This window comes from Haliotis rufescens, unplaced genomic scaffold (assembly GCF_023055435.1).
Source record: "Haliotis rufescens isolate VD_foot unplaced genomic scaffold, xgHalRufe1.0.p SCAF_14, whole genome shotgun sequence".
NCBI lineage: Eukaryota > Metazoa > Mollusca > Gastropoda > Lepetellida > Haliotidae > Haliotis > Haliotis rufescens.
Window position 1 is genome coordinate 30113551 of NW_025963824.1, and position 288358 is coordinate 30401908.

Below are 288358 nucleotides of genomic sequence, written 5' to 3' on the forward strand. Positions count from 1 at the left end.
CCTCTCTCTATATTTCTCTCTCCCTCCACCCTTCCTTCTCTCTCTCTCTCACTGCTCTCTCCTTCCTTCTCTCTCTACCCCTCTCTCCCTCTCACCGTCACCCCCTCTCTCCTTATCTCTCTCATTTCTCCCTCGCTCCCTCTCTCTATATATCTCTCTCCCTCCACCCTTCCTTCTCTCTCTCACTTCTCTCTCCTCTCTCCTTCCTTCTCTCTCTCTTCTCCTCTCTCCCTCTCACCGTCACTCCGTCCCCTCCCTCTCTAATTATCTCTCTCATTTCTCTCTCCCTCCCTCTCTCTATATATCTCTCTCCCTCCACCCTTCCTTCTCTCTCTCTATCCCTCCCTCTCTCACTCTCTCTATCTAATAAGCACCCAGTGCCCTCTTGTACAGCATATTATTATATGTGAACACAAAAAAACATAATTTATGTTTATCATTAAAATGTCACACAGCACAAACACAAAAAGAATTGAATTTAGATCCAGGACATCGATTACTACATATTTGCTGACATAAATAGCTACTGTTCTCATTAGCGGTGGGAGCCAGGCCACAAAATTAATTATAGACACACACACACACACACACACACACACACACACACACACACACACACACACGTGACCAAAAATGAGCCACTGCACATGCAGTTATGAGACAGTGTCAAAAAAATATTTTTTTACGACATAGCATATTTTATACAACTTGGCATTTTTTATATAACACAGCATATCTTAGATACAGGAAATAAAATAAAATGGATATCAATACAATAAATACAAAAATAGATTTCTAGCTTTGATACAGTAATTGCTTACGTTTATATCAAATCAGTTTGCGGGTTTTGGCACATATAGAACCAAGTAAAGGGCTTGATAAGATAGAACCAGTTTTAACTGCATCATTTGACATGTTAAAATTAGAAAGCGGACATAATTTATGGATAACGACTTGTTTATTTACTGTAAAGGCGATGTTTCGGTATAGATCCTTATACCCTTGTCATAAATTGTGTCTACTTTGTCATCCGTCAACTTCTAAGTAATGCCTATCAAACAATTCATGTTAAAATTAGGCTATACATCGTTGCATTTCTGCAGTAAAACCTGTCGTATATCATCACATAATGGACAGTACAATAAAACAGGAGTGTCATCCTCCATTCAGTAAAATGTAACAAATGTTTTATTTGGGATAACACTTTCTCAGTAAAATACACATTTTCGTACTTTTGGGGGTTGAGTCCCGTCCGGGATTTCGAACCCACACTTGCCAGAGTGAGGTTCCTTATCGCCCGCACACAATGTCAGCGTTCTAACCTACTCAGCCACCGACGCTTCCACCAAAGTCAGTGTCTGACAACTGGTAGTCTAGATCACGTACTTTGTATACCCCTCTGACAAGTGTAAATTGCAAGCACCCATGGCCGAAAGCTATGAACACACAATGCCATTTAGAAAGTGGTCAGATGTAACAGATGTTTATTTGGGATAACACTTTCTTAGTAAAGTACAGATTCTCGTATGGGTCCCGTCCAGGATTCGAACCCACACTTGCCAGAGTGAGGCACCTAATCGCCAGCACACATAGTCAGCGATCTAACCCATTCCGAACAGAGTTTTACATACTCTTTCACCAACAGGAAGGTAAATATAACACCCTTCAATGCGGACAGGAGCCACGCCACTTCTAAAAACGGGGTCTTGCGATTGCAGTACGACCGTACGTTTCTACATTATTTTGAGATTTGAAGGTACAGTAATCTACGGTTATAACGAACTCAAAGGGACCACTAATTTTGGTTCGTTATAACCGTAGGTCGTTATAAGCATATATACAGCATATATACAACAAATGGCCGGGACTAAAACATAAGTTCGTTAAATCGGTCAGTTCGTTATAAGCGTGTTCGTTATAACCGTAGTTTACTGTACAGTAAACTGCGGTTATAACGAACTCAAAGGGACCACTAATTTTGGTTCGTTATAACCGTAGTTCGTTATAAGCATATATACAGCATATATACAACATATGGTACTAAATAAGTGAGTGAGTGAGTGAGTGAGTGAGTGAGTGAGTGAGTTGGGGTTTGTTTCAATGAGAAACTGTGTTATATCTGTAGAAAATAATGTGCTAAATTGAATTTGGAACCTAACGCGCGACTATATACAATTATTTGAAAAACGTCTGTTCCTGTAAATCAGTGAGTGAGTGAGTGAGTGAATGAATTGGGGTTTGTTTCAATGAGAAACTGTGTTATATCTGTAGAAAATAATGTGCTAAATTGAATTTGGAACCTAACGCGCGACTTTATACAATTATTTCAAAAACGTCTGTTCCTGTAAATCAGTGAGTGAGTGAGTGAGTGAATTGGGGTTTGTTTCAATGAGAAACTGTGTTATATCTGTAGAAAATAATGTGCTAAATTGAATTTGGAACCTAACGCGCGACTTTATACAATTATTTTAAAAACGTCTGTTCCTGTAAATCAGTGAGTGAGTGAGTGAGTGAATTGGGGTTTGTTTCAATGAGAAACTGTGTTATATCTGTAGAAAATAATGTGCTAAATTGAATTTGGAACCTAACGCGCGACTATATACAATTATTTTAAAAACGTCTGTTCCTGTAAATCAGTGAGTGAGTGAGTGAGTGAATTGGGGTTTGTTTCAATGAGAAACTGTGTTATATCTGTAGAAAATAATATGCTAAATTGAGTTTGGAACCTAACGCGCGACCATATACAATTATTTCAAAAACGTCTGTTCCTGTAAATGTAAATGTTGTTTTGGCCTTACTAACAAAACATTTGTATTCAATATATTTCATTCAACCAACAGACAACAGCTGTGCGGGTTTTTTCAATGACCAGTGAGCGATAGTGCGTGACCCGTGTCAATCTAACAATGTGACAGGGATATCCAAACTGAATAATTTACTATCAGACCACTCTGGAAAAAGAAGTCCATTGACATACTCGCCTTGATGAATTATGTAGGGAGGTAAAGATGTTATCGCCATGTTTTCTCATTTATTGACGGAAATTCGAGAATTTATTGTATATTTAGTCTGTGACGTTCTTGGAGTGAGCTAAAAATAGGCATTCTCGATGTGCGTTTTACCTTACACACGATCAGGGCCTCGGTGACGGAATTTCTCTTTGTTCCGATTGGATTTTAGAAAAGTGGATCAAAACATCGATTGAAATGAATCGATGGATCGCTGTAGCTATGTATAGCTGCCCCCACTGATGATATAACGTCCACTGTAAACAAAGTGCTACGATTTTCGAATTTCCAACATATTTAAATAGACTTACAACGGACGCATCTTTGACCTTTTGGTGACTGAAGCCACACTGGGTTCCAAAAGAATCTAAGACTATTGTAAGTCTACGTTAGAGTATGGGAGCTTAGCGCTAAGAACGCTTTGGGCAAGTGGGCCCAGGACCCCGTTCCACAAAGCGATCCCAGCGCTACGGTTGACTTTAGCTTATGTTAAAGTCATGAGAGTTACGCCCGTCTTAAGATTAGTTTCTGGAACGTGGCCCCGGGTGTGGTTAATCGACTGAGATATATTTCCCTCGAATCTGATATCATCATAACAGACGCACCCCCCACCCCACCCCACCTCACCCGTACGCCCATCTATACACATGAAGACCCTTCCCACCAAAACACACGCACTTATACAAACAAGTTCGGGGGTATACCCCCCCCCAAAAAAAACAAACTACTACCACCACAACCCACCTCATTTTTCACCCCACCCTGACAACCTTTCAATGCACCCCTCCACCACCCACCTCCACACCCTCCCCCACCCCCACCCCCACCCTCTCCTGTGATGTTACCCGTGATGCACGCAATGGACCATCCTCACACCTGACCAAGACGCCTGACTATCTCCTTGCAGTGTCGATAAATCATATATCAATGTTTACCTAACGTCCACGGGACAACACTGAACACTGCACACAGACGGGTAACTCGGGTAAAATCAATTAAGTCAGGTAAATAAACTAGGCCTGTCTGACAGCTGATGTTTTAAACTTGGACCTGGATCTACGTGTAAAGTGAATCGCTGGGACAGTCTCTACAAGAGCGATAACTATCTTTATTAACAAAACAAAAACAACATCGACTTTGAAGAACATGCCAACACAAGCACCATTGTAATTATTTTTATTTTTATTATTGGCAACAATTATAATAATTTATTTTTGATCCTTTTTTTTTATTTCGTAGCAGCAGCAGCAGCAATAATAATAATGATGATGGTGATGATGATGATGATGATGATGATGATGATGATTATTATTATTATTATTATTATTATTATTATTATTATCCCAGCGTCCACTTGTACTGTCGGGTTCTAAAATCATGTCAGCCATTTTCACCAAAGGCCGACACTACTGTCAAAATGTTTTTCGTGCAAGACTCCCACGTTATCATATATAAAAGAATGGGCACTGTAGACTGCAAGTTCCTGCACAAAAGTGCAACCACAAACAAAAAAACAATCGATTATACCTGACAACAGAATTATTCTGACAAATGAACGTTACATTATTAAGATATGACGTATGCTCAGCTGTTCGAGTGGCTGCAGCGTTCGTTACAGATAATCTATTCAACAATAATATAACCGCTACTGTTGCTACACAACAACGATAACAACAAAATAAAATAAATTCATTCTTTTAATAGCATCGGTTCGTGATAACAAATTTAATAATATGAAGATTACAAAACTATTGGGAAAATTGTATTTTCAGCTAGGAAGCTTCGAGGACAAATTACCCAGTATTTGAGCGGCGATTTGTCCATGTGTGGTCTGTGTCCAGGATCGAAGAGGCTAAGGGAGAACAGTAAGAACAAGCAAGAACAAAGAACATGGACCAGCCGTTTTATTGACAAGTCATACTGAAGAACATTTATATTTCCTTGTGTAACCGACTGAACAAATAAACAGAAATCGGTTTATACTTATAGTGGATATAGGTTTATATGACCTACTTGTGCCTTCCGTCTTCCAATTGTGGATCGATTATTACAGCATTGTTAAACATTTATTTGGCCACTTTTGTGGCGTAGGCAGGCGATAAGGCCAACGGATTCTGGTCGTGCACTTGGCATACAACAGCGTGATTATGTATAACACGATCGGGTCAGTTATATGGATAAAATTAAACAGCGTTCAAACATTTCTACAAACAAGCACATTGTTTGACAACGAGACGGTTGTCAGGGGTGTGGCTCTGTATATACACAGCTATATAATGATGGTATTGATTCGAAGATCTTGTCCGAACACGACGAGATGTTCCCGTCTTATAACCAGTCAAAAGGTTTGATGCAATCAAACGCACTAGTAGATGACATTCTGAACTGAAATTAAAATCCAAATAATATTAAAAAATAACCTCTTGTCTGTAAGGTTTCCGTAATTGCGAAATTAATGGCTGAGGCATTGTGTGTAAATATTTCACGAGTTTGCGTGCGTTCTCATGGAAACCGGTGCATCAAACTGAGTCGAACTGAAATGTCTTTCTTGGAAATAATCCTCTGATGTAACAATGTTGAGACATATTGCTCGTAGGCGTAGTATTGAACGTGTATTGACGGTTCGAAGACTTTAAAATGGTGAAAACATCTTTAACTTTTTGTTTATTTAACGCTGCACTTAATATTCCAGCCATATGACGGCGGTCTGTAAACAGTAGAGTCTGGACCAGATAATCCAGTGATTGATATCATGAGCATCAATCTACTCATTTGGGATGCGATGACATGCATCAACCAAGTCAGTGAGCCTGACCATCCGATCCCGTTAGTCGCCTCTTAGAAGCACAAGTTCCTGACTAAATTCAAACTCGGATCTTCACGGGGCATTTACCGTTGTAGTCCGTCGTATCATCAAAATAGTAGTAGTAGTAGTAGAAGTAGTAGTAGTAGTAGGTGAAACATACCAAAGTGGTTGTTCCTGATGATGATCTCACAGGTTGGTTGCGAGTGAAGTGATGGAATGCATGTTGTTTAACGCCGCACTCCACAATAGTCCACCTGTATGATCTGTAATAATCTAGCCTGGACCAGACAAACCAGTGATAGAGAGCATGGGCAACGAACCACGCCCACAGGGCAAATCAACGACACACAGCCTTCCAAATGTAGTTGCCTCTGAACACAAGACCGCCCTCATGTAACTGGAATACTGCTGAGTGCGGAATTAAACAGCAAACAAACAAACAGCGGAAAATATCCATTTACCCACTTTTACGTACACAACACATGAGAACAAAACGTCAGATACCCGAACCTGCTGCCCCATCAGGACCACAGAAAGCATTTCTCAACACAAGACTGAAACCCAGTATGTTGAAATGAAAAGCTTAGATGCCGGATGCGTTGATGGCACCGCGCAGGGTTTATAGACAGTAGCCCAGTCTGAGAGTACGTTCGGGTCTTTGATGACGTCACTTTATTACGTCTTTTGGAAGGTTTATGGAGATTGGCTGAAGTCGAGGCTATTACGGAATGGGGCTTGATGGGTTTTGTGCAGCTCTCCTACTCTGTTCAAGTGTCTAAATTCAGGCAGAGTTATCTATTCCTGGAAATAGAGACATTGTCCTGTCTAGGTGCCTCGACTGAATGGCGAACCGTAATGGATGCCTACCTTACAATGCCTTGTGTATACACAATCTTATAATTCACTTTCCTTTCATTTCGATATTTCAGTCTGTGCCACGTCGCTTTTAAAATAAAATGCTTCTGCTACTGCTATCAACACGACTAATGTTGCTATGGTATCATACCCGTGAAAATCCGGGGTAGAATAGGTCTTCGGCAACCCATGCTTGCCGTAAAAGGCGACTGTGTTTGTCGTAAGAGGCGACTAACGGGATCGGTTGGTCAGGCTCGCTGACTTGGTTGATGCATGTCATCGTATCCCAATTTTTTAGATCGATGCTCATGATGTCAATCACTGGATTATCTGGTCCAGATTTGATTATTTACAGACCGCCGTCATATAGCTGGAATATTGCTGGGTGCGGCGTTAAACAACAAACAAACTGGTATCAACGCGACAAATGTTGCTGCTACTAATATCAACACGACTAACGTTGCTATTGGCGGTCGAGTAGCCTAGTTGTTAAAGCGTTCGTTCGTCACGCAAAAGACCCCGGTTCGATTCCCGACATGGGTACAATATGTGAAGACGATTTCTGGCGTAAAACCAAATTCACTACGTCAAACATTTTATTCCATCCTATGTAAATAAACTTATATCACAGCAGTCAGACACTATATCTGTAAACATAACATCCTCAGTCAACACTGTATATCAGCAGACAAACAGCATTTATATCTTATGACAAGTAACATATGACATCAGTCAAACACTCTATTCCATTATTTGAACACTGTATCTTATATCAAACACTCTATTCCATCAGTTAAACGCTGTATCTAATGTCAAACACGCTATTCCATTATTTGAACACTGTATCTTATATCAAACACTCTATTCCATCAGTTAAACGCTGTATCTAATGTCAAACACGCTATTCCATTATTTGAACACTGTATCTTATATCAAACACTCTATTCCATCAGTTAAACGCTGTATCTAATGTCAAACACGCTATTCCATTATTTGAACACTGTATCTTATATCAAACACTCTATTCCATCAGTTAAACGCTGTATCTAATGTCAAACACGATATTCCATTATTTGAACACTGTATCTTATATCAAACACTCTATTCCATCAGTTAAACGCTGTATCTAATGTCAAACACGCTATTCCATTATTTGAACACTGTATCTTATATCAAACACTCTATTCCATCAGTTAAACGCTGTATCTAATGTCAAACACGATATTCCATTATTTGAACACTGTATCTTATATCAAACACTCTATTCCATCAGTTAAACGCTGTATCTAATGTCAAACACGATATTCCATTATTTGAACACTGTATCTTATATCAAACACTCTATTCCATCAGTTAAACGCTGTATATTATGTCAAACATTGTATTCCATTTGTTGAACACTATATCTTATGTCAAACACTCTATTCCATCAGTTAAACGCTGTATATTATGTCAAACATTGTATTCCATTTGTTGAACACTATATCTTATGTCAAACACTCTATTCCATCAGTTAAACGCTGTATCTAATGTCAAACACGCTATTCCATTATTTGAACACTGTATCTTATATCAAACACTCTATTCCATCAGTTAAACGCTGTATCTAATGTCAAACACGCTATTCCATTATTTGAACACTGTATCTTATATCAAACACTCTATTCCATCAGTTAAACGCTGTATCTAATGTCAAACACGCTATTCCATTATTTGAACACTGTATCTTATATCAAACACTCTATTCCATCAGTTAAACGCTGTATCTAATGTCAAACACGATATTCCATTATTTGAACACTGTATCTTATATCAAACACTCTATTCCATCAGTTAAACACTGTATCTAATGTCAAACACGATATTCCATTATTTGAACACTGTATCTTATATCAAACACTCTATTCCATCAGTTAAACGCTGTATATTATGTCAAACATTGTATTCCATTTGTTGAACACTATATCTTATGTCAAACACTCTATTCCATTAGTTAAACACTATATCTTATGTCAAACATGCCATTCCATCAGTTAAAAACTAGATCTTATGTCAAACACTCCATTCCATCAGTTAAACGCTGTATCTAATGTCAAACACGCTATTCCATTTGTTGAACACTGTATCTTATATCAAACACTCTATTCCATCAGTTAAACACTTTATCTCATGTCAAACATTGTATTCCATTAGTTGAAAGCTGTATTTTATGTCAAACACCCCATTCCATCAGTTAAACACTTTATCTCATGTCAAACATTGTATTCCATTAGTTGAAAGCTGTATCTTATATCAAACACTCTATTCCATCAGTTAAACACTTTATCTCATGTCAAACATTGTATTCCATTAGTTGAAAGCTGTATTTTATGCCAAGCACTCCATTCCAACAGTTGAACACTTTATCTCATGTCAAACATTGTACTCCATTATTTGAACACTGTATCTCATGTCAAACACTCTATTCCATCAGTTAAACACTTTATCTCATGTCAAACATTGTATTCCATTAGTTGAACACTGTATCTTATATCAAACACTCTATTCCATCAGTTAAACACTTTATCTCATGTCAAACATTGTATTCCATTAGTTGAAAGCTGTATCTTATATCAAACACTCTATTCCATCAGTTGAACACTCTATCTCATGTCAAATATTGTATTCCATTAGTTGAACACTGTATCTTATGTCAAACACTCTATTCCATTAGTTAAACACTTTATCTCATGTCAAACATTGTATTCCATTAGTTGAAAGCTATATTTTATGTCAAATACTCTATTCCATCAGTTAAACACTGTATCTTATGTCAAACACTGTGTCTTATATCAAACACTGTATCTTATATCAAACACTGTGTCGTATATCAAACAGTGTGTCTTATATCAAACACCGTATCTTATATCAAACACCGTGTCTTATATCAAACACTGTGTCTTATATCAAACAGTGTATCTTATATCAAACACTGTATCTTGTATCAAACAATGTGTCTTATATCAAACACTGTATCTTATATCAAACACTGTGTCTTATATCAAACACTGTTAGTTATATCAAACACCGTATATTATATCAAACACTGTATCTTATATCAAACAGTGTATCTTATGCCAAACACTGTATCTTATATCAAACACTGTGTCTTATATCAAACACTGTATTTTGTATCAAACAGTGTGTCTTATATCAAACACTGTATCTTTCATCAAACACTGTGTCTTATATCAAACACTGTTTGTAATATCAAACACCGTATATTATATCAAACACTGTATCTTATATCAAACAGTGTGTCTTATATCAAACACTGTATCTTATATCAAACACTGTGTCTTATATCAAATACTGTATCTTATATCAAACACTGTATCTTATATCAAACAGTGTGTCTTATATCAAACACTGTTTGTAATATCAAACACCGTATGTTATATCAAACACTGTATCTTATATCAAACAGTGTGTCTTATATCAAACACTGTATCTTATATCAAACACTGTGTCTTATATCAAACACTGTATCTTGTATCAAACACTGTATCTTATATCAAACACTGTTTGTAATATCAAACACCGTATATTATATCAAACACCGTATCTTATATCAAACAGTGTGTCTTATATCAAACACTGTATCTTGTATCAAACACTGTATCTGATATCAAACAGTGTGTCCTATGTCAAACACTGTATTTATATCAAACACTGTATCTTATGTCTAACACTGTGTCTTATATCAAACACTGTCTTATATCAAACAATGTGTCTTATATCAAACACCGTATGTTATCTCAAACACTGTATCTTATATCAAACAGTGTGTCTTATATCAAACACTGTATCTTATATCAAACACTGTGTCTTATATCAAACACTGTATCTTGTATCAAACACTGTATCTTATATCAAACACTGTTTGTAATATCAAACACCGTATATTATATCAAACACTGTATCTTATATCAAACAGTGTGTCTTATATCAAACACTGTATCTTGTATCAAACACTGTATCTTATATCAAACAGTGTGTCCTATGTCAAACACTGTATTTATATCAAACACTGTATCTTATGTCTAACACTGTGTCTTATATCAAACACTGTCTTATATCAAATAATGTGTCTTATATCAAACACTGTTTCTTATATCAAACAGTGTCTTATATCAAACACCGTGTCTTATATCAAATACTGTATCGTATATCAAACACTGTTTATCAAACACTATCTTTCACGTTCTTTCACATTTTGTATCAATCGATCGATGAAACATGCACCGGCCTGCTTGTCAAACACTTTCTTGTTTCGGTATTTATCTTATGACATTTATTTGTCAAACAATTAAAAGTTTTCCTCAAATATTGTACCCATCAATCAAACATTGTATCCAACCAGTAAACCCCTCACTGAAACAAACAAACACATCCTTTCGTCAGTCAAACACTTTCCGCACAATCCAATATTGTTCGCTATCGGTTAAACAAGGTGTTCCGTAAAGATCAAACACGTGCAGTGTCACATGACGTTTTATGATAAAGTATTAAAAGTATTATATCACCATTATTATTAATATATCAATAGAGTCTAGCTCTTACAATGGCGAACTCCGTGACCTGTCGCTTAGATTGGCATGTACATGCGGAGCGTGTCGAAACTAAGCATCTTCTATAAGCATGTTTATTATCAAATGATGACAAAATTTTAAAACAAGTTCGTCGAAGGAAAATTCTTGTCAGGGAATAATTATGGACAGCTGACGAGCCCAGTTATATTTTAAACAGGAATTTACCTGATCACACAGGTACATTGTTCCGTGAACAACGACATCAAATGCACCGAGGAGCGCACTGCGTTAATTAGCTCCGTCAAGCTCCAGTCACCAGGACACAAACAAAGGGAGCCGGGTGCTGATCGATATTGCTTGCAAACCTTCGTGTACATCTTCGCATTAACTTTCAAAGCACGTGTTGAAAAACCTAACACTCCAAAATCAATAACCTTGTCTAGAGTCGGGCTGAAATATTTTCGATTTTTTTTCCGCCGAGACCAGTATAGCTATTCTGAACAGCATGGTGCGGTCCGGGTCACATCTGGGATATAAATTAGTCTAAATGTCAGCAACTGTGTTTTAGTTTTCTTTGTATTTCTGATAATTATCCGACCTCATTAGCAACATTGCAGCTCGGTAAGGGGGCGTGTATGTGTCGCCTACATGTAGCATGTCAGAAAATCACGTCTCTCGTTCAAGTGTAGACCAAACAGAGGGGATTTTCCTCATAATCGGCTAACATTTTCCTCTCAGGTTGATAATCGCGTATTTTTTTCCTCGTTGAATGGCCAATAACGATAGGCGAGCTTAACGCAAGACAAAAGCAGCTCGCGCGGGGTCAGAGGTCGCCAAAGCATGCCGGGACTGACGTGTGACGTCACTGACTGAATGTGCGTGCATTTGAATAACAAAATAAATCGGGAGGTGTACGAGTTGGCTTGATAGACTGTCAGTTACACTAACGCCGACCTGTTACCCACATGAACTATTCGGATGTAGCTTGATGGAACACTAGCTTCCCTCTATCCTTTTCTCCTCACAATATATCTTCTGTTCACCATCACACACGGCTAGCTAGCGGTGAGCACTCGGCGCGGTGGGATTCCCTGACTATATCATTGCTGTGATATCGTCGAAAGCTTGGACACCGTAGCGCCTCATCACGACTATAGAGGGGTTACCGAGCCTTGAACACTATGAGATCTAATGAAATGGCGAACCATACTACCACTGGGCTTAACACAGACACAACCATAGCGCTATCACAGAGCATGGATTCTGTCAACACTACACCAGAAGAAGAGGTAAGCTTATTTCAGCTTTTACTACCCCAGGCGTGAGATTCCGTCACCCCCAGGGCTGTCGCTGCCCCCGTGCCTACCCCAGAGGCGTGCGGGCTATTTTTGACAACTCACCACGTGAATTTCATGTAGGGGGGCGTTTTACAATGACCGTGTTGAAAGGTAGGAAACCTTATACTTTTGATGTGAGCTGGCGATATCTCGTGTTCAGTCAACTGTTGAAATGCAACAATTTCACGTGATAGAAGCCGTTTACACGCTGTTGTTAGTGTGTTCCTTATATTTACGTTGTGTAACAATGTTTATTCTAAATAATACGGCCATGGTTCCCCATTTAACTCTATTTTGATGTTAATGCTGTGAATGCTCATTTACATATTTTCACCTGTGGCGTAAACAGGTGTATATAGTGATAAAAGACGGGACTCGGTGCACAAGCGAACGCCCATTTCTATAGAGAATATCGCCCACCGGTTTATCTCTCCACAGCTCAGGCGAAATTCCTAAATTCATAATCGTCTCTCAGATTTATTATCGGCTTGTATTAAATACTGTACAGAGAATGAATGACTGCTCAATAGTCTGCCATCGACAATGCTAAATCTCCTCGTTCGAACGAGCGAGGCTTTAGGCCGGTACATGTTCACACAACCATAAAAGATTACATGAAATCGTCTTTCAGTTGGGGGTCGCATTAAATGGACAAGTTTATTGGAATGAAACGAACAGGGTTATAAAATAAGCCTGGCTTCATGAACTACTCGACCGGCCACTTTCACAAACCAGTTTCAAATTCCAGTTCGACCGTTCGCGATTGGATTACACTGTATGTGATTGTTTGGTTCTAAATTCTTTTCTCGTTATAGGGTATGCGATAGTATGTTCGTCCTTGCGAACAACAAGCCTCACAATTATACTCTTTGAACTTTGAAATTACGTGAAACGGCGACAATACTTGCTTGCTACCCAAAGTCCATCTCTTATTGTTCTACAGCATCTCGGCCGTTAGCCCCGAGTCGTGTGTAATCTTGCAGGGGCCACGCCCCCTATTATAAACACTTATCAGCGGAGAAGTCGGACAACAACGTTTCGTCCACCAGTGTCATAATAAACACAAATAATATTGCAAATTTCTTGTTATGAAGAAATTATATCAACTATTTTATGTCTGTCGCTACGTGGAGTTCAGACCTCGTTAAACTTTAATGTGACACTTGACACAATATCCCTCCTTATGTCCGTCGTTATCTCTCTCCAATACAATAGCTATTGTGAAGTGATTTGTTTGAAGGAGCAAGTATTATCTATTGCGGGGATTTCGTCATGGGCCTAGAAACGACAGAGTATTAAGACTTAAATACTGGAATAGCCAAAGGTTGAAACAGCCGTTGTTGAGCTCGAAAATCCATATTAACTTTGAATTAGACATTATTTTCACCAAACGGAGAGAAACCTTCAACCTACAACCAACAGATCACTCATTGTGTTATCATCTGATAGTGCTGTGCTCAAGCTGTTGCCGTGGTTGAATAAAGCGTTCAGGGCGCATATAGGTGTTTTGTAGCTTTTGTTAGTTACATCCATGAAATTACTTCATTCACAGTAAAATAGTAACGCAAGAGACCATCCCCATCAATACATCCAATGCTATAGTATATACACTCACAAAAATGCGAATCTTGTCAGCCAAAATGGCTGTAAAAAAGATGGAAGTGATCTTTTATGTTAACTGTTAACTGACAATTTTCCCCACACGTTCAGCAAGTTGATATTGATGTACGATATAGGAATGTTATCATAAATAGACAGGGGAATAATTAGGTTCCTGGTGGTGCTAGGTAATGCGATACGGGTAAAATGTAGAACATATTGCTACAGTTATATATACACTTGTGCATGCTAGGATGTGCATGGAGGAACTGCTACATTGTGTAGAACATTGTTACATTTTGTGACTCATTGTTACATTCAGTGTTGGATAACAGTTATAACATCCTTGATATAGTTACATGCAGTTTGTGCAAGGAAATGCGGTAAAAACACGCTGGAATTCGTTCAGAAGAAACTGCCGTCCGCGTTTCATTATGCGTATGATAACGCGAGTTTTCTCCCCTATCGTTGTGTTAATTGATGGCTGGATCTCAGATTTGTCGGAATTATTTGATACTATCTCGTCGATCGATACCGATTATTTTCAATTATCACCATCGTGCTGTTGAATTGTGGGTGGAATTTTCTGCGTGCATTCCCAGGCACTTGGTAATGCATCTGATGTTGATAATAATTGAAGAACGACGCCGATCTTTCGTTTGGTTTCATGTTGTCGGAAATTTATAATTAATTTACCAGAATGGTTTCAATCGATGTTATTTTAAGAATGACCAGCCATTGTATGCTGTAGTACAGATATCTACTCTGGTAAAGCCGTTACAGATATTTTGATATCTATAAACAGCATCCCTTTGTTGGAATGGGAGATAGTTTTAGAAATACATTCGGGAAAGAATGTTATCAACGTTTTAATTAAACCTATCAATTGTGTGTCTTTGATTTCTACAGATAAAGACTAAAGATTACACTCATGTCAGTCTGTTTTGTGGCGTGTGCTTTTAGAAAAAAACCTAAATTAATGTAGAACACGAAAGAGTAGAGACAGATTATCAGATTCACTGCGTAGTCGTTAGAAGTGGTTAATCGAAATCACACACCCAGCCTCACATTATTTACAGACAAGTATTATTCAACAAAATATGTTTTAGTTCTCGATTCGACAAAATGGTATCCACGTTTTCCTCAAATCAAGATAAACAATTCCCCACACAACTGCTATCAGCAGCCACGTCATATGCTAAAGCATCGGAGATAAAAAGCGCCGGCTTCTGCTTCAGTTATCGCAATTACATGTATTGAATATTGTCTTGATAAATGAATGGAAGCGAGACAATGTTAGCGAAGCAAGCGTCCATTAGAGAGTACACAAATGTCCACTATCCTCGTGATCGCTGTACAGACAGGGAAACAGGTTAGCCGAGCTCCATACCTGTCAGTTAGGAGGTCGGTCCTGTCGAGAGCTACCTATTGATCAGCCCACTATGGCGATTTGAAAGACTGCTCGTCCAGATCGAAAAGAAGGCCACTGTTCCAAACACACAGGCCCTTTGGAAAGTCTCGTGCGGCGATTTTTTTATGTCGATTCGAAAGAGCAGGCTATTATGTTCGGGAAAAAAGCTACGGTATTCATTTTATTACGAGTATCGAATACCGACTGTCATTATTATGAAGCGACAGGGAAAACATTGAGCGCGATAGCTGCTTGGGAATACAGTCCACTGTCATTGCAGAGCGTTCAATCGAAACGGTTCCAGCCGCACTCATTTAACCCAGAGCATCGTCAGAAACAGCAAGTCTGCTGTGGGTCACTGGTTCCTGACCCAGAGCTTTTCATACACAGTTCCTGAACAGGTCGAACGTCTTTTCCTCCACATAAGTCGGGACGAGGTTTGCCATGCCAGACCCTTCATCTGGGATAATTCAGTTATGATGAGAATTTGTTCACGGCCGAGTAGAAGAAGCCGTGCGTTACGATAAATACCCACCCCCGCCCAGCGCAAGTCGGTAGCTCCAAGACGCAACGACCTGCATTGCAACGAAAACGATTTTCACAAGAGAGGTCACAAAATCGTTAGTTTCCCACATTATTTCTCGGATCACACGACTTCACTTGGCCCCGGGTTTCAATCTTTATATACACGATGAGGGGAATTGACCTCGAAAGAAAGTAGACCTGAAACTGTCCTAAAAAGAAATAACCCAATACGTCGTCTCCGAAATCAGCTCCTTGGGAAAACCATCTCTCGACTTAAAGGAAAACCGTTGATCCGACGAGAGGGATGATAATTTACTCGTGTAATATATCAACGCATATCTAATCTTGCGCATGAAAATCAATCGTTAAACTCCATTAAAACTCACGCTAACCAGGTTGTGAGAAGGTTAGTTTTGTAACTCATCTTGCGCTTAATACGTTATAGAAACACGATTATGCTTTCTCCACACGACACAACAGTTATGTTTATTCCACATTAAAGGGTCCATGATTTGAAATTAGACCCATGTAGGTAATGAACAGTACGTTTATATATATCAATTTATTTCCTTCCTTAGAAACAAGCCAATATGACATCGGAGTCACAACATTTGCGTCGTAGGAAATGATGATAAAATATACATGAACCAAGTCGAGCATTAACACGGTGTTGAAACACGATATTCCCCTGTGTGAATAAAATTTTAATTGTACACGGTCGGGGCAGGAAAGGAAAAATCGCAGCCCCTACCCAGCGTATTACTTAATTTACACAGGGTATTTTTCAAGGGGTCTTTGAAAATGTTGGGTCAGGGCAACACTATGAGAAAACATGGCCCCGATCGAGGAATGTCTCCTCGTTGAAACTTGTCTTGAGCGAGCTAATTGATTCGTGTAACCATCGTGTATGCTAATATAGAATGTTATCGACTGGTTTACCATTATTGAAAACACGTATAAGTATTAATACGATGATCATTGGTGATGAGTCGGTACATTCACGGGAAACAAGCCCAGTGAGACGTTTCTTATCACGATTTCAATAACTTTCAAACATGTTTGTCAGTGAATGTATGCTATATCAACCCCGCCAGTGCGTTACTCGTCCATTATATCTCCTTTGTCAATTAAACGTCGAAAACCGATTGAGGAAATTGCTACATGAAGCAGATATTTAATACATTCAATAAATAAATTGCAATGCCTTGTTTTATCTGTGAACCCACGATGTTGGCCAAAGTTTTTGTTTGTTGTTTAACGCCACACTCACCAATATTCCATCTATATGACGACGGTCTGTAAATAATCGAGTCTCGACCAGAAAATCCAGTGGTTAATATCATGAGCATCGATCCACGCAAATGGGATCAATGACATGCATCAACCAAGTCAGCGAGCCAGACCACCCGATCCCGTTAGTCGCTTCTTACGCCAAGCATAGTCGCCTTTTTCAGCAAGCATGGGTTGCTGAAGACCTATTCTACCCCGGATCTTCACGGGTTTGTTGGCCAAGGATAGTGTAAACATGTAATAGAAAAGGATCGCTCATCGCGAGTACTGAATACTATTTTCAGATCCCGAGCGTGTCAAAGTAATGTTTTACTCTTGCTTGTCATTATCACGAAGGCGTAGACAGAAGACATTAAGACCCATGCAAATACATATTTTACAAATGAAGTGAAAACGTATGTGTTGTTTTCAAAACGTTCAGTTAAAACAGTTTCTGAGTGTCGGGCCCAATTGGAGATGTGCAAAAGCCTATTATATATATTTTATGATATTGCTGCGGTGGCTTTATGTAATCGTATGAATAAATATTCACTTGGAACATATCTAAACAGGTCTGATTTATGTTGTCGGTCAGTCATATAAACAACATGGCGACGACCTTATGCCTCTCTGTAACAAATATAGATATTACTCTACCACATCTTAAGTGACGCGTAATACCAAAACACTTCACATATTTGTTAAGTCACAAATCCTTGAATTTATAACACTATCTAACATGTCCCAACACTGGTGAAAATATTTCGACTTCGGCATCCCAAGCGTGGGAAAAAGCCTCTTTGAGATGTCGGCGAAACCATCAATTCCCCCGCATTGCATGTGTTGAGGCGAAGGTCAAAGGCGCGCACGCATCCCGCGGGTTTTCCGTGTTCAGTGCAGCCGGTGAAATTGACATCATACGGTGAATATGACATTATTTCATTCCGAGCTATCGACAGAGCAATTGGGCCGGGTTTGGGGAGAAAGTGGTTTTGATGAATATAAAAACAAACATTCGGGTCTTGTTAAAAATAGGAAAGGCTAGATTGCGTGAACCTGACTCATATGGGACTTAAAACCTACCGTCCGTGAAAAGGGAATAATTGTGCTTTCGCCGACACGCCATCAACAGATTCGTGAATGTAATTTATTTGACAATATTCAGATTAATTCCATTATTCTAATTCCTTTCACTGTGATACTGCTAGATGTTATACATTATTAGTGCTGGGGTTTATTTGACTATTTCCCTGACATCTGTTGCCAACTCCGCGTGGATGCTGTTTCAAGTCTCCGCTAAACGGCATTTGGACTTTATTTAAAGTAGATCCGGGATAGAATAGGTCTTCAGCAACCCACGCTTGCCGTAAAAGGCGACTATGCTTGTCGTAAGAGGCGACTATGCTTGTCGTAAGAGGCGACTAACGGGATAGGGTGGTCAGGCTCGCTGACTTGGTTGATGCATGTCATCGTATCCTAATTGCGTGGATCGATACTCATAACGTCAATCACTGGATTGTCTGGTCCAGACTCGATTATTTACAGACCGCCGTCATATAGCTGGAATATTGGTGAGTGTGGCGTTTAACAAAAAACAAACAAATTATATAAAGTACATTTGATAATTCATGGCGCTAATCAAACACGTTGAATGGGGCATTGAACAGATAACGGTGCTATAACTGTGCTATAAGTCACTCATATACGATTAAGATTATATGGAAATATTTTGGGATTACTAAGTAGTATTTGGCCAAGCAGCAAGATGGAATATTGTCGATGTGTCGTAAAATATTCTCACTTTTCAAAATGTATCATGATCTCTCAAACACGCACATTCAACCCATTGCTGATATTTCTCTCATGCACCAAATCATATCAACATTCACAAAAATGCCCCAGAAAACTCATCAGCATCAAGCAGCCCTTGGAGATGCTGCTTCACACTTGCTAATCGCCGAGCCGTAGAAGGATATCCTGTTTATAAGGTACAGCTGACCCCCATCTCCACCCCCCCTTCCCCTCTCCCACCCACCCACAAGCGTCAGATAAAGCCGAGGGAGAGGCCTCGCTTGCCGACAGTATATCCTCTTAATTGCTACAACATGTAATATTCGCGAACGTATACCGCCGAACGCCATGGGTTGGGAGAAGAATGCTTGTACCCTGAGCTCGTAAAGAATGAAAATTGACGCTAATTGTGTAATCCTGCTAGGTGAAATTCTTCTAATGAAGTAATGAGTTTAATAGTTAGCTAATCATTTCCCGAGAGCAAGTACTTCGATAGCTGTGTGTTGAATAGGAAAGGATTATTTCAATGCGTGTCCAGATGTGTGCAGCGCATGCGCAGCCCATGATAACGTACACATTCTGAATATTTCTCGAGACTTTGGAAATCTCGGATTTCCTGTTGTATCGAATTTAATAGGGTCTGCTATGCTATAATGTGTATCTGTGACGTCATAAAGGGGAGGTAACTGGACTTGGTTATTTCCTGGAATGCAACAGAATTTGTTTTAAGTCATGTTATTACATATCAATTATCATCTAATGTTTTTGAGTGTACATGTTTTGAAGCAAAGCCCCCTCGTAAATTATATAATCACAATAATTTATCATCTTTCCTGTGCAAATAATCACTGAGGAAAATTATTTAGCTCATACATTTCAAACAAAATGCAACGTCAATATTTAAGGCAAATGAAACACCCAGTTATCGTGATTTGAGGAAAAGAATGATACTAAAAAAGCATAATATGAATTTTATAATGTATGTTTAATATGTAGTTTCGGTCGAGTTATCTATATTATCAGTTTAATATGCAATGTCGGTCATGTTATCGGCGGGAACAAATATTGCTGTGCATTCAGTGTTGAATCCTATCACCCAGGAAAACCTGTACTTTCCTTCTCCGTCCTGTAACACAACGCCCGACATAGGCCACATTAAATTAATTATTAGATTCTCGTCAACGTCCGCCTTATTACCAAACGTTTTCGTTTGTTCGTTTGTTTGTTGTTTTACGCCGCACTCAGCAACACTCCAGCAATATGACGGCGTTCTGTAAATAATCGCGTCTGGACCAGACAATCCAATGCTTGACATTATGAGCAGCGATCTACGCAATTGGGATACAATGACATGCATCAACCAAGTCAAGGAGCCTCATCTCCTGATCTTACAACCGCCTCCGTGGTCTAGTGGTAGAGCGTCCGCCCGGAGAGCGGAAGGTCCGGGGTTCGATCCCCTGCCGCGTCATAACAAAATACGTTAAAAGATGGTACTTGTTGTTACCCTGTCTGGCGCTCGGCATTTAGGGGCTAAAACAAGGACTGGTCGGCTCGGAGTCAGTATACTGTGTCTGAGTGGGGTATTCATGTTAAACTGCGGCATGGTATCTCAGTGGGCTAGCACTATAAATCGGCATCAGTCCGGACTAGTACAAGCAGCCACACAAACACACACACGTACATGCACGTCGCTATATAAGTGCAATAATCTTGGACGCGACGTTAAACCCCATTTCACGTAAGATCACCACCTCACCTGATCTTACAAGCATAGTCCCTTACGACAACCATGGGTTGTGAAGACCACTCCAACCCGGATCTTCATGGGTATCGGGTTGCATGTGAATCTCACTAAACACAAGTTACTCACATGCACCAGCTCGAAGTCTTGAAACATGTGAATGAAAACCAAATATTTAATTTGTCATAAAGCAGAGTGTAGATTCAAGGGGAAGGGTATCCTAGTCACTGTCAGTGTTTATGTTCAGGGACGAGGAAAACTGTTTATTTATACTGTTGTGCAGTGACAATGAACTTTAAATTTCCGGAATACACAGAAAAGCCCCCGTAACCTCAGAAAGTGCTTACAACAGATGCGGGTCCAAGAATCGCGTTATTTCACCACAGCTGTGGAGATGTGTTGTTTAGCCCTTTTCCGATTTTTTTGGATGAGCAGAATATCTGTAAAATCACGACACAGGATGAGGAAGTTCCGAAGGGTAAAAGTACAGGAAACTTTGTCAGATTTTTTTTTTTTAGATAATTTATGTCTTCAAGAACTGCAATCCTATGCTGTTTTGAGGTTCAAGTTTTTACATTTAAAAAAAAATATGTTCATCTGTTTAAGCTTGAAGCCTTTGAAAGTATGACATTTCTGAACTGATACGCGACAGAACACACAGGAAGGGAATTCTCGTTTTCTAAAAAAGCGATAGATGGTGTTGTAGAAACACGGAAGTACTGTCTAGTGTTAAACACCTGACCTTTGTTAGTCTTACCAACTTTGGAAACGGAAACTCCCGTGAAGAGCCGGGTTAGAATAGGTCTGCAGCAAACCACGCCTGTCGTAAGAGGCTACTAACGGTTGTCAGGCTCGCTGACTTGGTTCATACAAGTCATCGTATCCCAGTTTGGTAGTTCGATGCCCATGATGCCAATCACTGGATTGTCTGGTCCAGACTCGGAGAGTGCGGCGTTACACAACAAACAAACCACGTCCAGGGCCCCGTTCCACAAAGTGATCTTAGCGCTAAGTCGGTCGTAACTCTCATTCTTTAACACTGACTTACGACAATCGTAGCGCTAAGATCGCTTTGTGGAACGGGGCCCTGGACCGCTGCTCATGGTGTCTACCACTGTTTGTACTCGATTACTTACAGGCATGGCTGCAACATTGTTTGTGATGTAAAACAACATTCACTCACCATATCACAACGTGAGGAAAGGGTCAAAGTGTTTACATTGTTGTTTAACGCCGCACTCAGCAATATTCCAGCTATATGACGCCGGTCCCTCAATAATCGAATCTGGACAAGACAATCCAGTGATTGACATCATGAGCATCTATCTCGCTGTTGGGATACGATGACATGCATCAACCAAGTCAGCGAGTTTGTCCGACCGATCCCGTTAGTCGCCGCTTACAAAAGGCATGGGTTGCTAAAGACCAACCCTAACCCGGATGTTCAAAGGGCAAAAGCGTTGGTATAACCACCTTGTTAAGACGGCGCCCAGTTACTAAACTGGGTATTTGTGTGTGTTCAGTCGTTACAGATATAGTGTGTAACCGTTACCCACTAACATTACGGTTTAATGACCAGCAGGAATATTTCCTTCTGAATTATTTGGTGCAGCGTTAACTGCTACTAGACGAGGATGTATTGTACAAATTGAACGGCAAATTCCTCCAGACACTGAAGTAACGACCTTGTTCCCACGGGCGCATGCGATTTCCTCCCAACAATTTTTCAAGCGCCAATGTGTCAGTTAGAATTTGCCTTTCCTCTGGACAGTACGTTATGCATTATATACCCCTGGTATAGATGAACAGTCCTCTAATCAATATTAACCGATAATATCCGGCTTTAACATTGTCCACTGTGCCCTAATTTGAAAGTCATATGTTATCGAAACGAACCACATTAGAAGAATATTTGCTATTAAATATCATCGTAAACGTTTGCCCCAGGCGAAACGAGGGACGTGCATTAAGAAATGAAGACGAAGGGCTGTATTTTTTTATTGAATGATGTGTGGCATGCCGTTTGAAGGGGAATATTTTTCTGGATATTCTGAATGAACGGTTTTAATCATTACCTTGATGCACTTCGCGATTAGTTTTCTCGGTGTTGTGATAAATACATGTTCCGTGTGTCATGAATGCGGCTTGTCCACGTCACCTCGACAGCCTCGTGTGGCAAGTCTCTCGTGGACGCGAACGCCATCGTTGTGACCCGCTGTGTGGGGAAACATCTAGACTAGACTATATTAATATGCACTTTCCCCAAGCATGTTTGTGTAGCTAGTCGCCTGTTTATCCCTATTCACTCTTGTCGGGACAAACTCCCCTTGCTTCTAACCAAACACGATCAACCGTGTACCAATCGGAAGACGTCGGCTGTTTGCGCGTTCCGTTTTATCCGAGGTTTATCTGTGCGATCTGGTCCCCTCTCAATGTTGACACATTCGATGGTAAGTTTGATGAGTCCACGTGCTGAGGCGTTTATCGACACATTTTAACCGTTTGTTTGAAAAACACAGCTAATGTTTGTTTGATAATCTTACAATACCTTCCTCCACAATTTCAATATTGCCTGCATGCGCATTTAAGGGCGTTTATTATGGGGGAATAAAGTTTCGAATCGTCACCTGTGTTGTCACTGACCTGATGTTTTCCGGCGGTTATAGGGATGAGCCGACTCACATGAAGATCGATAGCTAAAATGTGACTGACCTCGATAGTCCTCGATTATATTCCCAATCTATTATGCTAAATGCAGTAGTTGGAGTCGTACGCCACCAAAAAATTCGACTTGATTCCGAACCGAAACACATGGCGCTCAAAATAGCCGTCCAATCAACCTACTCTCTTGAGCGATATAAATTCTGTGCGAAGTTAATTATATGATTAATGTTGATTTTGTGACGTCACTTCCGAAATGAAGCTGTGGTGGCTAATTGCCCCATTTATCACACTGGTATTAAGTTATATAATACACCTGATAACTGCGAATGCAATGTGGCCTGGTTGATTATCACCGTTTGGCAAGGATCGTTGCATTGGCTGTTTATCACTGGTTTCCAAGACTACGTCACTGACAGGCCTTGGATATATCTGGAACACTGCGGCTTAAAACGATATTCATAGTTAACCTCCAAACGCCCCTGCTGTTCGGCCCTGCCGGCTGAATGCTGCTAAAATGTTAGAGGTGTCATATTCACACGGGGGTAACTTATTTGTTTGTTGTTTAACGCCGCACTCAGCAATATTCCTACTATGTGACGGCGGTCTGTAAATGATGGAGTCTGGATCAGACAACCCAGTGATTGACATCATGAGCATCGATCCACGCAAATGGGATACGATGACATACATCAACCGAGTCAGCGAGCCTGACCAACCGATCCCGTTAGTCGCCTCTTACGCCAAGCATAGTCGCCTTTAACGGCAAGCATGGGTTGCTGAAAACCAGCATGGGTCGCTGAAGACCTAATCTAACCCGGATCTGCACTGGCCCGGTAGCTTGTAGTCACACTTCCTCGTCACCACGACCATGGTGTCAGTCATAACATTTGTATTTCCGAGGCGGAACACGAAGGGATATCCGACTTCTGAATGAGTTGTGAAAGGGGCCATAACCCATGCTTAATCCGTGTAATGCTCACTTGGTTATGTTGGGGGCACGGGTGGCCCAGTCGTCTAAGGCGAGTTGCTTCCCTTGGGCTCGCCAGAAACCTATGATTGTGGGTTCGAATCCCGGTTCGACCCCATTATGTTTCTAGGTTTGTCAGCACCATACCCGTGCTTGTGGGTTTCACCGAGGTGGTAAACGTCCGAGACCTGCATCACTTTCGGCTTTTCTCCCACATTAAGCTGACACGCCGCGATGTAACTGGAATACTGTTAAAAGCGGCGTTAAACCCAACTCACTCCCTCATTTGGTTATGTGGTTAAAGCGTTCGCTCGTCACGCCGAAGGTTCGTGTTCGATCCCCACATGGGTACAATGTGTAAAGCCATTTTTGGTGTCTCCCAACGTGATACTACTGGAATATTGCTGGAATATTGCTGGAATTTTGCTGGAATATTGCTAAAAGCGGCGTCAAACCAAACTCACTCGCTCATATGCATTATTCAGTTAGCAGGCAAACAAGGGGATATTTCAACGACTTGAATCTGACTGGGGCTGCCTGGAAACTTGAGCTGAGGCCCCCTTTAAGTCAGTCCACTTGAACACCAACGAATTAAGATACGGATACACACGATTAGTTTCGCCAGTAATGCAATGCCATCTTTTGAATACGATACGAGGTTATCTGATTTCTATGTAGTGAAAAGGAAATTATCACGTTTCACAACGAGGCAAACGTAACTTGACGAACAGATCCGAATGTTCTTCAGACAGGGGGAGACAATCGCTCCACGATGTTTTCAACTCCACACAGCGCCATGGATTTCCTGGTCAGCGCTCAGGGACGGCGCCGACCGATGACTGTTTATTAGGAGAACCCGGAGGCGTGCAAGGAGTTTTACCAAGGGACACGCACTGGCAAATGTCGTCGCCTGACAATAAAACCACAGCGCCTCACCAGCCCAGAGCACCAGCGGACGTATACTAGCCCCCGGCCCATCTAACACTCTGCAATCCATAATTGAAGTGGGTGCATACTGTAGTCCTTGTCAGTAGAAGCTTGGACTTGCAGGCGGGGAAAAAGTACTGCCGGTGAAAATGCCCTTAATCGCTATGCAAAATCTCTTTTGTTGAATTAACGAAAAAGAGGATCGATTCTGAACCTGTATCTGAACGAAGGACTTGTTTGAGGATCCGATGAAGCTTCATTTCTCCACTGTTTGCTTCCCCCAGGTTCCCGTCGTCCACGAAGGCTGGGGCTTATTCAAGAGCGACCAGACTACATCACCGAGACACGTCTCTAGCGCAGACTGATGAAATTTTGAGCATATATATCTGCCTTTGTTAGAACGCAGGGTTGTTTGATGTCGTACAAAGCTCGACTTCGTTCCGTATCGTTTAGGTAAACATGCACATGCGTAGAGTCTGTGGGCTGCTTGTATGATCTATGGAACGTTTCTACTCTAAAGGATTTAGCGGAAGTATTAGGACTATAGACAGAACATCAAAGAAATCTATGGATTACCGTTAAATTTTCTTGGCGAAGACGTAGAAATATGGTGCCTTTGTGATAATAATGATAATCATATTCATATATGGCCATTTTATCGTTCATTTTTTTACAGATTTGTTGCTGGGGTTATTTTCGTCTTTAAGAAAAGGTATTTCATTTGAATAATTGTATTTGTAAACACTTATTCACTACCAGCGATAACTAAAGGGGTTTGGTCATTCTCGATATCCGTCCGCTATCCAGTGACGATGAGTTAACCCATGGACAAGAGTTGCGTAGATCATGGATTTCTATACATGCTTTGCGACTCTGTGAAGATCCGGGTTACAATTACCGATGATTGGAGTGAGTGAGTGAGTAAGTGAGTTTGGTTTAACGCCGCTTTTAACAGTATTCCAGTTATATCACGGCGTACCCATGCTTGTAAGAAGGGTCATAAACAGGATCGCGTGGTCCGGCTCGCTGAGTGGGTTGATGTAGGTCATCCTATTCCAATTGCGTAGATCGATGCTCATGATGTCAATCACTTGATTGTCTGTTCCAGACTCGATTATCAAAGGACCTCTGTCATATTGATGAGTGCAGCGTTGAACAATAAACAAACAAAACATGCTTTGCAAACATACTTACATGTCTGTTTGATGGGCTTTACTTGACGGATGACAAGGTATACACAAAAATGTTTCATGGATAAAAACTTCTTTTTATGCTGTAATTGCGACGTTTGAGTGTAGATTCTTATACCGTTGTAAGCAGAACCTGGTGGAAGCGCGCACACGCACACACACACACACACGCACACACACACACACACGCACACACACACACACACACACGCACACACCCCCACACACACGCACACACACAGACACACACGCACACACAGACACGCACGCACGCACGCACACACAGACACACACGCACACACAGACACGCACAGACACACACACACACACACACACACACACACACACACACACACACACACACACACATTAGTTTGAAATTGAGCCCAACCAAGATCAAGAAATCACTTTAACCACCCGGACTCTGACTTCGAAGGGGTTAAAGGAATGGTGATTTATTGCTAGTGTATAAAGAGTTATTTCTACTCCTCAACGCAGTGTGATTGAACAGGTTGTCTCAGCCATTAACGAAGTGGTTGAAATCCTTTCTCGATCCCAAACTAAGAAGACGCCATTAGAAAAGGTCTGTTAAATGACCTTTCTTCTCAATGCGGAAATAAAGTTTTAGAGACGATGTAGTAAATGGCATATGATGCTGATTTCTTCGATAACAGCTGAGTGTGTTTATAGGATTCGGCCAAAGAACGGGCACACAGCGGAGCTTGTGAACAAGATAAATCAGTCGACAGAGACATTGTAAAGACCCGACGACAAATGGATTACAATCCAAGATGTTTATCATGCTCAACGAGCGCGCATTCCTTTGGTCTGTGTCATGGCAATTTTGAAGCATTTAGATACAGATTGATAAACTGACATCAGTTTTTGTCTTAGCGATGTGGATTTGTTGAAATTGCTTTCAATTTCAGCTACGCTTTTCATGATGTGGTTCTGTATTAAAGTCCTATATTGACAGACATTGGTTTTGGTATGGAACATCAGTGTCGAATACGCTGATATCTCAACGTGAATTCAAAAGGCGAACCCTGGGTAATCGGGTAATATTGGTCCCCTGTATCCCACGCTTATTACATCCGGACTGAGGCTCGCTGACTTGGTTGATGCATGTCATCGATCCCAATTGCGTAGGTGGATGCTCAAGATGTCAATCACTGGATTGTCTGGTCCAGACTCGATTATTTACAGACCGCCATCATATAGCTGGAATGTTGCTGAGTGCGGCGTTAAACAACAAACAAACATCCGGACCGCCTCCGTTGTCTAGTAGATGGAGCGTCTCCCCGGGAAGCGGAGAGGTTTGGGATGAATACCAAGTCTCGTCATACCGAAATACGTTAAAAGATGGTACTTGTTGTTGCCCTGCCTGGCGCTCGAGATTAGGGTATGTAAGTTTAACTGCGGAACGGTATCTCCGTGGGCCGGCACTAAAAAGCGGACAAGTAATCGGGGCTAGTACAAGCGCATGCGGTGCGTAAACACAGACATACACACAAACACACACTTCGCAATGTATGTGCAATAATCTTGAAGGCGACGTTAAACCCCATTTGACCTACACCCTGACATCCGATCAACGAGGATCACATGGGTACAATGTTCGACCTGGCTCAGAGTGTCCTCGATCCTCATGGCCAGATGATTTTGCCATGATAGAGCGAGAATATTGCTGAGTACGTTATACATGTTCACGTCACGGAAGATTCAACTTGAAACCATTTATCGAATGGGCACTGAGGTGGTAGGTCCATTAATATCTCATGACGCGATATGTGAAAGAGCATGAAGTGATGCCTGTGAAGACTAATTGTCAACCCGGAAGTGCGTAATTACGCAAGACCGGAAGTCTCTTGTTTCACGTGTACGCCCCTCTCATTTGCAACCCATTCCTGACCAACTCATGTTGTTACGAGCCAACCGGAATAGCGACTCGTGCCTTTTTTGCGGCCGGGTTCCGTCTGAGCGCAAACGGGCATTCTTAAAACAATTGTCAACTCGTTGCGTAATGGTTCACATATATTTCCCCCATATATTATCTATATTTCAGATACAATTTGAAGCATATGGGGACGTGCGGAATTATACAGTATGATTGAACACATTTAACTGTGTCTTGGGTATATTTTTATATGCAAGACGTATGTATGGGCTTCTTTGACGAAGAACTTGAAATCATACACGCATTTTGACTGGTTTGTCGTATTTTCCCACATTAGATTCATCGACAGAGGTCAAATCTTTTTGTTAAGGAAAGGGGCGAGTGGTGACGAATGATTTGCAACCATGCAAAGGGCGGGTAACTCTCGACATTTCTCGGCTGTGGCTGCATGACATTTGACCGGAAATATATTTCTTAAGCAGTTGTTATGTCTCGTTATACGAATAATTGGCCACTTATGAATGCCACGTTGTGTGCACGTGAAGTCAAAGCACTTGTCGCAAGCCTGTGTCAGGAGCAGTTGCTGCACGTGTCGAACATTCCAGCGTAACATTGTTTGTTTGTTGTTTAAAGCCGCACTCAGCAATATTCCAGCTATATGACAGCGGTCTGTATATAATCGAGTCTGGACCAGACAATCCAGTGATTGACATCATGAGCCTCAATCCACGCAATTGGAATCGATGACATGCATCAACCAAGTCAGCGAACCTGACCACCCGATCCCGTTAATCGCCTTTTACGACAAGCATAGTCGCCTCACGACAGACATGGGTTGCAGAAGACCTGTTCAAACCCGGATCTTCACGGGTCCTTATGGTGCATTTTGGGGAATTGTGGTCCGGTAGTTTAGGGCACATCAATGTGCTGTGCTAGCCCCGTCAGTATCGTGGGTTCGAATCCCAGATTCGTCCCGATTATGACCCCTGGCTTATTTCCTTGCACATGGTTTTCACGAAAGTTCTAAAACGTATAATACATGCATCACTTTGCCTTTGCCATTATTAAGAGGGGCGGTCGGGTAGCCTAGTGGTTAAAGCGTTCGCTCGTCACGCCGAAGACCTGGGTTCGATTTCCGACATGGGTACAATGTGTGAAGCCCATTTCTGGTGTCCCCCACCGTGATATTGTTGGAATATTGCTAAAAGCGGCGTAAAACCACACTCACTCACTCCCATATTAAGATGAAAGCCCTTGATATAACAGCGTTAAACCAACCCGCACTGACAAATGACACCCGATGACATCCCAGTGCGTCAGTCCAATTGTCAAAAGAGAAAATACGTACTTCCATATCATCAGCTGTATGTATTGACAGAGCACTTTACATGTAAATGCAATCAACATATAGTTTGTGTTTAGAAAGGCCACGTCTATCCTTCGGTCATCGGTAACCATTTGAATAAAGATTATTCACAGGCAATATACAGCTGAACTTTTGATAGGAATATATATTTTATTCCATATGACTAGATATAACTAAAACGAAATCACTGTCACTCTATCATAAATCTAACCGCGATGCGTACGTACTGCGGTGAATAACAATTATCACTCGCCCTCTATCAAACATTAAGTAGTGTATTTTACCGCGATGCGTACGTACTGCGGTGAATAACAATTATCTCTCGCCCACTATCAAACATTAAGTAGTGTATTTTACAAGATGATTGGGGCAGTGGGGTAGCCTATTGGTTAAAGCGTTCGCTCGTCACGCCGAAGACCCGGGTTCGATTCCCTACATGGGTACAAAGTGTGAAGCCCATTTATGGTGTCCCCTACCGTGATATTGCTGGAATATTGCTAAAAGCGGCGTTAAAACATAGTCGCTCACTCACTACAAGATGATCGACAGTCGGGAGACACGGTCTAAGAATAATATCCTCGTGATTATATTGTCAGAATATGGAACATTTAGTTCTTGGGACAATGTTCTTTCCGAGCGAAGTTATAAAATAAGTGCGTGCTCGTTTTCCTCCACAATCGGCAGTCGACTAGGGTAGTTTGTGACTGGTTCCTTTTTTCCCGAGCACCCTGGAAACAATAGATAATGCATCCCCTTAACATTTTTCCTAATTGCAAAACCTTCCTTTCTTTCCGTCATTAGGCATATTGATTCTTGCATCATTATTGTCTTGCTTAATTGCGGTTGATCTACCATTGTCTCCACTACCTCGCTGTGTTTAGCGTGTTGAGAAGACTGATCGTTACGGAAACAGACGAAGAAATCCGAGTGTCATCGTTACCAAGGAAATCAGGAGATGGGTTATTGAGAACGTTGTCTGCGGGATAATGGTCGTTAATTAGTGTGCGGGATGTACTGATGGTTGATCACAGATTAAAACAGTTCGTATACGTGTGCTCGCGGAGTAAACACCTCGCATACGTATTTAGAGAAAGGACCCTCTCTGCCTTCCTCGAAGCACAACGATATTCTTTACATGAAGACGTGTTTTCGGCACATATAGATAAACGTATATTAAACCGACACGCCCTTTTTAAAAGCTTTATATCGAGGTAGGGTGTGCCCTAGACGCATTGTGTTCGTTGTGTGTCTCCGATACTTCATCGAGCCTGCACTGCTACGTTGTAGAAAACAATCTTCGGCACGTTTGGTTTAATATACATAGTGGGGGCGAGATAATAATGACCTTTGTCCCGAGATCTGTATAATGGTACGATTCAGTTTTAATGTTTTAAAGCTTCAATGATAAGTGTGCATGTTTCCATCAAGGCGGTGTTGTTTTAGCGCCCCGAACATGTTGATATGAACTGTCGATGACGGGAACTTTTAATTATTTATACAGCACGTCTTGAAAGATGTTACTATGGCTGTTCGATTCCTTTTATGCGTTGTTGATCTGTGAAGTTTGTTTAGTCCGGGTGGGAGTGGAGGGCGGGTTGTGGATGTCGGGGGGAGGTGGGTGGGTGGGTGGGGAGGGAGGGAGAGAGAGAGAGAGAGTCAGGTGTGAATTGCGAACAAGGTGAATAACACTCATCTAACGGCCGATGTTAGTTGAGAGGTAACTTTGTTTTATATAAATGGTCGATACTGGAGAAAAGGTTGATCAGTGCAACGTAGAGTCTTCGCGAGGAATGGCGTCCCTTTCCTGTGACAATTTCTATGTACTTTCTAATCCCATTATGTTAACATTGCTCTAGGCGAGGGCTCGTATTGTTTCCCTCCTTAAGCGATCTCTGTAATAACCGATTGTCTCGGCAAGCAGCCCGTGCCATAATCCAGACAAAGAAATTAACATAAAATTGCATTCATATTTCGGATCCATATCTCGCGTATGGGATTCTGGATAGACAATCTCACCTTTCAAAAAAACATCATTGTCTAATTACATCCTGGTGCAGCAGTGCGTCTTCGATACACCCTAATTGATTTAGTCTACAATTCATTTATCCCTTTGAAAAACCCGAATTATTGCCTTTGTACTGCCGCAGGCTAAATCGACAATCGGGAGCAACTTGCTGACGTTCATTCCGTCCTTAATTTCATTATAATGGGGGAATAAATGTTTCATAGCCTCGCGTTCCTACACTATCGCCTTTTGTCAGCATCTATGATTGCAGAAGATTTATAACACCCGCTGTTTTCTCAGCCCGTGCAAGGTTGTCACAATTCACAGAACGTCTGTTTCCCAGCTCTCCCAGCAAGTTCGCCTGTCACTCAGCTTTTGTCAATTTCATGTCACGAGACCACGGAGGTGTTTATATCATCTGACGCCCGCCGGTTGATTGTTTCAGTCGAGAGGAAAATAGTATTTATGCATATTTCCACAGGCTTTTGGCGCATTTGCATTGAGATTTGTGAAACATTAATCATATTATTGCCAGAGCTTTCAACTGAAGATACGCGGCGTTTCTCACAAACTCTGGTTCATATGAAACAAACACTAGTACCTAAAAATCATGGTACGATATAGGTGATAGCGTCATTGCCACTATAAATGTATATACACTTAATTCTGACATTCTTATTTATGACCACGGAAATCCAATACAAACTCAAAGTCTGGACCAGCAGGTATTGTCACGCATAGCATTTTGATATGATTAACAAATATTACAATGCATTTACATTCAGAATAACAGTACATTCCCGACTTTGTATAATATTGCTTGAGAACTTGTGTGTGTGTTAGTCAACCTCACGACATGAGGCTATTATTAAGAAGGGGCTATTGTCATCTTTAATTTTTCTTAACTTTTCCTTTGAGCTGGAATGTCTCCATGAGGTAGAATGTCCTTAAAACACTGTAAATGAAATATATAAATATTTACTGTAAGAAGAATAAAGATGCCCTTATTAAAGTTAAGTGACTGCTTTTAAATGGATAATAAAAGGAATCCCAGTGATGTTTTTCATTTTCCCACTCTCGCAAATATAGCAGCTAGCCCCCCCCCCCCCCCCCCCCCCCCCCCCCCACACACACACACACTCCCTGCCCCTCATCCTACACACACTATGAAATTGCTTCCTACTTTAATATGCTTCATTATGCTTCATTATTTAGCCCGTCATGTTTATGTAAAGACTGCCAATGGGACATTGATCTATAATGTAGGTAGTGGGTACATTACTGGGATGCTCTTTGAAATTTAAAGGGACAAATTACCACCCCACAAAATCATTCTATCACTTGAATTATCAACACATGATTTAGTGATATGCCGGAATTGTCAGTTTTACCACACACTGTGCAATAGATTATATTGATGGTTGTCTGGATGAATACAAGGACAGAATGTCTGGCTGCACTGCACTGAAGTCGACTGGTGAAGAACAAAACTAATAAGCTGATCCTGACAACTTCCTGACATCTTCCTGAAAACTGTACTTATGTAATACACGTCTCTTGTTTAATTTTATTTTCAAAATCAGATCAATTCATTGGAAATCCATTTGATATATGGTCCTGAAAGGTTTCAAACAGTGATAAGGGCTAGATCATTGTCAGCCCTTTTAAACATTTCACTATTTTAGCGTTTCTAGTTTTAATTTTTCTAAAAAGAATTGGGGTCTGTCTTTATCTCGATTTGTCTTGAGATTTCAATCTGATAAAATAACATAATCCCGGGAAAGGTGTCAAGGTCAACAGAGGTCACACCTTAGATTGACCCCAGAAGCATCCATGTCAGTTTACCAATGCATGTCCCTGTGTGATCAGTAATAATAAATTATGTATATCTTTGTCAACACCTGTCACTATTTCATGGGTCAAGGTCACTGACGCCAAGGACACTCAAGCACCAATGGTTTACTGTGGCCTATCAATATGAACAGGAGGACTGTTAGACTAACATTTAGTCTCTGAAATCTTATATTACACAATATCCTTCTTGACTCTAAAAATATAAAAACAATTCCCTATGCTGATTGTGTGGAATAGAGCTAGCTTGAGCTGGCTTGACTTGCTTTTGTATGCATTTTAGATTATTTTTTTTTCATAAAATAAATATAGAGCTAGCTTGAGCTGGCTAGACTTGCTTTTGCATGCATTTTAGATTATTTTTTTTTCATAAAATAAATATATTCCACGGTCATGGTGCTGGAAGTCAAATTTCTCAGACATAGACATTGTTGGTAGGGTGTCCTGATGAACTAGTCTTCAGGAAGATAGTATTCCCCACCACATGCTCACACTTGCCTGGTGCTAAGGGGAAAGTTTATTCACATTCATTTCCGAATCTTGACTTCAATGTGTTTTTTTTTCATTTAACTTTTTTGAGAGGCATTTAGAAGTTGGAGTTCTAAGTAGAAATAAGATCTATGGATGAAAAACTTCTTTATTACAATTGTAATAAAGAAGTTGTTATTCCATATGTCTTATCCTTACACTATTTTGGCATTTATGGAAGTGCAGAAGCAAAAACATATATGAGACAATTCTTATGAATAAATTTGTAAATAATAATAATTTCACAGACTGCTTATTCATTCATTAACACAAGGGGGCACGGGTGGCCCAGTCGTCTAAGGCGCCGCGATTCGCTGTGCAGAGTTGCGTCCCTTGGGCACGCCAGAAACCTATGATTGTGGGTCGAATCCCGGTAAAAGATGACTATGCTTGTCGTTCGAGGCGACTAACGGGATCGGGTGGTCAGGCTCACTGAATTGGTTGATGCATGTCATTGTATCCCAATTGCGTGGACCGATGCTCATGATGTCAATCACTGGATTGTCTGGTCCAGACTCGATTATTTACAGACCGCTTTCATACAGCTGGAATATTGCTGAATGAGGCGTTAAACAGCAACAAACAAAACAATAACGCAACACAAACCTGCAATTCTGTTATCAGCCAACCAGCAAACACTAGTTCATTAGTGGGCGTGGCTTATTTTTTTAAGTTATGGAAATATAAACTCCAAAAGAATTCCTTGGTTAGCCAATCAAATGGCACGGAATCACTTGCAAGTTATTCCTTCACATGTGAGTTTGAGTCTTGCAACATGATGAAAATGATTGGGATGCGGAGTGTGGCAGATTCCCGATGTAATGAGATCACAGGGACTTAGCGTGTCATATCTGGCCTTAAGTATCAAGCAATAAGCGGATTAGTTCTTCAAGCTTGTGTGGACACAATGCTGCCCTTTGACCTTGAAATGAGATTATTTCATGTTTGATGTACGAGAAATATGTGTTAAAATACAATGTCTGACTTCTGTCATATAGGTCAATAGAAACATCTTGCTTTGTGTAGTTATTGTGTAATTATTGTATAATTATTACGCCTTGTAATATAGAGCATCTGTACTGTAGACCCGGGGTGGAATAGGTCTTCAGCAACCCATGCTTGTCGTTATAGGCGCCTATGCTTGTCATGAGAGGAGACGGGATCGGGTGGTCAGGCTAGTGACTTGGTTGATGCATGTCATCGATCCCAATTGCGTGGACCGATGCTCATGTCAATCACTGGATTGTCTGGTCCAGACTCGATTATTTACAGACCGCCGTCATATAGCTGGAATATTGCTGAGTGCAGCATCAAACAAACAAAAAACAAAAAAACATCGGGTAAGCCTTAAGAAAAGTTCCTTATCTGTAGCTGCCCTTGTTTCATTGGAATTTGAGTTTATATATTTGTGAATCAGCTGATTGGAAGAAATTGTGCATTTCAACAAACTTGTGTTGAACAAAGTGCACTGGGATACAACATGGCTACATCCCAGTTGAGTTATCAACTTGACAGGTGTCATTTGAGATGTATCCTCCTTGCTTTGATGGTGGAATGTTACAAGTACATCGCTTGTTGGTGTGTTCGCTGGACAGGTTTAGCAGCGTGCAGCAGCACTACAGTAATTAACATTGACATATACACGTCAATTTGAGAATGTTTGTTGAAAAACCAGTTGTTTGAGGACATAGTTTTGACCAGGAATTGTTTGTTCTTTTTCAAAGTTAATGATTTTGTTACTTCGTGAAATTCAAATATAACATGAGCATGAATGCTATCTCTGTTGGAGGTATTGAGAAGTCAGATTTTAAATATTTTTTTTCATTTGAAAGTTTTTTTAAATGTCAAAGGCAGATCATAATACATTGATGCGTAAAATATATTCTTCAGAATCAGATTTGATTAGAAATATTCATTTGTTGTCTAACAAAGAGATAGCTGGGGTAATCTGATCCATGTCACTTTGAATAATAGCTTCAGTCAGTAATTTGTTTTGTATTTATAAATTTGTCACCTTGCATATTTTGGTAGTTTGTAAATTTGATTAAATTGCATGGCTGAGATGATTTTTAAGTGTCTTATAAGAACTGATTGACAGAGTAAAACATAAATCTTGTACGCTGATAGAGAACAGTACTGACAATGTCTGTGTTGATTGCTTGCAATTCTCTAAAGTTTAACACTCTATGGTGATGTTGATTGAATTGCAGTTTGAACAAAGATTCGTGTTTTTGTTTCAAGAGATATTAGAACTACACTGACACTTCCAGAAACAGTTTTACAGAACAGAAGATGTTGTTTTTATCTCTTTATTTTGAAATATATTAAGTGGTGTGAATGTTGGCATTGCTTGCTTGTGCTCTCACAGACTGGTTGCCATGCTTCTCATTAAAACGAGGACAGCCTCCCTGGTAGAGCGTCCGCCCGGAGAGCGGAAGGTCCGGGGTTCGATCCCGGCCGCGTCTTACCAAAAGACGTTAAAAGATGGTACTTGTTGTTGTTAAGGCTCCACATTCCGTCATTCCGACTTTTGTATAACTTCCGGCGTACCAGAAGTATGGTTTTTAGAGTACGAATAAATGGCGACGAGATGTGTTGGTGTCGTTCTCAGTAATAAGGCGTTTTCGTTTGTTCGTTTGTTTGTTGTTTTACGCCGCACTCAGCAACACTCCAGCAATATGACGGCGTTCTGTAAATAATCGCGTCTGGACCAGACAATCCAATGCTTGACATTATGAGCAGCGATCTACGCAATTGGGATACAATGACATGCATCAACCAAGTCAAGGAGCCTCACCTCTTGATCTTACAACCGCCTCCGGGGTCTAGTGGTAGAGCGTCCGCCCGGAGAGCGGAAGGTCCGGGGTTCGATCCCCGGCCGCGTCATACCAAAAGACATTAAAAGATGGTACTTGTTGTTACCCTGTCTGGCGCTCGGCATTAAGGGGCAAAAACAAGGACTGGTCGGCTCGGAGTCAGTATACTGTGTCTGAGTGGGGTATTCATGTTAAACTGCGGCATGGTATCTCAGTGGGCTAGCACTATAAATCGGCATCAGTCCGGACTAGTACAAGCAGCCACACAAACACACACACACATACATGCACGTCGCTATATAAGTGCAATTATCTTGGACGCGACGTTAAACCCCATTTCACCTCACCTCATTAAAGCGTTTCATCGGTATGAACTCCAGTTTGTCTGGTTCAGACTTACCCGGTAACTATTTCTGGCTACAGACTAGCAGATAACGCATCAGCTTGTTCTGAATATGCAGGTTCAATTCCCAAATGGGTACATGGTTTGAACCCGTGAAGATCTGGGGTAGAATAGGTCCTCAGCAACCCATGCTTGTGGTAAAAGGCGACTATGCTTTGCGTAAGAGGCGACTAACGGGATTGGGTGTCAGGCTCACTGACTTGGTTGATGCATGTCATCGTATCTCAAATGTGTAGAACGATGCTCATGATGTCAATCACGGGATTGTCTGGTCCAGACTTGATTATTTACAGACAGCTGTCATATAGCTAGAATTTATGCTGAGTGAGGTGTTTAACAACAAACGAACAGAGAAAATGCAGCTGTGGCAGACAGATTATCGATGTCATTTGATTATAGTATCATGGTAATCAATGACATCACCATGGTCTTCAAAGCATTGTGATGCAATTTCATTTTAGCAATCATGGATGATAAATGTTTTGGTTTTTTTTCTTACTGTATGGATTTATTCAAACATGATTTATCAAAGTTACATATATACCCACTGAACAATCATAAATATTTGATAAATGTTGATCAATGGATGACATCTGTCGATCACCCCGGATTTGATGTCACCTGGTAATAATTTAACGAAAGAAAATAATTCTGTAAAGGCTCATCTCCATGATAATCAGGAAGGCAGATAGAAAGCCTGCTCATGGTGCACAATGACAGTGTGTACCTATGGTAATACTTGAATTCATTGTGGTCTTCTCCGCCGGGGAAATAGCATATCTTATCAAATGATGTACAATGGACAGACAGCGTCTTGTGTGAAACATCTCTATGATAAATGGGAGCCTCACTTCTAGTTAAACATTGCTTGAATTGTACTACTTTCTGTACAACTGACCTTTATGAACTTGTAATCAGTTTCACACTTCAGATGGTTAAGGAGAAGGTATTTGAACTGATAGGTCCCACCTGAGGCTTCAAGGGATTTTCTTTGGCAATTTGAGTTTGCAGTGGTGTTCCATGAGTATATATTTGGGTGGTATAAAGACACATAATGACATGTAAACCGTGTCAGAGCTTATATTATTATATTGATTCAAGGTGTGTGTTAGTATTTGCTGAACAGTGAATTGTATGTAGGGAAGTAGTATTCAACTTTTCTGTGTTATTAAGGCTTATGATGAGTAAATATGTTGTCAGTACACATAAAAAATAATTGAAAGATTAGGTAAATTATCAGTAAGTTTCCAATGTCATTGTGTTTCCTTCTTGTTTATCATGATGGCCCTGAATGTGGATTCTAATCAGAGTACCGTATTCGACGTAATAAGCGCCCCTCTAAGAATCGCCCAAGGCTATATTTGCTAATATATTGGCTAGTGAACAATCCCAATTAGCACCCCTACCGATTGATCAATGTACACAAGACCTATTTATTCGTGTATAATACGCACTCGTGTGTAATATGCACCCTCAATTATGGGCAATTAAATTCTGGAAAAATATATCTGTTGTATATAAACATTTCAGGCTGTCAGCATAAACCACAAAATTTATCTTTCAACTCTGTTTTTTTCACCAAAAAAATATTCTAATAAGAGCCCCCTATTTCTAATTTTGAGAGCGCCCTGGCGCTTATTACGTCGAATACGGTATTTCCTCGGTTTGTCCCATGTTTGTTGCAAGATCTGTCCAATCAGATCGGTTGGTTACGGTATGTGACATGGCCATGTCTCCCTGTTGGTGTCTATCACGTCATACAGGCCGACATCATATGTTACAATGCAATGTTGCTGTCTGTCTAAATATATTTCTCGTCACGATATGGCTGAAATACTGCCGATGTGACGTTAAATATTAACTCGCTCACTCCCTAAATATATTTATCATTTGATGATCATTATTTAGCATGAGATGTTTTTTTTAGTGATGATGATGATGATGATGATGATTTTTTCAAAAGCTTAATTGTTTTTCTTTCTTTTCCAGGTAAGTCATGTTTGGTCACTATGGATACGAGTTGTCTTTGGTAGGGTAAGAAATCTGTTTTATTTGTGTTGTTTTGGTAGGTAGGTAGGAGTGAAACAAGACGTCGATGTACCAGTGCATGGTGACTTTTCGTGTGACGATACGATACACGATGTTTTTTTTTTCTGTATCGATACAAGGCGATACAGTTGCTAAAATCTATTACTTACTACTCATTTAAATACCCCCACCCAAACATTTTTGTCAGTCAAATATTGCAAAAAATGTTGAATTAGCTTTTCAAGTTCACTGCTAAAAATATCTGCTACGAACATGTGTCTACAGCTAACTTTTCCTTTGGAACCTGCTCTGAATATTAATAGCCAAAAAGTTTCCATGTTATTTGACATAAATATCGTATCGTGATCTATGTGCAGAGTTGCGTCCCTTGGGCACACCAAGAAACCTATGATTGGTTCGAATCCCGGTTCGCCCCGATTATGTTTCTAGGATTGTCAGCACCATACCTGTGCTCGTGGGGTTCACTCAGTGGTAAACGTCTGAGACCTGCATCACTTCGGGCTTTCTTCCCACATTAATCTGACACGTCGTGATATAACTGGAATACTGTTAAAAGCGGCATTAAACCCAACCCAACTCACTCACTCACTCACTCACTCACTCATAAGTCTATGTTAAAATATGGGAGTTACAACCATCTTAGTGCTGTCTATTGTAAGTCAAATTTCGACTGCCAACATTTTGTCCCTATTTGTCGATTCTGGTGAAAAGTTGCATTGTAATGGATGGGAGGGAATTCCCTGACAAGTTTGTAATTTGTCTGCGAGATGCTGTTCTGTCTGCGAGATGCCGTACTGTCTGCGACAGAGCGTAGCCAACTGTTGTTCCTGCTGAACCTGTGGACAAGGCTGACTCATCAGCGCGGACAATTAAATTTGTCGTCATGGATGGACTTTACACGAAAAACATGCCTAGTTCATGGTAGTAAGCATTCATTGCAAGTCGCACTCAATTAATGCTTCTCTGACCGGGCAGTGTTTGTAGTCCTTGTTCCCTTGTTTACTGCCCTTGTGAGAACTCTTCTCCAGGGAGTCCCAAACTGGTCTGCAGCATCGCTTTGCCTCCTGTGGTAGTTTGGGATTGGTTTGAAACCAAATTAATATCTCTCGTGATAATGAAAATTCGGAAAAACAATTTGTGTGGAAGCTTTGAAATCCATGTGGGTATTTAAAATTCACAATTATGTTTAATGTTTTGGAGATGTGTGTTAAATTTTCAGCTAATTTCTGTTTCATTGTATTGGTTAAACGTGTTTGTGTTGGATGCTTTGAAAAATACTGTTGCATCTTTTCAGACTTTATATTTTGTTTCTTCAAAAGGAACACAATCTGTGATATTTATGGCAGTTCAAGATGATGATCGATATTGTTGCATATAATGTTAGACTGGAATGATTCAGAGTAGAAACGGTACAAATTTTTTAATACTGGTGCAAGAGCTAGCTTCATGTGTATCAGGGGGTCTAAAGGTGTGACCTGCAGACCTGCAGACCTGCTGACCTGCAGACCTGCTGACCTGCTGACCTGCTGACCTGCTGACTGTGTATCATCATACACAGATGGTGTGGTTCGTTGTTCATGCCATCGACCACTGATTTATCTGAGGTCTTGCAGGATGTTATGGTATTTCTTGAATGCTGTCATACCCTTGTTTTTTCCAAAGTTAGGTGGTAGCCTAGTGGTTAAAGTGTTCGCTTGTCATGCCGAAGGCCTGGGTTCGATTCCCGACATGGATACAATGTGTGAAGCCTATTTCTGGTGTCCCCTGCCGAGATGTTGCAGGACTTTTGCTAAAAGGGGCGTAAGACCATACTCACTCTTTCAAAGTTTTATTGGGCGATGGGGTAGCTTTGTGATTAAAGTGTTCACTCATCATGTGGAAAACCCAGATTCGATTCCCCACATGGGTGCAATGCGTGAAGTCCATTTCTGGTACCCCGCCGTTATGTTGCTAAGAGCAGTGTAGAACCATACTCACTCACTCACTCCAAAGTTTTATATTACCAGGCTTGTGACTCGATCAGTGTTGGGTCCAGGTAAAATGTCGACAGATGAAAATCTTGTTTAAATATAAAACCACTAGTAAGAAGTTACACCTTTACTTTTCTTCTTCTTGTTTTACCGTAATTTGGTCAGTTTCCAAGTTGACTTTTTCCTTCTTTTAATCTCTTAAATTCTTGCTAATGTGGGTAATTCATCTCTTAGAATTCCAAGTGAGAAACGAGTGATTTATTTCTTAACGTAACTTTCTTCTAAAGGAGATGACTTGGAGGTCTGTACGTCACATTAAGTCACAGGAAGTGTTCAGACAAGGGCACCATGTTCATTGAAATAACGATTTCACCCATTTTTTGCCCTAAAAGTTGATTTTTCCATGGTCTAACGATCTGAGGTGCGATTGTTCCACTTTGCTAGAAATGTTAACAAAGGAAATGTGGCCTCCTTGAAATTACTTGATAGATTTTTTTGGTCTAGACTGCGAATTGTTGGCGTATACGTGTGAACGTTGTCCCTGAACGTAGCTAATTGGTCCTTCGAAGTAGCATGGGCTCTACTTGAGTTTTAGTTAATTAAGGAATAGACAGACTGACGAGAAAGGGAAATTGCCCTCAACAAATCATAACTGTCGATGAACAGGAAGTGGAGAGGGCGCAGAGCAGTCTCGCACTAAACACTGAGTGGTACTGCAGTTAATACCAAAAGGAAACACTTTTATTCCGGAGTAATTATATTACTTTGCACTGGACATAAACTTTTCAAGGGTTAAATATTAAATAATTAAATTATTATTTGCAGATTTTTGAGTCCAAGTCTTGGCTAGAATATATAAAGTCGGCTTTCTGCCATGTTGGTATAATCTTATGTCGAAAATTGATCCTTGACTGAGATTAGTGCTGGCATTTGCTTTGGCATCTGAGCATCTGATGGCCATCTTGAGATTGGAGGTATAGTGTGTGGCGATATCTTGCACTATATTTGCTCATCTGTTTGATATATCGTACCATATATCAGTAAATAACAGATCGCATTTATTAGTTTGTAATAAAATCCAAGCTTAATACTTTGTGTTCTTCCCAAATGATTAAGCCCACCACGTGTCTAAGGTACTGACTTAGTGATACCTGTCGATTAGTTTTGTTGCTATGGATACAGAGAAATGAGAGATGGTACTGTCTGAAGAGCTTGACTAATGTGATCAAGATTTAACGTAGCAGCCATCGTCTCGTTAACGAAACTGAAATGTGTTGACAGAAGATGTGAGAACCATAAATGAGTCATTTTGTGTCTTGATATGTTATTTTTTCTTAAAATACAAACCATCTGAGAGATCTGACCATTGAAATGCCATATCCAACTTTCGATGTGAGATTTCTATGAAGGATGCTGTTTGCTATTGATGAAAGGTCAAAGTCTCAGTGTCTGTTACAGAAATATTATCATTGATCCATAGTCGGGTAGCCTAGTGGTTAAAGCGTTCGCTCGTCACGCCGAAGACCCGAGTCATGGGTACAATGTGTGAACCCAATTTCTGGTCCCCCTGTCGTGATATTGCTGGAATATTGCTAAAAGCAGCGTAAAACCACACTCACTCACTCACTCACTCACTGTTGTAATGTCTATCCTTCATTGGGGGCGGTCGGGTAGCCTACTGGTTAAAGCGTTCGCTCGTCACGCCGAAGACCCGGGTTCGATTCCCGACTTAGGTACAATGTGTGAAGCCCATTTCTGGTGTCCCCCGCCATGATATTGCTGGAATGTTGCTAAAAGCGGCGTAAAACCACACTCACTCACACACTATCCTTCATTGGTGGTCTGCTGCTATGCTGCGTAATGTGTTCCTTGTAGGGCCGAAGTAATCCCCTTCCTCATCGAAATTGGAAAAGGTAAAAAATGACGGTATCGCTCTTCAAATCCAACTAGCATTCTCAACACCTCATCACTGCGTAGCAGTCGTTCCGATTAATTTCTTAAGACAGAAAATACTCATTGAATATAGTAAAAAACATTAAGATTGGAACTGGTACCGAAGTAATAGAGCCAGCGGATCAAAGTAGGTACATTATTCATTGAAAGCCTAGAGCTACACAAAGCCAGACTCTCATGACAAACAGAAGCCATTGATGGTTCTGCATTCTCGGCTGTGAGGGAGTGATACCCTCCATTAGACACACGTGTTGCAGCAAAGGGTAGCGTGACCTCCCAAATACTGAGCTGAAATTCACAACACATGTGCGATGCTTTTGGCGGAAAGGAACTCAAAATAAGCCTGTTCTGTTGCCATGATGGAGGTGGGTGAAGTGATCTTGGCGTGTCATTACCTCTGATGTCTGTATCCTAGATTAACACTTACTTTTATGAGCTTGTAAGAATCACATACTTTTTCAGAGTTTGTGTTAAAGTGGAATGCTTGTGCTCTCCATGTTTTTTTCTTGTTGATGTGTTTCTCTGTATTGTTGGTGATATGAATTGAGGATGAAGACCGTTTCAGGAATTCGTCTTTCGCCATTCATGGATTTAATTGGCTAATCTTTACAAGGGGCAGATATTTCTCAGCACTTTGTAGGAAGTTACACAGAATTACCAATCTGTCATTTAGTAATGTTCAAACTTAATAAGCAAAACTGTTAATTACAGATGCGAATGAAATCTCTGATCATCACACATAAGTTTGGGATGCCCTCGCATAAAAGACATATTAAATAAAAAAAACTATTTGTTCATGATATTAGTTGAAATCTGTCAGTGCACATTATTAAAGAAAGTTGATTCACAGATATTTGAATGTTTTAGGTAATTATATAGCATCAATGTTTTTTTAATTCTAATATGATAATGGTGGTTTTCTTGATTTAATACAATTTATGATTGATGCACCCTCTACCCCTCCTGCATCTTGACGACAGATCCTTTCTTGGTGCGGGTTTGTTTTTTGTTTAATTATGATGTTTGATTAATCATTTATGCAAGAAAATATTCATAAGTCTGACGAAATCAATATATGAATATTTTTTCAATTGGTTAATTTGTCATTAATACATTTTGTGACTCTACTTTCATTTCAAACTTAGCAACTAGAATGTTTTATGTAAATGCTGAAACATTCGGATCATGAGAACATGAACAAAACCTTGTATAATTTTGGGATTGTGTAAGAACCGAATCGAGATTCTGCCACGATAGATAAATTGACCCGTGACTTTTTGTATTGTAAAACTCTTCCAGAGATATTTTGAAGGTCTCTCCTGGTTCAAATAAACAACACATCGGAGCGCACGTTGATGTGTATCATCTGTATACTATTCGTCCTTGTTCACATCAACCTTCAAACCAGTTAGGATGACCCACTTAAATGAAGCCAAAACTATACTACCGTATTCGACGTATTAAGCGCCCGGGGCGCTCTCAAAATTGGAAATAGTGGGCTCTTATTAGAATATAATTCTGGTGAGAACAAAAACAGAGTTGAAAAATTGTAAATTTCGTAGTTTATGCTGACAGCCTGAAATGATACAAAAGAAAAGTATGTACGTATCATACACGACAGATATATTTTCCAGAATTTAATTGCCCACAATTAAGGGTGCATATAACACACGAGTGAGTATTATACACGAATCAATAAGTCTTGTGTACATTAATCAATTGGAAGGGGTGCTAATTGGGATTGTTCACTAGCAAATATGGGCGCTTATTAGAGCGGGGCGCGTATTACGTCGAATACGGTATATCTTTTTTGATACATTTGTGTATTTGTGTAACTTGTTATTGTGCCTGTTTTGCAAATATGTCAAGAGAGAGAAAAAACAATGCTAAATGTCGGGGTAATTTGAGATTACATGAATTGTTCAAAATAAGCACATTTTCAGTCTGACATATTTTACATACAATATTACAAGCAGGGTCACTTAGAAAAAAAAAAAAAAATGATGCAGCCTCCATTCCCCAAGGGGGACTTTAAAAGATATTGGATTTTTTATCACTGACCCTTAAACACTGGAATTGGGAGCAGGGAGTGTAAAAGATCTGTGGATACAATACAAAGCCTGAGGACCAGTGAGACTGCCATAATTCACAATATTCTTATAATTTGTTGAAGAATGATAAGAAATCTGTCATGTCTGTCTTTTTGTTTGTTTGTTTGTTGTTTAATGCCGCACTCAGCAATATTCCTGCTATATGACGGCAGTCTGTAAATAATGAGTCGGGATCAGAAAATCCAGTGATTGACATCATGAGCATTGATCCACGCAGTTGGGATACGATGAGATTCATCAACCAAGTCAGCAAGCCTGACCACCTGATCCCGTAAGTCGCCTCTTACAACAAGCATGGGTTGCTGAAGACGTATTCTAACCCGCATCTTCACAGGTCATGTCTTTCAGTATTTATTTCTATTTATCTCAGATGTATCTGGAGGTGAAAATGACACCCTGTAGAACAAGTCTAGTCGCTACAGGTTGTAGAGTGCGCCTGTAGTAACATGGCAAGTGATAAGGAATGTAGTACTATAGTGTCACACTTCAGTGGCTCGTTCCACAAAGCTATTGAAGCTGATTGTAACTCTCAAACTTTAAAGGGGGCACGGTTGGCCCAGTCGTCTAAGGCGCCGCAATTCGCTGTGCAGAGTTGCGTCCCTTGGGCACGCCAGAAACCTATGACTGTGGGTTCGAATCCTGGTTCACCCCGATTATGTTTCTAGGTTTGTCAGCACCATACCCATGCTCGTGGGTTTCACCGAAGTGGTAAACGTCTGAGACCTGCATCACTTCGGGCTTTCCTCCCACATTAAGCTGACACGCCACGATATAACTGGAATACTGTTAAAAGCGGCGTTAAACCCAATTCACGCACTCACACTCACGTAACTCTCAAACTTAAAAATAGTCTTACGGCGCTCGTGCTATGATCGTTTTGTGGAACGGGGCCCACGAACGTAGCCCAGTGGTGCAAGTGTTCTCTGTCATTCCAAAGACCTGGTTTTGAAATCCAAATTGGTACGAAACCTGTTCTCGGATCCGCAGTCACATTGCTGTTATACATGCTGTAATACAATACTCATAACCTTTCTTGTTTGTTCTAAATCACAGAATGTCATGTAGTCTGAACAAATATGTTAATGAACACGTAAGGCAGTTTTTACAAAGGTCATCTTTTGTTGAGATGAAGGCTAAAAAGTTCTTTTGTCTTTACACATGACATTCCATTAGAATTAAAAAAACCATTTGTTGATAAAAGACGAGTCTTATCAACACATTTTTGTTGTATCTTTTCTGAAACTATTTTCATCATATATTGATGTTTTAAGCTAAATATTATTATTCTCCATCTGCCTGACTTCAAGGTTCAATCCATTGTTTTGAGGTTTACCAGTCCTCGGAGAAATACATTAACATTGTGTGGTCTTCAAAGGAAAATAAACTTTTCATGTTGAACTTGAAAGATTCCGACATTGTGAGCACCAAAAAGCCTGTCTCGAGAATATAATGCTATTAGGTCTTTTTAAAGAAAATTTATTTAATGATACACTGTTTCTTAACATCAAAGCATTGCATATTTCATAGCAGTTGGAGCTCTGAATTTTTAAAAAAAAAAAAAAAAATTTTTTATTATGGTTTGAAATAATTCATGTAATTATGGAAAACTTGTCAACATATGAGTTGCAAGAAAACAGCACCAACGAGGAAATATTCCAGTATGATGTATTTGCCGATGGGGATTGACAAATCTTACCAGCTGTGTGGATGATGCTAAACTAGTGGTCTCTTTAATGGGTGAAAAAGATAGTTCTTTGATCAGAAGAGGAGAATGCAAGAACAGCCATTTTGGATTGTTTTTGTAAAATTGTCATTATCTTTTCACAAACATTTACTGTTCACTCTGGGACAGCGCCAGGACAGTGAGGAGGGGTCTGATAAACCGAGACTTGTGATTTGTGTTATTTTCAAATTGCCAGATGTGCTGTTCAATTAGTTGGAAGCTGGTGTTGTAGGCGTTTTATTCAGGAGATTGGTTGTGAGTTGGATTAGGGATCACTCTCTTACAATGCATGCCTGCTGTAGAATTGTGTCATTGTAGACAAGCAGCATTGAGAGATGCTCATAGTATTGACCACTGGTTTGTGTGAACATTGGTTATGCAATTAAGCACTGTTGGAATCATGATTATCGATCACTGGTTGATGGAGTAATGCTTATTCTATCGATCACTGGTTTGATCAAGTAATGATTATTCTATCGATCACTGGTTTGATCAAGTAATGATTCTTCTATCGATCACTGGTTTGATCAAGTAATGATTATTCTATCGACCAGTGGTTGATGGCCTACTGCTTATTCTATCGACCACTGCTTTGATGGCATAATGATTATTCTATCAATTACTGGTTTGATGGAGTAATGCTTATTCTATCAATCACTGGTTTGATGGAGTAATGCTTATTCTATCAATCACTGGTCTGATCAAGTAATGATTATTCTATCAATCACTGGTTTGATGGAGTAATGCTTATTATATCAATCACTGGTTTGATGGAGTAATGCTTATTCTATCAATCACTGGTTTGATGGAGTAATACTTATTATATCAATCACTGGTTTGGTGACGTACTGCTTATTCTATCGACCACTGGTTTGTTGGCACAATGCTTATTCTATCAATCACTGGTTTGATGGAGTAATGCTTATTCTATCGATCACTGGTTTGATGGAGTAATGCTTATTCTATTGATCACTGGTTTGATGGAGTAATGCTTATTCTATCGACCACTGGTTTGTTGGCATAATGCTTATTCTATCGAACACTGGTTTGATTGAATAATGCTTATTCTGTCAATCACTGGTTTGATGGAGTAATGCTTATTCTATCTATCTATCACTAGTTTCAGTAGCAGTGCTCCAAAGATCTTGTCCCCCATTCACCAGGAGAACTTAAAAATTATTGTTTCTGTGATATTCAAGAAATAACCTGAAGCCAAGAAACTACGTTTCATGGAGAGACTGCAAATATTGTTCAAAGATGAAACATCGCGGAAGGAGTCAACTGAGAGATAGCTGACAACTCGTATTGGTGAACAGGATTTATTTAAGAAATACAACTTTTTATTACTTCAAAGTTTGTCTTTCTGAAAACAACAAAAGCAAACACAAACCACAAGCAGACCTCGGTTTGATGGACCTTAGATTTCCCGTATTACGGCAGCTGATTTGGACAAAATGGAAACTGTAGCATAAGTACAATAGGCGCTTGTAATGTTTGTTCGTTTGTGTTTACTGAGGTATTGAGTGTGAGGCATTGTAACTGGCATGTAAATACTCCGACAAACCTTTACACCCTTGCCCTAACACAAATGTAATCGCTGCCTGGCAAAGGTCACCACAGTGCGGTTCATTGAAAAGCGATCCGGGGCAATTCTACACTCAACTCCCTGATTAGGAAGACGTTATCAAGGCAATATGACAATTAATTGGCAACACGTAATTGCTGATTGGCTGATAATGAATCTTATCGTAAGGCGATAGCTCGTTTGAGAGATTAGCATGACCATATAACCTTCAATGGTAGGACTTCTCTACCCCTTCTATAATGTCCAAGCGACATTATCGTGATGTCGATATTTATTTGTGTGTGTATATGTGTGTGGCTATTCAGATAAAAGGGAATTTTATGCCCGTTCATTTGAATAGCCATAGGATTGGGTTTGTAGGAATCTGATACATTCTTCTTGGCTTGATTGATTCTCTATCGAGTTTCCACATGGAAAGGGTTAAACTGTGAAGGGTCGTGTATGGGCACTTCACACTCAGAGGGAGAGGTTATTATCTGTTGATGTTTTTATGACATGTTTGAAGTCTATAAAGTAGTACTACACAAACAGTTGGTATATCATTCTAACGCCAAATACTCACATGTTTATTTACGGTGTGATCGAGATCTACTTGCATCTGTTATTCAAATACCATAAATCTTGGAACCAACATCTTAAGTTTGTAGCAATGCCTAACTATTCAATCTCATAAATAGACAGTTATTGAATTTTTTTTAATAATTGATATCATTTTTTAATATCAGTGAACCATTTCATTTGTTTTTATGTAAAATGAGTTTTTAATCGTAAAAATTCTTTTTTGAATTAATTACTGGTATTGCCCCCCGCAGTCTGGTATTTTCGACAGTTTTCTCTGTGTGATGAAGCCAGCGTCTGGTGATGACTGGTGTCGTCTTTATGAGAGTGGTGTGAGCAGTAAGACATGGTAATATTGACACACACAAGAAAATAGGAATTTCATTACGTCTTGATGGCGGTAAAACAGAGTATGTCATCAGGTTGGTGATGAATTATGATGCCAACATATTGGAAGAAAACTCGTAAAACTGTCTTGTTGTGGCTGTGGAGGACTTACTGGAACAATGTACAGTATAACACTCTAATAATGTTGGGTGGAATCAAAGTGGAACCAGAAGATGTGCGAGACAATGTTGGTATATATCAATACATAGACGGTATGTTCACGTACCAATTCTTTTGGCTTGGTCAGCAAATTATTAACTGCTGTTGTATATACAGTGAGGTATTGATGTTTTTGTTTTTTTAATTCCGTAATTTTTTTTCTTAACAGTACAGATGAAACAATGTAATGTGATGTTATATACTACTCTAAAGATGTTAGGAACACCCTGTTCTATTTACTATACATAATCTCTGTGCCATCGCAGATTAACCATTGTAATAGGATGTTTGTTTATTTGTTTGTTGTTTAATGCCGCCCTCAGCAATATTTCAGCTATATGATGGCGGTCTGTAAATAATCAAGTCTGGACCAGACAATCCTGTTATTGACATCATGAGCATCGATCTAAGCAATTGGGATACGATGACATGCATCAAACCAAGTCAGAGAGCTTGACCACCCGAACCCGTTAGTCGCCTCTTACGACAAGCATAGTCGCCATTTATGGCAAGCATGGGTTGCTGAAGGCCTATTCTACCCTGGATCTTCACGGGTGGTTGAGTGGTTGAGTGGTTGAGTGGTTAACGTCTGAGACCTGCATCACTTCAGGCTCTCCTCCCACATTAAGCTGACACATCGGGATATAACTGGAATACTGTTAAAAGCAGTGTTGCACCCAACTCACTCACTCACTTAGGAGTAGGCCTGTTTTGATTAGATAGATGCCTAATGCTTTATAGTTTTGTAAGTCCTTTAGGGGGTTTAGTAAAACCCAGCTCACTCACTCACTCACTCACTCACTCACTCACTCACTCACTCACTCACTCACTCACTCACTCACTCACTCACTCACTCACTCAAAATCTAAAATTGTGAAACAATTTTCTCTGTTCATGATCACAAAGGTACATAATGGATGGTTAATTGCCTGCCAAGACGGTCGTTAATAATTCCAAGTGGGTACTCCAAGCTCTCTGTCACATTCAGCAGCCGCAATGGTTCAGTTGTGGGGTTCAGATCCATTTTCATATTTGCTCTCGGAAGGGATTGGATAATTTTCCACACAGAGTTGAATCAGGTTTTAAAAAACATGTTTTTATTTCCCATTATGATCTGAGAGCAAATTACTTTTTACATCCGAGACTTGCTCACCGAAAAGAAAATGTCGGGAAAACCTTGTGATGGGGAAAAACAAGGATGAGTGCGATGTTCCGCGAGGGAATTGTTTTTCACAGCAGGGGAAATTTGTTACATTGGGGCCATGCTGGTTCAGCAACCTATTCCTTATATTTACAGCTTTGGAACAAGAATATAATTTGTGAATTGTTGGGGTTGATATTCTTTTTTGCATGACGTGGGAGTATTATTGTTTTTGTTGATATTATTACGATCATTTTTGAAACAAAAGCATGTTTTCTGACCATCAATCCAGGTCAGTTTTATATGTTGAATATTTTTTAGTACTTAATTTGCTTCTTTTTGATAGGAAATTTATGTTGACATTTGCTTACTATAATTTAGAAATAACATATAATCAGCCTCGATGTTGTTTTAGTTGTTAGGAGAAAAGTGTGCTTATTTTCTACTTCAAATTGAGATAAATGTACATTGAAATCTTTCAGGGCCAATCTTTAATAATTTTTAATTTAATTATAATCAGTTTAGAATTTATGAAGGAAAGACCAAAGAAAATAATTTCAGACTCAACTAGTCGCGTACATTAACAGTGAAATAAAACTAATAATTAAAAAATAATTTATTTTGAATTTTGTCCGAAATGATGGTCATGTGGAAAAATGTTATGTGGAATAATTCTTTTATTTATAAATATCCCTGAATTTAACTTTCGATTGTGCTCCAGTCAACACCTGTTGTCAACACAATAGTGTTCACGTTTGTTTCTTTACTTGATCATGCGTGACTGAGAAACATGTACTTCCTGCCCCCTCCCACCTCCCCGGGGGGAATAAGCTCCTCCTAAATACCCTTGACCCACCTCCTCACCCCGAACGGTTCTCTCTCTCACAGATAATTGCTCACGGAGACTGTTCCTAGTGGTTAGCACACAATGCATGGATTGTCTACCTTTGTTGCAAACTCACTTTTCATATGGTTGGCCGCTGTTGTCTGTCGTGACAGTATTGACGGGACAAAGGCATGGGGTTGACACAAGTGGAACCCTTAATGTGTCTGTTATATGTTTTATGTCGACCGAGGCACGGTTAGAAAATGGCCCTTTAAGAATACCGGTGTTTCTGTTAAAAGTTTGTACATTGCGATCAAGATGGTTTAAATGCTACATTGATGCTTCATTTCATTAGCTTTACATAGAAGGTTAAACTCAATTACTTACGTACCTAACTAACTTACTCAACAGAATTGTTTCAAAATTACTGCTACAAGTTAATCACAAAATGTGGTTCAGTTGAAATGTTTTTTTGTGGGGCAGGACATGCTTACCCTTTTAATGAACACAAGGTCATCGCTGATTTTCGCTGCTGTTCTGCCTTTGATACTCTTTTGGCAAATAATCAGAGTTATTCTCTGGCCTTGATGTTTTATATTCTACTGTGAGGTAGCAGTCGGAATTGTAATTATATTAAATTGAAGCAATTTATCGAACTGCTGTGAGTGAGTGTGGTGAATCTAAGACAGCTCATCTTCCTGAGGCAAGTGAGTTAACTGACTGTAAAAGTCCAGTTTCCACCCTTGCCAAACTAGGTTGGAATTATGGAGTAATATTTCGGCTGGACAAATGAGTCAATGCATCGTCCAATCAAAAACATGCAACAAAATAGACATCAGGTTCGTAAACTACCACGCAGATTTTGGTCGATTGGATTTGCAGAGCATGTGTACCGCCAACTTGGCATCAAGAGATATTTTCCAAATCTTTTCATGTTTTTATTAAAGGTGCTCTTGTGATTTGATGCACTCGCAAAGTAAGACCCGTTTTATTACAATATAGATTTTGATTATCGATCAGATCGTCTTGACTGGGTGCCGCCATTTTCTTTGAAGCAAATGCATGTGATACAAGAGGTGGAGTCTGATTGGTCAGTAGGAAAAGGGACATGACTCGTAATAGCTACCCATGGTGCTAGCGATCTAACCTAGAAATTCCAGCTTATTTTGACAAGGGTGGAAACTGGACTTTTACAGTCAGTTAACTCTTTGGTTGGGACAACTTGTTTATTTTCTACACATAATCTAGAAAGTATTATTCATACCAATGAATATTGCCTTCCGTGTCTTTGACCTTGACCTTGACCTTTAGGATAGTTTTCTCCTTCACGTGATGATGTGGGGTAGCTAAGTGGTTAAAGTGTTACGCTGGGTTTGAAGACCTAGGTTCGATTCCCCACACGGGTAGTATGTGTCTTGCCCATTCTAGGGGCGGTCGGGTAGCTTAGTGGTTAAAGCGTTAGCTCGTCACGCCGAAGACCCGGGTTCGATTCCCGACGTGGGTACAATGTGTGAAGCCCATTTCTGGTGTCCCCCGCCGTGATATTGCTGGAATATTGCTAAAAGCGGCGTAAAACCATACTCACTCACTCACTCACTTGCCCATTCTGGGTCTCGCCTGTCATGACATTGCTGACACACACATTGCCAAAAGTGGTATAAAACCATACTCACTCACTTGACAATTGACAGCACCTGGAAATATTTCTGTTCTGAATGTGAATTGGGGAGTTTCCTTTGTGGGACATTGAGGGATGAATGTCAATACAATTTGTTGGTTTTCTTCTGACGTCCCTTGATGAAGATGAACCCTATCTAACCGTGATCAGACAGCCATTTTCCACTCCTACCATAAAGGTGCAGCAAGGTCAGAGGCACATGGCTAGGATCAAAGCAGTGGTCAATATGCATCATTAGTCACCTCTTATGGTGGTTACTTGGGGAACTCCACCATTGAGGTCAATATTGCTGGCACAGTTTGTTAATTAGTCTGTTGAGTGGAGATTCATAAGAAAGGGGATTTCATAGGCTTTAATTCAATACGTCACTCTCAACCCGGCAAAGCTTTGACCTGAAGCAGTATGTCAATTTGTCCAACATATTAGGCTTAACATTTTTAAATTTGCTTGGTTTAGAGGTCTGCTGACCTTAAATATTGAAAATTCAGAAGAATAAAAACATATCAGAATGACAAAGATTTTTTTCCGGCGTTGAGGATGCTTTGACAATAAAAATAATCCAAGTTATTGTTATATGACTAAAATTAATTTTTCAGAGTTTCAGTTTTACTGAAAAGATTATCAGCTTAGATTAGAATAATCCCATACAATGCATTTTTAATTTTTATTTTACCTACTGATCAAAGATTTCAAAATCCATTAAACCAAAGAAAGAAATGTCTGGCCTTTTATAATCTGATGGGTTGTGTCTTCACAAATGAGTTAAAAATAAAGTCAAGAAGAAGAGAGAAATAAAATATTTTGTGATGGTTATGTACGATTTCATCGCAATTGTATCTGCTAATATTTTTATCAAATGTGATGTCTGCATTGCCAAATAAAATCAAGTTTATATACATCATAACATTGTTGTCATCAACCATGGTGAACAAACTACTTCTATATTTTTCATTTTATTTGTAATTTAGGCGATCATGAAGATCTTGGGTAGAATAGGTCTTCTGCAACCCATGCTTGCCATATAGAGGCAAATAACGGGATTGGGTGGTCAGGCTTGCTGACTTGGTTGATGCATGTCATCACATCCTAATTGCGTGGATCGATGCTCATGATGTCCATCACTGGATTGTCTGTTCCAGACTCGATTATATACAGACGGCCGTCATATAGCTGGAATACTGCTGAGTGCGACATTAAACAAATGAACATTAAACAACAAACGAACGAACGAAAGCGTAGTCACAAGTGTTGAAGCCGCTGTTTTTGAAACTGTCATACAGAAAACATGTTTGAGGACACCCTCACCCCATTTCCGAACGGCCATGTGGTGGAAGCCTCTGTTGAAGTGACCAGTGTGACAGTCTGTCACTGAGAGGGTCAAAACGGCACACTTTAGTTGTGTATTGATCGTCCGCTACAAGGTTCACTCCTTCAGCTGACATTCTTGTGGCAAATCATAAATCTAGCCTTCAGATGACTTGCTGGTGATCTCTGTGGACGCTGCCTCCACCCTTGACCACTGGTCAATAGTGATGACCAGTGCTTAATAACTTGTATCACCTCTGGTGAGGCCAGTGAATGGCCATTGTCACACCTCCAGCCATTCGGGACTCTGGAACAAGCACCTGCTGTTAACCCTTTCAGTGTTATGTCTTGTGGTCAAGGAATGGCTGCCTCATCATGGTTCAACACTTTCAACTGCCTGTGAACCTTTGTAAAACTTGTAGTGCTTAAAGAGGTTGTTTTTTTTCGAATCCCAACAGTCGACTGATGATGATGATGATGGTTATTTTTACTGTAAATTTTCAAACCTAATGAAGGATAATATGCATACACCTTACATATGATCCCATGCATATTACTTGTTGTCTACTTCTATGTTAATAATGATAATTGATTTGAGTTCATCTCCAGGTCAGATGATCTCTTATGGCTGAAATAACAATGTTTTTCCCTTTTTAAGATTGCAAGGCTTCAGTTCAGAGATGACAATGAAGTTCTTCCACTATAATTAACCAATCACACATATTGCAAGATTCCTCAGAAAGTCATTGCCACAGACAAGACAAGAAAGGAGCCAAGTAAATGTTCAGGAGCATTAGTGGCATTTGAAATTCACGTAGGTCCACAAGCCAGAGACTACTAAATTGTGCTGAGGACAAGTGAAACTCCCATGATGGTAGTTCTCACTGACGAGTCGCATTTGGGGGCTATAATTCTGAACCAGTTCCCAGTGCTTCAAGTGCTGCAGATTGGAAATAAACAAAATTGACGGAAAATCTCAACGTAGTAAAAAGTTGAATCTTGTTTAAGCCGTATTAAACCTAAAATGCATGTCTTCTCTCAAATGGTATTTCTAAATGGCAGAGGTCACTTGAAATCATTTCAAAATATATTCAGGTTTATTTGTGGAAGTTGGCAAGACAACAGTCTATTTATAGAATCTCAACCTTGTGCCTTTTGGATATGAAATATGTCTTAAAGAAATGATGAAAGTTTGTAACTCGGACTGAGTCTTACCTTCGACAAAAGCCATGAAACATTGTGCAGCGACAGCAATGTACAAACATTCGAATGACATCCTGCTTGATTTCCAAACATAAATAAACTAAGAAGATAGCGGTGTAAGAATCTACATCGAAATGTCGTTATATGCAATAAACCAGAAGTTGTCATCAATAAAGTTGTATATTTTTCATACTTTTTTTGCAACTTCTAGAATGCCAATCAAACAGTTATAAATAAACTGAGAATGAAATCTGGGTATTGGTAAGTGATGACGAAATGGGACGTATTCATATAACGTAAGGGCAGGATCTTGAAAACAAGATCGTGTTGTCCTGGAGATGACAATATGGTGATTTCCTTGGAATCATTTCTGGGAGTAATTTACTGTTACTTACTTACTTAAATTGGGAATTGAACGTGCGCTTTCCATCATATGCGTATTTCGCGCACTGGCCCGCCAAGCCATTTAGTGATTGGACGAAAAGGGTATGTCCGAAAAGGTGAGGCAACCTAGGGGGGCTTTTAGGGTTGCTTATTTAATTTTGGAGAACAAATTTGGAATTTTGAAATATGCCATGCAGAAGGTGGTGGGGAATAAATGGAGTTTTGGGAGGTTGTGTGGCTGTGTGTTTTTATAGTTTTTGAATTTTAGGGTTATTGAGAGTTTGTTTGTTGTAGATTATTAGATGCGGCCGAGTAGGCCTGTTTTGATTAGATAGATGCCTAGTGCTTTATAGTTTTGTAAGTCATTTAGGGGGTTTAGTAGCATTGCTAGTGTTGTTGATTGCTGCAGTTTAGTGTGGATTGGAGTGTTGTTCTGTGTTGATGGTAATGTATGCAATATAGTATCACATGTTCAGGAGTTTCTTTTAAGTTGCAGTGGGGGCATTTACCGGTTTGGTGTTTTTTAATTTGGTGTAGCTGGGAGTTTAACTTAGTCTGGCCTCTTGTAGTTTGGTTATTACTCTGTCAATTTGTTTGGTTTTATGATGGACTTTCTTTGTTTGAGTGGCTTTTGTAGCAGGGTTTAAGTGTAATTTACAGCAGATCATTCCTGGTTAAATCAGAGGACAGAACACCCTGCATTCCCCAGCTCACCGGAGCGTTCAAGTGTGAAGGGTTATTGTAAGCAGTCTTTGAGAGACATTTATTGGGAGCAGCCCATCAAAGAGAAGCTTATTATCTCCTTCCCTGCAGCCCACCTGTCAGTCAAAAAGCTTGGGTCAGCCAATGGACAGTCTGGTCAAAATGTGCGAACACCAGGTGATGCAATACTGTCATTATGTCCTTGTTATCTGGATGTTAACAGATTGTCATGAAAGAGATTAGCGAAAATGGGTGGAATTGACGTAGCCCTGCTGAGACCAGGTGATACTGGATGATTGCTTAACTGACCATTGTCCTCGTTGTGTTTGAGGAGATTCGTATTGCTCCGTTGGGAAAGCTTTGATGAGGAGGCTGTTGGTTGGAAGTGTGTGTGTGATCTTTTCTTGTTTCACTTTGAACATAGAATTAACTGTCATTAAAAATAGAGAGAATACTGATTTTTGTATTAGGATATTTCTTTCCAAAAGGGTAATGATTGTACAGTAAATATCACAGTGGTTCTTCTAAAATAAATGTGATTAATTGAGCATTGTGATAAAGTTGTCATGGCAACCAATTTTTATGAAAACCATAAAACCGAGTTGAAAGAGATATTAATTATTAGACCATAATTATTATTGTTATGAATAATGAAGAAAGTACTGATATTAGGTTTATATATATTTGCCAGACACTTCAGAACAGTTTGAAGACATTCCCTGGGACAGATAATATTCTTATCATTTGTCAATAAACATTATTGTAGAGAATTTGGTGTCAGTTGTCGGCCATTTTCGATCAGTTTTCGTTGACAAGGTAGTTTCAGGAATATCTTCATGTTTGATGTATGTGTTTCTTTGTTCGTATGTTTGTCTGACATTTATGTCAAACGTTTTTGTTTGCCCTTTACCTGACAGCCATGTTATGAGTCGTTGAAATAAAGGAACCTTCACATGGGTTCAGGAGGCAAGGGTGGCCCGGTCGTCTAAGGCGCCGCGATTCGCTGTAAGAGTTGCGTCCCTTGGGCACACCAGGAACCTATGATTGTGGGTTCGAATCCGGTTCGCCTCGATTATGTTCCTAGGTTTGTCAGCACCATACCCGTGCTCGTGGGTTTCACCGAAGCGGTAAACGTCTGAGACCTGCATCACTTCGGGCTTTCCTCCCACATTAAGCTGACACGCCGTGATATAACTGGAATACTGTTAAAAGCGGCGTTAAACCTAACTCACTCACTCACTCACTCACTCACTCACATGGGTTCAATGACATTTTGGATATTGGACTTGGAGACAAGGGATGACTGATTAGTTCAATTTTTGTTGTTGTCGTTTAACGCTGCACTCAGCAATATTCCAGCTATGTGACGGCGGTCTGTAAATAATCGAGTCTGGACCAGATAATCCAGTGATTGATATCATGAGCATCGATACACACAACTTGGTATCGATGACGTGCATCAACCAAGTCAGCAAGTCTGACCACCCGATCCCATAGGTAGCCTCTTGCGACAAGAAGAGTTGTCTGTTACAGCAAGCATGGGTTGCGGAAGAATTATTCTACCCCAGATCTTCACGGGATGAAAACATGTCATTGTACCTAAACATTACTTCCTGTATCCATGACTTGCTTGTATGGTCCTAGATATTTTCATGCTGCTTTGATATTGCTGGAATTATGCGTGTGGCTTACAACAGCAATTGCTTGGCTTGCCAGAAAGATGACTCCTTTCTTAATGGTTCGATTGGCGGCATTCTTTCCTTGACGCCATTGTTCTAAGAGAGAGCCACAGCATCCCTCACGGGTCGGTAATTAACCAAGCAACTAAGTCCACAACCTTCCCATAATCCCCTGTATTGTGGAAGATTACACTTCCTGTGTACACCTGAGACCATTCATGCTAGCAGGAAGACAACTGACTGGAATTAACGCCTTTACGGGACCCTCAAGTGACCGTCCTACTATTATAATTACCAGTGGTCATTTGATAAGAGATTTGATGGCGGACAGCTGAAGAGGATTAATGGCCTGTACATGGTAATGACCCTGAATTAAGAAATTGTCGTCATTAACACCGATTCTCAATCTGATAAGCTCCGTTAGCAGGAAGTTGGAATGGAATGATATGGTTCTTGTCTCAGCATAGCTCAGAACAGCTCATCAAGGATTGGACTTGAGAACTGGAAGGGAATGTGGGTCTGCCCCCAAAAAGGGATATGGATCCCGGATATGATGTATTTTTACATTTATTATATCATGGGTAGGTTTCTCGGTAGGATAAAGCTAATGGATAAAAACTACACTAAACTACGGTTATAACGAACATGCATATAACGAACTGACCGATATAACGAAGATATTTTTTAGTCCTGACCATTTGTTGTATAAATGCTGTATATATGCTTATTACGAACTACGGTTATTATTATGCGATGATATTGTGAAGGCGATGACGACGACGACGACAATGATGATGGTGATGATGATGGCATTGATGATATGTTTATCACTGATATGTTTATCACTGCCAATTTATTATCTAATTTAACAAACGTTTGTTCCATTCCCATAATGGCAAAACTTTCCAAATAGATTTGAGACAAAGACAAAATTTAATTAAAATTCATGTTCTCTGATCTATAAAGGAACTTTTAAGTCTTTCGGATAGAAACATCTTTTCCAGGCGGATGCATCTCAAAGGTTAAGTAGATCTTAGGTTTTATTTATGAGACATGAGATAAAAACTTTCTTTTTTGTCTTGGATGTAAAACATGTCTTTTTTCTTCAAGACCCTGAAGTTTACAGTATTATTTTATAAATGATCTTTATAGGTTTGTTCATAGACTTTTAAATGTCAGCTGAACAAAAAGTCTTGAAACAACCTTTCAAATGTTTGTAGCAAAGCATGGGTTGTCCATCAAGCTGAGGAGAAGTTTTAAACTAATCTTTTTAAATTGTGACAAAGACATCTGCAATATCACTGCTCTCCATTATGTTAAAAGCCTTTGGGTAATGTCCCACAATCGAAACTTCAGAAAGCACAGTAAGGGATAATTACTTGGTAATGATGTCGGCTAATTTAGTAAATTCTAGACAGTATATACACTGCGATTACAGCTGATCCCAGTCGGCTATTAGCGACCTAGAGAGCAGTTTGTGTAGTCATGACGGGACCCTTAAAATGAACTACAGACAATCGCTGATTGATCCCGGGGAAATGTCAAAGGGAGGCAACTAATGATGAAAGAGTTTTGAAATATGCGACACAAACACATGTGTCCATCGTATATAACGCCATAATGGGTTTTCTGTATGAACCGAAATCGACATCGCTGGTTGCGTAATTGGCATTTTTTCGACATCTTTGATCAAAACAGATGTGTTCACTCTGAGAGAAGGTTATTGACATACATGTTTGTATTATGGGAAACAGTTTAAAAGCATTTTGTTCTGGCTGCGTTTGGTGTTTAATCATGGCACAGTGGTTTAAGCTGCAGGAATTTGTTGTGAAGAGTTGCTTCCCTTGGCAGGATTCGTTCTGACAATGATCGAAGTTTGCTTATAAGTTTCAAAGTGGAAATGTCCACAACTGCCCTCGCAAATGCCCCATGTTTGACAATAACAGTGGCTACAACGTGTGACCTGGTTCATTGTGTTATTACGAATCAACATGTGTTTTGCTCCCATGTTTTGCCAGCCCCATACATCGTTGTTTACGAATCCTGTTAGCGCAGACATTGTGCTGACTGCGGCAAACTGCAACATGAACGTGGTCACTGCCAAACATCAAGCTGTAGTTTCATGAACATAATTAAATTTTGTCTGAGATTTCACAAATGGCCGGTGGACAATTTGTCACAAGTACAGTGCAATCACCACATGATGTCATCAGCCAGCCTCCCAGCATTCAGTGTGATGCTGAGGTGCAAGCGTGTATGTTCGTCTCACGCTAGCATGATTAGCTGTAAATGTTAACTGATACTTCGAAACAGGCTCCCTGGTTACGGAGCCATGCTTTTTCATTACGAAATAAGTAAATATCAATATTTATGAATCCACAGGGGTGTAATAATAGCAATGACAAATGCTATTTGCCTACAAAGAACATTCCTACAAGTGACCTGTTCCTATGGCTTTGTTTATTTATAGTCCTCTGGGCTTGTGATTCTGCTTGGTGGCTTCTACTTGACAAGCCTCGTGACATTTTGTTTGTTTGTTTGTTGTTTAACGCCGCACTCAGCAATATTCCAGCTATGTGACGGCGGTCTGTAAATAATCGAGTCTTGACCAGACAATCCAGTGACTGACATCATGAGCATCAATCCACGCAATTGGGATATGATGACATGCATCAACCAAGTCAGCGAGCCTGACCTCCCGATCCCGTCAGTTGCCTTTCACGACAAGCATAGTTGCCTTTTACGGCAAGCATGGGTTGCGGAAGACCTATTCTACCCCGGATCAAATTGGGATAAACTGGTCCCTACTATCAGGGAGTGTGAAATGTTTAAAAAAAATGTTAAACTGTTACATTTCAATATATTCATCAATAATAAGTTTTGATATTGATTATATTAATTATTGCTGTCAATTGTCAGCTATTTATGAATTGGTTCAAGAATATATTGATTTTTCCCAAGTAGTCATCACTCTGTCATGCCAGTCATTTGTAGATAAAGTAAACTACGGTTATAACGAACACGCTTATAACGAACACGCTTATAACAAACTGATGGATATAACAAACTAAAATTAGTAGTCCTTTTGAGTTCGTTATAACTGTAGTTTACTGTATCAAAGCTGTAAAAGGGGTTCAAGAAGTTGAGAGACATATCAGTGGACTAGGGCTGAGTTAAGTGTATCTTTTCTGCTATCATTCTCAAACAGTCGTTAAAGTCGATATGGGTGATCTATGTTTAAGATCCTCCATATTGAATTAGTTTTAATGTTTCGTTCACTCTCACTGTAAGCTGAAGCCATTAATAGAAGAAATGTCCAACCGGAGGACAAGTGGTTCCTTTCGAACTCGCAACGTTGCTCCCCACTCAAACAAGCCACTGTCACACCCCACCCCACTGTCACACCCCACCCCACTGTCACAACCCACCCCACTATCACAACCCACCCCACTGTCACAACCCACCCCACTGTCACACCCCAGCCTGTCCTTACACCCCACCCCACCACACTGTCACACCCCACCCCACTGTCACTCCCCACCCCACTATCACAACCCACCCCACTGTCACACCCCACCCCACTGTCACTCCCCACCCCACTATCACAACCCACCCCACTGTCACACCCCACCCCACTATCACAACCCACCCCACTGTCACACCCCACCCCACTGTCACACCCCACCCCACTGTCACACCCCACCCCACTGTCACACCCCACCCTGTCCTAACACCCCACTATCACACAATGTGTGAAGCATTTCTGGTGTCCCTCGCCGTGATATTGCTGGAATATTGCTTAAAGTGGCGTAAGACAATACTAACTCACTTATTAAAGTTATGAGTAAGGGTATATGTTTCACAAAGAACACAATGTCCATCGTTCTATGACGTTTTCTTTTTGCAAATTGTTTACCATTCAAAACTAATTACGTTTCCTTTTCTTTTACAGGTAAGTGATCTGCCTGCTTTGGTCTTGAATGTTGATCACCAGATCGGTAAGATTGTTCCGATCATCATTAATGTAATCTGATTCCCGTGAGCTCCTGTAGTGGGAGCCGCCTCCACTATTAGCTGGTTATGCAAATGAGCGCGTTCTTAGACACGGAAACAGATGATTGATTCTGGTAACATGGACCTGTATTTATTTGCTGAAGAAGATGTCTTCAACTGACACTTGATAGATCACATTAGATTTGGGCTTGAAATTAAAGGTTGGATAAGGGCTGATGATCCATTTGCTCAAGCAGAGCTATCATTTAGAATTTTGGTTTTAGTTTCGCACCTGTTCTGGTGTGGGCATTAGGTGAAGCTGACGTTGTAATTCAAATATTAATCATGGTAGAAGAGAGATGATTGTTGGTGTTGGGTTGTAATAACTTGTGTGAGCCAATCTGAAAGAAGAGGCTCCTGATCCTCTAGAATTATGTATTTATGATGAAATTATTTGATCGTACAAAGCTATCATTATAGGTTTTGGTTTAGTTTCGTATTTGAAGGCCGTAAGCAGGATGCTTTCTGGTCGGCATCATGCAGTATTTGTTTTGGTCAAGTTTTGGATAAGGTCTGCGTGATTGTGGTGGATAGGGGGTGATTTGGGATGTCGATTATAGATACGAAACGGGGGGTACATTATAAGATGTGGAAGGGGCTTACTCACTCACTTACTCATGTGACCTGTGAAGATTCCGGGGTAGAATAGGTCTTCAGCAACCCATACTTGCCGTAAAAGGCGACTATGCTTGTCGTAAAAGGCGACTAACGGGATCGGGTGGTCAGGCTTTCTGACTTGGTTGATGCATATCATCGATCCCAATTGCGTCGATCGATGCTCATGATATTAATCACTGGATTGTCTGGTCAAGACTCGATTATTTACAGACCGCCGTCATATAGCTGGAATATTGCTGAGTGCGGCGTTAAACAACAACCAACCAACCAACAACTTATGTACTCAGCAGCAACAAGGAGATCTGTCTGTTTGGTCAGTGCTGGGGTCAGTGCTGAGGTCAGTGCTGAGGTCAGTGCTGAGGTCAGTGACACCATGTTGCCACTCACAAGAGTCTCAGGCAGTTAATACATGCCCGTCTGCAACTTCATCCTTTTAAGAATCAAGGCCAGTTGAAGTCTGTGGCGGCAGACAGGATGTGTCTGTCACAGACAGTAGATATGATACAATATTAGTGTTTATGATTATAACTGCTGAATGGACTATGAATATCTACAATTAAAAACCTTCTTTGTGGTTCATGTCAATACAGCGATGTCAACACTTCCTGTTCGGGCTGTTCGACTGTCACTTTGGAGACTTGAGAGTCCATTGGATTCAATCAACATTGTCAGCTGGGAATCCGTAACAAATCTCAAAAGCTAAAGGGTTAATGGTTGGGGTCTGATTGAACGACCAGACATTGAGGTTATGGAGGGAAATCCGTCAGGCTGACTTTGAAGGATAAAAGATGGATTTTCAAGTCGACCAACTGTCATGGTGGATCAGACGTCTACTTATAGAATTTGTTATGTTCTGAAGGGAGAAGTGATAACAAGTGATGTTAGGTAGCCACATGTGTTGTTTTCAAATTGAAATGTAAACATTATGTAGAAAATTAATGGGTGAAATAGCAGAAAATATATGAATAAATATGTAAACGATAAAGTGTTTTGTTCAGGAGTAGGAATAATTGTGAAATAACCCAAAACATACAGATATGTAAATATTTGTATATTTATACACTTGAACCTCGTATCGAACATGGATGTGTTGAATTCCCGGTTGTCTCGAACTCATTTGGGAGTCCCAAATTTCAAAATTAACCATATTTTTTGCCTGTCTGAAACCCAGGATAACTCAAAGAAAATTCAGGTCACCATGAGTTTGAGACAAGGTTTCGACTGTACATATTTGTGTATTTTTCAACAAAAGGAATATATAACAGTATAAATTTGAATTTGGTTAATTAATATTTTGTTATAATTTGAATAAAATAAGAATTGAATTCTCCATGCTTAAAAGTTCATTGTTTATCTTTGTAAAATTGAACTTGTCGTAGATTAATTGAGCCCAACAGGTGTTAAAAAAATTTAAACCTTCAAAAATATGTCAAATTTTATTTCCAAAGACATTGCTCTGTATAGAAGTGTGTTTTGTCACTTGTAGTGCTTAAAAAGAAAATTGATAAATAATTACGTAACGTTTTCTAAAATAGATACCTGTATGTTTCTATACCAGTTGTGTATAGGAGTGTGGGTGACTTGCCACAACGGTGGAGCAGCACTTCAATTCAGGGCCCACTTACACAAAGCGATCTTGGCGCTAAGTAACTCCCATACTTTAACACAGGCTTACAAAAGTCTTAGCGCTAAGATCGCTTTGTGCAAGTGGCCCCAGGACCTCCCTCCTTGTCATACACCGGTGGTGGTGGGTGTTAGTTACACAGAGAACCACTTTGTAAAACATTTCCATATTTTCCTGAGGCAAGCTGGTGTAATATTTAAAGTGAAGACTTGAAATGTTATTTCTGAAGCCATCAAAAATATATATCCTATTGTTAGGGCAGAAGGGTTGTAATACCCTGGTCGATATCACATATCACATCCTGGTTCTGTGCTTATACTGAGAGATTTCAAGATTTTAGATCAAATTTGAAATTTGTGGGAGACGTGACAACAAGAAGATGTTTTGAGCTTGTGTGGAAGTATTGATCATCTAAAATGATTTATTAAGGGATTTCATGGCCAACGTGTTGACGATTTGACGTTAGGTTGGTCGTGTTGCTTCTGAATTTGAAATGGGTCTGTTGTCGAGAACTCTTTCCATTTTGCCAATTGAATAGTTAGGTGAAGTGTTCTGGCACCTCGGTTTGTCTTGATTAACTCACTCCAAGGGAAGGCTCAGTGACTCAGCAGGGGGGCTGGGTATCGCTGAGATCTCAGTGTGATACGTATGGTGATACGGACTGTGATACGGACTGAGATACGGACTGAGATACGGACTGAGATACGTATGGTGATACGGACTGATGATACGTATGGTGATATGGACTGATGATACGTATGGTGATACGGACTGATGATACGTATGGTGATACAGACTGATGATACGTATGGTGATATGGACTGTTGATACGTATGGTGATATGGACTGATAAGTATGGTGATACGGACTGATGGTGCGTTTGGTGATACGAACTGTTGATACGTATGGTGATATGGACTGATAAGTATGGTGATACGGACTGGTGATACGGACTGATGATATCACTGGTATCATAATACATCCCAAGAAATAGTAAACAATCCATTTTTTACCCTCCTCTCTTTACCCTCCTCTCTTTACCCTCCACTCTTTACCCTCCACTCTTTACCATCCACTCTTTACTCTCCACTCTTTACCATCCACTCTTTACCCTACACTCTTTACCCTACACTCTTTACCCTCCACTCTTTACCATCCACTCTTTACCCTCCACTTTTTACCCTACACTCTTTACCCTCCTCTTTTCCTCCTTCTTTACCCTCCACTCTTTACCCACCACTCTTTACCCTCCACTCTTTACCCTTCACTCTTTACCCTCCACTCTTTACCCTTCACTCTACACTTTCCCACAACAGAGAACCATTTGAGCTTTACATCCTATCCCATCACAATGAGCTGCACGCATGGCAAGTTGCGGTAGTCCTCAATTGCCTGTACGTCATAGAGAATCAGGGTCCATATCTGTCACAGGTGAAGGGATATGTCACATATTGATAAAATGACTTGTGAAGATGATGCAGGCTGACATGCCAGCAAATCTCCGGACTTCCCTTCATTCTGGGTGTGTCTGCCTACTTCTCCAATAGGGTGGGGTAGAGGCAAGGTCGGTACTTTACAAATCATTGTGTATTGACCATTGTGGATAGAGCCGTAATAGGACATGACGGAAGGCAACATTTGGAGATATTACCCGGGGGAGTCGTCAAACACCATGGTGAGTCTTTGATACTGAAACCACGCCCTAAACTCCACTTTCACAAGCAGGCTTTTTTTTTTTAGGTTTTCGTAACGTCAACTGTGTGATCCGGGACTCCATTATCACGGCTTATGTATTCATGAAAGATAACTTAGGGTGTATTTAGGGCACAGGTAACACAACGTGCCTCAATGTCAAGGAAATCCTTTTAAGATGCGAGATCCGAGTTTGTAAAGTGAGGCCAAGTCATGTAAAATACCTCTCACTATTTGTTTAGGATCCCAATAGTCATCTTTTGTCCAAGGTGTGGTCCAGAGCAAAAGTATAGTAGTATTCTATGAAGAGAGCTTTGGTTTCTTTGCAAAGACCACACCAGCTGCAAGTTTGGTGACTTGCCTCGTTTCTAGCTGTTTTGATGCTTAATTTTCATGTGTTTCTCTTTAGATAGATGTTTCAATTTTATGTTTTGCTATCCCAATTTGATCAATGTTATGAATCTTGATGTCTGAACTCTTTTTCTGCTATCCATTCTCAGAAAACACATACAACTGCATACAAAGAAGCAGTCTTCCACACATTCCCCTTCCTTCTGCCCAACCACTTCAAACCCTCCTGCCCATTGAATCCACTTCCCCCATCTATACAATCCACTTCCCCATCCATACAATCCACTTCCCCATCTATACAATCCACTTCCCCATCTATATAATCCACTTCCCCATCTATACAATCCACTTCCCCATCTATACAATCCAATTCCCCATCTATACAATCCACTTCCCCATCTATACAATCCAATTCCCCATCTATACAATCCAATTCCCCATCTATACAATCCAATTCCCCATCTATACAATCCACTTCCCCCATCTATACAATCCAATTCCCCATCTATACAATCCACTTCCCTATCTATACAATCCAATTCCCTATCTATACAATCCAATTCCTCCATCTATACAATCCAATTCCCCATCTATACAATCCAATTCCCCATCTATACAATCCACTTCCCCCATCTATACAATCCACTTCCCCATCTATACAATCCACTTCCCCCATCTATACAATCCACTTCCAGTATACTGTGCTGAGTCAGGCATTCATGTTAAACTCAGCATGGTATCTCAGTGGACTATAAAATCAACTTCGTTTTGTCTATAAAATCAACTTTATTTTGTTCATACAATCCACTTTTCCCTGTTCAAAATTCTTCCACGGATCAGTTTCAACCTGATCACTTCCTCGTCTTCTGCCATACCATTAAATTTTTCCAATTGATCCAGGCTTTACATGGTTCATGACAAACAATTGATAATTATACCATCTTATATGGAAACTATTTTATCCTTTATCAAGAAGTAAATAAACAGGTAAACATCCATCGATCCTTCTAGCCAGTTCAGCTGTCTAACCTTGTCCATCTAACTAATTATTCCAGGCATGGCGGCTTCTGACAAATAATATCCTTCCTTCCATCTCCTTATGAACTAAACAGACCTGTGAAGATCCGGGGTAGAATAGGTCTTTAACAACCAGTGCTTGCCGTAAAAGGCGACCATGTTTGTCGTAAGAGGCGACGAACAGGATCGGGTGGTCAGGCTCGCTGACTTGGTTAATGCATGTCATCGCATCCCAATTGCGTGGATCGATGCTCCTGATATCAATCACTGGATTGTCTGGTCCAGACTCGATTATTTACAGACCGCCAACATATAGCTGGAATATTGCTGAGTGCGGCGTGAAACAACAAACAAACAAACATGAACTGAGCAGGAACACTCTCCTCGACACACACACTGCCCAACAGGCAGGACAGGAGCATCAGACAGTCCTTGTGTGTTCTGATGTAATATCATCCAGTATAGTTTGTTAGACAGCTCCTGTGTACGTCCTCCAGCTTGGGGTATTTGTACAGCGATTTGTATGTGAGTGTTCCCAGCCATTTACCACACAAGCATGGCCGCCCCCTCATACAAGACCCCGTCCTCTGTCTTCGATGTTTAACATTCCCACACACTCTCTATATATCTCTACCCTCAGCGTCTGGTGACATTGTGTACCATGAGACGTATGTTTTTCGGGAATTAATGATGGGGAAATAAAAATGCTTCCTTTCATAGACTCATCCCGGGTAGGCATTTCGATGGAGAAGTGGTAACCAGTTTGATATTGTTTGGCTGTGAGGCTGTGAGGCTTCAGTTCAGAGACCCTACTACTCCATGCATGTCTGATTGTGGTGACGTTTGACATACCCATGAAACATCTTGTGTTAACGCATCTGTATGTCTTCGAAGATTACTGTACATTGAGTGAGTGCTTGTTTTATGCCCGACCGCCTCTGTGGTCAAGTGGTAGAGTGTCTGTCTGGAGAGTGGGAGTTGGGGGTTTCAACCCCACCACATCATACCAAAAGACATTAAAAGATGGTACTTGTTGTTACCCAGCCTGGCCCTTGGCATTAAGAGGCGAAAATAAGGACTGGTCAGCTCAGAGTCAGTATACAGTGTCTGAGTGGGGTATTCATGTTATCTCTTTGGGACTAGTACAAGCAGTCGCACACACATGTGCATGCACATTCCTAATAAGTGCAATAATCTTAAACCCCATTTGGGGGCAGTAGCCTTGTGGTTAAAGTGTTCGCTCGTCTCACTGACTCGCCGATGTTGTGCTCTTAAACCGAAGTAGGGGGCGGTCGGGTAGCCTGGTGGTTAAAGCGTTCGCTTGTCACGCCGAAGACCCGGGTTCGATTCCCGACATGGGTACAATGTGTGAAGCCCATTTCTGGTGTCCCCGGCCGTGATATTGCTGGAATATTGCTAAAAGCGGCGTAAAACCATACTCACTCACTCACTCACTAAACCGATGTTGTGCACTTAAACCGATGTTGTGCACTTAAACTGATGGCAACTGACCTTTAACTTTGATCCTGTGCTCATCTTATCAAAGATTTGGTAAATTTGTTTGACCAAATATGAATTAAGATCCCACAATCCCAGGTGTCATTAACTAATTGGGACCAGGTGTAAGTCGGAACGGACGCTTCATGGTGAAACAACTCGGCCCTAATTGACAGCAGAAAGTACAGGACAACCGTAAACATCAAAGGTTTGAAAGAAAGTCACATGATCAGGTTTTGACCAATCAGCATGGATGTCAGGCCCCGAGGAGGCATGTTTTAATAGGTCTACCAGGAATTGGCCTGCTTGCAATCACTCTTTCGTTTCTGTTTGATATTTAAACATTGCCCCAAACCTAATTTGCCCTTTAAAAAAATGGTTGGTTCTAATTTAGTTCTTTCAGAATGGCCAAACATTATTCTAAGGTATGACTGAAGGTTGTGATATGTGTTTTTCGTTAATCTAAAAACTCTTACCACAAAAAAGCCTGATTGGGATTATATTCATTTTTTGTGTACACATTTATGGATTTGTGAAAAACAAATGTCCTTGGAATGGGTAGAGGAGGGATGAAAAATTCTGGCTGGTTCTTTTTTTATGACCAACACATGCTGTTCTTTGAATCTGCAATCCTTAAAACATGTGTTAAGTCTCAAGCAGTTATTGAATGAATATTCAGATGTAAAAACTTTGTTACGTTTAAAAAATGTATTGATGCTCATTGGATTATTAAATACAGACCATATGGTTCAAAATAATGTCTGACAAAGTCCTGATAGAAATGTGCCTTTTTGGCAATCATTTTAATTAGAGGAACTGCACAAAATGTGATAAATTTAATGAAACTAATCTAAAAAATGTGGTTATTACAAAACTAAGGTAATATTTGTGATTGGCCTTCAAGGCAATAGAAACAAGGAATGAAGTCTTCAAAGCCTGTTTCTTGATCAAGAGTTTATTTCCTAAGAACATGCTCTGGTTTCAAGAAAATCACCTCCGTTTTTCCTTCCACAAAGACGTTCAAAGGATAACGGAATCTTTAGTCGAGACAACAATTATGGTGGATGGTCTCGTCCAATTTAGGCGGCCATTGTTTCCCAGCTGCACTTCCTGTGTAGACCAGGCTGACGACAATAAAATTGAAAGGAATGGCGACCATGACAGTTAAAACGGCCATCTGCAAACGTAAATTTCCACAATTTTGTTTCAAATTTCCCCTTGTACATTGTATTTATTTGATAGCCTCTTTCGCGTAATCCATTTATAGGACGTACGATTCTTCTGTTGAGTACTTTGAGGTTTTATTTTCAAATGAAGGTCAACGTCGCCATCTTGTTTCCTTGTCATGGATATAGTTGTCAATTTTATACCAACTTGGAATGTAAACAATGTGCTGGCTCTAATCATAGGAAAGGGATCAGTGCCTCCTTAACTTGCTTTGTGCAATATTGTGTTGGGAGATGGCCTGGAGACTAACGGAAAGATTTTCTTTGAAGAGAAGTGGTTTCATTGCTGATGAACAAGTCATTAACAAGAGTTAAGTCATGGGCGCACACCAACCCTCCCTCCTCGTCAACTGTATATTCTCCATGCAGCTAGCATCCCACCCTCCCTACTCCACCATTCCATCGACGATGAGGCTCCCTCCCACCAATCGAGATATAGCATGAAACAGATGGACAATGAAATAATAAGTACTGTCTCGGCACAAGACTAGGAATCGTGAATCGCAATTTGCTGTGCGGTTCCTTGGGCATTTCAGAAACTTGTGATCCTGGGTTTGAATCCCAGTTTTTGAAATTATTTGTTTTAGGTTTCTCAACGCAAAAAACATGGGTTTCAATAAAGTGGTAAATGTCTGTGTCCTGCATCACTTTGGGTTTTCTTCCCACATCAAGTTGGCATGCTGTGATATAACTGAAATAATTTGGCTTCCTCACTCACTCACGAACTCAATCACAAACTCAGACCGCCTCCGTGGTCTAGTGGTAGAGTGTCCCCCTGGAGAGCGGAAGGTCCAGGGTTCGATCCCCGGCCGTGTCATACCAAAAGACGTTAAAAGATGGTACTTGTTGTTACTCTGTCTGGCGCTCGGCATTAAGGGGCTAAAACAAGGACTGGTCGGCTCGGAGTCAGTATACTGTGTCTAATTGGGGTATTCATGTTAAACTGCGGCATGGTATCTCAGTGAGCTAGCACTATAAATCGGCATCAGTCTGGACTAGTACAAGCAGCCACACACACACACACGTGCATGCACGTCGCTATATAAGTGTAATAATCTTGGACGCAACGTTAAACCCCATTTCACCTCACCACTCACTCACTCACGAGCTCACTAGCTCACTCACGATATATCACGTCTTCCAACAAGACACAACCTCGACACCCAACGCAAGCTGTATCGTGTTGTCGGGTGTAGAGCACTCCACATCAACATGATACAAAGAAAGTTGAGTGTTAGTTGTCAGTAATGTGTACAAGGCTGCTTTGTGAGCTTGTCCCCGGGACCCATTGTCCGTCATCATCTCGTCATTGATTCTCTTGACAAGAAATCGATTTGCTTTTCATATTGTACGATAATGAAGGAATCGATACAAATTTTGTTTGCAGGCGAAGAAGAAATGAAATTCCTTTAGTGTTTGTTGGAGATCTTCTTGGAAATCGCAAGACGAGCGTGCGCTTTCGAAGACCAGTGTCTTGCTTCCAACGCTTCCAACATCCGTTTGTTCCTCCGAACTATGCCAGCTTATTAGATCCCGAAACGCGATCCCATCGTCGATTGAATCAGCGTTATTTACAATATGATTCTGTCAATACTAGACGACAAAATTATTTCGATCAAGCCATTCACAACATAAGATTTTTTGAGTTTTTCACAGCTTCAGGCATATTCAGACATCACTCTGTAAGATCCATCGCATAAATAACATGGACTTGCTTCACATATTTTTTATTTCAAGTAAACAAATTATCCAGGATTTCGATGTCCCTGTTATGCCAAACATAATGTGGTGTAGTTCTAGTGCTGAATTAGCCTGTAAAATAAAAGACCAAATTTGCTTGCGTATAGCGTTCACTTGTTTACCCAAATCTGTAGCTGTGTAGAGAGATGTGACCATATGTACAGACAATGAGGTCTGATTACTTTTCCCAACTCAATTCCAGGAGAAAATGTGTGTGTATGGCTGATCGCTATTAATGGCTTATTTTATGAGACAATCACACAGGAGAATCTAAATCAGGAAGTTCGTTTGAAATTATAAATTATCTTGTCTAGTGTTGATTTTTTGCAAATTTCACATTTTCATTGACTTAGTTTTTTATCTTCTGTGTGGTGTTGGGAGTATGGGTGGGGGGTCCTGGGGGGTGCTACTGGGTGCTACGGGGTTGCTGTGGTGGTGCTCAGGTTTGCTGCAGGGTATGTCCATAGAGGAAAGGTTGTGTATTCAACAAAGGTCAATATAAATTAATTCTTCAAATATTTACAGGGGCGGTCGGGTAGCCTAGTGGTTAAAGTGTTCGCTCGTCACGCTGAAGACCCGGGTTCGAATCCCGACATGGGTACAATGTGTGAAGCCCATTTCTGGTGTCCCCCGCCGTGTTATTGCTGGAATATTGCTAAAAGCGGCGTAAAACCATACTCACTCACTCACTCAAATATTTACAGAAAATACTTTTGTGATCTTTTAAAACTATTAAATTCACAATTAACAATCATGTTCAATTGTTAAACAGAAAATTGCTCTGATCTCGATTTAAAAATGTAAACATTTCAAAGAATACTTTGGCCGAGACAGGCAATTTGTCATGAATAAGAACATGGTATTAAATGATGTTTGTAGTAACCATTTGTTTTTGGATGAGCCATATTTAAAGATAAAGTGAAGTTGAAAAACGTGGCACCAGCTTCCTCCTCCGATGCTTGTTGTCGATGTCTTCTGGACAAGCTATGGCCATCATCACATATCTAAAGAGGCTGTGTTATTAAATAAGAGTGAGACTATCAAGATAATTAGATATTGCTCAAGTTAATGCCAGCAGATTACATTTTCGCGGCCTAAGCTTACGTTATTGATTGGATGGGAGAAAAAATATTAGGTGCTAAGCCGAAATCAATTCTTGTGCTTAGGTATTTTTGCACTGAGTTCTATCATACTTAAACAATGAGTGTTTAACTGATGTAGTCTGTCATTGTCTCCGTTCCCAGTGTGGGGTTTTGGGTACTAAGGCCGAGGAGGAGGGGAGAAGGGGAGACGGAGGTCATTGATGGGGTGGGGGACTGACTTCATTGTCTGCACGACTGAGATCATTGATGGAGGGGTGGGGATTGACATCATTGAGAGGGGGGGTGAGGTCGTTGCAGAGAAGGGCCAAGGTTCCTGTTTGGCACTGGTGTTTGTCTGAGGTCATTGATGGGATGGGGGGCTGGGCTTGGGGGGCTGGGCTTGGGGTGGGGGTGCTTGGTTATAGTTATAGGAGGGGAGAAGAGAGTTCAATGTGTGGGTTGAAACCAGGATGACATTCTTGGAGTTTCACTACATGTCATCACTAATGGATGACACCACAATAACCTGCAAAGCATTGTTACGATTGTTCATTGTAACGATATCTCCTTTAGAAGCCATTTTTGGATGATACGTCCACTTACCAAGTCATTTTCCACTGCGGGTCAATATTGATAATAACACCCTCCAGTTAGGGTAGAAACACTTCCCACTTCCAACATTTTCTTCTTTGAAACAGTGTATGTACCCTTGCCAAACAAATGCCTATAAGAGATGATTTCAGCTACTGCAATGTTCTTAAATGACAAAGTAAGTCTCTTTGAGAGAGAGCTGTGAGTACCAGCTGCGCCATATATCGGTAAGAACGTGGCGCCAAGTGTCACAGAGGCTCCTATTACTGCCACCATGTCTGTGTGTTATTGAATTGACACCTACTGACAAATGGTGTCCACACCTCGTCTTGTAATGAAGTTGACAAAGAGTTTGTTTGAAGTTTTTATTTGTCACAAACGTGCTGCGAAATGTCTGTCTGAGCAGTGTGGAACGTCATGGAATGGAAATAGTCATTGTTTCATGTTCTTCACCCAAGACTTTTTGCAGTTTATTTGGATTGAGGGAAATGTGTTTTACTTCTTGTAGTTGTCACATGTTGAGATAGGAAAACCCAGAATACTGGTGACTAAAGGTTTGTTTTTTTAAATGACTAATTTGTTTTGTTTTGCAGTTTTTGAGGTTACCGTATTCGACGTAATAAGCGCCCCGCTCTAATAAGCGCCCACAGCGATATTTGCTAATATATTGGCAAGTGAACAATCCCAATGAGCATCCCTTCCGATTGATCAATGTACACAAGACTTATTTATCCGTGTATAATACGCACTCGTGTGTTATATGCACCCTTAATTATGGGCAATTAAATTCTGGAAAAATATATCTGTCGTACATATATAAACAGCATAAACCACGAAATTTATCTTTCAACTGTTTTTTTCGACAAAATAATATTCTCATAGGAGCCCCCTATTTCTAATTTTGAGAGCACCCTGGGCGCTTATTACGTCGAATACGGTAATATACAAACATGTAACAGTGTTTTTTCCAATATTCTAGAATAAAACATTTCACCAAAATACAAACACAAAGCTGTTAGAAATATTGATATTTTTTATTAAAGAATTTGTTTTTTAATTACCTGTCCAAAATACTACCAGGTATTTTATGGGAATCCAACAATGAGTATTTGAATTTGACATGGCTTTCCAGATTACTTCTTGGACAGAAGGGGCGGTGGGGTAGCCTAGCGGTTAAAGCGTTTGCTCGTCACGCCAAAGACCCAGGTTCGATTCCCCACATGGGTACAATGTGTGAAGGCCATTTTCCGGTGTCCCCCTCTGTGGCACAAATCCATACTCACTCACTCTAGGACAAAACTTCATCCCTGGCTCCCTGTAAAATGCATCATCACACCATAATTTCATGAAAGTTCCAAAGTGAGCCAAGGAACAAGGAATTTAGCCATTCTTGACCTACACTTGATATTGGAAGCTTACAAATGAGGAGAGCTCCCCTTAGATAAATCAACCAATATGAAACCATATTTATGGCCTCATATCAAAAGACATACACCACACTTGTATAACGGTTGGGTAGACTACTGGTTTAAGCGTTTGCTCGTCACATCGAAGACCTGGGTTTGATTTCCGACATGGGTACCATTCCTGGTGTCCATCCGCCTTGAAATTGTTGAAATATTGCGAAAAGCGGCTTAAAACCATACTCACTCACTCACTCACTCACTGTATAACTATAACACTCTCCTGCTTGTGAATTCCTTTATGCAGTGTTCAAAGCAGGTCTTTCTTCCCCAACCAATAACTGCATATCGCATGCCAGAAGCCACGTGACAAGGGTTCTTTTACCGTGTACAGTCAACAAAAGCCATGTGGCCGTATTTTCTTTGATTTCAACCCTAATTATTTGAAGCCAGGTCTTAGTTTTTCCGCAAGAGTTAGACAGTTAATGATCGGATGATAGATGCCCCATACCCTACGCAAGGCAGCTCCTTTTGTTTTTGATACACAACGGGCCTAATTAATTGGATCGAACAGATCATTTTTGTGGTGAAGGAGTTCAAAGCAAAGTCTTCAGCTTCCCTCAACTTCTTGGCGCCAAATTCTATTTAACAAGGAATTGCTATTGCCGTCTACCTCAGCCTCCCTGCTGCAGACCAACAGATGAAATGGTTTTTACTTGTCTTTCATCCAAATTTAATGTGGGTTCGGCAAATGATGAACTTCATCAGCTAGAACTGGTTACTTAAAGGATTGTTGATCAAGTAATATGTTCAGTTTGTCTTGACAAATCTGTGGGGTATCCTTTGTTAGGGATTGGTTAGCAAGTAATATGTTCAGTTAGTCTTGACAAATCTGTGGGGTATCCTTTGTTAGGGATTGTCGGTCGGTCGGTCCCCATCATTTCCCTGTGGGAATTCCAGAACCCATGCATGTCTCCCCGTAGGGATTCTGTACAGAAGAGGCCCCAGAAACCCCATACTTGTTTACTTATGGGATCCCGAGCTTGAAAATATTTACGTTTTAAATTTTGAATATTTACCGTTACTTCATTGGAAATGTTAACAGTTCCCGACCTGTGACAAGTACAGAACGGGAAGGTAATCTCAGTGTTTGCACAGGGATTTCAAGTTCACAGTTGAGCTGCTGGGTTGTAGGTAAGGCAAGGAGGGCAAGAGTGTCCTAGTTTGTCATTAAGTGCTGTGTACATACTCCAGATAGTACACTGGTTTGAGATTTTCCCAAATCCAAAATGTTTGGATTCTGATAGTGTTTTTATCCATTTTATCCGATCAATGCACTTAAGTTGTTATTGTGAATATTTGACTGTTTACTGACAATCAACTTTCTGACGGGGCATATATATATATATATATATATATCTCTCTCTCTAGATATATATAGAGAGGGAAGGAGGAGGGGGGAGAGAGAGAGGGGCGAGAGAGAGAGGGGCAAGAGAGAGAGAGGGGGAAGAGAGAGAGAGGGGGAAGAGAGAGAGAGGGGGAAGAGAGAGAGAGGGGGAAGAGAGAGAGGGGGGGAAGAGAGAGGGGGAAGAGAGAGGGAAGAGAGAGGGAAGAGAGAGAGAAGAGAAAGAGAGAGAGAGGGGAGAGAGAGAGAGAGAGAGAGAGGGGGAGAGGGGGAGAGAGAAGAAGAGAGAGAGACACTCAAATATATTTATATAATCATTCTGATAATGACTTAATGGTACCAATTAACTGTGAACTTTGAATTTAAAACTTGAGAACAAAAATCCTCAGCCCAGATAAACAGCAGGAACCTCTACAACAGAGTATTGTGTGCAATTCTATTCTGAAGTAACAAATTTAGTATGAGGACCAAGGGAGATAGTTCTGTGGATATACACCTTCTATATTACAATGAATGCAACTTTTTAGTGTAGATACTGACAGTGTTATCAAGCTTGTTTATCATACCGACTTCCAGATTCCAGATGTCAATCACTGGATTGTCTGGTCCAGATGCTAGTATTGACAGACAGCCGTCATGTAGCTGGAAATTGCTGTGTGCGGCGTTAAACAACAAACAAACAAACAAACTTAAAAAGTTAACAAAGAGTAAGTATGAATATATGGCAGTTAATTGTCTTTACATGCCGTCAGATTTGAAGAACAAAATAAACTGAGTTTATAATCTATTTCTACTCATATTTAAGGACTATGAATTGCAAATACCTTTTCATATTGACTAGGGCCATCGGGTAGCCTAGTGGTTAAAGCGTTCACTCATCACGCAGAAGACCAGGGTTCGATTCCAGACATGGGTACAATGTGTGAAGCCCATTTCTGGTGTCCCCGCCGTGATATTGATGGAATATTACAAAAAAGGTGTAAAACCGTACTCACTCACTCACTTTCATATTGACTACTTTTCATTGGCTGAAATATGTTTAAGTCTTCTTATCGCTCGGTCTGTTTTTTGTTCATGATTCTTATCAATATGGTCATCATCAATATTTTAAAAAATTCTGAATTTTTTGTGTGTTTTATAGTTATCTTTTAGTTTGTTTTAATTATGAATGTTTTTTGCGGAATGTGAGTGGGTGCAGAACTAAGGTGAACCGCATCTGTTTGTCTTATCTGGACTAAGGATTAGTAAATACCAAAAGGCAATTGGTTTATGGTAGTCCTCTCAGCAGCATCAACTCTAGTTGACCTTTTCAGTTCCCCTTTATTAATGTATTGACAGTATTGGATGACATGCTCTGTGAACATCTAGATATAGGTGGGCTGAAGATGTCCAAGCTCTGTCTTTACAAAGGTCAGGTTATTTTTGATGAACCTAAGTCATGATTAAGTGAGTCAAGATGGTTTGGTGCAATAACGATATCTCAGTTATTGAGTGAACTATGTTTCTGTTGATGTACTTGGTCATATTATGAACAGGTATTGCCAGTATTACCAGTAATGCCCCGTATTGCCCGTATTGTCCGTATCGCCCCTATTGCCAGTATTGTCCATATTCTGTATTGCCAGTTTCGTCCATAGTGACAGTATTTCCCGTAGTGACAGTTTTGCCAGTATTGACTGTATTTCCCATATTTCCCGTATTGCTCATATTGCCAGTATTTCCGATATTTCCAATTTTTCTGATATTTCCGATATTTCCCATATTGCCAGTATTTCCCGTATTGCCAGTATTACTCGTATTGCCCGTATTGCTCGTATTGCCAGTATTTCCGATATTTCCCGTATTGCCAGTATTTCCCGTATTGCCAGTATTACTCGTATTGCCAGTATTGACTGTATTGCCCATATTGCCTGTATTGCCCCTATTGCTCGTATTGCCAGTATTGCCAATATTGCCAGTATTGACTGTATTGCCCATATTGTTCGTATTGCTCGTATTGCCAGTATTACTCGTATTGCAAGTATTGCCAGTATTGCCAATATTGCCTGTATTGCCCCTATGGGGAGTCTGGGTCAGACTGGGCCCCTGGTGACCTTCACAGTGCGTACAAGGCATCTAATGGATTGGGTGGTCAGGCTCGATTACATTGTTGATTGCGTGTCCTGGTACCCGCACACTGTGGATCGTTTCTCACAATATTGATCGCTGGATTTTCTAGTCAATTATTTACAGGCTGCCATGATATATAACCTGGAATATTCCTGAGTGCTGTGTTAAATAACAGACAAACTAAATGAACTGAAATTCTGTTCAAAGCAGGACAAAAGACAACTGAAGCACTGAATGTCAGAAGTGTGTCTTGTGTTGGGGGGAGGGGAGGGGAGGGGAGGGGGGGGGGGGGGGGGCGAGGGGCGAGAATGAGTGACCTGCACTGACTGTGTGTCTGTCTGTCAACTCACTGTGACAGAGCATGGGTCACCCAGTGTGCTTCATGGAAAAAAGCCGTCCATTGATCGTGCCGCATTCATACGTTGTTGAACACACACAATGGGACCTGCCAAGTAGCATCTTATTACCTTATTTCAAATAGTAATTGGCCACCTAGCAATGTTGTTATGATCTCAAGAAACTAAGTCTGTGATCTTTAGTTAATTTTCAAGATTTATAAGATGAATAGAATTTGGTAAAATATGTCTTTTTTTATTTTTTGGAAAATATGAAATTTCCTGTTGTGTCACAGCGCGACTTATTTCAGTGATGTGTCGTTTTGGTAGGCAGGCTGTAATTAAACTATTATTTGTGTATGTTCTAATGTGAAAAAAAGAATTATCTTTGAACATTCCATTGTTTTGATCTTTTCATTGAAGTTGACTTCAATAGGGGGGGTGCGGTCGGGTAGCCTAGTGGTTAAAGCGTTCGCTCATCACGCCGAATACCCGGGTTCGATTCCCGATATGGGTACAATGTGTGAAGCCCATTTCTGGTGTCCCCCGCCGTTATATTGCTGGAATATTGCTAAAAGCGGTTTAAAACAATACTCATGCACTCACTCACTTCAATGGGGGGTTGGGTGGGGTCAATGGTGGTCAGTAAATGGACAGTTGGATTCAAACCTTCCACAAGAGTGAGGACACTGACCACTTGGCTAACCGATCATGTCTTAAAATTGTAGTCTAGTGGATTGAGCGTCTGCCTGGACAGTGGAAGGTTGTGTTTGATCCCCAACCGCGTCATATCAAAAGATGTTAAAAGATGGTACTTGTTGTTACCCTGGGGTCCAGCATTAAGGGGCTTAAAGGGCAAGTTCACACGGAAATTAACCTATTTTTCTTGTACTTTTTCCACATTAAAAGTGTTAACCTAGAAGTGTCACAGACAAAAATATAAAAATATCACAATTAATTAACATATTTATCGCATTAAAACGATTTATATTTTTCACATTTACCAAGTGTTCTATTTCCACAACAAAAACACCATGGCTTATGCCCCTTGCAATATGACGTCATTGGTGCCAATTGATAAACATTATGACGTCATCATGCTTTGTTAGAGCCGCTTCACGTGGTGTAGGTCTAGGTGTGTGATTCTAGCGTCTCAGATGCCAGCCAGCATAGTGTTATGCTGAGTCACCACTGCGCCGGAGTGTGTCGTAGGCCATGTTGTTTTACCGCAAACTGGTACTTGATATCTTTTGCGTTGAGAATAGACAGGGACCCAGTTGAATTGGCACCAATTACGTCATAATCTAAGGGGGATAACTCAGGCCTGTTTAGCTCGAAAAACGAAGGCCTCATAACGGCATATCATTTTCACACTATTGTGAGCTTCCTACTTTCACTGTGAAAAAAATGAGTGTATATTTTCAAACACAGATACTAATTAATTCTAAAATTGCGTTTTGTTTAGAAAAAGAAAGAAAGTGATTTTTGCGTGTACACTTCCCCTTTAAACAAGGACTGGTCAGCTCGGAGTCAGTACACTGTGTCTGAGTGGGGTATTCACGTTAAACATCGGCATGATATCTCAGTGGGCTGGATCTATAAAACCTACTTGTTGAGAAGCGCTACCATGTCTTCAAGTTGTCATTGTGTTTGAAACAATTTAAGATACCCAGGTGTCTTGCCAGGTCGTCGGCCACAGTGCCAGGCGTGCGCCAGGCAGGGATCCCCACTGTTTGTCGGTGTCTCTGTGGATAGCAAGTCAGCACACTCCCATGCTTCGTACAAGCAGGCTAGATTAACATGACTTACTTGTGTTTGTGCACAGAGGGGTAACTGTTAAGAAATGGAGGAAACATGGACTCGCTTTATGGGTTGGGGGATACAATGAGAATTGGGGGGCACGGGTGGCCCAGTCGTCTAAGGCGCCGCGTTTCGCTGTGCAGAGTTGCGTCCCTTAGGCACGCCTGAAATCTATGATTGTGGGTTCGAATCCCGGTTCGCCCTGATTATGTTTCTAGGTTTGTAAGCGCCATACCCGTGCTCGTGGGTTTCATCACCGAAGTGGTAAACGTCTGAGACCTGCATCACTTCTGGCTTTCCTCCCACATTAAGCTGACCCGCCGTGATATGACTGGAATACTGTTAAAAGCGGCGTTAAACCAGACTCACTCATTCACTCACACAATGCGAATTTAGTAGAACCCCTTCAGATGGAGGAGATTATTGTTTGGTACTCTACCCCTTGTGGTGTGATACCCTCAGAAATGAGGTATTGTGACTGATGTTTGAGTGTATGAAAATAAGATTTCAATTTCTCAATGTATGCTGTCGTCGATTTTAGTGATTATTATCATTTTATGAGGAGCTAAAAATTAATTATTTTACTTATACAATGTTGATTTAAGTATGAGTATAAAATTAAGATATCCATTGTTTTTAGTGGATAGCTTTCCTAGAGACCTCTTTCCCTCAGCAATGATAGAAAAACGTCCTGTCAAATTTTGGCCAGAATATTCCGCTGTCTCCTAATAATTGAAAAGTAGAAGAAAAAAAATCCCCCACCCCACCACCACCCTCATTTACTGTCACTTTCAATAAAAAATAAATTATTTGAAATACTTAAATTGAACATTTTTGAACATTTTTCTCAAAAAATCTGAACAAAAAGATATACCGTATTCAACGTAATAAGCGCCCAGGGCGCTCTCAAAATTAGACATAGGGGGCGCTTATTAGAATATTATTTTGAGTTGAAAGATCGTAAATTTCGTGGTTTATGCTAACAGCCTGAAATGTTTTACATGCGACGGATGTATTTTTCCAGAATTTAATTGCCAATAATTAAGGGTGATATAACACACGAGTGCGTATTATACATGAATGAAAAGGTCCTGTGTACATTGATCAATCGGAAGGGGTGCTGATTGGGATTGTTCACTAGCCAATATATTAGCAAATATCGCCGTGGGCGCTTATTAGAGCGGGGCGCTTATTACGTCGAATACGGTATGTGAACCTTGGAATTTATATTTGTTATTTTACTTTTCAACCAAGCAACTTGAATTTTTCGGGCCAAAAACCATCTACAAAATAAAAGACTGGCCTTATAACAACATAGCAAATTACCAACAAATGGTTGGAGTTGCTTGTCTGCCCATGTGTCCCTGGGTAAACACTAGCACTCCACAGGGATGTTTACAGAGGCAGGCGATGACAATAGAACGGAGGGGACGAGAGATATTTTATAAACCTGTCATAATTAATGAACACCGTATGCTTGGATGGCACAATGCTTTTATCAAAATGAAATGAAGCACATTAATTCTGAAACCAAAGATGCTCGCTGTGTGTAGGATCTGATGCATATTTTATGGCTGTCTTGGAAACGATGACTAGTAGTACCGGCTGGGTGAGCTATACTCACACACAGAAATAAGGGAACAGCTATTTGTAAGGGGGACCTGGTTAGGGTGTGGGGGGCCATGTCTTGTACAAACACTTCTTGCTCGAACTTTTGGTGTTGATGAGACGAATCAAGAGTTCACTTGAGTAAAATCTCCCTTTGCCAAGACTGGGATGTGTTCCCTTATTTTTGATCCTCAGTACATTGTGGGAAGCAAGAATTGTAATCTGTCAGAATATGATATGTTGTCATGAATATTTGAAGAACTGTCAATGTGTATTTGTTCTGGTAAAGAATTACATGTACCATCTCCAGGAATCGATTTGACTAAAATGGTTCTGGGCTTTTCAGTATAGGATTTTGTTTGAACTTATTCAACAAGGTGTATTTTGATAACTGCTCCAGGACCAAAACACAACACAGTACCTGATGGGTAGCTTAGCTCCGTGGGTCGTGTGTTGACAGATGCTAAGTTTGAATCCTACTTTGGTTCACCATGGTTCCGTCCGTGTCCGAAATTGATACTTATTTAAGGATGTTGTCCAACTGCTTCGAAAACAGAATTTACGTGATGTGCGTACATTTCAAACACAGCATTCAGTCCAATGGGGGCTCAGATCACCCAATTCTTTATTTGGTATCATATCTTATATGATGAGCGTTGAAAATATTTTTCCAAAGGCAAAGAAGTTATTAGTAGTCATGCCATTTTTGAAAATATGCTTAAGTTGAACACCATGAAGTTTTTGGTATTTGTTGAGTAATTGTAGGATGTTACCACAACATGATCCCAGTCAATGTTTACTTTTTTTATTTGGCTGCCTATGTTTGGACATAATGTCCCTGACCCGTGGAGATCCGGGGTAGAATAGGTCTTCAGCAACCCATGCTTGCTGTAAAAGGTGACTATGCTTGTCGTAAGAGGCGACTAAAGGGATTGGGTGGTCGAGCTCGCTGACGTGGTTGATGCATGTCATCGATCCCAATAGCATGGATCGATGCTCATGATATTAATCACTGGATTGTCTGGTCCACTCAGTTATTTACAAACCGCCGTCATATAACTGGAATATTGCTGAGTGCAGCGTTAAACAACAAACAAACAAACAAACAAACAAACAAACAAACATAATGTCCCTGGAAATCTGTGAAACAAAACAAGAGCCGAGTCTGGCCTACCCCTTGCAAATCCCAAATCAGATTTTATGTTGCCAAGAGAACAATGACTTCTGTTTCAGCACTTTCCCATCAAATGCTGCTTACATGTTTAATGGCCAAGTAGTCTGGTATACTTAGCTGAACTTTTCTGGGAAAATAGCATTCCCTCACATAATATTACCTGGCATATCAAGTCCATCAGGGCAGGCTGATCCATCTTGGTCGTCATTGGCGCTGGGAGGATGCTGGAATCACACCTTCCGATGGCGTGTACGTGATTCCCACGTACAGAACACGTTCCAAACTTTGGCAGATGAAAAGCAGCAGATTTGTGATGTGAAGTGTGTCCTTGTTTGAACAGACTACTTTTGTTGTTGTGTATTCCCTGAAAACGACTTTGTCATGACATACTGCTGGTGTCTGGACTGTAAGGGTCTGTCAAGGGTCTTTTATGGAGGGTCTGTCATCAAGGGTCTGTCACCGAGGGTCTTTTATTCATGGTTTGTCTTCAAGGGTCTGTTAATCGATAGTCTGTCATCAGGAATCTGTGATCAAGGGGCCTTTATCGATAATCTTTCATCAAGGGTCTTTTATCGACCGTCTGTGATCAAGGGTTTGTCATCGAGGGTCTGTTAATAGGGGTCTTTGATCAAGGGTCTTTTATAAATAGTCTGTCTTCAGGAATCTGTGATCAAGGGTCTTTTATCAATAGTCTGTCACAGGAATCTGTGATCAAGGGTCTTTTATCAATAGTCTGTCACAGGAATCTGTGATCAAGGGTCTTTTATCAATAGTCTGTCACAGGAATCTGTGATCAAGGGTCTTTTATTCCATAGTCTGTCATCAGGAATCTGTGATCAAGGGTCTGTTTTTCCATAGTCTGTCATCAGGAATCTGTGATCAAGGGTCTGTTATTCCATAGTCTGTCATCAGGAATCTGTAAATCAAGGGTCCTTTACTGATAATCTTTCCTCAATGGTCTGTTGTCAATAGTCTGTCATAAAGCGTCGGTGTGAATGCATATGAGGCTATATTCACCTGTCAAGATGACTGGCGGGATGTAACTGAATTACTATAGAAAGTGGTATTGAACCCAACTCACTCACTCACTCACACTCACTCACTCACTCACTCACTCACTCACTCACTCACTCACTCACTCACTCACTCACTCACTCACTCACTCACTCACTCACTCACTCACTCACTCGGTGTATCTATCATACCATTAATGAGGACAGTCTGTTGTACGGAAATCATAATGTCACCAACTTTAAAGGACACTTGAAATTCCTTGTTCACAATTCCGGGATAGTTACTGGACGCTTATTGTGTGGGATACAGTACCTGAGGTTGTGTTGGGATAAGGTACCTGAGGTTGTGTTGGGATACGGTACATGAGGTTGTGTGGGATACGGTACCTGAGGTTGTGTGGGATACGGTACCTGAGGTTGTGTTGGGATACGGTACATGAGGTTGTGTGGGATACGGTACCTGAGGTTGTGTGGGATACAGTACCTGAGGTTGTGTTGGGAGCCTGGGATATATTCCACATTCCACATGGGGTGGGGGGGGGGGGGGGGGGGGGGGGGGGAATGGATGCAGAGAGAGTGGTGGTGATGCCAGACTTGGTACAGGCAGTGACGAGGACCAGAAGATGAGGAGGTGGTTGTTGATGGCTACCAGAAGTGGTTAGGGGAGGGGCGTGGGGGAGAGGGTTAAAGGGGGGGGATATTCCTTCTGCCATCCTCCCCTCTTTGGGAAATTATTTCAATACATCCTGTCAAATAATGAAGCAGTCAATATCAACTGCATTTGTTTCCACATCTATAATTTCAAACAATAAATACCCCCTCATAATCAACCGTTGACATTTTATGTATAAAAATATGTAATATTGATTATTTTGTTTTTGTATGTGTCTACAGGAATGTAAATTATGTTTGTCTGTATATATGTATATATAAATCATAATGTCTTGTCTTTTAAAATTGCATCTGTCCCGTAATGGAACGTTTCTGCAATAAATATTATCTTATCTTATCTTTGGGATGAAGTGGATGATGAGAGGATAAAGATGCATTTCACCGGATTTTATAAGGATGGCGACTACTCAGATGTAACAAAAATATCAATGCATAAAATAGGATTTGAAAATAAAGTGTTTTTTGTATTTATAAATTGTCTTGTTTCAAACCCTTTCAGTGTATGTCGTGTTCAGCTTGGGAGTTAAATTGCCCAAGCACTGGATTACTGAGGTTGTCATCTCTACTCCCTGGGGAGAGTGCCGCTTATACCAGTGTGTTTTTGTCATGGGTTTTAGATGGGCTTTCTTTTCCCGAGACAGTGTGCTGGTCACTGTGGCGATAATCAGTACAAGTGAACCTTCAGATGGGTATTATATTGTTTCATGTACCGTAGGGATTTATCTAGACCGCTCTGAGGCTAGTAGTCAGGCCCAAGACTGCAGCAAATGTCAGTAAAAATATTCCATATTAGACTTGAGACCTCCCCAATTCATGTTAACATAGTTATCGGATGTGATGGCCTGGTCGGGTCGACGTGAGTTTCACCGATATCGAGGCCAATAAAGAGGGGTTTCATTGCTTTGTGTTACATTCTTGGATGTAATGGAAATATCTAATTCTAAAACATCTCATAGACCTGTAAAGATCTGGGTTAGAATTGGTCTTCAGCAACCCATGCTTGTCGTAAGATGCATGTAACGGGATCGGGTGGTCAGGCTCGCTGACGTGGTTGATGCATGTCATCGTATCCCAATTGCATGGATCGATGCTCATGATGTCAATCACTGGATTGTCTGGTCCAGACTCGATTATTTACAGACCGCCATCACGTAGATGGAATATTGCTGAGTGCTGCGTTAAACAACAAACCAATGAAACATCTCTGAACAGAAAGAGGAGATTTTAAAATCCCAATTTTAAACAAAATAACATCTTTTTTTCTCAACTTGCTTCCCAAGGGCTCTTACTTTAGATTCGTAGATGTATCCCTGGTAGGATATTGAACATCCCCCCCCCCCCAAGTAGTGGAAGTATATATTGCCTTTGTTCCATTTAGAACAAAACCAGTACTTCCTAGTTTATACTTCAGAAAAGAATTCCGTTGATAATATTTATCCTCGTGAATAATGCATCTTGACATTCATTCTGATTTAAGGATAATTGTGGACTCTTTTAATTCATGCCGTGCTAATTTTTGTTCAACATTTCAGTTGTTATTTCAAAATCTACTGTTGCTTTTGATGATGAAATAATTTCGTTTGCTTGAATGTTATTTTCTTGAAAATGTTTGATTTCCTGATAAAATCATTTGCAGCACTGTAAAGAACAATAAGAAAAATTTAATTGAAATTGGAGTTTGGCCCATGAATATTTAATGAACTTTATATGAAGATGAAACAGTAATCCACAGCTAATCGTAAGCACCGTGGTTACCTCACGCGATTCTGTCATGCATTGTTTGACGGCCCCTGCAGAATTAATACAATGGGTGATTACTATCACCAGATTGTCCCACTCACACTGCAGTCCTCCATCAACACAATAATTACTCCATCAATATTGATAACAACAATATTAATCAAGTATTACTAATTAGCTTGGAAAATATCCTTCACTCAAAAGGTGGCAGGTCAAGTTTGAGGTCATCGCCAAACTGCCCAGCTGAAGTCTGTTGATGAAATATCAGTCTTCAGGGAAATAGCCCCGCTGCAAAGGAAATACTGTCTCCCAATAACTATCTCCTTCTTGTAAAATATTCATGATGTTATTTGATGAAATTGGGGTTGGATATAGTGTATAGAGGAATAGTGTACCACTGGGGGTAGATTTGAATTGTCAGGTTGTCTGTGGGAACATTCGTCAGTCAGAGATCGCTTTGTTTCTGTAGATAACGGCTTTGTTGCCAGCACTGGACCTGCTTTCGGCACTTTGGGCAGGGTTGTATTCTGACTTCAAATAATATTAATCATCACACACAGATGAATCCATTTGGATATTGTTTCATGGGAGATGGAGCTGGCGGGTGGCGGTGTTTCCACAGCGATCGCAAACTGAAGGGGAACATACTTTTTTTTTAATTTAGGCTTTCAGAAGAAAGTGCTTGCTGGTTTTGTTACTGAAATAAAAGCTTGTCTCATTTCAAGTGATCATCAGTACTTTGATCTGATGAACGAGTACTCTGCTGAGAAACATGATAGGATGAATTAATGATGATCATCATTTATTTATATTCTTATCTTGATATCATCATCATCATCATCATTGTCGTCATTAATTTATATTCTCCTTGATATCATCATCATCATCATCATCATCTTCATTAATTTATATTCTCCTTGATATCATCATCATCATCACAATCATCATCATCATTAATTCATACTCTCATCATGTTTCTCAGATCAATTTTACTGATGCTGTCACCTGAAAAGAGGCAGACTTGCTTTTCAGATACAAAATCTCTTATAATTGATAAAAATAAACATGAAGGTTAAGGGTACAGATAGTGATGATGGCGACATTGATTACAGAAATGATAATGATGCAATAAGCAGACATTTATGAGCCATAACTGATTCGATTAGGAAGTTTGTCTATTATCTGAAGATTATTGAGGACCATTAAACTGGGATTTATAGAAAATAACTTTGCCATTTATCAAACTAGGATACATTTGAAAATACGTGACAATGAGGAATATCCTTTGTATGGGTCATAATGTCAACTATGGATGAGTAAACAGATGATTGTACGTCGCGGTGGGCGTGTACGGAACATGTACAAATAATTAAACACCATGTGTTGACAATGTTTTCTTTTATTTTGCAGGTAAGTCGAACACTTTTCATTCAAATGTGATGGAATTACAAATGCTGTTTGAGAGTGGTAAGATTTTCTTTCTCGATATACTTCATGCCGATGGAGGGGTGGACAGTGTGATGGTCGCCTTGTGGTCGAAGTTGAAACCTTAGATGATGGAGAGGGACCTGTGTTGATAGCTTCTCAAAGGGGTTAAACGGTGTACTGTTCTCAAAGGGGTTAAACGGTGTACTGTTCTCAAAGGGGTTAAACGGTGTACTGTTCTCAAAGGGGTTAAACATGGTACTGTTCTCAAAGGGGTTAAACATGGTACTGTTCTCGGCTAAAGGGGTTAACTTTAGTACTGTTCTCGGCTAAAGGGGTTAACTTTAGTACTGTTCTCAGCTGAAGGGGTTAAATGTGGTAGTGTTCTCAAAGGGGTTAAATGTGGTAGTTTCCTCAAAGGGGTTAAATGTAGTACTGTTCTCAGCTAAAGGGGTTAACTGTAGTGTCAACCATTTTAACACAGTACAAGCAAAGTTCTGTTTTACAATTTTCAAATGATTTAATTATGATTGATAAATGTGAGCTCATTTCCTGACAGACCTTAGCGCAGTAGGTAATGTTTGTGTCAGCCAGACTTGCAGTAACAGAAGTGCAAGGGTTAATGGGAAAGAGTCTTGTTCATCCATCTGTACTGTTTGATGTCCTTATTACCTGTATTCAGGTGAGCGTGAACTCACTTGTGATGAGGAAACTCCATTAGACGGAGGCGAGTCTTGCCATTTGGTTGTTTAGCTAGATGGGAATGTTATACTTTGTTTGAAGTGATAGTGGACTAAACGATACAGAGTTAATGGGGGTTCGAGATCTGCTGCTGATTAATATCTCAGCTTTAAACTAAAGCGACGTATGGAAGCGGCGACAATGGGGGTTACCTCAGGCAGAGGAAATGATATGACTGTCTATTCAATGTGCATGAAATTGTGCCATACCTGGAGTGGTCGAATATGTAAAGGTGCAATCATACTTCTCAGCAACTTTATGTGAATTTTAAAAATATATTTATCAATTAACGTGAGATTGATTTCACAATTGCTTTGCTGATTTTAAGGTTTCTATGTCTGTTAAGGTCAAAGATTAACTAAAACATTATTGTGGAGAGTGTTTGAAAGGTCACAGAATAACATTCATGAGAAGCCCACTCGTTAAGCTATTTTTGAAAATGTTCATGATTATTGAAAATACAAACTCCAGATACAGAGAGAACAGGTTTTGTTGTAAGAGCAGGTGATGGAGTAAGCTTGCTATTTGTATCTGAATCCCACTGAACCCAGCTATATTGTTAATCTAAGATATACTGGAAATAGTGGACTTCGGGTGATGGCTGTTCTTTGTCAGCTGAAGAGATCCCTCAAGTCCTAAAACATTGTTTGACCCTTGAAGATCCGGTTTAGAATAGGTTTTGCCGTAAACAATGACTATGCTTGTTGTATGAGATGACTAACGGGATCACGTGTGCTGGCTCGCTGACTTGGTTGATACAAATGCGTAGATCGATGCTCATGATGTCAGTCACTGGATTGTCTGGTCCAGACTGGATTATTTACAGACCGCCGTCATATAGCTGGAATATTGCTGAGGGTGGTCGTAAAACAACAAACAAACAAACAAATAATACATTGTTTCCCCTAATTAATCTGAGGAAACAAGTTTCAACTCCAAAACCTAGACTAACACTTAGTCAACAAAAACATGTCCTTAAAATAATATAAATATATATTTTTTTCGAAAGAACCTTTCCTCTTCTTCTGTTTTCATGTTTTGAGTCCTCTCTCTGATAAGATGAAACTCCTTTTAAAATACTGACAGCTATAGCTGTTGGTTCTCCTTGCGAAGTTGACATGACTGTGGAATCAAGCAAGCTAGACTTGGTTAGGACTACCCAAAACCCTGATAAGTTGGTAAATCCCTTGGCATCATCGGATAATAATCTACTGCTTAGTGAGAATTAACACGGTGTGCCTATATTAACATGATACTGGTGTGATAAACATGACTTGACCTTGACCTGTCAACCTTTGCCCTCACACTGTTAGACCTTGGTCACTTATGAAGATGTATCAAGATATCGAACACGAATATCAATTGCATGTTTGAGAGGGAACGATAACATGATCCTTGTTTGGGACGTGAACTTTGATATTGTACGGTAATTATCATATTTAGCCCTAAATTTAGATAATAATACACTTCTACTTTGTTTGATTGTCTCCTTGGCCTAGTGGTAGAGCATCCGCCTGGAGAGCGGAAGGTCATCGGTTCGATCCCCGGCGGTGTCATACCAAAAGCCTTAAAAGATGCTACTTGTTGTTACCCTGTCGTGCACTCAGCATAAAGGGGTTTACACAAGGACTGGTCGGCTCGGAGTCAGTATACTGTGTCTGAGTGGGGTATTCATGTTAAACTGCGGCATGGTATCTCAGTGTGCAAGCACTAGTGTGCAGCATCAGTCTGGACTAGTACAAGCAGCCACACACACACGTGCATGCAGTTTGCTATATCAGTGCAATATTCTTGAATTCAGCCTTTGTTGATCACATGGGCGGTCAGGTAGCCTAGTGGTCAAAGCGTTCGCTCATCACGCTGAAGACCCGGGTTCGATTCCCGACATGGGTACAATGTGTGAAGCCCATCTCTGGTGTCCCCCGCCATGATATTGCTGGAATATTGCTAAGAGCAGCGTAAAACCATACTCACTCACTGACTTGTTTATCACATAGATTTTCTCTTAGGTGTATCATAAAAAAATCAGTTTGCCTGCTGACCATTTTCTGAGCTTTAAATTGTCTTAACAGCAATGTTTTTTTCTTTAAGAAATCTCATTACTTTTTTTTGCGGAATGTTTTAAAATTCTGTTATCTCAGTATCTATGATATTACTGTAAATAATCAGTTTACTATTGTGTAGATTTATGAAAAGAATAATTCAATAATGTAACACTTTAAAGAAGACTGCGGATGTCCTAATTACCTATAGATGTCAAGAATGCGGTACTATTCTCCACTTGGGGATGGGAAGGTGATAAAAACCATTCACATTGACGTTGAGAGATAGATAAGAAAATTCAATCTTTTCTTTCACGAGAGGAAATTGTATTATAGATGTGTTAGGCTCTCTTAGCAATTGAATTTAGGTAACACACTTAAAAAGGGTAGTGTGTCGAAACGATTACAAGAACAAATTAGCATTGGTCCCTAGAGGGTTGGTTCATTGGGTTCTATTTCCACGAAAGGATAGAGTGGAAAAGCCGAGCAGTTTACAGATGTGCAGGTGACAATGGTTCAGCCTCGTGTCGCTGTAATCAAAATACAGTTTCCAAAGATATTTATCTTCCTGATTGTGAAGTTGTAGTTCATTGAATCTTTAGAGGTTTAAGTAGCGAATTTACTTTGTTTGGTTTAACATTATTTTTCTCGTGGCAGAGAAATGATATTGAGATGACCAGACATCTTTGATTTTATTGAGGGACTGCCTCCGTGGTCTAATGGTAGAGCGTCCGCCCGGAGAGCGGAAGGTCCGGGGTTCGATCCCCAGCCGCGTCATAAGCATGAGGTACTGGGGACCTATCCTGCCCCGGAATACCCACAGGGAGACTAGCATGGGGTACTGGGGACTAATCATGTCAAGGAAACCCACACTGTTCTTGTACAAAAGACCAGAAAGTGATCTCCTTATTAAGCACATCATTAAGAAGAAAACATCATACAACATCTAGTTTTCACAAACTGACATCATGCCTTTAACAAAACGAACCAATTTGACAGCCGGTGCCTGTCAATCACATGATGTTGCATATCTAAATATACATGCATCGTCAGACATTGTGTTGAGCGGGTCTGAAGAGCTGTTGGATGCTACACAGTGCAGTATGTGGCTGGCATCCTCCGCCATGCTGGGGTGGTAACTGTAGCTACTCGACTGTACATGTGCTCATTCTGATGGAGATTATCTGGGCCGCCTAACACTTTACACATTGTCAGTTTGGGATCCTGTGTCATGCTGAATTCACTTGCAGGGAATTCGAGCTGTGTAATGATATTACCGCGTGCGATGGTATAGATGGGGAGACAGATAGAGGGTAACGCCGTGCAGGCCGCTGCAACAAGACAATGAGCAATTATTCAGTGACCTGATTAAAAAACAGAAATACATTGAAACCTAAAAATGATTTTGTGTCCTTTGTTTGTTTTGAGTGACAGTTCATTTGTTGATATGATACAAATTGATTATGTTGTTTGTATCAGATAGATTCACATGTGTACCATTTTATTCATGTTGTTAATATGGGATGGATACAAAAGCGTGTACCATATTAATTATGATGTTAGTTTGGGATAGATTCAAAAGTATGATAGTGTTTTTAGTTCAAATTGTGTACAAACCTATTGTCTGTTATGACTCTCCACAATCAATTTGACTATTTGATGCCTTTGATAATACATCTGAAACCTTAGACAATACATTTGATGCCTTTGACAATACATTTGAAACCTTTGACAATACATTTGAAACCTTTGACAATACATTTGGAACCTTTGACAGTACATTTGGAACCTTTGACAGTCCATTTGAAACCTTTGACAATACATTTGATGTTTTTGACAATACATTTGAAATCTTTGACAGTACATTTGAAACCTTTGATAATACATTTGATGTTTTTGACAATACATTTGAAACCTTTGACAATACATTTGATGTTTTTGACAATACATTTGATGTTTTTGACAATACATTTGGAACCTTTGACAGTACATTTGAAATGTGTACAATCTTAAACTAATAACAACCAATGTAGGTCGATACACAAGCAACTGCTGATGCTGATTGCACAGTTTGATATTTAATAAGGGGTGCCTAGCTACAAAAGAGGATTATCTTCATAGCTTAATAAGTTCATTTAAATTAGTGTCAGTCACTTGATCAATGGTAACTGGATGAATTAACTGCCCTTTGTAGTGACTGAACTCACACAGCAGTAGCAATACGATTAGGAGCCCAGCGAGGTGATTCACTCCATGTTTGCATCAGCGCCGTGAGGCTGGACATCGGAGTCGTCGGTGAGATTTAAAGTACTATGTTCAAGCAGGAGGCCAGTGAAATGTCGAACCAGGTATACTCACTCATACAACTTTCAAGGGTGGTCGGGTAGCCTAGTGGTTAAAGCATTAGCTCGTCACGCCGAAGACCCGGGTTCGATTCCCGACATGGGTACAATGTGTGGAGCCCATTTCTGGTGTCCCCTGCCGTGATATTGCTGGAATATTGCTAACAGCGGCGTAAAACCTCCCTCACTCACTCACTCACTCCAACTTTCAACTCAAGCAGAGGAGGAAAAGGACTCCATTGTGATTCCAGGTTAACATAGAACCCTTTGCACCCCATCCCTGTCTCCCCATGGGGATTACAGTTGCAGAATAGCTTGACAGCACCAACGGAGTCCGCAACACCCCATGCTTGTTTTGGTTGATGCATGTCATCGTATCCCAAATGCGGGGATTGATGCTCATGATGTTAATCACTGGAATGTCTGGTCCAGACTCGATTATTTACAGACCACCGTCATACAGCTGGAATATTGCTGAGGCTTGCGTTAAACAACAAACAAACAAACTCTTCATTGGGTAGACTAACACTTAGTCAATGAAAACATGTCTTTAATAAATATAGATTTTTTTTCAAAAGAACCTTTCCTCTTCTGCAGTTAAGCAAACTAGACTTGGTTAGTTTGATCTAGACCTGCCTAGGCTTTTAGTAAAAAAATAAGAGATTTGTTGTATCAAAATGTTTGACTTGGGACACAATGTTTACCCTTATCGGCAGTGATATTATTATCTTGGCACAGGGATGCTAAGAATCCATCTTAAATATCATCTTGTGAAGCTGAGATCCAGACAGGGGCAGGACAAGCTGACACGTTCAGACATGTTCTTTTCCTAATTGTGTGCTTTACGAGACCGTGTCTCATTTCTTGGTTTTCTCTGGTTTTGGTTTTGTCCTTTCTAATTTATGAACATACTGCCCTGAGATTTATTCGTCATAAAGAATGTCACACTGCACTTGCCCAGACATTTCAAGGAGACGTCATTAAAATATATTTGATTTAAACACATGTGGCTCCTGCTCCTTGATGGTGGCGTCCCCTGCTTCCGGTCGGATTTACTATTATTACAGTGCCAGTCTGCTTTAAAACCTCGCGTAATAAACCAAGCTATCAGGAATCTGCTTTGAATATGAGATGTTTTAGGGAGGATGAAATCTGAAGGGACAGGGTTGGGGGTTGGGGAGGGGTGTGTGTGTGTGTGTGTTGAGGGAGGGGGTATGCTGAGGAAGGGGGTAGGGAGGAAGGGGGTGTGCTGAGGAAGGGGGTAGGGAGGGAGGGGGTGTGCTGAGGAAGGGGGTAGGGAGGGAGGGGGTGTGCTGAGGAAGGGGGTGTGCTGAGGAAGGGGGTAGGGAGGGAGGGGGTGTGCTGAGGAAGGGGGTGTGCTGAGGAAGGGGGTGTGCTGAGGAAGGGGGTAGGGAGGGAGGGTGTGTGCTGAGGAAGGGGGTGTGCTGAGGGAGGGAGGGTGTGTGCTGAGGAAGGGGGTGTGCTGAGGGAGGGGGGGTGCTGAGGAAGGGGGTGTGCTGAGGAAGGGGGTAGGGAGGGAGGGAGGGAGGGGGTGTGCTGAGAAAGGGGGTGTGCTGAGGGAGGGGGTGTGCTGAGGAAGGGGGTAGGGAGGGATGCACGCACCCACCCACCCACCCGCCCAACTTCTCACTCACTCACACACCCACTCCAAACTGCTGTTCCCTACCGTAAAGCAAGTCTGCGATATGACCCAAGGTACGCCAAGACCCATCTATCAGCGGATTGTAAAGAGCTTTCAGCAAGACTGGGAATTCTGTGACAAATTACACATCAGGTTTTGAAGACTGAAATCCATTGCAATGCTTTTCAATCAGGTATTCTATTTCATTTCAATCTGACCAAATCACGACAGTACAAGGCTTGTGTGGGAGGGAGCGTGAAGGTGTAGCCCCGGCTTCACTAAGGTGCTGCTACTTTGTGAGGGGCCCATTTTACACGACGTCTCACATGTCGTTCTTTCATGTCACAGCATCCGTTCCCTTACTTGACTCCAGGTATTGTCAACACGTCGATAGCTGGTTAATTTCACGGCAAATCTGCTGTCATTGGTCGGCGACAGTCGCCACTGTGCCTCATTTGTCATTCTGTAACTTCAGTGTCAGATTTCCCCGCGAGATTGAAAAAGGTGTTGTTTTTGAAAACACAATCTGTGACATTTGAAATGTATCGCTCAAGGTAGTATGTCATTATCCATTCACAATTTTCACATTTAATTTTCTTTCTCTGATGTGTTTGATATTCTCTTAAAGTTAGGCCCTGTATTTGTTTTAGATGTTTGAGGCCAAGCAAAAAAAATGGGAAATTAGAAAAAAACTAACTCATCATATTTATTTTTGTCGGACTGTTTTACAGTAAGGTGGAAAGAAAAAAGAATTGAGATTGTGTCGCTGTTGTTTGTATGAAATGTTGGTAGCGTGGGGTATCCTGGCTTAAGCGTTTGCTCGTCATGCTGAAGACCCGGGTTCGATTCCCGAGATGGGTACAATGTGTGAAGCTCATTTCTGGTGCTAAAAGGGGCGTAAAACCATACTCACTCACTCACTGAAAGTGGGAGCACGGGTGGCCCAGTTGTCTAAGGCGCCACGATTCGCAGTGCCCTTTGGCACACCAGAAACCTATGATTGTGGGTTCAAATCCCAGTTCGCCCCGATTATGTGTAGGTGCATACCCGTGCTCGTGGGTTTCACTGAAGTGGTAAACGCCTGAGACTTCAGGCTTTTGGGCTTTCCTCCCACATTAAGCTGACACGCCGTGATATAAATGTAATACTGTTAAAAGCAGCGTTAAACCCAACCCACTCACTTATATCATGTTTCTGAATTTTCACTTTGGTAAACATAGTGCCGTCTGAAGTGTCGTACTTCACATTTTTGTGTCAGAAGTAGGTAGGAAAATAGTAGCCTAGCTTGGCATGGAGTTCATCTGTGATGCTGCTGTCTCAGTGCGGCTATGTTGAAGCTGGGGGCATGGGTGGCCAAGTCGTCTAAGGCGCCGCGATTCGCTGTGCAGAGTTGCGTCCCTTGGGCACGCCAGAAACCTATGATTGTGGGTTCGAATCCCGGTTGTTTCTAGGTTTGTCCGCACCATACCCGTGCTCATGGGTTTCACTGAAGTGGTAAACATCTGAGACCTGCATCACTTCGGGCTTTCCTACCACATTAAGCTGACACGCCGCGATATAACTGGAATACTGTTGAAAGCGGCGTTAAACCCAACTCACTCACTCACTTACTCACTATGTTGAAGCTCTCTCACCTGAGGAGATGATGCAAGGTAAGCTCGTCTCCAAGCACCGGTTAATTACTGCAGCTACCTGCCTGATAGGTGTATCATGCTGATCAGTTAACAAGGATTGGCTTTCACCACTAAGATTCTCTCTCACACACCTGAGTACCGATGATCAGTTGCCATGGTAACCAGTTATCGACAGGTGACACACAAGGGGAAGATCGGTACTCGTAACACGAGCATGACCCAGCTCGTAAGTTCCTTTATTATGGAAAGTAAATCAATAGCCGCACTAGTGATTATCTTCCTCAACTAATGCTGAGAACGTCCTTTAAAAAAATACCTGAATGTTTCCAGAGTTTTGTGAATTTTGTTTTTTAAGAAGGGAGTGGTCGGTTAGATTTGTCGTTAGATTAAGATTCTCTGCTTCCATAGCCATCAACAGGCCTGTCTGTAAAACAGTTGGGTGTTTTATATTAATGGAGCAGAGCTTGAAAACTATTGACTATTTGTGAGGAAAAGGTTATATTTCTTGACAGATGTGGATTCCCTTCTTTCATAGTGTTCTGCATATTCTTCATAGTGTTCTGCATATTCTTCCTATTCACGAAACACCGTTCGAGAACTATAGACTATTTTGTCCCAAAACTGAACAGACATTCTAGTTTTTGGGGGTATGTTTTGATTTTGATTTTTGAAGTTTTTGTTGAATCACATGGTGGCGCGTACTGTCATCATGTGCACAGTGAACAGGTCAAGAATCGGTTAATTTAAGCAACGTTTGCGGAGAGTAGTTGGATGGGTGACTGTGATCAAGAGCTTCATAGTGTTCTGCATATTCTTCCTATTCACGAAACACCGTTCGAGAACTATAGACTATTTTGTCCCAAAACTGAACAGACATTCTAGTTTTTGGGGGTATGTTTTGATTTTGATTTTTGAAGTTTTTGTCGAATCAGATGGTGGCTCGTACGGTCGTCATATCACAGTGAACAGGTCATGAATCGGGTAATTTAAGCAACGTTTGCGGAGAGTAGTTGGATGGGTGACTGTGATCAACAGCTTGACTCCTGAGTTTCTAGGGCTTTAATCCTCCACCCACATGAAATAGGCCTCTGTTCACCCAGCAATAAATGGGTACCCGGTAGACTGAGATAGCAACTCCTTACCTTTCTGTCCCAGGTACAAAGAGATGATTAATGTTCAGAATTCAAAACACTCCCAAGAGACACCTTGCAAACAAGCAAATTTGATTTTTAGCTGTACAAAGTTTCTGATTCCAGCATATTTACTGTTGTGTTTTTATGGTAATTTGTTGTAGAGCCATGCCATAGTTAAAAGCCTCATGTCGTATAGGATCTTCGGGCTACTGATCAATGACTTAATTAAGAGTTGGATAAGCTTTCCATTGAGCTCAGAGTAAGGACAGACCTGTAGTATGCCGGATATAGTTTGATGTGCAGTTTGTCCTTATTGTTAGTGTTCATTTTCTGGTGAATATTACTGAATACGGGGCATGACAGTTTGAGGGTGTACAGATTATCGAAAATGTTTAGTGTTGGTTCATAATATCAGTGAGTGTCTGTAATAAGTTGTGATATGAAAACTCATTTTTTTAAGTAATTGGTCAGTATTTAAAATGTTTTACACATACAATAGCTTAGACAAACATTTAGTCTCTGAAATCTTATATTACACAATATCCTTCTTGACTCTAAAAATAAAATAAAATTCCCTATGCTGAGTGTGGAATAGAGCTAGCTTGAACTGGCTAGACTTGCTTTTGTGTGCATTTCTAGATTATTTTTTTCATAAAGTAAATATATTCCACGGTCATGGTGCAGGACTAACAATAGCTATACTTAGATGAATATTTAAAAAAAACTTATTTATAGAATTAATACAAATACATGATTTTTTTCTGTATTAACTCAATGATTCAGTTTTTTTAAAACATTAATCGAAGTATAGCTATTGTATGTGTAAAACATTTTAAATACTGACCTATTACAAATACATGATTTGTTCGACCCGTGAAAATGCGGGGAATAATAGGTCTTCAGCAACCCATGTTTATCTTAAAAGGCAACTATGTTTGTTGTAAGAGGTTACTAATGGGATCGGGTGGTCAGGCTCGCTGACTTGGTTTATATATGTCATCGTATCCCGATCAATGCTCATGATGTCAATCAGTGGATTGTCTGGTCCAGACTCGATTATTTTTACAGACCGCCGTCAAATAGCTAGAATATTGCTGAGTGCGGCGATAAACAACAAGCAAACAAACATAATTTTTTCACCATCGTTCAGAGTGTGTAAAGTAAACAAAATGTTACCAATAAACGATATATTTTTTAACCACCTAATCAGTTTTTTGTGTTAAAATAGTAAATATGTTATCTGAATATTCTTGAACACAAACCCTTACGACCCCTCCTATCAAAGTTAGATCTTCAGTCAGAATGAGAAAACAATTATCCTGGCACAAAATTCCTCTCCCTCAGTTATGTTTAAGAGGATAGTTGTGAAACCTCAACAGACATATTCCTACAAGCTCAATAGAGTGCGCTTCCTTGCTCCGTCTCGCTTGGGCTACAAGTTAAACAAAGATGTTGTTTTTTACGGCTGTCTCGCTCTCTTATAAAGAGGCTTGCTGATTTGGGGGATGATAGCTGTCACTTAGCAGATGAATCGTACATTGCAACTCGGAGTATGTAGACCTCCCGAAACACCGCAGTATAGATGCCTGTTTGTGTACCATCCCTGGTTAAATACATCACCTGGCTTTCTGTTGCCGGAACTGGATGGGATGATTGGTAATGGAACAAACTTTTGGAAATTGATGGAATTTGTAGATAAATTCTAAATTTCTTTGAGACCTATTTAGATTATTTCATCTTTTTTTGATTGAATTCTTGTCCGAACTACAATGGTATCAGCAATTAGGTTGTGTTAACAGCTGAGGATGCCAATAGAATAGGTCTTCAGCAACCCATGCTTGTCTTAAGAGGCGACTAACGGGATCGGGTGGGCAGGCTCGCTGACTTGGTTGATGCATGTCATTGTATCCTAATTCTGTGGATCAATGCTTATATTGTCAATCACTGGATTGTCTGGTCCAGACTCCATTATTTACAGACCGCTGTCATCTTGCTGGAATATTGCTGAGTGCGGCGTCAAACAACAGCAAACAAACAAAACAAGCAGACATTCTTAGAAATAATAGAACAAGATTTTTAACCAGGCCAAACCAAAATTGATTAATTGCCCTGAAAATCAAAATTGATTAATTGCCCTGAAAAACAAACAATCAAATATTACCATCAGTCACTGGTTTGTCTGGCTGAGTCTCAATTATTTAAACTTTTAATTTCATTTTGGGAATTTTAATGACATTTGCTGCAAATTTGAGCCGAAAATCATCCTCTGTGCAGTGGTAGATAAACCCCTGTATTATAAATGGTCAGGCAGGTTTGAAATACCGTACAAGCTGTTGATCACTAATTTATGAGCTCCTTCTTGTGACAAAAATAGCTACCTTTGTGTTCTCATAAATATGTTAACATGTTTGACAAAAAGAATTTTATTTGGAATGTTTTCTCATAAATGGTTATAATGGGTTACCATGGAAATAAGTATAGTTTGAAACTAGCTGATACTGGCTGTGAAATTAACACACCTCAATGTGTGTTCATTCACATGTTGAGATAGACATGAGGTATGAGAAATTACTTCCGCAAAGAGTAAAAAGTTGTACCGTAACATTTTGTGAATGAATTCAAGGTTGTATGTTTTAAATGTAAGCTTAAGTATGTTGAAAACATCCGTTATTTTGTGAACATCCTTAACAGGGGAAACAGCTGTGGTATTGGCACTGGCTTAACCTTGCTCACGTTCTGTATAAGATGACACAGATTTAAAAATCATTAAAAAGTGAGAGAAGTGTTTTGTGTGACATTTGGTATTAAAGAGGAAAAAATGCTCTTTTAAAAAAGATGGAAAACTGATATATTTATGGATTTAAAAAATGAAGGAAATAAATGTTTTTAATACACTGCCTTTTGTAATTAAATAGCCTGTGAGGTGGATATGTAAATAGCTGTTGTTTTGTAATAGTAAATGTTTTTATTAACAGGATTTGTAAAAACTTGTTAATTTCCCCCGTAATTGAATTTCTCTGAACCTGGAGGTGAATGGGTTTGTAGCTAGGCTGTTTTCTTAGGTCGCCTTTACGATACACAGCTGTTGGAAGAGTGTTCTCCTGGAGACTAATAATCACTTTTTAAGTGTGTGTTTTTTCGTAGTTCTAATGGGAAAAGTATGATTACTTTGAGATGGAGTATCAAAGAGCTTTCTGCCTTGTTTTACAAGATAACCAGCCCAGTTTGCCTGGAACATGACTACTTGATACTATTTTCGTGTTTACAGATCATTTATTGAAGGCGATTTAGAATATGTTATGGTTGACCTTTTCTCTTTATTAAGTATGTATATGTTTCGTTTCAACTTGAATATTTTCGCCCCTGTTGACTATATTTAGAATGGATTCAGTTCAGTGTTGACAGATAAAGATGAAAAATGTCACCGATTTTCAAACTGATTTTTTGCTAAATGTATTTTGTTTTTGTTTCAAGTAAGTGTCATTGATATTTCCCTCGAGAAATAGTGAGTAAAAATTTAGAAAATGTTCGCTGACAAGACAGGTCGGTTAAGTGATTGTTTTAGAGTGTCGCCACGTCACTGTACGTATTTGTTTGAATTTATTTCCCAAACCCTTTCTTAACACTTATTTAATGAGGTCCTCGCATTAAATTCCTGCACGGGAACCTATTAGTTTGTGTGGAAAGCTAAGGAACACCAAAAAATCAAAATAAATGCATTCCCCCGTTTGGACTTTCAATCCCTTGGAGAATCATACGCAAAATCGTTTCAATTTCAACCTCTAGAATTTCATTGGCAGTCTGAAATGTTGCAACAGAAATCCAGAAAAAGCCCCATGATTTTATTTGTGTTCATAAATTTGTGTCCCTGGAGGCTTGTTGTGTCATTGGTGGATAGAGCCGCCTCCTGTTTTGAATTGTTGTTACCGCCTCCGTGGTCTAGTGGTAGAGCGTCCGCCCAGAGAGTGGAAGGTCTGGAGTTCGATCCCCGGCCACGTCATACCAAAAGATGGTACTTGTTGCTACCCTGTCTGGCACTCGGCATTAAGGGGCTAAAACAAGGACTGGTCGGCTCGGAGTCAGTATACTGTGTCTGAGTGGGGTATTCATGTTAAACTGCGGCATGGTATCTCAGTGAGCTAGCACAGCACTATAAATCGGCATCAGTCTGGACTAGCCACACACACATGCATGGACATCGCTATATAAGTTCAATAAAATTGGACGTGACGTTAAACCCATTTCACCTCACCTGAATTTCATTTAGATGTCCTCGTACAGTCAGTGGGTACCCGGGTGAAAATATGGTGAAACCGTGGTGAAACCAGCTCTCATGCTTTCACTATGGCAATAGGGCAGGTCACTCCACTTCCACAAATTGACGTTTCACACCATTGTCAGTTTATGTTGATGTGTTCGACAGTTCATGAATGCATTTTGTTGTCCGACATTTGTTTGAACGGTTTTCCTCTGTTCAACTGGAATTCCTTTTAGAGAATTTCCTCTGCTTGCTTCGATAAATCTGCAAAAGCGGTTCTCTTTACCAAGACAAAGATTTATTGATTACATTATAGGATTTACCAGGGACTTATGTTACAAGGAGTGAATGCAATGGCCCCAGTTTGATCTATCTGTCGAATGGGGGCAGTAAATTTGTAACCAGTCAATTTATCATTGGCGTCATTGCTTGAATAGAAATAGGTTTATTTTGGTTTTAAATAAATTGCAAAATAACATGAAATATCGGCCCTGTTTTCAAGTGAAAATTGAGTTGATAAACCCCCCCCCCCAAAAAAATGATCTCGCGTCAACTAGAGCACTTTTTTGTGTGACATTGTTGTTATTTTGAATACAAGATTACCTGGAGTTTGACATGTTGTATATGATTAGTTGTGTAGGGCATTATGGGTAAAGTTTACAACATCCTGTGGGGCAACACAAAAAGAAACAATGTCACGGAGATGCAATCTGATTTAATGAATAATTCAGTGTAACATTTTCGTGCTATTTTCCCAAAGATGATTAACCTTTGCATTGTGGTAGGTTTAAAAGAACAAAGCTGGACTTGAAATAAGTGTTGTTCGTACATTCAATTACGAAATCCATCAGTGTAGCGATGAATCTGTGAGTGTGTTAATAGGTGCTGAAAGTACACCAGATTAGCATTTTCCCCCTACAAAGTAGCCTGTTCTCCGGACAGGGAGGCATGGTCTTAGGATCAATAAGCGCTTGTGAGGGCACCCACACCTCAAATAACCCCTCTTTTTTTCCACGTCTGGAAAAGAAATTGGATAAGAGAACAGTCCGAGTGGTCATTATATTGTCAATTTTCATCTGGCCAATTTGATATAGCATTGGGCAGTTGGACTTGTAGCAGGCTCTCTAATTTTATTTACGGGCCATATGTGGACTCGAGTGTTCGCGGCTTTGATCCTGGATTTGGTCTGCGTGCGAGCAGAGTTAGAGCGCTACCTGGTGGTCAGAATAGGCTGAGATAGACGAGCATGTAGACGCTGCCGTTTCTCTTCGCTGAATCAATGTGGATGACTGTACTACCGTCGTCTGGTTGCAACTTAAACACTCTCATTCAGTGCTTTGCCTAGGTTTTTTTAAATGGGTTTGATTTGGGATTGAATCTGAATGTTTTTGTTAACTGCTCGTACGGCTGAGATAAAGACATGACGACGCTATGTGTCTATATGTTGTTAGGGGTGAGTGTGGTTGGGTTTTTTCAATCATGAACGTAGGTTTGTTGGAGAGGAGTTTTTAGATGTGCCATGTTTGTGACTTTCCGAGGGTCAAGAGATTTCAGGAAATTAAACTGTGGGCCAATTTCACACATGATCTGTGGGACTGTCGGATGGCCTTTCAAGTCTTGAGATTGGACGACAAAAAGCTAGGTCACCGTGACCTGAACAGGGTTCATTAAGAATCTTTTCCTTGTGTAAGATGAAATAAAGAAACTGCACGCGATTCCATGTCATTTGATAGGCTAACCCAGCAAGTGTGTTTGCGTATATTTCTCAATAAACAGGAAACAAAATTAGGCCACACCCACTTATGGAGTACTGTTTCCTGATTGGCTGATTATAGAATGGGTGGGGCTTAAGTTTCATTATTGAGCTGAACAGTGTCCTGATTTGTATTGTTGTCTTCTGTTTTTTTGTGTTAATGATTAAGCAGTCTGTGAAGTTATCATTGTTGACATATTTACCGTATTCGACGTAATAAGCACCCGGCTCTAATATGCGCCCACGGCGATATTTGCTAATATACTGGCTAGTGAACAATCACAATTAGCATGCCTTCTGATTGATAAATGTACACAAGGCTATTCATTCGTGCATAATACGTCTGTTATATGCACCCTTAATTATGGGCAATTAAATTCTGGAATAATATATCTGTCGTTTATAAACATTTCAGCATAAACCATGAAATTTTCGCTCTTTGAACTTCTTTGTTTTTCACCCAAAAAATATTTTAAGAAGAGCCCCTAATTCTAATTTTGAGAGCAACCTGGGCGCTTATTGTGTCGAATACGGTATACCTAAAAATTCTCTTTAATATCTTTTTAGATTTGTGGCGGTATAAATCAGTAAATCAACTTAACTCTAAATGTAAACTTGGCTGATCCATTAAATGTTTAAAATTGAAATTTCTGCCTTCTCATTGTCCTCAGGGTAATCGTCATGGCAGTGAATTAGAAATTTTAGCATCGATATCCCGAATTTTGCATATATACAGTATTGACAATAAACATGTATTGCGATATAACGATGACATGCCCAGCTCATAATATGAACCAATGTTTTGTCTGGTTGAGATTTGATTATTTAAAGGCTACCAGGATACTGGTTGAATATTTTTTACTGCAGGGTTAAACAACAAGCAAACAAAAGCAGAGGCTGCCATTTTAAAACAGCATTGAGTGAGTGAGTGAGTGAGTGAGTGAGTTGGGTTTACCACCGCTTTTAACAGTATTCCAGTTATATCGCAGCGTGTCAGCTTAATGTGGGAGGAAAGCCCGAAGTGATGCAGGTCTCAGATGTTTACCACTTCGGTGAAACCCACGAGCACGGGTATGGTGCTGACAAGCCTAGAAACATAATTTCGGGCCAACGGGGATTCGAACCCACGATCATAGGTTTCTGGCGTGCCCAAGGGACGCAACAGTGAATCGCGGCGCCTTAGAAGACTGGGCCACCCGTGACCCCGTATTGAGATGAAGGACAGGGTCATTGAAATCTAAAATCTTGATGAACGATTGTGGGCTGTTACGGAGCCTGCACCTGTCTTTGATTCAGTCATTATTTGGACAACTTATAACCCCTGGCTGGATGGGAAAATGATGCCTATGACACAGAAACCATCAGGCATTGTCATAATCATCCTGATCGACTTTGTCAAGGAAATTTGCAAACATACTTTTAGTCGTTATATCAGAGTAAAACATCTTGTGAAACCATCTTTTATCTGAAATTAATGGTGAAAAAAATTCCTCGCTAATAATTACATGCAATAGTTGTTTCAAATTTTCCTGTTTGAAATCATATGAAAAGATATCAAGTCGAACTTTGATCATCATGAAAGCCGAAATTTCTACACAACATCAAATATTTCAATTTTTCAGAATGAAATGATTAGCCTTCTGTCAGAAATCTTATATTTCCAATCTTTAGATTAAGAAAACATTTTTGCTGTAATAATGTAAAAAAAATCCCGATTATTTCTCTGATTTCACATTATTTGTGAGTCAAAGAATTCTACAAACTCTAATAACTGTCATTAAACTGTTTCCTTGGCAACCAGAGGTAGTCTCCGCGCCATTAGAATCTCTCGTCTTTATTCAATAAAACTTCGATCCCTCTGTCGTAGTGATTCAATTAGCCTTCCTTGACTACAATTTGATTCTGTGTAAGTCTAAAATGCCATGCTCTGAGCCTTGTGATCAACGTTTAAAGTGTTGCTTGTTTTATATAAACAACAATCTCAAGTGTTGTTTTTAGAAAAAAAATTATTATGCTTTTGTTAGAGGTGAAGGAAGTGTGTTGACTTCCTCTATACAGTAGCAGTGAGTTTGATTCCTGTCTTCTCCTGATCATGATTTTTGGTATATTCAACTGGGATTCGAACCCACAGTCATAGGATTCTGGCGTGCCCAAGGGAGGCAACTATGCACAACGAATCACGGTGACATAGACGACTTGGCCTTCTGTGCCCCCCTCCCCCCTCCCCCCAAACCATAGAAACATATAGAGAAGTATGAAAGTTAAGAATAAGTCAAATGTTACCACAGTGTCTTTATTCTTATTCTTATCAGAGGCGGTCGGGTAGCCTAGTGGTTAAAGCATCTGCTCGCCACGCCGAAGACCGGGTTTCGATTCCCGACATGGGTACAATGTGTGAAGCCCATTTCTGGTGTCCCCCGTCGTGATATTGCTGGAGTATTGCTAAAAAGCGGCGTTAACCCATACACACTCATTTATTCTTATCACGATATGCTACAACTTTACACGATAATCCTGCACAAGACAAGAAGTTATGGCACTATGTCACATGTGGTGCGTTTTTGAGTATACCAGTATGTTCGTTTGTGCATTAAACAAAACATTCTCTTGAATATGAGTAATTCTTCATATATTAACTCGAGTATTCACGTTTCTTTTGTCGGTGAATATATTTTCTGAGAATCACAAGCTTATGAATTTGAACACTTTGTGCTGCCCATTGTTGATAGCTTCTGTTTCGTGTTTTCACGATGTCACTTAAATTGACTTTCCCCCTCACAGCTGACACAGGAGATATCTGCTAATTTGTTCTTTAATGGATAAATGATATTGGTTTGGCGGCAAAATCGGTTTTCACTGAGAAAATAGAGAATCTCACCCGAGTGTCTTTTGACAAGCCTCGGATTTTTCCACTTTTATCAACGAGTGTTGATATATTTGATATCAAAAGACACGAGGGTGAGATTTTATTTATCATCCAACATCATTCTTTCAACTTTTTCAATTTGTAGACAGTAATTAGCAGTGTCTTCAGTGTAAAAAGTACTGCAAACAGCTTCAGTAGCAGAGCCATTAGTGATGTCATTTGATTGTGACGTCATGGTAACCAGTGATATCACAATGGTCTGCAAAGCATTGTGATGTAATTTCATTGCAGCGATATCTACAGTGTAGATATCGCTTGATCTCATCCAAGCGATATCTCCTGTGGGAGCCAGTTTTGGATGATAAAATAGTTTTGTTCTCGCATTGAATTTGTAATTTGTCTTCCCATTATGGTGATTGATGAAAGTTATTTTCCTGTGTAAGTTTCCTCCAGTTTTCTCTGGTGTGACAAATCTATCCCGAAATAGTTTTACAAAGTAGACAGGACATTTGTAGATGTTCATATTTGAGTTTCAATTGGAAGGAATTTCATCTCCATTGTGTCAACAAAGTAATAATCTGAAGTACGACCTTTAGCAATCAACTGATGGTGTATTGGAGGTTGCGGTAAATCTAGAGGAGGCGAAGTTTTTGTGAAAAAAGAATGAACACGCATGAAGGTTTAGGCTTAAGTTGTACATGTTATGTGGAAGCAAGGCCATATGTTTTTTCCCTTTCTTGTCCAGGATGAAAGCAAAGAGTTAAAACCTGGGTTTAATTCCAGATTGTGCCATCGTCTTCCCTGTTCCATGTCTTGTCAATAGCAATCACTCAAGTGATTACCTGGGTGTTTCTTTGCCCGCAGGTGTATGCGTTGATTGACAGGTTGTCTACCTGTGTGACAAAGGGTCTCCGTGGACATTGATTGCTCTGTGTTTCTCATTGAAGGGTAATGAGCAGTCTTGTAGGAGCCAGGGAAATACTCCATTAACTTCCGCAGGGACTGACGACAGGCTTTTACTGTGTTTAAAATCAATCTCTCTTGGAATTGAACTTCATCAAAAGATTAAGAGGAACAGTTTGCCTGTTTCCCCTTGGACTGGTCTGTCGGTGTGGAGTTTGACGTTGATGTGGACACAGAATCAAAGTTTCCGACGAGAGATGGTTACAATCAAAGTTTGATAAGACGAGTAATAGGTCGACAGTGCTGTCGAGATTGCCCTCGCGCAGTCATATACTGTAAATGATTGGATGTTGTTTCAAACTGCAAAAATATCTCGACTGTTGGTCCATTACTTTTTGTTGAGGTCGTCTACTGTTTGCAATTCGCTGTGCAGAATTGCGTCCCTTGGGCATGCCAGAATCCTGTGATTGGGGGTTCAATCACGGTTCGCCTCTATTGTGTTTCTAGGTTTGTCAGCACAATACCCATGCTTGTGGGTTTCACCAACACCTGACATCTTCGTCACTTCGGTCCTTCCTCCCATAGTAAGCTGACATGCCACGAGACCTGTGCGGCTTTTTGTTGATAAAATGAAACGACTATCCCCTTTGAGCGTGTGTAAGTGATTGATGCACTTTTGGCATGCGGGTAGGTGATACTGGTTGGCCAATGCCATGCTTGTGTCAGTTGTATCAGACCTGACCGGCTCGTTGGGCACGACAGCACAGATTGGGACCATGTCACGATGTGACTGCAGTTTATATCGATTGGCTTGGATTTATTGTTATTATTTTCTGTTTGACTTTTCGGAACCCAGGGGTGATGATTGAGTTTCTTTTTTCAATGACATCTTTTCTTTGCTTGAACATACCTGACCATGGTGGTGAACAAACATATGATGATGATGATGATGATGAGTGGGTGAGTGAGTATGGTTTTACACTGCTTTTAGCAATATTCCAGCTATATCACGGCGGGGGACACCAGAAATGGGCTTCACACATTGTACCCATGTCGGGAATCGAACCCGGGTCTTCGGTGTGACGAGCGAATGCTTTAACCACTAGGCTACCCGACCATCTGATGATGATGATGATGATGATGATGATGATGATATGACAGAGAAGAGTAAATAATCAAGTCTGGACCAGACAATCCAGTGATTGACATCGTGAGCATCTGATCTACAGAATTGGGACACGATGACATGCATCAACCAAGTCAGCGAGCCTGACCATCCGATCCCGTTAATCGCCTCTTACGACAAGCATAGTTTTTTTAAGGCAAGCATGGGTTGCTGAAGACCTGTTCTACCCCTGTGATGATGAGCGTGATGATGGGGACATAGTAAGAAACATGTTGATTTAAAGAAAGACAATGTTTTTAGATCAATAGCATCAGTGAAAGATGAAGCTATGGTGTTTCTGACTTCTCCAGACGTCTCAACACGACTGTTCGCGTAACGACCTTCACAATGTCTGGTACAGCAGCGATGTCGTGTGGTGTTCGATGGGAACAAGGAAGATGGTTTTTCTTTAGTCGCGGAGTGACATTTACATATAAGACAACCACTTGACTGGTTTCAGCTGTCACCTAATATCTCAGGCAAGATGTTGTCGTGATTTTTCTAGGAAAAAACTGAAGACACAATCCTTTGCTGCAAGTTATAAGGTTGTACAGAAAATATATAGAAATCCCTGCAACAACACTCCCTACATTACTTGACTTAGTATGGCATCTAATTGTGGTTAGGTGCGGTTAGGGTAGCCTAGTGGTTAAAGTGTACGCTCGTCACGCCGATGACCCGGGTTCGATTCCCAACATGGGGTACATTGGTACTACACCCATTACTGGTGTCCCCTGCCGTGATATTTCTGGAATATTGCTGAAAACGGCGTAAAACCTCACTCACTCACTCACTCACTCACTCACTCACTCACTCACTCACTCTGGTTAATGTTTGACAAATAACTATTGAAGTCTTCCTGACAGTACCATCTCTCCATTCATCCCGACTACCATATCAAAAGTAGCACGTGAAAAAAGCACAATGTTATAAAATGAACCATTAAGTCATTTTAACTTTAGCACTCATATTGATTAATAGTTATCAAACCCAGCAAATCCTGCGATAAGCCTTTGACAACTTGGCTCCAAATCACAATATCATTGACAGAGACAGTCAGCATACATATAGATTTATGAGCATGTAACATATTGCTCTATACCACCGAACAGAGCCATGAGACGGCTCTCTCCGCCAACACAGGAATTTTAACCCAGTGAGGTGCTGTGGTCCAGATGAGACTGATCTCAGTTTAATCAAACATAGTTATTGCTTGACAAACTGTATTTTCTATGCATCATATCAAGGCAGAAGATCAAATATGAAACTGTCCTGTCCCTTGGCCGTTATTCTGGAACATGAAAGCCCATATTGTGAACGGTAAACTGAAAATGCCTTCGACGGCCAGGGTTGTGCAAACATTCGTCCTGTTTTGCCCCAAGTACTCTGTTGTTTGGATGGGACATTGTTTGGTTTTGGCTAAGAGAAGAAATAAGGGTTAGCATTGCGAAATAGTTACATGTTTCCTGCAAATGGGGGTTGAGGGGACATTATTGCGACTGAACCTCCTAATCATGTTATAAAGAACAGGGAGAGAACTGTTTCCTCAGAGGGACCTGTTTGCTGTGGTTGTCGTATTATGAAATCGAGGGAGAGCTTTGCTGTGTAGGAGGCCTCTGTGCTGTATACTCGCGACTTATTGATCGGAGAATGTCAATACTACCTGACACGGTTTTGTCTTGATCTTTTGAGAGCAAGTTATAGATTGAAACTTAATCGAAAGTCAGCAAAAACTACCTGACTGCCTGCAAAAGTTCACCTGGGAGATAGAGTCTGTGTCGGCCATGTTAGAGCTCACCGTCTCTGAATGACATTTATTGCTTGATCAGCAGTTTTCTTTTGTAATCAAGAAAGCAACCAATGGCTGGTGTAACATCGTTCCAGGGGTAATAATTCATGCTGCTCCTGGGCGGTCGGGTAGCCTAGTGGTTAAAGTGTTCGCTCGTCACGCCTAAGACCCGGGTTCGATTCCCGACATGGGTACGATGTGTGAAGTCCTTTTCTGGTGTCCCCTGTCGTGATATTGCTGGAATATTGCTAAAAACGGCGAAGAACCTCACAAACTCACTCACTAATGCTGCTTCTCCCTGGTTGAGACCACCTCCATGGTCTTGTGGTAGAGCATCCACTGGGAGAGCGGAAGGTCCGGGGTTTGATCCCCAGCAGCGTCATACCAAAAGACATTAAAAGATGGTACTTGTTGTTACCCTGTCTGGCACTCGGCATTAAGGGGCTAAAACAAGGACTGGTCGGCTCGGAGTCAGTATACTGTGTCTGAGTGGGGTATTCATGTTAAACTGCGGCATGGTATCTCAGTGAGCTAGCACTATAAATCGGCATCAGTTCCGACTAGTACAAGCAGCCACACACACACACACATATGTGCATGCATGTCGCTATATAAGTGCAATAATCTTGGACGCAATGTTAAACCCCATTTCACCTCACCTCACCTCACCTCACCTCACCTCACCTCACCTCACCTCACCTCACCTCACCTCACCTCACCTCACCTCACCTCACCAAACCAAACCAAACCAAACCAAACCAAACCCATGAAGTCCTGGAAGTGAGGCTGTGGTATTGGGTCAACTTCAGTTGTCACAACAACAATGAATACAGCTTGTTTGTGTATTTGCTCCAATCGGCAGTGAGGCCTGGATACAGAATAGCTGTGGTCACATGGTGGTTACATATGGACCAATTATTTCAATTTTGTCTTTGTATAAAAACATGGGTTACAGATGAGCAGAGAAAAGTGGCCCGGCCACGATGGAGGTTTGTTGACAAAAGTCTGGTACAACAAGAGGAATACACGACTTGTTTGAGATGCTGGATTAGGGGCACAATAGAGTTGTCTGTCCGTTATACTCGGGGGTGGGGGGACTAATTTGGAGAGATTTACAGTCCCCAGTCATGGAGTCGTGGTACACAATCGGAATCTCTGGGCGGGGCGCTGGGACCCCCAAAATACAATATTTGCACGTTTCTTTCAGTCACTTTGTCCCCAGCTTTCTGAAAATAGATTGAATGGTTCGCTTGTCACGTAAATTGATTGAATGTCTGTTAACATTGATTATATAAATTCGCATTCATTACAACACAACCATATTTGATCACAGTTGTGGTTTTGGTTGGAGTAAGAAAAAAAGTAAACTGTTCCTGTACTTTCATTTTTTAAACTTTTTTTAAACTTTTTCTAATGAAGCAAGGGGCGGTGGGTTAGCCTAGTGGTTAAAGCATTCGCTCGTCATGCCGAACACACGAGTTTGATTCCCCACAAGGGTAAAATGTGTGAAGCCCATTTCTGGTGTCCCCTGCCATGATATTGCTGGGATATTGCTAAAAGCAGTGCAAAACATTACTCACTCACTCACTCACTCACTCTAAAGAAGCAAATGAAAAGAAAGAGTTTGAGAGATTAAACATATCAATTACTGTATTTGGCGCACCCCCGTCTAGCTGATTCATTATTTTGGAGAATTTTTTTGTGTGAATATTATGGGCAGAAAAAATTACACCCTACCCCTCCAGTGAATTCCGGTAAACAAACAGGTGATAAGAGACTTGGTCAGTACAAATTTGAAATTTGAGATAAAAAATCACCACACATGTTGACCTACTGTTTAAATTGTATTTTTTGGCAGTAGAAACTTGTCACGTAATTGTTAATCAAATCTGACTGTCAGATTAATATTCACAGCCCATATAGTTAACAATTTTTAAAAAGTCGATATGGCCGTTTGGTGGGTTGTCATATCGTGCTGGTGTATATATATACGGGCATTGAAGGAGGCGGTGTATGTATTTGCATATCTTGGAGACAGCATGTTGTCATACATGTCATATTTGTTGTGTCCCGCAATCGACGACACTGAGACGAGACCCTTGGGTGTGTGCAAATATATTCCACTTTGATTAAAGTGTCGCTGAAAATCAAATTCATCTCCAGTAATAAATTGATGTGATGTCCTCGACCTATCTCGGGAACGGCTGGAAATAAGATATGATGACTCAGCAAGTTTGTTGATGTATAGATATCGTCTGTATTCTGAAGTCATTTTTTTTAAGAAGTTGGGTTTAAATTCAAATCCTGATGGTCTGAATGAAATGAAACGTGAGTTTCCCCATTCAGAATACCGGTATTAAACTACCTACTTGTCATTATTGATGTGAAGTTCAGAAATAAATTTGTGTGGGTGCCTGAGTCAGAATATTTGAAAATGTAGAAAAATAGAAATTGTTGAATGTGGAAGCGTATTCATGACATGTTCAGTTTGATTACAAGACCTGTTTGTGTTGAGTCTCTCAATTCCAAATGATTTTGTTTGTTTGTTTGTTTGTTGTTTAACACCGCACTCGGCAATATTCCAGCTATATGACGGCAGTCTGTAAATAATCCAGTCTGGACCAGACAATCCAGTGGTTGACATCATGAGCATCAATCCATGCAATTGGGATACGATGACATGCATCCATCAAGTCAGTGAGCCTGACCACCCGATCCCATTAGTCGCCTCTTACGACAAGCAGTCGCCTTGTACACAAGCATGGGTTGCTGAAGACCTATTCTAGCCCGGATCTTCTCGGGTCCAATTCCAAATGAAGTTCCTTAGCATCTAGTATATAATGAGTGAGTGAGTGAGTATGGTTTTACGCCGCTTTTAGCAATATTCCAGCAATATCACGGCGGGGGGACACCAGAAATGGACTAGACACATTGTACCCTATTGGGAATCAAACTTGGGTCTTCGGCGAGACGCACGAACACGTTAACCACAAGGCTACCCCAGCGCCCTAGTATGTGATGAGAGCGCCTGGAATATAAGTTGATGTTGAGGGTTTTGTCAAAGAACAGGACAGGAATTTGATCATCGTCCGAACTATCCAAGAAGAGCTAATTTCGTCTTATCATCAAGCAAACCTGAACAGAACATGTTGTGGTAAACAGAAACTACAACGCCAGGCGATAAATGCAGGGTATGATTCACTGTATGGCAGAACACAATTGTTGTGTTACACCACAATTACAGCATTGTGTGGACATATTGCATTTGGCCTTTTGTACAAATGCAAGACAGAAATGGCTCTATTGCTATCATTAAGAGAAATTGCCAAGTTGTGACCTTTAGAAAGGTCAAAGGATAGGGGTTAAATTCGAAACATAATATGACCGTTTTGTGTCAACAGAGTGATTGTGACTGTTTCAATCAAATCCACGGGAGATTACCATAATTATTTCAGCCTGACCACGCCCACATAATTTGGAAGTGAATGACGTCAACATCGAACAAAAGCAGGCTGGGGATTGGGTAAACTAGGTAGAAGCAGGCTGGGAAATTGACCCACATTTGTACTGGAATGCTGTGGGTTGGATATGAACGTTTAGTAAAGGGAATTGATTTGTTTACATTGATTTTGCTCTGTGTTCCCTGGGCTGGAATAGCTCGTTCATTGCGATATTGACGACCCTTGTCATTGTACATTGCAACATTAACATGCGTGTGTGTCTTCTGAGTACACTAGGGTTTACAGGGGCTTAGTGGTGGAGTGTACGGTGGCTTTAAGCTGGCCGATTGAAAAGGACAAAATGTCCAGTTAATTAGTGTTATGTGCTGGGGGAAATGTTGGTACAAGGGCATGACAGCTGGAAAGCTATAGCCCCTTCTTTAGCAACCCATAGTGCCCCTTCTTGTGGAGACCCATATAGCCCCTTCTTGTGGAGACCTATAGTGCCCCTTCTTGTGGAGACCCATATAGCCCCTTCTTGTGGAGACCTATAGTGCCCCTTCTTGTGGAGACCCATATAGCCCCTTCTTGTGGAGACCTATAGTGCCCCTTCTTGTGGAGACCCATATAGCCCCTTCTTGTGGAGACCTATAGTGCCCCTTCTTGTGGAGACCTATAGTGCCCCTTCTTGTGGAGACCTATAGTGCCCCTTCTTGTGGAGACCCATATAGCCCCTTCTTGTGGAGACCTATAGTGCCCCTTCTTGTGGAGACCCATATAGCCCCTTCTTGTGGAGACCTATATAGCCCCTTCTTGTGGAGACCCATATAGCCCCTTCTTGTGGAGACCCATATAGCCCCTTCTTGTGGAGACCTATAGTGCCCCTTCTTGTGGAGACCTATAGTGCCCCTTCTTGTGGAGACCCATATAGCCCCTTCTTGTGGAGACCTATAGTGCCCCTTCTTGTGGAGACCCATATAGCCCCTTCTTGTGGAGACCTATAGTGCCCCTTCTTGTGGAGACCCATATAGCCCCTTCTTGTGGAGACCTATAGTGCCCCTTCTTGTGGAGACCCATATAGCCCCTTCTTGTGGAGACCTATAGTGCCCCTTCTTGTGGAGACCTATAGTGCCCCTTCTTGTGGAGACCTATAGTGCCCCTTCTTGTGGAGACCCATATAGCCCCTTCTTGTGGAGACCTATAGTGCCCCTTCTTGTGGAGACCCATATAGCCCCTTCTTGTGGAGACCTATATAGCCCCTTCTTGTGGAGACCCATATAGCCCCTTCTTGTGGAGACCCATATAGCCCCTTCTTGTGGAGACCTATAGTGCCCCTTCTTGTGGAGACCTATAGTGCCCCTTCTTGTGGAGACCCATATAGCCCCTTCTTGTGGAGACCCATATAGCCCCTTCTTGTGGAGACCTATAGTGCCCCTTCTTGTGGAGACCCATAGTGCCCCTTCTTGTGGAGACCCATATAGCCCCTTCTTGTGGAGACCTATAGTGCCCCTTCTTGTGGAGACCTATAGTGCCCCTTCTTGTGGAGACCCATATAGCCCCTTCTTGTGGAGACCCATATAGCCCCTTCTTGTGGAGACCCATATAGCCCCTACTTGTGGAGACCCACAATGCGCTTCTTGGAGACCCAGAGCCTGGGAGAGCTGTTGTGTCATCAGACCCAAACTGTGGCTTGTTCACTGTCGCCCTCTGGTTAGTTTGCTCCAGTCTCAGTTATATCTATATTTGCTGATTCATTATAACGCCCTATCAGTGAGTCCTGCAGCAAGTATTCATGTCACAAGTGATTTCCATTTAACAGTTACGAGGAAAATAGCTCTACTCCCAAGCAGCCTGTCCCTCATGTCACAGCCTTAATATACTACATTATAGCTCAAGCATCGGGAATTAAGGACGTGGACTCCTCGTGATCCTTGTGATCTGTGATCTCCAGGCTGTGGGCAGACGATCACTGTACAAAATGTAGTGTCATGTAGACACTGGATGTATTATGGGTGTTTTATATATTATTTTGATGTATTGCGTGTTGGTCACGAAATATTTCGGTGAACTGCCCACAGTTGAGTGTTAGTGCGTACCCTCCCATCCTTGAGTATTACCGGGTACCAAGATATTTTCAAGTGGTGACCTTTCTTTAAAGTTGAGAGCATTTAAATTCAGATATCTGATTAGTGGCACTATCTGGTGGATTATGGGGCTTCATGCTTGTCTTAAGGCCTGGGGATCGGTTGGGTCAGAGATGTCCCCTGTTTTTTCCTCCCTGATCACATTCATTAGGGCACAGGGCACAGGGCACAGGGCACAGGGCACTTCTTTACCAAAATGATTCAATGTAATAATTAGGAAGGTTATGAAGAATTGTATTGCGAGGTGGGGCTATTTTTTTAAGCTGTTAACATATCTATTTTTTTGCAGTCTCAATTTTTTTTCTGAAAAATGAATAAAATGGAATATGAAAAATTCTTTCACAAAAATGTGTTTATAGAGGTAGGATGATGGTGGTGGTGATGGTGGTGGTGATGGTGGTGATGATGATGGTGGTGGTGGTGATGGTGGTGGTGGTGATGGTGGTGATGGTGATGATGATGGTGATGATGATGGTGATGATGATGGTGATGGTGGTGATGATGATGGTGGTGATGGTGATGATGATGATGGTGGTGATGGTGATGATGATGATGGTGATGATGATGATGGTGATGATGATGATGATGATGATGATGATGATGATGATGATGGTGATGATGTGCCACAATGTATACCTTGTCCAGTTTAATCCCCAACCCCCAACATGCACACACACTCAGACACACACACAACACAACACAACACAACACACATTCTGGCATTCTCCGACACTCATTGACACATTTTGTTCCTAATCACAAGTGTCATCGGTGTAAACACCGTCATTTGTGATGCCGTCCTAATAAATGGCCTGTGACTTGGACATGACTTGGAGTCCTGCAGCAGGTGCCGTTGATTACAGTATACAAATAACCACGGCCAAACTACTTTTTGTAGCACTGAAACTAAAGCTACAGGTCAACCTGAACATGAGCCAGCTCGAACAATAACAGGGACAGCTCCGAGCCAACAGGTCCGATTTCAAACAGTTGTCTTTTGACATCCCAACCCCTGCTATCAACAAATGTCAATTGACAATGAACAACAGATGAGAGAAGGAAGGACGCAGAGTCAAAGAGAAAAACACAACGTTTGGTTTGCCTTATGAGAGAGGTATCACTTTCAAAGGTCTCACAACACCCCCTCCCATAGCCTCTGAAAGGGGCACAGAAAGCTAATACTGGCAACACGTAAAGGTCATCGCTCGGGTCACCCTAGGCGACAAGGCCTCGTCTCAGAGATAACTGTCACATTTTTCTTGTTATCAGTGACAAACTCGCATACTGACAGCCGTAATCAACAAATTGTCTCCTCAGAGGTTGTAAATTTCAGTTTTTCATACTCGCACATACTTTTATGAGTTTAAGAGATGTTTTAATGATGACTTTCTCGGGAGTCGGCTTTGATGTAGGGGAGAGGGGACTTGCGATGATGCAGTCCGTTGCTTCATGTGGAATATGTTTTCTATGAGAATCTAGATACCACCTACCTCAGACTAGAATGATAACAATCACTGTTTGTTTTTTGAGAATTATTGAAGTTCATTTTTCATGTGTAATTTGTCAAGTGTAGGACTATAATGGACGCGAGAAAGAGTTTTTAACGGGAGTAGATGTACCTTCAGAAGAGTGTACCAGCCAGGAAACGGTAGTCCCGTTAATGAGACTAATTAGTGGAAGCTTGCCTTGGCTCCCATCTTGTCTGTCTCAGGTTCGCATCTCGGCGGTATCTGAGCATCCATGTTTGATACTAGAATATCAATATTGGTGCAAATCCAGAGATATCGCGCTCATTAACGCTGACAGGTATGATTAATTTTGCTCCTATTTCATATACTCGGGTGATAAATCTCATGTTACCTTGATCAGATTCATCTGAGGTCTAGACCAGAATTCACTTCAACATCATTAGTTCTGAGGAAGATATGACATATGGATTTCTAAAGGATATTGAGTATCTTGATATTATATTCCTTTCTTTGCTCGATTTTGGAGGAGCTTTACAAGGTCATTATGGTTGATACTACTTGATCATAAATATTACAAATAAAGATTTCTATAAGTAACGGATATAAAAGATAACATCAACATTTTGATATTAATGATAATCTCCTTTAAGAATTTTTTTATGAAAAGTTAACGTACCAAATTCATTTAGCGCCCTGCTCCAAAAGGCGTCCCCTGACCAAGTAATTTTTATAAGTCACCTTACCATATCCAACGTAATAAGCGCCCAGGGCACTCTCAAAATTAGAAATAGGGGGTTCTTATTTGAATATTATTTTGGTAAAAAAAAAAGAGTTGAAAGATCGTAAATTTCGTGGTTTATGCTGACAGCTTGAAATATTTATATACGACAGATATATCATTCCAGAATTTTATTCCCCATAATTGAGGGTGCATATAACACATGAGTGCGTGTCATACACGAATAAATAAGTCTTGTGTACATTGATTAATCGCAAGGGGTGCTAATTGGGATTGTTCACTAGCCAATATATTAGCAAAAATTGTCGTGGGCACTTATTAGAGCGGGCGCTTATTACGTCAAATACAGTGTATATATTACAGATTGTTTACAGAAAACAGCAGTGCAGTAGAGCATATAATAATGTAACTATTATCAAACTATTTGCTTCACATATGTTTGATCACATCTACTCAAACTCAGGAAACAGACTTAACTTGTATAGTTTTAATAAATACCCCGTTTGTCAATTTTATAAGTGCCTGGCGAATACGGTAATTACAAATTATGTTTAGACTCATGACACCTATAGTGTGGACCGTTAGTCTAGTGGTTAGTGCAGTAGGTCAGTGTGGCTAGGAATGGAGTTTAAATCCCAACATAGTAGATAGATATATGTTAAGCCCATGCTGGTGGTTCAGAGATTGAGTGAGTGAGTTGTATTTTACGCCACTTTTACACAAGTTCTACAATATCACAGCGGGGGACACCAGAAATGGGCTCCACGCTTTGTACCCAGGTGGGCTTTAACCACTGGGCTACCCCAGGGTTTGAAGTCCTTGTATTTGGCGCCGACCAATGGCATGGTGACCAATCATAATGGCACTGTTAAATACGTTCCCAGTTTCTGAACAACGTGATATCTCAACCAAAAGAAATCATATAACCTCTGACAGTGTTGATACATGAAGAAAGTGATAAATGTCTGCCACACGTAAACTGGAAAAACACATGGAAAATGATAAAATTCATGAACACACTTACTGGATGGAATGATTCATGAAATAAACAGGATCATTTAGATATTGAAAAGGGCAGTCTCAATCTCCCTGAGAAGGAAGGGGTCAAATGTTCTACTTGATATTGAAACAGCGTTTACCGTTTTTGAAGATGGGTCCCTTGCTAATAGTTCCAGGAAACAGAGGTGATTGTCTTGTAATTCTTTAACAGCAGGGACCAGGGAGTGAGATCGAGTGGGACACTATTATATTTGAAATGATTTTGTATTTTCTTTGCTATCAATAATGTTTTATTGATCACAAGTTGTTGTTGGTACTTTATAATTTGGACCCGTGAAGATCCGGGTTAGAATAGGTCTTCAGCAACCCATGCTTGCTGTAAAAGGCAACCATGCTTGTCATAAGAGGAAACTAATGGCATCGGGTGGTCAGGCTCGCTGACTTGGTTGATGCATGTCATCGATCCCAATTGCGTGGATCCATGCTCATGATGTAAATCACTGGATTGTCTGGTCCAGATTCGATTATTTACACACCGTCTTCATATAGCTGGAATATTGCTGAGTGCGGAACAAACAAAACATAAAAGACTTTATAATTTGAAAGGGCCAACATGTTTGTGAGTGCTCTGTGGCCCAGTTGAACAACACAACATTCCCATCCCTGTTGGTGCACACCTCCTGGGTTGCGTGTCGACATCGGAGGCGGCTACACATGTGAACAGTGGCATCTGACACAATATTTATCATGTTTTCCTTTCTTTTCAGGTAAGTGTCTTATGCATATGGGGGAAACATGTTGGTAGAGATGTGCCGTGTACATGCTGGTAAGGTAGGACAACACACTTCTCACATGTGGAATCATGAAGTAGACTGTTATGTCTTCAGTGACAAACAGAACAATCCATCCATCCATCCATCCATCCATCCATCCGTCCGTCCATCCACCCATCCACCCATCCCCCATCCATCCATCCATCCATCCCCCATCCTCCATCCACCATCCACCATCCACCCTCCTCCACCCTCCTCCACCCTCCCTTCTCCCTCAGAACGCCTCCGTCGCCTAGTGGTAGAAAAATTTAAGTGACAACCATTCATCCCCTTTCATCATCCATCCATCCATCCATCAATCCGTCTGTCCGTCCGTCCGTCCGTCCTTCCGTCCATCCGTCCGTCCGTCCGTCCATCCATCCATCCATCCATCCATCCATATTTTGTCCCATCCATTTGACTTGTCCTCTTGAGTAAGTTTAAGTTCCTTCAACCTAAATAGTATTCCTTCTGACAATGCACCATCCATACCAATTAACCCATTGTTTAAGAACGTTCTTCCCACCTCCTCAAACATAGGATCAAGCAGTCCATGATCTGTGAAATAAAAGTTTGGCCTCGGTCAAACACCATCAACTATTCCCATGGCATAGAACAGAACCTGATCATGAAACTCAGCTCCCATTGTCGATCATGTTTGGTATAGTGTAGCTTGAAGACAGACAGAAGAGAAGACGTCCGACATTAGATAACAAACTGCAGGGGAACTGAGGCGGACATGTTGCCGTGTGATTGTCTAAGACCTGAATCAATACTGACATGCGATCTAGCAGAAGAGCATGACCCACTGTGCCCTGGAAGACGACAGATGACCTGAGTGTAGTTCAGTTGTCGACCTGACAATTAAATCTTGATACATGATGTACTGTTTACTGGGGTTCACGAGGCAGTCTTAGAATAAAGTCTGGCGTAATCCTTAAGCCTTATGCATTAATAAAGGAAATATAAGAGTCTTAGCAATACAATTGCTGGAGCTGTGTCTCAAAGCATTTGGACAAGATTGGTAGTTAGTGTGCCATGTTGAAGAGCCATGGATCTCATGATCACAATTACCACTGACTGTGGATATTATTTCGATGTGTTATCCTCAGCGAAAAACCAGCTTTTACTTGATATTCATGTTCTTGTCTCCCTGTCCAACCTTCACCTTGACCAACAAGTATTGACCTTCACCTTGCCCATCAAGTGTTGACCTTCACCTTGCCCATCAAGTGATGAACTTAACACTGTCCCATCAAGTGTTGACCTTCACCTTGACCATCAATTGTTGACCTTCACCTTGCCAATCAAGTGTTGACCTTAACACTGTCCCATCAAGTGTTGACCCTAACACTGTCCCATCAATTGTTGACCTTCACCTTGCCCATCTAGTGTTGACCTTAACACTGTCCCATCAATTGTTGACCTTCGCCTTGCCCATCAAGTGTTGACCTTAACACTGTCCCATCAAGTGTTGACCTTCACCTTGCCCATCAAGTGTTGACCTTAACACTGTCCCATCAAGTGTTGACCTTAAAACTGTCCCATCAAGTGTGGACCTTAACACTGTCCCAACACTGACCTTCACCTTGACCATCAAGTGTTGACCTTCATACTGTTGACCTATGGTACTGCAGTGATTGTCCATGGAATAGCATCGACTATGTTGAGTTGGAACAGTCTGACACTGATCATGTATGTGGCATTAGCTGCTGCTGCTGCTCCTCCTTCATCCTTGGTGGACCATTGAGGGGGAACATCCCACTCGGGGAATTATGAAAAGTATTACACGGGTAATTTTATTGACAGGTTTCTCGGTATTCTCCTGACAAATAAGTAGATATGTGGAATGACGTCAATAACTTCCTCGGCTCTCTCATCCAATTCATTCACGTATTGAAATAACTCACCAAGGATATCTCACTTGGGGTGTGGGATGAAAATATTAGCTAAAACAATTATACTTTGGCTAGATAATTTTGAGCTGTCAGGTCTCAAAGTTGCGGCTAAAATGGTAGCCAATGCGACCTAAATTTAAGTTTTTCTACTGTCTAAAATTCAGAGGTAGCCTAGAAAAATGTATTGTGGCGACTAGATTCTATTGCTACACATCTGTAGACACAAAAATAAATAACAGCTGATATTGGAAAACACGTCTTCTAATAATTGTACTCGGAAATAATTCCTCCTGAAGTCGACAACGAACCAAAATACATGAAAATTAATGTAATTAGTACTTTATTTTAGTTGACAATGTTCATTGGATAAGCAAGGATATACCTATTTTATCTAGGAACATAAATTGCATCATTGTTCAAGTCACAAGGAAAAAATTCATGTAGTTTCCATTAAGATACAATTTCAAGACTAGTGCTGTAACTTGCACATATTATAATAATTTTATAAAGATAAATTCAAATGGTTTTTGCTACCTACAATATTGGCTTGACTTCTTGATTTTACCACTGGCTACCTGGAAATAAATACTTGTAGCCATTTGGCTACTTGGTAAAAATGTAAACTTTGAGGTCTGGCTGTTATTATGTAACTTGTCATTTCATTTTAATTGGTCAGAAATGAGTCGAAAGAATGCATTGCTACAGTTATTCGTCCAATTCATCAATATTAAAGTTCAGCTGTAACAAAAAACACCTGGAATTAGGACGAATGCTTGATTTAAAACTTATCTATCACTGTTCAGTGTAAACAAAAAACTATCTGGAACAATAAGATGGGGGAACATGTTGTGTCAGATCGGAAAAAAAGAAATTGGTTTTCAGGAAATGATTTAGAAAAAAATCTACGGAGTTTGTGTTTGAGACAGTGTGAACTATATTTTTTTGGGTGCCAAATTATTGACGTCGGTTACTGCTTCCAAATAAAAAAAATCTAATTTTGTTTCACCACGAAAATTTATAGAAGTTCTGCTTCCAAGATGAGTTGATTTTGAAAGTGAAATATTTGTTTGGAAAAGGACTTGTCCACTACATATTTCACCAGACCAAGAACTCAGGCACAGTCGCACAGCGTGAACGATTAAAGGTTCTGGCCGCGTGTGATAAGGCCCTGGGTCCTCAGTATTAACTCTGCTAATAGTATCAGATTCTCTTTACATGAAGGAAGAAATCAAGTGGAAAATCTCCTTGTTTCGAGCATCTATTATGACCAGTGGACACTACTGTTAGCCGGCCCGAATCTCTCGGTGACACGCTTAATTATTGTCTTTGATCGATGAATCATGGGAAAAGACAGGCATGCGACTTATGATTACACCGCCATATAATCCAATTTATGATGTGAGTTGATAGATCTAAATCCTCACGGTTCATGACTCTCTCCTTAAGTGGCCATCTCTGTCTGCAATGTGACCACTTCATTACTGCAACTGCACAGGGGATTTTTTTGTGTGAAAGTGTACTTTTTGGTATTAATTTAATCAATGGCCTATTATGTGTGGCTATTCTCTTGAAAGGTAATTTTTTGCTCTTTTAGATGAATATACATTTGGAGGAATTTTGGGAAAGAAATTTTTCCGAAATGTTTTGTAATGCAATTTTCTTGAGTCATGATGGATGATTGTCTGTTCAGCATTTTTATCACACAGGGTCTAAAAAAGGTCTTCTTTTTCTGCAAGAAACATGTCTTGAAATATTGAGATTGAAGAAACGTGTCTTGAAATTTCTGATAATGGAATCATGCGATATAAGTTATGGGTTGTTTATGTAGATTCACAAATTAAACTTGACACAATTGTAGATGGTTCCAACTACCTCCGGTTTACAGCAATCTATCTGCATGAGAGTAATACAAGCTCTGACAACAGCAGATCTTATTGTAAATACTGAAAACAAAGACAGATTAATGGATGAGGAAGATGGACGTGATGGTGGTGACGGATGGTGGTGACGGATGGGGACGGATGGGGATGCACCTGCCACAGTTCATGGAGAAACCTACAGATGGTTGCCTCCTCTGTGAAGCAATGCACATGCTGGACACTGCTCTAGATGCTGACCAAATCGATGTGGTCATTTCTGGTCCCCCTTCCCCAGTGCTATTTACCTAACGTGTTTGAAGTAGAAGAGATGTAGATTTCATTTGCAGAAAGGTTTCTCTGTTGCATGGCCAATCGATGCCACGGTACTTTGTTAGTGAGACCAGGGGATTATTATAGAGCAGAAATAGGTATCGATTGAACACAATTTTAATGTGGGTTATTCAATTAGAATGATGATAAAACCTACAATATTTACATCAATGAAGTTGCTCATTATTACAGTGATTATTATGATAGAGATGATGTTTACAATAATGTAAATGATGTTTTCGGAATCACTGATGATTATGTTGATGATAGTGATACGTTTGACGATAATAGGCACCAGCTCCCAAGTACCCGGACCACTATAAGATGTATACACCAGGCAAATGGAACTTTTACAATGTGATGACAATGATGATGATTATGTTGATGATCATTGTGATTGTGACAAGTGTTATTTTGATGATAATAGGGCTCCCTTGTAATTGAACCAGTATTAAATGTATACACCGAGCAAATGGAATTTTACAGATCAAGTGTGATGACAATGACAATGATGATGATGATTATGGTGCCAGTTATGACAAAATGGTGACTGAGAATTATGGTGCCAGTTATGACAAAATGGTGACTGAGAATTATGGTGCCAGTTATGACAAAATGGTGACTGATGACAAGGATGAAGATTATGTGCCAGTTATGACAAAATGGTGACTGAGAATTATGGTGCCAGTTATGACAAAATGGTGACTGAGAATTATGGTGCCAGTTATGACAAAATGGTGACTGATGACAAGGATGAAGATTATGTGCCAGTTATGACAAAATGGTTACTGACAATTATGGTGCCAGTTATGACAAAATGGTGACTGACAATTATGATGCCAGTTATGGCAAAATAGTGACTGTTGACAACGATGGCGATTATGTGCCAGTCATGACAAAATGATGACTGACGATTATGGTGCCAGTTATGACAAAATGTTGACTGATGACATTGATGTGTATGGTTGATGATGACAATGACAGTTATGACAGTAAGGATTCAAATAGAAAGGTTCCACATTCTGTTCAACTGCAATCCTGATGTCAGGGTGGTGACATGGAAAGTTCTCAAGTTTGAAAAAATGAAATGATGGTCTTGCCAGTATATTTCAAGTGAGCTTTGAGTTGGAATCCATATTTGTTAAGATGAAGTTGCCCAAATTTTCAAAAAAGTGATTCCGACTTTTATGAAGAGACAAAGATCCAACTGGAGGAGAGACTAAAGTTTTGCATGGCGCTAAACGACCAATAATGGACTGGTTGCTATGCCGGACATGTTACTTTCTATCATTTCCACTTTTGTCGGCCAAGTAGAAAGTACTCTCCATGGCTTAGCCTGCAACACGGAAACTTGAAGCCATGAAGAATTAACCACTATTAATTCAGGCCAGAAAATCGCCCTCAAATTACGAATTATTTACCCGAGCTACATCAAGCTCTATTGACTCTGGAGCTATAGAAGGACACTTTCCTCTTTGTGGGGCTGCAAAATTACCCATCATGCATGTTTGGTCTTAGGAACACATAATACACGGCCAAACATTCTAGAAGTGCGGCAATTTCTCTAAATGGAGAGAAGCGTATTGCTATGGCGCAGGGCGTCGAGCGGATTACACGGCTCGTGTTAGATAGGTGGAGAAATGCCTTGCAACGGTTTCTAATTGTGCAGAATGAAGAATTGATCGCACAAGTAGCCCCAGAGCAGGACTTTCCCGTGGCTTTGCATTTTGTTCCCTACTTTGCCGTCCCAAGTCCATTTCACAACTACACAAATATTCTCATCCTTGCCCAATGAGGGAGATCAGAGGCTCCACACCGGGTCCATGGCGGCTCCACACTGGCTCCATACAGCCTCCGTGGAAGTTTGGTGCAACTGTTGGTTAATTGGGTCATCACGGACGACCTCGCCATCTGATGTCCATGTAAATGTTGCTCCAGTCCAAACATTCAATGGGATAGAATTCATTCGTGTTGTGTTTTAGATAACTGGCAATGCCCTGATTATCCGTGAAATGAATTCCTCGAGCAACTTGAAAGACGTCGGTGCTAATTGAAGATGAAAGGTCTGAACATTGCGATGCAAATGCTTTAAGAAGTGTAACATGTTTATTGATAGACCATGTAACAGTTTATCATTTCGAAGACACAGATCATCACGTGTTATTATTTCTCATCTTTGTCCGTGATGCAATGGACGATGAATAGTTATAAGACCTCCCATCTTCACTCAGTGTCTGTTTTTTACGTGATTATGTTTTTGCGAGGGTGACATCAGTATATTGGCTTTAACATTGGTGATCCTTCACGAGGACATTTGAACCTTCCTTTGGAGCTGTAAAGGAGGTTCCGATGTAGATTGGGGAATAACAAAACTCATACAAACGTTTATCCTCGTGATTCTCCCTCCTTCTTTGTCTCGAGAAACGTCGGGTCTGATCATTATATAATCTTCCTCGGGGCAGATTTCTTTGGGGTGACTCAATATGTATATAGATATATGTATATATGTATATATGAATAAGAGAATGATCCACTTAGAAACCTATCACTAGTCTACATCATAAACATTTAGCCAAAATTGAAAAACTTTTCTGTGTCGTCTACGAACATGGTTTAGGAGGCTGACTTAATAAGGAAATGAATCGAGTCGCTGAAAGGGAAGATGTAACTGTTTGGAGATAATCAAATATGGAGATGTAAAAAACACCATTTGTTGGCTGCCATTGATGAAATTGTGCCTCCGGAGACCAACGCCCCCTTTCTTCGAATTTGCGCTCCTCGATATAAAACACATTACATTCTGGTGGGATTTGCTGACTTGTCAACATAGCGGTTTGGTCAGTCTCATGCCTTGGCTAACGTGTTTACTGGTGTTTATCAGTTGTATTACTTGTCCCCGGGAGAGTGCGGGTACTGCTGTCACTCCTGGTGGGGCATCTTCTCTGCAAACCGCCCTACAATGGGAGAAGGGCAGAGGTCCGGTATCACTTCCGATGCTTTATGGGCTTTGATCACTTTCCCATTGGAACTGGCCTATTTATTGCATGGGGATCTGTTGTCAGTTGTGTGATCAGAGATCTGGTGCCCGTGGCAACATTGGGGGATGGTGGCGGCAGTCTGCAACAGTGTGCCCTCAGGAGTCTCCATGTCAGTTTTGCTTCGCTTGATTGGGATTGAGGTCATACTGAGGTTGGTGTCAGGCTGTGATGGTTGGTGTCAGGCTGTGATGGTTGTGTTGAGGTCATACTGAGGTTGGTGTCTGGCTGTGATGGTTGTGTTGAGGTCATACTGAGGTTGGTGTCAGGCTGTGATGGTTCTGTTGAGGTCATACTGAGGTTGGTGTCAGGCTGTGATGGTTGTGTTGAGGTCATACTGAGGTTGGAGTCAGGCTGTGATGGTTGTGTTGAGGTCACACTGAGGTTGGTGTAAGGCTGTGATGGTTGTGTTGAGGTCATACTGAGGTTGGTGTCAGGCTGTGATGGTTGTGTTGAGGTCATACTGAGGTTGGTGTCAGGCTGTGATGGTTGTGTTGAGGTCATACTGAGGATGGTGTCAGGCTGTGATGGTTGTGTTGAGGTCACACTGAGGTTGGTGTCAGGCTGTGATGGTTGTGTTGAGGTCATTCAGAGGTTGGTGTCAGGCTGTGATGGCTGTGTTGAGGTCATACTGAGGATGGTGTCAGGCTGTGATGGTTGTGTTGAGGTCATACTGAGGTTGGTGTCAGGCTGTGATGGTTGTGTTGAGGTCATACTGAGGCTGGTGTCAGGCTGTGATGGTTGTGTTTAGGTCATACTGAGGTTAGTGTCAGGCTGTGATGGTTGTGTTGAGGTCATACTGAGGTTGGTGTCAGGCTGTGATGGTTGTGTTGAGGTCATACTGAGGATGGTGTCAGGCTGTGATGGTTGTGTTGAGGTCATACTGATGGTTGTGTTGAGGTCATACTGAGGTTAGTGTCAGGCTGTGATGGTTGTGTTGAGGTCATACTGAGGATGGTGTCAGGCTGTGATGGTTGTGTTGAGGTCACACTGAGGTTGGTGTCAGGCTGTGATGGTTGTGTTGAGGTCATTCTGAGGTTGGAGTCAGGCTGTGATGGTTGTGTTGAGGTTGTGTTGATATTATTAAGCTGAATTATAGGCTGTGTTGAGGTTATATTGAAATTGTATTGAGGTTTGTTTTGTCTAAGGCTGTATTGAGTGAGTTATTGTTATGTTGAGGTTTGTAATAGGTTTGATGGTTGTAATGTGGTTTAATGGTTTATTGAGGATATATTTAAGTTTAATTTTGTATTAGTTTTATATTGAGGTAGTGATGGTTGTATTGAGGTTTGATGCTTGTATTTAGGTTTAATGGTTGTATTTAGGTTTTATTGAGGTTTGATGGTATGAATCATTGCTCCTACAGTTTGCCTGTGGTTATTCATGCCCAAATGGTATTAATAAACAGTCTGTCTGGAACAGTGCTAGCTAAGGTGTAAAACAGCATTCACTCTATCCTGGCAAGTTATATTTGGGTATTTGTTCAAAATTAGCTGTCACACCTGGCTATTCAAGGCAGGAAATTATTGACTTTGGATTATTCTGAGTGGGAATTTAATCTGCAGTTCAGGAAGTGGTACAAAAAAAATGTTATTACTATAAAACCTCCCAATCTTGTGTGGGCTGATAAGTCTTGTCAAGCCCTTTCAGTTGTCGTAGAAATGTTGAAGAATCTTCTCAAAGGTTAACTTTGGAAAAGCTAAAGATGGACTGGTTTCTGCCATTGTGTCAGCTGTGGTAGATCCTGGAACGCTAGTGCTCCGGCCACCGTGTGTTGGCTGCCACACTATCGGGTCAAAAGGTTTCATCAGATGGACTGGTTGGCTAAATAACTGACCGCTTCTTCTGTCAAATTGTCAGACCGTGGTCTGTCTCCTTCAGTGAAATGTTTACAGAGAGATTCCCAGTCTTCCTTGCTCTGTTTTCTATTCCCTCGGCAAGAGTGGGCGCGTCATTAGACAAAGCACTGGTAGACTGGAGAAGGATGCTAAATCCCCAGCGATGTCTTAATGCCAGTTCCAACGGCAATATGAAGCGGATTTTGATTAGACTAGCCCGGTGACAAGGGGAAAATTGAATATTTGCTGTGTGGAAAAAACGTCCGCTTCTGAAATGAAAATGTTGCCATTCTTGACCCCAATATGAATTGTTGTTAGGAGAACGTTATCAGAATTTCCTCTAGACAGGAGTAGTTGTTTGGGGAGGGTTATGCTAATACAGCTCTCATTGGCTGCTGTGTTATGCTGTCGTGTGTTGTCAGTGGCTAAGTGATGTGTGAAAGAATTGTTCTATTTGTTGATGTCGTCTCTGTTTGTTGTACGTATGATGCGTGACTTTATAGTTTTAATTCAGATAAGATGTATAATTGATTTTTATTTCAATTAATGAGCATTCAATTCCCCTTTATTGTTAATCTTATTAGATATGTGTCTTGCTTTTGTTCTTGACAGAACTGAAAAGATCAAAATAATTTACAATTAAATTTACGTACATTTAATCTACTTGGGTTCCGTTCCCGACATGGGTACAATGTGTGAAGCCCATTTGTGATGTCCCCCACTGTGATATTGCTGGAATATTGCTAAAAGCAGGTTAAAACCGTACTCACTCACTCACTAAAATAGATCTTCAGCAAGCCATGCTTGCAGTAAAAGACGACTGTGCTTGTCGCAAGAGGCGACTAACAGGATCGGGTGGTCAGGCTCGCTGACTTGGTTTATGCATGTCATCGTATCCCAATTACATGGATCGATGCTCATGACATCAATCACTTCATTGTCTGGTCCAGACTCACTTATTTACAGACCGCCATCATACAGATGGAATATTGCTGAGTGTGACATTAAACAACAAACAAACAAACAAAACATTTAATCATGCTACAGACAAACTTCCAAATAAGGTATTATTCCTATAACTTTCATATTCAATGTGTTTATTTATTACTTTCAAATAAGGTCATATTCTTTGTCCACAACTGAGTTTTTGTCAAATGACGGATGACAGGAAACTCCTGGCACTGACAAGAGGCCATGTGGTGATGTGGAGTTTACACACCAACTACCCCTCGCCATATTGGCTGTTGTATGTTATGGCGATCTATGGCATGTGTATACACAGCGTATACCACGTGTTTACACGAGCCTAGCATTCTTATACTCCAGTGTTACTACATGCCTTGCCGAGGGTGCGGCACTGTTTGTAATATCCTCGAACCAGGCCACCCTGAGCAACAGACTTCCTACTCGATGAGCTCAGGTTTAATGGTTGAGTGGGACAGTTTATGTTTGTGATCGTCTGGGTTTTGCTTCTCCTCAGCCCATCATTTTGATAAACAAAGATGGGAAGCTGTTGGATTAGAGATAGAAGTAAAACAATGTACTGATATGCTAGCATGATGCATCAATTTCCACAGATGAGAATTGAGATTCAGACGTGTTGTTTGATTGGACGGGTTTTTATCAGTGTTTAAAATCGCTCAATTTTTCCATTGCAGTTCATGAAAATGAGATAAGTTATTATGTTTTAAGAACCATTCAAACCATTTCTGAAAGTATCCCTGGTATTTACCTATTCTGGGGGTGGCAAATTGTGTTGACTTCCAGTTTTGTGGATTTGTTGACAGTGTGGTGTGCCATGTTCACATGCTGTGTGGAGAGTGGTACGCGTGTAACATACACGCTGTTTATGTCCGACATCTGGCCACGTGGAAGCGTAAACTTCATGGTCAGATGGAGCTGCTTGCTTTACTTTTAATGTTTAGTCCAAAGCAGATGGCTCTACCTTGGCGCTGGTGCAGAACATTTAACTTTCTGCCTGGAAATTTTTCTTATCCAATTTCATTTTGCGATGTTGAGTTTTGGTTCAGTTTCGTAACTGATGCATTTGAAATATTAATATTTGGGGGGATTTTAAAACTGAATGTTGATTTCATTTTTGATTTTTTAACTGACATAATTGTCAGGTGTTCTCTAGAAATACAGGCACAAAGGTCAAAGCCTATGTATTACTAAGGAGTGGTAGCCCAGTGGTTAAAGCGCAGATCTCATGGGGTTTATCCTCACATGGATGGCGGTAGCCCAGTGGTTAAAGCGTTCGCTCGTCACGCCGAAGATCTGGGTTCGATTCCCGACATGGGTACAATGTATGAAGCCAATTTCTAGTGTCCAGCGCCGTGATATTGCTGGAATATTGCTAAAAGCGGCGTAAAACCATACTCACTCACTCACTCACTCACTCACCTCATATTGGTACAGGGAGAATATGTACTGGCCACAATATAGCCAACTAGAGCTAAAAGAGGTGTACCAATACTCTGGAATGGCCAATTTCCATCTATCTTAAAAGCTTTTCTTGCCATATTGAGTATAGGGTCTTGACAATGATTATGGTAAGATTGTTCCTGGGAATTACAAGAATAGCATGGACAACTGTCGACCTGCACCTATCATTATATTGCCACACATGCAGCTCTTTTGGGAAGACACCAAAATAAAAAATATGGTGGATTGTGTTTGTCAGATTGTTCACAAAACTTTTCAACCTGATGAAAACTTTAAAAACCCTTTACTTGAAACTTTGCCAACACGGAAGACACATCCCCCCCCACCTCCCTCCATTACTAAGGCCATTGTTTTCGGAGGGACTACATCCCCCCCCCCTGGCTTGTTGGCCCTTGTTACAACACAGAAGAGATTGACTAAGGGAGCGAAGAGCTGGCTTTGTACAAACAATAGCTAAGTTGCCCCAGCAGATAACACAAATACAAATGTTTCTGCAAGCGCACTTCAAATTCTTTAGAAATGTGGTTCCAATCCTGGTATATTTTCCAAACTCTCCACAGACCTGGAGAGTCGGGGAAAAAGCTGAATCCACACGAGCCCCATCCTCACACAAACCTCTCTCTGGCCAACTTGCATGTTTGTCTTTTTTTGACGAATGTTTATAAACACAAGGGCACTGTCAGAAAATTTTGCGATTGATTATCGTACTCCCTGCTGGCAATTTTACGGCCATAATTCATAAACGCTGCTTCCTAACGAGCAGATGGCGTTCGGAACCTAGGGAGGTCTTCTCCAAATTCCAATACGCCGTATTGATCGATTCGTCATTATTGCGTACTTGTATGGTCATCGGAGTGCATAAACACAGAGCGGTTATTATCTGTGGCAAATAATCAACGGACTGAATGCTGCCGCTAAGCTTGTCGAAATCACGGGGGTTAATTCATAAGCAGATTGCACCTAATTACGTGAAGAAAGACGCTACGTTATCATTATAATTAGGTAATTTCTGTTGATATTTCCAATATGCTATGTAATCAATTTGTGTTTACCTTCTGATCTAGCGACTGTGTTAGTTCCGCTAGCGCTTGCTAAAATATTAGCTCAGTTAATTGTTGCCACAACGTCTTTGTGCTTGTAGTTATTTTCATACTCACAGTGACAAGTTTTACACACAGCATATGTCAAAACATGCCTCGGGAACTAACCTGATTTAGACCGATATTTTGTTGCAAGGTACTTCCCTTGCGTTCAGAAGTGGTTTAAGCCAGTTCTTAACCCTCCATGATTATATTTTTCATTGGTCCAGTACAGAAATGACTGTTCGGCTTCTTCAAGCGAATATCTCGCACCCAACTTCCTGTGCCTAGAAAAGTGCATTTTGGGAAAAAAACTCCCTGCTTTAACCCCGATGCTTTTATCCATATCCAATCAAATTTAAGCATGTACGTTTTGGCCTTAAGATTGATGCTGCGTGATCAAAGACGAACCTCAAATGGATGAATTTCTATCAAAGTGGGGAACGTCACCAAAGGGGCATTGCATGCTGGTAGCCGCGGGTCACATGACCAGGGTTCAGCCGAGGTGGTGAACACAGAAGACGGTTCTCTCCGGCTTAGCTCCAAAGACTTTACGGGGACAGTTGATTTATTTCAATTCTAAATAATGAATGAAGGAAAAGAAACTTGTTATTTCTTTCAAGTGTCTGTTTGCGTAGCAGGGCTGGCATGTTTTTAGGGTATTATTTGTTTAAAGACGGGTATAATCTTTGGACGCCTTGAAAAACATGACCTTAGGAAAAATAATATTTCTTTTGATTTTGTGTTTCAAAAAATAATAGAAAATTTGCGAAAGGCTCGCACTTGTGACAGGAATTTAACTGGTAGAGTGTGTCAGGACAGGCTGTTGAGGTTGTCACGGGAGTGAAGGATCCGCTGGGAAGCACTGCCCCCTCCCATGGTGTCGGCAAGATCACTGAGTCTAGCTAGAGCTCTTCAGATGTAATGATAGAGAACAGCTTTAAGAAATTCAGGTGATGCATTAGTGTAGATGTTTTCTTATGCTTGTCTCATCATGGGGATTTCTTGGAAGAATAGGTCTCCAGTGTTTAAACAGCTTGTGATATACGTACATCCCCTCATCACGGATAATCCTGCATCAGGCTACCATCACTGGCAATCCTTCATGAGGAGACAATCCTATGAGCAGACAATCCCACATCAGGAGACAATCACTTGCAATCCTTCATCAGGAGCCAATCACTTGCAATCCTACATCAGGAGACAACCCCACGTCAGGAGACAATCCTACAACAGGAGACAATAACTGACAATCCTACATCAGGAAACAATCACTGACAATCCTTCATGAGGAGACAATCCTATGAGCAGACAATCCTATGAGCAGACAATCCCACATCAGGAGACAATCACTTGCAATCCTACATCAGGAGACAATCCCACGTCAGGAGACAATCCTACAACAGGAGACAATAACTGACAATCCTACATCAGGAAACAATCACTGACAATCCTACATCAGGAGACAATCACTGACAATCCTACATCAGGAGACAATCACTGACAATCCTACATCAGGAGACAATCACTTGCAATCCTACATCAGGAGACAATCACTTGCAATCCTACATCAGGAGACAATCACTGACAATCCTACATCAGGATACAATCACTGACAATCCTACATCAGGAGACAATCACTGACAATCCTACATCAGGAGACAATCCTACATCAGGAGACAATCACTGACAATCCTACATCAGGAGACAATCACCGACAATCCTACATCAGGAGACAATCACTGACAATCCTACATCAGGAGACAATCACTGACAATCCTACATCAGGAAACAATCACTGACAATCCTACAACAGGAGACAATCACCGACAATCCTACATCAGGAGACAATCACTGACAATCCTACATCAGGAGACAATCACCGACAATCCTACATCAGGAGACAATCACTGACAATCCTACATCAGGATACAATCATTGACAATCCTACATCAGGAGACAATCACTGACAATCCTACATCAGGAGACAATCCTACATCAGGAGACAATCACTGACAATCCTACATCAGGAGACAATCACCGACAATCCGACATCAGGAGACAATCACCGACAATCCTACATCAGGAGACAATCACTGACAATCCTACATCAGGAGACAATCACCGACAATCCTACATCAGGAGACAATCACTGACAATCCTACATCAGGAGACAATCACTGACAATCCTACATCCTACAACAGGAGACAATCCTACAACACACAGCAAGTTTCTGCCACTTATTCACTGACTCTCCCCTCAGCTAAATGCGCGCGTGATTACCATGGCACAAATGGAGGTTTTTCCTCCTTGAACACTCAACTCTCCACAACAAATCGTTGTGCATGACTGGTCGGAATCCCCTATGTCACCAATCGTCTTGTTCTGTCGACTTTCCCCCATTGCGTGCGTGTAGGCTGGTGTCTTACCAGAGAAAAGGATCAATACTCAATCAATCAGCGTCATTGATCGTTGGTATTCGCTAATGGTGATGTAGTGGTGATTGAGGTCAATATCACCTCTCCATACAGGGGTGGCAGCTCCTTGGAAGCAATGATAGAGACAGTACATGCTGTGTGAGGAGCCTGGGTGGTCCAGTTAGACAATCATGCTGCCATGTACCTTCCAACACACAATAATATGTAGGGGCACCATCGAGGGCTCTATAATTATTGCAGTAGTATTGTCAGTATTGTTAAAATTGCTATGTGATGCTATTGCAATAGATTGATAAGTACCAGACTTTGTAATCCACACATGGCCATCTTGTTCCCCATTGGTTTTAATGTTGGCGTGGGGGCGGTCGGGTAGCCTAGTGGTTAAAGCGTTCGCTCGTCACGCCGAAGACCCGGGTTCGATTCCCGACATGGGTACAATGTGTGAAGCCCATTTCTGGTGTCCCCTGCCGTGATATTGCTGGAATATTGCTAAAAGCGGCGTAAAACCATACTCACTCTAATGTTGGCGTGGTCAGACAGGCATGTTCACGTTCAAATGTTGGCGTGGTCAGACAGTGGACATGATCAAATGTTAGCATTGTCAGACAGGGATGTACATGTTCTATTTTTGTGTGGTCAGACAGGCAAATACATGTTCAATGTAGGCGTGGTCAGAAAATGGACATGTTCAAAATGTTGGCGTAGTCAGACAGTGGACATGTTCAATGTTGGCGTGGTCAGAAAATGGACATGTTCAATGTTGGCGTAGTCAGAAAATGGACATGTTCAATGTTGGCGTAGTCAGAAAATGGACATGTTCAATGTTGGCGTGGTCAGACAGGCGTGGACATGTTAAAAAGTTGAAATGGACATGCATCGACCCAGCAGCCGACCATCCTGATTGATTTTGTTCTCATCAATACCCCCCATTCATGAGATTTCCCCCTCGTGTAAACAGCATTGATAATGTTAGATGTAGGTGTTGCCCTGTCTGTTCAAGACGGAAATTTCTAAAGACTGTCCATCAATATTTCAGAGATAGAGCACTTATTTGACTGTCTGTAGAAATTTTGTCAGTATTCCATGGTGATTTTCCTGATTGAGTATGCCATGATCGCTATATAATATTAGCTGGCTGACTTGGCAAAGTATGTTGTATCTGTGTGGTGAGTTCGCCCTGTAGAAGGAGGTGGCCGTTGTGAGAAGTGCCTCGGCATGTTATTTCTCAAGCATGAAATATATTGGTCTTATGATGGCCATACACCTGTATCCTCCAAATTGAAGATAACCAAGACTGTGTATAAAATTGAATGGCTGAATAACCTAGGTTTTTGTCGATGTGGGATGTTTGCTGGTGCGAATGAGTCGGCCAATGGACTCGTTGGAAACCTCAGACAATCTCGAAGCATGTTAGCTTGGTAACGACTCCCTTCTCCTCCGTTGGAAGAGCTCGCTAGGCCGTTTGCTAGAGCTTACATGTCAGGCCGCAAGCGATACATCACATTTTCATCAAATTGATTTCCACAATGGCTGTCTGTTGCCATTGAGGACCACCATTATACCATCTTTCTGATGGGTGGTGGATTCACAGACCGACAGACCGCGGTCTAAACCTGTTATCAGCTCCCATGCTTGGCGGCGGTGTGCACGAGATGGGGCCATTAGGACCCCTGTGTGTGTCCTGCATCATGCCATGCATGTTGGAGTGTGTGTGTGTGTGTGTGTCTGTCTGTCTGTCTGTCTGTCTGTCTGCAGCAATCTTTCAGCCATCTTGCAGCCATCATCAAACTGTCATTGTTATGGCTCAATAGATTCTTACCAGACAAGCTGTAATTGGATTGGTCCAGAAAAATAATTTGGTGAAAAATATAAAAAATTGCTTCATCAGAACACTAGTATTAAGTAAGGTAGACACAGTTTTGTGGATAACAACTTTAATACTGTAAAAAGCGACGTTTCAGTATAGATCCTTAATGTTGTCAAGCAAGGCTGAATGAGGGACTTACTACAGTCAACACTTGTTGTCAACACCTTACCTATGTTATCCCACTCATATATGCAATTGTTGTTACTGTTAATCCTCCACCTACTATATATATTCTGTACTATGTCCCTCATTCAGTCTTGCTTGACAACGGTATAAGGATCTATATCGAAACGTTGCTTTTTACAGTATTAAAGAAGTTGTTATCCATAAAATTGTGTCTACCTTGTCATCCGTCAACTTCTAAGTAATGCATATCAAACAATTTAGTATTTATTAAGTAGCCCTCATTACTTTGTACATCTGTGAAAGTGGAAATTACAGCTGAGAGGTTAAAGTGCTTGCCCAACACTCCGAAGACCCGGGTTTGATTCCCGACATGGGTACGATGTGTGAAGCCCATTTCTGGTGTCCCCCACCTTGATATTGCTGGAATATTGCTAAACACGGCGTAAAACCATACTCACTCACTCACTCATCATATACTAGATGCTGAGGAACTTCATTTGGAATTGGACCCGAGAAGATCCGGGCTAGAATAGGTCTTCAGCATCACATCCCAATTGCGTGGATCGATGCTCATGATGTCAATCACTGAATTGTCTAGTCCAGACTCGGTTATTTACAGACCGCCATCATATAGCTGGAATATTGCATTAAACAAAAAAAACAAAAAAATCATTTGGAATTGAAAGACATATCAGGACATATTGATGTCAAGATTGTCTGTTAATACCTCTGTCAACATCTGGACAGCTGTGGATGGTTTTGTTGTGATCTGTGAAAGACCACCTCCATGGTCTAGTGGTAGAGCGTCCACCCGGAGAGCGGAAGGTCCGGGGTTCGATCCCCGACCGCGTCATACCAAAAGACGTTAAAAGATGGTACTTGTTGTTACCCTGTCTGGCGCTCGGCATTAAGGGGATAAAACAAGGACTGGTCGGCTCAGAGTCAGTAAACTGTGTCTGAGTGGGGTATTCATGTTAAACTGCGGCATGGTATCTCAGTGAGCTAGCACTATAAATCGACATCAGTCCGGACTAGTACAAGCAGCCACACACACACACACACACACACACACGTGCATGCACGTTGCTATATAAGTGCAATAACCTTGGACGCGACGTTAAACCCAATTTCACCTCACCCACCTGTGATCTGTGAACGGTTTTGTTGTGATCTGTGAACTTGTTCTTGTCTCGGGGGAATGACAGTTTAAAGATGCTAAAGATGTGTGAAAATATTGGGATGTTTTTTTTAAAAAAAATATGAAGCAGGAATTACCTCACACAGAACAAAGATTTGTAACCGTAACCTCAGAAAAAAAGGGACCATGGACTTGCCAGGGATAAAAATCCTCATTTTGTTGGTTGGAAAAGTCTTGAGTAGGGAAACTCATCTCATGTTTCGTTGTCAGAACAACAGATCACCTGATGACCTTTTATAAACACAGATTAAACTGGAGGTAGCTGAATGTGTTGTATCGGAGTCCAACTTGAAACATGAGAAATGTTTCTTTTTTATATCAACCAGTTTTACAAAGGGAATTTAAGGGGGATTTAATCAATGTTGATTTCCATACTCATGTTTTACTGTAGGTTATGTGGAATGACATGGTTTCAAACAAATAAAAACTGAACCAAATCATTCAGGCCAAATACCATTTGTCTCGGGGTCCGTCAGTTTCTGTGTCAGTATTTGAATATGTATTCATGATGTTTTCTTCGTTTTGCAGGTAAGTGTGTCGAGTTCTGGGTGTCGGTTGTTGCTGTGTGGAAGTGGTTATGCAGATGAGATGTCAACAGTCTGGTGAATGCAGTCTGTGATTGGGTACCCGGTAGGATGATGTAAACTGTCTGGTTGATTCTGTCTGAGAAAGGGTACCCTGTAGGATATCAACTGGCTGGTAAACTGTCTGTGAATGGGTCCCTGGTAGGATGATGCCAACTGCCTGTGAATGGGTACCCGGTAGGATGATGTCAACTGTCTATTGGTTGCTAAGCCTGCATTTGGGGACAGATTCACTGTATTGAAGGGGTACAATTAGGGTCGGCCTCCTGTGTTGGTTGCTCAGTCTATGTTTGGGGAGAGATTCACTGTATTGAAGGGGTACAATTAGGGTCGGCCTCCTGTGTTGGTTGCTCAGTCTATGTTTGGGGAGAGATTCACTGTATTGAAGGGGTACAATTAGGGTCGGCCTCCTGTGTTGGTTGCTCAGCCTGTGTATGGGGAGAGATTCACTGTATTGAAGGGGTACAATTAGGGTCGGCCTCCTGTGTTGGTTGCTCAGTCTATGTATGGGGAGAGATTCACTGTATTGAAGGGGTACAATTAGGGTCGGCCTCCTGTGTTGGTTGCTCAGCCTGTGTTTGGGGAGAGATTCATTGTATTGAAGGGGTACAATTAGGGTCGGCCTTCTGTGTTGGTTGCTCAGACTGTGTTTGGGGAGAGATTCATTGTATTGAAGGGGTACAATTAGGGTCGGCCTGCAAGATTGACTCAACCCTTCCTTACTCTATATTCTCCTCCATAAACTCTAGTCTGATAATCTAGTTCAATCGGGCAATAATTGGCTCTCCTCAGTAAGAGAAAGCTTCCTAGTATCGCACCAGGCAGCTATTACGCTGTCTGGCCTGTGACTGGGGGTGCAGTAGACCGTGGCAGCGGCGGTGTTGACGGTTGTTGTCGCTGCAGATCTTGGTCTTAGCAGAGGATATCAGGTGCAGGCTTAAAGCAACTGAAGATTCTGTTTCCCACAGTTTGTCTGTGCATTGGGACAGTTTCAAATTACAGGTGCTTGTATTTATTCTGTAGTTATTTATTATTCATAATCCTACAATTACCACCTGTCAGTATATCATATATCCCACAATGCCTTCAAGTCAATATATCATATATCCGATGATTCTGTCAAGGGACAATATCATATGTCCCACAATGCCTTCAAGGCAGTATATCATATATCCCACAATGCCTTCAAGGCTGTATATCATATATCCCACAATGCCTTCAAGGCAGTATGTCATATATCCCACAATGCCTTCAAGGCTGTATATCATATGTCCCACAATGCCTTCAAGGCAGTATATCATTTATCCCACAATGCCTTCAAGGCAGTATATCATATGTCCCACAATGCCTTCAAGGGAGTATATCATATGTCCCACAATGCCTTCAAGGCAGTATATCATATGTCCCACAATGCCTTCAAGGCTGTATATCATATGTCCCACAATGCCTTCAAGGCAGTATGTCATATATCCCACAATGCCTTCAAGGCTCTATATCATATGTCCCACAATGCCTTCAAGGCAGTATATCATTTGTCCCACAATGCCTTCAAGGGAGTATATCATATGTCCCACAATGCCTTCAAGGCAGTATGTCATATGTCCACAATTCCCTCAAGGGAGTATTGAATTTACACCTGAACCTGAACTCTCTAAATGTGTTTATGGATGATGGGAAGCTCAATGACTTTTCTGTGGTGAAAATGTAACTCCTAAAAAGATTTCCGGATGTTTGGGGATGAAAATGTCCTGGTATTAATTGATATAGGATTTTGATCTTTCTTGTGTAAATCTTTTTTATGAAATAATCAGTTGTATGGAGAATACTTTTGGAACAAAGGCTAACCTGTGTTATGGTAAATGGTTTTTGTAGCGGTAGAGGTAGTTGTACTGGTAGTAGTTGTAGGTAGTGTCCATGATTGTACCCCATGATTCTGGGTAAGAATGTGGTTCACCAGGATCCTATGTTTGTCGTAAAAGGATTCAATTGGTCGGGTGTTTGTTTGTTTGTTTGTTGTTTAACGCCACGCTCGACAATATTCCAGCTATATGACGGTGGTCTGTAAATAATCGAGTCTGGACCAGACAATCCAGTGATTGACATCATGAACATCGATCCATGCAATTTTGGGATCGATGACAGGCATCAACCAAGTCAGCGAGCTTGACCACCCGATCTAAACGCCACCAAGCGTTTAAACAACAAACAAACAATTGTTCAACTCACTGTAATCTTTGTTCAACACACCGTAGCCTTTGTTCAACACACCGTAGCCTTTGTTCAACACATTGTCATCTTTGTTCAACACACTGTACTATTTTCTGAATACAGTGACACTGTAGTCTTTGTTCAACACGTTGTCATCTTTGTTCAACACGTTGTCATCTTTGTTCAACACGTTGTCATCTTTGTTCAACACATTGTCATCTTTGTTCAACACATTGTCATCTTTGTTCAACACACTGTACTATTTTCTGAATACAGTGACACTGTAGTCTTTGTACAACATTTGTCATCTTTGTTCAACACGTTGTCATCTTTGTTCAACACTTCTCATCTTTGTTCAACACATTGTCATCTTTGTTCAACACACTGTACTATTTTCTGAATACAGTGACACTGTAGTCTTTGTACAACATTTGTCATCTTTGTTCAACACGTTGTCATCTTTGTTCAACACTTCTCATCTTTGTTCAACACTTCTCATCTTTGTTCAACACATTGTCATCTTTGTTCAACACACTGTACTATTTTCTGAATACAGTGACACTGTAGTCTTTGTACAACATTTGTCATCTTTGTTCAACAAGTTGTCATCTTTGTTCAACACGTTGTCATCTTTGTTCAACACGTTGTCATCTCTGTTCAATATGCTGTTGTCATTGTTCACAACTGCAGTCTTTGTTCAACACTGCAATCTTTGTTCAACATTCTGCAATCTTTGTTCAACACCGCAATCTTTGTTCAACACTGTAATCTTTGTTCAACACATTGTCATCTTTGTTCAACACTCTGTAGTCTTTGTTCAACATTCTGCAATCTTTTTTCAACACTGCAATCTTTGTTCAACACCCTGCCGTTTGGTTTACAAATCAGTTCACATAGCCTCGTACAACACTGTACCACTCACTCTACTACACAATAGTTAGTACGGCCGATGTTTTCACAATGGCCAAGAAAACAGCAATGTATCACTTCAAGGCAGAGAAATAAAAATTGTGACACATTGGCCCTGTGGGAGGAATGAGAAAGGAAAATTTGACAAACTGACGATTCTATGTGTGTGAAAAGATGGCGCCCCTGTGGCCAGGGCTGTGTTCTGATTGAATTAATACGCCCATGTTGAGCAAGAAAAACACACCCTATCCATCTAATGCATTTTTGATGATAAGAGTAATGGAAGATCACGGCGACACTTAGTACGACACAAATTGCAATGCAGACATGTTTCGTCGGCTGCCATTACTTCGCCTACGAGTATGAAGTCAAGTTGTTTTTATAGAAATCTTCTGTCCGAGCAATTTCGGGAAAGAAAATCATTTGGTCAAAGTTTTAAGTTCTGTCTTTGGTGTTTAAGACATTATACAATTCAAACGTTGGTTAAAAACTATTTTATTAACTTGACAGGACTACAACAAAATGTCACTGCAGAAATTTGATATGTCAACAAAGAATCTAAAACTGCTACTCATGAACTGGAATTGGCATCCTGGTAGTTTCCTTAGCTCTAGATGCTGGGTGTCTGTGACATCAGTTTGCCTGTAGCTCTAGATGCTGCATGTCTGTGACATCAGTTTGCCCGTAGCTCTAGATGCTGCATGTCTGTGACATCAGTTTGCCTGTAGCTCTAGATGCTGGGTGTCTGTGACATCAGTTTGCCTGTAGCTCTAGATGCTGGGTGTCTGTGACATCAGTTTGCCTGTAGCTCTAGATGCTGCATGTCTGTGACATCAGTTTGCCTGTAGCTCTAGATGCTGGGTGTCTGTGACATCAGTTTGCCTGTAGCTCTAGATGCTGGGTGTCTGTGACATCAGTTTGTCTGTAGCTCTAGATGCTGGGTGTCTGTGACATCAGTTTGCCTGTAGCTCTAGATGCTGGGTGTCTGTGACATCAGTTTGCCTGTAGCTCTAGATGCTGGGTGTCTGTGACATCAGTTTGTCTGTAGCTCTAGATGCTGGGTGTCTGTGACATCAGTTTGCCTGTAGCTCTAGATGCTGGGTGTCTGTGACATCAGTTTGCCTGTAGCTCTAGATGCTGCATGTCTGTGACATCAGTTTGCCTGTAGCTCTAGATGCTGCATGTCTGTGACATCAGTTTGCCTGTAGCTCTAGATGCTGCATGTCTGTGACATCAGTTTGCCTGTAGCTCTAGATGCTGCGTGTCTATGCCATCAGTTTGTCTGTAGCTCTAGATGCTGGGAGTTACTGTCTTGGAGCCTGTGCGAGTTACCCCGACTGGGACAGTCTGTACGTTTTACAAATAATTAACATTTTTTCAATAACATAACCCACAACAATGATGCTTTCATAGACCTGGAATCGATTTTGCCTGTATATGAAAAAAAAATTGATTTTTTTTTCATGAAAAAACGATCTGCTGCTGGTTTTTGACAGAAACTCAACAAAAGCACAAGTCAATTGTGACCTGTGTCTATTTTGATAAAATTACGTATTATACACTGGTCAATACACAGCAACACATTGCCCACAAACAGGGAAGATTGATTCACCGATGTGACAAGGTTCGAAACAGGCAGATTTCAATCGTTAAGAACATATGTGAGAGGGTGCATGCAACACGATGGTTCAAGACCAGCCCGGTATCTGAAATCCTGATGATGGTTTTCCCCCACACACCAGCTGTTGCGATAATCTGCATCAACTTCCAAACTTGTCCGACAGAAAGATGAACAAGCATGGCAAGATGGCCGAAAAAGGACCCATTTGCAATGCATACAAGCTATATTGAAAATCGGTGGGTGAAACCCCCTTTTATCACTATAAGGAGATCATTAAAGAGCGATATTTCAGTGCACCAGCTGTTTGTGGAAATGTCGAGTCTGTGCACCAGCTTGCCGGGATAATGGCTGTTTAGTTATTCAGCTGCGCATAGACTAGATGGCGTACATCACTACATGATTGTAATAACTTTCTTGTTAACTAGCACTGTTTGGTGGTTATGGTTGTGAAGATATGGACAGTGGTGTTGTAAAACATGGGCGATCATAGTGGTGCTTCTAGATAAGTTCATCGATACTGACATACGTGCAAGTTTTGATGTGTACATTTTATTGGAATACATTGAGGGTATCAGTTACATTGTTAAGCATGGTTGGTGCAATAATTGTCATGGATTGGTGGAAGCTTCCATGTTTTCTTCCTGTTGAAGCCAAAGCTAAAAAAATGTATTGATGATGTTGTCCTGTTTGGGAGAGATTCCTTGCTCAACTTCTTGTCGTAGTGCATGTCATCGTATCCCAAATGCGTGGATCGATGCACATGATGTCAATCGCAAGATTGTTTGGTCGATTTATTTAGACCACCATCATATTGCTGGAATATTGCTGAATGCGGTGTTAAACAACCTACAAATAAACAAAGATTCCTTGCTCCCTGGGGCGGTGGGAGTAGCCTAGTGGTTAAAGTGTTGGCTCGTCACCGAAGACCCGGGTCTGATTCCCCACATGGGTACAATGTGTGAAGCGGATTTTTCGGTGTCCCTCGCCGTGCTATTACTGGAATATAGCTAAAAGTGGCCCAAAACCATACTCACTCACTCACTGCTCCCTTGCTTGTTGTAAAGCCAACTAGTGATGGGTGGCCACAATGTATCCTGTTGTGTGTGTCATCACACCTCGAGGGCCTGTGAAGGTCCAGGGTAGAATAGGTCTTCAGCAACCAATGCTTACCGTAAAAGGCGACTATGCTTGCCGTAAAAGGCGACTAACGGGATCAGGTGGTCTGGCTCACTGACTTAGTTGAAGCATGTCATCGATCCCAACTGCATGGATCGATGCTCATGATGTCAATCACTGGATTGTCTGTTCCAGACTCGATTATTTACAGACCGCCATCATATAGCTGTAATATTGCTGAATGCGGCGTTAAACAAAAAAAACCAAAACCACTGTCAGATCAGTTCTTCATGCATTGTCATATTCCATCTGTCGGCTGTCAGAAGCTGGGAGGGCTCCTGAATCTCACTGGAAATCTGAAGATGATACAAATGTAGGTAACAAGATTACTGGGGACTGGCTTCATAATCTCCCTCATGCTCTGCAAGCTTGATCAAATAATCAATAGTCTTACATAACAGAACGTCAAGATGCAGCAGTTGTGTCACTCCATCCAATCCCTACAGATCTCCTCCACCCTCCTATCTTCTCCCTGTGCGCCCCTGCCTTCCTCAACAGCTATGATTTTAGGAAGTGATTGTGTTCAAACACACGAGATGATCTATTAATTACGCTTGCTTACTTTCCTAACTCCTCGACAGCACCCACACCTACTGCGTTACAAGTGGTTAAGCCTGGGGTTTTCAACGAGCGTTTTTATCAGCATTGGAAGGTTAATAATATCTTGATAAAGTAATCTGCCAGGTAAAACAAACACACCGTTGACAGTCTGTTTGCCTCCCTTGTAAAGCTGTCATTTTAAACTGATACTGATACATCAAGCTTAGAAACAAATTCGGGCTGTAATGGAATGTGTACAAGATCATTGATGAATTGGTCATTACATTGATGGGTGTCAAAATATATATAAAAAAAGAGAAAATGAAAAAAAGTAAAGACATTGATGTATGGTGTGTTATTTTAAAGAAAACAATCATGCCGCACCAAATGAATTACCATGTGTTACGTTTTTAAGTTTTTAAATATTCTTTTGCTTGAAACATTTTGATGTAGTTTACCATTTTTAAGAGAAAATTATGCTCTTTAAAATGCATTGCCACATGACCGAAGTTTGTATGTTAATAAAATAATCATTTTATTGAGACAAAAAGAAACTTGTCAATGACTTTTATCCATCAGATAATGATACATTTGATTAACTTCAATAAAAGCAAAGAATAACTGCTTGTAATGACTTTGGGTGATTAATCACGGATGTGAATGGAAACATAATTAAGATCAGGCATTATTTCAGAATATTAATTATAGAGATGTGTTTGGCTTCCAATTTTTCTTTTAATTTTTTTCGTAATGTTTGAGACTATCTGTACAGTTTAATAACCAAGTTATTGTTAAAATGATATGTTGATAGTTAGGTTTGCATGTGAGCAGGAGCAGCATATCCTCAGTCACTGAAGAGTTCCTTCAAAGGGACATAACTCTTCTTCTTTCTTTCTTACAACCTTATCAAACCCTTATAACACATATCACATGATGAAAGGTGAGGTGAGGTGAAATTGGGTTTAACGTCGCGTCCAAGATTATTGCACTTATATAGCGACGTGCATGCACGTGTATGTGTGTGTGTGGCTGCTTGTACTAGTCCGGACTGATGCCGATTTATAGTGCTAGCTCACTGAGATACCATGCCGCAGTTTAACATGAATACCTCACTCAGACACAGTATACTGACTCCGAGCCGACCAGTCCTTGTTTTATCCCCTTAATGCCGAGCGCCAGACAGGGTAACAACAAGTACAATCTTTTAACGTCTTTTTGTATGACGCGGCCCGGGATCGAACCCTGGACCTTCCGCTCTCCGGGCGGACGCTCTACCACAAGACCACGGAGGCGGTCCACATGATGAAAGGTTTCCAAGACATGATATAACTGATGTGGGTGACAACATATACCTAACACATTGTATAACCAACACAGCATGATATAACTGACACAATGTGATATAACTGACACAATGTGATATAACTGACACAATGTGATATAACTGGCACAATGTGATATAACTGACACAATGTGATGATATAACTGACACAATGTGTTATAACTGACACAATGTGATATAACTGACACAATGTGATGATATAACTGACAGTGTAATATAACTGGCACAACATGATATAACTGGCACAATGTGATATAACTGAGACAATGTGATGATATAACTGACAGTGTAATATAACTGGCACAACATGATATAACTGACACAACGTGATATAACTGACACAACGTGATTTAACTGACACAATGTGATATAACTGACACAATGTGATATAACTGAGACAATGTGATGATATAACTGACACAACGTGATATAACTGACACAACGTGATATAACTGACACAATGTGATATAACTGAGACAATGTGATGATATAACTGACACAATGTGATATAACTGACACAACGTGATTTAACTGACACAATGTGATATAACTGAGACAATGTGATGATATAACTGACACAATGTGATATAACTGACACAACGTGATTTAACTGACACAATGTGATATAACTCACACAGTGTGATATAACTGACACAGTGTGATACAACACATGATGTTACTCCCACATTATATAACCAACACAGCATGATATAACTGACACATTGTTATATAACTGACACCACATGATACGACACATAATGTAGCTGACACTATGTTATGTTACCACAATGATATATAACTGACATTGTTGGGTAAAACTTAACTCACTCACTAAATACCTCATTGTAGATGGGCATATTATGTTGAATATGGTACACATGACTCCCATATTCTTTATTCTACAGATAAAAGTAAATAAGTTTTTAATTTTTAAAGAGATATTTATTATATATATAAATTTATTATAAAATTTTTGTTTCCTGTGGTGCTCAAGAACCAAAGATGACCGATCAATTACTTGATCAGATTTAAGTTTCAAATACTTATCATTCCTTTAATTTCTGATCTTTTAACCCAAATAAACCTTTGAATAATTTCATAAAAGCTCTTCAATAAAGAAGTTGTATATTTCATGACAGTTATGAGATGTTTTTTTCTAATCTATTCTCAACCCTTCCAGTGAAAGAAAGAAACTTTCCATTAAATGTCGATTAGATAAAATTGATGATGCAATCAGCCTGTTGTTAATCGGGAGATGCAAGAAATTTTGCTTGCGGAAATCCGGCATGCATTTGGTGAACACTCTGTATCATAAATCAGAGAGATTTATCTGGAGATAGATGGTGTTCTTAGCGAGGCCGCTTGAGACAAAATTTGTAAGCTGTCAACTTGAGTGAAACTTGGCTTTGGTTTTGTGATCATTCACTGAATCGTAAGGGTGCCAGCAAAGAGAATTATTTCTCTTTTGGAGTGAGATTGTGTCTCGTTTGACAGGGCAGGTTAAATCATTCCAGGGTCGGTGTGTGTGTGTGCCTTGATGGTTTATGAAGGAGGGAGGGGAAGGGGAAGGGGGAGGGGAAGGGGGAGGGGGAGGGAGGGACAACCATTACAATTTCAACTCAGTATTTGTATTAACCTCAAATACGTTTTAAATTTGTTCAATATTTACTTTGTTTTTATTTCATTTTTTCTTATATTTTAATCATGTTCATTTTATTTTTCAATTTCTTGATTTGTCTTTTATTTCACTTTTGAAACTACAATTCGCCAAGAGTAATATGAGATGGACTGCAGGTCGGTCGGATAGACTAGTGGTTAAAGTGTTAGCTTGTTACGCGTGACCCGGGTTCGATTCCCAACATGGGTACAATGTGTGAAGCCAATTTCTCATGTACCTGCCGTGATATTGCTGGAATATTGCTAAATGTGGCGTAAAACCATACTCACTCAGATGGACTGCTGTACCTCTGTCAGCAGATCCTGCAGCCATGTGGATACAGTGTTCGCTCATCATGCTGAAGTCCTGTGTTCAGTTCCCTATTGGGATACACTGACACCCCTTCATGTTGGTTACACTGAGCCATTGTATTGCAGGAACAATGTTTTTTTCTGTCAATGTTTATGACATGTCTGACCACAAGGCTTCCAGGGGACATAACTCTGTTTACCTTCTACAGATGCATTGTGGGACATGTTTTGTACCATGTATTTCAAATCAGACGTTTATTGGTGTACTTACATAAGGAAATAATAATTGACTTTGAAATTTTGAAATTTAAATTGTTTGAGGTTTGCTTCATAGCATCAGGGATGTGTGAAGATATCCAGTGTTAAATAAGAGGGATATCCCGTTATGGTTATCAGCTAAAAATAGAGAGATGAGAATAATTGTGATCTAGATTAACAGATCATCAAAGCGCCTTGATAAATGTTTGTGTGCTAAAATATTCTTGTTTCATTCTGGCAATTTCGGTAATGAACATGTTTAGAAATAAAATCAGATCTGTCGACACATTGTGACTGACAAATAAAAGTGGACAGACTCTGAAAGGATGACATGGAATTTTTTTATGTCAAATTGTTTGTGTAATTAACTTGTATGGATTAGTTTCCCCTTTGGGAAGTGATCATGACATGTGAAGAGAATGGTTTTTCATGTTCTGTCAAAATTGTCACCACCAGCTGCCTTTTTTACAACATTTTCACCACTTTAGACCTACCTGTAACGAGGTACCTGTCTTGACGTACCTCTTTCGACGTACCTGTTTTGACGTACCTGTAATGAGGTACCTGATTTGACGTACCTGTTTCGACGTACCTGTTACTACGTACCTGTTTCGAGGTACCTGTTACGACGTACCTGTTCGACATACCTGTTTCGAGGTACCTATTTCGACACGAGAAATTTATTTACACGAGGGTGATGTGTAACTGGTTTTCTGATTAAACTCACAATGCCCAATTAGAAATATTTTAGAAAAGTAGTTAGAAACGTTATAGAATTTTCAGTACTTTGGTTAAGATCAATTTTCTAAAAGAATAAGCTAAGCCTCTTGAAGTTAATTTAGGCAATTATGTTTTATATTTCTATTATGTTCAGGAACAAGCTGGTAACAACTAGTGGCTTCTGCCGGTCGGGCTCTTCACACAGAGGAATCGATTGAAAACAAATTGAATTAAAGTTGCATCCATTTGCCTAAAAGGATTTCGTTCTTCATTGAAATATCCGAATTTTTGGTGGGAGCTCCTTAATTGTCTTGAACCGTTTCCCACACAACTGTTATTAGTTAACCTGATGCATGATTTGTGTGGCGTTTGCCTCAATATGCTTCATTACGTCGGCTTATCCTGAATAGTTAGCAATTAAATATTGTAATGGTCTTTCTGTGATCAAAGACTTCTCACAATTTGAGAGAAAAAGTCCTTGATGTTGTCTTAACCAGATGATCGATTAATGATTCTGATTTCTGACTTAACACGTCTTTGTTTATGCATAAGTACAGCAATACAATGAAGATTTGATTCAATATGAAAACAGAAGGGTTTTTTTGGTCAGTTGAAGACATGTGCTCGTGCCAGGTTTTCAAAAACACAGCTCATAAAATGTATGAAAGACCCATCCACGCTGGCTCCATTTCCAAGCTGCCATGGCCAAAATGATTTAGTTGGTTGTCGGGAAGTAGTATAATAAATCTGGGGCTAAACTCTGGTGTAACACTGTTATAGAATGCACATCATCTCCTTGTCGGGGAGGCCGCGGTTACTAAACAGGCTGTCTTGTTGCATACTGTCTCTGGCCGATGTGTACACTTGCATCAGACGGTCTTCCTTCGTAATATATCCATAGAACGTCAAACTCGTCAGCCATGACTGATTTTGGTGTTTGCTTAAGGGGACATCAAGACATTTTGATAAAAACCGATGGCATTCGAGGCTTTGGCTCGGCACATTTCGTTCAATATTGCTATTGATTCAGCAATTCTGGTCCAAATTGAACAAGGACCCCCGCACGCTTTCTGGCAACTCCCGTGGAAATTTGGCGGGGGCTACGGAGGGTGCTTCCCTGGCCCTGGTCGCTGTAAGCTATGATGAAGGAATATGAAGGATTAACTGGGAGGTTTGTCAGCATGCAGCTCGGACCCTCCAGGCCTAATTTCCGTTTTCGTTAACCGTCCATATTTGACAGGACAGAATCCCGGGAACTTTGGAGTCAAATGTGGATGCCTGGTCCAAATCCTGGCATTGTCGTCTCAAGTCGGATTCTGTTTGAGTTTTCCTCAATTATATCCCACAATGCACTTTGTTTGGTGTCGGAGGTTCGGCGGTATGACGTGTATTAATCTTCCATCTGAGGACACTGTGGTGGAGTGGGTTTAATGAAATTATTAAAGATGAGAAGGAATACTATTGTCCCTGTACCTTGCAATCTGATTGGCTGTTTGCTATCACATATTGCTGTTTGGATAGATGTGGTTTGCGGTTACTTTATGTCAGTTAATCCTATTCCAACTGGGCTGGTTGGGGCAACTCTGTCTGGCTTAACAGGCTTCCTTCCGGAGAATTAATAAGAATAATAAGGATGATATAATTGAAAGCTATGATGATATTCATAATTCTGATGATGATGATGATGATGAGAATTATTCAGAATAATAAGGATGATATAATTGAAAGCTATGATGATATTCATAATTCTGATGATGATGATGATGAGAATTATTCAGAATAATAAGGATGATATAATTGAAAGCTATGATGATATTCATAATTCTGATGATGATGATAATTATTATTCAGAATAATAAGGATGATATAATTGAAAGCTATGATGATATTCATAATTCTGATGATGATGATGAGAATTATTCAGAATAATAAGGATGATATAATTGAAAGCTATGATGATATTCATAATTCTGATGATGATGATGATGATGATGATGAGAATTATTCAGAATAATAAGGATGATATAATTGAAAGCTATGATGATATTCATGATGATGATGATGATGATGGTGCTGCTGGTATGATGACGATGGTGCTGCTGGTATGATGATGATGGTGCTGATGATAACGTTATTAAAAACATAATGATAATATTGGTGGTGGTAGTGGTGGGAGGGGGGGGGTAGATGGGGGTAGATGATGATGATGATTTTATGGTTATAATGATCATTATTAGGATGATGATATTCACAATTCGGGCGATGGTGATGATATTATAGAATACAAAATATTCAGTATAAATCGTGTATGGAAGTTTTGCAGCTGAAAGGGTCTGGTTTAATCCGGAGAGCGGAAGGTCCGGGGTTCGATCCCCGGCCGCGTCATACCGAAGATGTTAAAAGATGGTGCTCGTTGTTACCCTGTCTGGCGCTCGGCATTAAGGGGCTAAAACAAGGACTGGTCGGCTCGGAGTCAGTATACTGTGTCTGAGTGGGGTATTCATGTTAAACTGCGGCATGGTATCTCAGTGTGCTAGCACTATAAATCGGCATCAGTCCGGACTAGAACAAGCAGCCACACACACACACACGTGCATGCACGTCGCTATATAAGTGCAATAATCTTGGACGCGAAGTTAAACCCAATTTCACCTCACCACATTTGGGTAGTATGCGTTAAAACTAACCTGTCTGAAATGGGTTTCAGGTTACTTGGGACATTGTATTTTTATATATAATTTTAAAAATAAATCTTTGTTAATTTATAGATCTTTATTTAAGTGTCTCTACAGTTTTGTAAAAAAATTAGATATTTCTCTTCAACAGTTTGGGGCAGAACATTTCTTTCTCAAGACAAGACTTTTTTCTCATTTTTATTTTGCAATAATAAGGTAGAAAACCATCAATAAATGTCTGAGGAATTTCAAAGATTTGACAAAACATTTCCATGTCAGAAAACTATTGATTTGTAATATGCAATAATATCCGTTGTAACTCGGTACAACTTGTCAAACAGGCGAGTATGCACTTGATGCATCTGTAACGCAAACTATGCGCTTCCATCAGCTTGTAAGAGAACGGTTGCCCTGACGATGATTGACGGTTGTCTGTGAAATTGATTCAAACGTCGTCATTGCTTCTTCTTTTGAAAAAGTCTCAGTACATAGGGGCACTACATACATTAACCCTCTACCAGCCAACTCATTGAGGAGAGATTCAAATAATCCGATCTTTCGATAGACGTGGGACATGCTTTAGAATTATGGGTAACATTTTGAGAAACAAGTTCTATGGGCAATGGCGATAAAGACTTGTCACCGTTCTCTGAATGTTTTTGCTTTTCACATCTTAAAGTGTTAAGATGAGGATGAGTTGAAATCAATTTGGTTTGGGAATCGCGACACTCATTATGCTTTTGTCCTGCTCTCGTCACTTGCGAACGACAATTTGAATGAAATTGACGACTTTTTCTCATTAAAACCTCCGTTGGAATTGAATGACAGTTTGTTTTTTGGGACATGCTTGTAACAGCTTTTAACTTTTGGTTGATTGTTGAGTTGATTGCCTGGAATTAACAAACTAATAATGGCGTATTGTTTCAACTGATGGCGATGAATGGGTAGATATCTTATTCCGAACCTCACAGAAAACTAAATGTGGTGATGTCTTATGTTGATAATTGTAAGATCTGTGTGGAGATGTTTGTCTTGGCTGGAAAGGAGTGAGTGAGTGAGTTGGGTTTAACGCCGCTTTTAACAGTATTCCAGTAATATCGCGGCGTTTCAGCTTAATGTGGGAGGAAAGCCCGAAGGGATGCAGGTCTCAGACGTTTACCACTTCGGTGAAACCCACGAGCACGGGTATGGTGCTGACAAACCTAGAAACATAATTGGGGCGAACCGGGATTCGAACCCACAATCATAGGTTTCTGGCGTGCCCAAGGGACGCAACTCTGCACAGCGAATCGCGGCGCCTTAGACGACTGGGCCACCTGTGCCCCCCTTGGCTGGAAAGGAAATCAAGGTAGCAACAAACTCGCTCGCTAACCCGAATAACCAAGATCAGCCAACCCGCCGGTCTGCTCACCTGCCTGCCACCCCAACCACCAAAAATGTCTATCCGCCAACCCGCCGGTCTGCTCACCTGCCTGCCACCCCACCCACCAAAAATGTCTGTCTGCCAACCCGCCGGTCTGCTCACCTGCCTGCCACCCCACCCACCAAAAATGTCTGTCCGTCAACTCGCTGGTCTGCTCACCTGCCTGCCACCCCACCCACCAAAAATGTCTGTCTGCCAACCCGCCGGTCTGCTCACCTGCCTGCCACCCCACCCACCAAAAATGTCTGTCCGCGAACCCGCCGGTCTGCTCACCTGCCTGCCACCCCACCCACCAAAAATGTCTGTCTGCCAACCTGATGCTTCTACGGGCTTATACACAGTACAACGGTACAGTCAGGTTGACATGTTCAGAACATGGCTCTACTGGTCAAAGATTGTAAAAGTGTAAAAGTAGTTTGCAACATGCAATCATTACGAACATTTCAAGAACTCTCTTTGTATCCATTAAAACTCCTCCTTGTCAGAGCAGAGTCTTTTTTCAAAGATTTTTTGGATTTTTTAGTTCCCTGATGGTGTATTCCTGTTGCAACACTGGCTTAATCATGGATTCTTTCATCTGGTTCTGGAGAGTCTTTGATTCATTGGCGCCTTATAATCGGTCTTTGTAAATTTACCAAGGGCCCATTATTGCCACCTGTGTGTAACTGGCACACCACGAGCACTTCATCTTGTCGTTATAACGATCATCGATGTCTCATTTCCGTCCAAAATGATCCTTTGCTCCTCTTATTGTCCTTTTTCGGGGGACAAAATATTCCCCTTCGATTTAGTTGTCAAATTATGAAATTTTGATGGATGTCTGTTGGCCTTCAAGCCACAAAGAATGAATGTAATCACTTTGAACTGTGCACTCTCACAGCTGATACCATTAAAAAATTGGAAGATCTTTCTGTTATAATGGTTTGAACATTTTTGTTTAAAGATAGGATTTAAGAATTTTTGAAATGAGATGATAAGTTCTATTTGAGAGTCGCAGTTTGATAAAGAGCACTTTTACTGAAAGCAAGTATATAGCAATTGTGAATTCTTCAGTGGAATTGTAATTAAAAGTGTTCTCCTTAACTTTCAACAAGGTCAGATGTAAAATTAATGCGCAACATATTCCTCAGTTTGGTTATGCTTCCACTTCAGTGATCTTTCTAAATTCTTCAACAGTCTGAGTGCGAAGAATGTGCAGTTAATGCATTTTTGTGTGAGGAGTTTTCAAAAATTCAAAGCTCCGTTTTTCTTCAAGTCTCAAATTTTGAAGTGGAATTAAGAACAACTGAACTAATTTTCAAAAGGCATTTGTCTTCTTCTCGGTAGGTTATAAAGATTTTGATCATTTTTTCCCACAATGCAATTGGTGGCTCACCCGACAGGAGATTAGCTGCAGCATTGAATTAGATTAGAAAAAATCTCTTTAAACCTTCACTCAGATTTTTCCACTCTGAAAATTCCTGTAAAGTGCATTCATTAGATGGTGCAGGATTGTTCTTTGGAAATAATTAGCATTACCAGTTTCTGATAGACCTCGCTGTGTCTAACTATATTCTGATTCCTTCACAGCAGGGTGTAAATTGATTATCGTAACGTTGGCGGTTGACATCGGCGGTGTTTTCCGTCAGCACCGACGTCCCTACCAGCGCCGATGCTGTGCCAGTCTCCCTATAGTAAATTACACCCATAACTGCAGAAAGTCCTGTCTAACGGGAGAGGCCATGTTTTGATGACTCGACCTTATTGCTGCATATGGTACTTGGCGTGGGGACCAGCTGCCCGCCAGGGGGGAAAATTGGGATTTTATTGGTGATAGCAATTTCCAGCCACCTCATGCAGCCATTGTTTCTATTTTAAGTTGATCTGGTCAAGATACTTTGTTTAGACAATTTCCGTTTATTGCGAAGTCTGGTGGAGTTTTGGAAGTGGCCCATCTGAACGGGTCTTGTTGTTTATTCCAGTATAAACTCCCTGCACAGAATGGAGCTGTTTGGAGCCCGAGGAAACAATCTGTGCTGTGTTAGTCTGAGATATAAGACTGGGCTTGGGGGATGTAGAAGTCATTATCTGGTGTCCACTCTTGGGGATTGTAATCTTCTTTTTAAAGAGAAAACTAGGGTTCAGTCCCCGGTGTAATTGTAATCGTCACAGGGGACAGATGGGGATGGATTGAGGACGCCTGCTAACATACGCCTATCGGGACACTTGACAGTGTGTCGTAAGAGATGGGTGACTCAGACAGAATGTGTCGTAAGAGACATCTTCTTGGGGCAAGGGCATTAACTGACTATAAAAGTCCTGTTCCCACCCTTGCTGAACTAATCCAGGCTTGATTGTAGCGCCAGCAGTGGCTAATAAGAGTTGTGTCCCTTCTGTGTTCCTCCTATTGACCAATCAGATTCCACCTCTCATATCACTTGCATTTGCTTCAAACAAAATGGCCGCACCCAGTCAAGACGATCTGATTGATGATCAAAATATATGTTGTAATAAAACGGGTCTTACCTTGTGAAGTGCATCAAATCATGTGAGCACCTTGATTAAAAACATGAACAAATTTGGAAAATATATGTCGACGCCCAGTTGACAGTACACAACCTTTGCAAATCCTGCAGTCGACTGAGATCTGCATGTTGAAATCCACATTGTTTATAAACATGTCTAGTTTGTTACGTGATTTTGATTGGACTATGCATGGACCCGTTTGTCCAGCCAAAATGTAATTCCGGAATTCATGACTAGTTCGGCAAGGGTCAAATTGGACTTTTATAGTGTCGGTGAAGAGATGGGTTATTCAGACAGACTGTGTCCAGAGCTTACCATAAGGGGTGGGTGACTTGGAAAGAATGTGTTCTGAGTTTGTCATGATCATCACTTCAATCCACTGGAAGGATCAGTTCCAACAATGGAGGCAGTCCTTGTGCATTGTCTCATAGTTAAGTACCGTATTCGACGTAATAAGCGCCCAGGGCGCTCTCATTATTAGAAATAGGGGGCTGTTATTAGAATATTATTTTGGTGAAGAAAAAAAAGTTGAAAGATAAATTTCGTGGTTTATGCGGACATCCTGAAATGTTTAAGTGCGACAGATAAATGTTTCCAGAATTTAACTGCCCATAATTAAGGATGCATATAAAACACAAGTGCGTATTATACGCGAATAAATAAGTCTTGTGTACATTGATCAATCAGAAGGGGTGCTAATTGAGATTGTTCACAAGCCAATATCTTAGCAAATATTGCGTGGGCGCTTATTACGCCGAATACGGTATGTCATTCTAGTCCCACAAGCTGAACATAGGACTAAGATTTTTGTAACTTCCATACTTAAGAGAATATTGAGACACTTGTAGACAACATTAAAACACATGTACATGAAATCATTATGAAGAACATATAAACAAACCTTAACTAAGGATAGTTATAGGATACATGATCACACATTCTACACTGTGTGAGATGGACAAACTGTCCGTTTACAAAGGGGCATAACTCTTGTCATCCTTCTTGCATACCACTAATAATATAGTAATCTCATAACACCACTTGGAAACTTGGCCCTGTGTTTGTATTTGTTTCACTGCAATAATGACAACAGGTGAAGTCCTGCCATATGTGCTTAAGTGAGATTATTTCTATATTTGCAGGTGCGGACACTCTTCGTCAGCGGACTACCCATGGATGCAAAGCCAAGAGAACTGTACTTGTTGTTCAGGGCATATAAGGTAACCACAGCGACGGATATGATACACACTCTGTAATGTTCTGTCCCAAAGACAGCCCAGCATGCTCCCAATAGATGACTCCAGGCATTGAGCCCATTGTAACGCTCCCTCCCTCCCAGACTTTGTCTCTCTGACGTCCCACGTTATCATCTGTCGGATAGCTCAGTGGATGTAGTCCAAGCCTGTCATGGGAATAGTCCATGTTTCATTCCCGATATTGACACTTTCAAGATTGTGTTGTGTGTAAGGCTATATCATCTTCATGTTGTCAGGTTTTTCTTCACCCTTGCCAGGAGGCAGAGGTCAAAAGACGAAGATGTTTGGGTTAAAAGGAGGTCAACCCTTGAGAAAACATTTCTGTTGGAGTCCTAAATTGTTTCCTGTTTCCTAGATTACCTGGGTACTTTGAGTGAACTCGTTTCTAGTGTCATGCGTCAACAAAGGCTGAAATATTAGCTGGCACAAAATATCACTCACTCACTGGGGTCTTGTGGAACTGCACATCGGTGCTCTTCAGCTGCTCTTTCATCTGATTTCCACATGCATATCAGATTTGAAATATTGTACAGCATCAGCTTCATTGATATTTGTGTTATTTGATAGATGACACATTAGTCTTGGAATTGGCGCCATCTCCTGTGGTCGGCGCCGTATTGTCGTCTTTGACAATTCTGTCGTTGGAGATTGCTACACATGAAGGATATCACGTTCTGACATTTATGCAGAAGCATATAACGAGTTGGATCTGTCAACGTTACTGCCGCTACCTACAAGGAAATTGTTTAAATAAGACAATAATGAGATAGAACACACCGTCACATTATCTGGACTGCCCTTGTAGATACAAGTAATTTGACAAATGCACGGATATTTTTGTCCATTTCTACACATGTTGTGTTTAGAAGTACATATCTTCCTGTGCTCTGTGAACACAGTTGACATCGTATTTCTTCAAATTTTATCGAGGTTCCGAGATATAACTGTCATTGTCTGAAATGTGACAACATACACCTGGTCTTGTCATGGCTTTGTGATGATCTATCTGCCGATGTAGCCCACATTGATAAAAAAACATCATGGCAGTTATTCTCTGTGATGGTTTTGTCAGGTCAGCCAGCCATCAAGATGTTTTCGTGGTAAAGGTATTTAAATGGATTTGCCAGTGACATTTATGGCAACTGTTTGCCATGAATTGGCCAGTGCGAAACTCGACCTGATCTGAGGGACTCATGGCAGCAAGCGTTCAGCAACGGGTTACCAGTTCAAGCCCATGATCTTTGGCCTCTAAAAGTGGTACCCAAGTCTGTGTCACATCTACTCTTACATATATCCCCGGCCCTGAAAGTGTTGACCTTCACGCTATCGACCACTGGTTTAGACTTTCATTTCAGGCACAAGTGGCCCAGTGCTCTAATTTTTGCTGTCTGCCAGCCATGTCTTGCATGGCCAGTGTGTCAATGAGATCAGAACGCCAGACTCTTGGCATGTTACCTGTGTTTTCATGACATCTGCACTTCATACACGACTGGCTCTGAAAATATTGACCTTCATGCTATCGACCACTGATATGTCTGATTTGAGCTTTAATTTCTTCATACAACTTGAATAATACAATGTAAAGCAACATTGACTCACTCGCCTTACAACTTACCACTTAGCTCACCTGACAAAAACGCTCACCTGAGAGGACATGTTTCCTTCAGAGGTCAGCTTTCCAATCCTCTCAAAACTGGCAAGACCTCTTTTTCAAAAGGGGGCACGTGTGGCCCAGTCGTCTAAGGCGCCGCGATTCGCTGTGCAGAATTGCGTCCCTTGGGCACGCCAGAAACCTATGATTGTGGGTTCGAATCCCGGTTCGCCCCGATTATGGTTCTAGGTTTGTCAGCACCATACCCGTCCTCGTGGGTTTCACCGAAGTGGGACATCTGAGACCTGCATCACTTCGGGCTTTCCTCCCACATTAAGCTGACACGCCGCGATATAGCTGGAATACTGTTAAAAGCGGCGTTAAACCCAACTCACTCACTCACTCACTCACCTGACAAAAAGGCTCATCTGAGAGGACATGTTTCCTTCATAGGTCAGCTTTCCAATCCTCTCAAAACTGGCAAGACCTCTTTTTCAACAAGCAAGACATTACAGCGTGATGGAGGGCCTTCCTCAACCTCCCACAGAGGAAATATGCCCAGCAACTTGGCGGTCCCTCATACCGTATTGATCTTGGGGATGTCTTTCTGACAAGGACCCCAGCCACTTGATAGCAAATTGCTAATACAATGAGAAAAAAGCTGACACGATTTAACGCCTGTTCCGCTGGGCCAACCTCAACCTGACCACCAATTTCATTTTGTTTTCACAAAATATAATTCTTATAAAGTGGTTGCCATTGTAGACATAGTTACCATGGAAACCTTTGATTGACAGGTGAAGATGAAATGTGGTATTCCCTGGGTATTGTTTCTTGTTTGTTTGATGGTTGAGAGCGTGGTGGCAGTTTTCCCTCTCGAGTCTGCCCGTGTTGCCGAAGATTTGGTGGAAGCTGTGTGGCATCCTTGTTATAAACAGATTCCGTGTGGGTGACTGAGTTATCAAAATGTCCTTAGTTCAGTATCCCAAACCTGTTAATGTGTAAGTTGTCCACGGCAATTCGGGGGCGGTCGGGTAGCCTGGTGGTTAAAGCATTCGCTGATCATGCCAAAGACCCAGGTTCGATTCCTGACATGGGTGCAATGTGTGAAGAATGTGTCCCCCGCCGTGATATTGCTGGAATATTGTTAAAAGTGGCGTAAAACCATACTCACTCACTCCCTCACTCACTCCATAAAGTACTGACTGTTGTTAGTTTGTCCTATCACATCACGCCTATTGACCTTAGGAAAAGCCCACATTCCATGATGGGCATATACCCAGCCTGTATTCAAAGATGGGCATATTCATAGCCACATTCAAGGATGGCCATAATTATGACTCGCCCTGTATTCAAAGATCGCTGTATTCATCGCCACAAAGATGGGTGTATACACAGCCAGTATTCAAAGGTGGGCATATACACAGCCAGTATTCAAAGGTGGGCATATACACAGCCAGTATTTAAAGGTGTGCATATACACTGCCAGTATTCAAAGGTGGGCATATACTCAGCCAATATTCACAGATGGGCGTATTCACAGTCACAAAGATGGGCGTATACCCAGCCTGTATTCAAAGCTGGGGGTATACACTGCCAGTATTCAAAGGTGGGCATATACACAGCCAGTATTCACAGATGGGCGTATTCACAGCCACAAAGATGGGCGTATTCACAGCCACAAAGATGGGCGTATACTCAGCCAGTATTCAAAGGTGTGCATATACACTGCCAGTATTCAAAGGTTGGCATATACTCAGCCAATTTTCACAGATGGGCGTATTCACAGTCACAAAGATGGGCGTATACCCAGCCTGTATTCAAAGCTGGAGGTATACACTGCCAGTATTCAAAGGTGTGCATATACACTGCCAGTATTCAAAGGTGGGCATATACACGGCCTATATTCACAGATGGGCATATTCACAGTAACAAAGATGGGCGTATACCCAGCCTGTATTCAAAGTTGGGGGGTATTCACTGCCAGTATTCAAAGATGGGCATATACGCAGCCCATATTCACAGATGGGCGTATTCACAGTCACAAAGATGGGCGTATTCACAGTAACAAAGATGGGCGTATTCACAGTCACAAAGATGGGCGTATTCACAGTCACAAAGATGGGCGTATTCACAGTCACAAAGATGGGCGTATACCCAGCCTGTATTCAAAGTTGGGGGGTATTCACTGCCAGTATTCAAAGATGGGCATATATTCAGACGATATTCACAGATGGGTGTACTCACAGTCACAAAGATGGGTGTATACCCAGCCTGTATTCAAAGTTGGGGGGTATTCACTGCCAGTATTCGAAGGTGGGCATATACAAAACCAGTATTCACAAAATAGGGATGAACAAAGCAAGCAGTTGAAGATGGAGGTATACAAAAGAAGATGATAGAGCATGCTCCTTGTTTGACTGAAAGCTGCTCATCATTTTCATTCATGAAGTTCCCATTAATAGGTCACGTCAAAGCCATGCCAGCCTTTAAGGACGAAGAATATCACGGGCATATAATAATTGGTCTCTAGCTTCTCATCACCCGTCCTGCAACCAATTATATTTCTGCATTAACATCCGCACGCTTAAATAGGTCTAGACCAATTTCCGAGTTTATATTTCTTGAAGCATTATTTGACGTCATGATTCTTCATCCAGACTTAGTTCTACCCAAATCTGGTAACTGGTCACTTGCTTGAAATATATTTCTTGGCTAACTTTCCATGTGAAATGAGATTTTTTTTTACAAGCATTATTTAGATCATTGGTGTTTGAGTTTGGATGTGGCGCTGGTGAAGAGTGGTTGAACGACTATGTTCACGTATTGCAATTGATCAGTTGTAAGCCCATGAGACTATAACAATCTGCTTGACAACATTCTACCGATATAGTTTTGAGACATTTGAGATTGGAATGTGTGTTGCTATGGCGACCATCTTTTTTTGGTTGGATTTTCAAGAGAAATGAAAAAAAGGTTCACAATTACAGATTTACTTGAGTAGGTTTCTATGAAACGTAAAGGTCACTGGGTTCAGAATTCATTCAGGACTCATAACGTTGACTTCAAAACATTTTTGTTTTTGAGACCTTACAAGAAAAAGTTATTGTTGGTTTTAATTTTTTTTTTAATATTTCTAGAAAATGAACATTCTGATATTTTGGCTACACTCAGCTATTTTGTACAATATGTGGGTGTTATGCTTTAAAACATGCACAAAACTGAAAACCAACCCTCGAATGAAACTGAGTAGTTACAGAGTTGTCTCCCTTTGTTAACAAGCATTTCAAAATGCTGTGATGGAGGAAAGTGTTCAGTACTCCTCGTTTCACAATGACAAGGACATTTGCATTAACAGAATTTCCATTATTGATTATTTACCCCAAAATAATATATACTCAAGAGTGTTGCGAATAAATGTCAATGTAAGTCGACACGAAAAGCTGTTACAGGAAAGTGCATGTCAAGCTTAGAATTATCACTGCACTTTACAGTAATGACATTCCTCCATTGGCGATATTTTTCAGTTTTGTATCGAATACAAATTACATGCGAAAGGAAATGGAAGATGGAAAATTGAAATTGTTGTGTTAAAATGTGGACTGAAAAACTGAGCACTGAGGAGAAGATAAAACGCGATGGGACATAAGGCTGGAGTAGGTCCTCGGTTAAGACCTCCCCAGTGTGTCATTACAGAAACCACGACTATTGATCATGCAGCGCTAACAATGTGATGATAATTTTCATATACAATCTGTGGGTTTACGTCTTCCTTGATAAATTTAATGGGGGATCATTGATCTCGCATATACTGAGGTTTGTATTGACAAGTTAGGCTGCAACGGTTTCTTCAATAACTGTTGTCATTGTGGAGTCCCTGAGATGCCAGGATCTGCTAATCACGAGTTCGATTCCAACATTCACCCCATTTTGAAATCCCAGTTTGTCACACAATTTGTGTGTCTGTGGTTTTCATGAAATTGGTAAATAGTCACACCTCTCACCACAAAGGTATCTCCATCCACATGAAGCTGATGCGCCAAGACCGAACTCATTTAGTGGCAATAAACCCGACACTCACTCACTTATTCTAATTATTCTGAAGGTGAAGGGGCGGTCGGGTAGCCTAGTGGTTAAAGCGTTCGCTCGTCACGCCGAAGACCCGGTTCGATTCCCGACATGGGTACAATGTGTGAAGCCCATTACTGATGTCCCCTGCCGTGATATTGCTGGAATATTGCTAAAAGCGGCGTAAAACCATACTCAATCACTCACTCACTCTGAAGGTGAAGGTCATTGATTAGCCCGGGCAGGTCAAACGCCAACTAGTCCATGGTGATATAAGATGGAGAGACGCAGCCTTCTTCCTCATTGAGAGCACTGGAGTGATTCATCTCGCGTCATAAACACCGCTCTCTGTATATCCCACTGACAATCAGGATTAGCTTTGGGAAACGGCTCATTCTACTTAATTCTAGTTCTAGTTTACACAGTTTTACGCTCAGCATCGAGTAGTTTTCATCTTGGCGAAGCTGGATAAAATGGGGCAGCGATATATCTCTCCCTTGGGTGCACTCCCAGATCCTGGCACACCTGCAGCCAGGATATTCCCGGACCGACGGCCAGGAGGACCAGACGTCTTCCCGGACAGCCAGATGCCCAGTCAGGTGTGAACCCCTCACTCCACACGTAACTTGTCTGTGCTTCAAGCATATGCATGAATACTCGCCATAGAGAGTCTTTTTCCATGCCATTGATTTTTGCAGTGCAAATTTGCCCCGCGGGACTGGAGCATGGCAATTGTGAGAAGCATGGAGCTAAGATAGTGTCTAAGACCTTCGATAATTATTGATTCGTCCCTCCATCTTCCACAAAAACCTTCTGTCCCCCCCTCCATCCCCTTGCCACAACAAACCTTGAAGCTGGCCTGCTTGATGGACTGGCGATCGTGTGTATTTTTAATGAGCCAAAGTGGGCCAAAATTTTTCTGACAGTTCATGCCTCGAAGTGCTCTCCGGCAAAGTGTTAGTTTTGTTCAACGAGCAATACCTTGGAGAAAAACTTCCATATCTTCTTCAACCTGCGTCCCCTGTTGGGATGAGAGGGATAATGATGTGAACGTCCAATGTTTACTTAATATTTTGCAGGGGTTTCCCAGTAGTTGAGTGATGGTATCTCCTCCAGATTCATGTCAACATCCGTTTTGTTGGCATACATGATGCCATTTCACCATGTTTGTCTTTGTTTTTACCGTCACTATGACATTTTTTCAAACCCCAAATGTCAAATTTTAAATACACAAACACCCACTGATGATAATCATTACAGAAATGGGAAAGTCAGTCAGTGTTATCAAATTTGACTGTGAAGGTATCCTTCCTTTTATGGAATGAAGGAGGTCTGTGAAGATCCGGGGTAGAATAGGTCTTCAGGAACCCATACATGGTTTTTCCCGGAGAACTAAAAATAAATGACAAATGGTGTGCTTCTTCCAGGTTAAACACAAACACTATTGACGTGACTATAAGATGCATTTTATGACAGGGTCGGTGCTATAGAGGTCCGTTATATCTGATATAAATAAATGCGACAAAATCTTTCCATAACTGTAAGAGACCTGTGAAGATCCAGGGTAGAATAGGTCTTTATCAACCCATGCTTGCCGTAACAGGCGACTATGCTTGTCGTTGTAGGCGACTAACGGGATCGGGTGGTCAGGCTCTTTGACCATTGTTGTTGCATGTCATCGATCCCAATTGCATGGATCGATGAAATATTTCATGTTGCGAATGGCAGACAGTGTCATTGTTGTCAGGGGACCTGCAACATTTCATGGGCATCCCTGCTGTGGGATTCTGGGTAGAATGTGTACATCACTTCCTGTGCAGATGATGCTGTGGGATTCTACAATGGGAGGTCACAACTCTGTCCAACCGACTGGTGTCTTTGTACCCCGGTTCATGCTGACTGTTGCTCACACTATCGACCACTGGTTTGTGTGTTAGTACTGACCATGTTTAAAGGCTCAGTTAAATGTTTAAGCTTGCATCCACACCACTTTAAATCCTGTGGAACCAAACCCCCTCCATTGAAATTGCCGCACTATCGACCACTGGTTTGTGTATCGGTACTGACCCAGTACTGTTAAATGTTTAAGCTTGTATCCACACCTCTATAATTCCTGTGGAACCAAACCCCTTCCATTGAAATAGCCGCACTATCGACTGGTTTGTGTATTCCATTGTGTTTGTCATTTGTTGCTGTCATTTTCAGGGATTTGAAAATGGTTTATTAAAAGTTATGGGGAAGCCTGGCAAAAATAACTGTGTGAGTATATGAGAAATTCTGTGGATGCACACATACTTGGTCACATGACATGTCACATGACCTGTCACATGATCACCCAGCTACCAGAGTATTCACTTTCACAGTTGGCTTTCAACACCCCACAGGTCACGCCTTTCATACACCTTCACATCGCATAATACGGTATTATTATCCATGTATTAATGTCATATAAATGTTGTCAATAACTTTCAAATAACCACTGGCTTTCTTCGAATGCAGAACATTAAAAATCAAACTGTCTCCTGTAAATCCATTCATTCTACATCAATGTTTGATGTTTTGCAATCAAAATTTATGTTAATTGTAGTGGTCAAATTGTAAATCAATGGGTTTTTTATGTTTTGTTTATATATCACTAATAGAAAGCTAAGTTTCTTGGATTCTATGTAGTGTAATGTTTTTTGTGAAAAACTTTGAAAATGGAAGATTGTTACATCACACTAACAGTATGACAGGCATTGCATGAGAATCTAAAATACCAAGTCATGAAAACGACAATACTTTAACAAGAGGGACTTGCACAAAAGCATCAAAGGCGGTGATTCTCTTGGAGAAGTGAATCCACCCAGTGTTGCGTTTTCATCGACACAAATGAGCACAGTCACATGACCAGGTCAGACACCCACATGCTAGAGCCACCGCATGTAGATATATCGACTGCCATGTTGGTACACCTCCCGCCAGTCCAGCAAACGCCATTAACACGTTCATAGCATCAGCCGACTTGCAGTAGCGTCACGAGGCACATTTCTATTCTTGCAGGGATATGAAGGGTCACTTCTCAAGGTCACCAACAAAAACGGCAAAAACACATCAGTAAGTATTCACCGTCACTGTGAGTTATCTCCCCTGTAATGCAGACTTTTCAAATTTTGAGGGACATTGGCCGGTAAAATTGCATCAGATGATGATGAAATAGTAATATATAAAATATGTTTCTGTGTAGGAAGTTTGAAAGGTCTAGCAAGTGAAGGGAGATCACTCAGGAAGGTTAAATACTAGCAAAGATTGAAACAGATACCTAAAAAGAATTAATTCTCACGATTCATATATCAGCACGTTATAAGGAATAAAAAAAAAAAATCTAAATCTTTGCTATGTATTTTTTCCTTCCACTATATCACTCATATACTGATGTAAAGTAATAAGGGAACACATGTCAGTTAGGAAGCAAATCACATTGCCCGATCCCTTTAGGCAACTCCAGTCACCTCCAGGGCACAATACAGCTTGGTAAACATAGCCATTCCCTTATTACTTTTTGTGAGTATATTTGCTCTGTATGAACATTTTGTGTCTTTTGTTATTGTGTCAAGAATGTTGTAATCCAGCTGTCAGCCTTTCTTCCAGGTGTCTTTGTTTGAATGTCTAATTTCAATCTGTACATCCTTTGACATGTGATTAAAGATTTCTCAACAAAATGTTCATATCTGTCTCTGCATGTTGGTGTTGGTGGGAGGGGGGGGATGTGAATGAAGCTGCCTACAATCACTGCATCACGGTCCGTGCATGGCATGATGAGAGGGGAGACGATGATAACGCACTGTTAAACTCTCTCGTCTCCTGAGACTAAATTTATAGTTAATATCTGCACATTGAACCATGGTCTACAAACTGTCTCTCATCAACATTCAGGCCTTCGTATCTGAAATCTGACTTGCAATAGGACCAGGCTTTGTACTATACAGTTTGATGTGGGGGAGTTATCTTTTCCTGACCAATAACCTCCGTGCAGGTATAACAAGTGTCTGATATAAAGGCCACAGGAACACAGTAGGGTGGCTTATTCCAAATTTCAAAATTTCAAAATCTTATATAAGCAACAACTAAACCCCCCTCTCTGGTTGCAAAACCTTTGTTTCCCTTTTCAAAATTCACTAAATGGCCCGGCCGGGCCCGTGTGCGAAATACGCTTCAGTCGGAAAGCGCACGTAAAATCTCCAATCCCATCCATCCAGTAGGGTGGTGTGTTCTACCATGGAGTGGGTTCACTCACACCCTGTACAGAAGTCGGAAATCAGTAATGGTGTGACCCGTGGAGATCCGGGGTAGAATAGGTCTTCAGCAACCCATGCTTGCTGTAAAAGGCGACTATGCTTGTCGTAAGAGGTGACTAAAAGGATTGGTGGTCAGGCTCCCTGACTTGGTTGAAGCATGCCATCATATCCCAATTGCGTCGATCGATGTTCATGATGTCAATCACTGAATTATCTGGTTCAGACTCTATTTACAGACCTCCGTCACATAGCTGGAATATTGCTGAGTGCAGCGTTACTCAACAAACAAACAAACAAACAAACAAAGTAATGTTGTTATACTCTGTCCTGGCGTTTTCCTGGTTTGTTCTGCTGCTGTCATGTTTTGTATTGTATTTTTTAGTGTGTATAGTTCATGTTTTGTCCTCTGCTTTGTGCCATTGTGATCTGAAGCTTCTCTCTCAACTACGGTTGCCCCTAACAACCAAAGACTTAGTGTAGTAGGTGTGTGGAGGGCAAGTCTAAAGCTGATCTCTGCAACAGCTAGCTTACCAATACTGAATGTCTGTTAGAGTATGAGAGCTGTAGTCTTGGTGCTAAGATGGATTTAATGAACTTGCCTTGATGGTGAAAATAGGGGTGGGATAGAGTACCAATACATATGTACACATACCTCTACCATTACCCACACACCCATCTCCCACACCCCAACCCCAACCTTAACCCCAAACCCACCACTCACACCCCAACCCCAAACCCAAACCCAAACCCACCACCCACACCCCAACCCTAACCTTAACCCCAAACCCACCACCCACACCCCAACCCCAAACCCAACCCCAAACCCACCACCCACACCCCAACCCTAACCTTAACCCCAAACCCACCACCCACACCCCACCACCCACACCCCAACCCCAAACCCAGACCCATCACCCATCCTAACCATAATCACCAACCGACACTCCAACCTAACCCCAAACACAACCACCCACACACCAGCCCTACCCCCAAACCCCAAACCCCAAACCCAAACCCAAACTCCCAATCCCAAACCCAAACCCAAACTCCCAATCCCAAACCCAAACTCCCAATCCCCAACCCAAACTCCCAATCCCAATCCCAATCCCAATCCCAATCCCCAACCCCAACCACAACACCCTACTCCCAACCCCCTAATCCAAACCCCAACCACAACCCCCTAATCCCAACCTCAAACCCCAACCCAGGGGTCCGGAAACCGTCATATGCGCCGGACATGTCCGATTGGGAATCTCAAATGTCCGTTTTAAAATATTGCTTACCGGACATTTTAAAAAGAATTGTCCGGACATTCTTAAATTTTGACCGGACATGATCAACAGTTAGGACTGAGCAGTTTCTGTCTGCAGTTGCAACACAATGAAGATTAACTACACTGACAAGCTTTGTTTGTTTTGATTGCTGTAAATACATCGTACCTACATGATAGTCCAATCTGTCAATCACTGTAATAGGCAATAAACTGAGTTGACACTGATTAATCGAGGATTAATTACTGAGAACATCTTGTTAATTTGAGTGAAAGGTGTTTACAACTGTACATTAATACCTTGCATCATCGATGTACCTCATAATCCTCACAATGCTACGATACGTAACCTCAGACAAGAAGGGAAAGCGTGACGACAGGCAGTCGACCGATGCAGATCAGTCGAGCGGATCTGCCAAACCCTCAAAGTCTGGACGATCATTTTGTAAGTCGTGGCTAACGACTTTCACTTGGTTGACATACAATGAGGATTTGCAGATTTTATTGTTTTCAGTAGCTAGTCGTATATTGAATCTTGATTGACCGCCATTTTGCTTTCTCGGACGATCAATATCCAAAAAAATTATGGTCAATAATTAAGTACAGATGAAAAAAGTATTCAAATAACTATTGCTATCAACGATATTTTAGTATTTGTGATTAAATTATCTGTCTTGTTTTTAAAAAAATCTTTAGTTTAAAAAAAGCTTTTCACGTGAGGTCACGTGATAACCAAATATGGGATAATAGTCTCGATCCAAATGTTACAACGCGTACACTTGAGCAGACTCATGAATATAACTCATGAATATTAACTAGACCGTTCACTACGTTAACAGATCGTTATTATAACAGAAACAAACATATTTTTTCCATGTAAATCTAAAATGATATTATTTGTTATTAATTGTCCGGTGAATTAAACAATTTAAATTGAAACAATTCATAATTCATCATATTATGAATACGTAAACTTGTAATGTGTGTGAAAAGTCGTACTAAAATACGCTATTTGAAGGGGGCGTGGCCTAAATGCAAATGTCCGATTGGGATTTTAAATTTTCCGGACCCCTGCCCCAACCACAACACCCTACTCCCAACCCCCTAATCCAAACCCCAACCACGACCCCCTAATCCAAACCCCCAAACACCAACACACAATCCAGACCCTAATCAGAAGCAAACTAAAGGATCAATGTTCACTGAAGTTTACCATAAACTGGGCTATTTCGTATTTAATTCCCTCAATATCAAAATCCTAATTGAAATAAAACTGTAATAATCCTACATTTGTCCTATTGTGAGCGGTCTGGCACATCCCGAGGACTCTGACATACAGATCCCTTTGATCTAAACATTATGTGCCTTATTACATCCTTTCACATTTCTAGACATTACACCACGCAAATATACATTTTGGAATGATCTTTAATCTGTCTGCTGCCTAAGCGCATACAGTAACGATTAATATGGCCATTTGAAATAATACTTTCGGTCATGAGAATTGTCTGGGAGGAAAGTTTTAATGAATCTGTTTCAACAACACGCTATCAGTATCACGCTGCACGCTGCAGCATCAAGTGAAGGGACAGATAGGATTTAAGGGGTTTTTAGAAATTAATTTCAAAATGTAATGTTTAGACTTTGTCTGGATTCCATATGGGATTTGAAGTTCACCATCCCGACTTGGCTGGGGACCACTGGGGGAGGGCTAGAAGTACAGCTGTATCTGGGCAGAAGTACAGCTGTATCTGGGCAGAAGTACTGCTGTATCTGGGCAGAAGTACAGCTGTATGATGGCAGAAGTACAGCTGTATCTGGGCAGAAGTACTGCTGTATCTGGGCAGAAGTACTGCTGTATCTGGGCAGAAGTACAGCTGTATCTGGGCAGAAGTACAGCTGTATCTGGGCAGAAGTACATGTGTATTTGGGCAGAAGTACAGCTGTATCATGGCAGAAGTACAGCTGTATCATGGCAGAAGTACAGCTGTATCATGGCAGAAGTACAGCTGTATCTGGGCAGAAGTACAGCTGTATCTGGGCAGAAGTTCAGCTGTATCTGGGCAGAAGTACAGCTGTATGTGGGCAGAAGTACTGCTGTATGATGGCAGAAGTACAGCTGTATCTGGGCAGAAGTACTGCTGTATCTGGGCAGAAGGACAGCTGTATCTGGGCAGAAGTACTGCTGTATCTGGGCAGAAGTACTGCTGTATCTGGGCAGAAGTACAGCTGTATCTGGGCAGAAGTACAGCTGTATCTGGGCAGAAGAACTGCTGTATCTGGGCAGAAGTACAGCTGTATCTGGGCAGAAGTACAGCTGTATCTGGGCAGAAGTACAGCTGTATCTGGGCAGAAGTACAGTTGTATCTGGGCAGAAGTACAGCTGTATCTGGGCAGAAGTACTGCTGTATCTGGGCAGAAGTACAGCTGTATCTGGGCAGAAGTACAGCTGTATGTGGGCAGAAGTACTGCTGTATCTGGGCAGAAGTACAGCTGTATCTGGGCAGAAGTACTGCTGTATCTGGGCAGAAGTACAGCTGTATCTGGGCAGAAGGACAGCTTTATCTGGGCAGAAGGACAGCTGTATCTGGGCAGAAGTACTGCTGTATCTGGGCGAGCGTCGTCAGAGAAATGAGAAACATGGAAATAAGAGAGTCTCAGCCCTGTTAAATGGAAAAAATGTTAAAACAATTTTTTTTAGAAATATGTTTCTAAAATAATTTGTCAGTGTGAGTAGAATGGTTTGATAAATGCAATTTTATTAAAAGGGGTGAACTGTTTGAAGCAAGTTGCTAAGCTGTGATATTTGAGTGAAGGTCAGACTAAAACAAGCAACTGTGCCTGCAGAATTATATTGATGAGTTCAACTAAGTGTTTTACATTTCACTACTGGAAGAGATTATCTTTAAAACCCTCTGTTTGTATCTTCATCTTAAATATGTCAGAATGTCATGGAATGGATGTTAAATCTTAGGAATTAGCTCTGAAATGCTCTGATAGTGGCACTAAGATGTCTTTGAATATGGTGCCTAGTTTGGACAACCTATGGTATGTTTGTAACCAGATATTCAGTTCGGGTTGGTCCTGAGTAGGACCCGGGTACCCACAGTACTACCCGGACCCGTGGTTAGTCACGTGATATATTGTTTAATGACAAAAACTCACTATAGCTCAGTGGTTACACTACAAGTCGCTAATGTTCACATTTCTGATGATGCACACATTCCTACAGTGGGTACCCGGGTATTGTCAGGTAATAGGGGGTTGAATACCCGGGTAGGGTCAGGTAATAGGGGGTTGGGTACCCGGGTAGGGTCAGGTAATGGGGGGTTGGGTACCCGGGTAGTAAATTCGGACTAGTCCCAGCCCTACAGTGTTGAGTATAGTGTAAGCTGTGTCTGTAGGAGTAACTTGCTCGACAACCTTGTGCCTTGTATATTTCCTTGTAGCAGTGTTTAGACAGTTGCAGTGTGAGTGAAATCGTAGATGTTGGTGTACTTTTAACAATATATCTTAAACACTATGTAAATAGAAAAGGTTGGAGGTAAAGATATTTCTACATTCTAAATCATCTTCATTTGATAAAGATGTGTAATTTTTCCCCATCTTATTCGAATATCTTCAATGCCTTGTTTTTTGGATGTTTTTTTGGTCATGTGGTGTTGAAGGTTAAAATGCATTAATTACCGTAAAATTTTGACCCGTCACTTTTCAGCCGGTGGGATTTGTCACGTTTATATCCAGAGTTGCTGCCGAGTCCGCCAAACAAGACCTTCAGGTGAGACTTTGACCTTCTGATGACCTTGTAGAGAGACCATGAAGTGGTTAAGCTTTTTATTGAAGTTAATCAGTTGATGTGGAGGTGCTTTATTCAGGAATTGGATTTTTTCAGTGATAATAGTGAGGATATATTTCTTTCAGGGAGTAAGATTCGACCCTGACCTCCCTCAGACCTTGAGATTGGAGTTCGCCAAGAGCAACACAAAAGTGACGAAGCCTAAACAACAGTCTCCCCAGCTCGCCGCCACCCACCCCACCATCATCCACCCCCTCACAGGACGTAAGTATACCCTGGCCTTGGCCACAGGTGCACTGACACACCTACACACCTTCCTTTACCTGTGGGATCATAAGGACTGTCACCGTTATATCTGTGGGGAGTCCAAGGCAGGATAGGTCCCCGTCTCCCATTCTTGTCTCCCTGGGGTTATTTCAAGGCTGAATAGACCCCAGTACCACATGCTTGTCTCCCAGTGGGTATTCCAAGGCTGGATAGATCCCAGTACCTCATGCTTATCTCCCTGTGGGTATTCCAAGGCTGGATAGATACCCAGAACCTCATGCTTGTCTCCCTGTGGGTATTCCAAGGCTCGATAGATCCCAGTACCTCATGCTTGTCTCCCTGTGGGTATTCCAAGGCTCGATAGATCCCAGTACCTCATGCTTGTCTCCCTGTGGGTATTCCAAGGCTGCATAGATACCCAGAACCTCATGCTTGTCTCCCAGTGTGGGTTACAAGTCAGGATAGGTCCCCAGTACCACATGCTTGTCTCCCTGTGGGTATTCCAAGGCTGCATAGATACCCAGAACCTCATGCTTGTCTCCCAGTGTGGGTTACAAGTCAGGATAGGTCCCCAGTACCACATGCTTGTCTCCCTGTGGGTATTCCAAGGCTGGATAGATCCTCCATGATCCCATGCTTGTCTCCCTGTGGGGATTACAGGACAGAATAGGTCCCCAGTACCTCATGCTTGTCTCCCTGTGGGTATTCCAAGGCTGGAAAGATCCTCCATGTTCCCTTGCTTTTCTCCTTGTGGAGATTCCAGGGCAGACAAGGTCCCCACTTCTCTATGCTTGACTACTTGTGGGGATAAGGGGCTGATTGAGATTGTGTGTTTTCATACCACAATGGCATAACTGTCATGCTGTCAACTACTGGTTTCCCTGCCCCACCCAAATCACTGGTCCTCCCTCGCTTAACACCCTGATTGCTCAACAATCCTGGGGACACTTACACAATGACCCACACACACTGTCACAACTTCGTTTCTTTGGAATTAGTTTGACCCCAGCCTTCTCAGTGTTAAGGTCAAGGTCGACAGTCAAGGGGCCGTGACCCTAATGTTACATTCTTGGTTTTCACTAGGATTTTGTGATATTGTAAATATGAATTTTGTCATCAAATTATGTCAGTATGTTTTAGTCTAATTTCCCTGCACCAGTTTGGTTCCCTATATCATATTCAGTTCCACACGTGATGCCAGTCCATGATGGCTGGAGACCATGAAACTCAGTCAAAGTTTCATGTTTATTATATATGAGGGGCAAATGTAGACTGTTTTTCTGTTGGAGGAAATATACCCCAAAATGCAGGAGAAGAGTAACCTTGCTTCTTGCTCTGGTTGTTTGACCAGCAGCATGCACGGCATCCAGTTTGATGCCTGCACATTGCTGAAATATTGCTGAAGTGGGACCGCATCTGTTCTACATATACATCCTGACATCTAGTGTCAATCTTGTTGCTCAGCGTGTCTGAAATATTGAAATATTGCTGAAGTGGGGCAGCATTTGATTTTCATATATACCCTGACATCCAGTGTGACTCTCATTGCTCATCTTTGCTGAAATGTTGCTGAAGTGGGGCTGCATCTGTTCATATTTACCCTGTGTGACTCTCATCGCTCATATTGGCTGAAATATTGCTGAAGTGGGGCTATATCTGTTCATATATACCCTGACATCCGATGTTACTCTCATTGCTCATCTTGGCTGAAATATTGCTGAAGTGGGGCTACATCTGTTCATATTTACCCTGTGTGACTCTCAAAGCTCATCTTGGTTGAAATATTGCTGAAGTGGGGCTGCATCTGTTCATATATACCCTGACATCCAGTGTCACTCCCGTCTTGCTATGTATATTTCTGTATGTTCAGCACATCTTCATCATGAGTCGGTATAACATTGCTTTGCACGGACAAGCTTTATGTGTACCTGCACTATCTAAATCAGCCGAAGGTCTCTCATCTACTTACAGACCAACCTGCAAAAAGTAAAGTTGAAAGAAACATGAAACGTTATGTTGGAAAATATGGTATTTTTTATTGCAATACAGTGAAATCCTGTTGGCCCCATCGCAGAGCTCTCTGTACAGTGCTATCTCTGTGTGGAGCTTGTGAGTCCATATAGAAAGGGGCATTACTCCTCCCGGTCCATATTCAAAGGGACATTACTCCTCCTGATCCATATTCAAAAGGACAATACTCCTCCCGCTCCATATTCAAAGGGACATTACTCCTCACAGTCCATATTCAAGGGGACATTACTCCTACTGGTCCATATTCAAAGGGACATGATTCTGTCAGTCTCTCAAGCTCCTCACAGCGATAGCCCAATCTCGGACAGCTCTGTACAATCTCTGCCACCAGTCAAAGCTCCGTACTGTGATAGGTGGCCATAACCATGGCTGGAGTTGAACTCGTAACCGACTGACCGTTATGTTTACAAGCAAGTGATGACTGTCATGACGCTGAATACTTTTACCCCAGCTAAATTATCTTCCTTTTTTGTCAATTTAAAGTGCTCTTTCATTTCAACTATCATGTAATTGGAATTAGAATCTAATGAGGGAGTTGGGTGATTTTCTGTCCAAACCAATCTGATTATAAAAATAGAAGTTAAATTCATCTGGGAAATCTGGTCAATTGTAAACCTTTTCAAAATTCACTATGACGACATTCCCAGAGATATGAACAAAAATATTAACATGACTATATTTGGGGTTAGAGGGCAAATTTCAATATTCTTGTAATGGCTGCTTCCACACTAACGGCAGCGACGTTTCCGAGAGTGTTACAAAGGTTGGAAGTAGCTCGTCAGTCTGTATGCAAAGGGACATAACTCCATGTTTTGTTTATCCATATTTCACTGGGAATGGCTGTGTCTGGAGAAGCTGATTTCACTGTATTTCAATGACATATACACATGTACTGTTCTCGACTGTTCTTTAAAAGTCTGGCATTTCATTAGAATGACTCAGGTTCTGTAAGTTGATCAGATGCCACGAGGTTTGGTCCAGCAGGGAAAGGCTGTTTGTGCATGCTGCTGTGAGAGGCAAACTGGTTTCTACTCTTGGTCCTAGGACTCTGTTGAATGTGTGTTGAACGTGTGTTGATGATATGTACGATATGATGTCGAGTCTCTCTAATATAAGCACCAAATAGAGTACTTGAATAAGCACAATTACTTTGAGGCACTCAATAACAAAAAGCACTTAGAAACTAAAAACAATTGAATGGACACCCAGTCAAAGTACGACATAACCATAGTGTAACAAGATAAAGATCAATCTTCTCACGGCCTGTTGTTGATAAATAACTTTATAAATAAAATCTATTGGGTCTTTCCTGAGACACACATGGAGGTGACAAACCCCCACGAATTAATAATATATTATATTATTCATTTTTAAAAAATGTAAGAAATTTCTCAGATGGCCCCTTAATTATCAAACACTCTTTGCATAAGATTTGGATGAGGTTTAGATGAGGTTAAGATGAGGTTTTAAATATCTTAAAAAGCGATGTAATGTAAATTAAGTGTACAACCTGAAGTAGCTGTATCATAGGGTTGTCGTATTTCCGAGGCAAGCGTGTCCACTAGCCTTTATAAAAGCCTAGTTTATTCCCTTGCCACATGAAGGCCACTTTTTGGGCTCATCCCTGGCGCCGCCTCTCATAGATCACGAGTTGTGTCCCTTGTACTGAAAACATGATATCCAATCAGATCGCTGTTCTTATCTCGTATAGCTTCACAAAGATGGCGACTGCCATAGGCAACGACCGAGTCGATCAGATAACGAAAACATTCGCGATTTCATCCCTGACACAAAAACATAGGCAGCGGTAAATCACTTTCAAAAACAAAGGACCAGTCGTGGACGCTGATTTTGTGAAACATTCTCTGAATGGGCTATTGATATGTGCAATAGTCCAAACATATTTAGCACAGGAAAGTGGGCTTGATGTGGCAAGGGTGAAACAAGATGCATGTCATCGAGCCAAATTGCGAGGATCGATGCTCATGATATCAATCACTGGATTTTTTGGTCTAGATTATTTTCAGACCGCCGTCATATAGCTGGAATATTGCTGAGTGCGGCGTTAAACAACAAATCAACCAAAAAAACAAAACTGATTAACATGTTGAATATTCTAGTAATAGATATGACTTTCTTTCTGGACGTCGAAGAAGCAGATGAATAATGAAAATAGTGGCAAGTTAACAGTTGAACGTGACATGTTGAATAAGGACATCAGGATATAGAAGAATTGGTTAGAATCTTTCTATTATGTTAAAACAAAATCATATGTTGGCTGATAAAATTTAGATAAAATATGCTGTTAAGCAGATAACTTTAAATTTTCAAGATGCAGTAATTTGTCTGATATAAAGAAGGACCTAATGTTTATTTATAAGCAATACATATCATTCCAGTCAAGAACAAAGGTTTCTAACTGAAATCATCTTGTTCAAAGTACTAAGTAACCAGAATGGTAACTAACTTTTGGTGTCACCAGTAGAATCAGGAAAGAGATTTTAATACTTTAATACTAATATTAAAAAAAGTTCATTCATAGATATGAAATCTTATTGTGAAGAAAGTTGTGCTGTGGCGTCATTAAGACGTTTGACGTCCACTTACTTCCGTAAAAATGAGTGCAGATATCTCATTTCTCTCTTGTTCTTTTGCAATATAATAAAAACATTACCTAGTTTTTCAAAACATTTCAGCATACGTCTACAAGGTTAATCTAAAAACTGCAATTATGACATAAACAGTTATTATTCTGAAAATAGGACTTTTCAGAAAATGATTCCAAATGTTTGATACAATGTATCTCTGTAATAAATATGAATTGAAACGTATGAATTGTACTTTCGTTGTCCTAAGATACTGTAGTTTTAAAATATGAGAAGTAAAAGTGATTTTTCACACATAATGTCCCATCTCATGGGGTGGTCACAAAATTAGGATGTTTATAAATTTAGATAATTCCGTTTCAATAAACAGATATCAGCTTCTCTAAATATCTATGCTAGTTTCTAAATAAAAACAAAATCATGTATGGTATATTTTTAAAAAATATGTATTTTGAACAAAATGTCATTCAATCATTAAATAGTGTTGAAGCTGGTAATCGTAAGCTTGCAGCTTATAAGAGAGAGATGACAAGTTTGTTTGCAAATGACCTTCTGTATTTCACTCACCCTACTAGCAAATTCACGTGTGCGTGTCTTTTTTACCTTCACTTGCAGAAGAGTTAGGTGCCGCCTTTTTCCCGGGCTGCCCCGAAGCTTGGGCCCCCCACCCTCTTGCTCCGTACCCCGAACTGGCACCAACTGCGGCAGCGCTACACCACACTGCACTTATTCAACACCCGGCGCTAGCACAGGTACCGGTGCGGGTTAGTGTTTCCTCTCCTTCATTTATTGCACAGTGCAAAGAAACACCGAGGAGGACGGGCCCTACGGCGCCGGTCGGTTGGTCGTCGGTCGGTTGAACGATTGAATGGTCGGTCGTCGGTTGGTCGTCGGTCGGTTGAACGATTGAACGATTGAACGGTCAGTCGTCGGTTGAACGATTGAACGGTTGGTTGGTCGTCAGTCGGACGGTCGGTCGGCTGGCCGGTCGGTCGGTCAGTCAGTCAGACGGTCCATCGGACGGTTGGTTTGACGGTCGGTCGGTCGTCGGACGGTCTTCGGTCGTCGGACGGTCTTCGGTCGGTCGTCGGTCGGTCGTCGGTCGGTCGGTTGGTCATCGGTCGGTCAGTCGTAGTGGTCAGTTGTAACTCTGTGGTCTGTGTGACACTAGCTAGGGTAATCTGTGTAATTCTACACCATGTGCTGCACCTGTTAATGTCGTGGAAACATTGTGACAGTCTTTACATAAATACTCGTAGTATGTGTTGGAGAGAAATTTAAAGGAATCTAACAAAAGTATATTTGTATTTGAGCAGTAAATTTGAAGAAAATGTCAATGGCTGAAAATCGGGTCAGCATTTCTAGTTTCAATGTTGTGCAGGATTCAAAGGACAATATTGATATTTCAGTTTTGAAATAGCATATAGGTACTGAGAGAGTGACGTTTCTGTTACTGTTGGTGAAAGGGATGTAATTATTGGAGAAACAGGTTGAGTATGTTGTAGACTGAAGGTGTCGATGTTTGTGAAGTTTCATATGAATGGAAACATCTGTAAATTAGATTTTGTGATAGGGCAGCTTTTTCAAATATATTAAATGTTGAGACAGATTGTAAGGTAAAGCAGCTTTTTCAAAGATGTTGGATGGTGAAAAGTTCAGACAGATCATTCATAATTTGCAGCATTATTTGCACAGTATTATTGTAATGCTGTGGTAGTCCAGTAAGTGCCAAAGGAGTGTAAGTAGTTTGTAGGAAAGTGGCATTAGGATGACTTAAATAGTTTGTGGGAAAGTGGCGTAAGAATGACTTAAATAGTTTGTGGGAAAGTGGCGTAAGAATGACTTAAATAGTTTGTAGGAAAGTGGCGTAAGAATGACTTAAATAGTTTGTAGGAAAGTGGCGTAAGAATGACTTAAATAGTTTGTGGGAAAGCGGCGTTAGGATGACTTAAATAGTTTGTAGGAAAGGGGTATTAGGATGACTTAAATAGTTTGTAGGAAAGTGGCATTAGGATGATTTAAATAGTTTGTAGGAAAGGGGCGTTAGGATGATTTAAATAGTTTGTAGGAAAGGGGCATTAGGATGACTTAAATAGTTTGTAGGAAAGTGGCATAAGAATGACTTAAATAGTTTGTAGGAAAGGGGCGTTAGGATGACTTAAATAGTTTGTAGGAAAGGGGCGTTAGGATGACTTAAATAGTTTGTAGGAAAGGGGCGTTAGGATGACTTAAATAGTTTGTAGGAAAGGGGCGTTAGGATGACTTAAATAGTTTGTAGGAAAGGGGCGTTAGGATGACTTAAATAGTTTGTAGGAAAGGGGTATTAGGACAACTTAAATAGTTTGTAGGAAAGGGGCGTTAGGATGACTTAAATAGTTTGTAGGAAAGGGGCGTTAGGATGACTTAAATAGTTTGTAGGAAAGGGGCGTTAGGATGACTTAAATAGTTTGTAGGAAAGGGGCGTTAGGATGACTTAAATAGTTTGTAGGAAAGGGGTATTAGGATGACTTAAATAGTTTGTAGGAAAGGGGCGTTAGGATGACTTAAATAGTTTGTAGGAAAGGGGCGTTAGGATGACTTAAATAGTTTGTAGGAAAGGGGCGTTAGGATGATTTAAATAGTTTGTAGGAAAGGGGTATTAGGATGACTTAAATAGTGTGTAGGAAAGTGGCATTAGGATGATTTAAATAGTTTGTAGGAAAGGGGCGTTAGGATGACTTAAATAGTTTGTAGGAAAGGGGTATTAGGATGACTTAAATAGTGTGTAGGAAAGTGGCATTAGGATGATTTAAATAGTTTGTAGGAAAGGGGCGTTAGGATGACTTAAATAGTTTTTAGGAAAGGGGCGTTAGGATGACTTAAATAGTGTGTAGGAAAGGGGAGTTAGGATGACTTAAATAGTTTTTAGGAAAGGGGCGTTAGGATGACTTAAATAGTGTGTAGGAAAGGGGCGTTAGGACAACTTAAATAGTTTGTAGGAAAGGGGCATTAGGATGACTTAAATAGTTTGTAGGAAAGAGGCATTAGGATGACTTAAATAGTTTGTAGGAAAGGGGCGTTAGGATGACTTAAATAGTTTTTAGGAAAGGGGCGTTAGGATGACTTAAATAGTTTGTAGGAAAGGGGCGTTAGGATGACTTAAATAGTTTGTAGGAAAGAGGCATTAGGACGACTTAAATAGTTTGTAGGAAAGGGGCGTTAGAATGACTTAAATAGTTTGTAGGTAAGTGGCATTAGGATGACTTAAATAGTGTGTGGGAAAGGGGCGTTAGAATGACTTAAATAGTTTGTAGGTCAGTGGCATTAGGATGACTTACTACTTCCATTATCCTTATCAGAGAATTCTAGATATGTCACATACTACTTCCCTAATTCCTAGTCAGAAAATTCTAGATCTGTCACAGACTTCTTCCCTAACTCCTAGTCAGAGAATTCCAGATATGTCACATACTACTTCCCTTCTCCTGGTCAGAGAATTCTTGATCTGTCACATACTACTTTCCTAGCTACTGTATTTTAGTCTGGTATGTTTGATGTGTTATGTACATGTTTCAGGTTGAAACCCCTCAAGTTCTAGAAAGGTATACTTAAGCACACCTCCCATATTTGACAATCAGCTTAAGTTCTACTTAAGTTCACCTTTTCCAAATTCCAGAACATGCTTTGGCAACACTTCCAAGCATGATGACGGTCCACTTCAAGTCCACCATAAGTCCACTCCAAGTCCACTTGTACTAAGCCACCCTGAATGCTCTGTGGCAGCAACTTCAGAACACATGCAAATCTCACCTACTAAGCCCACTAAGGCCCTGAAACACTGAGATGCTAACTTTAAGCACAGGCCCGCATGGTTGAAATGGCAAACATCTTGAGTTATCTCCCTTGAATGGAAGGGCATTTCAAACGTCTTTCATAACTACCTCCCATTTTTTGGTTGCGATGTCTGATGAAGTGAATCATTTCTCTTTGTTTGCCCTTTTCTCAGTAAACACTTGTCAAGAGACACGTTCAGTACACTTTCTGAAACTAATTCCGTCAACAATCACATATATAAGCATGGCACTCGAGCAATTGAGCATAACTGCCTTTACTTATTGCGTTACATAGGGATAATTATCTTCCACATGTCTGTCAAAAAGTCATACAGAGGAATTTTCTGTTCCCAAATGTGGATTTCCTTTATTTTATTGTTTTGGTTTACAGGTGTTAGTCGTTAATTTGCAGAACAAGTTCATCATTTGATCACTTTTACCCACGAATGATTTTTCATCCTGCTTAAAAAAAGCCAAAATTATTTTTTTCTCTTTTTCATTGTAATCCATTTGTGCTTAAGATTTTTGAAGGTCCGTTGATTTTGAGAATAATATTCTTTTTATTCGGGTTTATGATGCAGCTTAAACGCTAGGTGCAGATATTATCACAGTCGTTCACAGTTTAAGTTTATTAAAACTAATTCTTATCAACAATCATATTTGATAATTTCGTCAGAAAATGTTATGATGTTTTGCACATGATAATAGGGATTTTGGAAAGTATAAAAGCAATCTAGTGGTTTTAATGTTTGTGTTCGATACCAATATGTTGATACTTCACAGTTCTATATTGTTTGTTTAGTGTTGTTGTTGTGTAATGTTCTTAATATAGGTCAGTTGTTAGTTTGGCTTCAACAATCTCACCACATGATGTGCACTGCACAGATATCCGAAGTAATGGTTGTTGAAATAACCTGCACACCATTCAGACAGCTCATCTAACTCACCTGAACATTCTCTAATGTTTTGCACAGTGCAATAAATGAAGTCGCGGTATGCACACCTGTTTAACTTAAACGTGGACATCAATCTAAAAGAAATGGACCAGTCCATTTCAAAATTTGGGGGGTCAAATTTGGAAATTTATGAAAGAAATGGACCAGTCCATTTCAAAATTTGGGGGGTCAAATTTGGAAATTTATAAAAGAAATGGACCAGTCCATTACAAAATTTGGGGGGTCAAATTTGGAAATTTATTCAATTCAAATTGAAAATTTGAAATTGGATTCTTAGGTGTGCATACCCATCATGTTTTACTTGTTTGTTTTGCCCATGTTTATATGCAATGACGTTAACATCTTTGAAAGATGCACAGAGTTCAAGAAAATAACCTGTTTGGTTGTCACACCTGAAAAAAAAGGGGTTCCTTATCTCATTGGAGGAGGTTCCAAACCTTTGGGAAGATGACGCCAAGCGTAATGGGTTTCTTCCCAGAGCACTGTTTATTGAAGGTGTCATCATGGATTTGTCAGCCAGTATGGAAAAAAAACTGTTTAATTTGTCCGTTTTACACCAAAGGCCATCGGTCTCTCCACAGGCTGTGGACACTCCTAGCTTTCTGCGTTATATCAGTGAGATTTGGCGTTCACCTTGTGGGTGCGTTTTATGTCGCTATGTATGGGTGCGTATCAGGGAGTTATGTATTGGTGCGTATTACATTGTTATGTATGGGTGCATAGTACGTCGTTTTGTATGGGTGAGTATCACGTCGTTATGTATGGGTGAGTATTACGTCGTTATGTATGGGTGCGTATTTCGTCAATATGTATGGGTGGGTATCACACAGTTATGTATGGGTGCGTATCACACAGTTATGTATGGGTGCGTATCACACAGTTATGTATGGGTGCGTATCACACAGTTATGTATGGGTGCGTATCACACAGTTATGTATGGGTGCGTATCACACAGTTATGTATGGGTGCGTATCACACAGTTATGTATGGGTGCATATCACGCCGTTATGTATGGGTGCGTATCACACAGTTATGTATGGGTGCGTATCACACAGTTATGTATGGGTGGGTATCAGGCACTTATGTATGGGTGCGTATTACACAGTTATGTATGGGTGAGTATCACGTCGCCTTGTGCAGATACAGTTGACGTAAGTCGGTTCACTAAATAAAACCGACAAGTATTGAGCAAGAAAATCCAGGCTTAAACTTGTGTTTTATGACAGAAAAATCCTAGGATCACACCTTTATTGAAATCCAAAGAAGCTGAATATTTCAATTCCAATTTGTCGATGATTTACTAGCAATTTGTCTACTACATCAGATTCAGAAACAACAACAACCCTTTGCAACATCTCCTGGCTCCCTATGGCAATACCAGGTTGGTCCAATCTCACACCTCTTCAAGGAATGGAGAAATTCTCCTTCCTTCTCTCACAACTTCTGGCTCAACATGCCTGACACAAACAATTCTGGCCTATTCGAAAAAAGAATTTACGAATTAAGATGCAAACTAGTGACTTAAGAAGTCAAGCCTATTTTGAAAGAGTTCAGAAATTCAGATTTGAATGATTGACCTGAGATATTTTGGCCCATAATGATTGAAAAATCCGAATGATTGTCTGACAAAATTTTGGGTATTTTAAAACAAATTTGGTTATTTAAATTTGAATAAAGAATTTTTGTTGCATTCAAATTAGTGATATGGGATTAATCACACAGTTATGTATGGGTGCGTATCACACAGTTATGTATGGGTGCGTATCACACAGTTTTGTATTGGTGCGTATCACACTGTTATGTATGGGTGCGTATCACACTGTTATGTATGGGTGCGTATCACACAGTTATGTATGGGTGCGTATCACACTGTTATGTATGGGTGCTTATCACACTGTTATGTATGGGTGCGTATCAGGCAGTTATGTATGGGTGCGTATTACATCGTTATGTATTTTGAGTATCACACTGTTATGTATGGGTGCGTATCACACAGTTATGTATGGGTGCGTATCAGGCAGTTATGTATGGGTGAGTATTACGTCGTTTTGTATGGGTGCGTATCACGTCGTTATGTATGGGTGCGTATCATGTCGTTATGTATAGGTGGGTATCAGGCATTTATGTATGGATGTGTATTACGTCGTTATGTATGGGTGCGTATTACATCGTTATGTATGGGTGCAAATCATGCCATTATGTACAGGTGCGTATTACATCGTTATGTTTGGATGCGTATCATTCTGTTGTGTTACACTTTTCAATGTCTATTTTAGTCGGAAAACAATAGAAAGTATCCATACCATATCATTTCCGCTGCAGAAATAAACTAAGCAGTGTTAGAAATTGTTAGTCCTTGCCAAACTGCTAAATAGTTAAGGTATCATAAGGACTAGTAGAAATTTGCCAATTTTAAGGGTTTTGCTATATGCTATCATTATAATGACTAGTGGACTAAGGAATGTGCTCTTCGCAGCACTGCAATAAGATAGAAAGCTGTGGAGTGTCGCGCCTTGTGCAGATACAGTTGACGTAAGTCGGTTCACTAAATAAAACCGACAAGTATTGAGCAAGAAAATCCAGGCTTAAACTTGTGTTTTATGACAGAAAAATCCTAGGATCACACCTTTATTGAAATCCAAAGAAGCTGAATATTTCAATTCCAATTTGTCGATGATTTACTAGCAATTTGTCTACTACATCAGATTCAGAAACCACCACAACCCTTTGCAACATCTCCTGGCTCCCTATGGCAATACCAGGTTGGTCCGATCTCACACCTCTTCAAGGAATGGAGAAATTCTCCTTCCTTCTCTCACAACTTCTGGCTCAACATGCCTGACACAAACAATTCTGGCCTATTCGAAAAAAGAATTTATGAATTTAGATGCAAACTGGTGACTTCAAAAATCAGACCTATTTTGAAAGAGTTCAGAAATTCAGATTTGAATGATTGACCTGAGATATTTTGGCCCTTAATGATTGATAAATCCGAATGATTGTCTTGAATCTGACGAAATTTTGGGTATTTTAAAACAAATTTGGTTATTTAAATTTGAAAAAAGAATTTTTGTTGCATTCAAATTAGTGATATGGGATTAATTCGAACAGATTCAGTGTCCAGATTGAAATGTCATTTGTTAAAACCAGATCACATTGAACTTTTGGTTATTTTTTATAGAACCATGAAAATAATTTATTTTAATGATGACAATCAGAATATTTTATTTTAGACTACCTGGAAATTAAACTTTTCCTTTTTAAAAGTCCTGAAAGCTTTATTGAATCAGATGTTAACTGAACATCTATCAGGAAGGAATGTTGTAATCAGTGACCCTGAACATTAAGTAAAGCAACGGTTTAAACATAAAATCCTGAAATTCTCCGTTGCTGCAGGTTCTTGCACTCTGTACAACTCCACCATATAATCAGACTATTTTTTTTGTGCTTATACTGGTACTTGCTTTTTTACAAATGGCTCTAGTTTGTATAGTGCAATAAGAAATTGATTAAAGTGAGAATCTTTAGCAAGGGCTTGTAGAAATGAAATGTTTGTGTGTTGCTTAATTTGAAAATTAAATGCATTGATTACTTATTCTGTTGTTTTGCAAATGATTGGCATACTTCCAATTGTCAGAGCTATGCATACAGTCAGTATCATATGGCAGATAAATGTTTTTGGAAGAAATTTTTGTGAATATAACTATGCCAGATATTTGTTATGGATCTTATATAATGTCTCTTCATCATGTCTTTGTATTCGTGTACAGGTGCCTCTACCCTCTTTACCATGTCCCCCAACCCCTGACCACATCCTCACCAATGCTGACCCCCAACCCTGTCCACATCCCCGCCAACGCTGACCCCCAACTCTGTCCACATCCCCACGAACGCTGACCCCAAACCCTGTCCACATCCCCACCAATGCTGACTCCCAACCCTGTCCACATCCCCACCAATGCTGACTCCCAACCCTGTCCACATGCCCACCAACGCTGACCCCTCAACCCCTGACCACATCCCCACCAATGCTGACCCCCAACCCTGTCCACATCCCCACCAATGCTGACCCCCAACCCTGTCCACATCCCCGCCAACGCTGACCCCCAACCCTGTCCACATCCCCACGAACGCTGACCCCAAACCCTGTCCACATCCCCACGAATGCTGACCCCCAACCCTGTCCACATCCCCACCAATGCTGACCCTTCAACCCCTGACCACATCCCCACCAACGCTGACCCCCAACCCCTGTCCACATCCCCACGAACGCTGACCCCAAACCCTGTCCACATCCCCACCAATGCTGACCCTTCAACCCCTGACCACATCCCCACCAACGCTGACCCCCAACCCCTGTCCACATCCCCACGAACGCTGACCCCAAACCCTGTCCACATCCCCACCAATGCTGACCCCCAACCCTGTCCACATCCCCACCAATGCTGACCCTTCAACCCCTGACCACATCCCCACCAACGCTGACCCCCAACCCCTGTCCACATCCCCACGAACGCTGACCCCAAACCCTGTCCACATCCCCACCAATGCTGACCCCCAACCCTGTCCACATCCCCACCAATGCTGACCCTTCAACCCCTGACCACATCCCCACCAATGCTGACCCCCCAACCCCTGTCCACATCCCCACGAACGCTGACCCCAAACCCTGTCCACATCCCCACCAATGCTGACCCCCAACCCTGACCACATCCCCACCAACGCTGACCCCCAACCCTGACCACATCCCCACCAATGCTGACCCCCCAACCCCTGACCACATTCCCGCCAACGCTGACCCCCAACCCTGTCCACATCCCCACGAACGCTGACCCCAAACCCTGTCCACATCCCCACGAATGCTGACCCCCAACCCTGTCCACATCCCCACCAATGCTGACCCTTCAACCCCTGACCACATCCCCACCAACGCTGACCCCCAACCCTGTCCACATCCCCACCAATGCTGACCCCCCAACCCCTGACCACATCCCCACGAACGCTGACCCCAAACCCTGTCCACATCCCCACCAATGCTGACCCCCAACCCTGTCCACATCCCCACCAATGCTGACCCCCAACCCTGTCCACATCCCCACCAACGCTGACCCCCAACCCCTGTCCACATCCCCACCAATGCTGACCCCTCAACCCCTGACCACATTCCCATCAACGCTGACCCCCCCCAACCCTGTCCACATCCCCACCAACGCTACCCCCCAACCCCTGTCCACATCCCCACCAATGCTGACCCCCCAACCCCTGACCACATTCCCATCAACGCTGACCCCCCCAACCCTGTCCACATCCCCACCAACGCTGACCCCCAACCCCTGACCACATGCCCACCAACACTGACCCCCCAACCCCTGTCCACATCCCCACCAATGCTGACCCCCCAACCCCTGACCACATTCCCATCAATGCTGACCCCCCAACCCCTGACCACATCCCCATCAACGCTGACCCCCCCAACCCCTGACCACATCCCCAACCTCAGCTACCAGGCACAACCTACCACTGCTACCCCAACCCCAACCCCAACCCAACCCCAACCTCCAATATCATAGCTGCCAATCATTGTCCACAGCCAACTCTCACAACCAACAACCCTCCACCCCCAATCCGCCCCAACACAACCCCCCAACCTCCACCCAACCTTCCCAAGTCGAAGAAGCACCCATCTTGTGTGTCTATTCTACCACCCTCCATCACTCCAGCTGGTGTTCCCCAAGCTGGTGTTCCCCAAGCTGGTGTGTTTGTTGATTTGTTGAAATGAGAACAGAAGCCACTGATTCAGGAAAATAGCATTCCGCCACTCATCCTTAGCTTTTATGAAAAGCTAACATTAGAATGCCCAAGGGAATCATTGGTAATATGTTGATGCATTCCGAGCCTGTCTCTAAAATGTATTAATCTCATTGACTGAAATAGATTTATTTACCTGTGAGTAAATTAGGAGTGACAAAATCTAAGGGGATTATTTTGCTGCAGATGAGTCGTAGCAAGCTGTAATCTTGTCACTGCATCAAATCGGCAGTGCTTCGGTGTCAGCTACTTCTAAGATGCTTGTTAGCTTCACGCCTTGCACTTTGTCTAAATTACCTAGGGAGCCCGATAAGCGAATGTAGTTAATGCTACTTTCTGGAAAACTGTTTATCTTAATTCGGGAGCCTCAGGCGAACATTGAGCTTTGTTGCTCTGGTAATGGGGGCTCGATCAACCAGCCATTGCCACAAATTGTCCAGCCCCGACCAAAAACTGTTTCTTGTTCACACCTTACAACGATCCATTTATCTTTTCATCGAGGCACAATTGTGATAACTAAATTCTGTATGGCACTGTCCGAACTGCCAGTTCTTGTTACGGAGAATCAATGCCCACAATTCCAAGGGAAGTGGCTATCAGCATGAATGGTCGGCATGTGGTCGGCTCCCAGCTGGTGTAACACAACACCTTGGGCAGCTTGTCAATAGGCCAGACTGGTCCTTCTCTATCAGTCTTCCCCAGTATTTCCAATCCCACCTTCCACCCACCACCAACCACCCAGTCACCTTCCACCCATCCACCCACCACCCATCCACCCGCCACCCAGTCACCCACCACCCAGTCACCTATCGCAGATCCACCCAATTACCACCCACCTCCAATTCACTTTCCGCTCCAAGCCTACCCAATACAGTTTCCTCCCCAGTGTCAGTCTTGATTGTATTTCAGGATAAGTCAATGATTTGTCTTTCTGGCTTGTCTTGACTTGACTTTTCATTTGACAGCTATTTTTTTTACAAGGTGTAAGTTCTCTTTTAATCTAGCTAAATATTTCCCATCCCAGTATTACCCCTCCCCATATTCCTCATCCCCTTATTCCCTATCCCCTTATTCCCTACCCCTTTATTCCCCATTTAGGCATTCCCCATCCCCATCCCCATCCCCATCCCCGTTTTCCCCATCCCCGTATTCCCAATCCCCATTATTCCCCATCCCCATAATCCCCATCCAGGTATCCCCCGTATTCTTCATCCCAATATTCCCCATCCCAGTATTCCCCGTATTCCTCATCCCCATATTCCTCATCCCAGTATTCCCCATCCCAGTATTCCCCATATTCCTCATCTCAGTATTCCCCATATTCCTCATCCCTGTATTCCCCATCCCGATATTCCCCATCCCCGTATTCCCCATCCCTGTATTCCCCATCCCTGTATTCCCCATCCCCGTATTCCCCATCCCAGTATTCCCCGTCTTCCCCGTCTTCCCCATCCCCATATTCCCCATCCCAGTATTCCCAATATTCCTCATCTCAGTATTCCCCATATCCCTCATCCCTGTATTCCCCATCCCAGTATTTCCCATATTCCTCATCTCAGTATTCCCCATATTCCTCATCCCTGTATTCCCCATCCAAGTATTCCCCATTTTCCTCATCTCAGTATTCCCCATATTCCTCATCCCTGTATTTCCCATCCCAGTATTCCCCATATTCCTCATCCCAGTATTCCCCATCCTAGTATTCCCCATATTCCTCATCTCAGTATTCCCCATATTCCTCATCCCTGTATTCCCCATCCCTATATTCCCCATCCCCGTATTCCCCATCCCCGTATTCACCATCCCAGTATTCCCCGTCTTCCCCATCCCCATATTTCCCATCCCTGTATTTCCCATCCCAGTATTCCCCATATTCCTCAACCCCATATTCCCCATCCCAGTATTCCCCCACCCCAGCATTCCCCATCCCCATATTCCCCATCCCCGTATTCTCCTTCCCACTCTCTCCCTGCCAGCTGAGCCACCAGGACACACAGACCGGAGAATGTCATCGACTGTTTTGTTTCATGCCACCATGTTGACCCCCGTCTGTGTTCTCTTCCAGGCCGGTATGTTCACAGAGCAGCTGAACTCTGTTTTCCCCCAAGTTCAGCCCACCACTCTGATAGCTCCGCAAGCTACCGTGACGGCCGTGCCCCACCCCTCAATGGCGTCCACGCCTGTCCTCGCTAGCCCGGTGTCGCAGGTGAATACCACCACCACCTCCGCACAGCAGAATGCCCCCTGTTCCACGTTGTTTGTAGCTAATTTGGGACAGTTTAGCTCAGAACAAGAACTCAAAGACTTGTTTAACAGGTGAGGCCACGCTATTTGTAAGATGGATTTGGAACTGAGGCCAAAAATTGTTACCGAAAAATCAAGAATGGTTAGAACCAATGGCCGCCAGGGGTGCTTCTATTTTTAACAGGTCTTTGACCATGGGAGTGAGGTTTGAAATCATTTTAGTGGGTGAAATAAAACAAAAAGGTCTTCAGCAAATCTGTCTGCATAGGTTTCAGCAACTTTAGTTCAAATGACTTTTGAGAAATATGTTGTGGTTTGAAACAATGGCCACTGAAAATATACTTGTAAGTTGTTCAACAGCTCTTTGAGAATGTCTTTTGAGGGGTCATGTCCACGAAGATGTGAGCATCAGATGGCATGGGGACAAGTAAATCGCACTTAAAGCAGTATTTGGGGCTTGATTAATCTAGTGGAACAATTTGATGTCTTGCTACAGTCACCTTTATGTAGAACATAGCTGCACATGTTAGCTGGTAAAGTCGGTTGAGGGGCACTAAGGTAGACAGGCAGTATGTTAGGTTGTTAGGAAACCAGCATGTTTGAACTTGGCAACACGCTCCGTGCATCAACACCCAATCATCTGCTGACGTACATGTATCAGTGTTTCATGACAACTAGTTACAAACCTCAAGTTTCCAGCCCACCCTAAGTGGAAATATGGCGCCAATTGGCTGCTTTGAAATAATTTTGAAACAATGTGGCAAATTATGTGGTTGAATTTTCTGATTTTCAAACATATCTAAATTGATTTATGTATACATTTTAGATCCATATTGAGTAAAAGTTTGAACCAAAATTCGCAGGGGAAAGAACTAGCACCAATGTCTTTGGTCGAGGTAACTTGTTGTTTGTGAAGTGTTCTTGATTTGTGGAAACTTGTGCTAGTTTTTGTGTTGACGTACTGTACAGTCTTCGTACCACATTCATACCATTGACTTGTCTGTACAGAACCACTTATGATTTTGAACGTGAATTTTTTTTATTCCATTGCAACTGAGTGACTTTGTACTCTTGTGTTCCAACCATGTAGCCATGCGTATCACTTGTGAACACATGGCCATGCCACTCACAGAATGTTCTATGGTTGACTATTTCCTCATGGTATTTTCAGCGTACATTTCTTCCCTGCATTGTAATCAACTCAGCTTTAGTTTTACACCACAAACTTCAACTCTAAAAATAATGGAAATTTTCGGATTTTGTAAACATGATTCAATTGACTATTTTCAGATCAATCTTGAAATTCTCTTGGATTTTTATAAAGATGAGACAATTGTCGCTGAATGCACTTGTTTTAATGTGGTGTATTTCTAAACAATAAGTTTCATGCACTCATAGACAAATTATGTCCCTTGATGCACAATTTTAGGAGAGTTACCTCCCTTCTTTCTTGCTTTTCTAACAGACTCTTTGCATTTATATCAAGTAATCGTTTATGGTCTCAAATTGTCAATTTTGTATGATATTTATCTGGTATCGGTAAATATGGTCATAATTGATAATTTGTATACAGAGAATGTAAGGGTAAGAGCCTTACACAGTTGTCCTTCATTGAAGTAATACAATACACAACTTAACATGTGGAAGCATAACTAGAAATGCAATTCTTTAGACTCTCCTTCTTTCTAATGACATCCATTGATCTTTATGAAGACGTATATCAGTAATTATGTTTATACCATGACAAACTACATCAAACGTTGATAGCGTGGAATTAAAGGTAAATGTGATTTCTAACCATCACAAGACGTCCAGCATCAAAGAAGAAAAATCAATAACTTCTGAAATGACTCCAGAATTGGAATCTAAGGGAAGGAACTCTCCTAACCACAAAGCTGTCCACAGTTACCCCCCTTGAAGTGTTTTGCTCTTTCCTGCTGACATTATTTTGCTTTTTTTCTGTTTCAGTTTTGCAGGATTTAGCCGACTGCGTATGCACAATAAAGGAGGATCACCTGTAGCTTTTGTAGAATACCAGGTGTGTTTTAGGTTTTGGCTCCATCCATCCGTCATTCCAGTGTCCACATCTCCTCAGTTCTGCATGTTAAGGCTGCATGTGTGTCTCGAAAAACGTCCATGGCCCGTCGTTGTTAACCCTTCAGTGTTGATTTTGATCTTTCAGAAAGAAATTCCTTGTAATCAGTGCAAAATGTAGATGTTACCAGGTACTAGGAGGGGAATCTGTCTAGTTGTCAACCCTAGAATATAATGTTTTCAAATTTCAGAAACTACCCATGCTATTATGGGGCGAAAAGTATTTTCCCCCTTTCGAATGAGTCATTATGCTAACGTACCATGAGTGGTAAACTTGAGTATCATTCTTGGCCTCAAAATAATCATTTGCGTTTTCAGAAGCAATTTGTTAACAGATCTGGGAGGTGGGTTAGCCTGGTGCTGGAAGTGTTTGCTTATTAGAATGAAGACCTTGTTTGATTGTCCATGCTATTTCCCATACTATGGCTGGAATATGTTAGAAGTGACAGAAAACCTCACTCACTCACTCTGGGGACGTAGCACCTCACAGAGGTGAGGTGAGGTGAGGTGATGTGAAATGGGGTTTAACGTCGCATCCAAGATTATTGCACTTATATAGTGACGTGCATGCACATGTGTGTGTGGCTGCTTGTACAAGTCCGGACTGATGCCGATTTATAGTGCTAGCTCACTGAGATACCAGTTTAACATGGATACCCCACTCAGACACAGTATAGTGACTCTGAGCCGACCGAATGTCAGACAGGGCAACAACAAGTACCATCTTTTAACGTCTTTTGGTATGACGCGGCCGGGAACCGAACCCCGGACCTTCCGCTCTCTGGGTGGACGCTCTACCACTAGACCACGGAGGCGTCCCCTCCCACAGGGGCCAAGCAGGGTGGAGTTGTGGAAGCACTATGTAGTCCAGTCCAACCATGTTGTATCGGGTCATTTTAACAACACAGACTAGTCTCGGTGGTGCTCTTCCAGATGGATGTTGATCCTCATTAGATCGAGACAGGGTGTTATTTTCACACAGCATCAATCACAATGTCTAGACCTGGATGAGAGGCTGACATTTTAATGCTGCCTTTACTCTACATTCTGTTATTTGATGGGCTTATGTTTCTCAAACTTACAAATATTCATAATAACTTGTTTGAAGCCACTGTAAAGTCAAGTCATTTTAATTAAAACGTATGTCATTGTTGATTTAATAACAATGATTCAAAGTGAAAAGTCAACAGTTTGATTGTAAGTCTGTTTGAGAGGGGAGAAAAACACTGATACTCTTGTCCTGCACTATCCTACGGTGCCGACTTTTAACAAAAGGGCATTCATTGCAGTTATTGACTAAAAATAGATCCAATTTGGTATTCCAAGAATAGATCTGCAAATTGCCGAGAGATAAGGTGAGGTTGATCCTGTCTGTAAATGGTCAAGACTGGAACAGGCAGATCAAAGGTTGATAGTGTAGCAGGGTACGGAGTCAAGTCACAGACGACATCCTTACCTTGCCAGCTTACTCTCATGGCTAACATCTTTGGTCATGTGGGACGGTCGGGTAGCCTAGTGGTTAAAGCGTTCGCTCATCACACCGAAGACCCGGGTTCGATTCCCGACATTGGTATTATGTGTGAAGCCCATTTCTGGTGTCCCCCGCCGTGATATTGCTGGAATATTTCTAAAAGCGGCATAAAACCTCACTCACTCACTCACTCTTTGGTCATGTGACAAGCTGTCCAACTTCGGATGAGAAAGTCTGTGGTTGGAGTGCCATCATAGGACTCGGACATACTAAGATATAGGTTGGGCGTTGTGGCACATAAATCGTATGGCAATGTATTGCAATATGGAGAGCTATATAGCTATACATATTGCAATACGTATTGGGTCCCAAATATATATTTGTACTGTTCAAATGGTACTTCTTCATTCAATAATCCCGACTTCAGATTGCGAGATGGGTAGTTTGGTTTCTACTATAAACGAGACTAGCTATTGCGTCATCAGTGTGGAATGTTTACGTGGTTTATATTGGAACCCGGTCCATCCAAATGCCTCAAGATAGTAGATATAATTTATGTTATTATGTATTAATTCTTCTGTGACTTTATCGGAAAATATTGCTGCGCAGGGGTTGTCTTGCGATATGTGTGTTGCTGATGGCTGTGTTGAAATATACCAGTATTCCAGTTATATAGCACACCCCTATACGATATGGGTACAAGGCCCCACAATCAACAACGTGACACAATGTTACCACTGTATAACCATACGTCTGCTATAACAGGTATTTTAATATACCGTATTCGACGTAATGAGCGCCCCGCTCTAATAAGCGCCCACCGCGATATTTGCCAGTGAACAATCCTAATTAGTACCCCTTCCGATTGATCAATGTACACAAGACTTATTTATTCACGTATAATACGCACTCGTGTGTTATATGCACACTTAATTATGAGCAATTAAATTCTGGAAACATATATCTGTCGTACATAAACATTTCAGGCTGTCAGCATAAACCACAAAATTTATCTTTTAAATTTTAACTTTTTTTCACTAAAATAATATTCTAATAAGAGCCCCCTATTTCTAATTTTGAGAGCGCCCTGGACACTTATTACGTCGAATACAGTATATATTTTGATACAAACATTATATAAAATTCTCAGAAACTCAGACTTTTATATTGAATTTTGTTTTTGGAAATGTATAACAAATGATAACAGTAAAATGAAGAAGCACGGACCTTTGAGTATGGCTCACGAATAATTTGATTCCGAGCTGTTACGGGTTAATAAAAATACCCGAGTTATTGCAAATTGTCACTATGGGGTACAGATGGAACAGTCAGTCATTACTTGGAAGCCACTAATGATGCTTTTTAATGATATTTCGGGCGCCGCGATTCGCTGTGCAGAGTTGCGTCCCTTGGGCACGCCAGAAATCTATGATTGTGGGTTTGAATCCTGGTTCGCCCCGATTATGTTTCTAGATTCGTCAGCACCATATCCGTGCTCGTGGGTTTCACCGAAGTGGTAAACTTCTGAGACCTGCTTCACTTCGGGCTTTCCTCCAACATTAATCTGACACGCCGTAATATAACTGGAATACTGTTAGAACGGGCATTAAACCCAACTCACTCACTCACTCACTCACTTCGTGACAAGCATGAGGTACTGGTGACCAATACCCCTGGTGGCACCAGAGACTGTGTAGCAGTATCATCACTGTTATTATTTAAACTGCCATTATGGATGTATTTATCAAATGGTATCAAAGTTCCCTTCCAATACAAACAGCAAAAAAGGGACTTGACTTCACAAATGGAGAAATCGACAGATATATGATTATTATGTCAGCTTTTAAAAGAAAATGCAATAACATGTTGAGTTTGTACAGGCAGTATTAAAGGGAGATAATATCAAAGGGAGGTAAGTTAAAGGGAGGCAACTGATGTTTTGTTGTTTGTTGCAGGATGTTGCTCAGGCCTCAATGGCAATGAATCGCCTTCAAGGCTTTGTTTTGCTCTCTTCTGATCGAGGAGGACTTCGTATTGAATATGCAAAGAACAAAATGGGGGAAGTGGTGAGTGGAGTTTAGTCCTTGATCCAACAAGTAAGGATAATTAAATTATTCTCCTTCAGGGGCCTATCTGCTTAGTCTCCAGCCCTGCACCAGCATGACCAAGCTTTCAGATAGTTGCCGAGTCTGTGGTGTAAAATTCAGCTTCAGGGCCTTGTGTATTTCATGTTGGCCCTGCACCATGCATGGTAAAATGTCAGCTAGATTGAAATGTAAATATGTATTCTGTGATGCCTATATTTCAAAGGATTAATGTTGTGTCTAACACATCAAGACAGCTAATGATGCAGTACGCCAGGAACGATTTTTAGAAAATTTCAACGTCATTGTAGTGACGATTTGAGTACCAAGTAGACATATATTCGGTAAATATCATAAAGATTTGGTGTCTTTCACTGGTGAAAATCATCTGGTCACATGCTTGAAGACATAAACTTTGAACACGGCGTCACTTCATTTCTCGCTTTGGCACAGGAACCACTGCAGCATCACATCTATAGACTCTCTTTCACAACACCAACTTGAACACAGATCTGTGGGTCAAAATGGATGACCTCGGTTTTGTGCACAAGTTAATATCTTTTGACAATCAATTGGAATCCTGAAATTCAATGTTTTACAAATGCTGTCACTATGCTCATGTCAGTAGGTTTTCTGTCCTCATATTTACATGTAGACTTGTCTGGAGGGTTCTTTCATCGCAAACTGTTTTCCTCACAACTGACAAGAGTCCATTTTTTTCTTGTTTCAAAGGGTTCAGAATTTTGAGGAGTTGACAGTAAGACTACAGGTTGTTGTTATAAACCAAAGCTTTATAACCAATTTCCTCTAACACCTGTTTGCAGTTTCTTTCATCCTATTTGACCTAGTGCCAACTAGTTTTCAGGAAAATAGTTTTCCTACCCTCCTAAGGCTCCAGTGTGCTGGAACAGTGCATATTAACATGTGTTGGTTGATTTGGCGTTAATGGACCACTATTATCCCTGAGCATCACTAACCCACAGAAAGACGATGAAGCCAGTTCTCAGTGTGTTCCTCTAGAAGTGTATTCACAAACAATGTCGGCCTCCTCCCCGAGATCATCCTGTACATGGGCGTGTCACACCCTCATTGGACGCGGTTTTCAGAATTAAAGGGCAAGTAACGGGATTTTTTCGTTTGGGGGAGGATTTCGCATATGGGGGTCATATTATAGTGTCTGTTTTAAGCTATGTTCATTTGTCAGAATTAATTTTGGTCAAGCATTTGTGATTAAATATGCCCTAATGTATTCACATCTGCATAGTTACTATGTTTACTTTACTAACGACGCTAAGACAATGAAAAACTACTCGTTCTCAGGCCATCTTTTAATGTGCAGTCTCAGCATGGTCAGACGAAGTTGTGAGGGGTTGTCTTCTTGCAAGAGGGGTTCTGTTATTGCAATAGGGAGTTGTGTTATGCAAGAGGGAGTTGTGTTATGCAAGAGGGGTTGTGTTATTGCAAGAGGGGTTGTGTTATTGCAAGAGGGGGTATGTTATTGCAAGAGGGGTTGTGTTATTGCAAGAGGGGTTGTGTTATTGCAAGAGGGGTTGTGTTATTGCAAGAGGGGGTATGTTATTGCAAGAGGGGTTGTGTTATTGCAAGAGGGGTTGTGTTATTGCAAGAGGGGTTGGGGTTGTGTTATTGCAAGAGGGGTTGTGTTATTGCAAGAGGGGTTGTGTTATTGCAAGAGGGGTTGTGTTATTACAAGAGGGGTTGTGTTATTACAAGAGGGGTTGTGTTATTACAAGAGGGGTTGTGTTATTACAAGAGGGGTTGTGTCAATGCAAGAGGGGTTGTGGTATTGAAAGAGGGGTTGTGTTATTGCAAGAGGGGTTGTGGTATTGAAAGAGGGGTTGTGGTATTGCAAGAGGGGGTTGTGTTATTGCAAGAGGGGTTGTTTTACTGAATGGCGGTGTGTGTTAATGCAAGAGGAGGGCGTGTTATTGCAAGTAGGGGGTGTAGTGTTGACGTGTTTGTGAATATGCTTCACTCAAATTTCTATTCCAAATTTTCTGGTACCACAGCACCTTTGATGTGTTTTTTTTTGTCATATCCCTTTTATGTGGAAAAGGGTTTTTATTTGTGTGCTTTTTAAAAAAAATAATAGTTCTAGAAAGAGTAGATTAAAGAATTATCAGTTTGAACTCCATCTTTGTGTGATCAGAGGGACGGTAAGATGGCCTTGAGGTTAGCGCATGTGCTTGTCATGAAGGCACGAGTTTCATTCCCACATGTGTCAATATGACGAGATCTTTCATGGCTTCCCTGCCGCAATATTGCTTGAAAATTGCTAAAAATGGCATAAAATCAGACTCACTGTGGTCGTTAGACATGTTTATTTATTTAAAGCTTATAGTATATGTGAATTAACTGGAGAGTGGTAGGAATCGTGAAGATTCTAACCAAAGCTTCTAGGTAGCAGCTACTAGTGGTCCAATGTGACAAGGGTTTTATTACACCTTCAGAAGAAAAACTTTCCGATTATTGTTTAGGCCAGATCAATTGTTTCTAATGAATATTTTCGGGGGCTGCACTTTGCCAGATTTAGAGTTAATCTGCTCAACTTAAAAGTAAACTGATTTGGATTTAAGTAACAGAAATATGTAATATTTTCTGATGATATCACGCCCTTATTATTTATCAAAATTTATGAATAGTAATGGACTAAATCAGTAAAAGAGTTCGCTATAAAAAGAAATTTGGATCTTATGTTTAATGAAATATTTTCTTCTTTTTCAGGGTAAAAAGGATGACTTCAACATTCTACAGTCCCCAGTTTCCATGGCGACAGCATTTTGAAGCACTATAGTTACCATGGTTACTGGAGTCGACTGTGTTTTGTGATATCAACCAATCATAACTTTTTAATCATGGTATCCTAGGCAACAAAATTTCTGCAGATGATTGTGTTTTGTGAGCTCTGATGCAACGAGTGACAGTATAGTGTAGGCCTATCTGGAAGTTGTACTGGTGTAGTCTCTGACCAATGTGTTTTTGAAATCCAGTTACTGTTTTTGTTTCTTTTTTGTAAAGTTAAAATGAAACGATGGATGTTTCCACATTGTTTCCTGTTTCCGTGTGTGTTGTCCATGTTTGTTAATGCTAGACAGTAGATTGTTTCATAGGCAAAGAGCTCTGGCGCCATGGTTTACCATTTTCCCTGCTAGCAATGTGTTGATTTTTGTACAGAACTCTGAAACAGTGGAATTTGTGTCCTGATTCGGATGGGTATTTTGATTTGTGTAAAATGTCTTGAAAATTCGGATATAAAAATACTTTTAGAATCGTTTGACCAGCATCTTGACCGATATTTATTGCAGTTTTTTTATTGCTGAATATGAAATATGGTAGGTCAGTTGATTATGTTTTGATCGGTTATGAAACAATGAAACATATTTTGAGCTAATCCCATGAACACACGAATGGTCACCTAGCAGGGAATGGCGCCCGACAACCAGTGTCCAGTAATGTGCATGTGCTTTCTCGGCTGGGTTTAGGATCGTACAACTTGACTAAGTCTCCGTCCAAATTCCCTTGTACATATCTACTTGGATGTCATTATAATGCCACATCGAGAAAATAAACTAATGGCCGCACTTTCTCCACGCTGGCCCTGTCTTTCCCTCGATACCGACAGCGTTTATTTCAACGGGATGGAAATGCGATTTTCACGACCATCTTTCCTAACCTTAAAAGTGTGGTATTGTCATCAGTGCATAAATGCTGCCGAAAAACACTCGATGTCCCTTGTCTTTGTACTGTCGACGTGCCTATTGTTTAGGTGTGGTGAATACGCGCGAGCATTAAATGCCGGAGGTGAATTTGTCATCGACTTTGCATTATGGGTAATGTGTATTGGACGACTGAGAGTTCAACTGCCCTTTGACCTTTGACCTTTTATGGTGCGCATACTCAGGGCAGACAATTTTGTGTGCTTGTTCAGACTTTTGATGCATAAATGTGAATGATATATATATTGTGTAGATAAAGGACCAATTTTGGGGACATGCTTTCCTGTGGTTCCCCGATACCATTTTCCACAAAACAGATCATATAGGCGTTTTTATACTGTTGCCATTTATGCATGTGAAGAAATCGAGTAAATTAGTCTGTAGATGATAGAGACAAACTTGACATATCTTTACCCCTGGAGACCTGATCAACCTAATTAGCTCCCTTGGATGAATGAAACGAGCCATGGGTCGAACTCGGACAGCAGTAATGGCGGCGGTTATTTTTTTGTCTTGGGGCTCTAATTAGGTTGATTATGGTATTGTTTTTGTCTAACAACGATTGGTCCTTTTTCTATGTCCTAGTGTGACCTTTTAGACATATATTGCAATTCCGATTCTAAACAATCAAATTTTGTCATACAGCAGGCTTTTAGCGGGCCGGTAAAGTGGTCATTCCATATCTTTGTATCATGATGTTACACGTCTAGAAATCCTGTTTACAAATCAAAATATTACCAAATAAGGACCTAGCGATACAATGATACAACACCTTATTGGCTGATACGAAGTCTTGTGATACAGATACATACCCCCAACGGATTTCACTGTAGCGTGGCATTACCTTTGTTGAAAAATGAACGATAAAACTTTGGTGAAGTCTTAAGGACCCATATATTTGTATCACGACACGTTCTGTATTGCGGCCATGGTACCTATTTTGTATCACATGTATCGTTGTATCGTGGAATAGTCATGACAGAAATCCAGAATGTATTTATGCTAAATCCATATCAACTGTGACCCTGTGCTTCAGGGTGGTGTTCCAGAAGAAGGTTTTGAGATGATTGATCCAATGTTTCCTTGTCTGTTCTTTCATTTGGACAGCACTTGTTTGGGTATTTAAGAGGAGCAAATACGTCCTTTATCTCAACATGGGTACATACTCCACAAATTTCTTTCGTTTTGTTTTTATTTATTGTACTTTTTCCATGGGATCACTGGTTAATTTCACACTTTTCACTTTCTGAAACACAAAGAAGTCAAAAAAAGGGATATTTTGGGGAAGTGCATACAAATTTTCTAATTTCGAGTTTCCTCCCGAAGGTGACATTTGATTAATTGATTTATGTCATTCCTTATTCTAGGCGAGAAACATTTTACGGATACTGAGCTGTGTTTGGTCTATTTATTGCAATACTGTGGTTCCGCATCCAGAAAATCTATCAAATATACAAAATATGTATTTATCGATATTTAATACCCCTAACTTATTGTTAGTTTCATCTGGTTTGTTGTTTTTGTGGTAACTGTAGTAGCAGACCCACCTTAACATCAGGTAGTTGTCAAGATGCAGTAGTGGAAGGAGACTAGCAGGCTAGACAAACTGGTTGCGCTTTCGGTGTTGAAAATGGTATTTTGGGGTAGAAATAATTCCGAGTCGACAAGCATGAGGACATGGTTCTTGGTGACAGAAACATACTGTTGTCCTGAAAACTATTTCTGATCTTTTCTCAATGCAAGGGAAAAATGTGTAAATTTAGTTCTCTAAATTACGGATCTTCATCGTCAGGTAGATTTCTGATAATTATTTGAAAACTTTTCATTTCATGAAATAAAATAAAGAGTACGAAGGAAAGTTAAAACTTTCAACCTTTGTTGCAATATTTCCTGAATTTGAAACTTTTGAAAATTGTTTTTTGGCAGTTCTCTTGAATATGATCAAACAAAACCGCGTCACAAATGCTACTCTCTACACAACTAATGGTTTTATCTGTGACATTTGGAATCAAGTCGGCCATGTTTTCATGCTGAAAACTGTCTCAATTTACTAACACTAGTTGTCCTCCTATATGTACAACTATAGTCTCTCGATATTTATACTGCCAGGAAGTCCAGGGTATGTGGGCGGTGGAATGGGAAAAAGTCCTCATGCAGTCTATGCGATCCTTCATATTTATTTCATTGTAAATTGGACTTAAAAGTCTTCATATCAGTAAGTTATCCTCACTTCGAAAAAAGACTCATCCATTTTCCATTTTCCGATAGTGTGCTTTGTTCGTAGTATGTGATGAATTCAGCGATTCATTTATATATTGTTGATTTTTCTCGTACTATGTATTTATCCTGTTGGATTATTTAACTATTTATATCTAGGGGAATATAAATAGATCAGCTGTGCTCATGTAGAATGTAGATTTTTGTAATCCTTGTTAACCCCTTCTGTTGCGTTTCCATGGAGATGTGATACAAAGGGTTAATGTATATTAAACGAACAAGATGTGGACGTCGCTTGCAGTATGATATTGTTTCTATTAAGCCTTTTAAAGGAGTTATTACTAGCCTATGAAATTCTATTTCTTGTTTGACATTGATGTGATATGCCTATCAACAGAAAGCCTCAATGATCTGGCAGATAGTTACTGTGTATGGGTCATTGTTTGTTTATCTGTCCTGTTCTGTAAACAATGATTTGTATATTTGCATGTTGATGTTAAAGAAAATCTTCGTGAGGGTTTCACTTACCAACGAGTGTACAGTACATAACATTCCAGCCAATCAGAGAACGGCATTTTGTAGGTCAGGGCGTAGGGGTGATCTTGCCCATCGACATGCTCTATCAAGTGGTAGCGATGTGCCTCAGTGTTGCTGTGTTATAGCGAGGAGCTACATGGGTGTAGCTGTCTTTTATATGAAGACGATACACAAATGTAGTGGTCTTTTATCGAGGGGCTACATGTGTGTATCTGCCTTATATCGAGGGGCAACATGAGTGTATCTGCCTTATAGTGAGGAGCTACATAAATGTATCTGCCTTATTGTGAGAAGCTACAGGAGTGTAGCTGCCTTACAGTGACGAGCTACAGGAATGTAGCTGCCTTATAATGAGGAGCTACACAAATGGAGCTGCTGAACATTGAGGAGCTACAGAAATGAAGCTGCCTTATAGTGAGGAGCTACAGTAATGTAGCTGCCTTATAGTGAGGAGCTACATTGTTGGCACAGAACATAGATAATGGTTCAGTGGTGAACATGTAATGAATTAACTACAAATATACCCCAGTTTGAAAAGTTAATGAAGCGTTTGATAACATGATTATTAAAAACCTTTTTTGGTAAGTTGAATGGTCCTGTGATTGGCCAAACTTGATGCAAGTTGTACCAAATTCCTAGACTCGTGATCAGGAAGACACTGAGGAAGTGTGGGCCTTTCATTGCTTGTTCACCACCACCAAGTCCTCTCCCAGGCTATGTGCTTTAGATGTGGACTGTAATGTCTTCGAGTCCTTCATGGTTAATCAACTGTTTGCATGACAATGATTTCAATAATAATCAAAATATGGTATACATGTACAACCTAGACAGGGATCCTAGTTGACTTTGTGTAGATAGATATGTTTAATTTCCATCGAGATTTTTGCCTTTAACTCCCGTGTCATGTGTGCTTAAACCTTTACCTGAACATCGTGTCATTTCTCTCCGTTTTTCATTCTCCTTGTGATCAAAGGTAGACGTGTGTTCACTAGCCAGGGCTGTTCATTAAGTGTACAGTCTGTTAAAGCTGACTATCAAAATTTTTAGGAAATCAAACTAAATTGAAATCAAAGTTCCATTTCAAAAGATGGATGGAATTATTTCAAGCTAATATCAGATGAGTTTACGTAGATTGAGAATAAAATGCATTTGGAACTATCAGTGTTCAACTTTTTCAAGGATCAGCTTCAGGAAGTGAATTTATTACAAAAGATGTTGTCAGTGTGATTAAATATAGACATTTTTCATGAACAGTGTTTTTGGGGAGATTCATGTAAATCGTGTAAAGTTTGTTTTTGGTATCAAGCATAAAAGTGCATGAGTTGTTTCCCCTGATTTGACTAATTCTCCATGTTTTTCCAACTATGAAATTGTTTTATGTCTATGTTAGATGTATGATCCGGATGAAAGGTACAAATTTTGTCATTTATTGAAATAAATTGTATTTTTCCATGTAAAGAATATTGGTTGAGAACTCCAATGCATTTCATAACGAAATCAACAAACGGTTGTGACATTTAAATACTCATTTACCTCGACGTTAGAAACCTGCAAGTGCATGTGACCCATTTGAGTTTCAATTACCTGTGAAATTTGATTTTAGATGGAAATGACCCAATTTCCTCATGCTTATACGAATTCCTGATTTCAAAGCTAAAATCAAACACAACTTAATTTTTGTCAAGAAAAATCCAATCCAATCCAATTTGACCTTTGGTAGACATGTTTCTGTTATATTACTGGTAGGGGCAATATTGTACATGACTGTCGCTCCCGACCAACTGTTTTGTCGTGCAATGGACATGTTTTTGCTCAAACCTCAAGAGTTCATTAGGGGTCATGTGACTGTGTCGCCATGGAGATACTTTGCATAATATTACTACGTTACTTCAGTTCCAACGTGTAAATAGATTGGTATAGTTCCCACCTGGAAGCCAGTATTTATTTTCATGCTGTTAGTTTTCATTCTTTAGCTCATGCTAGTTCATGACGGAGTTCTAGTTTAGTTCAATACATTTATGATTATTTATATTTTGTTTCCATTTTTTGCAATTTGTTAATTTCAACACTGCAGTGGGGACGCATTCGCTGCATTTTTCATCTTTCTCTCGCAATGTACATAGACAGCACCCATTAATATTTTGGGAATCTGACCATCGAAAGGTTTCTTCTCTGAAGTTCATCTACAGATATTAGTCTGCTCTCAAACCAGTGTTTCGAAACCAATGCCACAAAAGATTCTCTACAAATCAATAAGTACGAGATCCTTTGTTTTGAGGACAATGAATCATTAAGTCAAAATTTGACGTTTTGGGGTATGTGGTCTCGAAAAAATATCCAGATTTTACATGATTTGACCTTTTGGATGTTGAGAGCTTGGCAGTCATGGTCGACTACGTTCCTAGTCTGATGAACGGTGGAGACGAAGCCTACAGCTACAACCTGTGATGTATATAGTTCGCAGAAATATGCCGACACAGTCACATGATTGCTGTAGATTTTGGTTTTTAAGAATAGCTAGTTTGGTGGACTATTTTTATCCTGAAGTTATCGTTCTATACATTGAATAAAGGTGAATTCCTGAAATATTACTTGTGGATTTGTTATTTATGTTCCTTCCTCCTTGGCAGCCATTTTGACCATCCGGTACCCATTTCCCTGCACATTGACACCACAGTCAGCAATATTCCTGATTGATGATGCCGGCGAGTTAATTAAGCGGGAACCAGGAATACCGGTGGTATTGGTTATGTTCCTTATGGGTATAACAAACTGTCACCACCAATCTCATGACACTGTGACAACCTGACCCACTACCTCAGTCCATCTTCCAGAGGCAAGGGATTTAACTGACTATAAAAGTCCACTGGTGGCCCTATGATTGAGCCCAGAAATTCCAGCCATGTTCGGCAAGGGTGCAAACTGGACTTTTATAGTCAGTTAACTCCTTTGCCTAGGGACCGCCTCCGTGGTCTAAAGGTAGAGCGTCCGCCCGGAGAGCGGAAGGTCAGGGGTTCGATCCCCGACCGCGTCATACCAAAAGCTGTTAAAAGATGGTACTTGTTACCCTGTCTGGCGTTCGGCATTAAGGGGCTAAAACAAGGACTGGTCGGCTCGGAGTCAGTATACTGTGTCTGAGTGGGGTATTCATGTTAAATTGCGGCATGGTATCTCAGTGAGCTAGCACTATAAATCGGCATCAGTCCGGACTAGTACAAGCAGCCACACAAACACACACAGGTACATGCACGTCGCAAGTGCAATAATCTTGGACGCGATGTTAAACCCCATTTCACCTCACCTCACCATCTTCCTGAGGCAAGGGAGTTAACTGATTATAAAAGTCCACTCGTGGCGCTATGATCGAGCCCAGAAATTCCAGCCAAGTTCGGCAAGGGTGTAAACTGGACTCTATAGTCAGTTAACTCCCTTGCCTAGGGAAGATGAGCTTAGTCAGGTGTTATGACAGTTGTCAGGTACAGAAACTGCAAACCAACATATTACCAGATATTTTGTGCCACATAAAACATGAGTGAGTGGGTCATTCAGTGACAGGAACACACAGCATATCCTTGTGTCTATACTTGGCAGCCATTTTGGACACACAATCCCCATTATGTCACTCTTACAACAGGACACCTGATACTGAATGTGATTTGTTTGTTGTTTAATGCCGCACTCAGCAATATTCCAGCTCTATGTCAGCGGTCTGTAAATGATCTAGTCTGGACCAGACAATCCAGTGATTGATTTCATGAGCATCGATCCACGCTTCTCAAGTTATGCATGTACAAAACAGTTTGTCCACGTTTGGTATTGAACTCTCGTCCCAGCTATTTCTACTTTGTCCAGGAAACCAACAGTATGAAAACTTTTACCAAATAAGCTATTAAACTATGAAAAGATAAAAGTGAAATGCTAGCCTGAGGCTAGATTCTGATTGCTTGCATGTTAATCATGTGTCTAAGGTTTGTGAAAAAAAACACATACAAATCTGAATGAGCTTTAATGATTTTTATTATCCGGTATGAGAACGACATAAGAATCTCCCAAGAAATGAGTACTTTAATGAGGGAGGGCCCTGCTTTGGTGAAACACACGAAATTTCTCATTATTGTTTTGATTAGAAAATAACAAATTCTTTGAAACAAATGAGCCAGGAAGCTACAAAGGATTAAGTAAAACTTAGAGGCTTGGACTGTAAGCTGACAGCATAGTGTTCCATGAACGTACAACAGGCCATCATACAAATGTGTGAGAGATGAATTTGGGCTCTCTGAAGGTCAAGCCTTGGCACATCCATCCCTGAACACATCGCTAGGTCAGCCTCCGAACAAACCTGTCCGGTCCAACGGCACAAAGTCTGGAGTTATGATGACACAGTACCTAAGATGTCATGACGACACAATGTTTAATGACATGATGAGAACAATGTCTGAGATTTTATGTTTGTTTGTTTGTTGTTCCACGCTGCACTCAGCAATATTCCAGCTATATGACGGCGGTCTGTAAATAATCGAGTCTGGACCAGACAATCCAGTGATTGATGTCATGAGCATCGATCCACGCCATTGGCATACAATAACATGCATCAACCAAGTCAGCGAGCCTGACCACCCGATCCCGTTAGTCGCCTTTTACGGTAAGCATGGGTTGCTGAAGACCTATTCTAACCCGGATCTTCACACGTGAAATTCACACCGTATAATGGTTGATGATACCACAAGTCATACACGCAAAGATATAAATCTATCAGCTTCAAACGAATTGGTAGTAGTAAATTACAACAAAAGGAAGCCCTCGTTGAAACACAATCTCATTAAAATCAGATCTTAGTTCTCGCTACCGCTAAACAAAGATCTGAGGACATCCCATTAGGGGTCACGTCAGAATGACCTTTCATCCGACCAATCAGAGCATCGCTTACCAGATTATGAAAGTGATAGTCGGAATGTGATGCAACCTTGAAAACATGAGCATCAATCCACGCAATTGGGATATGATGACATGCATCAACCAAGTCAGTGAGCCTGACAACCCGATCCTGTTAGTTGCCTCTTACGACAAGCATTGTCGCCTTTTACGGCAAGCATGGGGTGCTGAAGACCTATCCTACCCCGGATCTTCTTGGGTACTGAGATTTTATGATGACACAATGCATGACGATACAAAGTTATCATGACGACACATTGGCAAAGATTTCCTTTACGACACATGCTTGAAATCCATGATAATATCCAACTGTCGGTGAAGTCATGACATTGTAAATCAAATCATGTCTGAACTTACAAGATACGAACTGTTACAATTATTTGAACATCTGATGATATACAATCTGGTTCACATAAACAATATAGCTTCATCCCACCAAGTCCATTAATCGATTTGATCATGTGTTTGTGTGGTAACAAGTTTTGTTTTCGTTTGTTGTTTAACGCCCCACTCAGCAATATTCCAGCTATACAATGGCGGACTGTAAATAATGAAGTCTGGACCAGACAATCCAGTGATTGATATTGTGAGCAGCGATCCACATTGTCGGCGTACGAGGATACGCAAAACACAGTCTGACAACCTGATCCAATTGGTGGCCTCTTACGACCAAATCTAATCCAGAATTCTCCCAGGTGGTGCTGCCATGGAGCGAAAAAAACGGCCGGCATCTAAACATGATTGTATTTTTTCTTGGCATCACACAAGATAATCCCATGGATCATGTCGTGAATCAAGTATTACAAAAGTAAGGTTCCATTCCTACTGCTTCACAGAAGGAAAGCCGATTTTCACTTTGTCAGTTCCACTGGCAGGTCGACCTGCAGGTCAAGTCTTCTTGTTGGCGATGCCGATGGTATAGTCTTCCAGAACATTGTCAAGATGGTCGTTGTGTTTCTTGAACTGTTTTCCTTTCCGACTCCCACCCTTCTTCCGCTTGACAGCAGCCTGGAACAGATGAGCACATGAGTGAATGAGTGAGTGAGTGTGGGCATTGGTGGGTGAGTGAGTGAGTGAGTGAGTGAGTGAGTGCATTGGTGGGTGAGTGAGTGAGTGGGCATTGGTGGGTGAGTGAGTGAGTGAGTGAGTGAGTGGGCATTGGTGGGTGAGTGAGTGAGTGAGTGAGTGGGTGGGTGGGTGGGTGGGTGGGTGAGTGAGTGAGTGAGTGAGTGAGTGAGTGAGTGTGGGTGGGTGGGTGGGTGGGTAGGCGAGTGAGTGAGTGAGTGAGTGAGTGAGGGCATTGGTGGATGAGTGAGTGAGTGGGCATTGGTGGGTGAGTGAGTGAGTGAGTGAGTGGGCATTGGTGGGTGAGTGAGTGAGTGAGTGAGTGAGTGAGTGAGTGAGTGTGGGTGGGTGGGTAGGCGAGTGAGTGAGTGAGTGAGTGAGTGATAAATGGGGATTGAGAGAGGAATGCAACATTTTATCAAACAACAAATGCACTGCATTTGTCCCCAGTCTGATGTAAATTACGACTAAAAATAATATCATTAACATATGACATCAAAGTCCCACGCAGAAAATCACAGCCTGAGGTTTGGTTGGTTGGTTGTTTAACGCCGCACTCAGCAATATTCCAGCTATATGACGGTGGTCTGTAAATAATCAAGTCTGGACCGGACAATCCAGTGATTAATATCATGAGCATCGACCACGCAATTGGGATCAATGACATGCATCAAACCAAGTCAGCGAGCCTGACCACCCGATCCCGTTAGTCGCCTTTTACGACAAACAGAGTCACTTTTTACGGCAAGCATGGGTTGCTGAAGACCTATTCTACCCCGGAATCTTCACGGGTCCCTGAGGTTTGGCCAGAGGTTTGTTACCAAGCCAAAGAAGAGTCTGATCAACAGATCCCCTGCCCCTCTTAATGGCTCTTCTGACAAGCTGGGGTACGTGAGACCTATTTAGACCCAGACTCCACACAGGGGGAGACAACATCTCTGACACGGTACAGGTGAAGGAGCTGTACGTACAACAGGTTTGGGTCCGAGGTCTTGCATTGAGGAGATACCATGCTTGTCCAGGTATTCCTCGATCTTCTTCTCATCCAGACCATCTACCGCAACGCTGCGCCACATCTTCTGAAATTCTGCACAAATCATACCATGATATTACACTTCTCCTTGCAGTGAATATTTCAAACATACCACAATAAACATACCACAATAAACATACCACAATAAACATACCACAATAAACATGCCACAATATAATTTCAAAAGTTCAAAAGGCAGCATAGGTTGCTGGGGACGATTTCAAACCCAGGACCTAGGGGTACAAACAGATTTGGTATATTCCCATTAGATTATGATAAAAAGGTCAATATCTGGATCATAAAGTAAGCTGCAGTCCCCATCGTTCACAAACAATACAAGTATTTGTCACAGAGTGACGAAATATCCCCCGCCATATACACCATAGTACCAAATATGAAGACAATCCAGCGATTAGTTCTTGAGATATTGTGGCAACACCGTTTTCCAACTCCAAAAACAGATTTGCCTGCTGTGACCTTGAAAATGGGGTCAAGGTCACCAAATCTGACAGGTGTATGCGGTGACTGTATATACACTATAGTTCCAAATATGAAGACAATCCAGCGATTAGTTCTTGAGATATCGCGGCAACACTGTTTTCTAACTCCAAAAGCAGATTTGCCTGCTGTGACCTTGAAAATGGGGTCAAGGTCACCAAAACCGACTGGTGTCTGCGGAGTCTGTATATACACCATAGTTCCAAATATGAAGACAATCCAGTGTTTAGTTCTTGAGATATCGCGGCAACACCGTTTTCTAACTCCAAAAGCAGATTTGCCTGCTGTGACCTTGAAAATGGGGTCAAGGTCACCAAAACCGACTGGTGTCTGCGGAGTCTGTATATACACCATAGTTCCAAATATGAAGACAATCCAGTGTTTAGTTCTTGAGATATCGCGGCAACACCGTTTTCCAACTCTAAAAGCAGATTTGTCTGCTGTGACCTTGAAAATGGGATCAAGGTCACCAAAACCGACTGGTGTCTGCGGAGTCTGTATATACACCATAGTTCCAAATATGAAGACAATCCAGTGTTTAGTTCTTGAGATATCGCGGCAACAAACAGGTGGGACGTACGGACGGACGTACGGACGGTCGTGAATACTATATCCCCCGCTTCGCGCTTTCGCGCGGCGGGGGATAAAAATCAATCAGAGCTGAAAATGACCAACATTTATCCATCAACTGTCATAAAAGTAGCATTTACATTGGTTGGTTGGTTTGTTGTTTAACGCCGCACTCAGCAATGTTCCAGCTATATGACGGCGGTCTGTAAATAATCGAGTCTGGACCAGACAATCCACAGATTAATATCATGAGCATCGATCCATGCAATTGGGATCGATGACAAGCATCAACCAAGTCAGCGAGCCTGACCCGTTAGTCGCCTCTTACGACAAGCATAGTCACCTTTTACGGCAAGCATGGGTTGCTGAAGGCCTATTCTACCCCGGAATCTTCACGGGTCAGTAGCATTTACAATCCATGGCAGTCCTTCTAAAAACGTTTGAGTCGACTAGTCTGATTTCAACTTCATTATTTGACTATTACTAGCTGAGCTTACTAGAAAGAACAGAATTTTACTCGACCTTTGGACTATTGGCTAAAGTTACATACTCCCACAGTACCGTTTATGCAAAGATATGGCTAGATTATTTTGATAAAAGTAATTGTGGACAACTAAATATAAGCATTGAAATTCATGTAGCAGAAATCTTCAGGCAGGAAAATGTATTTTTAGGTGGCTGCGCGTTTGGTTCCAAATTCAATTTAGCGTTGATAAATCTACAGGTAACCTAGCTCTACATTGAAAAGAGAGTATGTTTATCTCCTAATTAAACTGATGTTTATATATTTAAAGAACTATGTTTTTATCAGTTTAAAATGGTTTGGCTTAGGCTAAAAAAAATAAAAGTCTTGCCCACATCATCATAAAGTACATTGCACGTTTTGTTTTTGTTTCCATTTTCTTTGTGCATTGTGTTTAAGTATAAGGATTTTTATATTTTTTTGAAAATTGAAATAAAAACAAGACGTGCGGCAGACTCTGTGATGATGCGGTTGGTGCCTGAGAACCAAGACTATTATTTTTTTTAAGGCTTACAATTTAATGCAGGTGGTCGAGTTTTTATTTATTTTTAAATTTCAACAACTAGATTCATACTGCTACAAAGAATAAAAAACAAACTTGCAGGTCACACCACCAATACAATTATAATCGCAAAACTAAACTGAAAGATAACTGGGTTTTTTCTGTTTTTCTGTTTGAATCAATCAAGTCACCGAGCCTCAGCCCTGGGGTGCTCCAATTCATTTCAAGTTGTGCCCTGGAAACGACACCTTACCCCCGACTCCCCTTAAATGCCAAAATCCACAAATACCACAGACGTACCTTCATCTATTTTGAACTGGCAGTACTTGTCGTTGTAGTAGAGCACCTTCTTCTTGTCAATGGGCCTAGTCACATAGATGATGTGTTCTCCCAGCTGCTGCAAACAGACAAGCCAACCAGTCAGACAGCTCAGGAACATGTCGGTCAGTCACAGAGTCTCGCGCGATGTATGAGTGAGTGAGCATGGTTTTACGCCGCTTTTAGCATTATTCCAGCAATATCACGGCAGGCGATACCAGAAATGGGTTTCATACATTGTACCCACACCGGGACCCGAATCCCAGTCATCGGCATGATTGATTGAGTAAGTGAGTATGGTTTTACGCCGCTTTTAGCAATATTCCAGCAATATCACGGCGGGGGACACCAGAAATGGGCTTCACACATTGTACCCATGTCGGGAATCAAATCCGGGTCTTCAGCAGGACGAGCGAACGCTTTAACCACTAGGCTACCCGATCGCCCCTGGCGTGATGAGCGAACGCTGTAACCTCTAGGCTACCCCACTGCCCACATGAGGTAAGAATCCTCAGATTTTATCGAACAATTTGAAAAAATACTGGTTATGATATGAAGCATGATCATTAGTGAAACATTTCAAAGATGGTTGATCAGAACTTGTATCATTCTATCTTAATTTCCTTGCATTTGTTTCATGAAGATAAGGCCTAATTCATCATCCAAACACTGGATCTAGCAGGTGTTAGCATAGTTAGGGTAAATAAATATAACAACAATATTCATAATAATAATTCATACAATAGTGAGTGATGAGTGGGGGTGGTGGGGTAGCCTAGTGGTTAAAACATTCGCTCGTCACGTCGAAGGGCTGAGTCTGATTCCTGATCAAGATTTGTAACTATCTCTGTGCTGCTCTAAAACATTTTGACACTGACATGTTGCTTTACAGAGAGTGAGTGATTGAGTGAGTGAGTTGTGTTTAAGGCCGCTTTTAACTGTATTCCAGTTATATCACGGCGTGAAGTGATGCAGGTCTCAGACGTTTACCACTTTGGTGAAACCCACGAGCACGTTTATGGTGCTGACAAACCTAGAAACATGATCGGGGCGAACCGAGATTCAAACCCACAATCATAGGTTTCTGCACAGCGAATTGCGGCGCCTTATAGCTTTACAAGACTTGAAACTGAGTCTGTGCTTAACCATTTTGACACTGACATGTCGCTTTACAAGACTTGTAACTGTCTGTGCGCTGCTCCCTATAAATAATTTTGATACTGATTTGTCACTTCACAGACCTGTGTAGTGACACACAATATCAAAATTGTTTATAGGGAGCAGCATAGAGATATAGTTACCTCAGCTGAATGGCATTTTATTCATATGAATTAACACGATTAAGGAAGAAATCATCTTTTTGTATTTTAGCTGCAAATTTGTAAGAACTATGAACAATTCGGGGCAGTTGGCATGTATGCTCGAACTCCATGTTCCCCACTTACTTTGAAGACTTTGGCTGAATCGGGCAGCGACTCCTCGATGTCCTCCATGAGAATCCCACCTCGGCCGTGCAGGTCGTAGCTCTTCAACAGCTTCATCAGACTCTTACGGTCCCTCACCGCGTACTTGGGTTTGAACAGGAACTTCTTCAAGTGGCGTTCTTCAACAACGATGATCTTCGGATTGTTTATGAGTGCCTGAAACATCGTGTCATCCGTCAGTTGTGAGATTAATGAGATATTGACAAACGGGGTATTTATTAAAACTATACAAGTAATATATATACCGTATTCGACGTAATAAGCGCCCCGCTCTAATAAGCGCCCACGGGGATATTTGCTAATATATTGGCAAGTGAACAATCCCAATTAGCCCCCCTTCCGATTTATCAATGTACACAAGACTTATTTATTCGTGTATAATACGCACTCGTGTGTTATATGCACCCTTAATTATAGGCATTTATATTCTGGAAAAATGTATCTGTCGTATATAAACAGTTCAGACTGTCAGCATAAACCACGAAATTTATCTTTCAACTGTTTTTCCCACCAAAGTAATATTCTAATAAGAGCCCCCTATTTTTAATTTTGAGAGCGCCCTGGGCGCTTATTACGTCGAATACGGTAATTGATTCCAAAGTGTGATCAGGATGTACAAGACATAGGTCTGCAAACCCTGTGTGTTGATTCTGCAGGACAAATATTGCTGCATGTGTGGAGTGATAGGGGTCTTTTTGCCCCAGAAGAATTGTATTATTTTAGAAATGAGCAAGATTTGCATAAAATCTTTATAAAAAACTATCAAAGGTGATCATGTTAAGACAGGTACATGTTTAAAAACAACCGTAGAGGCAAGGCGAAAGTATGTCAAAAAGGCTAAATTCTCCAGTTTTCATGAAGAACATTTTAAATGAATTTAACATTTGAATGAGCCAAGATGGGTCCCTAAGGAGATGAACATCATGGACTTTCCCTGACCAAGACTGTGCAACCACATAGGTCATGGACTTGCACTTACAAAGACTGTGCAACCGTATAAGTCATGGACCTGCTCTTACAAAGACTGTGCAACCACATAGGTCATGGACTTGCTCTTACAAAGACTGTGTAAACATGTAGGTCATGGACTTGCTCTTACAAAGACTGTGCAACAATGTAGGTCATGGACCTGCTCTTACAAAGACTGTGCAACAATGTAGGTCATGGACCTGCTCTTACAAAGACTGTGCAACTGTATAAGTCAAAAACATTACACATTACACATGTCAACAGGTTATCCATCAGTTCCTCTCAATGTAAACCCATAATATCCAAATCCCCTTCTGTATGTAAACAAATAATCTCCCAATTCACCTCTGTATGTCACCATGGTAACACATAATCTCCCAATTCACCTCTGTATGTCACCATAGTAACACATAATCCCTACTTCACCTTTGTATGTAGCCAAAGTTACCACATATTCTGCAATTCACCTCTGTATGTTACCATGATAACAAAATCCCCCAGTTCACCTCTGCATGTTACCATGGTAACACCTCATTCCCCAGTTCACCTCTGTGTGCAGCCAGTGTCGCATCCTGCTGCCGATATCCAGCTGGTTTGTCTCGTCCAATATTTCCTCAATGTCCAGTGGCTCCGGCTCGCCATTCTGATGTCGAATCTAGAACGAGATAGTGATCAATGAACTTTATGGTATTCAATTATATGGAGAATCTCACCCAAGTGTCTTTTGAAGATTCCGGGGTAGAATAGGTCTTCAGCAACCCATACTTGCCGTATAAGGTGACTAACGGGATCAAGTGGTCAGGCTCGCTGACTTGGTTGATGCATGTCATCCATCCCAATTGCATGGATCGATGCTCATGATATTAACCACTGGACTGTCTGGTCGAGACTCGATTATTTACAGACCACCGTCATATAGCTGGAATATTGCTGAGTGCGGCATTAAACAACAAACCAACCAACTTTTGATATCAAATATATCTACACGAGTCGATAAAAGTTTAAAACTCTGAGGCTTGCTGATGCTGCAGAGCCATTAGTGATGTCATTTGATTGTGATGTCATGGTAACCAATGATGTCACAATGGTCTGCAAAGCATTGTGATGTCATGGTAACCAATGATGTCACAATGGTCTGCAAAGCATTGTGATGCAATTTCATTGCAGCAACATCTACAATGTGGATATCACTTGATATACCCAAGCCATATCTGCTGTATGAGCCACATTTTGGATGATAAATTATTATGTCAAAACATTATCTAAATAAATTTTAAAAATAGACATTGCCAATTCACCCCACACGCTGGTAAAAAAGCTGAAGCTACACACAGATTCTTACTTGCTTGGCAACTAATGGGTTAACATAGACTAACACTAAGTCAATAAAAACGTGTTTAAAATAAAAAAAACATTTTTCGAAAGAACCTTTCCTCTTCTTCTGTTTTCATATGTGGAATCAAGCAAACTAGACATGGTTAGTTTGATCTAGACTTGCATAAGCTTTTAATAAAAAAAATACCTAAAAAATATAAATTCCAGTCATGGTGCAGGACTGGGGTTAACAGGTCTGATTGAAATTTGAAGAGCCTCTAGATCTGTGTATGCATTAGCAACAATTATTCTGGTAAACTGTCTTATAGAATCTAGAATTATCAATCTATGGCAATCATACCTTCATGTGCTTGACGATCTTAGCCAGGACTCCAAACTTGAACTGAGAACTGCCCTGGGCCGTCTTGTAGTCCAGTGGAGGAGCCTCTGTGCGGGGGAACATCAATGGTTAACACAGGCGGAGTGAGTTGATGGCGACAACATTGCTTTCAGATATATCATGGCATGTCAGTTTCATGTGAAAGGCAATGCAAGTTTTAGACATTTACCACTTTGGTGAAACCCACGAGCATGGGGATAGTCGCCTAGAAATGTAACTGGGGGAAACAGCCTTTGGAGTGAGTGAGTGAGTAAGGTTTTACACCGCTTTTAGCAAAATTCCAGCAATATCACGGCAGGGGGACACCAGAAATGAACTTCACACATTGTATCCATGTGGGGAATCGAATCCAGGTCTTTGGCCCGATGAGCAAACGCCTTAATCACAAGGCTACCCCACTATCATAACTTCCTGGTGCAACCAAGGCCTTAGGGGCATAATTCTGCACAGCGAAATGACACATCTTAGACAAATAGGCTCCCATACCCCCAACACAACTTGGGAGATTATTCCAGTTGCACACTGACATCATACATCTACATATTGTTTCCATAACTGTTTACATATAATGCATGACAATGTTGATAAAGACAATTTCTTGTTTCTCAATCAGACGCCAACCCAAAATTGAGACATTTGGGAATAGCTGGTGATGCAAGGGAGACAACTCTAATTCCCAGTAGTGTTTAGTCACTGTTGACACATGAATCTGGTGGATGTTCTGTCAGCTGTAAGTGTAGTATTGTCATGCGTGGTAGCTATGGTTGTCTTGATGGGTGGAAGTGATTAGAGTGATGTGTCAATTATAGTTTTGATATCTGGGATAAATGAAGTCAAAAGCAATCGTCATCCTGACGAGAAGGACAGGCTGCTTCCGACAACATGCTACAAGGTAGGGCTGGGATGAGTCCAAATTTACTACCCGGGTAACCACCCCCTATTACACGACCCTACCCGGGGACGTACTGTAGGTCTCAAGAGAAGGTACAAACTGTCCGATTGGGAATAGTTTGACCTAGGCTTTAGATACACGTAGCCTTGGCAAAAAGTATTTAGATACACAAATAAAACAATCTGGTTATGCATGTATACACTGAAGTTGACTGAAGCTTTAACATATGAAAGTCAGAAGAAATGCAAACATTACTGACTTGTAGTGTAACCATGGAGTTTTAGATATTTTTGGTCATTAAACAATATATCACGTGACTAACCACAGGTTCGGGTAGTCTTGTGGGTACCTGGGTCCTTCTCAGTACCCACCCGACCCGAGTACCCATCCCAACCCAACTACAAGGTCGTAGAATGAATCACGAACTGGTTGTGTATCAGGTCCAACTAGATGATCGTAACTCCCATACTTTAACACAGGCTTACAATAGTTGTAGCGCTAAGATTGCTTTGTGCAAGTGGGCCCAGCATGGGTTGCTGTGGACCAGTTCTAATTCGGAATCCCTGCTGTGTATATTGTAGACAGGCCTGAATGATCAATACTTACGTTTGGGTTTGGGCGCCGATGATTTGATCTTCTGTTTTTTGGACTTGTGATCATTTTCATCAGCTTTGTGCTTTCTCTTCTCTACGGACGGCTGAGCCTTGGCTCGCTGAAGGAACTTATTCCTCCCCTTGAGCAGCTCGGGATCCATGATTCAGGTCGATCTGACTGCAACACACCAACAATCATACAGCAGGGCTAAAAGCACTAGTTTCTGGTCTGTCGTTTCTCGAGTGTTGTCACACTCAGCAATATGCAAGCTGTATGATTAATGCTCTCTGTAAATACTCGAGTTCGAACAAGACAATCTGAAGACAAGTTCTAATGCAGATCCTCATGGGGTCAATAATGTGAAGGAGGCTACATGATCCACTACGTAATTTTATCAAATATTTTTGTGAATTTTTTACTCATAGATTCTAAATTCAGCCCAATCAACTCAACAATATTTTTACTATTATTTTTACGTCTTTGATTGAAAATTGTAGGACTGATATAATATATAGCGACTCAAAAGTATCACAATGGTTTGATTCATAATAAAATTAATTATTATCTGATTACGTATAGCAGTGGTATAGTCTGGAAGTTAATTTAAGGTACCGACGTTTACTACAATATCTGAAAAACTATTGGACTTACTCCAGTCAAAGTTGGTATGAGATTATTAAACAGTCATACATAACTGGATATTACATTTAAAGACAATTGGTGCATGAATAAAAAATCTGTCTATTTAGCTATCACTATATTTCATCAACAACCAGACCTGTTCGTCACGGGTGGAACGAGCATTCATTGTAACAGCCATCTGCATAATGCTACCCTTGCGTCACAGGGCCATATGACACAGTTGAACCAATCAACTCAACTCGAAAGGTTGCACGGGAATCACGCACGCATGATTACGGTGTTAGCGTTGGGCGTCTCAAGCAGTTATTTAATAATATTTATCCAATTATTTTTGCATTCTTTTTCAGGTCAGTCAGACTATATGTGTATATATAAAAATGACCAATGCAGACCTATAATGCTGATATGAAGCAGACTGTTCCACTAAAAGTTTAAAACTGAAATGTTTACCTGGTCATTGTTCATTGTTACCATGGACCAGACAATCCAGTGATTTATATCATGAGCATCAATCCACGCAATTGGGATCGATGACATGCATCAACCAAATCGGCGAGCCTGACCACCCAATCCCGTTACTCACCACTTATGACAAGCATAGTCGCCCTTTACAGCAAGCATGGGTTGCTGAAGACCTATTCTACCCCGGATCTTTACGGGTCTCCTTCATATGCAGAATCAACCTACCCTGGTCTGTCTTGATAAGTGGATTATTGTGTAGGCAGATCAAGCTGTAGAGACATACTGTCCAAACTATTGTAAATTAATATGATCAAGGTTGAGTGATGATACCATACCTATCTTGAGACTTTGCTACATTTTTGCATGGAATTCTTCATGTTTCATGCAGTACAACAAATTGAAGATGCTGCTTAGGCTAAAAAAATAATACTCTTGGCTCTCAGGCACTGCCCGCATTATCATAAATTTTACCGCACATTTTGTTTTTACATGTATTTACATTTTTAAAAAAGAAATATAAAAAATTCTTAAATATTCCAAGGCTAGTCAAAGAGTTTACTCATCAAGGAATACATTTGTGTAGGGAGGCCCTTTCCCAGGTTGATTGTACACAACTGTTTATTTGGTTACACAACTGTTTATTTGGTTCCATAAAAGTTTGAAAAACAAAAAAACGCCTGCACTATATTTTTCAAAAACCATTGCCTGAGAACCAATTCTTTTCTTTTTGAAAGCCTAAACTTGAATGGTGGGTTAATTTCTAAGAGTACAGATAATGATAAAAATTAACATAAAATTTAGCCATTTGTTTTGTGAGCTGTAAGGTAAATCCAGCCCAAGTATTATCACTAGGCTCGGTTAAAACAAAACTTTGTAAATATTACCCTTTAAAAATCAATACAGAAATTAAATATGGATGGACAGTATTGGACACATGGGCTTCCCAGAGGTAAATTTGTGATGCATTATGACACCACATCCTAGTTACTCGTCTTAGGATAGTGCTGCTTCACATATTTTAATCAATTATCAACTTGCCCCGAAGGACATCTTTTGTAGTTTGTTATAGCAAATAGATTAAAATTACATCATCATTAGATGAAAAAGATCTGTTAAGAACTTCCGACATAAGTCAGTCACTTTGATAAGTGCATTGTAACACATTTACATCAAATAAAGGAAGTCATAATGGCCGACACAATAAACCGAACGGGAACGACTTCCGAAGATGCAATGTAAATAAGACTGAGGTGATAACAAGTGTTAGTCTTCATTGATCAATTGACTGATCACTGAAAGGTGATCACAAAGATGTGTTGAATAGATACTGAGGTAAATTTAAAAATTGCTGTAGACTGTCACTTGTTGGATTTCAATTCGCACCGCGTGGAGCATCGAACTCATGTTGCCAGCTTGAAGCTAAGCTAATAAGTTAATCTAATTAGCCCACACCCTACCATGGGCGCTATCACCAATAATTTGTGCTCTTTTACCAAGTCATCACTACCCGATTGTCTACCTTTATGCACATGCACAGCAGCCATTTTTTCCCCTGAAGCTCTAAACTTGATGAAAGTTTTACTGAGTTTCTGCAGTTACACTGGATTGATTTGTTAAAAGAGCTTTATACCAGAAAGACTTCTGCTTGTAACCCTCCTCCAAATTTATATATACATGTATTCTTCTTTCTTCCAATGATATATGTTTTTGAGGCGGGGATAAAACTAGCCTAGTATCCCCATATAAAATATATATAACTTAAGGATAGAGAGGCAATCATATAGGCCTTCATCACAGGAACTCGATGATAGCGTGTATAACATAATATATTCGTATAGAGAGAAAAAATCACACGTACCTTTCTATATACATATAGACTCTATGTATATGTATATAGAGGGGTGTGATTTTTTTCTATACGAATATATTATGTTATACACGCTATCATCTAGTTCCTGTGGTCTTCATATATATGTTTGGGAGGAGGGGTACGGGCGGAAGCCTTCCCGATGGTAAAGAAACGCTTGATCGGAAAGGGGGTCGAAGGGCTAAGGAAAGAGTTGGGGGAGGGGTAACCTACCTTAACCCCCAAGGATCGAAGAGGCACTCGAGATCTGTGAAGCGAGACCCACAGTCGGTAACTGAGCTTGTAAGCTGCGCTCGGTAAACTGCGTTGTTACATTTACATATCGACTATTACTTCCTTACTTCCCGAAATCTGACTCTGAGAGGGTACACTTGACTTGGAGGTCCTATCATTACAACACACTCACAACACTGAGCAGACTGTGAATAGACCGACTTCCTTACTTCCCGAAATCTGACTCTGAGAGGGTACACTTGACTTGGAGGTCCTATCATTACAACACACTCACAACACTGAGCAGACTGTGAATAGACCGAGAAAAATCATTTTCGTTTTCTTGGTGATAAAAACAATTAGACCTCGTTATTGTGTATAACGTTGTCTTAAGAGGTCTCATTGCATGTTCATCAGAGTATATTGAGCTATTACTGAGAACAAAACGATCATACAAACCACACACAAGCCCAAAAGTTCTGCGAATCTAACACAATGTTTTGGAATACGAATCCCCTTGTACAGGAAGTTTTAAAGAGTTACTTCCCTTAGAAACCACTCGGACAAGCTCCTTCCAGCGCACCCTCGGTAACATCGTACAGAGTTCCGCGAACGGGATATCTTGCCAACGCACTCGGTTTATTCCCTTGAACTCCGGACGATAGCCGAGGTGAGAGTGAGTGATTTGGGTTTAACGCCGCTTTGAACAGTATTGAAGTTATATCACGGCGTGTCAGCTTAATGTGGGAGGAATAGCCCGAAGTGATGCAGGTCTCAGAAGTTTACCACTTCGCTGAAACCCACGAGCACGGGTATGGTGCTGATCGGGGCGAACCGGGATTCAAACCCACAATCATAGGTTTCTGGCGTGCCCTAAGGACGCAACTCTATTTATTCACAATTGAAGCAGAAATAGAAAAAAAGAGAAGAGAATAGAGTGACATTAATTCAGAATACAGAAGACCCGTGAAGATCTGGGGTAAAATAGGTCTTCAGCAACCCATGCTTGCTGTAAAGGGCGACTATGCTTGTCGTAAGATACGACTAACAGGATCGGGCGGTCAGGCTCGCTGACTTGGTTGAAGCATGTCATCGATCCCAATTGCGTGGATCGATGCTCATGATGTCATTCACTGGATTGTCTGGTCCAGACTCGATTATTTACAGACCGTCGTCATATAGCTGGAATGTTGCTGAGTGCGGCGTAAAACAACAAACAAACTTGAGGAAATTTAATCTCAATGCAATAAAATCAAGCATATCAGAAGACAAACGTCGATTGTTGTGTGATACTATTAAAAGTCGGTAAGTGATAATATTGTCCAACCCAAACATAATTAGACATTTCATGCACTTGATAATTTGACTATTGTATCATTTTGCTGTGATAAATAAATCTAAATCTTGTTCATCCTAAACAGTCTTCAGCAACCCATTCTTGCCGTAAAAGGCGACTATGTTTGTCGTAAGATGCGACAACGAGATCTGGTGGTCAGGCTTGCTGACTTGGTTGATGCATGTCATCGTACACCAATTGCGTGGATCGATGTTCATGATGTCATTCACTGGATTGTCTGGTCCAGACTCGATTATTTACAGACCGCCGTCATATAACTGGAATATTGCTGAGTGCGGCGTTAAACAACAAACAAACAAACAACAACAAAAAATCATTCTCAAACATCCCAAACCAAGTTCAGGATACAAACATATTAAGGCATCAAAAGCCGTTTAAATTATCGGACAAGGATTAAAGACGTAGTTACCAATTAGAGAGAGCATATTAGATTACTAATTATTACCTGAGATGATGAGTGAGTGAGTGAGTATGGTTTTACGCCGCTTTTAGCAATATTCCAGCAATATCACGGCGGGGGACACCAGAAATGGGCTTCACACATTGTACCCATGTCGGGAATCGAACACGGGTCTTCGGCGTGACGAGCCAACGCTTTAACCACTAGGCTACCCGACCGCCCCACCTGAGATGATGATAAGGCTGAGGTGATGAAACAACTCACAGTCTTGAATAACTACACGACGCACTGCCTGGGACCCTAGCTTCAATGGCTACAGTGTGCAAATATTCATTTTTGGCGAGACCGCCTCCGTGGTCTAGTTGTAAAGCGTCAATCCGGAGAGCGAAGTCCGGGGTTCGATCCCAGGCCGCGTCATAGCAAAAGACGTTGAAAGATGGTACTTGTTGTTACCCTGTTTGGCGTTCGGCATTAAGGGGCTAAAACAAGGGCTGGTCGGCTCGGAGTCAATATACTGTGTCTGAGTGGGGTGTTCATATCAAACAACAGCATATTATCTCAGTGGGTTAGCAATATAATCGGTACAATCAACTTCCTGGATTTTTGCCCTGAACACACTTTGGAACAACACGGTCCACTCTTGAACAACACGGTCCCTTTTGGAACAACGCGGTCAACTTTGGAACAACACGGTCCACTTTGGAACAACACGGTCAACTTTGGAACAACATTGTCCACTTTGGAACAACATGGTACACTTTGGAACAACATGGTCCACTTTGGAACAACATGGTCCACTTTGGAACAACATGGTTCACATCGGAACAACATGGTCCACATTGGAACAACATGGTCCACTTTGGAACACCATGGTCCACTTTGGAACAACATGGTCCACTTTGGAACAACATGGTACACTTTGGAACAACATGGTCCACTTTGGAACACCATGGTCCACTTTGGAACAACATTGTCCACTTTGGAACAACATGGTCCACTTTGGAACAACATTGTACACTTTGGAACAACATGGTCCACTTTGGAACAACATGGTCCACTTTGGAACAACATGGTTCACATCGGAACAACATGGTCCACATTGGAACAACATGGTCCACTTTGGAACACCATGGTCCACTTTGGAACAACATGGTCCACTTTGGAACAACATGGTCCACATTGGAACAACATGGTCCACTTTGGAACAACATCCACTGATGTTGAGGCCAGTTCAAACTGTTAGCCACCTTTTTAAAATAAGGTAAATCTTCTTAAAATCACGTTCAGAAAAGGGGAGAACAAGTCTAATCTGCTTGGAAACTTTTGACGATCCATCACATGTTGAGGTTAGATGAGATAGACGATTCTGAAATTCAAGTTGTTTGTGCCAAATTTCATTCTCAGCTTCAATTCTCAATATTTCTTTTCCTTTCTCAGGTTCAATTTCTTTAAGCCGAAATGCTCTCTCTTCTTTTTCTTTCTCTTTTTCTGCTTCCATTTCTCTAAGCCTAATTCCTCTCTTTCTTTCTCTGCTTGGCCTACACTCCTCTACACTAAACACTAGTGATTGTTGACTTCATCCAATATTAGAATAAAATGTGTATCAAATAATTTGACAAATTATTTCTGATATATGAATCCCGGACGGGCTCCAAATTTCTGTTACGTGTGTCAGTTCCCAAATTCAAACAATATATTACCCCGAAAGCTGTACGTAAAAGCATATTGTGTGAAACCAACCAATAAACAACAAATGATATTCCATCAACAATTGTATTACAAAATTAACAAGGTTTACAAATCAATACAATTTTTTGCACTGCTGTTACAATGACAATGCACAGTAGAGTGGTAGTACAATATGCAATGGCAGTATAAAATGTGGGAGCAGTGGAAATGACAATGACATGAATCACCTCGCTGCAACAGTTGTCAAGCTTCCGAGATTGGCCTAGGCTGGGAATCCGTGGGAGAGGTGATCTTCACTACACTGCAGGTCTTGATATAATGTCAGATGAAATGTGAGGTGAGATGTGAGATGAGACAGGCACGCGCCCGCTCCATTTATATGGTCTAACTAGCTTCCAGACCAGTTCAGACCAACAGACATTCTGACAAATCTTGATGAGCAGAAAGCGGATTAGTTAATTTTAAGCAGTCAGGGTTTACAGGCAGGAGGTCTCAGGTTTACAAATCAGGAAAGGATAGTTCAGCCCCACCAGATCTAGTCCCAACAAGCCTGGTTCTGAGTTTGTTGACAAAAGGTCAAGTTGTTTTTATAAAAGTACTTCTGGATTTTCGTCAGAGCCTCCATGTAGATATTGCCACAAGCCAGGGCATATCATTCCTGAGTGTAGAAAACTCGCTTTCAAGAACAACACTCATTCTTCCCCAAATGAGACCGCCTCCGTGGTCTAGTGGTAGAGCGTCCGCCCGGAGAGCGGAAGGTCCGGGGTTCGATCCGCGTCATACCAAAAGACGTTAAAAGATGGTACTTGTTGTTACCCTGTCTGGCGTTCGGCATTAAGGGGCTTAAACAAGGGCTGGTCGGCTCGGAGTCAGTATACTGTGTCTGAGTGGGGTATTCATGTTAAACTGCGCCATGGTATCTCAGTGAGCTAGCACTATAAATCGGCATCAGTCCGGACTAATACAAGCAGCCACACAAACACACACAGGTACATGCACGTCGCTATATAAGTGCAATAATCTTGGACGCGACGTTAAACCCCATTTCATCTCACCTCTTCCCCAAATGCTGTTGTGAATGTCAAGTCACAACCTTTTTGTTGTTCGGCTTATGAGGAGTTAGCTGTTGTAGACCAGTCAACAAAGTATGTTGTTGTGAGAGAGGAGTACTCACCTTTTCTTTGGATAGGTTTTGTGTCAGCTAAATGTGACAATTCCAATCTTAAACCCATTTCCGTTTTGAGGGATACTGGTGCTCTTCAAACAGTGTCGCCCCGGGAGTGCCAAATTTGATATTTACGAGGGAAAATCCTCTTGGCGTTCCCGGGACCAGTAAGGGCTCAGACACGGTTCATTGACACGGGATTTGGCGCTCCCGGTACCAGGCAAATGAAACGAGAACAAAGGAGTACCGCTCGTCAACGTCATTACCGTATTTATGCATTAAAGTAAATGACTGTTTAAAATGTACATATTCATATAAATTTTTAGTCCCGGTTCAAAAGTTCCGGGAAGTTAATGTTTAATTAATGCATTTTAAGTTAAACTGTATAAAAAGTTAAAAATGTACATATTCATAATAATCCATCAATATTACATCAAAGAATCCCTCAAATTATGAGATCGGTTTTATTACATTTTCAATCCAGGTGAAGATGTTCTGACACATGGTCTCCCCGCCTCCCACGCTCTCTATTAACGTCACTCTCACTTGCGCATTTGCCATTTTGGTGGTATTATAGACTCATTGCAACTGCAAAAATTCTTTAATAGTTTTGATCTTCTTAAGCGCTTTATCGGTAAACACATCCGCATCGTGAGTAGACTCCCTAGCTGCAACTGTAAACACAGTCAATAACTCTGAATAACTCGTTTGTGTATAAAGTATATTTCTACTAATGTATTTCGGTATGCATCGTTCATATCATAAAACGGTATGCATTCACAAGTTTACCCCACTCACGGGTAATCCATCGATTTGGCACTCCCGGTAGAACAGCAGAATCTCTCGATTTATGAGTCCGGCACTCCCTGGACTATCTCAAATTCAAACTGGCGTTCCCGGCCCATAACCCTTCAAACTCTGAGTGAGTGAGTGAGTGAGTTGGGTTTAACGCCACTTTTTACAGTATTCCAGTTATAGCACGGAGCCCAAAGTGATGCAGGTCTCAGACGTTTACCACTTCGGTGAAACCCACGAGCACGAGTATGGTGCTGACAAACCTAGAAACATAATCGGGGCGAACCGGGATTCGAACTCACAATCATAGGTTTCTGGCGTGCCCAAGGGACGCAACTCTGCACAGCGAATCGCTGCGCCTTAGACGACTGGGCCACCCGTGCCCCCCACTTGACGATAAGACAAAGAAGAAATATGAAATTCATGATTTATTCAGAGTTGTAGAATTATACAATATTCATCTTTGGACAATGTTTCAGGACAGGTCATGTCTTGCATCCTCATCACATAGAGAGTTTCATGAAATACAACATGTACAGCATGTTCGGCATATAGAGCTCCGGGAAGTTAATGTTTAATTAATGCATTTTAAGTTAAACTGTATAAAAAGTTAAAAATGTACATATTCATAATAATCCATCAATATTACATCAAAGAATCCCTCGAATTATGAGATCGGTTTTATTAATTTATTATTTCAATCCAGGTGAAGATGTTCTGACACATGGTCTCCCCGCCTCCCACGCTCTCTATTAACGTCACTCTCACTTGCGCATTTGCCATTTTGGTGGTATTATAGACTCATTGCAACTGCAAAAATTCTTTAATAGTTTTGATCTTCTAAGCGCTTTATCGGTAAACACATCCGCTTTCCATTTCCATATTAAGTCCAAAATGGTAATCATGGCAATCTAAAAGTGATATTTTAAAAGTTTTGTTTGTTTGTTTTTTGTTTGTTGTTTAACGCCGCGCTCAGCAATATTCCAGCTATATGACGGCGGTCTGTAAATAATCGAGTCTGGACCAGACAATCCACAGATTAATATCATGAGCATCGATCCAAGCAATTGGGATCGATGATATGCATCAACCAAATCAGCGAGCCTGACCACCCGATCCCGTTAGTCGCCTCTTACGACAAGCATAGTCACCTTTTAGGTCAAGCATGGGATGCTGAAGTCCTATTCTACCCCGGATGTTCACGGGTCGTTTTAAAAGTAATTATTTAACCCCATATGTGCAGTTGATATAGAAGGACTCTAAGTGATATTACCCAGAAGTGGGAAACATAGACATCCATTGTTTATCTGTCTGGATTAACGCATGCAATGAGGATATAGACAATATAATCATATACGGCCATTGTTCTGGACTTAACGTAAGCTGTATTGTGCCTTAAAGCACAGGAGTCCGTATCTAAAAATAGACGCCCTCATGCATATTCATGACCATCTCCACACGCGAGCCCGCGTGTGGAGATGGTCATGAATATGCATGAGGGCGTCTATTTTTAGATACGGACCCCCCTGTGCTTAAAGTATATATACACATACGGATCAATTTTTGATACCTGTTTTAAAATATGTTATATTATACTAAAAACTATAAACATTTTCAGCCATTGTTTTGTCCTCTCGTTTACATTATGCTATATTGTACTATTACCCCTAACTATAAAAATATTTATTCAAAGTTGTGCTGCCTGGATTAACGTATGCTAGACGCTATAAACATCACCGTACATAAATTATTAGTTATAAACGTAAAAATGCATACATTTTGCTTCTTGTATAAATATTTGCTATAAGATAAGATAACTACGCTATAAATCGCAAAGAACAATGAAGAACTGAGCGTGGTTTATTTCACGATAAAACATTGTTCTATCATGACGTCATTTCTGGAGATTTCAACATGCGGTCGCAACGTGATGACGTCGTAATTGGATAACGTTATTTTTTTTGATGGAAGCGTCTGATGAGTTTTTCCACATAGATGCAGCTGGTCAACGCAGATAAACGCAATCGGTATTGGGAGAAAAGGTACAGCTAGCTAATCGACGTGAAAATTATGTGAATATGCGGGAAAGACCAAATTTATCACCCCTGTTAAAAAAATGGACTTGTCCGACATTGCCCCGGTCGGATTCTATTCAGGGAGTCATCATTATTTGAATACGGATAAATATTTTTAAAGCGTGTACTTTTACTAACATCCTTAAAGATGCTGTACGTAAAGTTGATATCTCATATAAGAATTAAACGACTCGCGGTTGTTGTTTATTGTACAATAAAACACTGCAGGGAGAATAAACCACTCGGGGCTGCGCCCCTAATGGCATATTCTCCATGCAGTGTTTTATTGTACGTTGTTTATCGTACTCCCCCTCGTTGGTTCAAGCAAGTCATCGTATCCCAATTGCGTGAATCGATGCTCATGATGTCAATCACTGGATTCGATTATTTTCAGACCGCCGTCATATAGCTGGAATATTGCTGAGTGCGGCGTTAAACAACAAAGACTCGATTATTTTCAGACCGATGTCATATAACTGGAATATTGCTGAGTGCGGCGTTAAACAACAAAGACTATATTTGTTACAGACCGCCGTCATATAGCTGGAATATTGCTGAGTGCGGCGTTAAACAACAAACAACAAACAAAACGAAATTATACAGACTGGACATCCTTAAGGCAGGGCACAAAGAATCGACCACTTCATCTTTTTCAGTGGTATGTTCCGTGTTATTGTATTTTTTGTAGATGCACTACGAATATTCCCAAACACTGATGCATGAACATAGCCCTTGTAAAACACAATTTGACATACCCAGGACTGGAAATCTTTGATTTGGCTCTTATGTTTATCGAGTAAGGACAGTTTCATTAATTGAGTGTTATCACTATAGTAAAGAACAGATTCATGTGGATTAAAGGCCATGCCAAATAACCCCCCACCCCTTTTAATTACCGTTGTTTTCCCAGTAAAATCGACTGAAATTATTTTCTTACAAAGACAGATATAGACTAGGTCTTTTTTAGGGTCCTTGACTATGGCCGATGGGAACCTCAGTTTATTTTCTTGAGTCATATTAAATCGAAAAAGCAGGCTGTAATTGTGCCCATCGGATGTCATCGTGTATATGGCTGGCTGGGGGTGGACCACAGCCAGTACAAGAAGATTTCTCTGATTGTCAATGGCCATTGAGTTGCAAATGACATGTTTCTTGATCGTCTTCATAATATTTGTGTCTACAGAAATGGCTGACAGGCTCAATAGCGAAGGTCGAGACACAACCAGTGCACGTGAAGAGGGAAAATATATCATTGCCTGGACTTCTTTGAGGCTTAGATCTGGGTAGATCTTGGATGAAAAGTCGTCAGTGAAGATCTGATAGACAGGCTTGCTCCTGCTTGATTTAAAATCCGTCACCAACAGCCTCGATCTCAGCGTTCTGTTGCTTGGCCCATGCACTACAAAGGAATGAGAGAAACATCGCTGACAATAAAACACGCACTGATTGATAGAAGTACATTCTGGAGGACCCGGATGACGCGATGGAACAAGGGAATACACCCTGAAACATCGGAATGCACGCTGAAACATTGGAATACACCCTGAAACATCGGAATACACGCTGAAACATTGGAATACACCCTGAAACATCGGAATGCACGCTGAAACATTGGAATACGCCTTGAAACATCGGAATGCACGCTGAAACATTGAAATACACCCTGAAACATCGGAATACACGTTGAAACATTGGAATACACCCTGAAACATCGGAATGCACGCTGAAACATCTGAATACACCCTGGAATATTGGCATACACCATGGAACATAGGAATACATCCTGAAACATCGGAATACACCCTGATACATCGGAATACACCCTGAAACATCTGAAAACACCCCGGAATAGTGACATTCACCCTGGAACATAGGAACACACCCTGAAACATCGGAATACACCCTGGAATATTGGCATTCACCACAAAAAAACAAAACAACAAAAAACAAACAAAAAAACATTGGAAATATAGAACGTCAACGCCAAAGAATAACCAGTCTCGATTATCCGCCGAAACATATTCTATTGAGCGTAAAGGCAAAATGGCGGTGAAATGTAGACTAACGGGCAAAAGAAACGCCTCAAAACACCTTTCTGGTCTGAAACGAAACAGACGCAAAATTAAGTAACAGTTGATATTTTATCATAAAAACACAGTTATTCAAAAACGGTATTGTAAAATGACAAGATAAAAAAACATGTACTTAAAGTTCTGCAGACACGTTTATCATACTAGGTGCACTGTCCAGTATTCGATCACACCCGCAGAATCGACGTTGATCTCTTTTAAAGTCCCGTGCTACACAGTATCGGATGTGACCCCCTCCAGCAACGATGCAGGCCCTAACACGATGACGAACTGAGTACACGAGTCTCCTGACATCCTTAGGGATCCTACGCCATTCTTCCTGCAGGGCAATTGCCAAGGCATCGCTCCCTAATGGCGGTTGTTGACGTTACCGAATCATGCGTCCACGTTGGTCCCAGAGATGGTCTGTGGTGAGCGTTGATTGCGTCCAGAAAGTCGTCGACTCGAGCTGCGTGAGGGGTGGTGTTGTCCTGCTGAAACAGCGTCCGTGGGTGTCGTTGCAGGAAAGGCAGTACCACAGGCCGCAAAACCTCATTAATGTAACGATGTGCAGTGGGATTTCCGTCGATGATGACCAGATCTGTCTTCTGGTCTCCGCAGATGACACTACCACCTCAATAAGGCTCCACTTCTTGGAAGACCGCCTCTGTGGTCTAATGGAAGAGCGTCCGCACGGAGAGCAGAAGGTCCGGGGTTCGATCCCCGGCCGCGTCACACCAAAAGACGTTAAAAGATGGTACTTGTTGTTACCCTGTCTGGCGCTCGGCATTAAGTGGCTAAAACAAGGACTGGTCGGGTCGAGGTCAGTATACTGTGTCTGAGTGGGGTATTCATGTTAAACTGCGGCATGGTATCTCAGTGGGCTAGCACTTTAAATCGGCATCAGTCCGGACTAGTACAAGCAGCCACACACACACGTGCATGCACGTCGCTATATATAAGTGCAATAATCTTGGACGCGACGTTAAATCCAATTTCACCTCACCTCACCTCACCTCACCTCACCACTTCTTGGACGAAGTAACATGCCGTCCGTTCACCACGTCGTCGGTTGATTCGAACCCGCCCAGTCAGACTTGAAGGGCTGGCACCTACTCTCGTCGCTGAAGAGCACTCTTGGCTAATTTCTCTGCTGTTCAGTCCTGGCCCATCTCAGTCTGTGACGTCGGTGTAGAAACGGTAACGTCATTCCATTGAAAGGTCGATAGGTACGGAGACCATACAGGCGGATGTAAGAATAATTTTATCACATTATATAGATCTTGATTATCGATCAGATCGTCTTGACTGGGCGCCACAGTTTTGTTTGAAGCAAATGCAAGTGATACGAGAGGTGGAATCTGATTGGTCCATAGGAGAGGCATAGAAGGGATATAACTCGTTATAGCCACTGGTGGCGCTACGATCGAGCCCAGGAATTCTAGCCTAGTTCGGCAAGGGTGGAAATTGGACTTTTAAAGTCAGTTAACTCCCTTGCCTCAGGAAGATGGTCTGCAGTACTGCTAGTTTGCCTGTGACGTGTGACATGTTTGGCGATGGTGCACTTGAAGCAGCCCATGATCCTGGCAACGTGCTCCTGCGTCGCTCCCATTTGCAACATACCGATGGCTCTATCCCTCTGCTCTGCGGTTAGTAAAGGCATGTTCGTTATTTTAAACGGTTTAAACATGTGATGAGATAGTACAATCCTGCTCATGTTTTATACCAGAATTTCATACAGGTAACCTTTTATATTTTTTGTGATTAAATTCACTTTTCTCGCACATCACGTGAAGCACGTGCACATGTTCACAGGGAATAAGTAAGTTGCATTCCAGCTATGTGTTTCCAACTGCTTTCGTGCTGTTTCGCAAAGTTGTTGAAAACTGCCGACCAATATTTATTTGGTGGCGTTTCTTTTGCCCCTAAGTTTAAAACATATTTTCAGTGTAAACAAATGTTATCCCGACCGGGATTCGAACCCACACTGCTGGCGATTAGTGTGGGTTCGAATCCCGAAATCCCCCCAAAAGTCCGGGAATTTGTACTTTATTTAGAAAGAGTTATCACAAATATAACATTTGTTACATTTGATCACTTTCTAAATGACGTGTGTTCATAGCTTATTTTCAGTGATCCACTCATTCTGTGTTCAAAACTATTTTGCCTTTTTCGCCCTAAGGAATGTTTCGGCAGATAATGAAGACTATTCTCTAGCCTTAACGACCCGTGAAGATTCGGGATAGAATAGGTCCCTAGCAATCCATTCTTGCCGTAAAGGCGACTATGCTTGTCGTGAGGCGACTAACGGGATCAGGTGGTCAGGCACGCCAACTTGGATGATGGATGTGATCGTATCCTCCTTGCGGGGATCGATGCTCATGATGTCAATCACTTGATTGTCTGGTCCAGACTCGATTATTTACAGTCCGCCGTCATATAGCTGGAATATTGCTGAGTGTGGCGTTAAACAACAAACAAACAAACAAATATCATGTGAATGAATTACATAAGAGCAACTCACCATCATCCGTGAGTTTGGCACAGCGAATCTTGCCCCCTCGGTCATGGAAAATCAATGAAAACATATGGCATGGTGGGTCAGCATGTGCTGAAGCCTCGTCTTGAAACTGAAATTGAAACATTACATATTGGCATTGGTTTTAGTCCTGCTTTTGGTTATGAAGATGCATTGCATCTTCATGTACATGCATCTTGGGGGCACGGGTTGCCCAGTCGTCTAAGGCGCCGCGATTCGCTGTGCAGAGTTGCGTCCCTTGGGCACGCCAGAAACCTATGATTGTGGGTTCGAATCCCGGTTCGCCCCGATTATGTTTCTAGGTTTGTCAGCACCATACCCGTGCTCGTGGGTTTCACCGAAGTGGTAAACGTCTGAGACCTGCATCACTTTGGGCTTTCCTCCAGCATTAAGCTGACACGCCGCGATATGACTGGAATACTGTTAAAAGCGGCGTTAAACCCAACTCACTCACTCACTACATGCATCTTCCCTCAAACAGAACACGAAATGTTATTGGACTCATGGTTATATACAAATTCACGCATCATTGATAGTTCCGAGTCCGACTGAACTAAAGGTTCACGTTTTGCTAATGACGTTCTGATTTCGCAAGGCCTCAATCTTCAATGGTTTAACGCTGTGATACATTTTTTTCATGTCCCTTTTGATTTTTCAGCCAACAGTTACCCTTGACCTTCGCGTTCCTAGTAATTCAGTTATATTTATTGGCTTCATCATAACTTTGTCTTGTATGTTGAGTTGTTGTTTGTTTGGTGAGTTTCTCTCATGTAATTCATTCACATTATGTTTGTTTGTTTGTGCCCTGCCTTAAGGATGTCCAGTCTGTATAATTTCGTTTTGTTTGTTGTTTGTTGTTTAACGTCGCACTCAGCAATATTCCAGCTATATGACGGCGGTCTGTAACAAATATAGTCTTTGTTGTTTAACGCCGCACTCAGTAATATTCCAGCTATATGACGGCGGTCTGTAAATAATCGAGTCTGGACCTGACAATCCAGTGATTGACATCATGAGCATCGATCCACGCAATTGGGATCGATGACATGCATTAAACCAAGTCAGCGAGCCTGACCACCCGATCCCGTTAGTCGCCTCTTACGACAAACATAGTCGCCTTTTACGGCAAGCATGGGTTGCTGAAGACCTATTCTACCCCGGATATTCACGGTTAAATATGGCATGTAAAAGTGCGCCTCCACCTTCAGATCATGAATTGGTCTATAGGATCTTTTGCCTGAGACTTTGAACATGCAGTAGTTGTTCCTGCACCTCAGCATCTTATATAAGTATGAGTGAGTGAGTGAGTGAGTATGGATTTACGCCGCTTTTAACAATATTCCAGCAATATCACGGAGGGGGACACAGCCAATGCTTCACACATTGTACCCATGTCGGGATTCGAACCCGGGTCTTCGGTGTGACGAGCGAACGCTTTAACCACTAGACCACCCGACCGCCCCTCCGATGACGTAGAGTGTTGCTTATGTTTCAATCACTGGACTGACTGATCCAGACAGTATGTATTATTGTAAGGCTGACGTAATATAGTTCGTACATGACTATTAACAATATTCACTCACTCACTCCAGCAACATTTCTCTGAACTACGCCACCTGGTGGCGTGTCAATATACCGACTCTACGACAGGCGTGGCTACTTACCTGTGTGGACCCGTGAAGATCCGGGGTAGAATAGGTCTTCAGCAACCCATGCTTGCCGTAAAAGGCAACTATGCTTGTCGTAAGAGGCGACTTATGGGATCGGGTGGTCAGGCTCGCTGACTTGTTTGATGCATCTCATCGATCCCAATTGTGTGGATCGATGCTCATGATGTCAATCACTGGATTGTCTGGTCCAGACTCGATTTTTCACAGACCGCCTTGATATAGCTGGAGTGAGTGAGTGAGTGAGTTTGGTTTTACGCCGCTTTTAGCAATATTCCAGCAATATCACGGCGGGGGACACCAGAAGTTGGCTTCACACATTGTGCCCATGTCGGGAATCGAACCCGGGTCTTCGGCGTGACGAGCGAACGCTTAAACCACTAGGCTACCCGACCGCCCCTTATATAGCTGGAATATTGTTGAGTATGGCGTTAAACAACAAACAAACAAAAACAAAAACAAACTTACCTGTGTGTTGTCCATCTTCACGGCGGGTCCCTCCCAGGTGTATTGCTCGTTGACTAAATGGCAGGTGAGATGAGATGGAGAAAACACATACACAGAACACCCATACGTGGATAGGCAGAGACTCGCGCACATCCGGGGCCCTACAGGACTAATGACACGAAAACCCATGGCGTGACCCAGGAAGACGAACAGGATGTACTGGAGGAAGAGTAGCTGCATTGTCGTCCTTTGTGGATAGGGTGTGTCTGAGAATAGGTAGATACAACAACAGTATCACATAATCTGTTTGAAGTAATTTGACCGAGTGATAAAATTTGAGTTCACTCACTCACAGTCCCGTGAAGATTCGGGGTAGAATGGGTCTTCAGCAACCCATGCTTGCCGTATGAGGCGACTAACGGGATTGGGTGGTCAGGCTCGCTGACTTGGTTGATGGATGTCATCGATCCCAATTGCGTGGATCGATGCTCATGATGTCAATCACTGGATTGTCTGGTCCAGACTCGATTATTGATTGACCGCCGTCGTATAGCTGGAATATTGCTGAGTACGTCGTTAAACAACAAACAAACAAACAAACAAACAGAAATTCACTCACACACGATTTAACCACTACCCATCATTTGTGACAAAATAATAATTGAAAATGCTCACTTAAATAGTCTGTCAACCGTCTCAGATATATTTCATTCTCGAACTGCATCACAAGGGAATCGTTGTTAAACGTTATATGAAAAAAATAATTTCATACGGCAACGTAATAACGTTTGGATCTGAAAGGTCAGTTTATGTTCAATCATGAAATATACATGGTACGAGGGGAAATTCAAATGAAAAAAGATCACGTTATGACCGAATGTTATCGAAATGGCCTAACTGACAATTATTGCACTGAATATTTCAACAGCTCGATGTCTAGGATAATATTGCACATTTGCATAATACATACATCAACTGTTCTGAGTGATGATGTACGTGGATCACGAGTATAATGTACACGTTTGACTGACATGGTGACCAGACTCGATCATGAACACATCTCCCTGTTTGACTGACATGGTGACCAGACTCGATCATGAACACGTCGCCCTGTCTGACTGACATAGTCACCAGACTCGATCATGAACACATCGCCCTGTCTGACTGACATGGTGACCAGACTCGATCATGAACACATCGCCCTGTCTGACTGACATGGTGACCAGACTCGATCATGAACACATCGCCCTGTCTGACTGACATGGTGACCAGACTCGATCATGAACACATCGCCCTGTCTGACTGACATGGTGACCAGACTCGATCATGAACACATCGCCCTGTCTGACTGACATGGTGACCAGACTCGATCATGAACACATCGCCCTGTCTGACTGACATGGTGACCAGACTCGATCATGAACACATCGCCCTGTCTGACTGACATGGTGACCAGACTCGATCATGAACACGTCGCCCTGTCTGACTGACATGGTGACCAGACTCGACCATGTACACGTCTCTCTATTTGACTGACATGGTGACCAGACTCGACCGTGTACACGTCTCTCTATTTGACTAACATGGTGACCAGACTCGACCATGTACACGTCTCCCTATTTGACTGACATGGTGACCAGACTCGACCGTGTACACGTCTCTCTATTTGACTGACATGGTGACCAGACTCGACCGTGTACACGTCTCTCTATTTGACTAACATGGTGACCAGACTCGACCGTGTACACGTCTCTCTATTTGACTAACATGGTGACAGACTCGACCGTGTACACGTCTCTCTATTTGACTAACATGGTGACAGACTCGACCGTGTACACGTCTCTCTATTTGACTGATTTGGTGACCAGACTCGACCGTGTACACGTAGCCCTAGTTGACTAACATGGTGACAGACTCGATCATGTACACGTCTCTCTATTTGACTAACATAGTGACCAGACTCGATCATGTACACGTCTCTCTATTTGACTAACATGGGGACCAGACTCGATCATGTACACGTCTCCCTATTTGACAAACATGGTGACCAGACTCAGTCATGTACACGTCTCTCTATTTGACTAACATAGTGACCAGACTCGACCGTGTACACGTCTCTCTATTTGACTAACATGGTGACCAGACTCAGTCATGTACTCGTCTCTCTATTTGACTGACATGGTGACCAGACTCAGTCATGTACTCGTCTCTCTATTTGACTGACACGGTGACCAGACTCGATCATGTACACGTCTCTCTATTTGACTGACATGGTGACCAGACTCGGTCATGTACACGTCTCTCTATTTGACTGACATGGTGACCAGACTCGATCATGTACACGTCTCCCTATTTGACTAACATGGTGACCAGACTCGATCATGTACACGTCTCCCTATTTGACTAACATGGTGACCAGACTCGATCGTGTACACGTCTCCCTATTTGACTGACATGGTGACCAGACTCGATCGTGTACACGTCTCCCTATTTGACTGACATGGTGACCAGACTCGACCGTGTACACGTCTCCCTATTTGACTAACATGGTGACCAGACTCGATCAAGTACACGTCTCTCTATTTGACTAACATGGTGACCAGACTCAATCATCTACACGTCTCTCTATTTGACTAACATGGTGACCAGACTCAATCATCTACACGTCTCTCTATTTGACTAACATGGTGACCAGACTCAATCATCTACACGTCTCTCTATTTGACTAACATGGTGACCAGACTCGACCGTGTACACTTCTCTCTATTTGACTAACATGGGGACCAGACTCGACCGTGTACACTTCTCCCTATTTGACTAACATGATTACCAGACTCGACCGTGTACACTTCTCTCTATTTGACTAACATGATGACCAGACTCGACCGTGTACACTTCTCTCTATTTGACTAACATGGGGACCAGACTCGATCATGTACACGTCTCCCTATTTGACTAACATGGGGTCCAGACTCAGTCATGTACACGTCTCCCTATTTGACTAACATGGGGACCAGACTCAGTCATGTACACGTCTCCCTATTTGACTAACATAGTGACCAGACTCAGTCATGTACACGTCTCTCTATTTGACTAACATGGTGACCAGACTCGATCATGTACACGTCTCTCTATTTGACTAACATGGTGACCAGACTCAGTCATGTACACGTCTTCCTATTTGACTGACATGGTGACCAGACTCGACCAGGTACTCGTCTCTCTATTTGACTAACATGGTGACCAGACTCGATCATGTACTCGTCTCTCTATTTGACTAACATGGTGACCAGACTCGACCGTGTACACGTCTCCCTATTTGACTAACATGATGACCAGACTCGACCATGTACACGTCTCTCTATTTGACTAACATGGTGACCAGACTCGATCATGTACACGTCTCTCTATTTGACTAACATGATGACCAGACTCGACCGTGTACACGTCTCCCTATTTGACTAACATAGTGACCAGACTCAGTCATGTACACGTCTCTCTATTTGACTAACATGATGACCAGACTCGATCATGTACACGTCTCCCTATTTGACTAACATGGGGACCAGACTCAGTCATGTACACGTCTCTCTATTTGACTAACATGGTGACCAGACTCAGTCATGTACACGTCTCCCTATTTGACTGACATGGGGACCAGACTCGATCATGTACACGTCTCCCTATTTGACTGACATAGTGACTAGACTCGACCGTGTACTCGTCTCTCTATTTGACTGACATGATGACCAGACTCAGTCATGTACACGTCTCCCTATTTGACTAACATGGTGACCAGACTCGACCGTGTACACGTCTTCCTATTTGACTAACATGGTGACCAGACTCGACCGTGTACACGTCTCCCTATTTGACTAACATGGTGACCAGACTCGACCGTGTACACGTCTTCCTATTTGACTAACATGGTGACCAGACTCGACCGTGTACACGTCTCCCTATTTGACTAACATGGTGACCAGACTCGACCGTGTACACGTCTCCCTATTTGACTAACATGGTGACCAGACTCGACCGTGTACACGTCTTCCTATTTGACTAACATGGTGACCAGACTCGATCATGTACACGTCTCCCTATTTGACTAATATGGTGACCAGACTCGATCATGTACACGTCTCTCTATTTGACTAACATGGTGACCAGACTCGACCGTGTACACGTCTCCCTATTTGACTAACATGGTGACCAGACTCGACCGTGTAAACGTCTCTCTATTTGACTAACATGGTGACCAGACTCGACCGTGTACACGTCTCTCTATTTGACTGACATGGTGACCAGGCTCGATCATGTACACGTCTCTCTATTTGACTGACATGGTGACCAGGCTCGATCATGTACTCGTCTCTCTATTTGACTAACATGGTGACCAGGCTCGATCATGTACACGTCTCTCTATTTGACTGACATGGTGACCAGACTCGACCGTGTACACGTCTCTCTATTTGACTGACATGGTGACCAGGCTCGATCATGAACACGTCTCCCTATTTGACTGACATGGTGACCAGACTCGACCGTGTACACGTCTCTCTATTTGACTAACATGGTGACCAGACTCGACCGTGTACACGTCTCTCTATTTGACTGACATGGTGACCAGAATCGACCGTGTACACATCCCTTAATCGTGATATATTGTAACTTAAATTTTCTTAACAGCAAAATGTCTTGCATCCCACCTATTTCCATACTTTCCATTGTTATAAGCAATATGTTCTAAAACCAGAATGATCCCGTCTGTATTGTCACAAACACATGCAAAGGCAAGTCAACTATTCACCTGAGAAAACAGGGGGACACGTGGTACAAGACAAATAGGGACTTACATCAGACCGAAGCGTCAAATTTGGAATATTCCCCCACATGGCTGATTCCGGCGGGACAGGGGCGGCGGGGTAGCCTAGTGGTTGAAGCGTTCGCTCCTCGCGAGGAAGATCCAGGTTCGATTCCCTACATGAGTACAATGGGTGAAGCCCATTTGTGGTGTCCCCCGCCCCGATATTGTTGGAATATTGTTAAAAGTGGCATAAAACCAAATTCACTCACTCACTCAGGAACAACGACAACTGGGCTTCCAGTATGCTCTTCTTCATCAGTATATCATTTAAACATGACAGTGGTATCCACACTTTGTATTCATTCATAAAAGATTAGAACTTTATGTTCATTAAGGCAGTTAGTATCAATATTAAACGTTACAAATGGTCATCACATTTTGAAGACGCGATGGTAGTAATGTTAAATATCGGCTCTTAAATTTTAAAAATTTAAATATCGTCTTTAGCAGGTTTTGTTCAAGCACGTATTGGATGAATAATATACTACTCCAATTGCGTCACTAATGGCTTAGATAATGTTGAAAGTGCACCAGACTCGATTGTGGGCTCATCGCCCTGTTTGACTGACATGGTGACCAGACTCGATCGTGTACACATCGCCCTCTTTCTCTAACATGGCGACCAGACTCGATCGTGTACACATCGCCACGTTGGACTGACATAGTGACCAGACTCGATCGTGTACACATCGCCACGTTGGACTGACATAGTGACCAGACTCGATCGTGTACACATCGCCACGTTGGACTGACATGGTGACCAGACTCGATCGTGTACACATCGCCACGTTGGACTGACATGGTGACCAGACTCGATCGTGTACACATCGCCCTGTTTGGCTGACATAGTGACCAGACTCGAAGACGAATACGTCGCCATGATTGACTGACATAGTGACCAGACTCGATCATGAACACGTCTCTCTATTTGACTAACATAGTGACCAGACTCGATCATGTACACGTCGCCCTGTCTGACTAACATGGTGACCAGACTCGATCGTGTACACATCGCCCTCTTTCTCTGACATGGTGACCAGACTCGATCATGAATACGTCGCCATGATTGACTGACATGGTGACCAGACTCGACCATGTACACGTCTCCCTATTTGACTAACATGATGACCAGACTCGACCATGTACACGTCTCCCTATTTGACTGACATAGTGACCAGAGTCGATCATGAACACATCGCACACAACACACTTAAATTTCAAAATTTAAATATCGTCTTCAGTAGGTTTTGTTCAAGCACGTATTGGATGAATAATATACTACTCCAATTGCGTCACTAATGGCTTAGATAATGTTGAAAGTGCACCAGACTCGATTGTGGGCTCATCGCCCTGTTTGACTGACATGGTGACCAGACTCGATCGTGTACACATCGCCCTCTTTCTCTAACATGGCGACCAGACTCGATCGTGTACACATCGCCACGTTGGACTGACATAGTGACCAGACTCGATCGTGTACACATCGCCACGTTGGACTGACATAGTGACCAGACTCGATCGTGTACACATCGCCACGTTGGACTGACATGGTGACCAGACTCGATCGTGTACACATCGCCACGTTGGACTGACATGGTGACCAGACTCGATCGTGTACACATCGCCCTGTTTGGCTGACATAGTGACCAGACTCGAAGACGAATACGTCGCCATGATTGACTGACATAGTGACCAGACTCGATCATGAACACGTCTCTCTATTTGACTAACATAGTGACCAGACTCGATCATGTACACGTCGCCCTGTCTGACTAACATGGTGACCAGACTCGATCGTGTACACATCGCCCTCTTTCTCTGACATGGTGACCAGACTCGATCATGAATACGTCGCCATGATTGACTGACATGGTGACCAGACTCGACCATGTACACGTCTCCCTATTTGACTAACATGATGACCAGACTCGACCATGTACACGTCTCCCTATTTGACTGACATAGTGACCAGAGTCGATCATGAACACATCGCACACAACACACTTAAATTTCAAAATTTAAATATCGTCTTCAGTAGGTTTTGTTCAAGCACGTATTGGATGAATAATATACTGCTCCAATTGCGTCACTTATTACTTAGTTGATGTTGAAAGTGCACATATCGAACAGAGACGAAATGATATGTCACAATGTGTTTAATGAACGAAAACAGGTTGTTGTCCTTTGAATACTGTTTTGTTTACATATTTTTTAATTGCATTGTTCGCTGACAATGCTGGATGTCCTAAAAAGCAATGCGTCGAACTCAGTAATATTAGAGGCTATATGACGGCGGTCTGTAAATCGAGTCTGGACCAGACAATCCAGTGATTGACATCATGAACATCGATCCACGGCATTGGCATACGATGACATGCATCAACCAAGTCAGCGAGCCTGACCACCCGATCCCGTTAGTCGCCTTTTACGGTAAGCATGGGTTGCTGAAGATCTATTCTAACCCGGATCTTCACGGGTCAAATTCACACCGTATAATGGTTGATGATACCACAAGTCATACACGCAAAGATATAAATCTATCAGCTTCAAAAGAAGTGGTAGTAGTAGATCGAATTTTAAAAATAAACTTCTGGCTCTACTATAAATTACAACAAAAGGAAGCCCTCGTTGAAACACAATCTCTTTAAAATCAGATCTTAGTCCTCGCTACCGCTAAACAAATATCTGAGGACATCCCATTAGGGGTCACGTCAGAACGACCTTTCATCCGACCAATCAGAGCATCGCTTACCAGATTATGAAAGTGACAGTCGGAATGTGATGCAACCTCGAAAACTTTAACTCCGAACGATAGTTACGGGTTTAACGACTGAATCCATACAATCTAGACTATCTATTAGCCATTCCAGAATGTTCTTTTGTTCAGGTTTCAAATTTGTAATCGAAAATTTGTCAAAATATGTTTCGAAGCGTAGTCGCCAATTTGAAATTAGTGCCGTAAAGCACGAGAAAGCTGCCTTCTGATTGGTCATTCCATTGGTCGGTCAAAGTTCGCACAAGGTCGGTCTGACGTGACCCGTAATGGGATGTCCTCAGATCTTTGTTTAGCGGTAGCGAGAACTGAGGTCTGATTTTAATGAGATTGCGTTGAAACATGAAGTTCTGATAGAAATTGTTAACGGAAACGTAATGGAATAGATAGGTGGTGTTTTACATATATGCATATATTCTGGCTTATTAAAACTGTAAGAACCTATGTTATTCCCACACTATTTTAATTTCAATTTCTTTATTCAACGTATTGAGGAGGCCACATGCCTATAGTACAGTCATGATTACAGGAGCAATTGGTACACTCATCTAATTTCCAAACTTGATTTACTTTGTATAAAAGCATGATATATGTACATAGAAAGATTTCTTATGGTTTCAATGTTGCTTCTGGTCTATAATAATTTAAACTTAAATATACAATGGTTTACATGAAAATATTTTGGTAAATATACTTTTCTTAGTTCATAATAATGCGGACATACTAGTAAAAAGTGATACACGTCCTCAATTAATCCTAGGTCACATAGTGGACAGAGTCTATTTTCTCTCGGAATATTTTGATATCTACCTTTTTCACTTAAAAGATCGTGTGATGAACATCGGAATCTTGAAAGTGCTACACTAAATTTTCTGAGACTAACACTGAAAAGGTATTGCTCTGAAATGATATATGACTTGAAACTGCTATATCACAGGGACTTTGGTGAACGCGTTAGAGTTTCATTCCATGACTCAAAATATAAATCTTTTAATCTTTGTGTTATAGCATTTATGAACAACTTCGGATAAGCAATATGTTCTAATTTAAAACTGTAACCAAAACCACAATTATTCAGCAGGTTCCTTAAGTTCCTTACCCAATTTGTTTTGCCATTGCTATCATACAAACACATCATATTGTAACATGGAATCTTGATGAGGGCATATTTAGTAGTCTTATCGAATAGTTTATTATTTTCAGACGTGCTTCTATACACAAAGGGACTCGTCCATATTCACCATAAACCATCACGTTTGGGGTATTCATTTTAACTCCTAAATATTTCTTACAAGCATATAAATGAACTTTTTCAAAAGCATCTATTTGTGTAAATCCCCAAATTTCTGCCCCATTTAAAAGAATGGGTTTAATTTTCGTGCCAAATATTTTGAAATATATTTTATAGTTTACAGCCCCAACATTTTTTAAACTACTGATCATGCCCAACAATATTTTTTTTCCCTGTACAGCAGCATTATTTCCCTGTGTATTCCATGCCAACGTATTGGAAAATTACACACCTAAATCTTTATAACCCTTAACTACTTCTAAACACTGACCTTTAAATAACCACTTTTCAAACCTTGATAATTTGCCACCTTTTATGAAAACAACGATTTTTGTCTTAGTTGTATTAATTTTCAAATTAAACTTATCACAGTGAACTTAATTCTGCTATTTGTTTCTGCAATCCTTTCAACGTACTAGAAAACATGATACATGTAATGTCATCAGCAAAAAACAGAAGAAAAAGCTTGACAATGTCTGGATGAAGTTGTATGCCATCTGTACATTTCTGATGAGCAGGGGCGGTCGGGTAGCCTAGCGGTTAAAGCGTTCGCTCTCACGCCGAAGACCCGGGTTCGATTCCCGACATGGGTACAATGTGTGAAGCCCATTTCTGGTGTCCCCCGTCGTGATATTGCTGGAATATTGCTAAAAGCGGCGTAAAACCATACTCACTCACTCACTCACTCACTCTGATGAACAGCTGTAGCTAGTCCATCAATAAAGAAGACAAACAAAAAAGGGCTAAGTATACATCCCTGGCGTACACCAGTGCTGCAGTCAAAAGCGGTGGACATTACACCATTATTTCTTACACATGCTTTTACATTTTTATATATGTTACATAATAGTTTTCCCATTTCACTGCTCAGGCCATGCTTGGTAAATAACATCCGTAATTTACTTCTATCCACAGAATCAAAAGCTTTAGAGAAATCAACAAATAAAACGTAAAATGTACCCCCTTTGCTTGATATATAGCGCTGAATGAGACTATACAAAATAAAAATGTTGTCCGTGGTTGAGTATCCATCCCTAAATCCTGCTTATGCCTCGCTGATTATATCTGTAGCGTTGGGCCAAAAAACTAGTCTTTTATTGATGATATACAAGAAAACTTTACTAAATATACCAAGAAGTGTAATACCTCGATAATTGTCAGTCATATTAAGGTCATCATTCTTGAATAGGGGTATGATAATACCAACATCCCAACATTTAGGAAAGTAAGATTTTTCAAGCATTAAATTAAAAATTACCAGTAGGTATGGCGTTAATAAATCTTCAGCATGTTTGAAAAAACTCCAGGATAAGGTTATCTATTACTGCAGATTTATCATTTTTAAGATGCCGAATGCTTACTCTTATCTCATCTCCTGAAATTGGTGAATCCAAGATATCCCTTGTAATATCATTCTCAACAGTATTTTCCAAAACTGACTGGAAATAATTATGAAAATCACTAACATCTGAGCCATTCTCTTCTGATCTATCGTCAAATAATCCCTTAAAATGATTAAACCAGTCTTTCAATTGTATCGTATTAAACGTAAAGTTAGTATATTTTAAACTTTTTAACACTTCCCAAAACATTTTGGGGTTATCGATAGATAATAGTTTTAATTTCTCTCCGTTATATGCTTCTTTTCTTTCACGACAAACTGCTTTATATTTATTCCGTGCGAAGTTATACTCTTGCAAAGACTGGGTGTCCTTAAGTGTCCTGAATTTATTTAATGCCCTACATCTTTCCTTTTTGTAGAGTTCACATTCAAAATCATACCAAGGTTTGCAAGTTTTTGGAGCACCACAAACAAGTTTCCGCATTCCTTCTGCTGCCGTACACAAAGCTCGGGATAAACAATTAATACTTTCCTCTACTCATCCTCTATAAAATCAGCCTCTGTTCCCGTCCTGGCGTTAAAATCGCCACCAATAAACATATATACATCATTAAATTTCATTAGAACCTCAAGAAGCTTCTCTTGTAGGTATATTACACCATTCTTATACTGTATTAACAGATTAGAATACCAGTTTGATCCATCTGGATGTATATAAACACAAGGGTATAAAATATCATTTTTAAGTCCAAAACGCTGCTTGTCCAATAAGAGTAAAATTCCACTATCAAACACCTCTATATCCTTGACATAAACAGATAGATTCTTTTTAACAAGTACTATAACAGCTCCAGAGAATCTGCCCGTTGCCGATATCTTTTCAGCTTCCTTTACATATAAAATAAATTCTGAAAATAATGAATACAAATCAAAATATTTCATGTTTCAGTTAAACCAATGATATCACATGATTTAATAAAATCAATAAAGTCAGATTCATCAATTTTGGAAAAGAGTCCTGACCCATTCCAGAATAAAAACTCCACCTGTGCGTGAGTTTTAGTGAAAAGTGTTGAACGAAGTTTGTATCTACTGTTCCTGTCTACGGGCCTGTTTCTGTCTCTTAATTTACGGTCAGACTGTTTCTTCGTTTCATTTCCCGACTGTCTCTTATGACATATGCACGATCCCTGCGCCAATCAGAATCCTTGTCTCTGCCTAAGCCTCTATGCACTGCCTCTCTGTTGTATTGCTCCTTTCTGTCCCTGGTCTACTCTGCATATGGTTTTCATCTCGTTCTGTGTATCTCTCTGATTCATGACTCATTTCTGTCTCGGGGACAGATATATCACCACTCTGTCTTTTTCCTCTATCTGATTCTACAAAAGGTCAGGTCATTTGCCACACCATACCCCATTTGCCGCAAATTGTCCCTCATTCCAGTAACCGCCTCCGTGGTCTAGTGGTCGTCATACCAAAAGACGTTAAAAGATGGTATTTGTTGTTACCTGTATGGCGCTCGGCATTAGGGGGCTAAAACAAGGATGGGTCGGCTCGGAGTCAGTATACTGTGTCTGAGTGGGGTATTCATGTTAAACTGCGGCATGGCATCTCAGTGAGCTAGCGCTATAAATCGGCATCAGTCCGGACTAGTACAAGCAGCCACACAAACGCACATACACGTGCATGCACGTCGCTATATAAGTGCAATAATCTTGGACGCGACGTTAAACCCCATTTCACCTCACCTCACCTCGTTCCTGTAAAACCTGCATTTTATCATCAAGGTGTAATAACTTTACAATGAGGGGTCTAGGTTTATTAGTGTTTTTCACACCTATTCTGTGTGCACGTTCTACATCTCCTGGGGATAAGAGTTGTAGGGACTTGTCTTTCTTGTCTCTGGCCGTGTTAATTATTTCAATAACTTTTTCTTTGCACACCCTGTATGATTCAGATACACCCTCAGGTACGTCTCAAAACATAATATTCTTCCGTCTGCTTTGTCGTTCTTGATGTTCAACCTTAGTTTCTAGTTCATCTATAGACTGACGAAAACTTTCAATATCATACATTCTATCAGCTAGAGCATCAATATCAGCTTGTAGGACAGCTTGTGTTTCTTACGTATTGTCCACCTCTCTCCATGACCCGCTAACCTCCTCTCTTATTGAGTGGATTTCATCTTTGGGAGAGTTAATGTCTTTAGCCAGCCTATCCTCAGATTCTGTGCAGAGTTGCGTCCCTTCGGACACGCCAGAAACCTATGATTGTGGGTTCGTATCCCGATTCGCCTTGATTATGTTTCTAGGTTTGTCAGCACCATACCCGTGCTCGTGGGTTTCACCGAAGTGGTAAACGTCTGAGACCTGCATCACTTCGGGCTTTCCTCCCACATTAAGCTGACACGCCGCGATATAACTGTAATAATGTTAAAAGCGGCGTTAAACCAAACTCACTCACTCACTATCCTTAGATTCCTTAATCTGTTTAATAATTGCATCTTTTAAAGCATCTGACTCTGTGTTTGTGGGGCCTGGGTTGGGTTCTACATCTCCGGCTAAGTGTAATGGTGATATAGGTGGTGAGACGCGCCTGTCAAATGCATTGTTCAGTATTCGATATGTAAACAATGTGGCTCTGCTCATATAGTTGTGACAAAATCTATCATCGGAACATACCTGGGCAGGGGGAATAAGTGTAGGCAGTGCTACTTCGATATACTTGCTGTAGCTTCACCTACATTCCATACACAAAGTAGGAGTGTGGTACAGAGAAGAAGGCGATAAGCCATGTTCATACCCGGCGTCCATTGTGTTGTGGGGTTGTAAGGTAGAATTGTTTCTACTTGTCGGAGTCCTCTTGGGGGGACAAATCTGCCGATTCTAGCTCGCCAGGCTTCTAGAGATATTCCCATGTTGTTTGGTAACTTCTATGCCCCCTTGCGTGAGTAGATACTTAGATTTTTTATGAATCACTGACAGCATGTGATTGTACACAACATACTCCAGGGGAGGTGTATATTTATTTAGGCAAATATCAACTATACCATAACCCTTGTATATATACTCTTCCAAAAAAGAAACGCAAATTCAGATTTGTGTGAGGTATGAAAGTACATTTGTACGAGGAACCGTACAAGGTATTGAGCCAAAATGTTGTGGAGAGAACACTTGGTGATTGTAGTCATCTCAGTTATCGGTAGATAGGAAAAGTCCAAGGTGAAGGTCATCAACCATCTATAACGCATGTGTCCCCCGTTGGAATCGATAGCGCCCTGATATCTCCTGTACATGGAAGAGACGAGTATGCGAATCACATCATGGGGAATGGTAGCCCATTCGGCCTGCAACGCAAAAGCCAACTGCTGCAACGTCTGGGGTTGTGGTTGACGTCGGCGGATGAGCGTTGTCCTGCTGGAATACACCGTTGCCGTTTGCTGCAATTGTGAGGACGTATGGTTGGAGAATTTCGTTGATGTATCGTTGAGCCGTAAGACTGACCTGGATATGGACCAAACCTGTCCTGCCATAATGAGAGATATCCGCCCACATCATAACGCTACCCCCACCAAACCTGTCCACTTCTTGTACGCAGTTTCCGGCGTAACGTTCTCCCCGACGTCTGTAGACCCGTGCTCTTCCATCCCCTCGACGGAGGAGAAATCTTGATTCGTCGCTGAACCAGACATCTCTCCATCGCAGTTGAGGCCATACCCTGTGTTGACGACACCAATGCAGTCGTTGTTGACGATGTTGTCGACTCAATATTACGCGTTGAACAGGACGTCTTGCTCGTAGATCTGCTGCTCTTAAACGGTTTCGTACGATCTGGTCGGAGATTCTGCGTAGTCCGGGTATTTGGGATGCGTTTGAGGTGGCTGTGGTCGTCCTTTCACGTAGGTGGCGCAGTCGGATGTAGCGATCTTGGACGGGGGTGGTTACTCTTGGTCGTGTTGACCCATGCTGTTGAAACCGATCCCATAGCCTTGTGATGGTGCTGGGCGCTACATTGAAAACCCTGGCTACAACTGATCGGGGATTCAACTGCCTGCATGCGGCCTATGGTGTTGTTTCGTTGCACTTCTGTTAATCTTGGCTTGTTGTTGAACTGTCACTGTTCGGTTCACGCAGATGCCAGGCAATCAAAAACCCCGCACTTTAATACCATTCATAGTGCTCCATGGCCCTTTTGTTTATGCACTGGGTGTGTTTTTATAACGCATTAAACCTCTTCATTATGTACATCTTGGTCCGCTAATTTTGCTTTTATGGCCAAAAATGTCCGTATTGCGTTTCGTTTTTTGAAGTGTATATATCACATTGTTTGTACTTAGCAGTTGTAACAACTATGAGGTTGGGAGATATGAGGAAATGGTTCTATACATCTCAAGACATGGTTAATATGACATTTCTTACTGACGTTATTGTAATGAACTCCTTTAAACTTTGGGGGCGGTCGGGTAGCCTAGTGGTTAAAGCGTTCGCTCGTCACGCCGAAGACCCGGGTTCGATTCCCGACATGGGTACAATGTGTGAAGCCCATTTCTGGTGACCCCCGCCGTGATATTGCTGGAATACTGCTAAAAGCGGCGTAAAACCATACTCACTCACTCACTTTAAACTGTGTGTACTATTCGTGGATCCGTGAAGATCCGGGGTAGAGTAGATCTCAAGCAACCCATGTTTGCCGTAACAGGCGACTGTGCATGTCGTAAAAGGCGACTAGCGGGATCGGGTGGTCAGGCTTGCTGACTTGGTTGATGCATGTCATGATGTCAATCACTGGATTTTCAGGTCCAGACTCATATATTTACAGACCGCCGTCATATTGCCGAGTACGGCGTTTAACAACAAACAAACAAACAAACAAACAAATCGAAAGACACACAAACAAACAATCAATTTTCTAACCCATATTTCCCACGTGCATTGTAAATACTGACATACTCACGCTAGCTGAGGACTGTGATGTCAGTGATCTGGGGATGGCAACTCTTGTAGAATACACGTCCGGTGAAAGATCCAGAAGTGGGAATCTACCCTATATTTCTCTCAATCCACGTTCATTAAATATTATTGCATAATAGTATCTGGCGTCATTCTTATTTAATCGATCGTCAGAGTTATGTTTCCGGAGCTAAGATGAGGTGTTGAAGGGGTTAATGAATTACATGTACTTAGGAATAATGTATATTAGGGAACTGCGGGTATGGGGTATTCTCTTTGCTGGTATCCTGGGGCGGTCGGGTAGCCTAGTGGTTAAAGCATTCGCTCGTCACGCCGAAGACCCGGGTTCGATTCCCGACACGGGTACAATGTGTGAAGCCCATTTCTGGTGTCCTCCGTCGTGATATTGCTGGGATATTGCTAAAAGCGGCGTAAAACCATACTCACTCACTCACTCCTGGTAACCTGGCACTAGAGTCCCCCACAGCCATATTGCTAAAACCAGGGAAGAGAGGTACGACATGTAATACTATCTTGACATGTCAGGCGTCACGAATCTCGCTTCCCTTGGTTAACGATAACAAGGACACATTTCAGAATCAACAGCATCTCATAAAATTGGTTGCATACGTTATTTTAACAGAAACAGTCTTCTTCTTTTCTTCATTTCTGATAGGACATTTCAACATGTCCATGGTAGTGGAACGATATTTATCATTGGTATTGAAATCGATGAGTTAATCGACACAGTGCAGCATTGATTCTATTACATGAACTGTCAAAGCTAGACTCTTGTTGTTGTTTAGTCACGAGAGAGAGAGAGAGAGAGGGGCGGGGGGGGGGGGGGGGGGGGGGGGATGCCGATGCCGCAGTTTAACAATGCATACCCCACTCAGACACCGTACACGGATTCCGAACCGACCAGTTCTTGTTTTAGCCCTCACTACCGAGCATCAGCCAGTGAAACAATAAGTACCATATATTAACGTATTTTGTTCTGGCGCTTCTGGAGATCAAACCATCGACCTTCCCCCCTCCGGGCAGACGCTCCATTCACTAGACCCGACCACGACACCGTCCACGACCACACCGCCAGGTACAACCCTTGTAGCAGCATACCCAGGGAACCAGGCTTTCCTTGTAGACCCCCTGCATATCTTACCCCTCGTTGCCATTACAAGCCGGACCCTACTAGTGCAAAACAATCTCATTAAAATCAGATCTGGCTATCGCTTAACAAAGATCTGAGGACATCCCATTACGGGTCACGTCAGAACGACCTTTCAACCGACCAATCAGAGCGTCGCTTACCAGATCATGGAAGTGACAGTCAGAATGTGTTTTCTAATCATGCAACCTCGAAAACGTCAACACGGGGTATTCCGAACGACAGTTACGACCCGTACGACTGATTCGTCAAAATTATCGTCTATCTCTCGCTTCAGTGGGATAAACATTTTAACGGAGGAGGCGTTGAACAGTATGTGGATAGCATTGCTATACAATCTCAACCATATATTAGACATTCCGGAATATTCGTTTGTTCAGTTTTGAAAACTTTAATCGAGAACTGTGTCAACATATTTTTCAAGCGTAATCTGAAATGGAAGTCACCAGATTGAAACGAGTGCCGTAAAGCTCGAGAAAGCTGCTTTCTAATTGGCTGATGTCGACTTCTTGTTGGTCATTTCAGTGGTCGGTCAAAGTTCGCGAAAGGTCGTTCTGACGTGACCCGTAATGGGATGTCCTCAGATCTTTGTTTAGCGGCAGCGAGAACCCAGATCTGATTTTAATGAGATTGAGTGCAAAACTAATTGATTTATTACAAAATATGTCCCACGGTAGATAGTGTTCGGAGCGGTGACGTTTAGATGTGTGCAGCGTCAATAAATACATATTTAATGAATTGCATCCCTGAGCATCTAATAAAAATTACTGAATCGAAAAAATAATGTGTGTATTTAATAGTTTCGATTGATAATCCCTTCATTCCCATGAACTAAGTTCAAACCAAAAAATATAGATATTGCAAATAAAAATGCTTTCATGAATAAGCGTTTGCTCTTAATGCGCCGCAGGCTATAGTTATAGTAAGCAAATATTGAAAACTCTCAACATCGCTGGGCTTATACAATGACATCGCGGGTAGAGATGATAGATCACTGAGGGGAGCTTTTGTAGACCCGATGGCCCCAGCAACCCTGTTGCTAGGCTGACGTCACAGGGCATTGTTTCATCGGTGTATGCGGAACTTTTCAAAAATATTTTGTTTTTGTGACGTGTTCGTTAACTTTGTGGTGTTGAAATAGGCTTTATGACATTCAACGATTTCTATACGGATAATTTTTCGATATAATCTTAGGGTCAAGGTCGTTTCGAAAATCTAGGCCTTGAAATATAAAGGGTGTATCAAATTTCGTAACCTAAACGAGCAAATTTTGTAACCCTAAAAATAAGAAACTCTGTAACCCTATTTCATATTTCTAACAATTCGTTTATTTTATTACTATCACCATGCTGACATCCATATTCATGGCATCAACAATTCATTTTCAAAAACATTCACGTTCAAATTACACCTAGCATCAACACACCATCAAGCACCAAACATGTTTTTGGGGGGCAAGTAATGTGTGAAACTACCGGTCCGAAGCGAATAAATTAACTTCACAATCAACTTAACCCTACCTTGGGAAGTTAATCGAACCAGAGCATTCTTAAAGATATGCATCGGTAAACAGGTAAAATTCCTAATGTTATTCTTGTTATATATTCAAATAAAATACCGCCCAACTTTCTCAGTAAAAACCAACATACCCTAGAGTCTTTTGGAGATCCTTTTGACATCAAGCGATCTTATAGTTTGGTCACCAGAGATTATTTGGCCGATCATTATGAACTAATACATGAAAATGTTCCTGTAAATTCATAAAAGGAATTAAATGATTCATTTATGTGAAATGTCATTGAATAAATCCCAGCCATGTTGAGTTTTTAAAGGTTTGGTATTTCTTTATAAATAAATATCAAGTGATTCTCTTGCATTTGATTAACTAATCAAGTAATTGTTTTTCGTTTATGTTTCAAACTTGTGGATTAAACGAACTATTCCTTTATTCGTTTTATAAAAGTCGATTTTTAGCATGTTCCAAGGGCGAGTAACTCTAATGTCTTTAAAACGACTAGTGCTCGCAAGCCTGAATATATATATATTCATGACAGCAGATCTATCGACATATGTCGATACATGAAGAAGGACAATGGACAAAACACATACTTTGGAAATTTCTGACGTACTGCATAATGTCAGTGAAAAGGAATTTAACGTGACTGTCAAAACAAGGTGTGACGCCAGTGCCGGTACGTGAATTTCATCAACTGACAACTGATCAATTTCTCACTCCGCACTACTAAGCTAAACGTCAGCGAATGATACATAGGGGTTTCGGTTCATTGAAGGACATTGACTGATTGTTATCCAAACTGCCTAAATATATCTTCAAATTTGAAATCCATACAACTCACGAAAATGTCCTAAAACCTTTTGTTTCTTGCAAAACCACTGTTAGGCCTATCATGATCACAAACCGGGTTATAGCTAAAACGCTAAAACGGCACCTCAGCAAAACGTCACCTGGCGAAAACGGCACCGATTGGCGAAAACGGCACCTCGCCTCAAGCGAAAACGGCTACTATTGCCTGGGGAAATCGGCACCCTTATTTTTTTTACCTTGGTAAAATAAATTAAACTTACATGGTCGCTTGCAAACACCAATAATTGTGAAATGTTAAAACAAGTTTACATTAGAAATTATCCTCTACTCCAACTATATTCCAAATTAACTTATCCACAACTCAACTTATTGTGAAAACAACATGCCTTGAAGTAAAACAAATGAAATTAAACTCACATCGTCTCTTACAAACATCAATAATTGGAAAGTTAAAACAAGTTTACATTAGAAATAAGCCCCCTGAGTCAGCTACTACCACAATGCTCGGTGGTACATGGGCCGATATTGTAAACTGTGATGAAGATGAAAACTGAAGAACTGTATATATATGTGAATGTATGTAGTTACATGTATCTGTAAAAAGGTGGAAAACAGGAAATAACATGTAAATACATCAAATAATATGTAACAAATAACATAAATCAGATATACTACTACATAAATCGTTCATAAAAATAGAGGTGCCGTTTTCGCCCGTCACATAATAGCCGTTTTTGCTGAGGTGCCGTTTTAGCCTGCACCCTCAAAAACCTGTTGGAAATTCTTGGTCCTCATCCAAATTCCGTTTGGTACCAGTCATTTCCCCCAAAGGGACTTGTAACTTCTGATCCCAGGTAGGACGCTTGTCCACATGACCAAAGAGGTTAACCCTGTCAGCAAGGTGTCAAGGTAAGGATGTCATCTGTGGGACGACTCTACGCTCTGCTACATACTCCCGTCAACAGAAGGCACGTCCCGGGCCTCACAGTAGTGTACTGAGGGGTCAATTTAACTGCTGGACCAAGTATGGTGCAGTTTTCGACAAGACTTGATTCATCTTTTGGAACTTTGCTAACTTAGTGAAATTATTGGTGCTGTTTTGACGCAATAAGTTTCAGCTATCACCAGTGAGATGGTTGTCGACTCCACTTGAAGATACATTCTCTGTTTCCAGGGGCCTCCGGAGAGAAGGCTGTGCTTCAGTATGATTGGCTGACCGAGGACCACGTCGACCTCTACCACACTGAGGTACCCCCAGTCTTCAGGGGAAGAGGGGTCGGCAAACTATTGGCGAAGGTACATCCATATAATGGCAGAGTGCTACCAGACACAATCTATGTCATCATGACTCATCTTTAGAGGTGTTGGTTGGATGGTTGGTTTGTTATTTCACGCTGCACTCAGTAATATTCCAGCTATGTGAAGGCGGCCTGTAAATAATCGAGTCTGGACCAGACAATCCAGTGATTGATATCATTTGAATCGATCCACACAATTGGGATCGATGATACGCATCAACCAAGTCAGCAAGCCTGACCACCCTTTAGTCGCCTATTACGACAAGCATAGTCGCCTTTGACGGCAAGCATGGGTTGCTGAAGAGCTATTCTACCCCGGCTCTTCACAGGTCCTTCAGAGGTGTAAGGATACAGCGGAGTCGGGATACGATACATATCCTGATACTATAGGAGCGAAAAGGATACAGCGCTTTTATTTCACAAGTTTGTATTCTTTCTTCTTGCAGGTGAATCATGGTGAATCACAGCCCTTGAATAATTAGTTATTAAATTTCAGTGAGTAAGTGAATGAATGTGGTTTTACGCCGCTTTTAGCAATATTCCAGCAATATCACAGCTGGAGACACCAGAAATGGGCTTCGCACATTGTACACATGCAAGGAATCGAACCCGGGTGTTTGGCATGACAAGCAAATGCTTTAACCACAAGGCTACCCCACTGCCCCAGTAAATTACAGAAATCAAAGATGTCATATTGTAGGTCAGTTTCTGTTATTCTCATGTTTTTGCACCAATATAACTTTGTATGAAATGTATCATATCATTCGTATGTATAACAGGGGTCGTAATTCGATGTATTGTTATGTGGGCCTTGTATCGTGACACAATATTGTATTGCCATATCGTTACACCAGTACTCATCATGGATCTAACTATCTGAGTGGCCAGTCATTGTCTTTTGAGACATTAATATTACGCTGTCCAAGCAGACCCTGTATGAGTGTATCCACTACACTTTGGAGACGATCCACACATAAATATTTCGGACAGATTGTTTAGATAAGATGCTTAACAGCCCTTTTTATTTTGAATGAAGCACCTTAATTTACATGAAAGGTTAAGTTTAAGATTATAATAATATAAATATGTTATGAGATCAGTTATCCAAAATTGTTGAAATAAGTTAAATGTTAAATTTGGGATATAACTGTGTATACTGTTTTACAGGGGGTCCGGGGGGCTCAGTCGTCTTTGGTGCCGCAATTCGCTGTGCAGAGATGCGTCCATTTGGCACACCAGAAACCTCTGATTGTGGGTTCAAATCCTGGTTCGTCCCAATTATGTTTCTAGGTTTGTCAGCACCATACCCGTGCTCATGGGTTTCACTGAAGTGGTAAACGTCTATGGCCTGCATCACTTCGGGCTTTGCTCCCACATTAAGCTGACACGCCGTGATATAACTGGAATACTGTTAAAAGCGGCATTAAACCCAACTCACTCACTCACTGCTGTTATACAAATATATATATTCCTTGATATATTTAGTCAATTTCCGAAAGAGAAAATTATTTTATTCGTTGAAAGTATGTACAAGTGAAAGTGATGAAATCACTCGTTCCATAATCAGCTTGAAAAACAAACCTTTTAGGGGCGCCACAGTGGGGACAACTGTTTTCATTGGCTGTCACGTTTGCCGTGTTTATCTATCTTGTGATCCTTAGCCGTTATATATATATACTTTTTGGCTATTTCTCTTAATCTTACAAAAATATCAACAATGCATACATTGTTGAATGTGTGAAACGACGCTTGATCTTGACATTGTGAACAATTAAGATAACAAATAACAATCGATGACAAGCATTTTATATCTAACATCCTGTTTGGGTAATAGGTGAGGTGAAATTGGGTCGAACGTTGCGTCCAAGATTATTGCACTTATATAGCGACGTGCATGCATGGGTGTGTGTTTGTGTGGCTGCTTGTACTAGTCCGGACTGATGCCGATTTATAGTGCTAGCTCACTGAGATACCATGCCGCAGTTTAACATGAATACCCTACTCAGACACAGTATACTGACTCCGAGCCGACCAGTCTTTGTTTTAGCCCCTTAATGCCGAGCGCCAGACAGGGTAACAACAAGTACCATCTTTTAACGTCTTTTGGTATGACGCGGCCGGGGATTGAACCCCAGGCCTTCCGCTCTCCGGGCGGACGCTCTACCACTAGACCACCGAGGCGGTCTGTTTGGGTAATAAAACACCAGCTGGTCCACCAAGGAGATATAAGTTGTGGACAACTGGACATGGTAATCAAATGGATGGGCAGACAGAAAAAAAGACGTTGTGTATTACAAAATCCGAGGCAGAATCAGGCAGACTGGGCATCGGCCCAATTGTCATGATCGTTAAAACTGCGCAGCGTGTCAAAAATCGTGAACCCATTTTAACCCCGGTAAGGGCATTCCTGCAGCGGCAGATTTTTTCGTTTGGGGGACGATTTCACATGTCCTTTTTTTATCATCTGTTTTATGCTATTTTCAATTTTTTGTTGCAGGCAGCCTTGGAGCACTTCTTGGAGAAAAACATCAGAATGTCACCAACTTGCACCTTCATCCAAAAGTATGTCAATGACAACCCGAGTCCTGCACTTACAGCACTGATCGTCTCAGACCTTCCCCGACCAGGACTCTAGGGACATTCCCTGGCCAGGACTCTAGGGACATTCCCCGGCCAGGACTCTAGGGACATTCCCCGGCCAGGACACTAGGGACATTCCCCGGCCAGGACTCTAGGGACATTCCCCGGCCAGGACTCTAGGGACATTCCCTGGCCAGGACGTTAGGGACATTCCCCGGCCAGGACTCTAGGGACATTCCCCGGCCAGGACTCTAGGGACATTCCCCGGCCAGGACTCTAGGGACATTCCCTGGCCAGGACGTTAGGGACATTCCCCGGCCAGGACTCTAGGGACATTCCCTGGCCAGGACTCTAGGGACATTCCCTGGCCAGGACTCTAGGGACATTCCCTGGCCAGGACTCTAGGGACATTCCCTGGCCAGGACGTTAGGGACATTCCCCGGCCAGGACTCTAGGGACATTCCCCGGCCAGGACTCTAGGGACATTCCCTGGCCAGGACTCTAGGGACATTCCCCGGCCAGGACTCTAGGGACATTCCCTGGCCAGGACGTTAGGGACATTCCCCGGCCAGGACTCTAGGGACATTCCCCGACCGGGACTCTAGGGACACCCCTTTCCTTTCTCTCAGTTACCAGCTGGTCAATGGGGGGGAGGCAGACCCTGTGTTTGACCAGAGCCATTCTGTCCTCTCGTGTGTCCTTCATAGTAGAAACTCAATTATAAGCTCACGAGACTTGTAATAAATTCTGCACTGGACATTTGGCAACGTCAATTTTAAAATCCATTGCCTTACATTTTGAGAATGTAGTAATTTGAATATTTGAGGAATACATTTTATTGCATGTTATTTGTTTTATAACCAGTATAAAGCAGTGATGATTTGTGATGATCTTTAGGACATCTGTTGTGTAAATAAATATTTTTATAATACCATAATAGTTTGTCTGCTGTATGCAATACACCAACCCATGTATTTTGTTTGTTGTTTGACAATATTGCAGCTTTATGACTACCACCTGTAAATAATCATTTTCCCGAGGCAAGAGAGTGAACTGACTTTAAAAGTCCAGTTTCCACCCTTGCCGAACTTGGCTGGAATTCCTGGGCTCGATCGTAGCGCCACCAGTGGCTATTACGAGTTATGTCCTTTCTATGCCTCTCTTATGGACCAATCAGATTCAACCTCTCATATCACTTGCATTTGCTTCAAACAAAACGGTGGCGCCAAAACAAGACGATCTGATCGATAATCAAGATCTATATTGTGATAAAACGAGTCTTACATCGCGAAGTGCATCAAATCACGTGAGCACCTTGATTAAAAACATGAAAAGATTTAGAAAATATCTGTTGATAACGAGTTAGCGGTGCACATGCTTTGCAAATCCTGCAGTCGACCGAAAATCTGCATGACACTCTACGAACCGGATTTCGATTTCTGTGCGCGATTTTGATTGGACTATGCAGAGACTCGTTAGTCCAGCCAAAATGTAACTCAATAATACCAGCCTAGTTCGGCAAGGTTGGAAACTGGACTTTTATAGTCAGTTAACTCACCTGCCTCGGGAAGATGGTAAATAATAGTCTGGCCCAGACAATCCAGTGACATGTTGTGAACAAGATCCATCAGGGTCAGATGTCTCACATCGTGTCACTCAGCCTGATCATTCAATCCATTTTTTACCACTTACCAACAGTATTAATTGCTGCGGACCAATTCTCAGCTCCAGGTGTCCGTGAGGATAAGTGAGATGTCACCTAGAAAACCTACCTGTGAAGATCCGGGTTAGAATAGGTCTTCAGCAACTCATGCTTGCCGTAAAAGGCGACTACGCTTGTCGTAAGAGGCGACTAACGGGATCGGGTGGTCAGGCTCGCTGACCTGGTTGATGCATGTCATCAATCCCAATTGCGTGGATCGATGCTCCTGATATCAATCACTGGATTGTCTGGTCCAGACTCGATTATTTACAGACCGCCAACATATAGCTGGAATATTGCTGAGTGCGGCGTGAAACAACAAACAAAGAAACAAAACTTTTAAAACATCACTTTTACATTTTTTACCCGCAGTATATATTGCTGGGGACCACTTCTCAACTCCAGATGTCACCTAGAAACCCTGAATGAAGATTGGGGGTTGCAAAGTGTGGTTCGTTGCTCATGCTATCAATCACTGGTTTTCCTGGCCCAGCAGCAGTGGGAATTCTGGGTTAAAATAGGTCCTTAACGGTTGTAGCATGAAGTGACAAAATGGATTGTGTTGTCAGGCTTGGTTTTGTTGTTTGTTGGTTAATGCTGCACTCAGCAATATTCCAGCTGTATGACAGCAGTCTGTAAATAATCGAATCTGGACCAGACAATCCAGTGATTGACATCATGAGCATCGATCTATGCAGTTGGGATATGACATGTATCAACCAAGTCAGTGTGCCTGATCACCCAACCCCATTAGTCAACAACATGGGTTGCTGAAGACCTATTCTAACCCGGACCTTCGAGGGTAGTCAGGCTTGTGATTGAATGTCCTTGTGACCCAAAAGTAGGGGATGATGCTCATAATATCAATCACTGGTTTGTCTGGTCCAGATTCAACTATCTGCCTTTGATTCAGCTGGTTTACTGCTGAGTGGCATAAAACATCCACTCTCTCACTAGGAATTCTCATACTCAAATGGTAATGGCTTCATCTTCAATCTTCACATGTGCTTACACAGAAATTCATCTAAAAGATGAAAAAAGGTCAATTTTATAACATTTTAATGCAATAAGTTTAAACTTAAAAATATATACATAAACATAATGTAGGCAAGGAATTTATGGTATTTTTATGGTCTTACCAACAAAAATAACTCAAAGTCATTAATATTTGTCTATAGGCTCTATTTTAAGCCTAACAAATGCAACACTAGATTTTTTTATAAAAACAGATCAGAAGCAAACCTATCTCTCTCTGACAATAATGATTTTATGTTAAATGTCAATAAATTACTGAATAATTAATGCATCATAAACTAAGCCAGAAACGCACTCAACACGTTTTATTACAAAGTACCGTAATCAGCATAAAATGTGCCCCTGGCGCTTAGAAAACATGACAAAGGGTGCTCTTTTAAAATCATAAACAATGAGTTGAAAATGTCTTTAAACATGGAGCATTAGTGAACAAATTTGCTTCGAATATCAATGAAACTAAAACCTTTTTGATAATACAGAGCGCCAGATAAGTGTTGTGGGTATTTTACCCATGCATTTTAAAATCATTGGGTATCAGTAATTCTATCTTGGTATTCAAATTTCTGTTACCCACTAGTTTTTACACATGTGGGTATTTATGTTAAAAATTTAAAAACACTATTCATCTAGTCCCTTCAAACTGGTGTCGTGTGGGTTCCAGAGCTTTATAGGACTCAAAAATACCATGATACAAGGTTGACAGAATGCCCGTATATAGTTTAAAAATAAGTTGCTGATTTGCTAATCAACTACTCAGGGTTACTTCACAATATTTTGATGATACGCACAAGTTTTATTTTTTTAGTGTATCTGTAATGTTCGTTACGTATTTGATATGCTCTGATTTTATTTTACTGCGTATTTCTGCATTTCTGATGCGTATTTTACGCAGATACGCAGCTTATCTGGAGCTCTGTGATAGTTACATGGCAAAATATACCCTTTTCTGTAAAAAAGAATATGTTATATGGTATGCAGGATATGTTTTTATGGAACAATTTGACCAGTCACCGTAGAGACGTACCGCAGTACATGTATTTCGCTTGCGGAAACGTTATGTTGACCTTTAATAGTCAAACTGCCTCAAATATGACTTTTAGCGAGTCATGGTATGGCATTTATGATATGTGTATCCATTCTCTTGCAACAAAAGTTCGATTCAATAGCGGTAATCTGACCGTGGTTGCTGTAAATAAAGGTTAGTTGTGTGATCTACCGATCACTTCGCATATGATTTCGCCGAAATTATTGTAAACATTATTATAATTATTGAATGAAATTTTGAGTATAATTAATAAAACATATTGCAAACATTAGTCCACATAAACAATGAACAATCTGTTTATAACCAGATATTAAAATAATAGGATTAAATTGCGTACTTCAGTTCGGATTTGTTGACTGGTATTTCCGGTGTTATGTGTTCGCGGTGATCAGCTGATAATGTTTTCTGAGATGGGGGGAAAACATCATGTCATTGGAAAACTTGAGTTTATGTTTGTAAATTTTGGGAGCCATGCTTTACTGCATGCTATAACCGAGTTAGCGCTATAGCGAGGTAACACTGTATACACAAAAAAGTATGGACTGTAATGTAAATTTTTGGACTAAGTATGGGGTGATTATAACAATTTTTGGTCATAAGTTGCTTATTGGAACATGGTGCTCAATACAGTGAATAATGAAGTGTTATAATGGAACTCACTGGCATACTTCACTACAATATTTTTAGTGTTGAGTGCAAGCAGTAATATTTTTGATTGCATAAATACTACTCAAAAGAAGATAAAGGACATCCATAACAGATTAACTATAGTCAAATGAAAAAAATGGGTGTTTTTTAACTTCTTTTGAGTAGAATATAATACATACTCCTGAATATGCAGATGTAATTCTTTTGGAAACATGCTTGCATCAGGTGGCCCAGTCGTCTAAGGCGCCACGATTCGCTGTGCAGAGCTGCATCCCTTGGGCACACCAGAAACCTATGATTGTGGGTTCGAATCCCGGTTCGCCCCAATTATGTTTCTAGGTTTGTAAAAACCATACATGGCTTGTGGGTTTCACCAAAGTGGTGAAGTAAACGTCTGAGATCTGCATCACTTTCCTCCCACATTAAGCTGACATGCCGTGATATACCGGAATACTGTTAAAAGCGGCATTAAACCCAACTCACCCACTCAAAACTAGGATTTTATTCATGTTCTTATTCCTTCACTTCAGAGGTATTTTAACTTAACAATGTGATCCCTGCAACAATGGAACACTAAGCTTAAAACCTCTGTCTCTTAATTGGTCCTGTTGTCTGTCAAATACAAGTCACCGATGTCTCATGATGTAAGTTATAAGTAGGAGAAGATGAGGTGAGGTGAAATGGGGTTTAACGTCACGTCCAAGATTGTTGCACTTATATAGCGACGTGCATGTACGTGTGTTGGTTTGAATGGCTGCTTGTACTAGTCTGGACTGATACCGATTTATAGTGCTAGCTCACTGAGATACCATGCCGCAGTTTAACATGAATACCCCACTCAGACACAGTATACTGACTCCGAGCCGACCAGTCTGTGTTTTACCCCCTTAATGCCAAGCGCCAGACAGGGTAACAACAAGTACCATCTTTTAACGTCTATGGGTATGACGCGGTCGGGGTTCGAACCCCGGACCTTCTGCTCTCTGGGCGGATGCTCTACCACTAGACCACGGAGGCGATCAGGAGAACATGAACAGGGAACATTTGAATTCCAATTTGGGAATGAACATTTGCTGAAGAATTGGGGCTGAATTCTGCGTCATAGGTCTTGATAAATCCCTGAATAAAGTAATGACAACACCAGGGTTTTCCGCATCCAGTATGTACAAATGTTCGGAATTGATGCAGAAAAAGAACTACTAAATCCCGAGAGATGCATGATAATTGACATTGTACCTACAATGCATTAAGAGCAGTTATGGGTGTCTGTTAATTCACCCATCAATCATGACCACTGCCCACATGATCATTGGTTCGTCCCAGGTTCTAAAGTAATTATCAAGATGTACAGTACACTACACCATTACATTACTTTACAGGACCCTCATATTGCCTGCAAGGGGTGACTATGCTTGTCGTAAAAGGCGACTAATGGGATCGGGTGGTCAGGCTCGCTGACTTGGTTGATGCATGTCATCGATCCCAATTGTGTGGATCGATGCTCATATTAATCATTGGATTGTCTGGTCCACACTCGATTATTTACAGACAGCTGTCATACAGCTGGAATATTGCTGAGTGCGGCGTTAAACAACAAACCAACCAAGCCTGCAAGGACCCTTAAAATTAATTACAGTCGAACCCCATTATCTCAAACCCCGTGACCTCGAAACAACTGATATCTCGAACCTATTCTCCGGTCCCTACCGCCTCACTATATAAATACGCATATATCTGCCCCGTTATCTCAAATTCGAGATAAAAATACCTTGGACTCGGTCCCTACTTCACTATAGATTTGTCTACCTTTATGACAAGATTCGCATTAGTCCACACATCTAACATCGTTGTAAAAGTACTGTGCAATTAAAACTTTGTTGAACCAATCCAGTTGTAGAGGTAATCCTTACTGACAAATAAATCATCATGAGCAGACATGAGGAAAAACATGGCAGCACTTCCTGGTTTCATCAAAAACTGCTAATCAAAGTTGGATTAAGGAATTAAAGCTACATTACTCAATGTCCAATCTATGAATGAAGGCTAAAAAAAATAGTATTGGTTCTCAGTCACGGCCTGCGTCATCATCATTTTAGAAAAAAAATAAAACAATCCTAATACCTTAAAAAAACAATGGGATCCAATATAACATGCAGTTACTTCCCTTCCCATGTGCACTGTGCATCTCGTGTTATGGTCATGGCGGCAATAGGAGTTTTACATACTTGTTTATGCAGGGAGGCCCTTTCCCAGGTAGATGGTACACAACAGTTTATTTGGTTACATGCTAGTTTGAAGAAGCAAAAAAAAGAAAAGAAAAAGCCCACCCGCCCGCTCTATTTTTTTAAAAGTCATTGCCTGAGAACCAATTCATTTATTTTTTTAAGCCTAATGTAGTGGCCATCCCGTGATGGGATTCGAACCATGGACCACGGACCTTTTGATCAGAGGTCGGACGCCTTGTCCGCATGACCAAAGAGGTTAACCCCGTCAGCAAGCTGACAAGGTAAGGATGTCATCTATGGGATGACTCCATGCCCTGCTACATACTCCCCCGTTTAACAGAAGGCACGTCCCAGGCCGCATAGTAGGGCACTGAGGCTTATTTTGCTCAAATTTAATATGAATGTGCTCAGCCCCACGATGGGCGCCAATGTAGCGGGCATAAAATTTCTGAGTCCCGTGATGGGATTCGAACCACGGACCTTCTGATCAGAGGTCGGACGCCTTGTCCACATGACCAAAGAGGTTAACCCCATCAGCAAGCTGACAAGGTGACAAGGTAAGGATGTCATCTGTGGGATGACTCCACGCCCTGCTACACTAACATACATACATACACACACACTCACACTTACACTCACACACACACACACACACACACACAGTTACTTGGTCAGTCCTGCTGTCATCAGGTGGAATATTGCTGAGTGCGGCGTTACGCATCAAAGAAACGTAAAACTTGATCTGTCTTGATGTTCATGCCTCGTTATCTCAATTCGGAGACCTCGAAGTTACAACACTGTCCTGGTAGGTTAGACTTAGGGGTTCGACTGTATTGAGGGTCCTTGGGCCCCTACTTTTGTAAGTCCAGGTAAAACCATGCAACACTCACAACTGATTCAGTAAGTTTTGTAAAGAAGATACTTTAAACTCTGTGGCAAGTTGGACAGCCGCCTGTTTCTCATCCTTGGCCCACTGCTTATCAGCCAACTTGGAGAAGACTTCTGATTTCACAATCTCTCGGATCAGCCTCTCTTGTCCGTACATTGTACACAGATACACAATCCCCCTCTGACACTTCTTGTCTTTAGCCTGGAGAACCTTCACAAGCTCATCCTTCTCTTTGAGATGCTTCACAAAAAACTCAATGTACGAATCGTCGAGAAATACTCTGTGGGAGACGATCTGTTCGATATTCCCGTCCACGAGTTCCTTCAAGAGTCTTTCCGTGAGATACGGGAAGTAGGAAGGAGACAGTTCAATGAGGATGTCCTTCTCGGGACGTTCCGCTTCGTATCGATTTGTCACCATATACTCGCGCAGAAAGCTGAGGCTGCTTCGCTTCAAGACTTCTCGAACATGCCACTTCCCGAAACACATCATAGCCGCTTCTTCCATGTAATGATCAATGAAGCGATAGCCTTTCTCCTTCTTGTCCCACTTCACGTACACGGTGTCGATGTGTTCACACAGATGAACCAGCCTGGATGGAGGGAAGCCATCTTGGAGAGACGTGTATTTTAGATGCTCCTTGGCCTGCTTGTATATCGTCTTCTCGTCACCGAAAGGGTTGTAGTCCATCGGTCTCATGATCCCGTCACCCAGCAGCAGCAGGACCATCACTCCCCAGATCTCCTTCTCCGTGGCCGATATCGACTCAAGATCACAGGAATACCAAATGATTGGATTTGTGAAAAAACGCAACCCCCAATTTTGAAAATCTTCCACAATACAGAACTGATGGACGAGTAGACAGAAGCCCATGTCCGGGCAATCTTCTGGGAGGTTGGTGGCGATGTCCTCATCTAGATTGTAATACTCCAGGTGTTTCCTCAAGACCTCCTTCTTCTCACACCAGGTGAGCTTATATTCATCGGTCGTCAGATCCAGGATGTATTTCTTCAGGAACACCTGGTTGTACGTAACTCGTCCAGCGCCTTGTGAATACAGGTGCTTCTTGGAGGTCATAATCAGATAAACCTTTTTGGATTCGAGAAAACTTGACATATATTGAACATTGTGATGCCATTCTTCGAACATGTAATCAGCCATGCCGATGCTGCCGAAACAATCATCAAGCATGACGGCAATCTTCTCGCCATGTTGGTAATCAAACTCCAAGACTCTCATCCAATCCTTTGGGGAATTGATTCTCACAGCTTCTATGTCGTATTCCTCGGACACTTTCTTGAGAAGGTAGCATCCGAGCGTCGTCTTGCCGTCGCCGCACCCGCCGGTGATGATGACGATGTTGTTCTGCAACAGCATCTCGTATCCCTTTTCACATGCCCGCCGCTCACAGAACCTGTCCTCGGTGAGATGGCGGTAATAGATCTCTGTGGACCCTGTGGAGGAACACTGAGAGTGAGTGAGTGAGTGAGTGAGTGAGAGTGAATTGGGTGTAAAGCCGCTTTTAACATTATTCCAGTTATATCATGGCATGTCAGCTTATGTGGGAGGAAAGCCCGAAGTGATGCAGGTCTCGGGTGAAAACAATGAGCACGGGTATGGTGCTGACAAACCTAGAAACATAATCGTGGCGAACCAGGATTCGAAACCACAATCATAGGTTTCTGGCGTGCCTAAGGGACGCAACTCTGCACAGCGAATCGCAGCGCCTTAGATGACTGGGCCACCTGTGCCCCCGAGTGACATTGAGAAGTACACACAATGATTAGTAAAGTGTTTAACCTTAAGTCAGTACAAGTAGTAGCAGCACCAAAAGCTTGTTTGCTTGTTTGTTTGTTGTTTAACGCCACACTCAGCAATATTCCAGCTAGATGACAGCTGTCTGTAAATAATTGCATCTGGACCAGACAATCCAGGGATTGACATCATGAGCATCGATCTACGCAATTGGGATACGATGACATGCTTCAAACAAGTCAGTGAGCCTGACTACCCAGAGCTGCAGATAAGCTTTTGGTGTTGTGGGTATTTTACCCATGCATTTTAAAATCACTGGGTATCAGTAATTCTATCTGCGTATTCAAATTTCTGTTACCCACTAGTTTTTACACATGTGGGTATTTAAGTTAAATATTTAAAAACACTATTCATCTAGTCCCTGCAAACTGGTGTCGTGTGGGTTTGAGAGCTTTATAGGACTCAAAAATACCACGATACTTCCAAAAGAAAGTGTGATGGCAAATGATCATGATGTGACTGTCATCGTGGAGTTTGGCAAGGTTGACGGAATGCCCGTTTATAATTTCAAAATAAGTTGCTGATTTGCTAATCAAATACGCAGGGTTACTTCACAATATTTTGATGATACGCACAAAATCTGTTTTTGTAGCATATCTGTAATGTTCGTTGCGTATTTGATACGCTTGGATTATTTTTTACTGCGTATTTCTGTATTTCTGATGCGTATTTCACGCAGATACGCAGCTTATCTGGAGCTCTGCTACCCAATCCTGTAAGTTGCCTCTTACGACAAGCATAGTAGCCAACAAGAGAAATTTTTCCAACACACTTTCGTAAGATTAGCAAGATATGATAAATAGCAATCACCCACCCAGCTCAAACCCACCACAACAAGGTGAGCTACAACTTAACATCAATTTCAGCAAAATCCATTCACTCACGTTTGAAGCCATTGAAAGTTGAAGACTTGGGCGACCTGTACTTCTTCACCTCTCCGTCATGGGTCAGCTCTGTGGCGTGTATAGTGACCAGGCGGGTCTCCACGTCCATGTCCTCGTCGTTCTGCTGCTGGGGCTGCGGCTGTCGCGGCACATACTGCTCCTGGGACTGCACCGTCCGCCCAATCAACTCACGCGCTGAAGGTGATCACATGTACACTAGACAGGTGCTTGCTTTTGACGTGTAAGAATCAATTTGTTATTTCTAAAAAATTCAGAGGAAGAAACTAACAGTTTAAGTCCACAAGCCCCCATAATAATAACACACGACAAAATCCTAAAAATGGCAAGTTTCTACTGGTACCTAAACTTTTGGGCATATTCGACAAAATAAGCGCCCAGGGCGCTCTCAAACTTAGAAATGAGGGCTCTTATTAGAATATTATTTTGGTGAAAAACAACAGAGTTGAAAGATCGTACATTTCGTGGTTTATGGTGACAACCTGAAATGTTTATATTCGACATATATATATGTTTCCAGAATTTAATTTCCCTAATTAAGGATGCATATAACACACGTATCATACAAGAATAAATATGTCTTGTGTACATTGATCAATCGGAAGGGGTGCTAATTGGGATTGTTCACTAGCAAATATATTAGCAAATATCGCCATGGGCGCTTATTAGAGCGGGACGCTTATTACGTCGGATACGGTAATGCCGATGATGAGTCTGACTTTATAATTGAGTCTGCCCCATGGGGTACTAGGAACCTATTCTGCCCGTATTCCCACTGGTAGATAATTAAGGTGTGCGATATAACTGGCAAATCAAGCGCAAATCGAGGGGGTTGGCATTTTATCGAAAAAAATAAATTGTCCCAGAAAATTCTTGAAAAAAGTAATTATCCATCAGACTGTTGAGAAAAAGAAACTTGTCTGCCACAAAAATTAGCTTGTTGCAAGGACTTTTAAAAAAATAAATATGCATGCTCATAGTTTTAATTTTTTTTAAAATATCTGGTTTTGCAGCTGTAGCTACAAAAATAGCTACCAGTTATCTCCAGCCAAAATCCCAGTGCTTCATGCTGTTTACATTAATATTCCATATGGTGTATGTTACTACCCTCTCGCAATACAAGTATGTATTAGAGAATTTGGGCCCCAATAGGTATTGCAATATGCATCTCAATACATCTCACCGTATTGCGATAGTTTGCCATACGATTTATTATTAACCCACATTAACACATTAACCCAAATAGACAAGAATGAGGTACTGGGGACCTATTCTGTCCTGTAATCTCCACAGGGAGACAAGCATGAGGTACTGGGGACCTCTTCTGTCCTGTAATCTCCACTGGGAGACAAGCATGAGGTACTGGGGACCTATTCTGCCCTGTAATTTCTAAAGGGAGACAAGCATGAGGTACTGGGGACCTATTCTGTCCTGTAATCCCCACTGGGAGACAAGCATGAAGTACTGGGGACCTATTCTGTCCTGTGATGTCTACAGGGAGACAAGCATGAGGTACTGGGGACCTCTTCTGTCCTGTAATCTCCACTGGGAGACAAGCATGAGGTACTGGGGACCTATTCTGCCCTGTAATTTCTAAAGGGAGACAAGCATGAGGTACTGGGGACCTATTCTGTCCTGTAATCCCCACTGGGAGACAAGCATGAGGTACTGGGGACCTATTCTGTCCTGTGATGTCTACAGGGAGACAAGCATGAGGTACTGGGGACCTATTCTGTCCTGTAATCCCCACTGGGAGACAAGCATGAGGTACTGGGGACCTATTCTGTCCTGTAATCCCAACTGGGAGACAAGCATGAGGTACTGGGGACCTATTCTGTCCTGTAATCCCCACTGGGAGACAAGAATGGGGTACTGGGGACCTATTCTGTCCTGTAATCCCCACTGGGAGACAAGCATGAGGTACTGGGGACCTATTCTGTCCCGTAATCCCCACTAGGAGACAAGCATGAGGTACTGGGGACCTATTCTGTCCTGTAATCCCCACTGGGAGACAAGCATGAGGTACTGGGGACCTATTCTGTCCTGTAATCCCCACTGGGAGACAAGCATGAGGTACTGGGGACCTATTCTGTCCTGTAATCCCCACTGGGAAACAAGCATGAGGTACTGGGGACCTATTCTGTCCTGTAATCCCAACTGGGAGACAAGCATGAGGTACTGGGGACCTATTCTGTCCTGTGATTTCCACAGGGAGACAAGAATGAGGTACTGGGGACCTATTCTGTCCTGTAATCCCCACAGGGAGACAAGCATGGGGTACTGGGGACCTATTCTGTCCTGTGATTTCTATAGGGAGACAAGCATGGGGTACTGGGGACCTCTTCTGTCCTGTAATCTCCACAGGGAGACAAGCATGAGGTACTGGGGACCTCTTCTGTCCTGTAATCTCCACTGGGAGACAAGCATGAGGTACTGGGGACCTATTCTGCCCTGTAATTTCTAAAGGGAGACAAGCATGAGGTACTGGGGACCTATTCTGTCCTGTAATCCCCACTGGGAGACAAGCATGAGTTACTGGGGACCTATTCTGTCCTGTGATGTCTACAGGGAGACAAGCATGGGGTACTGGGGACCTATTCTGTCCTGTGATTTCTGCAGGGAGACAAGCATGAGGTACTGGGGACCTATTCTGTCCTGTAATCCCAACTGGGAGACAAGCATGAGGTACTGGGGACCTATTCTGTCCTGTAATCCCCACTGGGAGACAAGCATGAGGTACTGGGGACCTATTCTGTCCTGTAATCCCCACTGGGAGACAAGCATGAGGTACTGGGGACCTATTCTGTCCTGTAATCCCCACTGGGAGACAAGCATGAGGTACTGGGGACCTATTCTGTCCTGTAATCCCCACTGGGAGACAAGCATGAGGTACTGGGGACCTATTCTGTCCTGTAATCCCCACTGGGAGACAAGCATGAGGTACTGGGGACCTATTCTGTCCTGTAATCTCCACTGGGAGACAAGCATGGGGTACTGGGGACCTATTCTGTCCTGTAATCCCCACTGGGAGACAAGCATGGGGTACTGGGGACCTTTTCTGTCCTGTGATTTCTGCAGGGAGACAAGCATGAGGTACTGGGGACCTATTCTGTCCTGTAATCTCCACTGGGAGACAAGCATGAGGTACTGGGGACCTATTCTGTCCTGTAATCCCCACTGGGAGACAAGCATGAGGTACTGGGGAACTTTTCTGTCCTGTAATCCCCACTGGGAGACAAGCATGAGGTACTGGGGACCTATTCTGTCCTGTAATCTCCACTGGGAGACAAGCATGAGGTACTGGGGACCTATTCTGTCCTGTAATCCCCACTGGGAGACAAGCATGAGGTACTGGGGACCTATTCTGTCCTGTAATCTCCACTGGGAGACAAGCATGAGGTACTGGGGACCTATTCTGTCCTGTAATCCCCACTGGGAGACAAGCATGAGGTACTGGGGACCTATTCTGTCCTGTAATCCCAACTGGGAGACAAGCATGAGGTACTGGGGACCTATTCTGTCCTGTAATCCCCACTGGGAGACAAGCATGAGGTACTGGGGACCTATTCTGTCCTGTAATCCCCACTGGGAGACAAGCATGAGGTACTGGGGACCTATTCTGTCCTGTAATCCCCACTGGGAGACAAGCATGAGGTACTGGGGACCTATTCTGTCCTGTAATCCCCACTGGGAGACAAGCATGAGGTACTGGGGACCTATTCTGTCCTGTAATCTCCACTGGGAGACAAGCATGAGGTACTGGGGACCTATTCTGTCCTGTAATCCCCACTGGGAGACAAGCATGAGGTACTGGGGACCTATTCTGTCCTGTAATCCCAACTGGGAGACAAGCATGAGGTACTGGGGACCTATTCTGTCCTGTAATCCCCACTGGGAGACAAGCATGAGGTACTGGGGACCTATTCTGTCCTGTAATCCCCACTGGGAGACAAGCATGAGGTACTGGGGACCTATTCTGTCCTGTAATCCCCACTGGGAGACAAGCATGAGGTACTGGGGACCTATTCTGTCCTGTAATCCCCACTGGGAGACAAGCATGAGGTACTGGGGACCTATTCTGTCCTGTAATCCCCACTGGGAGACAAGCATGAGGTACTGGGGACCTATTCTGTCCTGTAATCTCCACTGGGAGACAAGCATGGGGTACTGGGGACCTATTCTGTCCTGTAATCCCCACTGGGAGACAAGCATGGGGTACTGGGGACCTTTTCTGTCCTGTGATTTCTGCAGGGAGACAAGCATGAGGTACTGGGGACCTATTCTGTCCTGTAATCTCCACTGGGAGACAAGCATGAGGTACTGGGGACCTATTCTGTCCTGTAATCCCCACTGGGAGACAAGCATGAGGTACTGGGGAACTTTTCTGTCCTGTAATCCCCACTGGGAAACAAGCATGAGGTACTGGGGACCTATTCTGTCCTGTAATCCCCACTGGGAGACAAGCATGGGGTACTGGGGACCTATTCTGTCCTGTAATCCCCACTGGGAGACAAGCATGAGGTACTGGGGACCTATTCTGTCCTGTAATCCCCACTGGGAGACAAGCATGAGGTACAGGGGACCTATTCTGTCCTGTAATCCCCACTGGGAGACAAGCATGAGGTACTGGGGACCTATTCTGTCCTGTAATCCCCACTGGGAGACAAGCATGAGGTACTGGGGACCTATTCTGTCCTGTAATCCCCACTGGGAGACAAGCATGAGGTACTGGGGACCTATTCTGTCCTGTAATCCCCACTGGGAGACAAGCATGGGGTACTGGGGACCTATTCTGTCCTGTGATTTCCACAGGGAGACAAGCATGAGGTACTGGGGACCTTTTCTGTCCTGTAATCTCCACAGGGAGACAAGCATGAGGTACTGGGGACCTCTTCTGTCCTGTAATCTCCACTGGGAGACAAGCATGAGGTACTGGGGACCTATTCTGCCCTGTAATCCCCAATGGGAGACAAGCATGAGGTACTGGGGACCTCTTCTGTCCTGCAATACCCACTGACAGACAAGCATGAGGTACTGGGGACCTATTCTGTCCTGTAATCCCCACTGGGAGACAAGCATGAGGTACTGGGGACCTCTTCTGTCCTGTAATCCCCACTGGGAGACAAGCATACAGTACTGGGGACCTCTTCTGTCCTGTAATCTCCACTGGGAGACAAGCATGAGGTACTGGGGACCTATTCTGTCCTGTAATCCCAACTGGGAGACAAGCATGAGGTACTGGGGACCTATTCTGTCCTGTAATCCCCACTGGGAGACAAGCATGAGGTACTGGGGACCTATTCTGTCCTGTAATCCCCACTGGGAGACAAGCATGAGGTACTGGGGACCTATTCTGTCCTGTAATCCCCACTGGGAGACAAGAATGGGGTACTGGGGACCTATTCTGTCCTGTGATTTCCACAGGGAGACAAGCATGAGTTACTGGGGACCTTTTCTGTCCTGTAATCTCCACTGGGAGACAAGCATGGGGTACTGGGGACCTGTTCTGTCCCGTAATCCCCACTGGGAGACAAGCATGAGGTACTGGGGACCTATTCTGTCCTGTAATCCCCACTGGGAGACAAGCATGGGGTACTGGGGACCTATTCTGTCCTGTAATCCCCACTGGGAGACAAGCATGAGGTACTGGGGACCTATTCTGTCCTGTAATCCCCACTGGGAGACAAGCATGAGGTACAGGGGACCTATTCTGTCCTGTAATCCCCACTGGGAGACAAGCATGAGGTACTGGGGACCTATTCTGTCCTGTAATCCCCACTGGGAGACAAGCATGAGGTACTGGGGACCTATTCTGTCCTGTAATCCCCACTGGGAGACAAGCATGAGGTACTGGGGACCTATTCTGTCCTGTAATCCCCAATGGGAGACAAGCATGAGGTACTGGGGACCTATTCTGTCCTGTAATCCCCACTGGGAGACAAGCATGAGGTACTGGGGACCTATTCTGTCCTGTAATCCCCACTGGGAGACAAGCATGAGGTACTGGGGACCTATTCTGTCCTGTAATCCCCACTGGGAGACAAGAATGGGGTACTGGGGACCTATTCTGTCCTGTGATTTCCACAGGGAGACAAGCATGAGGTACTGGGGACCTTTTCTGTCCTGTAATCTCCACAGGGAGACAAGCATGAGGTACTGGGGACCTCTTCTGTCCTGTAATCTCCACTGGGAGACAAGCATGAGGTACTGGGGACCTATTCTGTCCTGTAATCCCCAATGGGAGACAAGCATGAGGTACTGGGGACCTATTCTGTCCTGCAATACCCACTGACAGACAAGCATGGGGTACTGGGGACCTATTCTGTCCTGTGATTTCTGCAGGTAGACAAGCATGGGGTACTGGGGACCTATTCTGTCCTGTAATCCCCACTGGGAGACAAGCATACGGTACTGGGGACCTCTTCTGTCCTGTAATCTCCACTGGGAGACAAGCATGAGGTACTGGGGACCTATTCTGTCCTGTAATCCCCACTGGGAGATAAGCATACGGTACTGGGGACCTCTTCTGTCCTGTAATCTCTACTGGGAGACAAGCATGAGGTACTGGGGACCTATTCTGTCCTGTAATCCCAACTGGGAGACAAGCATGAGGTACTGGGGACCTATTCTGTCCTTTAATCCCAAATGGGAGACAAGCATGAGGTACTGGGGACCTATTCTGTCCCGTAATCCCAAATGGGAGACAAGCATGAGGTACTGGGGACCTATTCTCTCCTGTAATCCCAAATGGGAGACAAGCATGAGGTACTGGGGACCTATTCTGTCCTGTAATCCCCACTAAGAGATAAGCATGAGGTACTGGGGACCTATTCTGTCCTGTAATCCCAAATGGGAGACAAGCATGAGGTACTGGGGACCTATTCTGTCCTGTAATCCCAAATGGGAGACAAGCATGAGGTACTGGGGACCTATTCTGTCCTGTAATCCCAAATGGGAGACAAGCATGAGGTACTGGGGACCTATTCTGTCCTGTAATCCCCACTGAGAGACAAGCATGAGGTACTGGGGACCTATTCTGTCCTGTAATCCCCACTGGGAGACAAGCATGGGGTACTGGGGACCTATTCTGTCCTGTAATCCCCTCTGGGAGATAAGCATGAGGTACTGGGGACCTATTCTGTCCTGTAATCCCCACTGGGAGACAAGCATGAGGTACTGGGGACCTATTCTGTCCTGTAATCCCCACTGGGAGACAAGCATGAGGTACTGGGGACCTATTCTGTCCTGTAATCCCCACTGGGAGACAAGCATGAGGTACTGGGGACCTATTCTGTCCTGTAATCCCCACTGGGAGACAAGCATGGGGTACTGGGGACCTATTCTGTCCTGTAATCCCCACTGGGAGACAAGCATGAGGTACTGGGGACCTATTCTGTCCTGTAATCCCCACTGGGAGACAAGCATGAGGTACTGGGGACCTATTCTGTCCTGTAATCCCCACTGGGAGACAAGCATGAGGTACTGGGGACCTATTCTGTCCTGTAATCCCAAATGGGAGACAAGCATGAGGTTCTTGGGACCTATTCTGTCCTGTAATCCCAAATGGGAGACAAGCATGAGGTACTGGGGACCTATTCTGTCCTGTAATCCCCACTGGGAGACAAGCATGAGGTACTGGGGACCTATTCTGTCCTGTAATCCCCACTGGGAGACAAGCATGAGGTACTGGGGACCTATTCTGTCCCGTAATCCCAAATGGGAGACAAGCATGAGGTTCTTGGGACCTATTCTGTCCTGTAATCCCCACTGAGAGATAAGCATGAGGTACTGGGGACCTATTCTGTCCTGTAATCCCCACTGGGAGACAAGCATGAGGTACTGGGGACCTATTCTGTCCTGTAATCCCCACTGGGAGACAAGCATGAGGTACTGGGGACCTATTCTGTCCTGTAATACCCACTGGGAGACAAGCATGAGGTACTGGGGACCTATTCTGTCCTGTAATCCCCACTGGGAGACAAGCATGAGGTACTGGGGACCTATTCTGTCCTGTAATCCCCACTGGGAGACAAGCATGAGGTACTGGGGACCTATTCTGTCCTGTAATCCCCACTGGGAGACAAGAATGGGGTACTGGGGACCTATTCTGTCCTGTGATTTCCACAGGGAGACAAGCATGAGGTACTGGGGACCTTTTCTGTCCTGTAATCTCCACAGGGAGACAAGCATGAGGTACTGGGGACCTCTTCTGTCCTGTAATCTCCACTGGGAGACAAGCATGAGGTACTGGGGACCTATTCTGTCCTGTAATCCCCAATGGGAGACAAGCATGAGGTACTGGGGACCTATTCTGTCCTGCAATACCCACTGGGAGACAAGCATGGGGTACTGGGGACCTATTCTGTCCTGTAATCCCCAATGGGAGACAAGCATGAGGTACTGGGGACCTATTCTGTCCTGTAATCCCCACTGGGAGACAAGCATGAGGTACTGGGGACCTATTCTGTCCTGTGATTTCTGCAGGTAGACAAGCATGGGGTACTGGGGACCTATTCTGTCCTGTGATTTCTGCAGGTAGACAAGCATGAGGTACTGGGGACCTATTCTGTCCTGTAATCCCCAATGGGAGACAAGCATACGGTACTGGGGACCTCTTCTGTCCTGTAATCTCCACTGGGAGACAAGCATGAGGTACTGGGGACCTATTCTGTCCTGTAATCCCCACTGGGAGATAAGCATACGGTACTGGGGACCTCTTCTGTCCTGTAATCTCCACTGGGAGACAAGCATGAGGTACTGGGGACCTATTCTGTCCTGTAATCCCAACTGGGAGACAAGCATGAGGTACTGGGGACCTATTCTGTCCTTTAATCCCAAATGGGAGACAAGCATGAGGTACTGGGGACCTATTCTGTCCCGTAATCCCAAATGGGAGACAAGCATGAGGTACTGGGGACCTATTCTCTCCTGTAATCCCAAATGGGAGACAAGCATGAGGTACTGGGGACCTATTCTGTCCTGTAATCCCCACTAAGAGATAAGCATGAGGTACTGGGGACCTATTCTGTCCTGTAATCCCAAATGGGAGACAAGCATGAGGTACTGGGGACCTATTCTGTCCTGTAATCCCAAATGGGAGACAAGCATGAGGTACTGGGGACCTATTCTGTCCTGTAATCCCAAATGGGAGACAAGCATGAGGTACTGGGGACCTATTCTGTCCTGTAATCCCCACTGAGAGACAAGCATGAGGTACTGGGGACCTATTCTGTCCTGTAATCCCCACTGGGAGACAAGCATGGGGTACTGGGGACCTATTCTGTCCTGTAATCCCCTCTGGGAGACAAGCATGAGGTACTTGGGACCTATTCTGTCCTGTAATCCCCACTGAGAGATAAGCATGAGGTACTGGGGACCTATTCTGTCCTGTAATCCCCACTGGGAGACAAGCATGAGGTACTGGGGACCTATTCTGTCCTGTAATCCCAACTGGGAGACAAGCATGGGGTACTGGGGACCTATTCTGTCCTGTAATCCCCACAGGGAGACAAGCATGAGGTACTGGGGACCTATTCTGTCCTGTAATCCCCACTGGGAGACAAGCATGAGGTACTGGGGACCTATTCTGTCCTGTAATCCCCACTGGGAGACAAGCATGAGGTACTGGGGACCTATTCTGTCCTGTAATCCCCACTGGGAGACAAGCATGAGGTACTGGGGACCTATTCTGTCCTGTAATCCCCACTGGGAGACAAGCATGAGGTACTGGGGACCTATTCTGTCCTGTAATCCCCACTGGGAGACAAGCATGAGGTACTGGGGACCTATTCTGTCCTGTAATCCCCACTGGGAGACAAGCATGGGGTACTGGGGACCTATTCTGTCCTGTAATCTCCACTGGGAGACAAGCATGAGGTACTGGGGACCTATTCTGTCCTGTAATCCCCACTGGGAGACAAGCATGAGGTACTGGGGACCTATTCTGTCCTGTAATCCCCACTGGGAGACAAGCATGAGGTACTGGGGACCTATTCTGTCCTGTGATTTCTACAGGGAGACAAGCATGAGGTACTGGGGACCTATTCTGTCCTGTAATCCCCACTGGGAGACAAGCATGAGGTACTGGGGATCTATTCTGTCCCGTAATCCCCACTGGGAGACAAGCATGGGGTACTGGGGACCTATTCTGTCCTGTAATCCCCACTGGGAGACAAGCATGAGGTACTGGGGACCTATTCTGTCCTGTAATCCCCACTGGGAAACAAGCATGAGGTACTGGGGACCTATTCTGTCCTGTAATCCCCACTGGGAGACAAGCATGGGGTACTGGGGACCTTTTCTGTCCTGTAATCCCCACTGGGAGACAAGCATGGGGTACTGGGGACCTATTCTGTCCTGTAATCCCCACTGGGAGACAAGCATGGGGTACTGGGGACCTTTTCTGTCCTGTGATTTCTGCAGGGAGACAAGCATGAGGTACTGGGGACCTATTCTGTCCTGTAATCCCCACTGGGAGACAAGCATGAGGTACTGGGGAACTTTTCTGTCCTGTAATCCCCACTGGGAAACAAGCATGAGGTACTGGGGACCTATTCTGTCCTGTAATCCCCACTGGGAGACAAGCATGGGGTACTGGGGACCTATTCTGTCCTGTAATCCCCACTGGGAGACAAGCATGAGGTACTGGGGACCTATTCTGTCCTGTAATCCCCACTGGGAGACAAGCATGGGGTACTGGGGACCTATTCTGTCCTGTAATCCCCACTGGGAGACAAGCATGAGTTACTGGGGACCTATTCTGTCCTGTAATCCCCACTGGGAGACAAGCATGAGGTACTGGGGACCTATTCTGTCCTGTAATCCCCACTGAGAGATAAGCATGAGGTACTGGGGACCTATTCTGTCCTGTAATCCCCACTGAGAGATAAGCATGAGGTACTGGGGACCTATTCTGTCCTGTAATCCCCACTGGGAGACAAGCATGAGGTACTGGGGACCTATTCTGTCCTGTAATCCCCACTGGGAGACAAGCATGAGGTACTGGGGACCTATTCTGTCCTGTGATTTCTACAGGGAGACAAGCATGAGGTACTGGGGACCTATTCTGTCCTGTAATCCCCACTGGGAGACAAGCATGAGGTACTGGGGACCTATTCTGTCCTGTAATCCCCACTGGGAGACAAGCATGAGGTACTGGGGACCTATTCTGTCCTGTAATCCCCACTGGGAGACAAGCATGAGGTACTGGGGACCTATTCTGTCCTGTGATTTCTACAGGGAGACAAGCATGAGGTACTGGGGACCTATTCTGTCCTGTAATCTCCACTGGGAGACAAGCATGAGGTACTGGGGACCTATTCTGTCCTGTAATCCCCACTGGGAGACAAGCATGAGGTACTGGGGACCTATTCTGTCCTGTAATCCCCACTGGGAGACAAGCATGAGGTACTGGGGACCTATTCTGTCCTGTAATCCCCACTGGGAGACAAGCATGGGGTACTGGGGACCTATTCTGTCCTGTAATCTCCACTGGGAGACAAGCATGAGGTACTGGGGACCTATTCTGTCCCGTAATCCCAAATGGGAGACAAGCATGAGGTACTGGGGACCTATTCTGTCCTGTAATCCCCACTGGGAGACAAGCATGAGGTACTGGGGACCTATTCTGTCCTGTAATCCCCACTGGGAGACAAGCATGAGGTACTGGGGACCTATTCTGTCCTGTAATCTCCACAGGGAGACAAGCATGAGGTACTGGGGACCTATTCTGTCCTGTAATCCCCACTGGGAGACAAGCATGAGGTACTGGGGACCTATTCTGTCCTGTAATCCCCACTGGGAGACAAGCATGAGGTACTGGGGACCTATTCTGTCCTGTAATCCCCACTGGGAGATAAGCATGAGGTACTGGGGACCTATTCTGTCCTGTAATCCCCACTGGGAGACAAGCATGAGGTACTGGGGACCTATTCTGTCCTGTAATCCCCACTGGGAGACAAGCATGAGGTACTGGGGACCTATTCTGTCCTGTATCATGTGTCTTTAACCTGGAATCCCCACGGAGCACACCACTTTACAGAAAGAGTGTTGTTACACATCTATCACTCACCAACTTGTTCTTCTAAGCTGCTCTGTGTTGCCCGTCGAAGGTTGACGGAGTCGTTGTATGTCTGACCAGATTGGCTGAAAGATTGAGAGTGACGTTGGTTGGTTGGTTTGTTTGTTGTATAACGCCGCACTCAGCAATATTCCAGCTATATGACCGCGGTCTGTAAATAATTGAGTCTGGACCAGACATTCCAGTAATATCATGAGCATCGATCCACGCAATTGGAATACAATGACATGCATCAACCAAGTCAGCAGGCCTGACCACCCGATCCCGTTAGTCGCCTCTTATGACAAGCATAGACGCCTTTTACGGCAATTTTGGGTTGCTGAAGACCTATTCTACCGGGATCTTTACGAGTCGACCTTGACGTAAATTCATCATACACTGTAAAAATTTGTAATTCAATCCCTCATGCGGATAAATACCAGGGTTAGATGCTCCCATAAGATGTTTATATGTGCCCCTTGGCTTATAAGTGTGCCAACAAGGCAGTCTCATTAAAATAAGATCTTAGTGCTCGCTACCGCTAAACAAAGATCTGAGGACATCCAATTACGGATCATGTCAGACCGACCTTTTGCGAACTTTGGCCGGCCAATGGTTTGACTGACAAGAAGTCGACATTAGCAATTCAGAAAGCTGCTTTCTCGTGCTTTATGGCACTAGTTTCAAACTAGAGACTACGCTTCAAACCATACTTTGACATTCTCGTTTAAAAATTTGCAAACTGAACAAGAGCTTTCTAGAATGGCTAATAGATGGCCTAGATTGTATGGATTCACTTTTATATCCCGTAACTGTCGTTCAGAATAACCCATGTTAAGTTGTTCAAGGTTTCATGAGAAAACACATTCTGACTGTCACTGTCATGATCTTGTAAGCCATGCTCTCATTGGTCGGATGAAAGGTCGTTCTGACATGACCCGTATGGGATGTCCTCAGATCATTTGTTTCGCGGTATCTAGAACTAAGATCAAGGCCCACTTGCACAAAGCGATCTTAGCGCTACGACTATTGTAAGCCTACGTTAAAATATGGGAGTTGCGATCATCTTAGCGCTAAGATCGCTTTGTGCAAGTGGGCCCTGGTTTTAATGAGGTTGGCCAACAAGGACAAATCATGAACACAGCACTCAGCAATATTCCAGCTGTATCACTACTACCTGTCAATAATTGAGTTTGGACCCAATAAACCAGTGATTGATAGCACGAGCACTGATCGATGCCATTTGAGCATGATGAGTGAGTGAGTGAGTGAGTATGGTTTTACGCCGCTTTTAGCAATATTCCAGCAATATCACGGCGGGGGACACCAGAAATGGGCTTCACACAATGTACCCATGTCGGGAATCGAACCCGGGTCTCCAGCGTGACGAGCGAACGCTTTAACCACTAGGCTACCCGACCGCCCCTGAGAACGATGAGCCATGTCACCCAGCTGGGCCTCCATAACCACTGCAAACAACAACCAAACATCACTGGACACTCGGGCTGGGACCTGTCCAAATTTACTACCTGGGTGCCCGACACCCTATTACCCGGCCCTACCCGGAACACCCGCTATAGGTCTCGAGAGTTGGGTAAAAAATGTCCGAATGGGAATTGTTTTACCGCAGCCCTGGCAAAAACTATTTATATACATGTATACAGTACAGTTGATAGACGCTTTATCCTTACTCGAACATATCAAAGTCAGAACGAACGCCTGCATAGTGAGAAAGAAATGTGAACATTAGCTATACTTGTAGTGTAACCATTGAGTTTTTTTGTTAATGTCATTAAACAGTATGTCACGTGACTAACCACGGGTCCGGGTATTCATGTGGGTACACAGGTCCTACTCAGGACCCGAGTACCCGAGTTACCCGTCCCAGTCCTACCGGACACCTCATCGCCTCCGAGGTTTAGTGGATGCAACATCTGCCCGTAGAGCGGGATCGGTAGTTCCATTCCCTTGATGCATCATACAAAAAGACATGAAAAAAAGGTACTTGTTGTTACCCTGCCTGGCGCTCGACATAAAGGGGATAAAACAAGGACTGGTCGGCTCGGAGTCAGTATACTGTGTCTGAGTGGGGTATCCATGTTAAACTGCGGCATGGTATCTCAGTGGGCTAGCACTATAAAACCAGGATACATCCAGGCTAGTACAAGCAGCAACACACATGCATGGATGTCACTGTATCAAGTGCACTTTAAACCTTGTATCACGTCACCTCACCTCACCTCACCTCACCTCACCTCAGGCCTCAAAGTTTAAATTTTTTCCAAGTACCAATTTTTTACCATTTTGCCATATGGCTACAAGTTTTTTTTCCAGGTAGCCAGTGGTAAAATCAAGAAGTCAAGCCAATATTGTAGGTAGCTAAAAGCATTTGAAATGATTTTTTATCCATTTACTATTATATGTACAAGTCATAGCACTAGTCTTGGAATTGTTTATTAGTGGAAACTGTACTTGAGTTTTGTTATTTGTGACTCGAACAATGATGCAATTTATGTTACAAATTATATAGGTATATCCTTGCTTATCCACTAAACTATTAACTAAAATAAAATACCAATTACATTAATATTTATATATTTAGGTTCATTGTTGACTTTAGGAGGAATTAGTTGTGAGTACAATTAGTAGCAGACATATTTTTGTCTCTACATATGTGTAGCAATAGAATTTTGTCAGCGCAAGATATTTTTCAAGGTAGTCATTTGGCTTCCCCTGAATTTTAGACAGTAAACAAATTGAAATTTAGGTCGCATTGGCGACCGTTTTAGTCGCGATTATGAGGCCTGATCCTTGAATCCCCATAATGCTAAATCTGTTCTAAAAGTATTATATTAAAAAAATATCTTGTTTTCCACTTTTCTCAGATGATGATAATTGGCCTAAAGTTAAAAATATATCAATAAAAATTCCCAAAAATTTGAATGAAAAATTGCCAAGGCATGTTACAGTATTCGAAGTAATAAGCGCCCAGGGCACTCTCAAAATTACAAAATAGGGGGCACTTATTGAAATATTATTTTGGTGAAAAAAAACCAGTGTTGAAAGAAACATTTCGTGGTTTATGCTGACGGCTGGAACTGTTTATATATGACAGATATATTTTTCCAGAATTTAATTTCCCATAATTAAGGATGCATATAACACATGTATTATACGAGAATAAATAAGTCTTGTGCACATTGATCAATTGGAAGGGGTGCTAATTGGGATTGTTCACTAGCCAATATATTAGCAAATATCGCCTTGTGCGCTTATTAAGGCGAATACGGTATATACTTTGCAGAGATGATTTCACTGGCAACAGGACCAATAAACAAAAAGAGGCTCTGATGTATTATTTTAAATTTTGTCCGTCAGTTTGGACGCACGATAAATCTCTGCACAGATTGCTGAGATACCTACCCAGGAGGTAGGGAGCTCATCGCTGCCGGTCGTCTAGTTTGTCACACAGTCCCTCATGTTACAACGTCCAATGTATTCAACCTGAAATAAGATGTGTTTGTTTGTTATTTGACGCCATATTCAGTAATATTCAACTGTAGGATGAAGTCAAGTCTGGACCAGATAATCCAGCGATTAGCATCATGAGCAACGAGTCACCAAGTCAGCGAGCCTGACCCCCCCAATCCGGTTAGTTGCCTCTTACGGCAAGTATGGTTTGTGATTCTAAACTAGATTTTCACGGGGAATCTGAAATAATAAAAGTTGCAGTTTTTAAAAAATATATATACAAAACTTACCCACTATTTTTGTTTTGAAACGAAAGCCTTGTTCAAGCCCTATGCAATTCTTAACCCGCAGGTAAATTTCGTCATGAAATTGATATTCACCCCATGGCAAATATTTGCCCTATCCTATTTCTACATTTTCGCAAATGATCACTAAAGGTATAGTGTGATTATAGGGCAGACATCTTTGTGATCTGTGCAAATTCATGCGTTATTTCTGTTTTTCCAATTTATTCCAAGTTATTATCTTGGCTATCTGTGTACTGCCTTTGAGTTGAAATGAATAACATTATATACTACTCAAAATAAGTTAAAGAACACCCAATTCTTTCATATTACTATAGTTAATCTCACATGCCAAGACAGATTAACTATAGTAATATGAAAGAATCCGGTGTTCTTTAACTTCTATTGAATAGTATATAAATATTTTATAGTATATAAATATGATACAGCTTGTAGAACTAAAAATGTGTACTTTTCTCACAGTAGACAGAAAAAACATGTTGAGAAATTAAAAACTTCTTTAACAATCTTTGGAAGACTACAGATAATGCACATAGGTCCAACATTTATCAATACGCAATTATTGTGCTTCAAAACAACATCTAAGTTGAACTTGCTTGATTACAAAAGCTCCTGATTAGCAAATGTGAAAATACTGCTTGAATGACGGGACCCAAACCGCTTGACGTGCATTTCTGCCGAACAATGACAATTCAAACCCGGAAATTCATCATCTTAAACTGTATTTGGACAGAGCACCTGTCTTGACATGCTCAGTGTGGATTTTTTTTAATTCGATCACATTTGCGCGATGGACCAAATGCATATTCCTAAGATCGGTCTAACCATAAGTTGCATGAATAATTTAGCAACAGTTACTATGACAAAGTATTTGGCATTACTTTGAACAAGTGAAGTAGCCGTTCGATGACGAGACGAAGAGAGTGTCGAAACCGAAACAAGCACTTGATCGCAAACACTCGACTGTCATTCATAAACGATAAGCATAATTGTTCATCCATCATGAGAGAGTTGCGATATTTCATTGCAAATTAATGGAACATGTCCGTAATACCTACCGATCAACAAAATGTACATTTTCTCCAGTGCTTCTGCAGACGCTGTCACACCCAGCATTCGTTGCGTGGGGGAAGAGGGGAATCACCTAAAACTATGCTCTGTCTCTTATTGATAAGAACCGGAGCGCAAAGATGGTTAAGAACTAGTAAACATGACTTATATAAAAGTTAGATTGTGGTACGAATACGGATTGTTATAATGATTTTTATTTAGTCATACGGGAATAATTATAACAAAAAAAGAAGTATATTAATGATCCTAACACTGAAATAATATACTGGGTGTTGAATTGAATACCTTCAAATGATATGGAGTAGGCGAATTCTAAAATGTGAGCGCATTATGTTGTGGCACATTTTGTATGACAAGTAATGATTTATTACAAATGAGCTTATACAGTACAGGAATGGTTATACTTATAGTCTTATATGGACATTTACAAATTTTACGAATATGAAAATATTCCATTCAATTTCATACGTTGAATGCCATCGTGTTTTGTGTTTTTTTTACAGAGCTGTTCTGAGACTATCGTTCGCTGGTTACTGTTCCATTCAGACCCCTTTCCCGATTCCGAGTGGGATGAGACGGTGATGTTACTGTTAACCCTTTAGCGCCTCGCAGGCAGCTTGGCTGAAAATCGAGCGCAAATCGAGGAAGGGCTGGGATTTTATCAAGAAAAATATATTGTTCCCGAATTTAAAAAGAAAAAATAATTATGCTTCAGACTGTTGAAATTGAAAACACAATTTATTGCCTGCCACAAATATCACATTGTTGCAGCTATTTTTCAGGCTCATAGGTTTAAATAGTATTAACAACAAAATAAATACATGCTCATAATCATTTATTCACAACTTTAAATTCTCATATTCTGGAATAGCACTATTTTCACACAATAAATAAAATTGATTTCGTATCGATTTTTTTCAGCCACAACTACAAAAGCAGATACTTGCAGTAAAAGATGACTATGCTTGTCGTAAAAGGCGACTAACGGGATCAGGTGGTCAGGCTCGCTGATTTAGTTGATGCATGTCATCGATCCCAATTGCGTGGATCGATGCTCATGATATTAATCACTGGATTGTCTTGTCCAGACTCGATTATTTACAGACCGCCGTCATATAGCTGGAATATTGCTGAGTGCGGCGTTAAACAACCAACCAACCAATTAACCTATATTTTTGTTTGTTTGTTGTTTTAACGCCGCTCTCAGCAATATTCCACCTATATATGACAGTTGCCTGTAAATAATTAAGTCAAACGAGTGACTGACATCATGAGCATCAATCCACTCAATTAGGATACGATGACATGCAATCAACGAATCCTGACCATCCGATCCTTTTATTCGCCTCTTATGACAAGCATAGGTTGCTGGGGACTCACGGGCACGACGTGTCCCAAAGCTACCAGGATCACCCCTCCAGTATTGTGTTCCAAAGAGACCAATGTCACCCCTACCGTTTTATTTCCCCCAAACCCCAGTGTCACCTCTCTAGTATTGTGTTCCAAAGAGACTAATGTCACCTCTACCGTTTTATTTCCCCCAAACCCCAGTGTCACCTCTCCAGTATGTGTTCCAAAGAGACTAATGTCACCTTTGTAGTATTTATTGTATTCCAAAGGCTACAATGTCTCGTTTCCATTATTGTGTTCCAAACGACTCCAGTGCCACCGCTACAGTAATTTTCGAAGGACAATTTTTCACACAGCCAATAATGCCAACCAAAGTCTTCACTAATGTCATACCACCAGAGTTCGAATCCGTTATGGCTGCAGCACATCCCACTCTCCCAGTGACCGCCTCCGTGGTCTAGTGGTAGAGCGTCCGCCCGGAGAGCGGAAGGTCCGGGGTTCGATCCCCGGCCGCGTCATACCAAAAGACGTTAAAAGATGGTACTTGTTGGTACCCTGTCTGGCGCTCGGCATTAAGGGGCTAAAACAAGGACTGGTCGGCTCGGAGTCAGTATACTGTGTCTGAGTGGGGTATTCATGTTAAATTGCGGCATGGTATCTCAGTGGGCTAGCACTATTAATCGGCATCAGTCCGGACTAGTACAAGCAGCCACACAAACACACACACATACATGCACGTCGCTATATAAGTGCAATAATCTTGGACGCGACGTTAAACCCCATTTCACCTCATCCCACCCACCTAACCAGTTTGTTTTTACAAGATGTCTTAAACACATAAAAAACAAAGTTTACCACAGTAATGAACACAAGGCAATACGTTGAAAGCATCAACATATTCTACTGTGTGGCCTGCTTTGCCTACGTGGTTGATTTTGAAACTGGGTTTATCGCTATGTTTTAATAGCTTCGTCACATTTCCCGGCATCGATGACGGAGAAACTGATAAGCATGGTGAAACTTGGCCACTTGGTGAAACGCACGAGCACGTGTACGATGAGACGAACACGTGTATTGTGAGACGAGCACGTGTATGGTGAGACAGGAACGCGAATGGTGAGACGAGCACGTGTATGGTGAGACGAGCACGTGAATGGTTAGACAAGAACGCGAATGGTGAGATGAGCACGTGAATTTGAGACGAGCACGTGTATGGTGAGACGAGCACGTGAATGGTGAGACGAACACGTGTATGGTGAGACAAGCATGTGAATGGTGAGACGAGCACGTGAATGGTGAAAGATATACTAATAATACATCATTTCTCAGAATGTTAGTCTTACACCGCTGTAAGTAATATTCCAGCAACATGGTGACGGAATACTAAAAGTAGGATGTACACACTGTACCACGCGGGGATTCGAACCCAGTCTTCAGCGTGACGAGACACCGCTCATAGTTAAGAGATGGTCCATGGAGTTGTCTCCCTTCAAACGACTATGAATGCATCGTTCTTCAAGCTCTACCAAGAAGCCGTTTTCCGATTATTGAGGTACCAGGCCATATTGGAGGCCTGAAAGTTTTAATAAAAACATTTCTCCATGCATAGCCCAATCAGACAC

At 41.6% G+C, this 288358-nt stretch overlaps 4 protein-coding genes across 21 annotated transcripts; 2 read left to right on the forward strand and 2 right to left on the reverse strand.

Moving 5' to 3' along the window:
• The first annotated feature begins 12100 nt into the window (after positions 1 to 12100).
• LOC124143326 (protein couch potato-like) lies at positions 12101 to 205739 on the forward strand. Of its 16 annotated transcripts, none has more exons than XM_048395271.1 (13): positions 12101 to 12529; positions 158172 to 158249; positions 166150 to 166203; positions 166987 to 167040; positions 173207 to 173269; positions 173413 to 173551; positions 178807 to 178955; positions 185665 to 185721; positions 190833 to 191083; positions 192980 to 193049; positions 196532 to 196642; positions 197393 to 197429; positions 199403 to 205739. In XM_048395271.1, the coding sequence occupies exons 1-12, from the start codon at positions 12422 to 12424 to the stop codon at positions 197405 to 197407; spliced, it is 1149 nt and encodes a 382-aa protein (XP_048251228.1). In that variant the 5' UTR covers positions 12101 to 12421; the 3' UTR covers positions 197408 to 197429; positions 199403 to 205739. The 16 variants fall into 16 exon arrangements, with proteins under 16 accessions (XP_048251228.1, XP_048251231.1, XP_048251219.1 ...); XM_048395274.1 differs by having other exon boundaries at positions 197393 to 197417; positions 199403 to 199539; XM_048395262.1 differs by lacking the exon at positions 197393 to 197429 and adding an exon at positions 197644 to 197775 and having other exon boundaries at positions 199403 to 199535.
• A 2493-nt stretch (positions 205740 to 208232) lies between these two features.
• On the reverse strand, positions 208233 to 221979 carry LOC124143328 (transcription initiation factor IIE subunit beta-like). 3 transcript variants are annotated; one of them, XM_046512260.2, is made up of 8 exons: positions 221893 to 221979; positions 218255 to 218419; positions 216718 to 216803; positions 215590 to 215697; positions 214035 to 214229; positions 212572 to 212668; positions 210117 to 210232; positions 208233 to 209088 (listed from the first exon to the last, which is right to left on the reverse strand). In XM_046512260.2, the coding sequence occupies exons 2-8, from the start codon at positions 218400 to 218402 to the stop codon at positions 208969 to 208971; spliced, it is 870 nt and encodes a 289-aa protein (XP_046368216.1). In that variant the 5' UTR covers positions 218403 to 218419; positions 221893 to 221979; the 3' UTR covers positions 208233 to 208968. The 3 variants fall into 3 exon arrangements, with proteins under 3 accessions (XP_046368216.1, XP_046368214.1, XP_046368215.1); XM_046512258.2 differs by having other exon boundaries at positions 221427 to 221963; XM_046512259.2 differs by having other exon boundaries at positions 221886 to 221960.
• Positions 221980 to 253998: 32019 nt separating this feature from the next.
• On the forward strand, positions 253999 to 259152 carry LOC124143329 (protein NATD1-like). Its single transcript, XM_046512261.2, has 3 exons — positions 253999 to 254208; positions 255517 to 255638; positions 258138 to 259152. Exons 1-3 carry the CDS (start codon positions 254109 to 254111, stop codon positions 258273 to 258275), a joined length of 360 nt encoding a protein of 119 aa, XP_046368217.1. The 5' UTR covers positions 253999 to 254108; the 3' UTR covers positions 258276 to 259152.
• A 6324-nt stretch (positions 259153 to 265476) lies between these two features.
• On the reverse strand, positions 265477 to 285488 carry LOC124143330. Its single transcript, XM_046512262.2, has 5 exons — positions 285374 to 285488; positions 283963 to 284043; positions 280552 to 280625; positions 268464 to 268658; positions 265477 to 267218 (listed from the first exon to the last, which is right to left on the reverse strand). The coding sequence occupies exons 2-5, from the start codon at positions 283980 to 283982 to the stop codon at positions 265762 to 265764; spliced, it is 1746 nt and encodes a 581-aa protein (XP_046368218.2). The 5' UTR covers positions 283983 to 284043; positions 285374 to 285488; the 3' UTR covers positions 265477 to 265761.
• Between the last annotated feature and the right edge of the window lie 2870 nt (positions 285489 to 288358).

What these genes read in the sequence shown, in the direction of transcription:
- LOC124143329 (XM_046512261.2), top strand. Translation starts at nt 254,109, where the DNA reads ATGGACAAAACACATACTTTGGAAATTTCTGACGTACTGCATAATGTC. An exon ending in AAGGTGTGACGCCAGTGCCG is followed by an intron (nt 254,209 to 255,516) that starts GTACGTGAATTT and finishes CTCTGTTTCCAG; the next exon opens with GGGCCTCCGGAGAGAAGGCT. An exon ending in TCGGCAAACTATTGGCGAAG is followed by an intron (nt 255,639 to 258,137) that starts GTACATCCATAT and finishes TTTTTGTTGCAG; the next exon opens with GCAGCCTTGGAGCACTTCTT.
- LOC124143330 (XM_046512262.2), bottom strand. Translation starts at nt 283,982, where the DNA reads ATGAGCTCCCTACCTCCTGG. An exon ending in ATGAGCTCCCTACCTCCTGG is followed by an intron (nt 280,626 to 283,962) that starts GTAGGTATCTCA and finishes TCAATCTTTCAG; the next exon opens with CCAATCTGGTCAGACATACA. An exon ending in CAGCTTAGAAGAACAAGTTG is followed by an intron (nt 268,659 to 280,551) that starts GTGAGTGATAGA and finishes GATCACCTTCAG; the next exon opens with CGCGTGAGTTGATTGGGCGG.
- LOC124143328 (XM_046512260.2), bottom strand. Translation starts at nt 218,402, where the DNA reads ATGGATCCCGAGCTGCTCAAGGGGAGGAATAAGTTCCTTCAGCGAGCC. An exon ending in ATCGGCGCCCAAACCCAAAC is followed by an intron (nt 216,804 to 218,254) that starts GTAAGTATTGAT and finishes TCCCCCGCACAG; the next exon opens with AGGCTCCTCCACTGGACTAC. An exon ending in GACACTGGCTGCACACAGAG is followed by an intron (nt 214,230 to 215,589) that starts GTGAACTGGGGA and finishes ACGATGTTTCAG; the next exon opens with GCACTCATAAACAATCCGAA.
- LOC124143326 (XM_048395262.1), top strand. Translation starts at nt 12,422, where the DNA reads ATGAGATCTAATGAAATGGCGAACCATACTACCACTGGGCTTAACACA. An exon ending in CCGCCAAACAAGACCTTCAG is followed by an intron (nt 173,270 to 173,412) that starts GTGAGACTTTGA and finishes TATTTCTTTCAG; the next exon opens with GGAGTAAGATTCGACCCTGA. An exon ending in TAGCACAGGTACCGGTGCGG is followed by an intron (nt 178,956 to 185,664) that starts GTTAGTGTTTCC and finishes CTACTACATCAG; the next exon opens with ATTCAGAAACCACCACAACC.